The sequence below is a fragment of the Neolamprologus brichardi genome, chromosome 9, assembly GCF_056152115.1.
Source record: "Neolamprologus brichardi isolate AB-2024 chromosome 9, ASM5615211v1, whole genome shotgun sequence".
Taxonomy (NCBI): domain Eukaryota; kingdom Metazoa; phylum Chordata; class Actinopteri; order Cichliformes; family Cichlidae; genus Neolamprologus; species Neolamprologus brichardi.
The window spans coordinates 38708730-38997087 of NC_142112.1; the positions used below are offsets into that span (position 1 = coordinate 38708730).

The 288358-nt window shown below is 42.9% G+C and overlaps 9 protein-coding genes and 1 pseudogene across 16 annotated transcripts in view; 9 read left to right on the top strand and 1 right to left on the bottom strand.

Annotated features, from left to right (window-relative positions):
* LOC148101639 (uncharacterized) overlaps positions 1–1858 on the top strand; it is a 19284-nt gene extending 17426 nt beyond the window's left edge. Inside the window, exon 4 of the mRNA XM_087846610.1 lies at positions 423–1858. Coding sequence (XP_087702736.1) covers positions 423–977 — 555 coding nt within the window. The 3' untranslated portion in view covers positions 978–1858. The remainder of the gene's footprint in view (positions 1–422) is intronic.
* Positions 1859–37558: 35700 nt separating this feature from the next.
* On the top strand, positions 37559–128708 carry LOC148101640 (protein NLRC3-like). 4 transcript variants are annotated; one of them, XM_087846578.1, is made up of 7 exons: positions 37559–37848; positions 42515–44300; positions 44380–44553; positions 59427–59603; positions 63166–63339; positions 65695–65868; positions 66543–66822. In XM_087846578.1, exons 1-7 carry the CDS (start codon positions 37572–37574, stop codon positions 66571–66573), a joined length of 2793 nt encoding a protein of 930 aa, XP_087702704.1. In that variant the 5' UTR covers positions 37559–37571; the 3' UTR covers positions 66574–66822. The 4 variants fall into 4 exon arrangements, with proteins under 4 accessions (XP_087702704.1, XP_087702705.1, XP_087702706.1 ...); XM_087846579.1 differs by lacking the exons at positions 65695–65868; positions 66543–66822 and adding an exon at positions 128444–128708; XM_087846580.1 differs by lacking the exon at positions 59427–59603.
* On the top strand, positions 72492–76248 carry LOC148101641 (dynein axonemal heavy chain 5-like). The gene is made up of 5 exons (XM_087846623.1): positions 72492–72694; positions 72762–72836; positions 72948–73037; positions 75875–75946; positions 76072–76248. The coding sequence occupies exons 1-5, from the start codon at positions 72494–72496 to the stop codon at positions 76246–76248; spliced, it is 615 nt and encodes a 204-aa protein (XP_087702749.1). The 5' UTR covers positions 72492–72493.
* On the top strand, positions 92827–241233 carry LOC148101642 (protein NLRC3-like). Of its 3 annotated transcripts, XM_087846585.1 has the most exons (5): positions 92827–93108; positions 224691–226476; positions 226556–226729; positions 238261–238434; positions 240794–241233. In XM_087846585.1, exons 1-5 carry the CDS (start codon positions 92832–92834, stop codon positions 240807–240809), a joined length of 2427 nt encoding a protein of 808 aa, XP_087702711.1. In that variant the 5' UTR covers positions 92827–92831; the 3' UTR covers positions 240810–241233. The 3 variants fall into 3 exon arrangements, with proteins under 3 accessions (XP_087702711.1, XP_087702712.1, XP_087702713.1); XM_087846586.1 differs by lacking the exons at positions 238261–238434; positions 240794–241233 and having other exon boundaries at positions 226556–226733; XM_087846587.1 differs by lacking the exons at positions 224691–226476; positions 226556–226729; positions 238261–238434; positions 240794–241233 and adding an exon at positions 97661–99486.
* LOC148101643 (ribonuclease inhibitor) lies at positions 129806–214155 on the top strand. Its single transcript, XM_087845720.1, has 6 exons — positions 129806–129831; positions 131382–131558; positions 139447–139623; positions 211511–211684; positions 213821–213905; positions 214006–214155. The coding sequence occupies exons 1-6, from the start codon at positions 129806–129808 to the stop codon at positions 214153–214155; spliced, it is 789 nt and encodes a 262-aa protein (XP_087701846.1).
* LOC148101644 (dynein axonemal heavy chain 5-like) lies at positions 148976–149573 on the top strand. Its single transcript, XM_087846631.1, has 3 exons — positions 148976–149176; positions 149244–149318; positions 149430–149573. Exons 1-3 carry the CDS (start codon positions 148976–148978, stop codon positions 149571–149573), a joined length of 420 nt encoding a protein of 139 aa, XP_087702757.1.
* Positions 161990–209468, top strand: LOC102794321 (NLR family CARD domain-containing protein 3-like). Of its 2 annotated transcripts, XM_087846576.1 has the most exons (7): positions 161990–162102; positions 182776–183011; positions 183116–184949; positions 191559–191732; positions 193479–193652; positions 207378–207569; positions 209276–209468. In XM_087846576.1, exons 1-7 carry the CDS (start codon positions 161990–161992, stop codon positions 209466–209468), a joined length of 2916 nt encoding a protein of 971 aa, XP_087702702.1. The 2 variants fall into 2 exon arrangements, with proteins under 2 accessions (XP_087702702.1, XP_087702703.1); XM_087846577.1 differs by lacking the exons at positions 191559–191732; positions 193479–193652; positions 207378–207569; positions 209276–209468 and adding exons at positions 164614–164711; positions 176355–176366 and having other exon boundaries at positions 161993–162102; positions 182778–182834; positions 182904–183011; positions 183116–184953.
* Positions 217268–218552, top strand: LOC148101645 (dynein axonemal heavy chain 5-like). The gene is made up of 3 exons (XM_087846624.1): positions 217268–217294; positions 217997–218183; positions 218383–218552. Exons 1-3 carry the CDS (start codon positions 217268–217270, stop codon positions 218550–218552), a joined length of 384 nt encoding a protein of 127 aa, XP_087702750.1.
* Positions 241234–255786: 14553 nt separating the features above from the next.
* Positions 255787–273180, top strand: LOC148101646 (protein NLRC3-like). Its single transcript, XM_087845537.1, has 5 exons — positions 255787–255893; positions 258385–258632; positions 258740–260537; positions 271379–271452; positions 272963–273180. The coding sequence occupies exons 1-5, from the start codon at positions 255787–255789 to the stop codon at positions 273178–273180; spliced, it is 2445 nt and encodes an 814-aa protein (XP_087701663.1).
* A 9670-nt stretch (positions 273181–282850) lies between these two features.
* The window catches only part of LOC148101647 (uncharacterized), an 8667-nt pseudogene continuing 3159 nt past the window's right edge, over positions 282851–288358 (bottom strand). The window contains exons 3-4 of the transcript XR_015719672.1: positions 283924–284604; positions 282851–283508 (exon numbers count right to left, since the gene is read on the bottom strand). The product of XR_015719672.1 is annotated as an uncharacterized LOC148101647 (transcript). The remainder of the gene's footprint in view (positions 283509–283923; positions 284605–288358) is intronic.

A 288358-nucleotide genomic window follows, 5' to 3' on the forward strand; every position in this document is an offset into this window, starting at 1 on the left:
ACACCCGTTTTCACACTGTACTCATGATTAGGTAGAAGGTCATCAGGGGGTCCTTTTATCCCTCTTTGGGGGATAAACTATACTGCTACTTTTCTATCACATGTCCTGTTATGTGGATGTCATTTTTCTCAGAAACAAAAGTCAGATAAAAGAAATAATTAGGTAATTCTTTGTTTTTTACATTCTTTAGGTCCCAATCAGCACAAATAGCAAAGAGAAATTGAAAATGTATGCCATGAAAGAGTGTCTTAGGAGGTTAAATAAAAGAGCAAGAGAGAACTTCAAGAGATTGTTATAACCTCTACAGCGACCATCAAATCAATTAAAAAATATTGCCGTGAGCAGCTGGTTTTGCATACAATATGAAACAATAGATGTTTTAATATCATCATAACTTACACTGTCTTTGTGTCTTTGTTTAGAAACAGAGCGACACAGATGGATCCACTTCTCAACCCTGTCGTCGCTGTGGTGGTGGGAAAGCGTTTCATTGTGACCTTTGTGGAAAAACTTTCAATCATCCAGATAGCCTAAAACTACATCAACGTAGACACACTGGAGACAACATGAATTACTGCAAAGAGTGTGGGAAAGGCTTCCCCACAACAAGTGAATTAAAAAAACATTATCTTTATCACAGTGGCGTTAAAAAGCACATGTGTGACCAGTGTGGTTCATCTTTCTTCACTGCAAATCAGCTTAAAGAGCATAAACGAGTCCACACAGGAGAGAAACCATATAAGTGCAGACACTGTGACAAAAGCTTCTCAAGTTCAGGCCATCGTAATTTTCATGAAGGTACACACATTGAAGGGAACTTCAGCTGTGACCAGTGTGACAAGACCTTCAAGAATCTCAGTTCATACTCTGCACACAAACGATCCCACACTGCAAATAAACTGTTTCACTGTTACCAATGTCCAAAAACATTCACTTCATTATCTGCTCTGTGCAAACATCAGCGTGATCATGCATGACTGAAATCAATGGATCACAATGAATCTGAAGAAAAAGAAAGATCCCCTTCAGTTTTCAGGGTCAGACTTAAAAACCTCAAGATCAGGCTCCACAGAGTTCAGCTGGAATCTCCTATAAAAAGTGTGTCAGCTGATGTCACCCTTGGATCTAATGAGGTTGCTCTGATTTGGACCTGCAGTGAATAATCCTGAATCTTAAATTTAGAAGTTGGAATTATGGATATATAGATCAACTTAATTTTTCTTTGATAAATGTTGATGCTCTGTTTTAAAACCCACCTTGTTTTATTGTAATTTTATGTGTTATCTTTTTAAACTTTAATCTTAAATCCCTTTCTCCCACAACCACAAATAATTTCACACTAGTTGCACTTACAGCACCCAATACAAACTAAATTGTCAACAGCTTTGAAACAAAAGCTGCTTTGACTTAATGAAAAAAATCTCAAGCTAAACTGGCAATGGGCTGTACTTCCATGTAGTACCAGTTTGTACCAGAAGATTGAGCAGTGAGTGTAATCTTTATTTAATCAGGCAAAGAACACATTCTTATTCACAGTGGCAGCAAAGAATTGTTAAGGTTAGCTGATGTGCAGCACATATCAGGACCATTGAAACGATCACAAAGACTACTTTTACTTAATTCAAATTCTATCAAACCTCTGCTTTTGGGTCCTCCTTTCACTTTAGTGTATTTACTGTATCCTTTAAATCCACGTGTAGTTTAGTGAATGCATTTTGAGCTGCATGTTTTGCAGCTGTTTTCTTGTTAGGTTTAAGTTTGTATTGTGAAACAGTGATACTGTTAAAGCATTAGTTATATTTGATTAACTCTGTGTAAAGTGTATTTTATAAAACAGTTTGACGTGAAAAATAAAGAAATGGTCTGACAACAAGTAGTTTGGGCCATGATTTCATGTTCATATTAACTGTTGGTACAGGTGGAGGTTTATCAGAGGAGGAGACTTGGGGGTTCCTGCAATTTACTAAAAATTCCAAAATGAGCATCAAGGAAAATAAGGACAAAAGTTTACAGAGGGTGTCTTAACGGTTAACAAAAAAAGTGGCAGCTACAAGCTTTTTCCTTTCTGTGAAAGAGGAACATTAGTTTCTCAGTTTATTTAATAGATGGTCAAGGTGTGGCTTAAAGGAAAGATTGTCATCAATCACAATACATAGGTATTTGTATGAGGCCACAGTTTCTATACAAATACCTTGAGCAGATACAAGAGAAGGAAGCACTGCAGGCACTCTCTTTCTGTTTGAGACGACATAAATAATAATAATGGATTGCATTTATATAGCGCTTTTCAAGACACTCAAAGCGTTTTACAATTCCACTATTCATTCACTCTCACATTCACACACTGGTGGAGGCAGCTACAGTTGTAACCACAGCTGCCCTGGGGCAGACTGACAGAAGCAAGGCTGCCATATCGCGCCATCGGCCCCTCTGGCCATCACCAGTAGGCGTTAGGTGAAGTGTCTTGCCCAAGGACACAACGACAGAGACTGTCCGAGCCGGGGCTTGAACCAGCAACCTTCCGATTAAGACGAACTGCCAACTCTTGAGCCACGATCTACCACATGACGTTTTTCTGCAACCAGTCTGAATTGACCAAGCTGAGACTGAATACTATGAAAAGCTTGCTGTAATTGTTTGAAAAACATGTTGATGGTATGATCACAACAATAAATAATTGTATCATCTGCATACGAATGAACAGATGCATCTACATTTTGTCCCACACGTCCCATTAATAGTAATGTCCCCCAGTCAGGTGACTGTGTTATTATCGTGCTGTTAGATTTAACTGCTGCTTTTGATACAGTGGATCATAATATTTTAATTTCCCGTTTAGAGCAGTTGGTGGGTATTAGGAGTACCGCACTGCAGTGGTTCAGATCCTATTTGGCAGAGCGAACTTTCTCTGTGAAACTCGGGGAGTTTGTATCCTCTGCTGCTTCTCTTCAATGTGGGGTCCCACAGGGTTCAGTTTTAGGCCCGCTTCTTTTCTCTCTATATCTCCTACCCCTTGGGTCTATTTTCAGGAAACATGGGATTTCTTTCCACTGCTATGCCGATGACTCCCAGATTTATTTCCCATTTAAAAAGATAAATGGCTTCTCAGTAGACCCGCTGCTCAGATGCCTTGATGAAATAAGGGCCTGGATGGCTTTGAACTTTTTACATTTTAATGAACAGAAAACAGAAGTGATGGTTTTTGGTGGCGCTTCTGAGGCCACTATTATAGATCTTGGTTCGCTGGCACAGTATGTTAAACCAGTCATCACTAATCTGGGAGTTAAAATAGAGGCAAATCTTAAACTTGAAAGCCAGGTCAGAGCTGTTGTAAGATCTAGCTTTTTTCATTTGAGGGAATTAGCCAAAATAAAGCCTATCTTATCGAAACAGCATTTTGAGACAGTAATCCATGCCTTTGTTACTTCTAGGCTGGATTATTGTAACGCACTTTATTTTGGGGTTAGTGATGCGTCCATTAGGCGCCTGCAGGTTGTGCAAAATGCTGCAGCACGTCTTTTAACTGGAACAAAAAAGTCTGAGCACATTACCCCAATTTTAATTTCACTCCACTGGCTACCTGTACATTTTAGGATTGTTTTTAAAATTCTCTTATTTGCTTTTAAATCTCTTAATGGCCTGGCCCCCCCTTACCTCTCGGAGCTACTACAACCATATACACCTGCCCGTTCCCTTAGGTCCGCCAATCAGCAGCTCCTTAAGGTACCGAAAACTAAGTATAAATTTAAAGGTGATCGTGCTTTTGCTGTAGTTGCTCCAAAGTTGTGGAATGATCTACCCTTGCATGTTAGGCAGGCCTCTTCTCTTTCTGAATTTAAAAGTCTTCTTAAAACATATTTATTCGCTGAAGCCTTTGGCATTGATTAGAGGGGTTGACTCAATTTGTTTTAACATGTTTTAATTTATTTTAGTTTTTTAGTTATTTATTTTATCTTATCTTATCTCATTTTAATTTTCTTTACTTATGCTATTAGCATGTACAGCATTTTGTGAACTCTGGTTTTATGTTAAAGTGCTTTATAAATAAAGGTGGTATGGTATGGTATGGTAATGTCCCCCCCCCCCTTTTGTCAGTGTGGGCACTTCCTCTCCTTGCTCTTTACATGCTTTGCTTCTTTTATTGATTTTTATGCTGATTTTTTCCCTTTTTTCCATATGAGCTTACCTGCGATAGCTTCTGGACACTTATAGATCATTAGGACTAAAGTGTTCTTAACAGAAACAGCAACATTTTTATAGTTACCTTATCTTCAACTTCGTGTTGAACTATCTTCGTGTGTCTGTGGCCTACACACAGCTGAAGCCTAATTTATAGCGTCTTGGCACCAAGCGGCCTCAATAGCCTGGAAAGGTGCTAACCACCAGGCTAACTAGCAACAAGATGCTTTCCCTCTCCACAGATGACTACCACAGCCTCCTGCAGAAGATTGCAGTACTGGAGACAAAAATTCATTGCTTAGAAGTAAACGTGGAGGTAAATGGACTGTGTGGAAATGAAACAACCTTGCCTTTGATTCAAAACAATGGCGATGAGCAAGCTAGTACACAGCCAAGGAGCACAGATAACATGACCAAGAAAGTAGCCTGTGCATTATAATAAATCCTCAAGCGATAATCCCCCCTTGGACTGTCTTGGTGCAAAACCAAGACATAAATCATGTCTCCTGGAAGGGGGAGGACGTATCACAGGCAGGGCACAGCGAGCTGAAATCTCTGAAACCGACTGGCCTTCACTTCCTATGCGACAGAGAAGCTCTTCTACCCCTGTATACGGGAGGAAACAGGACTGGACAACCGTGAATAGGAAGGTTAACAACAAACCTCCAAAACAACTGAATGTGAAACTGCAGAACAGATTTGCTCCACTATCAAAGGACCCTGGATCTCTATCGGAAACCATCGATCTAAAAGTAGCGAAGTAGGGACAGAAAATCTGTTGAAAAGTAAAAGGCCACAGGGAAAGCTAAAGGCTAGGCCTGAAACTCTGATTGTGGGTGACTCTGCCGTAAAGGATGTACAAAGGATGTGCGGTAAGAACACTAAATTCCTCTGCTTTCCTAATGCTGGGCTTACACTGTGCAATTTTTGGCCCATTTGTGAGCTTGTTGAGTTGTTCGATCGTTTTGATGATCGGCCCGATTTTTGCCTTCATCGTGCGTCGCGCATCGTGTAGTATACATGGGGTAACAAGAAGCGATTAACACCTCACGACCAGCTCACGATCATCAATCGCTTGGTCGTGAGGATTTCACCGCAGCCGCTGTGCGACCCTGCATCGGGACTTACGAATTTATAATCCCTGCGAGTCAATCGTGCAGTTTGAGCAGAAGCTGAATAACGCGACTGAAAAAATCGCACAGTTTATGCCCAGCTTAAGGATATGGTCAACAACCTGAAGGAGAGAATTCTTCAAGTTCCAGATGAATATCCAACTGTGACAAACATTGTTCTGCATACAGGGTCAAACAATGTGTCCAAACAACAGTCGGAGGTTCTGAAACAGGACTTTACTGGATTATTATATACTGTAAACTCTCTGAATGCAGCTGTATTCATCAGTGGACCTGTACCGCCGGTCAGAGGAGGAGACGAGAGATTCAGCAGGTTGTTTGCACTGAATAAATGGGTTATATCGCATGTGCTGACCACTTGGTGCATTTTATCAACAATTTTTATATTTTTTGGGAACGCAGGCATCTGTTTAAAGCAAATGGATTTAAGTCAGGGGTGAAACTGTTCCCCTCCAACCTTTTTTATTTCATACGTTATCTATCTGTGCTTGGTGCCAAGGCTGAGAAATACAAGGAGTTAAAGAGGAACAAACAGTACTGGAAGAACAAAGCCCAGCAGAAATCTTGAGGAGGAGCTTCATCTGCCCCCACCCGGTGTTCTGACAAACCATCCTACTTTGGCAAAACGTCCTACCGTAAGTAGTTTATGCACATTTCTACTGTCACAGAGTAATTCCAGCACAAATTTAAGTAGGTATGACGGTTTGCCACTTAACTTTGCCCATCACAGTATGCGTGTAGCTCATATTCATAAAGCCAGGACGGTTTGTCACTTCATTTTACCTGTTAAAGTATGCTTGAAGGTCACATTCACAAAGGTAGGATGGTTTGGCACTTAATTTTACCCATCAGAGTATGTTTCTAGCTCTTATTAACAAAGGTAAGATGATTTGCCACTGAATTCTAGCTGTAAAATTATGCTTCTAGCTCATATTCACAAAGGTAGGATGGTTTGCCATTGAATTTTAGCTGTTATAGTGTGTTTCTAGCTCAGATTAACAAAGGTAGGATGATTTGCCACTTAAATTTAGCTGATAAAGTATGCTTGTAGGTCACATTCACAAAGGTAGGATGGTTTGGCACTTAATTTTGTGTTGTGCGCTTGCGCAGAAACATCGGGTAGGATGGTTTGTCAGGTAGGATGGAATCCCAGAACACCGGGAACAGCTTCAGAAAGGAGAGACATCAGAGGCAAGAAGAGGGGTCCCTATTTGCCTCCAACTCTCTCAACAACACCAACGACCAGAACCAGGGACCACGACCTTCCCCGGTCCCCAAACCCCTGACAGGTCATCACCCTCCTCCCCACACCTGAAATTCACTGAGGAGATGATGGACCGGGTCAATGCTGGGCTCAGATCTACCCCCCGGCCTTTACCTTCATCTTTACAGGTGACACATTATACAGGTGACACATTGTACAGGTGACACACTTTACAGGTGACACACTATACAGGTGACACATTATACAGGTGACACAGCAGCTCACAGGTTTCAGATCTGATGGGTTTGTATTTGCTGTCTGATGCTTCAGCTTCACTCGCCGTCCGACCCCCCGGATCTCTCGGCGGTCCCGCGGGTCTATCATGACTTGCAAGACGTTTTCTGCAAGAATCGGGCGCGGTTCCTTCCCCCACACCGCCCCTATGACTGCGCTATCAATCTCCTTCTGGGAGCTCCGTTGACGTCTAGCCGCCTGTACAGCCTCTCCCAGCCGGAGCGAGACGCTATGGAACGTTACATCTCTGAGTCGCTTGCTGCGGGCTTGATTCGTCCCTCCTCCTCCCCGGTTGCAGCTGGATTCTTCTTCGTGGACAAAAAGGATGGTTCGTTGCACACGTGTATCGATTATCGGGGCCTTAATTTAATCACTGTCAAGAACAAATATCCTTTGCCTCTGCTTTCCTCTGCTTTTGAGCTGATCCAGGGCATGACTGTTTTTACAAAGCTGGACCTGCACAACGCCTACCACCTGGTTCGCGTCAGGGAGGGGGATAAGTGGAAGACAGCTTTCAATACTCACCGGGGGCACTTTGAGTACCTTGTTATGCCTTTCGGCCTCACCAATGCTCCCGCGGTTTTTCAAACCATGGTAAACGAGGTGCTTCGTGACTTTGTTAATCGCTGTGTCTTTGTGTACTTGGATGATATTCTTGTTTTCTCTAAGACACTCGCGGAGCATCAGGTGCATGTGAGACAGATCCTGCAACGCCTCCTGGAGAACCGGCTTTTTGTGAAGGGGGAGAAGTGTGAGTTCCACGCGTCTGCAGTAGCTTTCCTGGGCTATGTCATCGAGAGGGGGAATCTACGAACCGACCCTGGAAAGGTGCGTGCAGTGGTGGAATGGCCAGTCCCCCCCAATCGCCGCCAACTGCAGCGTTTTCTGGGATTCGCCAATTTCTACAGGAGATTCATTCGCGATTTTAGTAAGATCGCTCTCCCTCTCACTAGGCTCACCTCTCCAAAAGGTCCTTTTCAGTGGGATCCTGCCGCTCAGCGAGCCTTCGCCCAGCTCAAGGAGAGGTTTTCCTCTGCACCCATCCTCCGGCAACCGGACCTCACACAGCAGTTCATGGTGGAAGTCGACGCTTCCGACGCCGGGGTGGGGGCGGTTCTCTCGCAACAGGAGGATGGTAGGCTTCACCGTGTGCTTTCTTCTCTCGCCGTCTCTCGCCCGCAGAAAGCAATTACAACGTCGGGGATCGGGAACTCTTGGCCATAAAACTCGCCCTGGAGGAATGGAGACATTGGCTGAAGGGAGCTGCTCACCCGTTCATTGTTTGGACAGATCATAAGAACCTGGAGTACATCCGATCGGCCAGACGTCTCAATTCTCGGCAAGCCAGGTGGGCGTTGTTCTTTTTGTCCCGGCAATTTTCCACCACGGAGGAGGAGTCGGACCCTGAACCCGTTCTGCCGGCGGCCTGTGTTATTGGAGCCGTTTCCTGGGAGATTGAATCCCTCATTCAGGGGGCACAAGAGACTGAACCGGATCCTGGGACCGGTCCGACTGGCAGCCTCTTCGTCCCTTCGGCTGTCCGCTCCCAGGTGCTCCAGTGGGCTCACACTGCCCGTTTCTCATGTCACCCCGGGGTCCTCCGCACCCTTTCTTTCCTTCGACGCTACTTCTGGTGGCCCGCCATGGCAAAGGACGCCAGGGAGTTTGTGTCCACCTGTCCGACCTGCGCCCAGAACAAGCTGTCGAACCAACCTCTGTCGGGCCGCCTTCTACCTCTCCCTACGCCAGGCCGACCATGGTCAAACATCGCTCTGGACTTCGTCACTGGACTGCCTCCCTCGGCAGGTAACACAGCTATACTAACCATCATTGACCGTTTCTCTTCTCTTTATCGCCCTTCCTAAACTCCCCACTGCTCTGGAGACGGCTCGGCTCCTCACCTCACATGTATTCAGGCTCCACGGGATCCCCGAGGACGTCATCTCGGACAGAGGACCACAGTTCACTTCCCGAGTTTGGAAGGAGTTCTGCACCGCACTAGGGGCCAAGGTCAGCCTCTCTTCCGGTTTCCACCCGCAGAGCAATGGACAATCCGAACGGGCTAACCAGGAGTTGGAAGCTGCCCTCCTCTGTGTTGCCTCCCACAATCAATCAACCTGGAGTGAACAGCTACCGTGGATCGAATACGCCCACAACAGCCACACCTCCACCGCCACGGGCAAGTCACCCTTTGAGGCATCCCTGGGCTACCAACCACCTCTTCTCCCAGCTGTCGAAGGTGAGCACTCTGTCCCCTCTGTATAGGCTCACCATGCCTGGCGTGCTATTCGGGCCGCTCTACTCCGCACTAAGGAGCGCAACAAAGCCCTCGCTGACCGTCACCGAACACCGGCCCCTGAATACTCCGTCGGTCAACAGGTATGGCTGTCCACCCGTTTTGTGCCGTTGCGGGCCGAGTCTAAGAAGCTGTCACCTCAGTTCATTGGCCCCTTTCCCATAGGCTCCGTTGTCAACCCTGTGTCCGTTCGCCTCAAACTACCACGCAACATGCGAATTCACAATGTTTTCCATGTGTCCCAGGTCAAGCCGGTGCTCTCCAGCCCGCTGTGCCCTCCCACCAGGGCCCCGCCGTCCCCCCGGCTCGTGGATGGTCAGCTGGTTTACAACATCACCCGCATCATGGACTCCCGGCGCCGGGGCAGGGGTTTTCAGTACCTGGTGGACTGGGAGGGCTACGGGCTAGAGGAACGTTCCTGGGTGCCTTGGGTGGCTATTCTGGATAAGAATATGCATCGGGACTTCCATCGCAGGCATCCAGGTAAGCCTGGTGGGTCGCCGGGAGGCTCCCGTTGAGGGGGGGGGGGGTACTGTCATGGTCCCCGTGCCTGCCCAGCCGGCCTCACAAGGCTACACTTGTGTTTTTGCTTTCTCTCTCTCTCTCCCCTACCTCTCTGCCTGGGCGGAGCTCACTGTTGGCTCCCGCCCTTGGCTCACACACCTGTTGGCGATCAGCTGATTTCCCGACTACTATTAGGCTGGGCCACAGATCTTCTCATCGCTGGATGATTGTGCTACTAACGTTAGTCTCTCTTCCCAGCTCCCGTGGTCTTGTACCTTTACGCCCTACCTTCGTGACTTGTGAGTGATTTTTCCCTTTCTTGTTCCAGTTTACCTTCCCGGACCTGTGACCTCCCAGCTGTACGAACGTGTGTGAGTTGGATGTGAGGACGTGAGCGAGTGTGAGAGAGAGAGCCTTCCCCTAATCCCTTGGAACCCTGGATTTTTCCCCGTCACTGTATATATTATCGCACTGGTGTGTAAATAAACGGTGCTCTGAGACGTCAACCTGTTCTGCGCTTGAGTCCCTGCTTTCAGATTGTGACAGATACTGTGGTTGAAAATTTTGAAGCCATCCTGATAACCTTCTCCCACCAACGATGTGGAGATCCAACCCTTTTAGATCCAATTAAAATCAAGACACTCAAAAAGATGCTCTGGAAAAGAGTAGAATTCTTGGAACAGAGTTTAATACACTGAGTCATATGAACAGCAGGAAAAATACATACAGACATTTAGCAAGAGAATTACATAGCAGAAAGCAAGCAAAGCAAAACCCCGGGGTGTACAGCCTTAAGCACAGACAGCAGAGCAACACAGAGACGGACAGAGAGCAACAACAGAGGGGAAAAAAGTGCTGGGGGTGTCCTCTGGTCCCCTAATATATAGGGACCAGTATCCCCGCCCCCTGGAAAGGTGCGTGGTTAGTTACCGGAGCTGGAGAGTGAGTTATTCAGGCGAACTCTCAGCAGCATTACCTGCCCTGTTACTGTAAAACCTTAATAAACCTCGGTGAAGCAAAATGTCTTGTGCTTAAGACTCTACATTAAAGTTAAAATATATCTGTTCAGTGCACATAGATATATAGTGTATATAGTTACATAGTTATACATATCAAACAAAAATCCACCACATTCCCCCCTGTGGTACCTGGAGGTACCACCTAAAAGACCCCATGACTAAAGAAGAACAAAAATCGTGAAAACTAATGCGTGCGCTGTTTTTTTGCTAACATACTTTAAAGCAAGCTCTACATAGAACATAAGAATTTGTATAAAGATCCCACACAGTTGTTGCTCAAATGAATAAGCCCTTCCTTCCACCAAAAACTTCATAGTTATCAACATAACATTTTCCATTCTCCAATTCTCTTGGTTAACCAATTTAAGACACAGTGATTCCTCTTCATTTGCAAATCACGCTACACAGTATTCTTAACAGAATACTCAAAAAACCAGCCTAATTACAGGAAAATGAAAGTAAGGCATAAAACACATCAGCAGAGTCACATAATACATATGTAAGGCAGTGACTGGAATAAGTCACAAGGTGTCGCTGTTGAGCTGCATATGTATGGTAGATCTAAGCAATTTTGACTATTTGTCCTCTGCAGGACACCGTAGTTCAGATTTCTCGTTCGCGCGGGCGCCATCTTGGTTCAGTGTTTACTGTGATTTGCAAAGGTAAGCACTGTCAGTGGTGTACTACATTGGTTTTTTGTTTAAAAATAAGTGTTCCACTGTGAAAAATAGCGGTTTGTCATTTAAGCCAAGCATATATTTTGTTTATTGAGAGGTTCATGTACTGTCTGATGAGGGTATGAGCAGTTTGTGTGCATGTTCTATTTTGTAATATCTGCCGCAATTTCGGGCTACATTCCCGCTTGTTAGCAGAGCGCTCATTCGGGCAAAGTAATTCAAGTTGAAGCATTAGCTTTTCAGCTACAATTTGCTGGTAGTCCGGCTATGTTAGTTTTGTGTCATACACATTCCTGAGACCGAGGAATTTTTGCTTAATGTGTTTTTTATATATTTGTTTTTGGCTTTCACTATGTGTTGATAATCACGAGTGTTTACTGTGATTTGCGAAGGGCCAGCAGCAGAGTTGGAGTGGTGTTTGCCCCAGCATCTGAATAAACGGCGCGGTCCGAGCCACAAATTGAACGCCTGTGTCCGACTGGTCTCTCTACTGTGCACCCCAATCCAACACAAACTTACACAACGCAGAGTCCGGGGTGTAGGGAGGCCCCTGCACTGGTTGGGTTACAGATACATGGATTACACAACACCATATGTGACATTAAAAATAATACAATTAAAGAATTAATTCCCAATTTTGGATTTCATCCAGGTGCAACTTCTTTTTCTGAACAGACTTCTCAGTGTGGGCTTTGAAATGTCCTTTGATAGCTTCAAGGCTGATATTTTTCTGCAGTCAGCTTCAAACTTTACTCAACTTGTGTCCCTCCTTCAGTCCCATATTTCAACCAATTTATGAGTCTGAGAAAAGTCTCTCTTGGTACTTCTTGACTGCTGGATCTTGCATAGCTCCTAAGAAAACTTGAGACGACTTGGTCCTACTCTTGATTAAAGTCAGGGTCGGCGATGGGTACTAGTAGGTATTAATGGTGTCTGTTTTCTGGTGATCAAGACGTCTAATCACAGCCACAGGACCAGGGAGCTTTAGGGCGACTACTAGCTGGGTTACTGCCTCTTCATACAGTATTGGGGCTCTGTTGGCTTCTCTAAGATCCTCTGTTCTTAAACACTATTGAGCACATGTCACATTTATATGCTGAATTTAGATAAACATTAACTCTGTTACCGGCTGCTTATTCACAATTCATCATTAGTGCTTTTAGCCCTCAACTTAGCGTTGCTGGCTATATGGCTGATCAAACTTCCCACACCTCTATAGCCGCAGAATCGGAATTTTCAAAGCTAAGTTAGACAATGCCACATTGACCACACAGTTCTTCATGTTGGCAGTAGTTAAACCATCACTCACAAATCATCACTTGACCCAGCTGCCCTAGCCCATTATAGGCCAATCTCCAACTTCCTTTTATCTCTAAAATCCCCACAAGAGCAGCTGTAAAATAGCCAAAAAGGAATGCCTTATTTAAAGAGTTTCAGTCAGGTTTCAGAGCACATCACAGTATAGAAACAGCTTCGATGAAAGTTAAAAATGATCTTCTTCACACCAGGATTTGTTTCTGTTTGCATAACACATGCCTCCTTTAGGTAACACCACAAAAGACACAACATACCTCTGCTGTGCTGATGACACCCTCTCTCTCATCCATCCATGAAGCCAGACAACACACACCTGTCAGTCAACCTAAAGCAATGCTCTGAATGGCATTACCTTGGTCTCCATTAACACTGTGAGGTTTCTTGGAGTCATTTTTTTTTATCCCAATATGCTAATATGCAAATATTAAGGACTGCTTTCTTCAATTTCTGCTATATCTCTAAAGTCCTGTCCCAGAGAAATGCTGGAAGACTAGTTCATGCATTTATCACTTCTAGGCTGGCCCACTGTAATTTGTTATTATCAGGTCAGTTGTTTTTATCAGGATGTTGTAGACATTGTAACTCCTTAAAAGCATTCAACTACATCAAAATGTTGCAACATGAGTACTGAAAGGGACTAGAATGACAGAGTATATTTCTCCTATTGACTTCTCTTCATAGGCTCCTTGTTAAATCTGTTTTTTAATTACCATCCTCCTCCTATAGTCCTGTATCTCCCCACTTCACTCTCAAACTTTAAGCTAGAATATTTAAAAGTAGAATGGGAAGCTGGGCCTCCAGTTTTTAGGTCTCTCTTTGGGGTTATTATTAGCTAATATCAATCTCTGGCTCTCCTCCACAGCATATTTTCAGTCCTGTCTCCTTCTCCTCACCCCAGCTGGTCACAGCAGATGACCACTCCCCCCTGTGCCCAGCTCTACTGGGCATTTATTCCTGTTTAAAAACGGAGTTCTCTTCTCCAAATTTCTTGCTAAAAAGGGGTCAGATAAATAATTGTTTTGTAATGTTTTATTTTTGCAGTTTATCCTTAGATAATAAAGTGCCTTTAGATGACTGGCATCGCAATTTCATGCCTGTTCAACCTTGAGTTGAATACTATGCAGCATGACAGCCTTTGTTCTTATAGAAAAGTCGCCAGTGAAAAGCTAAAACAGCTGTATTAGACTATTTATACAAATTTTCATGCTTGGATTGTTTATAGACAGTGATCATAAGAAATTCCCTAATTGGACCTTGTTACACATTTTGGTGGTAGACTCTGAGGCAGACAATTACTTCACACCCCATTTTCCTTAACTTGAGTAATAGTAAATTTTGGACCATAAATAATACATGTAATTGGTATTATGTTTACAATACACCTAGATGGCCATGATGAACATTGTGACCTCCTGAAAAACAAACAGTTCTAATTGCAGGTTAAAAGGTCTACTTCAACAGTTTGTACATTTGTATTGTACTAGGTCAATAGTTGCTCACCTATAGAGGTTTAATCATGCTGACTCAACACTGCCTTACCTTAATCTTCCCAGTTTGCCCCATACCAATGAAATGTTCTTCTCTTTCCTTTTGGTTGCCAAGTGCCGGGTCAGACTGCATGTCCCTCCTCAGTGCTTCAAACTCTACCTCTGCACACTGTAACTAGAATAGAACTATTCTAGACATTTTTATTCATATGCTGCTCATAATAAGTTTCTATTGCATGTCTATTTTTAGCCACAGATGTGGGTGAAACACTCGAGTTCACATGGCGACCTAACCCTAACCCGGGGAAATATGTTCACGTCTTTTAGTTCATGTCAGAGGACGAGCTGCAGCTTTCTGGACCAGCTGCAGTCTTGCCAGGCAGGTCCCACTAACTCCAACATATAAGGAGTTACAATAATCCAGCTGGGATGTCATGAAAACGTGGATCGCCCGTTCAAGGTTTTTAAAAGATATAAATGATCTCACCTTAGATAAAAGCCTCAGTTTGAAGAAAGACCGCTGCACAGCTGAGCTCAGCTGTTTTTCAAAGGTCAAACTCCCGTCAAATATAAGCCCCAAATGTAATAATGTGATTTAATAAAAGAGCTGAACCAGTCTAACAGAGCGCCCTTGATGCCGCCATGCTCCAATGGTGACATCAAGATGCTGTGGTCAGTGTCAAAGGCAGCGGTCAGATCCAAAAGCACATCTGAGTCTCCTGATCAGTGGCTGATAAAAGATCATTAAGAACTTTTCAAAGTGCAGTTTCAGTGCTGTGAAGAGCTTTAAAACCAGACTGAAACCTTTACAACAGATTGCAGGTGAACAAATATAATCTTTTACAAAATCTTCGACAGGAAGGGAAGCTTTGAAATAGGCCTGAAGTTTGAGCGGACAGAGGATCTAGATCAGGTTTTTTAGTACAGGCTGTACAACAGCATGTTTAAAACAGGCTGTACAACACCTGAACTAAGACTGCTGTTAAAAATCACTAAGACGTCGGAACCAACAACCTTTAAAATCTTTTTAAATATGTGTTGGAACAACATCATTTGGACAAGATGATGTCTTTATACCATCACATCGTTCCTCCACCTGATCAAACCACACAGGCTCAAACTGATCAAAAACAGCTGAGCAGGTGAATATTTTAGAAAGGTCATGTGAAGGCGGCCGATCATAGATCTGTTTTATCTTATTGATAAAAACTGCAGGAACCTTTCACAAGTTTCTGAGGAACTATTAATATGAGAAGCTGGAGAAATAATTGAAGAAAGAAGCTGAGGATTGTTGGAGCATTTCTCAATAATATTAGAAACAGCTTTTGACTTCTCTGCGTTGACAGTGTCCTGATACCTGTACAGACGGTCTCTCAGCATCAGAAATACACCTGCATCTGTTTCCCACTTACGTTCAGCCTTCCTGCTCTCTCGTCCGGCTGAACGAGCGGCCTCGTTTATCCACGGGTCCGATTGTGGTTTCATAGTTTTAAAAGGAGCAACCTCATCAAGGACAGTTTGGCATTTATCATAAAAATTAGATGTCATCTGCTCGGTACCATCGCCGAGGGGAGATCTTAAACTTCTTAAAAGCAGTAGAAAATAGTTCTGTTGCAGATGGGTTAAATACACAACAATGGGGTGTTGGAATAAGAGGAGGAAAATGGCAGTGAGATAAAAATATATCAAACACAACAGTGAAAAAACAGCATCACATGTTTCCATGTTTAGGACCGGTAACCCTAAAGACAGCACAAGATCCAGCGTATGAGCCTGTTTCTGGGTGTATATCAGTCTCATGATAAACAGGCTCAAGAACGTCTCTGGGATTACTGCTGTTGTTTTAAAAGGGTTTATGTCATATTTATCTGAGAGATCTTTTACTGTTTGTATGAATCAAATGATGTCCGAATCAACAGTTCAGCCTTGTGGGGTACCTCAGGGATCCGTCTTGGGTCCAATTCTCTTTTTGCTTTATGTATTCCACCTAGGCCAAATTATTAGGCGCTACAATATCTCCTATTATCTCTATGCTGATGACGTTCAGTTATGCTGTTCTTTCAAAGAGTTTTATAAATGTTCTAGTTTAAGTAATTGCCTGACAGAAATCAAACAGAAATCAAGCAATGGTTAAACAGCAACTTCTTCCAGCTAAACTCTGGTAAAACAGAAACTTTAATTATTGCTCCCGACCACATGATCTCAGAAATTAGGCAGCATATCAGCTTCTTTGACCTTTCTGTAAAACCAAGCCTTAGAAACCTCGGACAGCTGGATGTCGCTCGAGCAGCTGGTCCAGAACTGTTTTTATCATCTAAGAAACATTTCAAAACTCAGACTAATGGTGTCAAAGCCTGAACTGGAGATGATTATTCATGCTTTTATTTCCTCCCATTTAGAATACTGTAACAATCTTTTTACTTGTTTTAACAAATCAGCCTTAAATCGTCTTCAGACTGTGCAGAATGCTGCAGCACGACTCTTAACCAAGAGAAGATCTCAGTTTTGGATTCTCTTCACTGGTTTTAGGTTTCATTTAAAAATTTGATTTCTAACCTTTAGGGCCAAGGGTCAAGCTCCCCATTATTTATCTGGCCTACTGAAACCACATTCTTCTTCCCGAGCTCTAAGGTCATCAGGTCAGTGTCTGCTGGTGGCCCCACACACTCGATTTAAAGCTCGTGGTGATTCGGCCTTTCAGGCAGTGCCACCATGGTTGTGGAATTCTCTTCCACTGTTTTTATGCTCAGATTCTTTTAAAAAAACAGCTGAAGACATTTTTCTATAGACAAGTTTTCAAATCATTTGTTTTTTTATGTTGGATTTTATTGTGATATTGTTGTATGTTGTATTCTCATTCTTTGTATTGTGAAGCACTTTGTGATTTTTATTGTCATCTGTGAAAAGCAACATAAATACATTTTACTTATTTCCTTTCCTCTTCACACAGACCTCATGTCCCCAGAAACCTTTAAATGTGGCCCACAGTCAAACTGAAAGTGTTTCTTTAAAAAGAGACGATGCAGTTGAACATAGTTCCAACATGGAGCATGAAACTGATCTGAGCACACAGTTTGTAGCTGCTGCTAATGTTCAACCCTTGTTGGGCTTTTACATTCACAAACAAAATGACAACAGTTACATAAAACATGAAAACTTGTGTTTGCATGAATGGATGAATGAGACATGTAAACAGTGTAATGGTTGATGTTCATGGACACAAACGTTATCTCTGTGAATATTTTAGAAACTGTTCATCTGAATTCAGATAATCAGCTCTGTGTGCAAAATCAACAGTCTCTATTATGTATCCCTCTACTTCTATTATAATCCTAATGGCTGCCTGGGCCATTGTTAAAGCTGGTGTTATTAGGATTAATGCCTGTTTATTTATTCTGTTTATTCATGATTGAATAGAACAAACTGTTTTATTGTCTGTGAAGGTTCTCATTCACCCAGGTCTCTGCAGTCTAAGGAGCTTGGAAAACAAACGTCTGGACTTCTTTGAGTTGCTTGAAGACGTTTCATCTCTCATCCAAGAAGCTTCTTCAACCTTTTTTATTGTGCTGTTATTCTAATGTGTTTCTGTTCAGCAGTGCTTTCAGTTTGGTTGTATGCCTTTGTTTACAATGACGATAATGTTTGCTCTGTAAGAGGCTGATCTTTGTCACAGACACTGAATGTAGTCTTGTTCTTTTTTGTAACCGGAAAGGGGAGGAGCAGGTTTGTACATAAGAGGAAGTGTTTGAGTCAACGTCTCATTTCACAACGAGGACAAAAACGAGGTGAGTGCTGCTCCACGTTCTTGTTTTTCTGCTGTCAGAGTGTGAGCGAGCTGGAAGTGGAAATCAGGAGCTGTTTATTTGGAGCTGAAGGTTTAGCTGTGTGTGTGTGTGTGTGTGTGTGTGTGTGTGTGTGTGTGTGTGTGTGTGTGTAGGTGTGTGTGTGTGTGTGTAAACGACTTCCCTGATCCTGCTGGCCTGGAAGTCCAGCAGTTCATCTAAACAAAAGGCACTTATGCTAAAACAGACATAGATATGTTTATCTAACCATCAAACAATAAAAGAAGGTACGACCTCTTCTCGTGACCCCAGGATGTGGGTGTGAATGCCAGAACACTCTGGAAGGTACACAGAGTCTTTACAGACTGCTAAGGATCAAACCTCTATCAATATGCAATTGATTATAAAACTCTAAGCATATATGAGTAAATATATCTAAGCATAAATGACAATCAACCGTATAAACCTGACAGACGGGTCTCTCGGTCCCTGTTATGTCAGTCCCACTCTGAACACTGATACATGTTTTACAACCTAAAATGTCTTTGCTACCTCCGTCCACCTTGGTAACGTTTGGTTTTCTTAATGTTAGAGTGTCATGGTCTGGAGTCTGTGGACTCTGTGTTTAAGTTTATTATTATTCTGTGGTCTTGTTTATTTTGGGGTCCTTTTTATGATTACCCCCAGTGTTTGGTGTCCATTGTACTCCCCTGTTCCACGTTTCACGTTCCTATGCTCTGTCTCCCCCAGTCTGTGTTAAGTTTGCGTGTGTAGAGTTCAGTCAGTGTGTTTCCTGTTTTATTTTGAAAAAGGTCTTGTGTTCTGTGTTCATGTGCTTAGTTTTACTCTCCCCTGTCCTGTCTTTAGGTTCAGGTATGTCAGCTTTTTCCCTCGTGTGTTTAAGTCCTCTGTTTTCAGTGTGTCATTGTCAGGTCGTCTGTTTTCCTCGCCATAGTCACTGTCATAGTCATGGTTAGTCCACCACACACACCTCTGCACGGTCTGTCTCCACAAACCGTGACATTAGAGGACTTCATAGGAAACTGATTTTATCATCTGAAATCAGCCTGATTTGATGTTTTTAAAATAAGCATCATCGAGGTCTGGAGAGGACCATCTTATTTGTGAATTATACTCATCACATGTGAGTCAGCGCAGAGAAAGTGGACAGGGTGGAGGTTTGGCTGCAGTTTTTCCCAACAGTTTGAAACGATCCACTATTAAGGTGGAAATGTGTGTAGTTTTGATGCGCTGGTGTGAAAGGTCTGAAACGGCTGCTGTCTGTGCAGTTATCTACCTACGAAGACCAATTAAGAATCACTGAGCTGAACTCTCACATTTTAGTAGCGGGTTAAACACGAGCTTGAAAGGTTGTCTTGGTACTGTTATGGATTCAAATATTGAGGATGGATACAGGAGGAAAAACCAAAATAACCACACTGGTCCGGCCGGGTCAAGTCAAACGATGATTTAATGAACACACGCGTGGGAGATGGACACCATACAACAGACAGCATCAGATCTCAAAATGGTGGAGCCTTGATCAAACTCTTATAGCCTCTAGTGGCCCCCACCTAATCATAAAAGCCTAAACATTCACATTCTTTCTCTCACAGCGCCTAAGCTACGACCTTGGCTCCCTGTTTATCTGCTCCTGGTGAGATGGGGCAGTATGCTCTGTTCTCTTCTAATCAGACAAGTAAGGTGATGACTTTCTGCGAACAGTATTTCTTATAACTCAGCAGTATAATGCATCATAAAACAATATCATTCATTCACAATAAATCAGCAGTCTAATGTAATGCAAATCAGTTTAACAAATGTAATAGTTATCACCTTCTTCTAATTCAGGAGCATAATGCAAACTAAAACTACATAATAATTCACAATCTTTAATTAGGGGTCTAACATGGCATGAAGTAATATCATAATCCGACAATTCCCCCTGATGAGCTCTTTAGACTTAAAGAGCTCACTTACACCCTGCAATCTAGTGTTGCCGGGTTCATTTCTCCTTACTCCTCAGGCCCTTTGTCCCCCTGTTGGGTGAACCATATGTGAGATGACCTCTGTGTTTGCGCAGTTCAGATGCAAGAAAAACTTTTATTACAACAACAACAGTAGGTACAGATGATACTCCCATCACTCCCCAGTTCTCCCACAGCTTTATTTCGGTGCTACCTTATACCCTCCAAACGTACTCAGACTAGAACCTCTGTCCGAGGAGCTTTTAACCTTTATTTTATTGCTGTAGGCACCAGTGTCTTCCAGTCGGGTGATCCTCTGCTCTTGTTTCCTTCAACCTCAGGGGTTAGACAACCCTTCAGTCGTTGCACAGATCAGGGGATTATTCTGCCCCGATTTCAAACAATGATCTGTGTATTCTGGGATCACAGCTGTGTTCCCCAGGAAAAGGAACAGAAAGGTGTTCCCCTTATGACCAACAGCCTCTCGAACGTCGTTGGTCTGGTGTTCCTGGATTTCCGCCAACCCCTTCATGGTTATTGCTGTGTTTATGGGATCCATCCTTTTGAGGTGACTAACTGGAGCCCAAAATGCCATGACACTTGAACCCAGTTGATGTTTCCGCAGTCACCGTGTCTGTCTCTGCTGCCAAGGATCCTCGTATATCTGTGACCTCGTCTGGTGTCTGTTCCTTTCTTTGTAAGAGACAGAAAACCAAAACACCTCTCTTCCCAGCTCTAACAATCTAATGTTGCTGTCTACTGATCTTTTGGTGATTCAGAATTTGTTTAGAATATTCAGAATGTCCCAAGGACTTATCCTAATTTAGTGTATGTGTGTGTAAGCGTGTTTGCATTTAGCCCGCTGCACTGGCATTTCCTACACTTTATCAGTCCGGACTATCGCCGAACGAAGCTTATGACCTTCAAAAGACCGAGTGCCAACTCATTATAAGCACATTTGCAAGATATGTATAAAAATGATTAAAACTACTCATTCTAATAAAAGACATAAACAAATTAGCCATTTCTAATTCTAACATGTGTCAATTCAATGAAGCTAGAAAATTAAAAGAAAAGGTTAGTGACCTCATATCTCAAAAAGTATCAGACTTTCTCCTATCCAGTGTCGTTGCTCCAGTCTTGTTATTCTGTGTTAGGGAATGAAATCAATTTAATTGTCATGTTAGATCTGTTCAACACCTGGCTCCGCCCAGAGCCTGCGTCTTCACAATCGTCCACAAACAAAACCTGTATTAATATGAACTTCACTTCAACATGAACTTGTTGACTACTTTTGACACCTGTAGATAGAAGATTAACATGGGGTTATAACAATCACTGTAATACAAATGTTAATATAATGTCAATAGCTTCAATAAATGTTTAATGCAATGCTTATTATATGATTCTGATGTAACAATAATGCTGATGCTAAAATAACAGTAAAACACACCCTTTTTTTCCCTTACTGACCACAGCAGGGGCATCTATGTTTTAATTCAGCCATGAAGCTCACCTGATTCATCACTGAGCCCCACCGGCACTGGCATCTGACAGGGTGGCGCTGCATATTCGTCCTTTAATGTCACTATTTTCAATCTGTTAATTAGAATGCTTAAACATGAAGTAGACTACGTCCACTACAAGTCAATACAACTGTGAATGTGGCCAATTATCAATCTATTACCAATCAATAACAAAAAATAGCTTTTATTTTATGCTTGCTTTTAGTCAACCACTCACCCACAGGATCTCCAATCCCAGAAAATTCCTTCTCCTCATTTAATGAGTCTGTCCTCCTTCCATGCCCTGGTAACTGGTCCATCCAGAGCCATATCATCTTGAAATATACATACAACCAGCCAAACCACACCTTGGTCACACCAACCCTTTTCCGCCCTGAAGATGTCCAACGCCATCTTAGTCTGGACTGTCAAAGGTGACTTTAACGCTGACTGTTCCGACAATCCATTTATAACATTTCCTGGTCAGATTAGCCAATCCCTGCACACTGGAATAAACATAATCAACATGATCAACATTTTTCCTGCGTGTCTTTTCACCATCTTATTAATTCCAATGGTCCATCCTTATGTGATTTGCTACATTATGTTTATCTAGAACTCCACTCTGTCTCTAAATGTTTGAAGAATTCTTCATGTTTGGGGTCAAGTTTTAAGAATTTGACCATACGTGAAATTAATAATGTTATCACCCCCATCGGGGCTTACCTTTCCCACTTCTGATGATATTCCTCCCTATTCTTTGCAAGTACCCAATTTTGGTAGCGAGAAACTGTTGGTGTGGTCAAGTGGGCGCTGTAAAAACAAAAGCTCAGGACAGAACAGTTATCAGTCATGTACTTCATACAAAATTAGCATATATTCAATTTTATATTGATCCTCTGAGTGTAATGGTACATTTTAATTTTAATTTATCAAAGCTAAACACAATAATTTTTCTTTATTTTGTTCTTGTTCTTGTGCAGCACCACATCTCAGCACATGCCCCTGTCGGTTCTATCCTACTTTTCTAAATTATTGACTATTTCAATGGAGAACCTAAATGACGTGGACCAATGTTTGTCATTACATATCTCTATTTTGAATGTGAAAGTCTATCATTCCCCTGTTATTCATAGACTGTCATGGTCCTGGGTCGGTGACCCAGCGCTTTGAGTTTGTTATTAGTATTTTCTAGTTTATTCTGTTTTGTATTGGTGGTTGGGGTTTGGTTGTGTTTATTTTCCCTACCTGCGTCTCCCTCGGTGCTCTGTTCATGTCCCCGTGTTGTTATGTAAAACAGTCTGTGTGTTTCCTGTTTTACTTTGTAGGGTTGTGTCTCGTTATGTCCATTAGTTCCAGCTGTGTCCCCGCCTGTCTGCCATTACCCGATTACCCTGTGTGTGTGTGTATATATAGTGGGTGTCGGTCTGTGTTCGTTGTCGGCTCGTCTGTGTTTCATGGTGTCCTGTTCCTCGTCTGCGTCTCTCTGCCACTCACCTCGTTCGTATGATCTCCGGTTTGTTATTTAGCTCACCCAGTTTAGGTTTATGTTCTGTCCTGCCCTCAGTTGTGTTATTTGTGCACTGTAAATAAACCCTCACTCATATCACCATATCGGCTGTCTGCATTTTGGGTCCTCCTTTTCCTCCACACCACACGGCTCACCCCGCCAGCCGTGACAGTACGAGCCGACCAAACATGGACCCAGCAGCATCCGCACCTTCCCAGGAGTTTGGGGAGGGGGTGATTGACTCCGTTTCAAGGTTAGTTAACCTGTGGCTGGAACATGAGGGGGAGGAATTTCACCGCGCTGTAGAAGCCAGGCTACAGCACTTCATCTTTGCTCACTCCTGGCTACTGGACTCACTTCACCCGCTCGCACAGAATTTCATTCTGAACGAGCTCCGTCTTCACCCCCCGGCTGCTACCACCCACCCTGCAACTCATGCTTCACTTCCGACAGAGGATGTTCTGCCCGGCCCGTCAACCCAGCCTTCAAGGGGGAAACGGCGCTCACGCTGCCGACGCTCCTCGCCACAGTCGGACCTGGGGATTTCTGAGCGGCCGGCTGTGGTGAGTGGACAAGACACTCTTTCTGTTTCACCAGAACTTGTGACGGTTTATACCGGGGCTGTGTTTTTTGAGCCTGCTGCACAGCCGCAAGCTCGTTTAGCTGCACAGCCGCAAGCTCGTTTAGCTGCACAGCAGCATTCAGCTCGGCCCCCGGTATCCCCACTAGCCCAGTCGTCTGCGCCAGCTCCGTCTTCACCGACTCCCTCTGTACGGGAGGCTGCGTCTGTGCCTCCCGTTTTGGACTCTTTTTCTAGTGCGTATTTTTTGCAGAGAGACAAACATGTTAAAAATGCAAACGTTCCTCAAGAGCTGGCCAGTTGTGAGACTGAGATGCACTCCAGGGCCTCCCCAGAGGCTGGGTTTCAGCCCCCAGCAGACTCTGGACCCCTGGAGGTAAAGAAGCCAGCTGAGGACTGCACCCGGCTGTCGCTGCCTGAGCTGAGTCAATGCTCGATGCAGCTGCAGTCAGCTTTGGGTTTGCCAGAGGCCACCGTGCCTGCTGGTTCTGATTTGTTCCTGCCAGAGGCCACCGTGCCTGCTGGTTCTGATTTGTTCCTGCCAGAGGCCCGTGCGCCTGCTGGTTCTGATTTGTTCCTGCCAGAGGCCCGTGCGCCTGCTGGTTCTGATCCATTCCTGCCAGAGGCCCGTGCGCCTGCTGGTTCTGATCTGCACCCGCCAGAGGTCCCCGCGCCTGCTGGTTCTGATCTGCGCCCGCCGGGGGTCTCCGCGCCTGCTGGTTCTGTTCTGCGCCCGCCAGAGGTCTCCGCGCCTGCTGGTTCTGTTCTGCGCCCGCCAGAGGTCTTCGCGCCTGCTGGTTCTGTTCTGCGCCCGCCAGGGGCCCCTGTGCCCACTGGTCCTGAGACTGTTCTCGCTGGAGGGCCCGAGGAGCCCGTCCAGCCACCTGTCTCGTCCGCTGGGGGGCCCGAGGAGCCCGTCCAGCCCCAAGACTCGTCCGCTGGGGGGCCCGAGGAGCCCGTCCAGCCCCAAGACTCGTCCGCTGGAGGGCCCGAGGAGCCCGTCCAGCCCCAAGACTCGTCCGCTGGAGGGCCCGAGGAGCCCGTCCAGCCCCAAGACTCGTCCGCTGGAGGGCCCGAGGAGCCCGTCCCGTCTTCTGCCTCGTCAGCTGGAGGGCCCGAGGAGCCCGTCCCGTCTTCTGCCTCGTCAGCTGGAGGGCCCGAGGAGCCCGTCCCGTCTTCTGCCTCGTCAGCTGGAGGGCCCGAGGAGCCCGTCCAGTCTTCTGCCTCGTCAGCTGGAGGGCCCGAGGAGCCCGTCCGGCCGCCAGCTGCAGCCTCATCATCCTCGCCGGCTGCCGCTTCATCCACACCGCCGGCAGCCGCCGTGTCTTCATCCTCGCCAGCTGCAGCCTCCGTGTCTTCATCCTCGCCAGCTGCAGCCTCCGTGTCTTCATCCTCGCCAGCTGCAGCCTCCGTGTCTTCATCCTCGCCAGCTGCAGCCTCCGTGTCTTCATCCTCGCCAGCTGCAGCCTCCGTGTCTTCATCCTCGCCAGCTGCAGCCTCCGTGTCTTCATCCTCGCCAGCTGCAGCCTCCGTGTCTTCATCCTCGCCAGCTGCAGCCTCAGCTTCACCCACGCCGTCGCCTGGTCCAGCTCCGGCTTCTTCGTCGCCTGGTCCAGCTCCGGCTTCATCGTCGCCTGGTCCAGCTCCGGCTTCATCGTCGCCTGGTCCAGCTCCGGCTTCATCGTCGCCTGGTCCAGCTCCGGCTTCATCGTCGCCTGGTCCAGCCTCTGCATCCGCCTCGCCTGGTCCAGCCTCTGCATCCGCCTCGCCTGGTCCAGCCTCTGCATCCGCCTCGCCTGGTCCAGCCTCTGCATCCGCCTCGCCTGGTCCAGCCTCAGCTTCCGCCTCGCCTGGTCCAGCCTCAGCTTCCGCCTCGCCTGGTCCAGCCTCAGCTTCCGCCTCGCCTGGTCCATCCTCAGCTTCCGCCTCGCCTGGTCCAGCCTCAGCTTCCGCCTCGCCTGGTGCTGCAGAGGCCACGCCACCTTCAGGTCCCAAACTGCCGCCTCGACGTCGGCGGTCATCTGCCAGGCCGCTTGTTGGGCGTCATCGTCGATATGGACGACCTCCCACAGGCCGCCGCTACCTTCCGCGCGGCCGGCCTCCGGACTTGTGTCATCGCCGCCGTTGCCGTCCGCACAGTCGGCCGCCTGACCTGTTTCCCCATCACCGCCGTTGCCGTCCGCACGGTCGGCCGCCTGACCTGTTTCCCCGTCGCCGCCGTTGCTGTCCGCACGGTCGGCCGCCTGACCTGTTTCCCCGTCGCCGCCATTGCTGTCCGCACGGTCGGCCGCCTGAACTGTTTCCCCGTCGTCGCCGCTGCCGTGTGCATGGCCGGCCTCCTGACCTGTTTCCCCGTCGTCGCCGCTGCCGTGTGCATGGCCGGCCTCCTGAACTATGTTTTGGGACCCTGTTTGGGAACTCCCGTCTGTGTTGTGTTTTGGACAATCTGTTTGGCCCACTGGAGCTTGTTTTTTGTTTGGTTGTGGTCCCTCCGTCCTGGACCCCCCGCCGCCCGCCCTGGGTTGGTCGTCTGTTTTTGTTTTGGGCTGTCTGGAGCCAGCCCTTGGAGGGGGGGTACTGTCATGGTCCTGGGTCGGTGACCCAGCGCTTTGAGTTTGTTATTAGTATTTTCTAGTTTATTCTGTTTTGTATTGGTGGTTGGGGTTTGGTTGTGTTTATTTTCCCTACCTGCGTCTCCCTCGGTGCTCTGTTCATGTCCCCGTGTTGTTATGTAAAACAGTCTGTGTGTTTCCTGTTTTACTTTGTAGGGTTGTGTCTCGTTATGTCCATTAGTTCCAGCTGTGTCCCCGCCTGTCTGCCATTACCCGATTACCCTGTGTGTGTGTGTATATATAGTGGGTGTCGGTCTGTGTTCGTTGTCGGCTCGTCTGTGTTTCATGGTGTCCTGTTCCTCGTCTGCGTCTCTCTGCCACTCACCTCGTTCGTATGATCTCCGGTTTGTTATTTAGCTCACCCAGTTTAGGTTTATGTTCTGTCCTGCCCTCAGTTGTGTTATTTGTGCACTGTAAATAAACCCTCACTCATATCACCATATCGGCTGTCTGCATTTTGGGTCCTCCTTTTCCTCCACACCACACGGCTCACCCCGCCAGCCGTGACATAGACATCAATAGAGGTTTTTTTTTTTTGGTTTTTTTCTATCAAAATTAATTGGCTTTTTACAGTGGCCTGCTATGGTTAATAATAACCTGTTCAGTCTTGAGTGAAATCAAAGCTTCTCTTCACTTTAGCATTTAACATTCCCAACAATATAATGTGCTGCATTAATCGAAACACAGCTAATAAAACACAATTTTCTTGATGGAAACATCAGTAGCTCAAAATTAGCAACCAAAGGGTTAAGTCTGCAGTTCACACTCATGTGAAGCTACAGCCTCCCCCTTTAGTCTCTGTCCTCCTTCTACTCCTGCAAAAACAAAACAAAGCAAGACAAAACATCCACCCTTCTTTTACAGGCTGGGTGAATTGTTTGTGGACATTTACTAATCCTAAAGTCGGTACCGTTTTTGTCTCAGTGTCAAGTCAGTTAAAACTTTTAGTCGTCAGTCCATCACAGTCCAGTCACATGCATACATTCACACACATTCATACCAGATATTGCTGATAATGGAGTCTCACACGCAACCTATTCGAGGCTCCATCACCAGCAAGATGACATCATCATTTTAAAGGAAAACAGTTCCTTGTTTTTTGACTGGATTGACTCGCTGCAATCCTTTTAGGCTCAGGACTTCTCATGTGATCAATGTCCCATATAAGTGAATTTCTCCAGAGCCCATTATAATCATGGAGAAAAATACTTTGCAACTGTTTTCAGTAAGAATGTTTTATAGCGCTTTAAGGTTCAATCTCTCAGGCCTGGATTAAAGAGCTGATTTATTAAATCAGGAACTCACAAAATACCAAAATATGGATCACTCCTCTCAGATGTTCTTATTTCAGTGCACTGTAACAAAAGCAAAAACAAACGTAACCAATAAAATACTCATATAATAACAAATACTGGGGCCCGTTGGAAACATGTCCAAACATAAAACCATCTTTCTCTCTCTTAGAGAAAGAAAACAATCCAAACCTCACTGATAAAATCAACCTAGTGTTAAGCAAAACCTAAAATCAACCAAAACTTCACCAGAAAGTTTTTCTCTGTCCAGGGACAATATTGTGTAAGCATACAGGTACCGTAACTTGTTTTTGCACTGACAAAAACGTGTTGGACTTATTTGATGCAATAGTGGACACTAGTTGCACACAAATGTTTTGCTTTGATAGAAACTTAAACAACTGAGTTAAATCAACACAACCTTTTCATTTTCAGTTAACCTGTGCATTTTGAGTTCATATTACACGATTAAGACATGTTCAGATGGAGTAAGTTGAGCTCCTGGAATATTTTAATCCTTCACAATTCTGTCATTTTATCTCAACACTATTCAATAACTTTTATCCAAATTCTACTTGGTCCCTTAAATACTACATGTTGTCTTCATATTGCATACGGTTCAACAAAGTCTAAATTCTGGTTACCATAAAAATTGAATGGGTCTACAACAACTACCATCCTCCTATCTTTATCCTAATTGCACGAGGGCTGGGAAATAACTCTAAAGTGATATGTTACGAGGCAGGGTGCACCCCGAACAGGTCACCAGTCTATCACCTAGAAACAAACAACCATTTACACTTACATTCACGGATAATTTAAAATCATCAATTAACCTAGCTCTAACAGCTGCATGACTTTTCACTGTGGCAGGAAACCAGAATACCCAGAGAGAAACCACTGCAAACTAGCCAGACAGTGGACTTGCACCCAGGACCTTCTTACTGTGGAGCAACAGCACTCACCAGCATGCCAACAATGTAGGAAATACAGGGAAGCTATGATTTCCTGTTGAATTTTGTACAGATCTTTAAAGCCTGAGGCAATTGTGTTAAATACACGTGGGATGCTTACGTAAATCCAAGGGCTGGCCCCTTTTCTTCTTTTTATTTTATATTTTATTATTGTTATTATTTTTATTTTTATTTATTTTTTTTAGTGTGTTCCTCCTTCAATTAAATCTCAATCACAAACATGTGACTCTCCGAAATAAGGCTCACACCGTTAATTCATCATTTTCACTCTGTACCACTGCTCCTTATCAGGCTGTGTGAAGCACAGTAAACAATTCAGTCGAGGCCTTGAGCCATAAACAGACATCACTCACAGACATTGTTTTCATAACCAAACTGCTTTAGACCCTGTCCCCTAAATCTACACAAATGCCCTCTGGGTGACATGAAATGCATTTAACCAATAAACAATCAATGGCTTCTTGTTGTTGTAACAAATTCTGTATTTGGACGTTTGTGTGCAGCATTTTGCGTATCAGCATAGCATTTGTTAGTAAAGCATTCTTCATTGCATCAGCGTGTGTGTATCACTCTTCACTGCACAAACATGTGTATGTGTGTGTGTGTGGATCACTTCTCAGTGAATTGAATCAGCATTTCGATTTGTGTGCGTGTGTGTGTGTGTATCATTTCTCAGTGAATCAACAAGTGCATATGTGTTCATATGTATGTTTCTCTTGATTCTGAGTCAGTGTATGTAGATGTGTGTGTTTGTGTATGTGTGTTTGTGTTCATCACTTTCCTGTTCTGGTGTTCTGGGTAAACCATGGCCTGAAGCGCGCTCTGGGGGCCTGCCCTCCTCCTTTTCAGTCCGTTTGGGTCCATTGGTGCTGCTGCCCAAAGTACTGTCCATACTGGTTCTGGCCCCAATTGAGGCAGTCCTTTTCTCCAGTGTCCTGCATCTTCTCCTTAACTTGACCCTTTTGGTTCTGTAGGTCCTTCAGGGTTTGCTCCTGCTGTTGGAGCTTCTCGTCAGGTTTGGCAACCTCCTGCTCCAGCAAGCTCCGGCCTGATTTAAAGTCCTGTATCTGGACTCTAAGCCTGAGTGAAGGGTTCGATTAGCAGCCAGCTCCTCCTGAGGCATGCTCAGTTTCTGCTCTGATGCCTTGAGCTCTCACTGAGGGCAGAAACCTCAGAGTGTTTTCCGTACATGTCAGATTGAAGTTTATTGATGTTTTCCTTGCTTTGCTTCCACGGCCTTCTGCAGCTCTGCTGTTCGGCTCTTCTCAGAGGTCAGCTCCTGACCGAGCCCCGACACCTGTGCCTTCAGCTTATGTTCTTCTGCTGCTTTTGTCCAATCTGAGGTGCCTCCTGACCTCAGTTACTCCTCCTGTCTCTGGCACGCCCTTTTTGCTGCCCGATCATCCATGTTGGTCCGTCACTATCCTGCACAGGTTTAATGCAGAGTTGTTAAGGTCAGCATTTTTTGCTCGGCCTCACTTTTCATCCGGGCTTAATAGGCATCTCGTCACAGCTCTGTCAGCTGAAGCTGTCTGGAAATCTCCCCGTGTAGTGAAACGGGCCTTGGATTTAACGTTCTCCGTCTCCGCTGCATGAGATCGCTTTCCTGCAGCACTGTTGACATTCTCAGGCTGTTGTTGTGGGTCCAGCTGCTGTAGCATTTGGTCAGGGTCACATCAAAGATGGTAGAGGGGAGAGCAGGAGTCCAGGTCAGCCTCGGCTTTCCGGGCCGACAAAGCAGCCTGTAATTAAGCATAAAGAGAAAAAACAAAAACAAAACAAAAACAGACGAACAGGAAAATGATGTTGTTTTGGCTGTGTTATTCAGAGAGGGGCCAGGCCCTGTGTCAGCCTTCTCCCCCCCTTTTTTTTGTTTTTTCTCACTATATAATCAACTCATGACTCACCAAGTTGACAGGACAACACAGGTACACATTAAAATTCTTAAGATCATGTTTAATAATTCAAAAAGGAATTTTATTTCATTCAGTAATCTCTTGTATTAATCAATCAGAGGAAAACATGTCACAATTTGACTCTTTTAACCACTAAATTTGTTGTTTCATCACTGGTTTGTGATTTACCAGTGTCTGTCTTTTTGAAGTCAAGTTGTTGTCCTGCAACCCAGAGAGTTTAATTGTTAGTAGTGGATAGACTTTATCATTTAACAACAGGTGTATGTTAAGTTTTGCTGCTTTAAACTTGCTGGAAAATCTTCACGTGTTCATGAGTGTAAGCTGTTTCTTCATTGCGTGTATGTGCGTTTGTGGGTGGGTTATTTTAACTTTTTTCTCAAACAAGGCATTTCTCTAATTGTGTGTGTTTTTAATTTTGTTTCCCAAATTTTGATTTCCCACCTTAAATAACAGCATTCCATGTCTCCAGCCAGGAATTAGAGCTTGCTTGTGAGATTCAGGGACACATGGTGCCAAAAACAATTCAGTGAAAAACTTGCCTGAAAATTTCCAGTGATGGTAACCGATAACTGGAGGAGAAGATGTCCTTTAAGCTTCTTTTTCGGGTGGGGACAAAGTGAGAGGTCGAACTGTTAAATTTTGAGCCAGAGCTTGGCCTGTGTGTCGTCCCAATTTTGTTAATCTATCCTTTTGCCCCTGTACTCAGGTCTCCTGGTTGAGAGAAATCCACCTGTATTAAGAGACTAAAACATTCATTTACTATTTTTCTTACAACATCCATTTAATTCATCTACCTAGATTTTACTCTCTCTCTCTCTTGGTGCATAGTTCACACAGTTGGTGCATAGTTCACACAGTTGCCTTTTATGGGCATGCAAGTTTCCGGTCACTTACCCCCAGCAGCTGCAAAGCCGTCTCTCCCATATCAAAACTCAGCCAAACATTAAACATTCATCGTAGTCATTCAAAACTTTATTTGTAATATTATAATCAGCAAAATCAGCGTTTTAATTACAGGCATGTATCATTGTTTGCAAATCATACTTATAAAACTCATTAAAACGTTAAACAGGAAGTCCTCTGTGGGCTTCACAGCAGCCACCTCATTTGCATGTTCACACACTATCTAAAAATAGCTCGCAGCGCTGCAGCGCACTGTCGTCACACACAGCCTCGTTTCACACTCAACTCTCTATCTTATATTACAAAGACGTCTTATATTTACAATCACTCTCAGGCCTGAAAGTTTTAGCGCCTACACAATTTTGACAAATTTAAGTTAACGGGTCCAACCGAAGAAAGTCCAACTTTTTTGTAATCAATTAACCAGTATCAGCCTCTAACTGTATCTGGCCTCATCTCTAAAGTCCCTAACTCAATTTAAAGTGTCCAAAAAAGCGCAGATACCGTTCAACACGGTAAGTGGTGCAACCACTAGTTATTCTGGAGTGCCCCAAGTTCCACAGTGACCAACTGACTGTCCCTCAAAGAGGACAAGGCCTAGGCGTCCCCGGCCTTGGCAAGCGTTACCTCTGAGCACTGCGCCTCTTAGTGGCCTCTAACCACCGTTCTCACAAAATTTATAATACTTTTAAACCGCCGTCAACCCTCTAAAACAAGAGTGTGACTGACGCAGATGCAACGTTATGGACAATGGAGCCTCTAACTCTCAACATGGCCAACACAGATGCAATCCTTTAGACCAATGGAGCCTCTAACTCACAAACTGACCAATTCCCTATCAAACTACCTGAGCCTCTAACTCAGTATTATTTTCCTTTACCTTGAGCCTCTAACTCAGTATTGTAACTTATAAGCTTATTTCGAGTTTCAAAACTCATGAGATTTTTCATCAAAATCAAAACAGGCCTTCACCAGTAATTTCAGTGAGTAGGCTTTTAATTTATACAGTCCAATTTGGCACAGTTTGGATTTACATTCAACAGGTTGTGCCTCACCTTTAGATGTGCCGGCTTGCCCACTCACGTCAGACCACTGGCTCGTGCCTGCCCGTTCAACCACCTCGGACCGTCCAAACCTCCAAAACTTCCATCCCAATACCACAGGACGAGCCCCCAAAACTGTTACGGATTCAAATATTGAGGATGGATACAGGAGGAAAAACCAAAATAACCACACTGGTCCGGCCGGGTTGAGTCAAACGATGATTTAATGAACACACGCGTGGGAGATGGACACCATACAACAGACAGCATCAGATCTCAAAATGGTGGAGCCTTGATCAAACTCTTATAGCCTCTAGTAGCCCCCACCTAATCATAAAAGCCTAAACATTCACATTCTTTCTCACACACAGCGCCTAAGCTACGACCTTGGCTCCCTGTTTATCTGCTCCTGGTGAGATGGGGCAGTATGCTCTGTTCTCTTCTAATCAGACAAGTAAGGTGATGACTTTCTGTGAACAGTATTTCTTATAACTCAGCAGTATAATGCATCATAAAACAATATCATTCATTCACAATAAATCAGCAGTCTAATGTAATGCAAATCAGTTTACCAAATGTAATAGTTATACCTTCTTCTAATTCAGGAGCATAATGCAAACTAAAACTACATAATAATTCACAATCTTTAATTAGGGGTCTAACATGGCATAAAGTAATATCATAATCCGACAGTACCGATCCAGGGTGTACTTGGGCTCTTGCTCCATGACAACTGAAATATACTGCAGCCTCGTAAATTAGACAAGTGGAAGAAAATTGTTGGAGGGTATTTGAAAAATTAGGTAGGGGATCAATAGGGGGTCCACGGCCCTATTGGGGACACTCTCATAGGGCTTAAAATCTGGGACTCTCCATCAGTTCCTCTTAGAACTGAAGAAGCTTCTCAGGTGAAACTTCTTCAAGAAACTCAAAGAAGTCCAGACACTTTTCTTCATCAACTGTCAAACATGGAGGAGGAAGTGGGAGGTCTGGGGCTGTTTGCTGATCCAGGGACAGTGACTTGTGCAGAGTGAGAGGCTCCCTGAACCAAAACAGCTACCACAGCATCCTGCAGCACCATGCAGGACCCTCTGGTCGGTCAGAGGTTCATCCTACAGCAAGATGATGACCCAAAACAGTCCAAGCTGTGCCAGAACTACCTCAGGAACAAAGAACAAGATGGTGAGCTTGGAAACATGAAGTGTCCAGCACAGTCTCCAGACTGAAACCCCATCGAGCTGGTTGAACTGGACAGAAGACTGAAAGCAAAGCAACCTACAAGGTCCATATTTATGGGAACATCTGCTACAGATGTGGGAGAATATTTGATTTCTATAGTAGACAGAAGCCACGGGTGTGTTCAGTCAAACGTTTAGAATAAACTTTGGTCTATAAATGTGTTTCATGATTTATTTTTAACTCCAACTGCTTATTTGTACTATGCTTTCATTTCAGAGTGCAATGAGAAATAAAAAGGATATTTTCAATAAAACTGTCACGATCCTGGGTCTGTGACTCAGTGTTTTCTGTTGTGTATTGTTAATCTTTGATTTCATGATGTATCTTTGTTTATTCTTACGTTTTGGTTCTGTGTTTTATTGTACCTCTAAGTTCAGTCTATGTATTTCCTGCTTTGTTGTGAAGGTCCGTGTCTCATGTCAGTGTGTTTAGTTTGCGTTTCCTCTGTCTCGTCTTGTCAGTCACTCCCAGCTGTGTCCTCCTTCTGTGTCTCATTCCCTCGTTATCCCTCTGTGTATTTAAGCCTTGTGTTTGCCTCTGTTAGTTGCTGGTTCCTCTGCGTATCTGTCAGGGTCCTGGGTCTCCTGCTCTAGTGTTTTCAGTTCTTTGTGATTTTTGTATTATGTCAGTTTTGTTTGTGAGTTATTCTATGCTTCCTAGGTTTTGATTCCCTGCCCCGTTGTTTCTCTGTGCACTCTGTTCTGTGTTTAGTCTTCTCTGTCCATTTGTTCCGCCCTGTGGTGTCGCCCTCTGTGTAACTGTCTATATAGTTGTCAGGGTTCCTGGGTCGGTGACCCAGTGTTTTCAGTTTTCCCACATCAATGTTTCCACTTCCTGTTTGTTCCTGTGTTAGCTCGTCTCGTGCCATTAGCCAGATTATGTTCAGCTGTGTACTCACCGGTCTCTCATTATCATCCTCATCAGTCTGTGTATTTAAGTCTTCTGTTTCTATTCGTTCTTTGTCGTGTCATTGAGGTTATGTTGTTGTTTCCGCCTGTGTTCGGTCAGCCAGTCAGTCAGTCAGTCCGTCCTTCATTCATTCAGTCAGTCGTCCAGCCAGCCAGCCATGTCCTTCCTCTGTTCTGTGTGTTCACTCCATCGACAATAAATCACCCAGCTTCACCTACCTGCGAGTCCTGCGTTTGGGTTCCTTCTTCCTCGCCTCCACTCCGCGACCCCTGACAGAATGACACGACCCGTGCCACGAAGACACGATTGGAACCCAGCGGACTCGGACCTCTACGAGCGGCAGGAGGCAGCGCTTTCCCGTTGGGCAGAGGTGGTCAGGGGAAAACAGCGGCTCTTCTCGGAGAGAGAGCACGTCTTCGAGGGGACTCGCCTGGCTCTGGGCGGGCCTCAGAGACGCCGCGTTCCCCCACCTGCTGCCTCACCTGCCCCGGAGCATTTGCCGCGGAGAGCGGACGTTTCATGCCGCGTTTCGGTCGCTCCCTCTCTCACCGCTCCGCTCCTCGTTCGCACACGCCGCCATAACACGGACTATTTTCAACAACTCCCGGTGGTGAGTTCCGGTAACTGTTTTCCACCCTCCTCATTTGACACTTCACCCAGATTAACTAAGGGACTCATCTCCGATTCATGGGGAGTTTCCCTCCTGGATGATGTAGACTGGGAAGATTTTTTCTGCTGTGCTCCCGCAAAGACTGTAAATCGTGGTGGCAGAAGAAACAGACTAATCCCGGATAAACCTGCCTGTATCACACACCCGGTCACTATTTCCACACCCGTCACTCAGCCATTTCCCACCAGCACGGCAGCCCAGATTCGGCCTTCCTCCTCAGCCATTTCATCACCTCAGATGACTAGGGCCCGGCCTACACCCACACCAGTACCAGCTCCCAGGAGGAGGGCAGCTGCGACGCAGCCTACCTCCACATCCGCTCTTGTTTCCCGGGTGGGGGTGACTGGTGTCCAGCCACCTCCCGTGCCTGTCCCAGCACCCAGGCTGAGGGCAGCCTCAATCCAGCCTGGCCACCCTAGAGGCTTGGAAGAGCTAACTGGTTCACCTACTACTTCACCTCTTCATCCACCTCCTGATCCAGTCTTTCACGCCCTCGCACTGTCCCTGGTTAGGCTAGCTGAGGTGTCCCCTGCTCAAGCACCAGCTTTACTAGCCCAGGCTGTAGCTCTATCTCCTTCGCTAGCTCAGTCTGTAGCTCATCCATTAGCCTCCTCAGTCCAGTCAGTTCCCTCACCTGCTGTTCAGCTCCCAGTCCAGTCAGTTCCCTCACCTGCTGTTCAGCTTCCACTCCAGTCAGTTCACTCGCCTGCTCTCCAGTCTGCTCCTGTTCAGTCCCCTGTAGTCCAGTCTCCTCCTGCCTGCTCCTGTTCAGTCCCCTGTAGTCCAGTCTCCTCCTGCCCCCTGGTCGCCCGTCCTCCAGTCTGTCCAGTCTGTAGTCCAGTCAGTCCAGTCGTCCCCTGTAGCTCAGTGTCCTGTTCCCCAGTTGCCTCCCGTCCAGTCAGTCCAGTCTCTCATCCACCACCCTGTTCAGTTCCCAGACCTGCAGCCACAGCACCCGGAGCCAGCTGTGAGCCCTCCTGCTCTTCAGCCAGGGGCCTTCCGCGCCCGCTGGCCCTGCCTGTCTCCAGCCAGGGCCTTCCGCGCCCGCTGGCCCTGCCTGTCTCCAGCCAGGGCCTTCCGCGCCCGCTGGCCCTGCCTGTCTCCAGCCAGGGCCTTCCGCGCCCGCTGGCCCTGCCTGTCTCCAGCCAGGGGCCTCCGCGCCCGCTGGCCCTGCTGCCGCACCGTCGCCCCAGCCACGTTCTGGACGTCATCGTCGGCACGGCCGCCCACCGGACCAGCTCGGCCGCCGCCGCCATCTTCCTCGCGGCCGCCCGCCTGAACTATCTCGTCTCGGCCGCCGGCGCCATCTTCCTCGCGGCCGCCCGCCTGAACTGTCTCGTCTCGGCCGCCGGCGCCGTCTTCCACGCGGCCGCCCGCCCGAACTGTCTCGTCTCGGCCGCCGGCCACGCGGCCGCCCACCTGAACTGTCTCGCCTCAGCCGCCGGCCACCCGGCCGCCCACCCGGCCGCCCACCGTAACTGTCTCGCCTCAGCCGCCGGCCACGCGGCCGCCCACCTGAACTGTTTCTGTTTTGGACTCCGTCCCTCCGTCCTGGGCCCCCTCCGCCCGCCCTGTTCTGGTCTTTTTCTCTTTTGGCCGTCGGGTGCCGTCCTTTGAAGGGGGGGGTACTGTCAGGGTTCCTGGGTCGGTGACCCAGTGTTTTCAGTTTTCCCACATCAATGTTTCCACTTCCTGTTTGTTCCTGTGTCAGCTCGTCTCGTGCCATTAGCCAGATTATGTTCAGCTGTGTACTCACCGGTCTCTCATTATCATCCTCATCAGTCTGTGTATTTAAGTCTTCTGTTTCTATTCGTTCTTTGTCGTGTCATTGAGGTTATGTTGTTGTTTCCGCCTGTGTTCGGTCAGCCAGTCAGTCAGTCAGTCAGTCAGCCCGTCCTTCATTCATTCAGTCAGTCGTCCTCTGTTCTGTGTGTTCACTCCATCGACAATAAATCACCCAGCTTCACCTACCTGCGAGTCCTGCGTTTGGGTTCCTTCTTCCTCGCCTCCACTCCGCGACCCCTGACAATAGTGATGTGTTGTGGTGCTTTGCTCCCACCTCTCGTGTTCCGTGTTTTTGTCTTCCCTTCGTGTACTTCTTCATATTCGTGTACTGTTAGTTTTCCCAGTTTAGGTTTTTGCTTAGTTTCCATGCTCACCTTCGCCATTTCTGTTTGTATCACCATCTGATGAATAAACTCACTTGCATCTGAGCTGCCAGCATAAAGGGTCCTTTAATAATTTACACACGGCTCACAAACCGTGACAAAAACACTGTAAAAATTGGGCTGTTCTAAAACGTTTGACGGGTAGTGTATATATTTAGTTTATATATTTTCTTTACTTATATAGTTTGTTTTATATTGTAGCAAAGTGTTACTTGGATACTTCTCTATGTGCTTCTTTATGTGCAATTTTGTTGCATTCTGAGCCTTAGAAATTTATTGGTGGTAGTGATGAACTGCTGTTAGAATCATGTTAAATTCTGATAAATCAGACAATTACCTCTCCAGCTGTTGTTACAGTCTTTGTGTTTATCGGATCCTTACAGGGTAAAAGATGACGACACCTAAACAAATCCTTCTGGGGACTTTGGAGGATTTGGGACGTGATAACTTTGAAAAATTCAAGTGGCATCTGAAGAACAATGGGTCTGTAGAAGGTTTACCAGCAATCCCAGAGAGTAAACTGGAGAATGCAGAGAGGACAAAAGTAGTGGATCTGATGTTTGAGACCTACTCTATCAACACTTTTGAAGTCACTAAAATCGTTTTGGGGAGGATAAACAAGAATGATCTGTTGGAGAATTTAAATAAAACCATCCCAGAACCCAAAGGTAAGTCAGGGAATGACTAAACAAAAAATACAAACAATAAAAACATTAGTTAACATTACACAGGTGCCATTACCATCCATATAAATGATAAATCCAAAACACTTGCCAACACTTTCAGGAGTGAGAGACTGCAGAAAGCCAACAGTTTGTGTTTTATGCATCTGCACAAATAACCTCCTGTGTACACATGAATATCTGCACTTTGGGTTGGTTTGATTAAAATGGGACCAGCAGCAGGTCACACCCAGCTCTATCTGTCCATGAAGCCAGATAACACACACCAATGAGTTAAACTGCAGGAATGTCTTAAAGACATAAAGACCTGGATGGCCGCTAACTTTCTGCTTCTTAATTCAGATCAAACTGAGGTTATTGTACTCGGCCCTGAAAATCTTAGAAATATGGTATCTAAGCAGATTCTTACTCTGGATGGCATTACCTTGGCCTCCAGCAACGCTGTGAGGAACCTTGGAGTAATTTTTGACAAGGACATGTCCTTCAACGCACATATTAAACAAATGTCTGTGAAGGTTCTCAGTCATCCAGGTCATTGTAGTCAAAGGAGCTTGCAAAGAAAAGCATCTGGACTTCTTTAAGTTGCTTGAAGACGTTTCACCTCTCATCCGAGAAGCTTCTTCAGTTCTAAGGTCAAATGGTGGAGAGTCCCAGATATAAACCTAGTGGGAGTATCCCCCCACAGAGGGACAAAAGGACCCCCTGATGATCCTCTAATCGCCTGAGCCAAGGTGTGAAACTGGGTGTGGGTCCCAATCAGCCAGAGTTTCGGGTGAGTTCATCGTGAAACCTGGTCCCACCTTATCATGCGAATTCCTGAGGTCAGATGGCCCAGGATGTGAGTGGGCGTTAAGGCGTCTGGAGAGGGAACTCAAAACTGGATTATAGATGGCAGAGAGTTGGTGTCGTAAACCACCGCCTCTGTTCAAAGATGGTCGCTCATAGTGGACATAGATGCTTCTTTCACTCCTCTTTCAAACCATCTGTCCTCTCTGTCCAAAATGTGAACATTGGCATCCTCAAAGAGTGTCCTTTATCCTTAAGATGCAGATGGACAGCTGAGTCTTGTCCTGTGGAGGTGGCTCTTCTGTGTTGCGCTTGTGAAGTGGCTGTTTGGTCTCTCCAATGTAGAGGTCTGGGCATTCCTCGCTGCACTGTACAGCATACACCACATTGTTAAGTTTATGTTTTGGAGTTTTGTCTTTCGGGTGAACCAGTTTTTGTCTGAGTGTGTTGCTGGGTCTGAAGTACACTGGGATGTCATGCTTGGAGAAAACCCTCCTGAGTTTCTCTGATACACCGGCTACATAGGGGATGACAATGTTGTTGCGTCTGTCCTTCTTATCCTCCCTCGCTGGTGTCTGATCTTCATTTCTGTGCCTCTTTGCTGACTTTAAGAACGCCCATTTAGGATAGCCGCATGTTTTGAGTGCTTCCTTTACATGTGTGTGTTCCTTCTTTTTCCCTTCAGGCTTAGAGGGAACATGTTCTGGTGGTGTAGGGTCCTAATTACTCCAAGTTTGTGTTCCAGAGGGTGATGGGAGTCAAACAGGAGGTACTGGTCCGTGTGTGTGGGCTTCCGGTAAACTTCGATGTTGAGGTTGCCATTCTCTTCAATGTGCACAGCACAGTCCAGGAAAGGCAAACAGTCGTCCTTTGTGTCTTCCCTGGTGAACTTGATGTTTTTATCCACAGCGTTGATGTGCGCAGTGAAGGATTCACTTCTTGTGTCTTGATTTTGACCCAGGTGTCGTCTACATATCTGTACCAGTGGCTGGGTACTCTTCCTTTGAAAGAGCCAAGAGCCTTCCTTTCCACTTCCTCCATGTAAAGGTTGGCTACAATAGGTGACACGGGGGGGCCCATGGCACAGCCATGTTTTTGTCTGTAGAAGCCTTCGTTGTATTTGAAATATGTAGTGGTGAGGCAGAGGTCTAACAGTGTGCAAATCTGATCGGTGTGAAGTTGGTCCTGTCTTCCAAGGAGCTGTCTTCTTGTAGTCATTTTCTGACGATCTCCACGGCCTCCGTGGTGGGTATGCAAGTGAAGAGAGAGACTACATCAAAGGACACTATGGTTTCATCTAGATCGAGGGTAAGTTTCTGGACCTTGTCAGTGAAGTCGGTGGAGTTCTTGATGTGGTGTGGGGTGTTCCCCACGAGAGGAGCAAGGATGGTAGCAAGGTGTTTTGCAATGTTGTAAGTGGCTGAGTTTATGCTACTGACTATGGGTCTGAGTGGGACAGCTTCCTTGTGGATTTTAGGAAGTCCGTAAATACAGGGAATGGCATCCCCTGGGTAAAGGCGGTGATATGTAAGGCAGTCAATGATTTTGTCCTTTTCAAAGTCTTGAAGGCAAGCTATAACTTTCTTTTTGTAGCTGCTGGTGGGGTCTCTCTTTAAGGCTTCGTAGGTATTGTTGTCACTGAGGAGAGTAGTGATCTTTGTGTGGTAATCTGTAGTGTTCAGGACCACTGTGCATCTTCCCTTATCAGCTGGTAAAACAGTGATGTTGTGGTCTTTGCTCAGGGAAGCGACAGCCTTCTTTTCTTGTATTGTGAGGTTGGACGGAGGGACTTTGGCACTGGAGAGGGTGGCTGAGACTTTCATCCTGATTTGCTCTGCTTTTTTCTGTGATAATTTATTAATCCGTATGGCCGATTCTGTGGCTGTGATGAGGTCCACTATGGGCAACTGTTGTGGAGAAATGGAAAAATTGAGTCCTTTGGCTAATACTCTCTTTTCAGGTTCAGTGAGATTCCTGTCTGAAAAGTTCTTTACCCATTTCTCCTGATTGTCTTCAGGTCTTCAGGTGATTAAACAAATATGTAAGACTGCTTTCTTCCATTTGTGCAACATCTCTAAAGTTAGAAATATCCTGTCTCAGAGTGACGCTGAAAAACTAGTTCATGCATTTATTACTTCCAGGCTGGACTGTAATTCATTATTATCAGGAAGTCCTAAAAACTCCCTGAAAGCCTTCAGTTAATCCAAAATGCTGCAGCAAGAGTCCTGACAGGGACTAGAAAGAGAGAGCAGATTTCTCCTGTTTTGGCTTCCCTTCATTGGCTTCCTGTTAAATCCAGAATTCAAAATCCTACTCCTCACATACAAGGTCTTAAATAATCAGGCCCCATCTTATCTTAATGACCTTGTAGTACCATATCACCCTATTAGAGCAGCGGTCCGGTAAAGGTCCGTGAGTCGTTTGGTACCGGGCCGCGAGAGTCGAGGCTCAGGTGTGAAATGTATAGTTTTCAGGTTTTTTATCGGTTTTCAGCGTTATTTTTGTTATCGTTTTTATCGTTTACCTGGTTTTCCTGGGTCTTTTCACGTGTGTTATGAATAAATTTTCTTTTTTTTGGAACCGGTACTAGTTTTATTTTGTTGTATTCATCCGCGACACCTTAAAGGCCAGTCCATGAAAATATTGTCGGGCATAAACCGGTCCGTGGCGTAAAAATGGTTGGGGACTGCTGTATTAGAGCACTTCGCTCTCACGCTGCAGGCCTACTTGTTGTTCCTAGAGTATTTAAAAGTAGAATGGGAGGGAGAGCCTTCAGGTTTCAGGACCCAAAAAGATAGTTGGGTTTTGTCTGTTGTGTTATTGTAGGTTCTTTACCTTACAATATAAAGCACATTGGGGTGACTGTTGTTGTTATAATTGAAATTCTTTCATTTATTCTACATATTTATTCATTACTGGCTCCATAGTGTTGTTTATGTAATATGTGAAATGTTGCCAGTATTGATTTGGTGCTGTTTAAATAAACATAATTAAATCGAATGTGTCTCTATAAAACCTGCCCTCAGTTATAACCCAAGTGTCAGGGCTCAATGGCTCATGAAAAGGACTCAAGCGCAGAACCAAAAACCGGAGGCTGAGTGACTTTTAACAGAAATGTATTTTACTAGATTTCTTGACGGAGAAAGCTGAATCACAGCTAAATTCAACAGCAAGCGAGGTATTATGAGAAGTGCAGAGCTGAGGCCAGAACATAAGCTGAGGCAGGTCAAAGGAACAACAGGGGCAGAAACGGGCGGATAGAAACTATCCAGGATCACTGGAACAAAGGAGATAATAATCAGAGTGGGCCACAGTGTAGTGAATGAGTCCAAGATTTAAAAACTAAGAGGTCTTACGTGGCTGCAGGTGGAGATCAGCTGGAGGAGATGAATTAAATCTGGGTACAGAGTGAGATGTGGGTGCACAGGGAGGCAGGCAGGTGAGGAGGGCAGTTTGCAAGAGTGAGTTTTACCAGCAGCGGCAGGCCAGAATCCTGAGGCGTGACTTATGGCGAGAGTTGGAAGATATATCCAGGTGCCGACTAGGGAACAGGAAAAGAGGGTTACATGAAACAAGCTGAGGAGCACAAGACAAAATGTGAGGCAGAGAACTGACTGTGGTAAGCAGACAGTCTGGAGAAGGTTCATTGTGAGTGCTGCTCATAAATACTGCCGGAGTAATTGGCAACAGGTGAGGAGCAGGGAGGAGTGAGGAGGGCTCCACCCAGGGGAGGAGAGCTGATGCTGTGGAAAGTTACTCAGACTCACCCCGATCATGACACCAAGAGTCCAGTAAACTGAACACATAACCACAGTAACCAGAATGCAGTTTTCTCATTTGTGTCATTTGCTGTATCTTCATGCAGAGATTCTCCCTGAGTGTCAGCTCAAACTCAAGTCAAACCTGAAGCAGACGTTACAGTGTGTGCATGAGGGGATTTCTACAACAGGAGACCCGACCCTCCTGAATCAGATCTACACAGAGCTCTACATCACAGAGGGAGGGACTGCAGAGGTCAATGATGAACATGAGGTCAGACAGATTGAAACAGCATCCAGGAAACCAGACAGACCAGAAACAACTATTAGACAAGAAGACATCTTTAAACTCCCACCTGGAAGAAATAAACCAATCAGAACAGTGCTGACAATGGGAGTGGCTGGCATTGGGAAAACAGTCCTAACACAGAAGTTCACTCTGGACTGGGCTGAAGGCAAAGCCAACCAGGACATCCAGTTTATGCTTCCATTCACTTTCAGAGAGCTGAATGTGCTGAAAGAGGAAAAGTTCAGCTTGGTGGGACTTGTTCATCACTTCTTTACTGAAACCGAAGAAGCAGGAATCTACAGCTTTGAAGACTTCCAGGTTGTGTTCATCTTTGATGGTCTGGATGAGTGTCGACCTCCTCTCAACTTCAACAAAACTACAATCCTGACTGACCCTAGAAAGTCCACCTCAGTTGATGTGCTGCTGATAAACCTCATCAGAGGGAAACTGCTTCCCTCTGCTCGCCTCTGGATAACCACACGACCTGCAGCAGCCAATAAAATCCTTCGTGACATTGTTGACATGGTGACAGAGGTCAGAGGGTTCACTGACCCACAGAAGGAGGAGTACTTCAGGAAGAGATTCAGAGATGAGGAGCAGGCCAGCAGCATCATCTCCCACATCAAGACATCACGAAGCCTCCACATCATGTGCCACATCCCAGTCTTCTGCTGCATCACTGCTACAGTTCTGGAGGACGAGCTGAAAACCAGTGACAGTGAAGATCTGCCTAAGACTCTCACAGAGCTCTACCTACGCCTTGTGCTATTTCACCTAAAAACAAAGGACATCAAGTATGATGGAGGAGCTGAGACAGATTCACGCTGGAATCCAGAGAACAAGAAGATGATTGAGTCTCTGGGAAAACTGGCTTTTGATCAGCTGCAGAAAGGAAACCTGATCTTCTATGAATCAGACCTGACAGAGTGTGACATCAATATCAAAGCAGCCTCAGTGTACTCAGGAGTGTTCACACAGATCTTTAAAGCTGATAAGCGTAACATGTTTAACAACGTTGTTTACTGTTTCGCCCATCTGAGCATTCAGGAGTTCTTTGCTGCTCTTCATGTCTATCTGACCTTCATCAACTCTGGAGTCAACCTGCTTAAGAAACAATCTCCTGTCTCTAAAATTTTCCAGAAAACACTTACTGTAAAAGACTTCTACCAGAGTGCTGTGGACAAAGCCTTGAAGAGTCCAAATGGACACCTGGACTTGTTCCTCCGCTTCCTCCTGGGTCTTTCACTGCAGACCAATCAGGATCTCCTATGCATGCTGACACAGACAGGAAGTAGCTCACAGACCAATCAGGAAACAGTCCAGTACATCAAGAAGAAGCTCAGTGGGAAACTATCTGCAGAGAAAAGCATCAATCTGTTCCACTGTCTGAATGAACTGGATGATCGTTCTCTAGTGGAGGAGATCCAACAGTCCCTGAGATTTGGACATCTCTCCACAGATCAACTGTCTCCTGCTCAGTGGTCGGCTCTGGTCTTCATCTTACTGTCATCAGATCTGGATGAGTTCGACCTGGAGAAATACTCCCGTTCAGAGAAGGCATTTTTGAAGCTGCTGCCAGTGGTCAAAGCCTCCAAGAAAGTGCTGTAAGTGAATCTATGAACAAATATGTTTAATAATGCTAGATGAATAAAATAATATGTCTGCATTGTTATTCTTCCTCAGGCTGAGAGGTTGTAAACTCTCAAGAAGAAGCTTTGAAGCTTTGTCTGAAATTCTCAGCTCCCCATCCAATCATCTGAGAGAGCTGGCCCTGAGCTGGAACAAGCGGCAGGATTCAGAATTGGATTTGTTGTGTGTTGGACTAAAGAGTCCTGACTGTAAACTTGAAACTCTCAGGTAAGGATACAGACTTTTTGACACTTTTTGACTCTTAAATCTGTAAGTTTATCTTGATGCGGACGTTCAAAGTCAGCACAGTTTTCCTTTTAAGTTCCTGAGTTTATATTTTTGACTGTCAGGTTGTCTGGACAGATGTTTTTATTTAATTTTTTTTACTTTTCCCTAAAGTCAGAACTAAACCCACATGTTACTGGAGCAGCCTTCCTGAAGACAGCAGTGTGTTTTCATGCTTTTAAAGCCAAACTCACCTTTCTGACCTGGCTTTCATTTATTATCTATTTTTATTTGTTTATTATATATTTATTTCTACTGTTTAACTACTGCTCACATCTTTTATCCTCCTTTTTAATTGTTCATTTCTTTTTACCCAGTGTTTCTATATTGCACTTTGTATTTCTCATCTATATTTATCATGCACTACTTTGCTCATTTATTGTTTGGTTTTAATGTTCTTACCTGGTCTCTGGTTTGTTTGTTTGTTTTGCTCAGTTCTGTCTTTCTGGGTTTTTTAAGTTATTAAATTTGTAACTGTAGTGATTTGTGTGTGTGACAGAGAGGCACTGATAGGGATTTTTGACACAAGTTGTTCTTGTAAAATCAGTCTGAAGGTTCTCAGACATCCAGGTCACCGTAGTCTAAGGAGCTTGGAAAGAAAAGCATCTGAAATGTCAAATCCTTGAAGATTTTTCACCTCTCATCAGAGAAGCTTCTTCAGTTCTAGAGTCAAATGGTGGAGAGTCCCAGATTTTAGCCTTGTGGGAGTGTCCCCCCAAGACATGGACCAGACTTTATAATCCACACTTTCAAATTGGCTCAGATTATTTCCTCCTCTCTTACAGTGAGCTCACCCCAACAGTTAAACACACAAGCATTTATTTTCAAAGCTTTTTATTAGAAACACATTTAAACTTCTACTTTTTAATATCTCAGGAAGCATAAGTAAGCCTGTAGTCTGAGAGCGCAGTGCTGTGTGAGGAGAATAAGGGATTAATAATAAGAATCAGCTCATATTAGATAATAAGGCTTATTCCAGGAAGCCGCTTCCTGTTCCAGATCAGCGGATCAGAGTCAGGTCAATCAGCTCTGAGCATGCTCAGTGTTGCGGCTCCTCCAACCTATGGCCGCGGCAGGCTAAACATGAGGACACAGATGACGCGCAACAATGAACACATAAAATACACTTCTGTACCTTTTGCTCCTTTTATTCCACATGCAACTGTTCCATATACAAATCAGTGCCTGGGATTAACGATTAAACAAATGCACAAACCACAAACAAATAACTGCAACTCATCAACAACTGCACTAACTACTATGCCAAATTACAACTTGGTCCATGGCATCAAATTAGTGCACAAATACAAAACCCATCAAGTTCCAGTTAAAATACATCAAAATAATTCAAGCTGCGCTCAAGCTGCGATCAAGTTGCGGTCAACAGAAAGTTCTGCCTCATGCTCACCCTACCTTTCTGCTCATCAACATCAGGTGCTGTGAACAGGTGAGTGCAACCACATTTATTATCTACCACACCCATGAGACACGCCCCACACCCGTGCACCAATACAGTGAGTCCATTTAAACCAACCCACATAATCAAAAAAGGAACAACTCATATGGCTCCTACATACCGGCCCCTAATTATTTTAGAGCAATAATTACATAATACTCACCATGTAGGAGACATATTGATAAACATGATCTATCCTTTATCAACCCTCAAAGACACAATTGTAATTCAAAATAATGAAATACACATTAATACAAATAAACATTTGAAAAAGTCAATCTTCATGACTCTTCTGCTTCCTGTAGAAGACACTTTAGTGATCAGCCTGTCCAAACAACCAGTCTTTGTTTTAACACGAACCTGACGTACAAGTCCTTTACCGTCAGAAATTGCTTCCACAATCCTTCCAGTCACCCAAGAGTTACGAGGCGTAGAATCATCGACAACGATAACCACATCCCCAGGAATGAAGTTCCGTCCGATTCTCTGCCACTTCTGACGCTCTTGAAGCTGGGGCAGGTACTCCTTAACCCAGCGCTTCCAGAACAAGTCAGACATGTACTGTACTTGCCTCCATCGACGTCGTCCATACACGTCCCCCTTCTGAAACACTCCTGGTGATATCAATGGCTTGGTCTTAAGCAGCAACAGATGGTTAGGAGTCAAGGCCTCCAAATCATTAGGATCAGTAGAGGCTTTGGTTATTGGTCTACTGTTCACAATAGCCTCTGCCTCACAAAGAACTGTACAAAGGCCTTCTTCGTCCAAATTCTGCACCTTCAAAATGGAATTTAACACCTTCCTGACAGACCTTATGAGACGTTCCCAAACACCGCCATGATGGGAACCAGCAGGAGGATTAAAAATCCACTTTATGCCCTTTTGCAGCAGCATCTCATGAATCTGTGCCCAATTCCATCCTTCCACTGCCTCTTTCAACTCACGTTCACCACCCAAAAAGTTCACAGAGCACACTTCTTCCAGTGTAACCTCCTGGTCCAGTATTATGTTATTTCCTCTGGGAATATTCCTGTCCTGTTGCTGTTGGTTGCCACCAAACATGAACCCAAAGTCACCAAAGAAACTGGAGAAGATATCGCTGTGAAAGCTGTGGTGACCCTCTTTGAGCCCGTACTCTCCATACATGTCATACTGTTTCCTTTTCTCCTTATCTGAGAGGACCTCATAGGCTGCCCCCAAGTCTGCAAACTTGTCCAGGGCTTGCGGGTCGTCTTGGTTTCTGTCGGGGTGTAACTGCAAAGCCAGCTTTCTGTAGGCCTTCTTGATGTCCCTGATTGATGCACTCTTGTGTTCATTTGCATCAACAGCATGAACTAAAACGGCCATTTTAATCTCTGGATCATTTAAAGAGATCTTCCCAAAATCAAGGTTCACTGACCAATTAATTTCTGGTTCAACGAGAAACTTTGGCCCTGACAACCAGGAATCATCCTTGACAAACTTCTGTTTAAGGCTCATAGCTCGCTGTTCTACAGCCTTCCTATTATTTGGCATTTTTACCCGATTGCACCTAAAAGGTAAACCAATGGTGTAATGACCATCAACCAACTTAACAGAGTCCATCACTGACTTCATAAACTGCTGATCTTCTCTAGACAAAGCAAACTGCTCATCCTGAATACATTCTGGAAAATCAGCCTTCATTTGACGTTCCCACAGCTCATCCAATCTTGCCACGGAAATCCTATTGACACTCACATCAAAAATGTCAGTCTTACAATCCTCTCTGAGAGGACCATTCACCGTCCAACCCAGCATAGTTTTTACTGCATAGGGACCTCCATCCTGACTTCTAACAACCTCCCATGGCTCTAAAGCCTTGGACACATTGGTCCCGATCAACAGGTCTACCCCGGAATTTATCTCCAGTATCTTAATATGGCGCAAGTGTGGCCATCTATCGAGATCTTCCTGTCGGGGAATATTACATCGAAGAACAGGCATGCTTTTCTGAGTAAATAAGTCAGGCAAGTCACAGTAGTGATCTAAATCCAAACCAGCTACTTCCAAATCTGAAACAACATAACTACTGACCATTTTCTCCTGACCCATTGTCCGCAAAAGAATGCCAGTTTTCCTTCCTGAAAGATTTAGCCTATTCATGAGCCTTTCAGTACAAAATGAAGCTGAGCTCCCAGGATCTAGAAAAGCATAGGTTACCAGTGACTGATTACCTTTCTTGGATTTCACTCTAACTGGCATTATGGACAGAGCACTATTTTGCTCACTGGCCCCAGTAACACCACTGCTTTGCACCGCACATGAAGGACCTTCATCTGGTGGTTCTCCCACTCCTATAGTTTGCACTGAAACACTTTCCCTCTGCTTGGAGTGGATATGTAAGAGTGTGGGGTGTTTCTGTTAACAGACTTTACACAAAAGACGTTTCCTACAGTCCTTGCTTCTGTGCCCAATGCGCAGACAACCAAAACACACACCATTCTCTTTCAAAAAAGATAATCTTTCACAGTGCAACTTTCTTTCAAATGAAGGACACAAATCCAACATATGCCCTGCTCCGCAAAACAAGCAAATCTTGGTCACAATTGAACCACTCTCTTGCCTCAACACTGGCTCAATCTTCCCTTCCACCTTGGCCACTGTAGTAGCAAAACTACTCCGCTTAGCCTTAGGGTAAAACTGAGACTTATCATTCCTCGCCTCTTTTCTGATGGCTGTTGGAGGATCCTGTATATCTCCAAACAATGGGTCACTTGCGATCTTAACTTGCCTCTCGACAAACTCAACAACATCGCAAAAAACCACTTTACGTTGAAACCTCTCCTGCAAATCGCAGACAACATTCCTCCACTTATCCCTGAGCTTATAAGGCAACTTTTTTATAACTGCTTGCATATTAGCAGAGACATCCAACTCATGCAAGGACTCAACGTCTCCCATTGCATTACAACATTGCCTTAATAAAAACCCATATTCCTGCAAAGCCTTCACATCATCAGATTTTATAGGTGGCCATTTAATGACCCTTTCAATGTAGGCAGCAGCAATTCTCAGCGAATTGCCAAAGTTCTCCTGGAGCAAAGATTTAGCTTTAGCATATCCATACTCAGCAGGCATATACTGACAGCTTCTGACCATTTCTCTTGGATGGCCTCTAGTGTATTGCTCAAGAAAATATAAACAATCCTTAGCACTGTGAGCTTGACTCTCCACCATGTGCTCAAAAGCTCTCATAAATGTTTGATATTGCAAAGGATCACCATCAAATAACTGAATGTCACGCCTTGGTAGCAAAAACAGAGACTGCTGCTCAGCCAATAAAGTTGTAATTTCATTTTGTTTCTTCAAAACTGTGACTAGATGATCATGACCCTCACTACCTTGCACTGTATGTGTAAGAGGTTTTGATTGTTCGTGAGACTGCAACATCATCCGAGTAGTTGAAACTGCACCTGAAAATACTTGTGGCTTCGTCTCTGACTGTTCCAACGAAACGACCTTAGGCTGAGAAATATTTTTAACCTTGGGCCTTACATCCAATACCTGCGCTTGATAATCACTTGCATCAACACTCTGATATGGTCGCTCTGGTAACACAGGTTTGAACGTCGGAGCATTAGGATTTAAAACGCCTAAACTCCCCTGCTCTCGATCTAAATACGAATTCATTCCATCAGATTCACCATTAACAGCACTTGAGACTCGGGACATTTCAGAAGCTTTTAAAACATTCACCTTTGCTGCTGAAGCTGCTATTTCAGTTTCTAAGTCAAGCAGCTCCTTTCTTTTCTTAAGCTGTATTTCTTGTTCTTCCAAAGCATGCTTTTCTTTCAACAACCTCTGTCGAACAAGAAGGGCAGCCATGTCAGCCTCTGCCATTATGCGTGCTGACAAGGCAGATGAAACCATTGAGCTACTGAGTGATGATTTGCTTTTCCTACAACTTCTGTTTCCAACATTAGAGATGCTGTCACTTGGATTAACATCATCTATCACAGCACCTTTACCAACATTCCCGGTGTGCCTAGAAGCACCAGAACCCTTTCCAGCAGGTAATACATCAGAATACTCAACAACAGGCGGATTTAAATGTGGCAAATCAAGCTCAGACACCAGATTTTTACTCTGAGGGTTTCCCTTTGCATCATGAAGCCATTTCTTTATCTCTTTCATAAACTCAGTATTATGTGCTCGCACACTTATAAACCAAGCAGTTTGTTTGTCTTGCTCCTCTTGAGGAAGCAAAGGAAGCAAGGTTTCATGCAGATGAGTTGCCTCATTAAGCAACACAGACAAACTCTCCAAGTGAGCCTGAACAGTGGAACCATTATCCTCAGATTGCTTTAATTCTTTAATAACCTTTATGACATTTTTAATTTTATTAATCTTGGTCTGACGTTCTGTTTGCAGCCTTTCAATCTGATTCTCCAAAGCCTTAGCAGTCGGTTTCGGCTGTCTTTTCTTTCCATCCACATCACCACATTGTATTAATTGGTGTGTCTCCATTTTTCTTCAAAACGTTACAAAATCCAAACGCTGAACTGCACCTATGCCACACAGCCTCATTCCAACACATCAACTTGATGACATTCCCTTCAATAAACCTTGGACACACACAATTAACAGGAGCAATATCCCCCACTATCTGCCTATTAAACCTAACTAACTCAACCTAGTCTTCCGTACATACTAGCGGTGGGTATTTATGTACCTCCATACCGTCAGCTGTGAGGAAGACAAACTGTCTTAAACACAAACTGCGGCGGTACTCCCAAGCCAATGGCTTCAGCCGCCTGATGCACAATAACTAGAAAATAAATCAGTACAACGCCTAATGCAGCTGTACTGCTGAAACCTAACAGGGGAACAAGACTCCTGAAAGAAATCTGTTTTGTGTAGCCAAAGGCTTAATCTAAAAGCTGGGTGGACAAAGGCAACAGCAAACTATAAAACTCTCAATAATAAAACTCATCTATATATAAATAATCCAATAAAACCTACAAACTTTTCTGTTGACAAGTTGTTGCGGCTCCTCCAACCTATGGCCGCGGCAGGCTAAGCATGAGGACACAGATGACGCGCAACAACACATAACACATAAAATACACTTCTGTACCTTTTGCTCCTTTTATTCCACATGCAACTGTTCCATATACAAATCAGTGCCTGGGATTAACGATTAAACAAATGCACAAACCACAAACAAATAACTGCAACTCATCAACAACTGCACTAACTACTATGCCAAATTACAACTTGGTCCATGGCATCAAATTAGTGCACAAAAACAAAACCATCAAGTTCCAGTTAAAATACATCAAAATAATTCAAGCTGCACTCAAGCTGCGATCAAGTTGCGGTCAACAGAAAGTTCTGCCTCATGCTCACCCTACCTTTCTGCTCATCAACATCAGGTGCTGTGAACAGGTGAGTGCAACCACATTTATTATCTACCACACCCATGAGACACGCCCCACACCCGTGCACCAATACAGTGAGTCCATTTAAACCAACCCACATAATCAAAAAAGGAACAACTCATATGGCTCCTACACTCAGTGTGAGTTATGATTGTGGGCAAATTCGTGGGAGTGGGGCAGTCAGTGAAAGGGCAATGGTGGTGGCTCAGGGTTTTTATGTTTGGGGGTGTACACATACACGGCAGACCCAGTGGCATTTTGATACTGTTTATTAATACTTAGCCGGTTGCTGTTTACAACGCACACAGAGCTGCAGCTCTCCCGCTGCCCGCTCAACATTACCACAACAATAACGCCAACCACAGGACCCAGTACAATATTTAATTCGGCGGGGCGTGATTGCAGATGCCGTGCAGGTGCGTCCGCCTCCTCTGCACGGCACCGCAGGCCATGCCACGCCACACCCTGCCACCGGGGGCTTCAGAGGGAAAAGATGAATGCAGGTCTGGAGTTGGTGTGTGAGAGCAGGGAGTGAATTCAGCATCCTCAGTCTCCTGGTTCTGGCCCGGCGGCTCTTCAGTCTCCTTCCTGATGGCAGCAGGTCCTGACAAGCATGTTGTCAGGATCTGGGGCTTTGCGTGTGTTGATCTCCACACACTGTCTGGGGATAGTGTCACCACCCGATCGTTTGGGGGGGGTGGAGTCTTCTGTGCTGGGGTGGCGTTCTGTGCCTCAAATCGAGAGAAAATTTCACTTAGCTCTTACGGTAATGTGGTGGACCCGACAGCGGTCTGAGGAGTGGGCTTGTAGTCTGTGATGGTCTGTATCCCTTGCCACAGCCTCTGAGTGTCTCTGCTGTCACTGAAGCTTTGCAAAATCCTCCTGGAGCGCTGCATTTCCACCTCTCTGATGCACGTGACAGGTTTGCCCTTGCTGTTGTTAGGCTCACCTCATCCCCAGCTTTCAAGGCTGCATTTCTCACCCTCAGGAGCCTGTAGACCTCACCTGTGAGCCATGGTTTCTGATTGGCCCGGACAGTGGTCTCTATGACCTCATCGATGCCTTTTGAGATGTAGCCAATGACAGTTTCTGTATATTCCTGCAGGTCTGTTGTGTTGTCATGTGTGGTGGCCTGTTTAAGGATCTCCCAGTCTGTGGTGGAAAAGCAGTATTGCAGGTCCTTCTGGCCACACACGTACCTGCTTACGAACTGGTTTAGTGACTTTGACCAGGGGCCTGTATGCTGGCATTAGCACAACAGTGATGTGATCAGAGGCACCAAAGTGGGTGGGTGGGGGGCTTTGTAATCTCCTCTCTGGGTGGTGAAAACATTTCCAAAATTTTGTTTCCTTGTGTTGGAAATTCAATGTGTCTATGCAGTAGTAAACATAGGGGGTGTCCAAATTCATGGGCTGCATCCTCCTGAGGACGCATTTGTAGACCGATTACGTCACAGCGACGCGCCGAAGGCTGTCCAAATTCGTAGACTCCTCCGAATGCAGCTGACCAATGCGTCCTCATTTTCCCCGAATTTGAAGGATGGGTCGGGTGTGTCCTTCGTGGCCCACCATATCCCAGAATTCATAGCGCAGCCCAGCCAAACTCCAGTTTCCGGCAATGGCGGCCGGTACTAAGTTTTTAATATTACTCTTATTACTCTTTCTGGGTCACAAAATAAACTTTTAACATATTTTAAGGTGAGAAAGTAGCTGTGTAAACTTTAAATATCTGCTCGGTTTATCAAGATATCACATATTTGCAAAAGTGCTTCGACGTTTTCGGAGATGTCTGTTACCCACCAGCTCGATAGCTGGCCGGGAGCTCGAGGGTCACTGAAGCCGCCGAGAACAGCAAACTCCCGGCACATCATGTTCAGATCACCGCGGTCTTTCACTACTCAGGTTAAACGTAATATATAAGTGACTTAGACAACCTAAAAATGTTATTGTTTGGCTTTTTTTCAGTGTTTTATTTGTTCATGAGTAAATCGGTTTGGCTGAGATTAAAGTTATTAGATTAGACAAAATAAACCTTTACAGTGGCTTGCAAAAGTATTCGGCCCCCTTGAACTTTCCCACATTTTGTCACATTACAGCCACAAACATGAATTAATTTTATTGGAATTCCAGGTTAATTTTTACTATAATTATTTTTCTTTTCTTTTTAAAAATGTTATTTTTATTTATCAATTTAATTGTTTAGGAAGTTCAGTTAACTCTGGGAATGTGTTTTGGAGTTTGTACGTGCTTTGTCTCTAGGGGCCACCACATATATTTATATATAAACATATATAAATAAAAACACTTTTTTTTACATTTTGTGCATAATTTTATATTATTGTTTTATATTATACTTGCAAATCTCAAGGCTAGACAGTCCCATTTCATAGCCGTTTATTTCCGGCCTTCCCGACCTTCTGAGGACCCGGCCCACACAGACCACGAAGGCCGGGTCCTCAGGAGGATGCAGCCTATATGAGTTTGGACAAGACCAAAGTAAAAGTTAATGGAGTCTGACCAATGACTGTAGAAAACATGGACGATGCAACAGCTCCCCAAAATGAAGCCAAAACGTCTCTATCGCCCCCTGGTGTCTGGCTGCAGTATAGGTCATAAACCCCGCCTCCTCCATGTTAGCGGATGGGCCTGGGGTCAGAATAAAATAAATTTATTCTCCTCAGATAATTTTTTTCCCAAAGATTCTTTCCTTTGTTATCAATAGTTCTCATCACGCTGATTGATGTTCAAGGGGTCTCCTTTCCCATAAGTTTGATTCTAATTCCGACAGCGGTGATGTTAAATTGGGGTGAAACGTCATCATAGCAGCTTTGACTGGCAGCTGCAGTCACGGAGAAACTTGCGTATCTCTGTTCGCGAATAGCAGAGCGTAGGCTCTGAGAGGAGGGCCAGCGTTTACGCTACGAAAACACGACCGAGTGTTTTAACCTGACAGCCTGAGGTGTTCTTCAGTAAACTGGACTACCCGACAGAAGGACCTGAGGCCCCGCTGCACTTTTTCGGTAAGTTAAACGTGTTTGTAAGCTAATCCGTAACTACCGTCCTTAGCTAGCTCCTGAGACCTAGCTAGCTGAGATGAGCACTCGGCTGTCAGGGTTCATTTAACTGTGCAGGTGAATGAATTTACTAAAGAAATCAAGAGAAACGCTCCGGGCTGCTCAGTCACTAATTACTGTTACTGTACTTTTATTACAAGTATTATACTGTAAAAGCAACAGGCTGCACCCTGCTGCAGCTCCTGTGCAGAGCTGAATATTAAATATCTTATTAAACAGCAGCATGTTTTCAGTCTCCACATGTGTAAAGACAGAAACACCAACTTTAAAAACCTGGCACTTCAGTAACTCCTCATTAATCCGTAAAAACTGATCAAATAGCGAAGATATTTACTGAAACCAACAACTTCCTCTTGGCAGATTAAGTTAAAATGTTTAATTTTTCCACTGATTAATTTTTTAGCACTGACTGTATTTTTTTTTATACTGAGTTTGTTGCAAATATTCAGGTTAAAAAACTGTTTGAAATATTGTTAATGAGGTATGTTCACAAAGACACATGTGCAGAACTCTGTGCAGCTCACATCCTTTAAGACAAATAGTTTGAAGCATTAATATTTCTTGTTCAATACCAGTGCTGATGCCAGTGCTGATACCACCTCAGTATGTTGTGACCACGATGCAGCAGCAGACTGAACCAGGACTGAAACCTGCTCCATCATCTCATCTTTGCAGATGTCCATTTATAAAGCTCCAACAACTCAAAGGTGAACATGATATTGGAACATCTGTTAGTATATAAGGCTTTTTTAAACCAACAGCTCATATGTCAGCTGTCAGAAGAACTGTAGGACTGAAAGAATGTAAGAGAAGAGAAGAACACTCCCGAGTGTGTGAGGACAGAAGGATCAGCTTTATTTCAGAGATAAACTTTATATTTCAGTTTGTGATGATTGTGTTCTCGTTGTGATTACAGGAGCCGTCCTCAGATTCAGACCTCAGCACCACCCAGTGACAGCAGACAGATCATCCTATAGCTTCGCTCTTTGTAGTAACTCCATAATTAACTGATGAAAACAGTCCAAAGGTTAAAGTACCACATGTGCTGTTAGTGAAAGCTGCAGCTGTTTAAAGATAAAGACAAAAGGATGAATCACCCATGTAACTGAGTCACTGTATATCAGCATCAACAGGACCTGAGTTTGGTGTTTCAGAGAGTTGTTGTCTACGTCTGTGTGCTGTCATTGCTCAGTCTGACTGATGGACAGACTCAAGTTTGACTGTGAAACAAACTGTGTTGTTAAACAGTTTCATGGTTCAAAAAACAAAACAATCAAAAACACTGTTTTCATACTTGTGTTAAGTTTTGTATAGAAATGAGACCAAATTGATTGTGAGGTTAAATGTGATAGAAACAGCTCACACTGACATCCATCCTGATCAAACATGAGTGTCATGAAGCCTGTTTGCAGTTATTTGCACTGTTTTCCACTCTGGATGTTGTTTCTGTTCAGCTGTAAGTATAAAAGGCTCCATTCTACAACCTGTTTGTGTTGTTCAATAGAAACATTATTTTGTGCTGATGTTGCACTTCTTTTATTCACAACCAAAGACTTTTTAAAATCTTCATAAAACTGCATTTAAATTACTTTTGAATATTACTTTAAATACTTAGATTTAAAGTTCTGATAAAAGTTCAAATACAAAGATCAGTATTGTCTAATGTTTTGGCTGCAGTGTGTTTTTGCAGACAGGTATAACAGAACAGCTTTAGTGTTTAGATTTTTAAACCTGAGTATGAACTTATACAAAATGCAGCAAGATATTAAAAAAGGTTTGATTATAAAATCAACTATATTGGATTCATATCGATATCGGACATAAAAAGTGGAATCGTTCCATCTCTGCTTTGATTACAGACACAGCTGAGAGTTTGTAATCTGTCATCATTTTAAAAAGTTTCCATGGAACAGCAGAAATGAGGCTTTACTGTCAGAGGCCTTCGATAGGCAGACAGCATTCGATACTGTTGACCATAATATCCTATTAGAGCGATTAGAACATGCTGTAGGTATTACAGGTATTGCACTGCAGTGGTTTGTATCATATCTATCTAATAGACTCCAATTTGTGCATGTAAATGGAGAGTCCTCTTCACACACTGAGGTTAATTATGGAGTTCCACAGGGTTCAGTGCTAGGACCAATTCTGTTTACATTATACATGCTTCCCCTAGGCAGCATCATTAGAAGACATAGCATACATTTTCACTGCTATGCAGATGACACCCAGCTCTATCTGTCCATGAAGCCAGATAACACAGACCAATTAGTTAAACTGCAGGAATGTCTTAAAGACATAAAGACTTGGATGGCCACTAACTTTCTGCTTCTTAACTCAGATAAAACTGAGGTCATTGTACTCGGTGCTGAAAAGCTTAGAAATATGGTATCTAACCAGATTCTTACTCTGGATGGCATTACCTTGGCCTCCAGTAACACTGTGAGGAACCTTGGAGTCATTTTTGACCAGGATATGTCCTTCAACGCACATATTAAACAAATATGTAAGACTGCGTTCTTCCATTTGCGCAACATCTCTAAAATTAGAAATATCCTGTCTCAGAGTGACGCTGAAAAACTAGTTCATGCATTTATTACTTCCAGGCTGGACTACTGCAATTCATTATTATCAGGATGTCCAAAAAACTCACTGAAAAGCCTTCAGTTAATCCAAAATGCTGCAGCAAGAGTACTGACAGGGACTAGAAAGAGAGAGCATATTTCTCCTGTTTTGGCTTCCCTTCATTGGCTTCCTGTTAAATCCAGAATTGAATTCAAAAGCCTGCTCCTCACATACAAGGTCTTAAATAATCAGGCCCCATCTTATCTTAATGACCTTGTAGTACCATATTACCCTATTAGAGCACTTCGCTCTCGCTCTGCAGGCCTACTTGTTGTTCCTAGAGTATTTAAAAGTAGAATGGGAGGGAGAGCCTTCAGTTTTCAGGCCCCTCTTCTGTGGAACCAGCTTCCAGTTTGGATTCGGGAGACAGACACTATCTCTACTTTTAAGATTAGGCTTAAAACTTTCCTTTTTGCTAAAGCATATAGTTAGGGCTGAACCAGGTGACCCTGAATCCTCCCTTAGTTATGCTGCAATAGATGTAGGCTGCCGGGGGATTCCCATGATGCATTGAGTTTTTCCTTTCCAGTCACCTTTCTCACTCACTATGTGTTAATAGACCTCTCTGTATTGAATCATATCTGTTATTAATCTCTGTCTCTCTTCCACAGCATGTCTTTTATCCTGTCTTCCTTCTCTCACCCCAACCGGTCGCAGCAGATGGCCGCCCCTCCCTGAGCCTGGTTCTGCCGGAGGTTTCTTCCTGTTAAAAGGGAGTTTTTCCTTCCCACTGTCGCCAAAGTGCTTGCTCATAGGGGGTCATATGATTGTTGGGCTTTTCTCTGTATCTATGAAGCGCCTTGAGGCGACATTTGTTGTGATTTGGCGCTATATAAATAAAATTGAATTGAATTGAATTGAATTGAAGAGGCCGACAGCACTGAACACAACAGCAGACTGGTGGCTAATAAACAGTGAATGATGCAGAAACAGATGTTTGAAGCTGTTCTTGGAGTACACTGAGAGAGAGAGAGCTGTGCAGGCAGGAACAGCCAAAGTCAGAGAGAATTCATGAGCATATTTATCAAACGTGAAGCAGAGTTTGGATCTTCTTTTGCTGCTGCTTCACTCATTTTTGATTGGAGACAGATGAAACCTGCAGCTTCAGGATCTGTGAGCTGTCCACTTTCAGCCCCGACGGCGTGTCCGTGTACGTGCCGTCGAGTGAACGATCCACGCTCTGTGTTTCCATCTTTGTGTGTTTAGCTGCTCTCATTTACTGTTTTATCTGTTTGGTTGTTGTTGAAATACTTTTGTGAGCTTTAAGCTGAGATTCTGGCAAAATACATTTATATTAAACATCGATTCAGGATTGAATGAATCAACATCGTTTTATTCAAATTAAAACCATTTAAATGGGAACATGAATTTTTTACAGCCGCCTCTAATGCTGGGTAATGTCAGCTGGTCCATGTGCAGCTGGCTGTGAGGCTCAGGGAGCGTGTACAAAGTGCAACACTGAAAGAACATCATCCATAAATATTGAGTAATAACTGGACTCTCATACAGCGAGACTCAAATGCCTTTAAACATCAGCTTATCCTGCTGATCCAAGTCCAACACTGAGTTTGTAAAAACATGTTTGTCAATCATTTTGTTTGGTTTCTGAGGAAAATGATTCAATAACTTGCTGCTAATACACAACATTTCATCATATTTCCTCATAACCCTCTTTTGTCTGACCATTTGATCCCATTTGAATTTGCAATAAAGGATCCACAGAGTTTGGTGACAATAATGACAGTAGATGTTTGTGTGATGGAAGCAAATGAGTGTGTGATGTTCTTTCAGTGTTGCACTTTGTAGACGCTCCCTGAGCACTGGTCTCAAAGCCAGCTGCACATAGAGACCAGTGTTGTTAGTCCAGGTCAGAAGATGACTTGTTGGAATGAAAATGAGCTTGTAGTTTGTCTGCTTTAATAATGTGACTGGAAAAAGGTGTTGGACTTCAAATATGTCCATTTCTTTCACACTTCACCTTTAAAAGTGAAGCCATGTGGTTCCTGGAAGGAAAAACACAACTTTTTCAAGTCTTTGCCCTGTTTTTATGAGAAATGTACGACTTTAATGTGAAACATTCAGAGTTTTTTTCTCTTGTTGTGTTTGTTTGAAGCTGCTTCCTGTTGGCTTCAGCTGTTTGGAGTTTCCATTTTCTAAACTTCTACATTCTGAACCTTCTTCAGCTCTGAACAGATGATGAAACACTGAATGATTTCAAGCACTTTGTCTAATAAACTTACATCTTTCATTCTTTATACAGATTGGAGACCTGTGGTTTGTCAGAGATCAGCTGTGATTATCTGGCAGCAGCACTGAAGTCCAACCCCTCCCATCTGAGACAGCTGAAGCTGGGTAGAAACAACGAGCTGCAGGATGCAGGAGTGAAGCATCTGTGTGGTTTCCTGGAGAGTCCAGGATGTAAACTTGAAACTCTGAGGTCAGTCAGCATGTTTTAGTTGTGCTGAGATGAATATGATGTGAAAGTTGTGCTGACACTAAACTGCAGACATCAGGCTGATATTATACTGATCCACACTGAGGATCTTCATGGTAAAGTCTGTTTTCTTCTTCTCTGGTTTAGTCCATTGACTGCAGCAGAACAATGTTCACATTTCAAACAGTGAGACCCAACGTATGGCCTGCGGCCCACACGCGGCCTGCCCACCTTTCCTGATTCAGAGAGAGGGGACCCTGATTAACTGTGTAGCTTCTTCCTCACAGTTCTAAGGTTCAAAGGTCACGGCACACAGCAATCTGTGAAACAGTTTGGAGCAGGAATTATTGCACATTTACAAACTGACACTGCTGCACGGCATGCTGGGTAATGCCAACTGCTCAGGTAGTCATATGCTTTGATGTGAGCTGGAGGCGGAGACATTCCCTGATGACATCACACTGAGTGTTGGTGAATATGAAGTTTCCTTGTGAATGATTTCCAGCTTTGACTGTAACAGTGTGAAGGCAGTGATCACAGCAAAAACTGCTTGAAGTATTTGGACTGACAGAAACATGTGGACAGCTTTTGTTCTGAGGGTTTAGACAGAGTCTGCCTCTGTGTGTGCTCACTGTGTTTAATCCTTTAAGACTGGTCGGGGCGGGCACGCTCCGTTGTGCATAACTTGTCAGGGTCCTGGGTCTCCTGACCCAGCATGTTTAGTTCTTTGTGCTTTTTGTATTATTGTACTTGTGAGTTATTCTATGGTTTCTAGTTTCGATCCCTTCATGTTTCTCTGTGTCCCCTCTGTTCTGTGTAAGTCTGTCTGCATGTTTGAGTTTCCCTCTGTGTCTTTCGGTTCTGAGAGTCCTCTACCTTATGGTTTGTCTCTGTGTTTCTTAGTTGCTGTCTCCACCGTGTTCGCGTCTCTGTGTGATACTTCCTGTTTTACTTTGAAGGTCCGTGTCTTATGTGAATGCGTCCTGCTTTGCTTGTCTCGTCAGTTCTGATTTCTCCCAGCTGTGCCCTCCTTCTGTGTCTCATTCCCCTCGTTACTTCCCAGTGTATTTAAACCCTGTGTTTCTCTGAGTCAGTGTCGCGTCGTCCCTCAAGCTGTGTGTTTCCTCGTGTGCCTCTCTGCAAAGTGTGAGTTAATATTTTCCCAGTTTAGTTTAGTTTAGTTTTGTATGCTTTCCCCTGTCAGCAAATAAAGCTGAGTTTTTTGAGTTCATCCCTCGAGTCTGAATGCCTGCATCTTGGGTCCAACTCCTGCCTGCCACACAGCGATTCATGACATAACTATTTTTAAATCTCTGTAGAACTGGAACCACATAAGCTAGCGCAATAATTTGTTTTGCATATGGAACCGGAGGAGTTGTACTTACATCTTATGCCATCAGCTTGTCCTCGGTCACGGTTTTCTTCCACTTATAGCTTTGCAAAAACTGCATAAAAAGCACTTGCAGCAACAAAAACATAATATTCCAGAAACACGCTTTGCCGATCCGATCAGCTGTTTGCAACACTTCCTAGGTTGGAATAGACGTCAGCGCGAACTATCACGTGTCCGCCATTACCTGCCCGAAACCAGAAATGATGTCATTTTTGTGGAAAATTTAGGTGTTTTTTTTTTAACCTTCAGGGCCTTATAAACCTACACTGGTGTTTTTAAAAGTCATGTTTAACTTTATGCTTTTCTGAGTCGTTTCTGGGATGCTTAGGACTCATATTGCTGCTGGAAATAGTTTATTTTGATGCACATTCTGTTTGTTTGCAAATTTGCAGTATAATATTTATTTTCCTTTTTCCTGCAGTATATAAAAATTGGTGTATTCCCGTGGGCTGTCAGAACTCTTAATGCAAACTAGTGTGTAAAGACTTCCCCAACACATCCACCCTGACACTGCTGTTGATCATCTATGTGCAATATCTCAGTCTTTCCATGTTCTGTGCAATTATTTTGGTCCCAGTCTGTTTCAATGTTTCCAACTATATACACCATGTATATAGTTCCACTCACATATGTATACATATACACTGTTTTTTTTTTTTTTCTATTTATTTATTTTCCGCCTTCGTTGTATATCGGTTTCTCTTCTTCTTACTTTAGCACCTTTGTGGTTCAGCTACCCAATTTCGCTGTGCAAGAAACTGCACAATGACAATAAAAAGCTCTAAGTCTCAGTGTATCTCAAAAATGAAACTATGAAGACACTCAAAATAAATTTCCTGTGGTGGGAAACTATTTTGTGCAACTTTTTGTATTTACAGTTTTGAGGGATAAGCCTCTTGAATTTCTCCAACTAGAAATATATGTAAAAACACAATGATTATCCGTTTTTTGTAGTTTATTGCACTTTTTTGTAATTCATGTAGTTTCTATGCACTTAATGCAGACATATTATTTAAGTTTGGGCTATAATGGTTGTATTGATGTATAGCAACTTGAAATGCTCCCAAAGTTTGCTCCACAGCATGTGAAAATATAAAGATAAGCTCTGACGGACTAAAAAAAAACATTTTCTGCAAAAAATGTCACTTCCGGTTTCGGGCAGGTAATGGCGGACACGTGATAGTTCGCGCTGACGTCTATTCCAACATAGGAAGTGTTGCAAACAGCTGATCGGATCGGCAAAGCGTGTTTCTGGCATATTATGTTTTTGTTGCTGCAAGTGCTTTTTATTCAGTTTTTGCAAAGCTATAAGTGGAAGAAAACCGTGACCGAGGACAAGCTGATGGCATAAGATGTAAGTACAACTCCTCCGGTTCCATATGCAAAACAAATTATTGCGCTAGCTTATGTGGTTCCAGTTCTACAGAGATTTAAAAATAGTTACGCAAAATGGAGCGTGCCCGCCCCGACTGGTCTTAAAGGGTTAATAAAAATATTAGACTATAAGGTTTATTCCAGGAACTGATCACAGTCAGGTCAATCAGCTCTGAGCATGCTCAGTCTGAGTTATGGATACTACGGTTCAAAATGGCAACGGGTAAATTAAAACCAGAAGCTCCGTGTGAATCCAGAGGAGCAGGAACATGAATAATGACAGTAGATGTTTGTGTGATGGAAGCAAATGAGTGTGTGATGTTCTTTCAGTGTTGCACTTTGTAGACGCTCCCTGAGCACTGGTCTCACAGCCAGCTGGACATAGAGACCAGTGTTGTTAGTCCAGGTCAGAAGATGACTTGTTGGAATGAAAATGAGCTTGTAGTTTGTCTGCTTTAATAATGTGACTGGAAAAAGGTGTTGGACTTCAAATATGTCCATTTCTTTCACACTTCACCTTTAAAAGTGAAGCCATGTGGTTCCTGGAAGGAAAAACACGACTTTTTCAAGTCTTTGTCCTGTTTTTATGGGAAATGTACGACTTTAAGGTGAAACATTCAGAGTTTTTTCTCTTGTTGTGTTTGTTTGAAGCTGCTTCCTGTTGGCTTCAGCTGTTTGGAGTTTCCATTTTCTAAACTTCTACATTCTGAACCTTCTTCAGCTCTGAACAGATGATGAAACACTGAATGATTTCAAGCACTTTGTCTAATAAACTTACATCTTTCATTCTTTGTACAGATTGGAGCACTGTGGTTTGTCAGAGATCAGCTGTGATTATCTGGCAGCAGCACTGAAGTCCAACCCCTCCCATCTGAGACAGCTGAAGCTGAGCTGGAACAAGCTGCAGGATCCAGGAGTGAAGCATCTGTGTGGTTTCCTGGAGAGTCCAGGATGTGGACTTGAAACTCTGAGGTCAGTCAGCATGTTTTAGTTGTGCTGAGATGAATATGATGTGAAAGTTGTGCTGACACTAAACTGCAGACATCAGGCTGATATTATACTGATCCACACTGAGGATCTTCATGGTAAAGTCTGTTTTCTTCTTCTCTGGTTTAGTCCATTGACTGCAGCAGAACAATGTTCACATTTCAAACCTTCAAAGAAGAAGAAAAATCCTCCACTGGATAATTCACTGTGAAACTCTCCAACTCTTCATTCCACCTTAAAGTCTGTGTGACACTGAAATCCAAAGCAAAATGTGCGTTTGCTTTACAGACAGCAGTCCAACACAAACATACACACATCATCCAAAACACAGTCCAACATCCAAATCTCCTCCACTGCCAGCATGAATGATGGGAAAGAGAAGGAGGAACACTCTGACATTCAGGGTTAGAATGAGTTTCATGAAGCAGACTGTGAAGATCAAAGCTGCATTAGAAAGCTTACATGAATGAATGAGTGGACAGAAGTGGACAGAGATCATCTGAAGCACTTCAAAGGCTTTAAATCAGCACATTTCTCTTTATTCTTTATCAACTCTGTTAGTTTCTCTCAGTTTTCTGTGGAATGAAGCTAACAGCAGGCTAATAAGATGCTGACCAATAGGTTTCTATTAAAGGTTGTAATTTGTATATGAAAAAGTGCTTTGGCTCAGCAGGGATCAGCTTACAGGTAGAATACAGCTGCTGGATGGGATTAGCATGTCATAGCTATCTACCAAACTGCTAACTGGAGGATTTCAGACCATCTATGGATCATTTTTGCTAACTGTTTATTCAGCTTAGGCTCACAGGGCTGCAGCCTGTGCCCTAGCTGTCATAGGGCAAGAGGCGTGGTCCACCTGCACAGGTGAGCAGTCCATCACATGGCCAACAGAGAGAGACAGACAAGCACTCTCTCACATCCACACCTACAGCCAATTTAGAAGCACCAATGAACCTAAGCAGCATTTCATTGGACTGTGGGAGAACATCCAACCTCCACAGAAAGGCCAACAAGCTTCAACCTACAACCTTCTTGCTTTAAGGCACTAGTGTGAACCACTTTCCCCATTTCAGCCCAAATCCTGCATCTTCCTCTTTCTGACTCCAGGCCAGCTCCACTAACACTTTCTCATCAGACACTGCCACCTAGTGGAGGAAGTCTTAGTTCCATTTGAAGCTTCAGATTACAGTTAGTTCCTTTACAAAGAGGTGGAGGTGGTGGGGCCACAGCACTGAGTGCCATAGGACACTTAACCTTTGTTTCCATATGCTGGGAACTTCCTGTTGTTCCAAGGAGGACTGGAAAATGTGTGAAAATCTCCCAGTCAGTTCCTCACAGCACACTTCAATCATTTCCCTCCCACAGCATCAGGACCAGGGCTTTTTCTCTCTTTGGTCCCACTAAGAGATTTCCACACAAACACCTCATCAGTGGGACTCTCAGAGCTACCAGCCCTTTGCTACAATCACAAAGCTCTTCATTGAAATCAATGATATCAAAGCTGGAATCAAATGAGTCCAAGTCTTCTGCTGATTCAGCATCACATTCATCTTTGCTCCTTGTTCTGCATCCCCACCATGGACTTCATTCCTTTCCAAGCCAGCCTTGAGTGTCCTTTATTCAGCTCATCCTCTGCTTTACTTTTACACCTGATTTTAGCTGCTTTATCTCTCTTTCAACAAGTTTCTGTGCCTCAATCTTTTTCCTCTCTCCCTCATAACAAGACAGCTTCTTCTGCCTGAGAACATGTTGGAGTGATTTACTAATCCAGGGCTGCTTATTGGGGAAAATACTTCCTGTTTCCAAAGTAATCCCCATTTTTCTAGAAAGAAATGTCAGTAGAAATCGATGATCTAAGTGAGAACATGAGCCTTTAAAAAGTCCCAGTGGGTGCAGTCAAAGCAGTCCCTCAGTCCCAGTATAGAGTCTTTGGTCCAGACTGGAACAACTGTGTGCCCAGTTTGAGCTCTCTTCAGTGCTGTGACCTGACAGACCCAGAGGGGCCATCACATCACATTTAGAAGCTCCCCTAATGGAGCCACAACACATGTCCAATACTTAGTCTGTCTTGTTGGACCAACTGGAAGAAATGATTCAAGGACTTAGTCACAGAACAGAGATTCAAATCTCCAAAATCCAACTGGCTACATCAGGACATATAGTCTGAAACTCTGCACAGTTTCCTGTTTGAAGCTGCTTCCTGTTGGCTTCAGCTGTTTGGAGTTTCCATTTTCTAAACTTCTACATTCTGAACCTTCTTCAGCTCTGAACAGATGATGAAACACTGAATGATTTCAAGCACTTTGTCTGATAAACTTACATCTTTCATTCTTTATACAGATTGGAGCGCTGTGGTTTGTCAAAGATCAGCTGTGATTATCTGGCAGCAGCACTGAAGTCCAACCCCTCCCATCTGAGACAGCTGGACCTGACCTACAACCACCTGTATGATCCAGATGTGAAGCAGCTGTCTGATCTTCAGCAGAGTCCAGACTACAGACTGGAGACTCTGGAGTAAGTAGAGTGATGGAGTGAGTGGGTGGTGCTGTCAGCAGTATTGTACTAAACACAGTCAGTATGAAACAAAGATCCAGTGTTTCCTGTAAAGCTGCAGCTTCTCAGTGAAGCTGTGAGAGGAGAACGGTGACAGGCTTAAGGATTGGACACAAACACTTCCTGTTTCTCACCTTTATGGTCACCATAGTAACGGCTGACACACTCTGATCAAACACTGTCAACAGCCAATCAGCTCTCTGAACAAAGCAGCACGCAGACCAATGACTGCATTCATTTCCAAGTTTAAAGCAGTGAAGAACACAGTCTGTAGGTGAGGAAGAATTTAGTGAGAGCAGATGTTTGGATGGAATTCCTCCAGTTAACAGCTGGAACGTCCATCTGGATTGTTGGGCTTGTTGTTGGGGTTCCTACAGAGCTCAGAGTGGACACACCAAGGTTCTTCTAATGAATGAAAGTCCAAACTCAAACTAGGAGGGAAAAACATTTTCAGCAACTTCAATAAAAATCCAAAGATTAGAGAAAGTGAAGCAACAATGAGTCCTAGTACAGTCTCAGCACTGAAGTCCCTGCTGCTCTTTATACTGGATGTGCTGCATCACTGACTGACAGCTGATGAAGAGTCTCTGGAAACACTCGTTTATCTCCTCTGCTCTTCCTCCTTCTCTCTGCAGGTGGTCAGGACTGCCACGACTCTTCCTCTGAGAACAGCTCCACTGTCAGACACAATGTAGAGTCCAGCATCACCCCTGTGTGTCCCTCTGGATCTGACAGAGGATCATCAGTGTATCTGGACTGCTCTGCTGCTGCTCTGTCCTTCTACAGTCTCTGCACAGTCTCTGTCTCACTCTGGAAAGATTTTACAACTTGTGTAATTACAGAACATTAATATTATATTCAAACATGTGATCTTCTCTTTATTTCTGAATCTTTACCAAATAAAGAAAAACCAAACTAACAAAGAGAACCTGTCGTGTCCTTTTTCACCACATCTGTGAATCTTTTCTGTGTTTTTCCTCTTTTCCTCCTTCCTGCAGCTCCATCTTCATCATTCTGTGTCCAGTATATGTGAACATGTCCAAAGCATCTGAGCCTCATGTTACCCGTTTGTGTGAGTTACGCCTGTCGTTGTGTTGTGGTGTATAAATCAGGGGCAGGAGACAGCGCTGGATCTCTGAGTTCTTTACTGTCAATTTCTGCAACATCTGCAATATCTAGAAATGCAAACCTGTGAGCTGTGTGTGTTGTGCGTCTGCTCGGCCACCTCTCCTCCGGCCATGCTGGAAGCAGCTGTGCGTTTGACAGTTTTATCGACTCTACAATAATCGAACAAATTAAATGTTCAAAAATATCAACTTAAGCACTTCAAAGTCAACAAAAAGCTTAAAACAATTAAATAATATTTCAGTGAAAAAACAACAGCTCATGAGAACGATACACAAAATAATACAGAAACAAACAAACACAACTTATTAACCAGGATCCATGTTTTTGTCACAAACACTGAATCAGCTGATTCACTCTTTATGTTTCTGAGTTTTGTGATTATAGTTCTGGTTTCTGTTTCTGTGTCTTCACTGTGTCCCACGTCTCCTTACTTTGGACTCTGTATTTCCTGTTTTACTTTGACAGTCCTGTGTTAGTGTTTCCTGTCTCGTGTGTGTAATTGGTCCCAGCTGTGTTTCCTTCCTGTCTCCCGTTCCCTGATTACTAAACTGCGTCCACGCCGCCGGCGCTCCTCTCCACAGCTGGATTCCAGGATTTCAGAGCATCCAGCTGTGGTGAGTGATGGAGACACTTTCTCTGCTCCCTCAGTAATCAGGACAGTTGATTGAACATCAGAGAACATAAAGGACTGTTTTTCACCTGCCCGTTCTGAACCTGGACATTAAAGACTGCTGGCTTCAAGGACATTAATCCCAGTGTCAGCCAGCCAATAACAGCCTGTGTTTTTCAGCTCTTTAGGAGTCAGAAATGAGAAAGACACAGACTGCTAACCTCTCCCTGCAGGAAATAAGCTCCGCCTCTTCCTTTCCTGTATATGAGTGATTTGATTCTGACATGAGACACAATGAGTTTTCTGTTTATTGTGACTTAAAGCGAGCAGCAAAGACACTAAACTGTGTGTTTCCAGCTGAAGCTGCTTTTTGTGTTGCTCCCACAATACTGTCTAAAACAGTCAGTGAGGAAAACTCAGTTTCTGCTTCCAAGCTCATTGTGAGAGGGCACATTGTGTTCCTGCAAGTGCTGATTTTGTCTGCGTCCCTGAGTTTAGTGAGCTGCCTCCAAGGACGTGTGAAACCCAGTGTGTTAAGGCTGCATCTCCCAGATGTTTCCACCTTTCCAGCACAGATGATAAATGTTCCCACAAAGGCTCAGCAAAAGACTGTTTTACTTTCTGAGTGTTGGCCTCAAGAGATTGCTCACTGAGCACCTGAGTGTTTCTGGGACATCGGACACTAACTGGAACTTCAAGTCTGGTTCTGAAGCTGCACATGCAAAGACTGTTTCTGGTTGTAGAGATCTGGCTGTTCCAGGGATTGTAACCTCCCCAGGGCCTCCCCAGAGGCTGAGCTGCTGACCTCAGCTGACTCTGGAGCCTTGAAGGTAACTAAGTTTGCACCGCTCGGGTGAGTCAGCTGCAACAGCCTCCACAGAGAGCTCACGCAAGCTTACCCAGCCTGCTGAGGAGTTTATGCTGCTGCAGCCCAAAAGGCATCCTGAGCTGGCTGACAGCCACCCACAGCTTCAGCTGCCTCAGCCAGGGGTCTCCACACCTGCTGGCCCTGCATCTGCTCCGACTGGGGGCTCCGGGGAGCCGCGCCAGCCATCCATCTCTGCTGGGGCTCCTGTTTGAGAATGTAGGAGTGTAAACTTCAAATATCTGCTCGGTTTGTCAAGATATCACATATTTGCAAAAGTGCTCCGACGTTTTTGGAGACGTCTGTTACCCACCAGCTCGATAGCTGACCGGGGCGAGAACAGCGAACTCCCAGCACATCGTTTTCAAACCCCCGCAGTCTTTGGCTACTATTAAATATCAACACTTCACCAGGTTCTTTTGATTCCTCAGAGGCATCCGATGGAAGACAAAACACTGCTCAATAGATCATTCAACACTTAATTTTCTTACACAATTAGAGTCCTGCATAAACTGTTGCTGCGGAGCTCCAAATGGTGGTGCGCCCCTGACAGTTTTATTACAGAAGCTCTGTCATTCTAGTCTAAACAACAGTGTCTCAGTAACTTTCCACTAGAAGATGCTCGCCTGGTATCTACATTTTCTCAGGTCTATAGCCGTCTACCCCCCAAGGACACATGGTCTAATGCCTTTATTTTCAGGGCTGTGTCCACTTAATACTACACTATTAAGTTTAATTAAGTTTAATAAGTTCAATACTACACTGTATTACTATATGCAGTGTTGTGTAAAGCAGTTTCACCCCGGTTCTTTTTTCTTCCTCAGGCCATCAGAGACGACACCAGACTCAGTACTCGTTTCACAAAACCTCATCTTCAGTTACGCATGAACCTTCTAGAAGGGGAGATGCAAGGCCGGTGTCCCTCTGCAAATCTCAGCTCCTTTGTCTATTGCACACAGTTTTATAGAAGTGACCCCCATTCTAAGCCCTCTACGATGTGCCATAAAACTAAAGCACTGTGTTTGTGTGTGTGTGAGCACGGGAGTGCCTGCATGTGCGTATGTGCATATATGTGTATGTGTCTCTGCGTACGTCACTTCCTGTCGGTCAAAGTCCATCTCCCTTCCTGACCAAAGTTATCCCGTTACAAACACTGAGACCCCACCCAGGTATCCTCTGGGGAATTTCCACTCAGCTTTAGCTTCTCTTTGTCTTATTTTCACAGCTCAAGGTGGGGGAGGGTCTCCTACAAGTCTACTCCTAAGTTTATGACACATTCAGGCCTTTTTTACATCCAGGGCAGTGAGTGTCAGTGTCTCTACACTATGTCCTCAAAATCCCACTCTAGCGGACAGCTAGAGTGGGATTTTCACGGCACATTCTGCACCACATCTCTGTCCGTTCATCATTTGTTTGAAGCCAGCTCACCTCCTGCAACCACTTTTCCGAGGATACACACTTCTTTTGCAGTTCGGACTCCTTCTGACATTTCTTTGGAGGTGGAGGAAGTAATTGCTTAAAGCAGCTTCTTCGACATCTTTAAGAGTTCTAAACAAATGTCTGTCCTCCTCCAGAAAATCTTATTTATTTATTTTGTTTTATTTATTTCGACGCACCTGCGGACCACTCATGTGCACCCCTGGTTATTTGGCATTTTAGTTAATATAAAGCATAGAATTGAAGCACTTCAAATAATTCCATCCCATCACTGCTCAGGTTAAACATGATATATAAGTCACTCAGACAACTTAAAAATGTTGTTGTTTGACTTTTTTCAGTGTTTTATTTGTTCCTGAGTAAATCGGTTTGGCTGAGATTAGAGTTATAATTTTCACACAGCTGAATAAACATCAAACTGATTAAACAGAAGTGTGAGACGGTCGAGAGTTTACTCCAGTGTCCTGTTATATTTTAGACAGCAAGGAGCAGACAGCTGAGTTTATTAAACTCCACCGAGACAGCGGTGACACAAATCTGAAGGCCAGACCATCACAGCCGCTCACTTCCCGCCTACCCGACCTTTGGAGGACCCGGCCCACGTAGACCTTGAAGGCCGGGTCCTCAGGAGGATGCAGCCTGTGAATTTGGACACGCCATGACACATGATGTTCTACACCTGATGTGTTTAAATGAGCTCTACAGGTGAACAGACGTATTAACGTTAGCAGCATAATAAACTGTCCTGTCACTGAAGGCCCAACAAGGACGTGGTGCTGAATGCATCCAGACCCCTGCTGACTGTCTTTGCAGCTTCGGTCAAAGGTACAGTGTCCACTGTGACCCTGAGAGCAGGATACAGCCAGAGGTGAGTCAGCAGTTACAAACTAAATGCTGCTGACATGAATCAAACTGCTGGATAACCCACTGGTCATGAAAACAGCACCTTTCTGTTGGTTTTTAGCAAACACAATTTCACTTAAAGTTTGGCCCAAATTACCATCCAACATTTCAAGTTTTCCTGACTACAAATCCAGAGATTGTGACTCTGATGGTCAAAGACCAAGAGGGGACAGAAACCTGGAAATCATCTGTTTACCTGCAGGTAAGGTTGCTGCCAGAAGCCAGAGCAGAAATGACCCTGCAAACATCTGGTTCTTTCATAAAAGTTCAACTGAAATCATACTTAAGTCTCTTTTCACCTGCAGGTCAGCGTCCTGTTACATGTCTGTTATCTATCTTTGTTCCTTCAGCACCAAGAACAGAAACCTTAATGAGGAGTGTCCCAGCTGAGGCCCGAGTCCCAGCAGCTGAGAGGCTGCTCACAGTTCGCTCACAGTTTATTGAAAGAGTGTCTGAAACTGTTTTAGAGTGAAAGTTGGACTGACAATGTTGTGACTGTTTCATGAGAAAGAGCAGGAAAACAACCATCACACACCCAGACACAGTGCTGGGATTAGAATTAGACTTTAGAGCAAATGTAGGACAAAAGCTTTAATATGAAAGAGGAAAACCCAACAACAGCCAGAGCATGAAGCTCAAAACTGTACCAACCACCAAGAAAGCTGACAGGCCTGTGACACGTCAGAGACGCCGTTCAAATCATAAAGAAGTTGGTTTATTGACAACATGTAAAAAACCAAAAGAATCAACCTTCAGTTTAGAGCGAGTCGACCAATCAGGCACAGCAGCAGCTCTAGAATAAGCAACAGTTTTATGTATTACAAACAACCTTTCATATACACACATACATATGGCTCATATGCTGTTTAAAAAGGGCTCAAAGACCCAACAGATTACACAAAGTACAAAAATACTTTCATTCAGACAACAGTCAGCTGTGCACGAGACAGAGACTACAGTTAGTAACATGGACTCACTTTGTTTCAGACACGACACAAAGTAACACAAAGCCACAAAGAGCAGAAACATCAAAAAGGAGGCAGAGCAGCAGCAACTCTCCATGAGCTGTGAGGCTAACAGCCACCCACACTTCCTGTGATGCACAATGAAAACAACATTAAGCTGAAGGATGATAACAACAGAAAGAAGTCTAAGCTAACGTTACACAGCGCTCACACAGCGCTGACTGTACAGGCCTCACACAGCTACGACCTGCATCCACAACACCTGATTCTACTGAACACAAACAAGTTAATGATATCTGAGCAATCCAGGGAAGGCTTCCAGGAACGTGAGGATCCACAGACAGCTCTACAACAGCATCAGTCAGCAACAATGTTACTGATCACTGACTCTTTCATCCTTTTATACTCAATCAAAAAGTGCTGTGTTCACATTTGTTTCTGCTGAAATCCAGAGACTGAAAAAGTTTGAATAAACTGACTGAACTTCTCACGAGTCCAACCGTGAGGAACACTTCCCCCCATGACACATCACAGGAGAACGTCTCAGTGGAGGGGGGGCAGTAGCTCAGTTTAGGCAGTCGCACTCAGAATCGATGCCTCCAGTCAGGGTCAAACGTGGTCCTCAGAAACCTGCAGATGTTTGGCTCTCGCTGGTCTCTGCGTCTGTAGACTGAGCTGATGTTTCTCCAGGTGTCTGGTAAAAGGACGACGCTGCTGTCCAATGAGGCGAGGAGAGAAGTAGCCAAACAGGCGAGAGCCGTGAAGGAGGAACGGCGGGCAGCTCTGGATGCCCGACATAAATACCTGATGAGCAGGCTGGCAGACGCCGGCAGCCTGGAGGAGGCGGCGGTGGAAGACGCCATCGTCTCTGATGACAGAGTAAGTTCAGAGACGTGATCCTTCCTCAGAGTTGAACCTTTGAGTCATTAATGTCTGATTCTTCCAGTTCAGTCTGATCCATGAATTCTTTGCTGCAAACGGATCCAAGAAGCTGATTTTCTTCTATCAGGATGTCAAACAGGTAACTTTGATCACATTTCAATGACGGACACATGAAGGTCTAACCGCTCTTCATAATCTGCTGTTTGTTGCACTTTGTATTCATATCTTTTAATATCTGCCTTTCTCCCAGAGTCTGTCCTCCTGTCAGTCTTCCTTTGTGGACGCATCAAACTCAGCTGTGGCTCAGAGGAAACTCTTCCTCACTACGGGGAACTCTGAGGTTGGCTTCAGCTTTTTATGCTTAGTTCATGTGAGAATCACAGAAAAATGCTGATATGAGTGGAAGGTTCTGCTGGGAAATTGGCAAAGAGCAGATTATTGAACAGCGAGGCAGACAGTTCTTTCAGTGATGCCAGTTTATTAGAAACGAGGACTGTGGGGCTGCTGGAAGTCAGGACGCCCGTTCTCTGGATAAACCTGACAGCTGAGGTGGAGAGCAGGATTTATCCACAGACGGCTTCTTCCAAGCAAATGTCCTGAACACACCTGAGCTGAGTGTTACACAGAAACGTGTCTTAAAGCACGAGCCTGGATCAGACTCGAGGACTCAGAGCTGTGTGACGTCACATTGATCCACCTCTCGGGGTTTTTGTGTTCTGATGTATCTGATTTCTCTTTAAGCTCCAAACAATCCCGAGCCTACGATTCATCATTGTCCTGTTCAGAGACGATGAGCCTGAGCGTGTTTGTGTTTCCATGGATCAAACTGTGCTGCTTTGTTTGGTTAACGAGGTGATTAAAGTCTTTGAGCAAACACTGGATGACTGACAGCTGCAGGCTGAACATCAGGAGGTCGAGAGGCCGAAGTCTGAGGAGCTCAAAGCTCCACAAACACTTATTCACAGAAAAAAAGGACTACAAACATGGAGGAGCAGCAACGTGAGCTAAAGGCTACATGCTAATAACATTTCCCCTGGATGTGGTTTGAACAGGATCATGAATGATGAAGTATTTAAAGTCAGTTCCAGCCTGAGTCGGTGCCGTGTTGGCAGCTCTGATATGCAGAAACGTTCAAACATGGGACAGGAATAAAAACACTCCTGTGACGTCAGAGTTTATGAATGATGACAAACTGTTGCTTGTTTTTAGAAACTTTGTTGATGCTTAAAATGATCAGGAAATAAAAGCTGAATAGATCCACTTCAAACAGGAGAAGCTTTCCAGTTTGCATCAGCTGGGAAACTCGCTCATATCCAGTGTTGGGCAAGTTACTTTCAAACAGTCATTAAACTTTCATTAAGTCATTAATTATAGTTACTAATTACTTATTCAAAAAAGTAACTTAGTAACTGAGGGACAAGGTTGTAGATGTAATTAATTACTTGAAAAGTAACTATTGTGTTACTTTAAAAGTACCCTCTGGGCTCCAGGGTATAATCGGCCATTGTGAACTCCTTTTGTCAGGGTCCTGGGTCGCAGCGTTTTGTGTTTCCTTTTGGTTTCATCTTGTGTTTGGTGTTTATTCTGAGTTTGTATTCGTTCTTAGGGTTTGGTTCTTATGTTTAGTGCTTCCGTGTTTTCTCAGCCCTGCCTGTGTCTGTCCTCTGTTCCTGTCCTTGTGTTGTAAAACAGTCTGTGTGTTTCCTGTTTTACTTTGAAGGTTTGTGTCTCGTCTTGTGGTCCAGCTGTGCTCCCCTCCTGTGTGTCGTCCCCTCATTACCTGGTGTGTATTTATAGTGTGTGTCTGCCTGTGTTGGCGTCGTCTGCATGACTCTGTGTGTCTCCGTGTCCATCGGTGTGTCTCCACGTCTCTCTGCCTTCTTCGTGTCATCTCTGTGTTTCCCTGCTGCCCTCATGTTTTCTGCTTTGTCTGTTAGTTTGTCCCAGTTTAGCATGATGTTCGCTTCTTCCCTCACCTTTGTTATTGTCATTGTAAATAAATCTCCACTTGCATCTCCACCGCCGTCTGCATCTCGGGTCCTCATTCATTCCACCGCACGACTGCTGCCCCAGCCGTGACAACTGTTGATGTTTCCTCCACATTTACCTTTAAAAACTATTTACTTTGCCTTGTTTGGTCTCATTGTTTTCAGCACAACCTCACGTGTCTGAATCTACACGTATGTTTTCATTTTGACAAACTGTATTAACACAACTGATCTAAAATCAGACAGAAAACATAAAAAGTTATATTTACTGTAACAACCACGAACATGTTTAACGAATCATTTTCATAACTTTAAATATAAATTTGAAAATTATACACAAGCTTTACAAACAACAAAGTTATTTGCAGCCATTTACCTTTTACCATTTTTTTAATAACCATTAAACTGTTTCCAGAACAATCAGCTGTTCTTCAATAAGATGCCACAAATTATTTGTGCGACTCCAAAATAATAATTAGTGTCCAGTATAAAGGTGAAGATCACAGCCTGATACCTGCAGGTCTGACAGCAGCTCATAAGCAGAGAGGTCTCGCTGCTGTCCTCAGACAGTCAACATGAAACTATTGAGGAACAAACACGCGTTTATATTGTTCATCATGACTGGTTTTACTGGCCTATCAACACAGTTTATAAACTGGTAAATGTCACCTTGTTGCTTTGTCTGTAAGTGGTCATGTGATTGACCACGACTCCTTTATTCTTCCTCAGTCAAACAGCAGCACTCATGCGATTGTTTTGCCCCCTGAGCTCCAGCTGTTGTGCCAAAAAGTGATGGTCTGTCTGCGGGAGCACAGCTGCTTAAAGCTGCAGCGCCCAGATTACTTACAGCTACTTCCTGCAGCTGATATAAGCTGCTGGAAGCTGAACACAGCTTCAACCGTCTGTTTGTTGAAACATAGTAACGCACCGCCCCACATTTTCTTGTTAGTAACTGTAACGGCGTTGTAACGATAGGAATAGTAATTAGATTACTCGTTACTGAAAAAAGTAGCGCCGTTACTCCCATCACTGGTAACGAGCAGCCTGCAGAGCTCTCCAACCACCCCGTCTTTAAAGCCCATGAAAGGTTTTCCTTTGCATGGTGAACTTTGGTGACAGAGTGCAGAGGAAGTGCTCTGTCTGCGTCACGTTAAAGGAACCTGAACTCCATCACGTTCTGTATTTCCAGCCTTTACTGGGGAAATGTCTGTTCTTCCTGAGAACCACTGAGAAGGCCATAACCACCGCTAACGTGCAGCAGGTCAGTAACTGGTCTGGGTCACCTCCTCACCTGCAACTTTAACAAACTGCACAGACCTCATTGGTTGACCGTGACATGGATGCAGCCAATCATTCTGATCTTCTGGTGCAACCTGATGTTTCCAGGAAGTGAACTTTGGCGTGTTGGACTGCAGCGGCGGCGGCGGCAGCGGCGGCGGCGGCGTCCTGAACAGTCTGGAAACTCTGCTGACTCACATCATGTTACCTGCTCTCAGGTCGCAGCAGGTAAAACACCTCCATCCATTCAGGCTTTCACTGAGCACAAGAAGGGAGATGTTTTAAGCTTCCAGTGATCACATGACGCCATATATGAAGACTTTGTTGATGGTGGGAAGGAAGAACTCTCTTTAAACAGGAAGAGACTGACAGCAAAGAAAGGGGCAGGGAGGGGCAGCCATGAGGGGTCAATCCTGTGAAGAGAAGCCAGTGTAGGAGAAATCTGCTGTTTCTAGTCCCTGTCAGGACTCTTGCTGCAGCATTTTGGATCAACTGAAGGCTTTTCAGGGAGTTTTTAGGACTTCCTGATAATAATGAATTACAGTCGTCCAGCCTGGAAGTAATAAATGCAGGAACTAGTTTTTCAGCGTCACTCTGAGACAGGATATTTCTAACTGTAGCCCTCATTTACTCAATACCATTAAATAAATGGGCTTTGGGTTCTTTTTCTAGTGTACTCTCGTACGATATTTTTTAAATTAACTTCTCTTTTGTTTCTGGGATCAATGAAGCTTATTCCTTAACAGTAGCACTACACACAAAAATGAACACTAGTGTCTATAGTGCAGTAAATCATGTCATACACCATGTAAAGTAGAGCATTGCAACCCTCCTTTAATTTACCAAACAATGAAAACAAAATAATAAAATGGCAGATTTCAGTATTCAGGCAAACCAAAAAACGCACACAGCAATTTACCCACTGTACACAGAATCTCCACATATACAGTGTAAACCACCAGTGATAAAACAATTACAGTCCCAAACTAAACCTAAAGCCGGCAGAGATAAACCCTACGTTGCAGGCCTGTATTGCTCCAGTATAAATCCAAAAGATCTCCCAACCGGAAGTTCTTCACTCAACCAGCAAAACATAAATAAATAAACTCAGTACCTTGTGAAACGTGCAATTCCCACCAGATTAATCCAGGCAACAGGTTGTCTTCAGCTCCTTCAGAAACACTCCGCTCTGAATGCAGTAGCACAAAGATGAGGAAGGTCCGTGATCTCCACGTGCTCCACAAGCTTCCTGTTTTAGCTTCCCACGTTGCCAGAGGTAGTCTGAGTGAGCGGGCACTCAGATGCTGTGTCCCAATTCGGGGTATGCACGCTTGAAGTACGCACACTACGCGTACTACGGACGGTGCGTACTATAAATACGAGAAGTGCGGAAGTGAGAGGCTTGTGAAATGGGACGGTATATGCTTCGTCGCGCTGTAAAGGTTGCCTAGCAACCATGATACTAACCGCGAGACACGTTACATACAGCTTTGTTTGACAGAAATGAAGGAGAAAAATGTTTTGTTGGTCATTCATTTTTGTCATGACATCACTTTGATTAGTTGAGTATCTGAGGCTGAGACCACAGGACTGTAAAACATGATTCAAGGGCTTCATTTCTGTACTGAACAGTCATTTAAGATTAGCTAGTAAATAATAATTAGTTAATGTTGTTCATGAGACTAAAGTCATCTTACTGTGGTAATGTAAATTTAATATGGCCATTATTATAGTATTGTATATATATATATATATATATATATATATATATATATCACTGACTTTCAGCTTGTTGTGTTTGTGGATATATGACTGACTTTAATTAACCATAAAATCATCAGATGCTCTGTAAGATTAAGGTCGACTATATGTATATTTAGAAGTAGAGGCTTAAAAACCAAGTTAATGCTGAAAGTACAAACATCACTAGTGTCACATAACTTTGCCGACATGTGGCCAACAGCAATGTTTTATTGTTCTTCATTATTAAACATTCGCACATGAATAAGTGACGTCATGTTCAGTACTTACTTTTGACAGTTCACTCTTGGCCGCTCCCTTCCGCCGTATTTTGCGGCAAAATTATCCACACCCACCGCCGCGCTATGACTTGTGGGATATATGGGACCACGAAGCGTGCACCGGACCACGCTTGATATTTGGGGAAATCGACGGCGCATTTGGAGTATGCATTTCAAGTACACTTCGAATTGGGACAGCCGTCGTCGCGTGGCGGTGACGTAACCGCACTTAAAATGCGTACTTCAAGCGTGCATACTCCGAATTGGGACACGGCAAGAGTGACTATCCGGGGTGTGTCCGTCGTTATCCATTTCGGTAACGATCCTCTGCAGCTTGTTACGTTCCACAACTTTAGCGAAACGGCAGCCACAGTAGTCCTTATTAGCGAACGGCTGGGTTAGCCTCACTTTAACTCAATGCCTGCACGGCCGCAAGAAACAAAGCACACAGTCCAGCAGCTTCACGCTGAAACTTTACGTGTTATGTCACTAACTTACCGACACTGTGACTTATTTTTCTGAAAAGTCAAAACACACTTACTACTAGTAGATAAAAACAAGCTAACTTCTCCGGATGCTCCGTGTAACTCATGCACCACCGCCCTCTCTCCTCGCGCTCTCTTTTTCCTTCTCCACCCTGTGTTACCTTCACAGACCATATCCCCGTAGGAGATTACAGTTCTGACAAGCAAGTCACAATAAAACAAAGATAACTTATTTTAAACAATGCAAACATGTTTTTTAATCAGTTGACATGAACTTTGATCTTTTTAATAAACAAGAAAATTCAAATAAATGAACTTTACTCTTTGATATTTATATTCTTAGACTTTACTTATCTTTTACTATTGATGCATCTTTTTAACCCGGGTTACACCCTCCCCCCATTAAATGTCTGGTGTCCTCAACAGACTACCAAGGAACTACAAGAACTTCTTGGGAATTAGGATGACCCTTTTTACATACTATGGCTCTTAGTCTTTGCCTATAGTGATGACAACCCCTCTATGTATAATAGTGATAGGCTGATCTTTAGCTTTTCCTGGCTCATCATAGGTTAAACGAACTACTGGTTTAATCTGTCTCTTAGGCCTTAGTTTAGGAGTGTCACCCAGAAGATTACGGTGTGTATTTGGTTTCTGAGTTTTGGCAGACCGGGCTGTTCTGGGATCCAGATCAGGTTCTGGGGCAGAATCTTGATCATCTTCTTCATTTTGGTCAGACTCCTCCTGAATATCCACCATTTGGTCGGGCTCAGTCTCACTGTCCCGATTAACGTCTTCATCCTCCAGTGGCAGTTCCTCCTTCGCTGATCAGAATCAGTTTCATCACTGACGTCATCCTGGCACAATCCTCTTGTGGCACTGCTTGAGATCTAAGAGCCTGTCTTAATGCTTCTCTCACTCTTCTTGAGTGTAGTAGTATCTCTGAGGCTCATAGTATTCACTCTCTGAGGACAAATCAGAATCCTGTGACAGCTGAGGGTCAGACGCAACTGCGGCCTGCTTTGGTTTCTTGCCCTTTGGTTTTTGTCCGTCACAACAGTTATTGCCTTCTTCAGGCATTGGCAATTTCACATGTTGGCCAATAGGAAGGAGGTGATCCCTGTGGATTGTTTTTAGACGACCACTTCTCCTTCTTCAATTAGTAGACAGGAAGGTTGGGCATTTTTCCAACAACTTGGTAAGGTATTGGACTCCATCTTGTTTGCAACTTGTGCTTCCCTTTGAGACCCCAGTTCTTCAGTAGGACTCTGTCTCCTATTTCTAGAGACTGGAAACAAACTCTCTTGTCATAGCCCTTTTTGTTCTTCTGATGGACTTTGTCTACCGTCTCAGATGCTAGCTTGTAGGCTTGACGGAGATCTTCTTTAAGCTTTGACACATAGCGTGAGTGACTTTCCTCAGCTTTGTCAATTGTGGTCCCAAAGCACAAGTCCACTGGCAGTCTGGCTTCACGGCCAAACATTAGGAAGTATGGTGAAAAACCAGTTGCATCACATTTTGTACTGTTATAAGCATGGACCAAATAAGGGACATGCTGGCTCCACTGACGTTTCTTTTCTGTGCTTAGAGTACCCAACATTGAAAGCAGCGTCCGATTGAACCGCTCTGGCTGAGGGTCTCCTTGCGGATGATACAGAGTAGTGCGCGACTTCCGTATCCCCATGTTCTTCAACAAGTCTTTGATCAGACGACTCTCAAAGTCTCGCCCCTGGTTTGAATGGATACGAGCCGGAAGACCATAGTGGTCAAGAACTAAGTAATATTTTTAAGAATCGGCTCCAAAGGGACCCCGGATATTTTCTTCTCGGCCTACCCTCAAAAGAATTAACATTAAATTACTCGCAGCACAAACTATGTGATAAACTATTGCTGTTAGCTAGGAAAGGTATTCCCATTAACTGGGTGAAGAATAAATGTCCCTCTGTGACTTTGTGGCACAGGGAATTATTCAAAGTTATGCTGCTGTTTTAGGAGGAAATGAGGATCTGTTTCTAAATGTTTGGTCCGCTTTGCTTTTTTTATTTGCCAAATGATCTGTCCCAACTGTTGGGGGGGGGGGAGGTGCTTCTAAGATGTCCTCAGGTAAATATGGAGTGAGTGTAAAGGACAACAGTTCACTCTTTTAGACTTGTAGTTTATCTTCTTTTCTGAATCTGTGAGTAAATATTTATTATCCTCTTTTTTTGTTTCTTTGTTTGTTTCTATCTTCTTTCAGTTTAAACCCCGCCCCTACGCAGGGGCGTGTCCACAGTGGGGGCACCGACCCCATTGGGCGACAGCGTGGATAGGACCGGTGCTGGAATGTAACAGAGTACATTTACTCGAGTACTTTACTGATTGAAGTATTCCTATCAGGATGTGTCAGACGTGATTGGAGCTGTGAGGATTCAGGTGTGAACACGTTTGAACACAGCCACAGGTAAAACACTGCCCAGGTAATCACCAGCAGGACCTTTAAACCTTGCTGGGTGGATCTCTGGAGCTCCAAGAAAGTCCACAGCTGAGGGGAACTTGTTTTTTGGGGCCTGGGTCACAGCGAGGACGTCAGTGGAGTCCATGTTTAAGCCTCTTTGGGGAGAACGGGGAAGCTGAGCTGTTACTGTCTGAAATAAATAGCATGAATATGATTATTGTACAGAGCACAAAGCAGAAGGCCACGTTGCTTCAGTTCACGTCTTATTTGGTGTGTTTTCACTGAGGGTTGGGTGGCAGACACGTCTGAGCTCAGTCTGCTGTCAGAAACACTGCAGCACTCCAGGAATTCACTCTCACTCTTTCAGAAAGTCCCACAGGAGCCAAACAGCAGCCATAAAGGCGCTTCCTGCTGGGACGCTCGGCCTCACACCACAAGCAACATTTTCACAAAAACACTGAGCACAGCTTTTATTGTGAAATATTAGGAGGAAGCTGAGTAAAATTCTCGTTGAGGTGGAGGTCACTGAGATTCACAGCCGTTAAAGATTGACAGCCAAAAAAAAAGAAGCAAAACTTATATGAAGAGCTTACAGAGCGCCGTCAGCCTCGGGATGGTGGGGACAGAGAGGCTGTAACTACATCTGCTGGTGTCACTGTGACCTCACAGCAGTTTACATGAAACATGAAATGAATTACAACCTTTGTGATATTAATCCCTTTGACCAGCTCATGATGCAGAGTGTAGACTGTATCTGTGATAATGAAAACGATTTAAGGGCTCGTATATGACACGTCTATAAAAAATATAAAGTCTGTACAAATGTGAAACTACAAAGTTAAAAGCAGCTGGAACGACAGCTGTTCAAAGCTGAACACTTACATCAGCCAGAAGACAGAGTGAGTCCTCCATCTCTCTGAAGGAGGCCATCGTGGTGAGCACAGATGCAGCACCAGTGTGGATGTGCCCACTCTCACAGTGTCTCTCTTTCAAGTTTGTCCTCACATTCTCAAAAGAAGAACATGTCTATGCAGATGCCCAGAGCCTAACAACACACCCGCTATAAAAACGTTTGTACCACCAGATTTTCATATACTTACATTTGAAAGTGTTCGTCTCCTGCATTAACTCCCGCTTCGATCACTATCATTATCAGAAAAATATCTCCTGTATGGCCCGCAATGAATCCTGGGATATGTTGGGCCACAAAGGACACACCTGACCCATCCTTCAAATTCAGGGAAATGAAGGACGCATTTGGAAGACTTCAAATTTGAACAGCCTTCATCGCGTCCATGTGATATAATTTCCTACAAATGTGGCATTCGAAGCATCCTCTCCCTGAATTTGGAAACACCCAATGTGATGCTAGAGAGCTGGAAGAACCAGTCTCAACAAGAGACACACACCTGATTTCCTGTAACTGCAGAGGGGAGGAGCCACCCGAGCAGGTGAGAACAGGAAGAGAAACAGCTGAGCCTCCTTCAGAGCAGCAGGAGGACGGTGGAGCTGAGGCAGGTGAGTGTTAACACCACATTGTTGTAGTTTTGCTGTCAGAGTCTCTGAGTGTGTTTGTGTGACTGTAGAGCAGGGGTGTCAAACTCAAGTACACAGTGGGCCAAAATTCAAAACTGAACAAAGTCGCGGGCTAACGTTAATATTTATTGAAATATTTTTATTCCTCCAGATTTAAGAATGAATCTTTTCTTATGGACTCAAACACGTTTTGCTGAAAAACTGAATATGGAACAAGCAAAGCTTAATACTAAACAATATATATATTAGCTGTATAATACCAGTAGGCCAGCTCTAATAATCTGGTATGGCTTCAGAGTTTGACACCTATGCTGTAGAGGGAAGAAGAAGAGTCACAGTGAGCTCTGTAGCTGTGATTGGCTCAATAATCACCTTCAATGGACTGAACGCAGAGAACGAGCCGAGGAACCTGACAAACCTGTTTGTGTGTCTGTGTGTGTGTATGTGTCATAAAGAGACTCGAGTTCACAGTCACACACTTTCTATCTCAGGGGCTGTATCCCAATTGTACGGAGCCCCTCTGATGACATGGTCCAAAAAATAAATCAATTGTGGCCACGAAATACTATTTCGTTATTTTTGACAATAAAATCTATCCCAGCGTCCAGGTCCTACTTACGTCTGTAAAGCGACTGGGCTCTCAGTGTCCTGTTTAAATGTAAAAATGGTTCCTTGCATTGCAGGCTTTTCAAAATGCATTTGTAGCTCATTCCCAGCCTAAAATCAAACTCAATCATACCGTCTCTGTCCACGGTGTACAGGTTTAGCCTACTTATGCTTATGTCTCTTTGCAGCTGTCCAGGAATTGTATCAATATAATGTGCGCACGTTATCTATTTCGTTGCCACAAATGTGTAATTCGTTGCCACGTTAGACCCAATTCGTGCCCACAAATTAGCATTTCATGCCCTCGAAATACTATTTGACAGACTTTAAATATCCATAAAATCATCACATTCTCTGTGAAATTAAGGTCGACTATTGAACGGCGTATATGTTAAAGTAAAGGCTTTAAAACCAAGTTAGTACAAATGTCACTAATGTCACATAACTTTGCTGACATGTGGCCAACAGTCATGTTTTAATGTTCTTCATAATTAAACATTCGCACATAAATAAGTGACACAATATTCAGTACTTACTTGTAAAAGTTTGCTCTTCAGCCGCTCCGCTTCAGGCATCCGCCATTTTTTTCCGAACAAAATATCCACACCCACCACCGCGCTATGAATTGTGGGACATGTGGGACCATGAAGTCTACACTGGACCACACTTCTAATTTGGGGAAATGAACTGCACATTTGTCGACCGCATGTGGGACACCCTTTGTCGCGTCGCTGTGACGTAATTGTTCTCCAATTGAACACTACAAAGTGTCGCTGGATTGGGACACAGCTAAGGAAACTCACCTGTGGCCATACTTGCCAACCTTCAGACCTCAGAATTAGGGAGACATTCAAAAGGGCTGTTGGGGGGGCCTGGGGGAGTGGTATACATATATATATATATACAGAAAAATAGAATTTTGCAGTGTTTATTTATTGGATAGAACAAGTTAAATGTCACCGCTATTGTTGTCCGGCCGGAAACAGGGGGGTGTCCACATTCAGAGGCTGCATCCACCTGAGGACCCGGCCTTTGTGGTCTATAAGTGGGTCGGGTCCTCTGAAGGCTGGGTAAGCTGGAAGTGAGCGCCTGTGAAACTGGTCGGTCTAGCCTTCAGAATTACGTCATGAGCTCTCTCGGTGGAGTGAAACTCTGCCATCGGCTCCTTGCTATCTGAAATATAACCAGACGCTGGCGTAAACTCTCGACCATCTCACACTTCTGTTTAATCGCTTTTCTTGTTGATTTTATTCAGGTGTGTGAAAACCACGAGGAACCCTCCTGGGGGATTAATAAAGTTTTATTTAATCTAATCTAATTTTATTTAATCTAATCTGGAAAATCTGGAGATTTTTGGGAGGGGCACTGAAATTCGGGGTTCTCCTGCAAAAATCAGGAGGGTTGGCATGTATGCCGGTGGCTGGGTGTGTCTCTCTCTTCTTTGCTTGGAATTGTTTGGCACATGTGTAGAGCTCCTCTGGTGCATTTCTTTTGTTTGAAGGTTGTGGTGGGAGTAAAGAGGGTCAGTCTGGGGACCTCATATACTTACTCACGTAGAATCTTTGATAACTATTAATATGAGAAGCTGGAGAAATAATTGAAGAAAGAAGCTGAGGATTGTTGGAGCATTTCTCAATAATATTAGAAACAGCTTTTGACTTCTCTGTGTTGACAGTGTCCTGATACCTGTACAGACGGTCTCTCAGCATCAGAAACACACCTGCATCTGTTTCCACTTACGTTCAGCCTTCCTGCTCTCTCGTCCGGCTGAACGAGCGGCCTCGTTTATCCACGGGTCCGATTGTGGTTTCAGAGTTTTAAAAGGAGCAACCTCATCAAGGACAGTTTGACATTTATCATAAAGATTAGATGTCATCTGCTCGGTACCATCGCCGAGGGGAGATCTTAAACTCCTTAAAAGCAATAGAAAATAGTTCTGTTGCAGATGGGTTAAATACACAACAATGGGGTGTTGGAATAAGAGGAGGAAAATGGCAGTGAGATAAAAATATATCAAACACAACAGTGAAAAAACAGCATCACATGTTTCCATGTTTAGGACCGGTAACCCTAAAGACAGCACAAGATCCAGCGTATGAGCCTGTTTCTGGGTGTAGATCAGTCTCATGATAAACAGGCTCAAGAACGTCTCTGGGATTACTGCTGTTGTTTTAAAAGGGTTTATGTCATATTTATGACAATGACGATAAAGCTCATCTTTGCTCTGTAAGTGTCCTGGTCCTGAGTCTGACCACTCAGTGTTTTGTGTTTCTTTATAATATTCTGTGTTCTTGTTTATTCTGTGATGTCTTCAGGTTCGGTTTGCCATCCGTTAGGGTTTTGTTCTGTGCCTGCCTGCTCCCACTTCTCTGTGTTGCCTCTGTCTGTCTATGGTGTCACTGTGTCTGCTTGTGAGTCTGTTCAGTTCAGTGTGTTGTCTGGTTCTCTGTGTCTGTGAGTTTCCTGTTTTATTCTGAAGGTCCTTGTCTTATGTGAGTGTGTTCAGTTTACGTTTCCCCTGCCTCGTCTGTTGTGATTTCTCCCAGGTGTGTTCCCCTCCTGTCTCCCATCCCCTGATTACTGCTGTGTGCATTTAAGCCCTGTGTGTTCTCCTGCCTGTTGCTGGTTCATCTGCGTTATTTGGTGTGTTATGGTCTGCGTATCGCCCTCCGTTGTCTCTCTGTGTCTCCCTACTTCTCTGGGTTTGGTTTTAGGTTTGTTTTTCTTAGTTGTTTAAGTTTATTCTCGCCTCGCAGTTTCTGTTTTTCATCCTCCTCACTAAATAAAGTTCACTCTCGTCACTCGTGACAGTAAGAGGCTGATCTTTGTCACAGACACTTCTTGGAATGTGGTTTTGTGAGTTTTTGGAACGAAACAGGAGGAGCATGTCTGTAGATGAGAGGAAGAAAGAACGAGGAAAAAAACGTGTGTGTGTTGTTCAGCTGGTCTGGGTGTGGTTCTTGATCAGACTGGTGTTCAGAGCTTAGATAAAGGTGCACAGGGATAAGAGAGGGGCTGCTGATGATCATGTCGATATTTCAGGGTCTGCATGCAGCTCTGCAGGTACCCACAGACTCTGCTGTACTTCATGTTTCTGTATCTCAGGATCAACTTTGAATTGTTTTCTGCTCCTGAAGCAACTGAAGTGACTCTAAAGAATTTTAGCTCCTCCTCTTTGTGGTTAGGCCAGACATCCTGGTTTTCACACTACTGTGACAAATAATTAAAATATATAATCATATCATTTTATGTAGCACTGTTTAGAACTATAGTGCTCTGACAAACCATTAAAAACAGATCTGTAAACTGAGAAGCAGAAAACCAACGAGCTTCACTTTAGTTTCATCTTGTCACCACCTGGCTCAAAAGCCACAACAGAAATAAGGAGACGAAAACCAGAATTTCAGTGAGAAGAGGTTTTATCTTAAATACATAGCAAGTTGGCTAAAGTAGCTGTTACTACCAAGGCGAGGGCTACTGAGCCTCCTCCTGAAAGCCTGCCTCAGGTATGCTTTTACCCAAAGCTGACTCGGTGTGGCCCATTGGCACCAGCTGAACTCACTGAGGAGATTAGGGGCTGCAGAGGGGCCTAAGAATCTTTAGAGAGGAGAAAACACAAAGACAAGGATTTCAGTCTGTAGATGTGCAAAGCTGGTAGAGACAGACCCTAAAAGACTGGCAGCTGTAACTGCAGCAAAAGCTGGTTCTACAAAGCATTGACTCAGGGGCTGAATAATTACACACACCCCACGTTACAGTTATTTATTTGTAAAAATGTTTGGAATCATGTATGATTTTGCTTCCACTTCTCACGTGTTCACCACTTTGTGTTGGTCTTTCACCTGGAATTCCAATAACATTGATTCATGTTTGTGGCTGTAATGTGACAAAATGTGGAAAAGTTCAAGGGGGCCGAATACTTTTGCAAGCCACTGTAAACACAGTGAGTGCAGAGCAGAGGTGGCAAAAGTACAGTCAGGGGTTCATCCTACAGCACGATAATGACCCCAAACATCAGTCCAAGCTGTGCCAGAACTGCCTCAGGAAGAAAGAACAAGATGGTGAGCTTGAAAACATGGAGTGTCCAGCACAGTCTCCAGACTGAAACCCCATCGAGCTGGTTTGAACTGGACAGAAGACTGAAAGCAAAGCAACCTACATGGTCCTTACCATCGGTGACCCCGGCTGTTTGGGATTTTATTTTGGCCTCAAACAGCGCTGCCTTCTTCCTGTTTACCCGACGTCATCGGAGCACGCTCACCCGAAGCTGCTTTATTGGTCACCATGCCGATGGGATACGAGGGGAGGTGGAGCAAATATGAACCTACAAATACTGCCTGCTACCACGGATGGACAGACAGTTAAATTAGCTCTCTTAAACACAAGATCTGTATCAAATAAAACTCATGTTCTTCGGGACTTCTTTGGTACTCATAAGCTGGATGTCATGCTCCTAACTGAGACATGGCTGCGCGCTGGTGAAGTGGCTCCTTACTGGAACTTTGCCCCTTCGATGCCAGCTTCTTCAGCTCCCCCAGGTTAGGAGGGGGGCGGGGTAGCCTCTATCATCAAAGACTGTTTTAAATGCAAACAGATACAAAGTCCTGGTGTTTTTTCCTCATTTGAGTCCCAACTCCTGACTTTAGGCTGTCCTGTGGTTCTAATTATAGTCATCTATCGTCCACCTAAATATAATGACTTGTTTATTTCGGAATTTTCAGACTTCTTGACATGTTTTATTGCTCACTATGAAAGGATTCTTATAGTGGCGGACTTTAATATTCATCTGTGTTGTGAGGATAAACCCCTGGTCAAAGATTTCTTGAATGTAATTGATTCCTTAAACTTCACACAATTTGTGTCTGGGCCAACACGTAAGGGCCACACCCTAGACCTTGTCTTGGGCTACGGACTGAATGTATCAATGACTGAAAATTGTGTTTTACCTATTCTAGACCACTCAGCAATATTATTTGATATTTCAATCCCTAAATCTCCAGCTTCTGAGAGGGGAAACTTGCCCCCTCAGATCATCTCATTATATTAGCCCCGAAGCATTGCTTGGAGTTAAATTACATCTACCTGATGTGTTGGACCCTATTTTTACCCAGGAGTTACGTGTGGACACCTTGACTGCGAATCTTAATAATACACTTGTTGAACTACTGGACTCTGTTGCTCCTGTAAAGAAGTTGAAATGTCAAAAAAGGAACCCTATGCCCTGGTTAAATGAGGAGCTCCTGAACTTGAGAAGAAATTGTAGAAAAGCCGAGCGTCACTGGAGATCTTCCAGACTAGAAGTATTTCTCCAGGCTTGGAAGGACTCATTGTCTTCTCTTCAATCAGCGATGTCGGCAGTGAAAGCAAATTATTTCTCAAATCTCATCATGAGCCATAAACATAACTCAAAAGTCTTATTCAACACAGTGGCGCAACTTACAGAGAGTAAGTCAACTCTCTGCTGTTCTAATCTGATGGCTCATAACTTTCTTACATTTTTCAGAGACAGAGCTGCAACACTTAGGAATCAGATTACTCCCTCCTCAAGCTGTTCATTAGACTACTCGGCTGCTTTGACTGTTGGTGCTGATAAACTGTTCTCTGACTTCAAGGTTATTTCCCTGTAGAGATGGCACGATACCACTTTTTTATGTCCGATACCGATATCATAAATTTGGATATCTGCCGATACCAATATGAATCCAATATAGTGTATTTTTTAATCAATAAAACTGTTTTTTAAATATCTTGCTTTTTTTATCAATCTAATAAACTTAAACCTACTCCATCCTCCCTATTCTGGTATTTTAAAGAGTAAGCAACCTAACTAATAGGGCTCTAAAACTCCCAGCAAAAAAATAAATAAATAAAAAATAGGGAACCACCCTCCACCTCATGATGCTTAATCGACGTAATCAACTTTAATTTGATGCAGTGTGAAAAAAATGCACAGAAATAAATTATTTTTCTACAATAATTAAATAGATTCAACATCTTTCTTCAACAGAACTGCAGACTGCACAGATGGTATCTTCCCAAAGGAAAAAGTCCTATAGCTTACTAGGGTATATTAGACTTAACAGTTACTATATACAGTAATGGACTTCTATACATTTTACATCAGATTAAAACTTTGGGTGTAAGATTCAGATAATTATTTATTAAAAGCTCGACATTTTAAATGAGAATAAGAAAGAAAAGTATGTCTTTGTGCCCCCTTTTCCCTGTTCATGCCCTAGCGGCCCCCCTGGCTAAACTTTGCTAGATCCGCCCCTGCACAGTTACCAGCTGTCGGCTAGAAAAAGATCCTGGTGTAGAAAGTAATATTAAATAAATTCTAACAACAGCTTATCAAGCTTAAAAGTGCTGCTGTTGTTCAGCCGCTGGTTTCCTCTTTCTGGTGCAAAGTGGGCGAAAAACAAACAAGAGAGACGGACTCGCGACAGAAAAGCCGATCAGCTGATCATTGATCAGTTTCATGATTGAAGCAGCAGCAGGAGAGAGAGAGGCAGTCGCTCCATATATCTGTTGTTAAGCTTAACGAGGGAATGCTTTACAAACATTCAGAGATGAACTTACACATTTGCTTTACTTCTCTCTGGGATCACTTTCTTGGAGATGAAATGCCGGGTTGGTAGCGAGGCTACAAATACACACAGCCGCTCTATCACGTGACACATACTGCTGTGACGTGCTACGGTTACGAGCCGAGTTACGCCGTGTCGCAAGTTTTGATATTTAATGGATCAGATTACATTTTTTATTTCTCTCCAATATCCGATCCAGTAATTTACGTCAGTATTGGAACGATACCAATACGTAATATTGGTCCATCTCTATTTCCCTGTCTGGATTAACTAAGGTTGTAAAAGCAGCTCGATGTACAACCTGTTCTTTGGATCCTCTACCAGCCTGGGCTATAAAGGAACTGTGGTCAGCATTAGGACCCTACATTCTGTTTCTTTTAAATACTTCACTGACGACCGGAGTCTTTCCTGAATGTTTTAAATCAGCTGTGGTAGTGCCGATCTTGAAAAAGCCCAGACTGGATGTTGACATGGTCGCAAACTATAGACCCATCTCACATCTGTCTTTTTTATCTAAAGTCTTTGAAAAAGTGGTTTTTAAGCAGCTCACTGAGCATCTGTCAACAAACAATCTGTTTGAAGCATTTCAGTCTGCTTTTAGACCAAATCACTCCACAGAAACAGCTTTAGTCAAAGTGGTAAATGATCTGCTGGTAAATGCAGACAACGATTGCACTTCAGTTTTATTACTGCTGGATCTAAGTGCTGCGTTTGACACTGTGGATCACTGCATTTTAATGAATAGGCTTGAACATTTTATTGGAGTTACAGGAAATGTTTTATCATGGCTGAGATCTTACCTGCTTGCGAGGTCTCAGACTGTTAGTTTTAAAAATGATCTCTCCGAGACCTGTGCAGTGAGGCATGGGGTCCCTCAGGGCTCCGTACTTGGACCACTGCTGTTTTCTATGTACCTGCTGCCTCTTGGTGTTCTTTTACATTCTTTTAATGTAACCTTTCATTGTTACGCTGATGACCTGCAGCTTTATGTTCCTCTAACCATTGAAAATTGTGCTGAAGTCTCTAAACTAGAATCTTGTCTATCTGCAATTAAGGGCTGGTTATCAGATAATTTCTTGCTCCTAAATACTGATAAGACAGAGTTGATGGTCATTGGGCCACACAAATTTCAGCACTTGTCCCAAAATTTCATCTTGAAAATTGATGACAGTGTCATAAATTGCAGGAACAAGGTAAAAAACTTGGGCGTGTAGTTTGACATGGTGCTCTCCTTTGAATCTCATGTAAAAGAGATAACAAAGACCATCCCTTATCATTAGAGGAACATCGCCAAAATCAGACAGGTTTTGTCAAGCACCACTGCAGAGGTTCTTGTCCATGCATTTGTGTCTTCACATATTGATTATTGTAATGCTCTTCTTTCTGGGCTACCAAAGAAAAGTTTTAGAGGTCTACAGATGGTGCAAAATGCAGCTGCTCCCATTTGAACAAGAACTGGGAAATTTAAGCACATTAGCCTTGCTCTGAGATCTCTTCACTGGCTACCTTGTCAGGTTCGAGCAGAGTTTAAGGTCCTGCTGCTCACCTACAAGGCTTTAAACGGACTGGCACCTTCATACCTCTCTGACCTTTTACACCTTTATGTTCCATCTCGTGCTCTCCGATCTCAGGACTCTGGTCTTCTAAAAGTTCCTAGAGCCAGAACAAAGACAATTGGAGAGCTTTTTCTTTTCGTGCCCCGTTTCTGTGGAACAACCTCCCTCAAGATATTCGGCAGGCTGCTCTGTGGAGGTTTTTAAAACCAAGTTGAAGACACATTTGTTCACCCGATCCTACATGTCTTAATTCTGTGGCTTTTAGTTTTTACATTTTTATTGTTTTTAACTTGTATTGTGTCTTTTACCTGTATTGCTCTTATTTTATTTGTCTCTTTAGTTGTACAGTACTTTGTTTGAAAGTGCTTTATAAAGTTATTATTATTATTATTATTACAAGGTCCACATTTATGGGAACATCTGCTACAGATGTGGGAGAATATTTGATTTCTATAGTAGACAGAAGCCACGGGTGTGTTCAGTCAAACGTTTAGAATAAACTTTGGTCTATAAATGTGTTTCAGGATTTATTTTTAACTCCAACTGCTTATTTGTACTACGCTTTCATTTCAGAGTGCAATGAGAAATAAAAAGGATATTTTCAATAAAACTGTCACGATCCTGGGTCTGTGACTCAGTGTTTTCTGTTTTGTATTGTTAATCTTTGATTTCATGATGTATCTTTGTTTATTCTTAGGTTTTGGTTCTGTGTTTTATTGTACCTCTAAGTTCAGTCTATGTATTTCCTGCTTTGTTGTGAAGGTCCGTGTCTCATGTCAGTGTGTTTAGTTTGCGTTTCCTCTGTCTCGTCTTGTCAGTCACTCCCAGCTGTGTCCTCCTTCTGTGTCTCATTCCCTCGTTATCCCTCTGTGTATTTAAGCCTTGTGTTTGCCTCTGTTAGTTGCTGGTTCGTCTGCGTATCTGTCAGGGTCCTGGGTCTCCTGCTCTAGTGTTTTCAGTTCTTTGTGATTTTTGTATTATGTCCGTTTTGTTTGTGAGTTATTCTATGCTTCCTAGGTTTTGATTCCCTGCCCCCCTTGTTTCTCTGTGCACTCTGTTCTGTGTTTAGTCTTCTCTGTCCATTTGTTCCGCCCTGTGTTGTTGCCTTCTGTGTAACTGTCTATATAGTGATGTGTTGTGGTGCTTTGCTCCCACCCCTTGTGTTCTGTGTTTTCGTCTTCCCTTCGTGTACTTCTTCATATTCGTGTACTGTTAGTTTTCCCAGTTTAGGTTTTTGCTTAGTTTCCATGCTCACCTTCGCCATTTCTGTTTGTATCACCATGTGATGAATAAACTCACTTGCATCTGAGCTGCCAGCATAAAGGGTCCTTTAATAATTTACACACGGCTCGCAAACCGTGACAAAAACACTGGAAAAATTGGGCTGTTCTAAAACGTTTGACGGGTTTAGTTTATATATTTTCTTTATTTATATAGTTTGTTTTATATTGTAGCAAAGTGTTACTTGGATACTTCTCTATGTGCTTCTTTATGTGCAATTTTGTTGCATTCTGAGCCTTAGAAATTTATTGGTGGTAGTGATGAACTGCTGTTAGAATCATGTTAAATTGTTAAAATCAGACTATTACCTCTCCAGCTGTTGTTACAGTCTTTGTGTTTATCGGATCCTTACAGGGTAAAAGATGACGACACCTAAAGAAATCCTTCTGGGGACTTTGGACGATTTGGAACGTGAAGACTTTAAAAAATTCAAGTGGCATCTGAAGAACAAGGGGTCTTTAGAAGGTTTACCAGCAATCCCAGCGAGTAAACTGGAGAATGCAGAGAGCACGGACATAGTGGATCTGATGTTTGAGACCTACTCTATCAACACTTTTGAAGTCGCTAAAATCGTTTTGGGGAGGATAAACAAGAATGATCTGTTGGAGAATTTAAATAAAACCATCCCAGATCCCAAAGGTAAGTCAGGGAATGACAAAACAAAAAACACACAAACAATAAAAACATTAGTTAACATTACACAGGTGCCATTACCATCCATATAAATAATAAATCCAAAACACTTGCCAACACTTTCAGGAGTGAGAGACTGCAGAAAGCCAACAGTTTGTGTTTTATGCATCTGCACAAATAACCTCCTGTGTACACATGAATATCTGCTCTTTGGGTTGGTTTGATTAAAATGGGACCAGCAGCAGGTTTTCTGCCCATTTTACAGATTTATATTGTCCGATTGGTTTTAGAGCTGTTTTATCAACATAAATGAGGCGACAACAACAGTTTGGGACATGTCACAAATATGATCAAAGTGCTTTTTCTTAAATCTATTTACCAGTTGAAGGTAAAGTTAAAAAAAAATGGCTGCCATTTCTTTCTGCTGTTTGGAGACCCAAACAGAAAAATGCCCAGACAGTAAATGCTTTTTATTATGGTTGATAAACGGGACACTAAGGTGATTGGTCAAAAGTTAGAGGAAAGCCACAGTTCTCCATATGACTGAAATCTCAGATCACGTTTTTTCTTCTGCAGCTTTCTGGGAGATTCCACTTCAGCCTTCTGCTGGCAACGCTCCCGTTACCATGCTTCCCTTAGGCAGCATCATTAGAAGACATGGCATACATTTACACTGCTATGCAGGTGACACCCAGCTCTATCTGTCCATGAAGCCAGATAACACACACCAATGAGTTAAACTGCAGGAATGTCTTAAAGATATAAAGACTTGGATGGCCGCTAACTTTCTGCTTCTTAATTCAGATCAAACTGAGGTTATTGTACTCGGCGCTGAAAAGCTTAGAAATATGGTATCTAACCAGATTCTTACTCTGGATGGCATTACCTTGGCCTCCAGTAACACTGTGAGGAACCTTGGAGTCATTTTTGACCAGGACATGTCCTTCAATGTACATATTAAACAAATATGTAAGATTGTGTCGTGGAAAATTTAACAATAACCTGCAACACACCCAGTGAGCTTGATTTGAAGTGGGTTTAATTAACACATTGCAATGTGGAGAGAGCATCCCAGTGAAACACCAGGACCATCTCTGAATTGTGGCACCGCCCTTACATCTTATATACAGACACACAGACAAAGAACATTCCACAAACTCTTACATGTTGGCCCCTCTCACGGCGGGCTATACCTTCTCCCTCACAGAGAGAATTATAACCTTGTTTTCTGCTTGGCCGTCACCTAAAGATTTACATCCCTGATAAGCAGAAGGAGTCCCACTATCTGTTTAACGTCTCCCATTACAATGGCCTCACTGTGTTAACTTTCCACATGCATGTAAACTAGTGACAGGAGAGCTCTTACTATAGTAAAGTGAGAAAGTGATATTACTATAACTAATGTGATACGATTAAATATGTGATTAATATATGAGAAAAGAAATCTGCCACCACATTCCACCCTTTGTGATACCACAATTAAGATTTAAGAATTATTAATTAAGAATCACATAAAAACACATGAGATTTCTTTTCTAACTACTGAACATAGGCACCATTTGTACTCAAAGAATTCACAATGTGCATCTTCCCTATAGTCAGAAGGAAACAAGAAAGTTACATTTTATGGTCATCTTTTCTCCATCTGAGTCTCCACCCTTTGTTCAAAGGATGGCAGTTATATCATAAAAGAAAACACTATATGAGATCATATACAGAAATGAAATGAATCATTTTTCATCTGCAAAGAAAACTTCAACTTTAGTTACATCAAGCTACTCTCTCATAAGAACCCATTGTTAAGATAAGGAAGTTTTTAGGTGTGTGATATATTTTCCCACTCTATCATTAAATCTCCCAATTTATTAACTGTTTCTGTAAAAGACCCTCTTCCCCAGTGTTATTAGGGATTGAGGCACACATGCCTCACCAAACATCACACACTCCTTTGTGCCATTTGCTTTGCCCTGTCCAGATGTTTGCCATCAAGGACAGTGAATATGTCTGAACCTGTAGGTAAATGAATACCACAAACATATACTAACACTGAGTCATTTTTGACCAGGACATGTCCTTCAACGCACATATTAAACAAATATGTAAGACTGCTTTCTTCCATTTGTGCAACATCTCTAAAGTTAGAAATATCCTGTCTCAGAGTGATGCTGAAAAACTAGTTCCTGCATTTATTATTTCCAGGCTGGACGACTGTGATTCATTATTATCAGGAAGTCCTAAAAACTCCCTGAAAAGCCTTCAGTTAATCCAAAATGCTGCAGCAAGAGTCCTGACAGGGACTAGAAAGAGAGAGCAGATTTCTCCTGTTTTGGCTTCCTGTTAAATCCAGAATTCAAAATCCTGCTCCTCACATACAAGGTCTTAAATAATCAGGCCCCATCTTATCTTAATGACCTTGTAGTACCATATCACCCTATTAGAGCACTTCGCTCTCGCTCTGCAGGCCTACTTGTTGTTCCTAGAGTATTTAAAAGTAGAATGGGAGGCAGAGCCTTCAGTTTTCAGGACCCAAAAAGATAGTTGGGTTTTGTCTGTTGTGTTATTGTAGGTTCTTTACCTTACAATATAAAGCACAATGGGGTGACTGTTGTTGTTATAATTGAAATTCTTTTATATATTCTACATATTTATTCATTACTGGCTCCATAGTGTTGTTCATGTAATATGTGAAGTGTTGCTAGTATTGATTTGGTGCTGTATAAATAAACATTAAATCGAATACGTCTCTATAAAACCTGCCCTCAGTTATAACCCAAGTGTCAGGGCTCAATGGCTCATGAAAAGGACTCAAGCGCAGAACCAAAAACCGGAGGCTGAGTGACTTTTAACAGAAATGTATTTTACTAGATTTCTTGACGGAGAAAGCTGAATCACAGCTAAATTCAACAGCAAGCGAGGTATTATGAGAAGTGCAGAGCTGAGGCCAGAACATAAGCTGAGGCAGGTCAAAGGAACAACAGGGGCAGAAACGGGCGGATAGAAACTATCCAGGATCACTGGAACAAAGGAGATAATAATCAGAGTGGGCCACAGTGTAGTGAATGAGTCCAAGATTTAAAAACTAAGAGGTCTTACGTGGCTGCAGGTGGAGATCAGCTGGAGGAGATGAATTAAATCTGGGTACAGAGTGAGATGTGGGTGCACAGGGAGGCAGGCAGGTGAGGAGGGCAGTTTGCAAGAGTGAGTTTTACCAGCAGCGGCAGGCCAGAATCCTGAGGCGTGACTTATGGCGAGAGTTGGAAGATATATCCAGGTGCCGACTAGGGAACAGGAAAAGAGGGTTACACGAAACAAGCTGAGGAGCACAAGACAAAATGTGAGGCAGAGAACTGACTGTGGTAAGCAGACAGTCTGGAGAAGGTTCATTGTGAGCGCTGCACATAAATACTGCTGGAGTAATTGGCAACAGGTGAGGAGCTGGGAGGAGTGAGGAGGGCTCCACCCAGGGGAGGAGAGCTGATGCTGTGGAAAGTTAGTCAGACTCACCTGGATCATGACACCAAGGCTGTGTCCCATTTCAGGGTCTGCACGCTTGAAGTACCCGCACTACGCGTACTACGGACGGTGCGTACTATAAGTACGAGAAGTGCGGAAGTGAGAGGCTTGTGAAATGGGACGGTATATGCTTCGTCGCGCTGTTCAGGTTGCCTAGCAACCATGATACTAACCGCGAGACACGTTACATACAGCTTTGTTTGACATAAATGAAGCAGAAAAATGTTTTGTTGGTCAATCATTTTTGTCATGACATCACTTTGATTAGTTGAGTATCTGAGGCTGAGACCACAGGACTGTAAAACATGATTGTGTATATATATATATATATATATATATGTGTATATATATGTATATATATGTATATATGTATATGTATATATATATGTATATATGTATATATGTGTATGTATATGTATAGATATATAGATATCTCAATCACTGACTTTCAGCTTGTTGTGTTTGTGGATATATGACTGACTTTAATTATCCATAAAATCATCAGATTCTCTGTAAGATTAAGGTCGACTATATGTATATTTAGAAGTAGAGGCTTTAAAACCAAGTTAACGCTGAAAGTACAAACATCACTAATGTCACACAACTTTGCCGACATGTGGCCAACAGCAATGTTTTAATGTTCTTCACTATTAAACATTCGCACATGAATAAGTGACGTCATATTCAGTGCTTACTTTTGACAGTTCACACTTGGCCGCTCCCTTCTGCCGTATTTTGCGGCAAAATTATCCACACCCACCGCCGCGCTATGAATTGTGGGATATATGGGACCACGAAGCGTGCACCGGACCACGCTTGATATTTGGGGAAATCGACGGCGCATGTGGAGTATGCATTTGAAGTACACTTCGAATTGGGACAGCCGTCGTCGCGTGGCGGTGACGTAATCACACTTAAAATGCGTACTTCAAGCGTGCAGACCCTGAAATGGGACACAGCGCAAGAGTCCAGTAAACTGAACACAGAACCACAGTAACCAGAATGCAGTTTTCTCATTTGTATCATTTGCTGTATCTTCATGCAGAGATTCTCCCTGAGTGTCAGCTCAAACTCAAGTCAAACCTGAAGAAGAAGTTCCAGTGTGTGCGTGAGGGGATTTCTACAACAGGAAACCAGACCCTCCTGAATCAGATCTACACAGAGCTCTACATCACAGAGGGAGGGACTGCAGAGGTCAATGATGAACATGAGGTCAGACAGATTGAAACAGCAGCAACGAAACCAGACAGACCAGAAACAATCATCAGACAAGAAGACATCTTTAAACTCCCACCTGGAAGAGATGAACCAATCAGAACAGTGCTGACAATGGGAGTGGCTGGCATTGGGAAAACAGTCTTAACACAAAAATACACCCTGGACTGGGCTGAAGACAAAGCCAACCAGGACTTCCAGTTCATGTTTCCATTCACTTTCAGAGAGCTGAATCTGCTGAAAGAGGAAAAGTTCAGCTTGGTGGGACTTGTTCATCACTTCTTTACTGAAACCGAAGAAGCAGGAATCTACAGATTTGAAGACTTCCAGGTTGTGTTTATCTTAGATGGTCTGGATGAGTGTCGACCCCCTCTGGACTTCCACAAAACTACAATCCTAACTGATGTTACAAAGTCCACCTCAGTGGATGTGCTGCTGATAAACCTCATCAGGGGGAAACTGCTTCCCTCTGCTCGCCTCTGGATAACCACACGACCTGCAGCAGCCAATAAGAACCTTCTTGACTGTGTTGGCGTGGTGACAGAGGTCAGAGGGTTCACTGACCCACAGAAGGAGGAGTACTTCAGGAAGAGATTCAGAGATGAGGAGCAGGCCAGCAGCATCATCTCCCACATCAAGACATCACGAAGCCTCCACATCATGTGCCACATCCCAGTCTTCTGCTGGATCACTGCTACAGTTCTGGAGTTTGTCATGAAGAACAAAGAGAGTGAAGATCTGCCTAAGAGCCTCACAGAGCTGTACCTACGCCTTGTGCTATTTCACCTAGAAACAAAGGACATCAAGTATGATGGAGGAGCTGAGACAGATTCATGGAGGAAGATGAATGAGTCTCTGGGAAAACTGGCTTTTGATCAGCTGCAGAAAGGAAACCTGATCTTCTATAAATCAGACCTGACAGAGTGTGGCATCGATATCAAAGCAGCCTCAGTGTACTCAGGAGTGTTCACACAGATCTTTAAAGCTGAGGAGTGCGACATGTTCACTGATGTCGTTTACTGTTTCGTCCATCTGAGCATTCAGGAGTTCTTTGCTGCGCTTCATGTCTATCTGACCTTCATCAACTCTGGAGTCAACCTGCTTAAGAAACAATCTCCTGTCTCTAAAATTTTCCAGAAAACACTTACTGTAAAAGACTTCTACCAGAGTGCTGTGGACGAAGCCTTAGAGAGTCCAAATGGACACCTGGACTTGTTCCTCCGCTTCCTCCTGGGTCTTTCACTGCAGACCAATCAGAATCTCCTACGCATGCTGACACAGACAGGAAGTAGCTCACAGACCAATCAGGAAACAGTCCAGTACATCAAGAAGAAGCTCAGTGGGAAACTGTCTGCAGAGAAAAGCATCAATCTGTTCCACTGTCTGAATGAACTGGATGATCGTTCTCTAGTGGAGGAGATCCAACAGTCCCTGAGATCAGGAAGTCTCTACACATATGAACTGTCTCCTGCTCAGTGGTCGGCTCTGGTCTTCATCTTACTGTCATCAGATCTGGATGAGTTCGACCTGAGGAAATACTCTGCTTCAGAGAAGGCATTTTTGAAGCTGCTGCCAGTGGTCAAAGCCTCCAAGAAAGTGCTGTAAGTGAATCTATGAACAAATATGTTTAATAATGCTAGATGAAGAAAATAATATGTCTCCATTGTTATTCTTCCTCAGGCTGAGAGGTTGTAAACTCTCAAGAAGAAGCTTTGAAGCTTTTTATTTGTTTATTATATATTTATTTCTACTGATTAATTCATTTCTTTTTACCCAGTGTTTCTATATTGCACTTTGTATTTGTCTTCTATATTTATCATGCACTACTTTGCTCATTTATTGTTTGGTTTTAATGTTCTTACCTGTTCTCTGGTTTGTTTGTTTGTTTTGCTCAGTTCTGTTTTTCTGAGGTTTTTTAAGTTATTAAATTTGTAACTGTAGTGATTTGTGTGTGTGACAGAGAGGCACTGCTAGGGATTTTTGACACAAGTTGTTCTTGTAAAATCAGTCTGTGAAGGTTCTCAGACATCCAGGTCACCGTAGTCTAAGGAGCTTGGAAAGAAAAGCGTCTGGACTTCTTTAAGTTTCCTTGAAGATGTTTCACCTCTTATGAGAGAAGCGTCTTCAGATCTAAGATCAAATGGTGGAGTGGGGCAGTCAGTGAAAGGGCAATGGTGGTGGCTCAGGGTTTGTATGTTTGGGGGGTTCAGAGGGAAAAGATGAATGCAGGTCTGGAGTTGGTGTGTGAGAGCAGGGAGTGAATTCAGCATCCTGACAGCCTGGATGAAGCTGTCTCTCAGGCTATGTCCACACGTACCCAGGTATTTTTGAAAACGCAGATTTTTCTATGCGTTTGCATCTTTCGTCCACACGTAAACGGCGTTTTTGGTCACTGAAAACAGAGATTTCTAAAAGCGCCTGCCAGGGTGGATATTTTTGAAAACTCAGTTTTTGCATTTACGTGTAGACGAGAAAAACGGAGAAAACGCAGCGTCAAAGGTGTGCGCCTTTTTTGACGTCACACTGTGCGCCACGTTATTGTTTTGGTGAATTGAATTTCTACAATACTGTTACTGTTAATTGTTCTCTCTGCAGTGTTTAAATGCTTACATATACACACACAGTTACTGTCCCTCCACACATACGACTCGGTTCTGCTTCTATGCTCCAGCTTTGTTTACTTTTTCCCACCGAGGCTTCTAGACTTCTGATTGGCCAACATTTCTACACGGTTAGGAATATATCGCCACCTGTTGCTTTGGCATGTTCCTAGCAGCGTTTTCCTTCATTTCTGCCTTTACGTGTGGACGGGATTATTTTTTAAAACGAAAACGGAAAATCTCCGTTTTCAAAACTACCCGTGTACGTGTGGACGTAGCCTCAGTCTCCTGGTTCTGGCCCGGAGGCTCTTCAGTCTCCTTCCTGATTGCAGCAGGTCCTGACAAGCATGTTGTCAGGACCTGCTGCAATCAGGAAGGAGCTGGGACTTTGCGTGTGTTGATCCTGGCAAGGGATCTCCACACACTGTCTGGGGATAGTGTCACCACCCAATCGTTGGCGGGGTGAAGTCTTCTGTGCTGGGGTGGCGTTCTGTGCCTCAAAGCAAGAGAAATTTCACTTAGCTCTTACGGTAATGTGGTGGACCCGACAGCAGTCTGAGGAGTGGGCTTGTAGTCTGTGATGGTCTGTATCCCTTGCCACAGCCTCTGAGTGTCTCTGCTGTCACTGAAGCTTTGCAAAATCCTCCTGGAGCGCTGCATTTCCACCTCTCTGATGCACATGACAGGTTTGCCCTTGCTGTTGTTAGGCTCACCTCATCCCCAGTTTTCAAGGCTGCATTTCTCACCCTCAGGAGCCTGTAGACCTCACCTGTGAGCCATGGTTTCTGATTGGCCCGGACAGTGGTCTCTATGACCTCATCGATGCCTTTTGAGATGTAGCCAATGACAGTTTCTGTATATTCCTGCAGGTCTGTGGTGTTGTCATGTGTGGTGGCCTGATTAAGGATCTCCCAGTCTGTGGTGGAAAAGCAGTATTGCAGGTCCTTCTGGCCACACACGTACCTGCTTACGAACTGGTTTAGTGACTTTGACCAGGGGCCTGTATGCAGGCATTAGCACAACAGTGATGTGATCAGAGGCACCAAAGTGGGTGGGTGGGGGGCTTTGTAATCTCCTCTCTGGGTGGTGAAAACATTTCCAAAATGTCGTTTCCTTGTGTTGGAAATTCAATGTGTCTATGCAGTAGCAAACATAGGGGGTGTCCAAATTCATGGGCTGCATCCTCCTGAGGACGCATTTGTAGACCGATTACGTCACAGCAACACGATGAAGGCTGTCCAAATTCGTAGACTCCTCCGAATGCAGCTGACCAATGCATCATTTTCCCCAAATTTGAAGGATGGGTCGGGTGTGTCCTTCGTGGCCCACCATATCCCAGAATTCATAGCGCGGCCCAGCCAAACTGCAGTTTCCAGCAATGGCGGCCGCTACTAAGTTTTTACTATTACTCTTATTACTCTTTCTGGGTCACAAAATAAACTTTTAACATATTTTCAGGCGAGAAAGTAGCTGTGTAAACTTTAAATATCTGCTCGGTTTATTAAGATATCGCATATTTGCAAAAGTACTCCGACGTTTTCTGAGACGTCTGTTACCCACCAGCTCGATAGCTCGCCGGGAGCTCGAGGGTCACTGAAGCCGCCGAGAACAGCACAACTCCCGGCACATCATGTTCAGATCACGGCGGTCTTTCGCTACTCAGGTTAAACGTAATATATAAGTGACTTAGACAACCTAAAAATGTTATTGTTTGGCTTTTTTCAGTGTTTTATTTGTTCCTGAGTAAATCGGTTTGGCTGAGATTAAAGTTATTAGATTAGACAAAATAAACCTTTACAGTAGCTTGCAAAAGTATTCGGCCCCCTTGAACTATTCCACATTTTGTCACATTACAGCCACAAACATGAATCAATTTTATTGGAATTCCACGTGAAAGACCAACACAAAGTGGTGAACACGTGAAAAGTGGAACGAAAATCAGACATGATTCCAAACATTTATAACTAACAATAACTGCAAAGTGGGGTGTGTGTAATTATTCAGCCCCTTTGGTCTGAGTGCAGTCAGTTGCACATAGACATTGCCTGATGAGTGCTAATGACTAAATAGAGTGCACCTGTGTGTAATCTAATGTCAGTACAAACACAGCTGCTCTGTGACGGCCTCAGAGGTTGTCTAAGAGAATACTGGGAACAACAACATGAAGTCCAAAGAACACACCAGACAGGTCAGGGATAAAGTTATTAAGAAATTTAAAGCAGGCTTAGGCTACAAAAAGTTTTCCCAAGCCTTGAACATCCCACGGAGCACTCTTCAAGTCATCATTCAGAAATGGAAGGAGTATGGCACAACTGTAAACCTACCAAGACAAGGCCGTCCACCTAAACTCACAGGCCGAACAAGGAGAGCGCTGATCAGAAATGCAGCCAAAAGGCCCATGGTGACTCTGGACGAGCTGCAGAGATCTACAGCTCAGGTGGGGGAATCTGTCCATAGGACAACTATTAGTCGTGCACTGCACAAAGTCCCGTTTGCAGTTTGCCACAAGCCAGATAGCAAGGAAACATTGAAACAATGTTTAGTCAATATCAGGGGATGTCACTGAATCAACGTTGAGGTGTGACGTTGACCTAACGTCACTCTTGCACCCTTTATTGTTATTGAAACAACGTCAGGTTTTGATATTGAATCAATGTTGAAAGCTGACATTGATTCGACGCTATATTTTCTAATACTGTTGACATTGAAACAATGTCAGATTCTGATGTTGAAACACTGTTGAACTATGATGTTGATTTTCCACCTCTTTCGCACAGTTGCTTTTTATTGAAACAACGGTTAAATCATGACTGGAAATCTACCGTTCTTTATAATCAGTGTTGGGAAGGTTACTTTTAAAATGTATTCCACTACAGATTACAGGATACATGCCCCGAAATGTATTTTGTAACATATTCCGTTACGTTACTCAATGAGAGTAATGTATTCTGAATACTTTGGATTACTTAATATATTATTATGCTTTTTACAAGTACATGAATGTGATTTATTACTATTACTGAAGGTCCGCGGCTCCGAACCGTAGTAAAGGGACCTCTGACTAATACGTCGGGCTCGTAGCCGAGAAATAGCTTTACTTTGTTGTCTGGGTCAAGTTTGAGACAGAGAGAGGCGTTGAAAGGCAGCTCCAACAGAACTTATTGTTTCAGAGGAAAACACGAACACGGTGTACAGTCGAGTCTTAATAGCTTACTTACAGCTGGGCTTGTCAGGCACTCTGTTTGGCTGCGGTGGTTATTATTATATTTACATGCTTCCAGCTCCCGTTTCTGCTCGATGACAGCTCGTACTTTTCCTTTTTCTCCCTCCTCGCTCACAGACACATAACGGGTATGGCAGTCCATTCTCCCTGCAGCACGGACTACACTGCCCATGAGGTTACATTCTTTAGAGCCTGTAGCATTCTGCCTATTAGCTTAGCACAACAACAACAACAAAAAGGCCTCTCTCACCCAGGAAACACACAGTCGCAGAGAGAGCGCGTCGCCCTGTAACCATGGCAACCGTAACGCTGCCGCCTGGAACAACAGAACAAACAAAACCCAAACAGTCCTGACCCGCCACAATATGAAACAGGAAAATACCGCTGTGTAATCCATTCATTTCAACAAAGTAACTGTATTCTAAATACCACCTTTTTAAACGGTAACTGTAGCGGAATACAGTTACTCATATTTTGTATTTTAAATACGTAACGGCGGTACATGTATTCCGTTACTCCCCAACACTGTTTATAGGTATTTTAAGCAACACTAAACTACTACATGTTTCCATCATACTTAAACCACCTAAACACATAATTGTACTTATTCCTCAAATTGGACACCCTTTATATGTTAAATGTCTCACAATGTATCATGTCAATAGTAACATTCTAAAAACAGAAAGCATCACACATCATGTAACAGAGAAAAAAAACTAAACAAAAAAAGGTCAATAGACGTGTATCGTTTACAAAATATTTTATTAAAAGACAAAGTTTCCTATTAAAATTTCTATGTTTCACGTCACTTTTTAATTTTTACTCCGGGATGGGGATGGATGATGTCAGTCCTGCGCCACCAATATGATCCGGAGCGTATCGGAGCCATTTCTGGACTGGTTAAGCAAAGACCAACTCAGACAGAGTTCGCCCCTACCTGCTGCGTCAAGCCATCTAGGACAAAAATAGACACACACACAAAAGTGAATTACAGCACATGAATAAGCTCTTGTTAATTGTCTCCAGCAGGGAGAAAGTATATAAACTCCTAGGCTGATTAACTTCCAGGTGGAAATCAGCAAACTGAGCTGAAAATGTGACATAGGAAATGTGAAACACACCCAGCACATCAATTGATCCCTTTATTGTTCACTTTAGGCTCATAAACTACAATAAACAGTAAAACTTACCAAATATGCATCTGCACAGCGCTGTCTCTTTAAATTCCCATTTTTGCTTTGTCTGGTCCTTGTTTGGTCCCTGCCCAGTTGAGAACCAAGGCCAGCTCGTCTGGCGGCGCGGCGGACTCACACCTCCAGTGTGGTCCCTCCAATCAAGACAAAGCGTCTCACCTATAGACACATTTTAAGAGATGGAATTAGCGTGTCTCATATCTTAAATGTGTTCGCAAGTGCTAGTGTGTTTAATCAACAGGCCGTTGTTATGTATTTTGATCAAATCTGACAGCTATTACACTTTATAGTTACAAAGTGTACATAACCTTTATATACTTACTATTGCCTTATTTGCCTCCAGTGATTGAAGAGCTGCCCCTGCATTGTTTAGCTCCTCCATATTGTGCAAGGGCAAATACAGAGGCAGTACCCCAGCATCTACAGATTCATTGCAGCAGGGATGGCGGTTGGCTCTGACCTCCTCACGGAGTTTGTTAACTGCTCTGGTCTGACAGCATCGTTAACATCTTTTGTGAGGTTGCATCTGTTTCAAAGAACAATTCTGGAAAGATTAATGGCTTAAGCAGTGAGAGGAGAAAAACTAATATATCCATAAGTGATGGTGTAACATTCTGCATTCAAGTATAAGTTGTTCTAACTGCTAAAAGTGTTTGCTAGTTTTTGCCTGTCACATATATTTGATATTTGTATATGTAGCTTGCCATCACCAGTGTGTGATTGGGTGGATGACTGAATGTGTAAAGCGCTTTGGGGTCCTTAGAGACTAGTAAAAGCACTGTACAAATATAGGCCATTTACCATTTATACCATGTAAACTGTGAAATTCCAAGATTTTCAAACTTGCCTTGTAATAGTGGCCCCACAGAGTCTCTGGAATCTACTAGTGATGGTAAATTTGATTCTTTTTACTGAATCGAGTTTTAATGAGTCACTCACCAAAGTGAATCGGGTTTTTTTTGAGTCATTTGATTCACTGAGTCAGTTGACCAGAGAGTCCAAAAAATGTACATTTTCACTCAAACTTAATTTGTTTCTCTTTTCATGTAAATCCTACTGCTAAGATGAGTGATTCTAAAAAAAACAACTATTTTATAGAGCCAAAAAGAGCAAAAACATTTCTAAAAATTAAGCAATTTCCTATCAAAATTGCTTAATAAACATTTATTGTTTATTTTTATTTTATTAGTATTTTCCTTAAATGTGTCAAATATATATTTTCTCATCTAAATATCCACTAATGCGCCTTAACATTGGTTGCCAACCAAGAAGAAGAAAAAGAAGCTGTGAACCAAGAGAGAGGGGGTGAGTGAGTGAGTGAGTGATTCGTTCGCTCTATGATTCAGCACAGGAGGGAGGGGGTTAGTAGCTCAAATGTGCTGTTAGCATGTTAGCAGAGTGATGCTACTGTGAACCGAGGAGCTATTTTCTTGATGTGAGCTTCTACTCAGGGTTTTTTCTTCCAGTTCAGAGCAGAATTTTTTTTTGTTAAGATACTGGATGTTGTGTTTTTCTCCACAATTTTAATTATAAGCTAGATATATTGCTGCTAACAGCAACAGGGATGAGTCAGTGAGTCAGTTGGGCTTGTGAATCATGATTCATGAGTCAGTAAAGTGATTCTCGAGTATTGAACGATTCGTTCGCGCATCACTAGAATTTACAGAAAAAAAAATCACAACAAGATGACATTCAGGAGTATAAATTGGTGTTTTGAAGATAAGAGTACAATAACATTGTGATGCAGCTTTAAAACTATTTTAAAAACATACCATCTATAGGGAAGACATCGACATCAGACTCTGCATGCTGGGGAGATCGCAAAGCTGTGTCGGTTTGTGTGTTGTGCCGGAGTGGCGAAAGGTGCCGGAAGCTGGGTGGGACATTATGATGGATGCTATCAGTGGGCTGGGGGGCAGACTGCGGAGTGGTGAGGGATGTTTAGAAAAAGATATTTAAGTATTTAAGAATACAGACAACTTGTCAAAAAAGTTTCCTTGTGTCAGACACAGATATGTACAGAGACACTGGACAGTATTTTATTACCTGGTATTTTCACTCGAGGGGCCTGGGGAAACCGTTTTTTTGAAGGCTGCTCATCCTCTGAGTCAGTATATGTGTACAGGGGATTTGGTCTAAAGGAAAGAAATTGTTGGGTCTAAACTCAGACCCCGCTGTATCCAGGACTTATTCCCGTGAAAGAAAAACAAGGCAACAGCGATCAATCGTTTCACTTGCAAGGGAGGCCTCGTTGATGTCTACCACAAAATGACCCCAAATCTGGCCTCCTCCCACTGCCTTTTATTGAGAGACGGTTCACACAAAACACATCACAGCAAAGCAACGCCCACATGGTTCTAAGACAAGGGTGTGTGTGTGTGTGTGTGTGCGCGTGTGTGTGTGCGCGTGTGTGTGTGTGTGCGCGTGTGTGTGTGTGTGCGTGTGTGCGTGCGCGTGTGCGCGTGCTGACCAAAGGGTCATAAAAGCAGGAGCAACATCACAAGAAACAGATCTTCCAGATAGGATGTATCTGCAGTAAAACACTACGGCCCCCCACCCAGAACCTCGAGAATCTGGGGGGAAGGACAGTGGAATTCCTTTCATCAGAGTTGGCAAGCATAAAAATGACAACATTTAACAATTCACTCTAACAGAAATTAAAAACGGTCAAAAATAATTACAAGTGTGCTTTTGGCATATTTTTTTCCTGAAGTTAGTTTGATTTCTAACAACACACACAGGAAACAGAGACGTGCAAGAAGGTACAGTATACAAGCAATTTTTGAAGTGCACAAGTGTACACGGCTTTGCATTTTTAAAAAGTTTACAAACTTCCACTTTTTGGACTGTGCAAGCACCACAGATATGTATAAAAGACAAGATCATAAATTCTTAACAATCAAAGATATGTTTGTGAATAAAAAAGTTTTACTTGTGCTTTCTTCACACAGCCAGTGTGTGAATGTGTGCGTGAATGGGTGGATGACTGGATGTGTAAAGTGCTTTGGGGTTCTTAGGGACTAGTAAAGCGCTTTACAAATACAGGCCATTTACCATTTCTTTTAAGACTGGTCTGGGTTTCTTCTTCGGACTGAAGGTCAGATGTATCACAGTGTTCACGTAGAGATCTCTGAAGACTGCGTTCTGCTTTGTGAAATTGCCTGGAAATACAAACACAATGTACGGCCAGACATACATTACACGTGGACAAAAGGTGCAAACGCATAGAAAAATCAGCGTTTTAAAAAATACGCTGGTACGTGTGGATGTAGCCTTATTCATTATTCAAGGCACAAATGGAAAGTAATGTACGCATGCAACGTACAGTCACGTGGGCATGCCGCGTGAGCATTCAAACTGAGTCTAAAGTTTTTGTGTGCGAATTGAAGCAGGTGCTCTCCAATCACCAAAACTAACAAAGTCATTGAACACGTTTATACAGTTAACTTCACGTTTACCAATCATATATCACAGGTTTACAATTTTTTGTAGTACTATGCTAAAAAGCAACTACAGAGCGAAAGTCTGGGTCAATGGTCGCCGATGGCAAGGCTAACAAAGGAACCCTCGAAGCGTTAGACTTGCTTTGTAAGTGAATATAACTGAAAAGTATGAAACGAAATTGTTTTCTTTGTTGAAAGACTTTGTTCGCAGTGCAATTTATTTGTTGCCAGATTGTAAGATGAAAGCAGACACAATTTCGGGCTTCCACATTTTGCTCCAGGATGCTAGGGGGCAGTGTTGAGCTTTTGTTACCTAGTGGCAACACAAGTCAGCAAGTACCAACGACTGGATTTGGTGTGTGGTAGTAACAGGTAAATGAACTTTTTTTTTTTTTTTTTTAAATTATTTGAATATATATGAGTGCTTGTGTATAAATACACAAACAATACACACATGCTTTCAATTGTGTAATTTAAGTGATCTAGTAGCTCTGTTTTGGAAGTTCAGTTAACGCTAGAAATGTGTTTTGGAGTTTGTACGTGCTTTGTCTCTAGGGACCACCACATATATTTATATATAAACATGTATAAATAAAACCACTTTTTTTTTTTTTTTTTTTAACATTAGTAATTTCTTTTGTGCATAATTTTATATTATTGTTAATAATAAATTAATTAAAGCCACAAAACAACCTGAAGAGCCGGTTCGGAGCCGAAAGAGCCGGCTCTTTTTAGTGAGCTGAGCCGAAAGAGCCGGTTCTCTAAAAAGAGATGGAAATCCCATCACTACCGAATACTTTTGCAAGCCACTGTATTAATCCCCTGGGTGGTTTTCACACAGCTGAATAAACGTCAAACAGAAAACTGATTAAGCAGAAGAGTGAGATGGCCAAGAGTTTACGCCAGTGTCCTGTTATATTTTAGATAGCAACAAGCAGACAGCTGAGTTTATTAAACTCCACCAAGACAGCGGTGACACAAATCTCAAGGCTAGACAGTCCCATTTCATAGCAGTTTATTTCTCGCCTACCCGACCACCTGAGGACTCGGCCCACATAGACCACGAAGGCCGGGTCCTCAGGAGGATGCAGCCTATATGAGTTTGGACATGACCATAGTAAAAGTTATTAGAGTCTGACCAATGACTGTAGAAAACATGGACGACGCGACAGCTCCCCAAAATGAAGCCAGAACGTCTCTATCGCCCCCTGGTGTCTGGCTGCAGTATAGGTCATAAACCCCGCCTCCTCCATGTTAGCGGATGGGACTGGGTCAGACAAATAAATTAATTCTCCTCAGATATTTTTCCAAAGATTCTTTCCTTTGTTGTGGGGATGTCCAAGGGGTCTCCTCTTCCATAAGTTTGATTCTAATTCCTACCGCGGTGATGTTAAATTGGGGTGAAACGTCATCATAGCAGCTTTGACTGGCAGCTGCAGTCACGGAGAAACTTGCGTATCTCTGTTCGCGAATAGCAGGTAGAGCTTAGGCTCTGAGAGGAGGGCCAGCGTTTGCGCTCCAAAAACACGACCGAGTGTTTTAACCTGACAGCCTGAGGTGTTCTGCAGTAAACTGGACTACCCGACAGAAGGACCCGAGGCCCCGCTGCACTTTTTCGGTAAGTTAAACGTGTTTGTAAGCTACTCCATAACTACCGTCCTTAGCTCGGTCCTGAGACCTAGCTAGCTAAGATGAGCACTCGGCTGTCAGGGTTCGTTTAGCTGTGCAGGTGAATTAATTTACTAAAAAAATCAAGAGAAACGCCCCGGGCTGCTCAGTCACTAATTACTGTTACTGTACTTCTATTACAAGTATTATACTGTAAAAGCAACAGGCTGCACTGTGCTGCAGCTCCTGTGCAGAGCTGAATATTAAATATCTTATTAAACAGCAGCATGTTTTCAGTCTCTTACCACATGTAACACCAACTTTAAAAACCTGGCACTTCAGTAACTCCTCATTAATCCGTAAAAACTGATCAAATAGCGAAGATATTTACTGAAACCAATGACTACCTCATGTTTAGCTGTTTTTTTTGTAAAAAGATAGCAATGTTAGCCTTTTCTGCGGCTATAGGGGATTTATGGTATCATTCTTGGCTGGAAGCAGTGCTTAATCAATGGGGAAAAACACCAACTTTGTCCAAAAACCTCTCATGGTTTTTTTTTTTCTTTTTTTTTTTTTGACAACTTTATTTAGAATTTTCCAATATGACAAAAGTACAGAAAAATATAACTCGAATTGCGATTACAAACACTGCCATTGTGAAACTGGTTACGCCACGCAGTGGCAAACAGAACAAAATGCAGCAAGATATTAAAAAAACGTTTGATTATAAAATCGACTACATTGGATTCATATCGATATCGGACATATAAAGTGGAATCGTTCCATCTCTGCTTTGATTACAGACACAGCTCTGTGTTTTCCAATTTGTCATCATTTTAAAAAGTTTCCATGGAACAGCAGAAATGAGGCTTTACTGTCAGAGGCCGACAGCACTGAACACAACAGCAGACTGGTGGCTAATAAACAGTGAATGATGCAGAAACAGATGTTTGAAGCTGTTCTTGGAGTACACTGAGAGAGAGAGAGCTGTGCAGGCAGGAACAGCCAAAGTCAGAGAGAATTCATGAGCATATTTATCAAACGTGAAGCAGAGTTTGGATCTTCTTTTGCTGCTGCTTCACTCAGTTTTGGTTGGAGACAGATGAAACCTGCAGCTTCAGGATCTGTGAGCTGTCCACTTTCAGCCCCGACGGCGTGTCCGTGTACGTGCCGTCGAGTGAACGATCCACGCTCTGTGTTTCCATCTTTGTGTGTTTAGCTGCTCTCATTTACTGTTTTAGCTGTTTGCTGCTTGTTATGGCTTTTGGTTAAAAGTCAGTAGTTAGTGCATAGTCTAATTAAGTTACATAAGCAAAGTGATAAATAAGTTCAAAGTTAAGAAATATTATAAGTAATTCATGCTAAAAACAGCTACAATGTCTGGGTTCGAATTTTGCTCAGAGTGAGACCTGGTTACCACAAGCGATCTTTGTATTGTATGTGCGGAAATGGGAGCGAGGGAGCGCTCTGATCATTCGCATATCTTTGACGTATTTTCTCCGTTAATGATGTGAAAAGTGCTTCGGAAGTATTAAAAGAGTGAACGAGTTCATGTACACGCTAAGAGTGCCCTACACGCTTGTACCTTGGGAAACGTTCGTCTTTGTGAGTATTAATGTGTTCAGAAACAACTTTTATATGTGTTTACCTGGAGTGAACTGCGATGCTAATGTAACGCACGTGTTAAGCTAGGCTAATCATTAAGTTTGTCATTAAGATGTGTAGTAGCTAGCAATTTATTTTCACTTTCTGTATATTTCAGTTACAAATAAGAAATAGCAAGGAGAAGCCTTGAGAGAGGAAAGGCTTAAAAGGATCTTCATTAAAATCAAGAAAAGCAAGCCTTGTGTGGAGATCTCGTCTATTTTGTTCGCTGGGTGTCGAGCTTCACATGGTCACGTGTCGTGAGGGCAGCACAGTGCTTGTTGAAATAGTTTGTGAGCTTTAAGCTGAGATTCTGGCAAAATTCATTTATATTAAACATCGATTCAGGATTGAATGAATCAACATCGTTTTATTCAAATTAAAACCATTTAAATGGGAACATGAATTTTTTACAGCCGCCTCTAATGCTGGGTAATGTCAGCTGGTTCATGTGCAGCTGGCTGTGAGGCTCAGGGAGCGTCTACAAAGTGCAACACTGAAAAAACATCATCCATAAATATTGAGTAATAACTGGACTCTCATACAGCGAGACTCAAATGCCTTTAAACATCAGCTTATCCTGCTGATCCAAATCCAACACTGAGTTTGTAAAAACATGTTTGTCAATCATTTTGTTTGGTTTCTGAGGAAAATGATTCAATAACTTGCTGCTAATACACAACATTTCATCATATTTCCTCATAACCCTCTTTTGTCTGACCATTTGATCCCATTTGAATTTGCAATAAAGGATCCACAGAGTTTGGTGACAATAATGAAAATAGATGTTTGTGTGATGGAAGCAAATGAGTGTGTGATGTTCTTTCAGTATTGCACTTTGTAGACGCTCCCTGAGCACTGGTCTCACAGCCAGCTGCACATAAGATAAGTCAAGATAACTCTTTATTGTCATTGCACAGTCATACATAGTACAATAGTACAATGAAATTGGAAAACTGTCCTACGTCGGCACTACATATAACACAACACGACACGATATGACACATCACAACGCAACACAAACAACACAACACAGTACAATAACTTAGTAATAAAAAAGAAGTGTATTTTTATTGCACACTGTTATTATTGCACATTAATTATTATTGCACCTTGTTATAAATATAAATATTATTATTGTTATTGTTGTTTTAAACATTGTCACCTCCCCCCTAAAAAAGTCCAGGGAGGTAGCCAATCAGGTCAGCTGTTAGCATTGATCAGGGCTATTGCCCTGGTGTAAAAGCTGTCCTTGAGTCTATTTGTCCGGGACCTCAGCAGACTGAACCTCCTGCCGGACGACAGCAGCTTAAACACCCGGTGTCCTGGGTCTGTACCGTCCCGTAGGATGCTGCGGGCCCTCTTGAGACAGCGAGTGCTGTACAGGTCCTTCAGGGAGGGAAGAGGATGTCCAATGATTTTTTGGGCCATATTGATGACCCTCTGGAGTGCCTTTCTGTGTGCTGTGGTGCAGCTGGAGAACCACACACCGATGCAATACGTCAGCACACTTTCAATGGAGCAGCGGTAGAAGACGGTCAGCAGCTCCTTCTTCAGGTCCATTTTTCTGAGGATCCTCAGAAAGTGGAGACGCTGTTGGGCCTTCTTTAAGACCGCAGAGGTGTTAGAGCTCCATTGGAGGTCTGTGTCTATGTGCACTCCCCGAAACTTGAAACTGGAGACCCTTTCCACGCACTCCCCGTTGATGCTGATAGGCTGCAGCTCGGACTTCCTCCTTCTGAAGTCAACTACCAGTTCTTTTGTCTTGGTGGTATTAAGGTCCAGGTTGTTATCTACACACCAATCTGACAGCCTCTGAACTTCAGCTCTGTACGCCGTCTCATCTCCCCCTGAGATGAGCCCCACCACAGTGGTACCATCTGCAAACTTGATGACTGTGTTGTCTGGGTGGGAACTAACACAGTCATGTGTGTACAGAGTGTACAGTAGGGGACTCAGTACACAGCCTTGTGGAGAGCCGGTGTTGAGACTGAGGGCTGAGGAAAGATGAGAACCCACTCGAACTCTCTGTACACGGTCTGAGAGGAAGTCTCTGATCCAGCGGCAGGTGGTAGAAGGAAGTCCGATTTCCAGCAGTTTAACTATTAGTTTGTCCGGGAGTATCGTGTTGAAAGCAGAGCTAAAGTCAACAAAGAGCAGCCTGGCGTAACGGCCCTGCACTTCCAGGTGAGAGATGGTGGTGTGGAGCGTTGTAGCAATGGCATCTTCAGTTGATCTGTTAGCTCTGTATGCAAACTGGAGCGGGTCGAGTGTGGGTGGCAGCCAGGACATGATGTGACGTCGGACCAGTTTCTCAAAGCACTTCATTATAACAGGTGTTAGAGCAACTGGTCGGTAGTCGTTGAGGCTGCTAATGTTAGTACGCTTTGGCAGTGGGACAATTGTGGCTGACTTTAGGCACGGCGGGATGCAGGACTGGGACAGTGAAGAGTTGAAGATCTTAGTGAAGACCCCGGCCAGCTGGTCTGCACACTCTTTTAGGACCCTTGCGGTTACCCCATCTGGTCCGGCGGCCTTCCTGGGGTTCACTGCCCTCAGTGTGCGCCTCACCTCATATTCCTGCACTATGAGGCTTGGGCTGCTGCTGCTGTCCGATGTTTTTGCTGCTGCTGCCTCTGGTCCCTTCACCTCAAAGCGTGCGAAGAAGTGGTTCAGCTCCTCCGCAAGCTCCGCGTTACCCTCAGCCAACGTGGTATTGCAAGGTTTGTAGTTGGTTAAGTGCTGAACTCCCTGCCATACCTGTCGTGAGTTGTTGGTGCTGAAGTGGTCTTCGATCCTTCTCTTGTACGCTGCCTTGGCCTCTCTGATGCCTCTTTGCAACTCAGATCTGGCTGCACTGTACTGCATACCATCACCGGATCTAAAAGCGGCGTCACGCTGCTTCAGCAGGACCTGGACCTCTTTAGTCATCCAGGGTTTCTGGTTGGAGACGTTTGTCCACAGTGACACTGTTGACACAGAAATTAATATATGAGAGCACTGATGTTGTGTGCTCTTCAAGGTCCTGATGTTCGAACACGCTCCAGTCCGTGTTTTCAAAACAGTCCTGCAGCTGATGTGATGCACCTTCTGGCCAGGTTTTCACAGTTTTTGAGACTGGGGGGGCTCTTCTCCTAATGGGAGTGTATGCAGGGATCAGCAGCATGGACATGTGGTCTGACAAACCTAGATGTGGTAGAGGGGTTGCTCTGTAGCCTTTTTGGATGTTGCTGTAGCCTTTATCCAGTGTGTTTTCCCCCTCGTTGCACATGTAATATGCTGTTCAAATCTGGGGAATACTGACCTTAAATCAGCATGGTTGAAGTCCCCAGCTATAATGTGCACTGCGTTTGGATGGGAGTTCAGCTGGTTGCTTATTGTCTTGTGCAGCTCCTCCATGGCCGAGTTAGCATTAGCATCGGGTGGTACATACACGGCCGTTACCATGAAAACAGTAAACTCGCGAGGTATGTAGACGGGTCTGCACTTCAGTCAAATATTCCAAATCCGGGGAACAATGGCTGTCTACAGTTTTTGTATTTTTGCACCAGCTGTCATTGGTGTAGATGCATAAACCCCCTCCTTTGATCTTACCGGAGTGGCCGTTCCTGTCGTGACGGTGGACCGTGCGGCCTGCTAGCTCAATAGCCGAGTCCGGAATTGATGGCTGCAGCCAAGTCTCTGTGAGTAATATTATGCTGCTGTCCCGTACACACTTGTTGACTGCAATCTGTAATCTCAGTTCGTCGATTTTGTTGGTTATAGACCTGACGTTGGAGAGGAAAATACTCGGAAGCGGTGGCTTAAATGGCTGTTTCTTTAGCCGAGCTAGTGGGCCCGCCCTGCAGCCACGCTTTTGCCTCATAGAGACCGGTGTTGTTAGTCCAGGTCAGAAGATGACTTGTTGGAATGAAAATGAGCTTGTAGTTTGTCTGCTTTAATAATGTGACTGGAAAAAGGTGTTGGACTTCAAATATGTCCATTTCTTTCACACTTCACCTTTAAAAGTGAAGCCTTGTGGTTCCTGGAAGGAAAAACACGACTTTTTCAAGTCTTTGTCCTGTTTTTATGAGAAATGTACGACTTTAATGTGAAACATTCAGAGTTTTTTCTCTTGTTGTGTTTGTTTGAAGCTGCTTCCTGTTGGCTTCAGCTGTTTGAAGTTTCCATTTTCTAAACTTCTACATTCTGAACCTTCTTCAGCTCTGAACAGATGATGAAACACTGAATGATTTCAAGCACTTTGTCTAATAAACTTACATCTTTCATTCTTTATACAGATTGGTGGACTGTGATTTGTCAGAGATCGGCTGTGATTATCTGGCAGCAGCACTGAAGTCCAACCCCTCCCATCTGAGAGAGCTGGAGCTGAGCAAGAACTACAACCTGCAGGATCCAGGAGTGAAGCATCTGTGTGGTTTCCTGGAGAGTCCAGGATGTAAACTTGAAACTCTGAGGTCAGTCAGCATGTTTTAGTTGTGCTGAGATGAATATGATGTGAAGGGTTGCTGACACTAAACTGCAGACATCAGGCTGATATTATACTGATCCACACTGAGGATCTTCATGGTAAAGTCTGTTTTCTTCTTCTCTGGTTTAGTCCATTGACTGCAGCAGAACAATGTTCACATTTCAAACAGTGAGACTCAACGTATGGCCCGCGGCCCACACGCGGCCTGCCCACCTTTCCTGATTCAGAGAGAGGGGACCCTGATTAACTGTGTAGCTTCTTCCTCACAGTTCTAAGTATCAGACACAACAATGAATAATCCAAAGCTGACTGTCTTTAGCAGGTCAAAGGTCACAGCAGACAGTCAGAAATATTCTAACTCTGATCATTTATCAGTTGTGACACTGTGAGACTTGATCAGAGGTGTGATCATCACAGCAGAGGCCTTTGTGTCAAAGTCACTGAGGATCAAACAGAAACACATGAAGCAGATTTTCCTCTTCTGGCTTTTTATAGCAGATAACCTTCAAAATCTTCTGCAGTCCATCAAAAACTGAAGCAAACCATGAATCAACATGTGAACATGAGCTGATGCTGCTGAAGTGAAGCAAAGTTACAGAGGTTTGATTACAGACACAGCTGAGAGTTTGTAATCTGTCATCATTTTAAAAAGTTTCCATGGAACAGCAGAAATGAGGCTTTACTGTCAGAGGCCGACAGCACTGAACACAACAGCAGACTGGTGGCTAATAAACAGTGAATGATGCAGAAACAGATGTTTGAAGCTGTTCTTGGAGTACACTGAGAGAGAGAGAGCTGTGCAGGCAGGAACAGCCAAAGTCAGAGAGAATTCATGAGCATATTTATCAAACGTGAAGCAGAGTTTGGATCTTCTTTTGCTGCTGCTTCACTCAGTTTTGGTTGGAGACAGATGAAACCTGCAGCTTCAGGATCTGTGAGCTGTCCACTTTCAGCCCCGACGGCGTGTCCGTGTACGTGCCGTCGAGTGAACGATCCACGCTCTGTGTTTCCATCTTTGTGTGTTTAGCTGCTCTCATTTACTGTTTTAGCTGTTTGCTGCTTGTTATGGCTTTTGGTCAAAAGTCAGTAGTTAGTGCATAGTCTGATTAAGTTACATCAGCAAAGTGATAAATAAGTTCAAAGTTAAGAAACATAAGTAATTCATGCTAAAAACAGCTACAATGTCTGGGTTCAAATTTTGCTCAGAGTGAGACCTGGTTACCACAAGCGATCTTTGTATTGTATGTGCGGAAATGGGAGCGAGGGAGCACTCTGATCATTCGCATATCTTTGACGTATTTTCTCCGTTAATGCTGTGAAAAGTGCTTCGGAAGTATTAAAAGAGTGAACGAGTTCATGTACACGCTAAGAGTGCCCTACACGCTTGTACCTTGGGAAACGTTCGTCTTTGTGAGTATTAATGTGTTCAGAAACAACTTTTATATGTGTTTACCTGGAGTGAACTGCGATGCTAATGTAACGCACGTGTTAAGCTAGGCTAATCATTAAGTTTGTCATTAAGATGTGTAGTAGCTAGCAATTTATTTTCACTTTCTGTATATTTCAGTTACAAATAAGAAATAGCAAGGAGAAGCCTTGAGAGAGGAAAGGCTTAATAGGATCTTTATTAAAATCAAGAAAAGCAAGCCTTGTGTGGAGATCTCGTCTATTTTGTTCGCTGGGTGTCGAGCTTCACATGGTCACGTGTCGTGAGGGCAGCACAGTGCTTGTTGAAATAGTTTGTGAGCTTTAAGCTGAGATTCTGGCAAAATACATTTATATTAAACATCGATTCAGGATTGAATGAATCAACATCGTTTTATTCAAATTAAAACATTTAAATGGGAACATGAATTTTTTACAGCCGCCTCTAATGCTGGGTAATGTCAGCTGGTCCATGTGCAGCTGGCTGTGAGGCTCAGGGAGCGTCTACAAAGTGCAACACTGAAAGAACATCATCCATAAATATTGAGTAATAACTGGACTCTCATACAGCGAGACTCAAATGCCTTTAAACATCAGCTTATCCTGCTGATCCAAGTCCAACACTGAGTTTGTAAAAACATGTTTGTCAATCATTTTGTTTGGTTTCTGAGGAAAATGATTCAATAACTTGCTGCTAATACACAACATTTCATCATATTTCCTCATAACCCTCTTTTGTCTGACCATTTGATCCCATTTGAATTTGCAATAAAGGATCCACAGAGTTTGGTGACAATAATGACAGTAAATGTTTGTGTGATGGAAGCAAATGAGTGTGTGATGTTCTTTCAGTGTTGCACTTTGTAGACGCTCCCTGAGCACTGGTCTCAAAGCCAGCTGCACATAGAGACCAGTGTTGTTAGTCCAGGTCAGAAGATGACTTGTTGGAATGAAAATGAGCTTGTAGTTTGTCTGCTTTAATAATATGACTGGAAAAAGGTGTTGGACTTCAAAAATGTCCATTTCTTTCACACTTCACCTTTAAAAGTGAAGCCATGTGGTTCCTGGAAGGAAAAACACGACTTTTTCAAGTCTTTGTCCTGTTTTTATGAGAAATGTACGACTTTAATGTGAAACATTCAGAGTTTTTTCTCTTGTTGTGTTTGTTTGAAGCTGCTTCCTGTTGGCTTCAGCTGTTTGGAGTTTCCATTTTCTAAACTTCTACATTCTGAACCTTCTTCAGCTCTGAACAGATGATGAAACACTGAATGATTTCAAGCACTTTGTCTAATAAACTTACATCTTTCATTCTTTATACAGATTGGAGCTCTGTGATTTGTCAGAGATCAGCTGTGATTATCTGGCAGCAGCACTGAAGTCCAACCCCTCCCATCTGAGACAGCTGGAGCTGAGCTGGAACAACCTGCAGGATCCAGGAGTGAAGCATCTGTGTGGTTTCCTGGAGAGTCCAGGATGTAAACTTGAAACTCTGAGGTCAGTCAGCATGTTTTAGTTGTGCTGAGATGAATATGATGTGAAAGTTGTGCTGACACTAAACTGCAGACATCAGGCTGATATTATACTGATCCACACTGAGGATCTTCATGGTAAAGTCTGTTTTCTTCTTCTCTGGTTTAGTCCATTGACTGCAGCAGAACAATGTTCACATTTCAAACAGTGAGACTCAACGTATGGCCCGCGGCCCACACGCGGCCTGCCCACCTTTCCTGATTCAGAGAGAGGGGACCCTGATTAACTGTGTAGCTTCTTCCTCACAGTTCTAAGTATCAGACACAACAATGAATAATCCACAGCTGACGGTCTTTAGCAGGTCAAAGGTCACGGCACACAGCAGACAGTCAGAAATATTCTAACTCTGATCATTTATCAGTTGTGACACTGTGAGACTTGATCAGAGGTGTGATCATCACAGCAGAGGCCTTTGTGTCAAAGTCACTGAGGATCAAACAGAAACACATGAAGCAGATTTTCCTCTTCTGGCTTTTTATAGCAGATAACCTTCAAAATCTTCTGCAGTCCATCAAAAACTGAAGCAAACCATGAATCAACATGTGAACATGAGCTGATGCTGCTGAAGTGAAGCAAAGTTACAGAGGTTTGATTACAGACACAGCTGAGACTTTTTAATTTGTCATCATTTTAAAAAGTTTCCATGGAACAGCAGAAATGAGGCTTTACTGTCAGAGGCCGACAGCACTGAACACAACAGCAGACTGGTGGCTAATAAACAGTGAATGATGCAGAAACAGATGTTTGAAGCTGTTCTTGGAGTACACTGAGAGAGAGAGAGAGCTGTGCAGGCAGGAACAGCCAAAGTCAGAGAGAATTCATGAGCATATTTATCAAACGTGAAGCAGAGTTTGGATCTTCTTTTACTGCTGCTTCACTCAGTTTTGGTTGGAGACAGATGAAACCTGCAGCTTCAGGATCTGTGAGCTGTCCACTTTCAGCCCCGACGGCGTGTTCGTGTACGTGCCGTCGAGTGAACGATCCACGCTCTGTGTTTCCATCTTTGTGTGTTTAGCTGCTCTCATTTACTGTTTTAGCTGTTTGCTGCTTGTTGAAATAGTTTGTGAGCTTTAAGCTGAGATTCTGGCAAAATTCATTTATATTAAACATCGATTCAGGATTGAATGAATCAACATCGTTTTATTCAAATTAAAACCATTTAAATGGGAACATGAATTTTTTTACAGCCGCCTCTAATGCTGGGTAATGTCAGCTGGTCCATGTGCAGCTGGCTGTGAGGCTCAGGGAGCGTCTACAAAGTGCAACACTGAAAGAACATCATCCATAAATATTGAGTAATAACTGGACTCTCATACAGCGAGACTCAAATGCCTTTAAACATCAGCTTATCCTGCTGATCCAAGTCCAACACTGAGTTTGTAAAAACATGTTTTTCAATCATTTTGTTTGGTTTCTGAGGATAAAGATTCAATAACTTGCTGCTAATACACAACATTTCATCATATTTCCTCATAACCCTCTTTTGTCTGACCATTTGATCCCATTTGAATTTGCAATAAAGGATCCACAGAGTTTGGTGACAATAATGACAGTAGATGTTTGTGTGATGGAAGCAAATGAGTGTGTGATGTTCTTTCAGTGCTGCACTTTGTAGACGCTCCCTGAGCACTGGTCTCACAGCCAGCTGCACATAGAGACCAGTGTTGTTAGTCCAGGTCAGAAGATGACTTGTTGGAATGAAAATGAGCTTGTAGTTTGTCTGCTTTAATCATGTGACTGGAAAAAGGTGTTGGACTTCAAATATGTCCATTTCTTTCTCACTTCACCTTTAAAAGTGAAGCCATGTGGTTCCTGGAAGGAAAAACACGACTTTTTCAAGTCTTTGTCCTGTTTTTATGAGAAATGTACGACTTTAATGTGAAACATTCAGAGTTTTTTCTCTTGTTGTGTTTGTTTGAAGCTGCTTCCTGTTGGCTTCAGCTGTTTGGAGTTTCCATTTTCTAAACTTCTACATTCTGAACCTTCTTCAGCTCTGAACAGATGATGAAACACTGAATGATTTCAAGCACTTTGTCTAATAAACTTACATCTTTCATTCTTTATACAGATTGGACAACTGTGGTTTGTCAGAGATCAGCTGTGATTATCTGGCAGCAGCACTGAAGTCCAACCCCTCCCATCTGAGAGAGCTGGACCTGGGCTGGAACAACCTGCAGGATCCAGGAGTGAAGCATCTGTGTGGTTTCCTGGAGAGTCCAGGATGTAAACTTGAAACTCTGGGGTCAGTCAGCATGTTTTAGTTGTGCTGAGATGAATATGATGTGAAAGTTGTGCTGACACTAACCTGCAGGCATCAGGCTGATATTATACTGATCCACACTGAGGATCTTCATGGTAAAGTCTGTTTTCTTCTTCTCTGGTTTAGTCCATTGACTGCAGCAGAACAATGTTCACATTTCAAACCTTCAAAGAAGAAGAAAAATCCTCCACTGGATAATTCACTGTGAAACTCTTCAACTCTTCATTCCACCTTAAAGTCTGTCTGATACTGAAATCCAAAGCAAAATGTGTGTTTGCTTTACAGACAGCAGTCCAACACAAACATACACACATCATCCAAAACACAGTCCAACATCCAAATCTCCTCCACTGCCAGCATGAATGATGGGAAAGAGAAGGAGGAACACTCTGACATTCAGGGTTAGAATGAGTTTCATAAAGCAGACTGTGAAGATCAAAGCTGCATTAGAAAGCTTACATGAATGAATGAGTGGACAGAAGTGGACAGAGATCATCTGAAGCACTTCAAAGGCTTTAAATCAGCACATTTCTCTTTATTCTTTATCAACTCTGTTAGTTTCTCTCAGTTTTCTGTGGAATGAAGCTAACAGCAGGCTAATAAGATGCTGACCAATAGGTTTCTATTAAAGGTTGTAATTTGTATATGAAAAAGTGCTTTGGCTCAGCAGGGATCAGCTTACAGGTAGAATACAGCTGCTGGATGGGATTAGCATGTCATAGCTATCTACCAAACTGCTAACTGGGGAGTTTCAGGCCATCTATGGATCATTTTTGCTAACTGTTTATTCAGCTTAGGCTCACAGGGCTGCAGCCTGTGTCCTAGCTGTCATAGGGCAAGAGGCGTGGTCCACCTGCACAGGTGAGCAGTCCATCACAGTGCCAACAGAGAGAGACAGAGAAGCACTCTCTCACATCCACACCTACAGCCAATTTAGAAGCACCAATGAACCTAAGCAGCATTTCATTGGACTGTGGGAGAACATCCAACCTCCACAGAAAGGCCAACAAGCTTCAACCTACAACCTTCTTGCTTTAAGGCACTAGTGCGAACCACTTTCTCCATTTCAGCCCAAATCTTGCATCTTCCTGTTTCTGACTCCAGGCCAGCTCCACTAACACTTTCTCATCAGACACTGCCACCTAGTGGAGGAAGTCTTAGTTCCATTTGAAGCTTCAGATTACAGTTAGTTCCTTTACAAAGAGGTGGAGGTGGTGGGGCCACAGCACCATCATCACTGAGGGCCATAGGACACTTAACCTTTGTTTCCATATGCTGGGAACTTCCTGTTGTTCCAAGGAGGACTGGAAAATGTTTAAAAATCTCCCAGTCAGTTCCTCACAGCACACTTCAATCATTTCCCTCCCACAGCATCAGGACCAGGGCTTTTTCTCTCTTTGGTCCCACTAAGAGATTTCCACACAAACACCTCATCAGTGGGACTCTCAGAGCTACCAGCCCTTTGCTACAATCACAAAGCTCTTCATTGAAATCAATGATATCAAAGCTGGAATCAAATGAGTCCAAGTCTTCTGCTGATTCAGCATCACATTCATCTTTGCTCCTTGTTCTGCATCCCCACCATGGACTTCATTCCTTTCCAAGCCAGCCTTGAGTGTCCTTTATTCAGCTCATCCTCTGCTTTACTTTTACACCTGATTTTAGCTGCTTTATCTCTCTTTCAACAAGTTTCTGTGCCTCAATCTTTTTCTTCTCTCCCTCATAACAAGACAGCTTCTTCTGCCTGAGAACATGTTGGAGTGATTTACTAATCCAGGGCTGCTTATTGGGGAAAATACTTCCTGTTTCCAAAGTAATCCCCATTTTTCCCAGAAAGAAATGTCAGTAGAAATCAATGATCTAAATGAGAACATGAGCCTTTAAAAAGTCCCAGTGGGTGCAGTCAAAGCAGTCCCTCAGTCTCAGTATAGAGTCTTTGGTCCAGACTGGAACAACTGTGTGCCCAGTTTGAGCTCTCTTCAGTGCTGTGACCTGACAGACCCAGAGGGGCCATCACATCACATTTAGAAGCTCCCCTAATGGAGCCACAACACATGTCCAATACTTAGTCTGTCTTGTTGGACCAACTGGAAGAAATGATTCAAGGACTTAGTCACAGAACAGAGATTCAAATCTCCAAAATCCAACTGGCTGCATCAGGACATATAGTCTGAAACTCTGCACAGTTTCCTGTTTGAAGCTGCTTCCTGTTGGCTTCAGCTGTTTGGAGTTTCCATTTTCTAAACTTCTACATTCTGAACCTTCTTCAGCTCTGAACAGATGATGAAACACTGAATGATTTCAAGCACTTTGTCTAATAAACTTACATCTTTCATTCTTTATACAGATTGGAGAACTGTGGTTTGTCAGATATCAGCTGTGATTATCTGGCAGCAGCACTGAAGTCCAACCCCTCCCATCTGAGACATCTGGACCTACAACTTAACAAGCTGAAGGATCCAGGAGTGAAGCATCTGTGTGGTTTCCTGGAGAGTCCAGGATGTAAACTTGAAACTCTGGGGTCAGTCAGCATGTTTTAGTTGTGCTGAGATGAATATGATGTGAAAGTTGTGCTGACACTAAACTGCAGACATCAGGCTGATATTATACTGATCCACACTGAGGATCTTCATGGTAAAATCTGTTTTCTTCTTCTCTGGTTTAGTCCATTGACTGCAGCAGAACAATGATCACATTTCAAACAGTGATACTCAACGTATGGCCTGCGGCCCACACGCGGCCTGCCCACCTTTCCTGATTCAGAGAGAGGGGACCCTGATTGACCCTGTGCACGAGAAAATGCTAACTTCCTGGTTTGAGACCGGATGTGGGGTTGTACATTTCCGGTAGCTTTACTTTGCGGTCAATCGCTACTGCAAAGATATCCTCCAAAATCATGTCCAAAACTCGAAAACGGAAAGATCGCGTTAAGTTACAAAGAGCAGAAGGTGGGAACACTCACCACTGTTGTGTCATAAAAAATCTAATGATCAACTTTGACGTTTAAAGAGTTTAGATCGATCAGTTGTTTACATCACTCAACACAAGCAGAACTGCAGCAGAAGACACATCGTCCACATTCAGAAGCACATCTCTGTATAGTGACTGGTCTCATGATTTAAGCAGGCAAATGTTCAGCATTCAAACTACAGGTGAAGAATAGTCAAACCAGATGTTTCCCCCATTATGTCAATATCAGCTAGTCAAGTACACACCTACACAGCATGTTAACAAACCATGAAAAAAGCCACACAAAAAATGAATGATTGCTGGTAACGGTTTCTATACATTAGTATTTACGAAGGGTATGTTGTGACTTACTTTCAAAATTACAGCGGTCCCTCACTATAACACGGTTCACCTTTCACCTAGCTGTTTCGCAGATTTTTTTAGTGCAAGTTTGCATGCTTTTTTTTACGTCACATTGTGTCCTGATCGCTGCAGACGATCTCCTCCGTGACGTCTCTCCTGTACAGTACAGAATTGCTGCATCGATGCTAGCAGTGTGACTCTGAAGTGCAGTACTGTATGTCCACGATGTCCACGAAACGTTTTGCACCGTCAAAAAATAAAATTGGCTACTTGATTTCACCTATCGCTGGTTATTTTTAGAACATAACACAGGCGATAAACGAGGGACAGCTGAGAAATATAGCATTTGAATCCCTTTTCTCTTTTGCTCTGAGGCACGGGGAAAAAATATCGACAAGTCGATGAACATCATTTACAGATATATTGGGTAAATGCCCGAGACATCTATAGAAATGTAAATCGCTGCTTGATTCATTCATTTGCTTAACTTGTTTTGGACCCTAAATAGGGCGCGAATAGGACACCGGAAACAAAGCTCCCCACAGGAGTTTCCGCACCGGAAGTAGCATATGCTAACGTGCACATAGTCAATTAACTGTGTAGCTTCTTCCTCACAGTTCTAAGGTTCAAAGGTCACGGCACACAGCAATCTGTGAAACAGTTTGGAGCAGGAATTATTGCACATTTACAAACTGACACTGCTGCACGGCATGCTGGGTAATGCCAACTGCTCAGGTAGTCATATGCTTTGATGTGAGCTGGAGGCGGAGACATTCCCTGATGACATCACACTGAGTTTTGGTGAATATGAAGTTTCCTTGTGAATGATTTCCAGCTTTGACTGTAACAGTGTGAAGGCAGTGATCACAGCAAAAACTGCTTGAAGTATTTGGACTGACAGAAACATGTGGACAGCTTTTGTTCTGAGGGTTTAGACAGAGTCTGCCTCTGTGTGTGCTCACTGTGTTTAATCCTTTAAGACCGGTCGGGGCGGGCACGCTCCGTTGTGCATAACTTGTCAGGGTCCTGGGTCTCCTGACCCAGCATGTTTAGTTCTTTGTGCTTTTTGTATTATTGTACTTGTGAGTTATTCTATGGTTTCTAGTTTCGATCCCTTCATGTTTCTCTGTGTCCCTTCTGTTCGGTGTAAGTCTGTCTGCATGTTTGAGTTTCCCTCTGTGTCTTTCGGTTCTGAGAGTCCTCTACCTTATGGTTTGTCTCTGTGTTTCTTAGTTGCTGTCTCCACCGTGTTCGCGTCTCTGTGTGATACTTCCTGTTTTACTTTGAAGGTCCGTGTCTTATGTGAATGCGTCCTGCTTTGCTTGTCTCGTCAGTCCTGATTTCTCCCAGCTGTGCGCTCCTTCTGTGTCTCATTCCCCTCGTTACTTCCCAGTGTATTTAAACCCTGTGTTTCTCTGAGTCAGTGTCGCGTCGTCCCTCAAGCTGTGTGTTTCCTCGTGTGCTTCTCTGCAAAGTGTGAGTTCATATTTTCCCAGTTTAGTTTAGTTTTGTGTGCTTTCCCCTGTCAGCAAATAAAGCTGAGTTTTTTGAGTTCATCCCTCGAGTCTGAGTGCCTGCATCTTGGGTCCAACTCCTGCCTGCCACACAGCGATTCATGACATAACTATTTTTAAATCTCTGTAGAACTGGAACCACATAAGCTAGCGCAATAATTTGTTTTGCATATGGAACCGGAGGAGTTGTACTTACATCTTATGCCATCAGCGTGTCCTCGGTCACAGTTTCCTTCCACTTATAGCTTTGCAAATATTGCATAAAAAGCAGTTGCAGCAACAAAAGCATAATATGCCAGAAACACGCTTTGCCGATCCGATCAGCAGTTTGCAACACTTCCTAGGTTGGAATAGACGTCAGCGCGAACTATCACGTGTCCGCCATGACCTGCCCGAAACCAAAAGTGATGTCATTTTTGTGGAAAATTTAGGTGGGTTTTTTTTTTTTTAACCTTCAGGGCCTTATAAACCTACACTGGTGTTTTTAAAAGTCATGTTTGACTTTATGCTTTTCTGAGTCGTTTCTGGGATGCTTAGGACTCATATTGCTGCTGGAAATAGTTTATTTTGATGCACCTTCTGTTTGTTTGCAAATTTGCAGTATAATGTTTATTTTCCTTTTTCCTGCAGCATATAAAAATTGGTGTATTCCCGTGGGCTGTCAGAACTCTTAATGCAAACTAGTGTGTAAAGACTTCCCCAACACATCCACCCTGACGCTGCTGTTGATCATCTATGTGCAATATCTCAGTCTTTCCATGTTCTGTGCAATTATTTTGGTCCCAGTCTGTTTCAATGTTTCCTACATTACACCATGTATATAGTTCCACTCACATATGTATACATATACACTGTTTTTTATTTTATTCTATTTATTTAATTATTTATTTATTTTCCGCCTTCGTTGTATATCGGTTTCTCTTCTTCTTACTTTAGCACCTTTGTGGTTCAGCTACCCAATTTCGCTGTGCAAGAAACTGCACAATGACAATAAAAAGCTCTAAGTCTCAGTGTATCTCAAAAATGAAACTATGAAGACACTCAAAATAAATTTCCTGTGGTTTGAAACTATTTTGTGAAACTTTTTGTATTTACAGTTTTCAGGGATAAACCTCTTGAATTTCTCCAACTAGAAATATATGTAAAAACACAAAAATGATTATCCGTTTTTTGTAGTTTATTGCACTTTTTTGTAATTCATGTAGTTTCTATGGACTTAATGCAGACATATTATTAAAATTTGGGCTATAATGGTTGTATTGATGTATAGCAACTTGAAATGCTCCCAAAGTTTGCTCCACAGCATGTGAAAATATAAAGATAAGCTCTGACGGACTAAAAAACGACATTTTCTGCAAAAATGTCACTTCTGGTTTCGGGCAGGTCAGGGCGGACACGTGATAGTTCGCGCTGACGTCTATTCCAACATAGGAAGTGTTGCAAACAGCTGATCGGATCGGCAAAGCGTGTTTCTGGCATATTATGCTTTTGTTGCTGCAAGTGCTTTTTATGCAGTTTTTGCAAAGCTATATGTGGAAGAAAACCGTGACCGAGGACAAGCTGATGGCATAAGATGTAAGTACAACTCCTCCGGTTCCATATGCAAAAAAATTATTGCGCTAGCTTATGTGGTTCCAGTTCTACAGAGATTTAAAAATAGTTACGCAAAATGGAGCATGCCCGCCCCGACCGGTCTTAAAGGGTTAATAAAAATATTAGACTATAAGGTTTATTCCAGGAACTGATCAGTCAGGTCAATCAGCTCTGAGCATGCTCAGTCTGAGTTATGGATACTACGGTTCAAAATGGCAGCGGGTAAATGAAAACCAGTAGCTCCGTGTGAATCCAGAGGAGCAGGAACATGAATAATGACAGTAGATGTTTGTGTGATGGAAGCAAATGAGTGTGTGATGTTCTTTCAGTGTTGCACTTTGTAGACGCTCCCTGAGCACTGGTCTCACAGCCAGCTGCACATAGAGACCAGTGTTGTTAGTCCAGGTCAGAAGATGACTTGTTGGAATGAAAATGAGCTTGTAGTTTGTCTGCTTTAATAATGTGACTGGAAAAAGGTGTTGGACTTCAAATATGTCCATTTCTTTCACACTTCACCTTTAAAAGTGAAGCCATGTGGTTCCTGGAAGGAAAAACACGACTTTTTCAAGTCTTTGTCCTGTTTTTATGAGAAATGTACGACTTTAATGTGAAACATTCAGAGTTTTTTCTCTTGTTGTGTTTGTTTGAAGCTGCTTCCTGTTGGCTTCAGCTGTTTGGAGTTTCCATTTTCTAAACTTCTACATTCTGAACCTTCTTCAGCTCTGAACAGATGATGAAACACTGAATGATGTCAAGCACTTTGTCTAATAAACTTACATCTTTCATTCTTTATACAGATTGGAGCTCTGTGGTTTGTCAGAGATCAGCTGTGATTATCTGGCAGCAGCACTGAAGTCCAACCCCTCCCATCTGAGAGAGCTGGAGCTGAGCAAGAACTACAACCTGCAGGATCCAGGAGTGAAGCATCTGTGTGGTTTCCTGGAGAGTCCAGGATGTAAACTTGAAACTCTGAGGTCAGTCAGCATGTTTTAGTTGTGCTGAGATGAATATGATGTGAAAGTTGTGCTGACACTAAACTGCAGACATCAGGCTGATATTATACTGATCCTCACTGAGGATCTTCATGGTAAAGTCTGTTTTCTTCTTCTCTGGTTTAGTCCATTGACTGCAGCAGAACAATGTTCACATTTCAAACAGTGAGACTCAACGTATGGCCCGCGGCCCGCCCACCTTTCCTGATTCAGAGAGAGGGGACCCTGATTAACTGTGTAGCTTCTTCCTCACAGTTCTAAGTATCAGACACAACAATGAATAATCCACAGCTGACTGTCTTTAGCAGGTCAAAGGTCACGGCAGACAGTCAGAAATATTCTAACTCTGATCATTGATCAGTTGTGACACTGTGAGACATGATCAGAGGTGTGATCATCACAGCAGAGGCCTTTGTGTCAAAGTCACTGAGGATCAAACAGAAACACATGAAGCAGATTTTCCTCTTCTGGCTTTTTATAGCAGATAACCTTCAAAATCTTCTGCAGTCCATCAAAAACTGAAGCAAACCATGAATCAACATGTGAACATGAGCTGATGCTGCTGAAGTGAAGCAAAGTTACAGAGGTTTGATTACAGACACAGCTGAGAGTTTGTAATCTGTCATGATTTTAAAAAGTTTCCATGGAACAGCAGAAATGAGGCTTTACTGTCAGAGGCCGACAGCACTGAACACAACAGCAGACTGGTGGCTAATAAACAGTGAATGATGCAGAAACAGATGTTTGAAGCTGTTCTTGGAGTACACTGAGAGAGAGAGAGCTGTGCAGGCAGGAACAGCCAAAGTCAGAGAGAATTCATGAGCATATTTATCAAACATGAAGCAGAGTTTGGATCTTCTTTTGCTGCTGCTTCACTCAGTTTTGGTTGGAGACAGATGAAACCTGCAGCTTCAGGATCTGTGAGCTGTCCACTTCCAGCCCCGACGGCGTGTACGTGTACGTGTCGTCGAGTGAACGATCCACGCTCTGTGTTTCCATCTTTGTGTGTTTAGCTGCTCTCATTTACTGTTTTAGCTGTTTGCTGCTTGTTATGGCTTTTGGTTAAAAGTCAGTAGTTAGTGCATAGTCTGATTAAGTTACATAAGCAAAGTGATAAATAAGTTCAAAGTTAAGAAACATAAGTAATTCATGCTAAAAACAGCTACAATGTCTGGTTTCGAATTTTGCTCAGAGTGAGACCTGGTTACCACAAGCGATCTTTGTATTGTATGTGCGGAAATGGGAGCGAGGGAGCGCTCTGATCATTCGCATATCTTTGACGTATTTTCTCCGTTAATGATGTGAAAAGTGCTTCGGAAGTATTAAAAGAGTGAACGAGTTCATGTACACGCTAAGAGTGCCCTACACGCTTGTACCTTGGGAAACGTTCGTCTTTGTGAGTATTAATGTGTTCAGAAACAACTTTTATATGTGTTTACCTGGAGTGAACTGCGATGCTAATGTAACGCACGTGTTAAGCTAGGCTAATCATTAAGTTTGTCATTAAGATGTGTAGTAGCTAGCAATTTATTTTCACTTTCTGTATATTTCAGTTACAAATAAGAAATAGCAAGGAGAAGCCTTGAGAGAGGAAAGGCTTAAAAGGATCTTCATTAAAATCAAGAAAAGCAAGCCTTGTGTGGAGATCTCGTCTATTTTGTTCGCTGGGTGTCGAGCTTCACATGGTCACGTGTCGTGAGGGCAGCACAGTGCTTGTTGAAATAGTTTGTGAGCTTTAAGCTGAGATTCTGGCAAAATACATTTATATTAAACATCGATTCAGGATTGAATGAATCAACATCGTTTTATTCAAATTAAAACCATTTAAATGGGAACATGAATTTTTTTACAGCCGCCTCTAATGCTGGGTAATGTCAGCTGGTCCATGTGCAGCTGGCTGTGAGGCTCAGGGAGCGTCTACAAAGTGCAACACTGAAAGAACATCATCCATAAATATTGAGTAATAACTGGACTCTCATACAGCGAGACTCAAATGCCTTTAAACATCAGCTTATCCTGCTGATCCAAGTCCAACACTGAGTTTGTAAAAACATGTTTGTCAATCATTTTGTTTGGTTTCTGAGGAAAATGATTCAATAACTTGCTGCTAATACACAACATTTCATCATATTTCCTCATAACCCTCTTTTGTCTGACCATTTGATCCCATTTGAATTTGCAATAAAGGATCCACAGAGTTTGGTGACAATAATGACAGTAGATGTTTGTGTGATGGAAGCAAATGAGTGTGTGATGTTCTTTCAGTGTTGCACTTTGTAGACGCTCCCTGAGCACTGGTCTCACAGCCAGCTGCACATAGAGACCAGTGTTGTTAGTCCAGGTCAGAAGATGACTTGTTGGAATGAAAATGAGCTTGTAGTTTGTCTGCTTTAATAATGTGACTGGAAAAAGGTGTTGGACTTCAAATATGTCCATTTCTTTCACACTTCACCTTTAAAAGTGAAGCCATGTGGTTCCTGGAAGGAAAAACACGACTTTTTCAAGTCTTTGTCCTGTTTTTATGAGAAATGTACGACTTTAATGTGAAACATTCAGAGTTTTTTCTCTTGTTGTGTTTGTTTAGCTGCAAACAGCTAAGCTTCCTGTTGGCTTCAGCTGTTTGGAGTTTCCATTTTCTAAACTTCTACATTCTGAACCTTCTTCAGCTCTGAACAGATGATGAAACACTGAATGATTTCAAGCACTTTGTCTAATAAACTTACATCTTTCATTCTTTATACAGATTGGACAACTGTGGTTTGTCAGAGATCAGCTGTGATTATCTGGCAGCAGCACTGAAGTCCAACCCCTCCCATCTGAGAGAGCTGGACCTGAGCATCAAGAAGAACCTGCAGGATCCAGGAGTGAAGCATCTGTGTGGTTTCCTGGAGAGTCCAGGATGTAAACTTGAAACTCTGAGGTCAGTCAGCATGTTTTAGTTGTGCTGAGATGAATATGATGTGAAAGTTGTGCTGACACTAAACTGCAGACATCAGGCTGATATTATACTGATCCACACTGAGGATCTTCATGGTAAAGTCTGTTTTCTTCTTCTCTGGTTTAGTCCATTGACTGCAGCAGAACAATGTTCACATTTCAAACAGTGAGACTCAACGTATGGCCCGCGGCCCACACGCGGCCTGCCCACCTTTCCTGATTCAGAGAGAGGGGACCCTGATTAACTGTGTAGCTTCTTCCTCACAGTTCTAAGGTTCAAAGGTCACGGCACATAGCAATCTGTGAAACAGTTTGGAGCAGGAATTATTGCACATTTACAAACTGACACTGCTGCACGGCATGCTGGGTAATATTAGCTGCTCAGGTAGTCATATGCTTTGATGTGAGCTGGAGGCGGAGACATTCCCTGATGACATCACACTGAGTTTTGGTGAATATGAAGTTTCCTTGTGAATGATTTCCAGCTTTGACTGTAACAGTGTGAAGGCAGTGATCACAGCAAAAACTGCTTGAAGTATTTGGACTGACAGAAACATGTGGACAGCTTTTGTTCTGAGGGTTTAGACAGAGTCGGCCTCTGTGTGTGCTCACTGTGTTTAATCCTTTAAGACCGGTCGGGGCGGGCACGCTCCGTTGTGCATAACTTGTCAGGGTCCTGGGTCTCCTGACCCAGCATGTTTAGTTCTTTGTGCTTTTTGTATTATTGTACTTGTGAGTTATTCTATGGTTTCTAGTTTCAATCCCTTCATGTTTCTCTGTGTCCCCTCTGTTCTGTGTAAGTCTGTCTGCATATTTGAGTTTCCCTCTGTGTCTTTCGGTTCTGAGAGTCCTCTACCTTATGGTTTGTCTCTGTGTTTCTTAGTTGCTGTCTCCACCGTGTTCGCGTCTCTGTGTGATACTTCCTGTTTTACTTTGAAGGTCCGTGTCTTATGTGAATGCGTCCTGCTTTGCTTGTCTCGTCAGTCCTGATTTCTCCCAGCTGTGCCCTCCTTCTGTGTCTCATTCCCCTCGTTACTTCCCAGTGTATTTAAACCCTGTTTCTCTGAGTCAGTGTCGCGTCGTCCCTCAAGCTGTGTGTTTCCTCGTGTGCTTCTCTGCAAAGTGTGAGTTCATATTTTCCCAGTTTAGTTTAGTTTTGTGTGCTTTCCCCTGTCAGCAAATAAAGCTGAGTTTTTTGAGTTCATCCCTCGAGTCTGAATGCCTGCATCTTGGGTCCAACTCCTGCCTGCCACACAGCGATTCATGACATAACTATTTTTAAATCTCTGTAGAACTGGAACCACATAAGCTAGCGCAATAATTTGTTTTGCATATGGAACCGGAGGAGTTGTACTTACATCTTATGCCATCAGCTTGTCCTCGGTCACGGTTTTCTTCCACTTATAGCTTTGCAAATATTGCATAAAATGCACTTGCAGCAACAAAAGCATAATATGCCAGAAACACGCTTTGCCGATCCAATCAGCTGTTTGCAACACTTCCTAGGTTGGAATAGACGTCAGCGCGAACTATCACGTGTCCGCCATTACCTGCCCAAAACCAGAAGTGATGTCATTTTTGTGGAAAATTTAGGTGTTTTTTTTTTTTTAACATTCAGGGCCTTATAAACCTACACTGGTGTTTTTAAAAGACATGTTTGACTTTATGCTTTTCTGAGTCGTTTCTGGGATGCTTAGAAGTCAAATTGCTGCTGGAAATAGTTTATTTTGATGCACCTTCTGTTTGTTTGCAAATTTGCAGTATAATGTTTATTTTCCTTTTTCCTGCAGCATATAAAAATTGGTGTATTCCCGTGGGCTGTCAGAACTCTTAATGCAAACTAGTGTGTAAAGACTTCCCCAACACATCCACCCTGACGCTGCTGTTGATCATCTATGTGCAATATCTCAGTCTTTCCATGTTCTGTGCAATTATTTTGGTCCCAGTCTGTTTCAATGTTTCCTACACATACACCATGTATATAGTTCCACTCACATATGTATACATATACACTGTTTTTTATTTTTTTCTATTTATTTAATTATTTATTTATTTTCCGCCTTCGTTGTATATCGGTTTCTCTTCTTCTTACTTTAGCACCTTTGTGGTTCAGCTACCCAATTTCGCTGTGCAAGAAACTGCACAGTGACAATAAAAAGCTCTAAGTCTCAGTGTATCTCAAAAATGAAACTATGAAGACACTCAAAATAAATTTCCTGTGGTGGGAAACTATTTTGTGCAACTTTTTGTATTTACAGTTTTGAGGGATAAACCTCTTAAATTTCTCCAACTAGAAATATATGTAAAAACACAAAAACTATTTAAAATTTTTTGTAGTTTATTGCACTTTTTTGTAATTCATGTAGTTTCTATGAACTTAATGCAGACATATTATTACAATTTGGGCTATAATGGTTGTATTGATGTATAGGAACTTGAAATGCTCCCAAAGTTTGCTCCACAGCATGTGAAAATATAAATATAAGCTCTGGCGGATTAAAAAACGACATTTTCTGCAAAAATGTCACTTCCGGTTTCGAGCAGGTAATAGCAGACACGTGATAGTTCGCGCTGACGTCTATTCCAACATAGGAAGTGTTGCAAATTCAATTCAATTCAATTTTATTTATATAGCGCCAAATCACAACAAATGTCGCCTCAAGGCGCTTCATAGATACAGAGAAAAGCCCAACAATCATATGACCCCCTATGAGCAAGCACTTTGGCGACAGTGGGAAGGAAAAACTCCCTTTTAACAGGAAGAAACCTCCGGCAGAACCAGGCTCAGGGAGGGGCGGGGCCATCTGCTGCGACCGGTTGGGGTGAGAGAAGGAAGACAGGATAAAAGACATGCTGTGGAAGAGAGACAGAGATTAATAACAGATATGATTCAATGCAGAGAGGTCTATTAACACATAGTGAGTGAGAAAGGTGACTGGAAAGGAAAAACTCAATGCATCATGGGAATCCCCCGGCAGCCTACATCTATTGCAGCATAACTAAGGGAGGATTCAGGGTCACCTGGTCCAGCCCTAACTATATGCTTTAGCAAAAAGGAAAGTTTGAAGCCTAATCTTAAAAGTAGAGATAGTGTCTGTCTCCTGAATCCAAACTGGAAGCTGGTTCCACAGAAGAGGGGCCTGAAAACTGAAGGCTCTGCCTCCCATTCTACTTTTAAATACTCTAGGAACAACAAGTAGGCCTGCAGAGCGGGAGCGAAGTGCTCTAATAGGGTAATATGGTACTACAAGGTCATTAAGATAAGATGGGGCCTGATTATTTAAGACCTTGTAAGTGAGGAGCAGGATTTTGAATTCAATTCTGGATTTAACAGGAAGCCAATGAAGGGAAGCCAAAACAGGAGAAATATGCTCTCTTTCTAGTCCCTGTCAGGACTCTTGCTGCAGCATTTTGGATTAGCTGAAGGCTTTTCAGTGAGTTTTTTGGACATCCTGATAATAATGAATTGCAGTAGTCCAGCCTGGAAGTAATAAATGCAAATGTTTTTCAGCGTCACTCTGAGACAGGATATTTCTAATTTTAGAGATGTTGCGCAAATGGAAGAACGCAGTCTTACATATTTGTTTAATATGTGCGTTGAAGGACATATCCTGGTCAAAAATGACTCCAAGGTTCCTCACAGTGTTACTGGAGGCCACGGTAATGCCATCCAGAGTAAGAATCTGGTTAGATACCATATTTCTAAGCTTTTCAGCGCCGAGTACAATGACCTCAGTTTTATCTGAGTTAAGAAGCAGTAGAGCTGGGCGATATATCGAGTTTTTAAAAAATATCGATATATTTTTATACGAGATATAAGATGTGGCAATATCCTTTATATCGATATAGTCTATGTTACTTGTGGAGCCGCAAGTTTGCCTCTCTTTCGTCCACTTGTCTTTACGCAACGTTACTCGGCCTCGCCCCTCCTTCACTGAACACAACTCCCCCTCCTCCCCCATCGCTTCACCTGCAGGAAGCGACAAGATGGACACGGCAAATCTCCGTTAACGAGTTACTGCGCATCGCCCCGTGCGTGGGGCTGGACGCCGTCAACGTGTTAGCTAGCTAACCACGCTAACGAGCTAACCACGCTAACGAGCTAACCACGCTAACGAGCTAACCACGCTAACGCCATGCAGCCCAGAGGCGCTGCACGGCCTAAAATCCTTTCATTTTCTCAAAAGTTGACAGCGCGCCTAATGTATGAATTCTGGTTGTGCTTGATGGCCGCGAACCGATTTTATGTGGAACACAGCGCTCAGCAATCTGTCAAAAATGTTTTAGTACGACTTTGGTAAGCTACGGTGCTGCATCGGTTGATGGATTGTCAGAGCATTACGGCTACCGAGGAACCTCGCGGAGTGATACGTACTGTGCTTCAACGTAATATTACCCTACTGTGTATAAGGACCATAAATGGCACCTGTTAAGAGACATGGTTACGAAGAGGATTTCAAACTCAATGCTGTCAGTCACACAGTAGAAGTTGGGAACAAAGCAGCTGTGAAATCTGTCTTTGTTATTATGCTCAGCGACTTTTAGTTTACATTTTGACTGCACAATTGTGAGCTTTTTGTTATGCACAAAAACAACATAGTTTTCTTTTATTTATGGAGCGTGATTATTTAATAAATGCTCATAATTTGAGTAAATTTTATGTACATCTATGCTCCATGTTAATAAAAGTGCCTGTGTGACATCTGGGACACAGCTTTGACTAAGAACTCTCTTTTTGTTCTCATTTTATGGCTTAAAAAAAAAAAATCGAGATATATATCTTATATCGCCGTCCAGGTAAAAAATATCGAGATATGAATTTTGGGTCATATCGCCCAGCTCTAAGAAGCAGAAAGTTAGTGGCCATCCAAGTCTTTATGTCTTTAAGACATTCCTGCAGTTTAACTAATTGGTGTGTGTTATCTGGCTTTATGGACAGATAGAGCTGGGTGTCATCTGCATAGCAGTGAAAATGTATGCTATGTCTTCTAATGATGCTGCCTAGGGGAAGCATGTATAATGTAAACAGAATTGGTCCTAGCACTGAACCCTGTGGAACTCCATAATTAACCTCAGTGTGTGAAGAGGACTCTCCATTTACATGCACAAATTGGAGTCTATTAGATAGATATGATACAAACCACTGCAGTGCAATACCTGTAATACCTACAGCATGTTCTAATCGCTCTAACAGGATATTATGGTCAACAGTATCAAATGCTGCACTAAGGTCAAGAAGGACAAGCACAGAGATGAGTCCACTGTCAGAGGCCATAAGAAGATCATTTGTAACCTTCACTAAAGCTGTTTCTGTGCTGTGATGAACTCTGAAACCTGACTGAAACTCTTCAAATAAACCATTCCTCTGCAGATGATCTGTTAGCTGTTTGACAACTACTCTTTCAAGGATTTTTGATATGAAAGGAAGGTTGGAGATTGGCCTATAATTAGCTAAGACTGCTGGGTCTAGAGATGGCTTTTTGAGTAAAGGTTTAACTGCAGCCACCTTGAAGGCCTGTGGTACATAGCCGATTATTAGAGATAGGTTGATCATATATAAGATCGAAGAATTAATCAATGGCAGGACTTCTTTGAGCAGTTTTGTAGGAATGGGGTCTAAAAGACACGTTGATGGTTTGGAGGAAGTAATTATTGAAGTTAACTCAGAAAGATCGATTGGAGAAAAAGAGTCTAACTTAACATCAATGGAACTAAGAGTAGCTGTAGATAATATTACATCTGTGGGATGATTATTGGTAATTTTTTCTCTAATGATAAAAATTTTATTTGTGAAGAAGTTCATGAAGTCATCACTAGTTAACGTTAAAGGGATGGTTGGCTCAAAAGAGCTCTGACTTTTTGTCAGCCTGGCTACAGTGCTGAAGAGAAACCTGGGGTTGTTCTTATTTTCTTCAATCAGTGATGAGTAGTAAGCTGTTCTGGCTTTGCGGAGGGCTTTCTTATAAAGCAACAAACTATTTCTCCAGGCTAAATGATGATCCTCTAAATTTGTGACACGCCATTTCCTCTCCAGATTACGAGTCATCTGCTTTAGGGTACGTGTTTGAGAATTATACCACGGGGTCAGGTACTTCTGATTAGAGACCTTAGTTTTCACTGGAGCTACAGTATCCAGAGTCGTACGTAGTGAGGAGGTGAAATTATTAACAAGATAATCGACCTCTGTTGGGGTAGCGTTCAGATAGCTGCTCTGCTCTGTGTTGGTACAGGGCATTGACGATGATAACAGTGGCTGGATTATATTCTTAAACTTAGTTACAGCGCTTTCAGAAAGACATCTACTTTGATAAAGTCCACTCTCCACTGCTGCGTAATCAATTATTGTAAATGTAAATGTTATCAAGAAATGATCAGACAGGAGAGGGTTTTCAGGAAACACTGTTAAATGTTCAGTTTCTATGCCATATGTTAAAACAAGATCTAGAGTGTGATTAAAGTGGTGGGTGGGTTCTTTTACATTTTGAGAGAAACCAATTGAGTCTAACAACAGATTAAATGCCATGTTGAGGCTGTCATTTTTAGCATCTACATGGATGTTAAAATCACCCACAATAATTATTTTATCTGAGCTCAGAACTAAATTAGATATAAAGTCTGAGAAATCAGACAGAAACTCTGTGTAAGGCCCAGGTGGACGATAGATGATAACAAGTAAGACTGGTTTCTGAGTTTCACAGCTGGGGTGGACAATGCTAAGCATCAGGCTTTCAAATGAATTAAAAGTCTGTCTTGGTCTTTCATTAATTAATAGACTGGTGTGAAAAATTGCTGCCACACCGCCCCCTCGACCTGTGCTTCGAGATTTCTGGTAGTTAGAATGACTCGGGGGTGTTGATTCATTTAAACTAACATAATCATCCTGCTGCAACCAGGTTTCTGTAAGGCAGAGTAAATCAATTTGTTGATCAATTATTAAGTCATGTACTAACAGACTTGGAGGAGAGAGACCTAATATTTAATAATCCACATTTCACTGTTTTACTCTTTGGTTCAGATGTGGATACTGTATTGTTCTTTCTTTGTAAATGTTTAAGTTGTTTGCAGCAAACAGCTGATCGGATCAGCAAAGCGTGTTTCTGGCATATTATGCTTTTGTTGCTGCAAGTGCTTTTTATGCAGTTTTTGCAAAGCTATATGTGGAAGAAAACCGTGACCGAGGACAAGCTGATGGCATAAGATGTAAGTACAACTCCTCCGGTTCCATATGCAAAACAAATTATTGCGCTAGCTTATGTGGTTCCAGTTCTACAGAGATTTAAAAATAGTTACGCAAAATGGAGCGTGCCCGCCCCGACCGGTCTTAAAGGGTTAATAAAAATATTAGACAATAAGGTTTATTCCAGGAACTGATCACAGTCAGGTCAATCAGCTCTGAGCATGCTCAGTCTGAGTTATGGATACTACGGTTCAAAATGGCAACGGGTAAATTAAAACCAGAAGCTCCGTGTGAATCCAGAGGAGCAGGAACATGAATAATGACAGTAGATGTTTGTGTGATGGAAGCAAATGAGTGTGTGATGTTCTTTCAGTGTTGCACTTTGTAGACGCTCCCTGAGCACTGGTCTCACAGCCAGCTGCACATAGAGACCAGTGTTGTTAGTCCAGGTCAGAAGATGACTTGTTGGAATGAAAATGAGCTTGTAGTTTGTCTGCTTTAATAATGAAAGATTCAGAGTTTTTTCTCTTGTTGTGTTTGTTTGAAGCTGCTTCCTGTTGGCTTCAGCTGTTTGGAGTTTCCATTTTCTAAACTTCTACATTCTGAACCTTCTTCAGCTCTGAACAGATGATGAAACACTGAATGATTTCAAGCACTTTGTCTAATAAACTTACATCTTTCATTCTTTATACAGATTGGAGGACTGTGGTTTGTCAGAGATCAGCTGTGATTATCTGGCAGCAGCACTGAAGTCCAACCCCTCCCATCTGAGAGAGCTGGACCTGAGCATCAACAAGAACCTGCAGGATCCAGGAGTGAAGCATCTGTGTGGTTTCCTGGAGAGTCCAGGATGTAAACTTGAAACTCTGGGGTCAGTCAGCATGTTTTAGTTGTGCTGAGATGAATATGATGTGAAAGTTGTGCTGACACTAAACTGCAGACATCAGGCTGATATTATACTGATCCACAGTGAGGATCTTCATGGTAAAGTCTGTTTTCTTCTTCTCTGGTTTAGTCCATTGACTGCAGCAGAACAATATTCACATTTCAAACCTTCAAAGAAGAAGAAAAATCCTCCACTGGATGATTCACTGTGAAACTCTCCAACTCTTCATTCCACCTTAAAGTCTGTGTGACACTGAAATCCAAAGCAAAATGTGCGTTTGCTTTACAGACAGCAGTCCAACACAAACATACACACATCATCCAAAACACAGTCCAACATCCAAATCTCCTCCACTGCCAGCATGAATGATGGGAAAGAGAAGGAGGAACACTCTGACATTCAGGGTTAGAATGAGTTTCATGAAGCAGACTGTGAAGATCAAAGCTGCATTAGAAAGCTTACATGAATGAATGAGTGGACAGAAGTGGACAGAGATCATCTGAAGCACTTCAAAGGCTTTAAATCAGCACATTTCTCTTTATTCTTTATCAACTCTGTTAGTTTCTCTCAGTTTTCTGTGGAATGAAGCTAACAGCAGGCTAATAAGATGCTGACCAATAGGTTTCTATTAAAGGTTGTAATTTGTATATGAAAAAGTGCTTTGGCTCAGCAGGGATCAGCTTACAGGTAGAATACAGCTGCTGGATGGGATTAGCATGTCATAGCTATCTACCAAACTGCTAACTGGGGACTTTCAGGCCATCTATGGATCATTTTTGCTAACTGTTTATTCAGCTTAGGCTCACAGGGCTGCAGCCTGTGCCCTAGCTGTCATAGGGCAAGAGGCGTGGTCCACCTGCACAGGTGAGCAGTCCATCACAGGGCCAACAGAGAGAGACAGAGAAGCACTCTCTCACATCCACACCTACAGCCAATTTAGAAGCACCAATGAACCTAAGCAGCATTTCATTGGACTGTGGGAGAACATCCAACCTCCACAGAAAGGCCAACAAGCTTCAACCTACAACCTTCTTGCTTTAAGGCACTAGTGCGAACCACTTTTCCCCATTTCAGCCCAAATCCTGCATCTTCCTGTTTCTGACTCCAGGCCAGCTCCACTAACACTTTCTCATCAGACACTGCCACCTAGTGGAGGAAGTCTTAGCTCCATTTGAAGCTTCAGATTACAGTTAGTTCCTTTACAAAGAGGTGGAGGTGGTGGGGCCACAGCACCATCATCACTGAGGGCCATAGGACACTTAACCTTTGTTTCCATATGCTGGGAACTTCCTGTTGTTCCAAGGAGGACTGGAAAATGTGTGAAAATCTCCCAGTCAGTTCCTCACAGCACACTTCAATCATTTCCCTCCCACAGCATCAGGACCAGGGCTTTTTCTCTCTTTGGTCCCACTAAGAGATTTCCACACAAACACCTCATCAGTGGGACTCTCAGAGCTACCAGCCCTTTGCTACAATCACAAAGCTCTTCATTGAAATCAATGATATCAAAGCTGGAATCAAATGAGTCCAAGTCTTCTGCTGATTCAGCATCACATTCATCTTTGCTCCTTGTTCTGCATCCCCACCATGGACTTCATTCCTTTCCAAGCCAGCCTTGAGTGTCCTTTATTCAGCTCATCCTCTGCTTTACTTTTACACCTGATTTTAGCTGCTTTATCTCTCTTTCAACAAGTTTCTGTGCCTCAATCTTTTTCTTCTCTCCCTCATAACAAGACAGCTTCTTCTGCCTGAGAACATGTTGGAGTGATTTACTAATCCAGGGCTGCTTATTGGGGAAAATACTTCCTGTTTCCAAAGTAATCCCCATTTTTCCCAGAAAGAAATGTCAGTAGAAATCGATGATCTAAGTGAGAACATGAGCCTTTAAAAAGTCCCAGTGGGTGCAGTCAAAGCAGTCCCTCAGTCCCAGTATAGAGTCTTTGGTCCAGACTGGAACAACTGTGTGCCCAGTTTGAGCTCTCTTCAGTGCTGTGACCTGACAGACCCAGAGGGGCCATCACATCACATTTAGAAGCTCCCCTAATGGAGCCACAACACATGTCCAATACTAGTCTGTCTTGTTGGACCAACTGGAAGAAACGATTCAAGGACTTAGTCACAGAACAGAGATTCAAATCTCCAAAATCCAACTGGCTGCATCAGGACATATAGTCTGAAACTCTGCACAGTTTCCTGTTTGAAGCTGCTTCCTGTTGGCTTCAGCTGTTTGGAGTTTCCATTTTCTAAACTTCTACATTCTGAACCTTCTTCAGCTCTGAACAGATGATGAAACACTGAATGATTTCAAGCACTTTGTCTAATAAACTTACATCTTTCATTCTTTATACAGATTGATGAGCTGTGGTTTGTCAAAGATCAGCTGTGATTATCTGGCAGCAGCACTGAAGTCCAACCCCTCCCATCTGAGACAGCTGGAGCTGAGAGGAAACAACCTGAAGGATCCAGATGTGAAGCAGCTGTCTGATCTTCAGCAGAGTCCAGACTACAGACTGGAGACTCTGAGGTCAGTAGAGTGATGGAGTGAGTGGGTGGTGCTGTCAGCAGTATTGTACTAAACACAGTCAGTATGAAACAAAGATCCAGTGTTTCCTGTAAAGCTGCAGCTTCTCAGTGAAGCTGTGAGAGGAGAACGGTGACAGGCTTCAGGATTGGACACAAACACTTCCTGTTTCTCACCTTTATGGTCACCATAGTAACGGCTGACACACTCTGATCAAACACTGTCAACAGCCAATCAGCTCTTTGAACAAAGCAGCACGCAGACCAATGACTGCATTCATTTCCAAGTTTAAAGCAGTGAAGAACACAGTCTGTAGGTGAGGAAGAATTTAGTGAGAGCAGATGTTTGGATGGAATTCCTCCAGTTAACAGCTGGAACGTCCATCTGGATTGTTGGGCTTGTTGTTGGGGTTCCTACAGAGCTCAGAGTGGACACACCAAGGTTCTTCTAATGAATGAAAGTCCAAACTCAAACTAGGAGGGAAAAACATTTCCATCAACTTCAATAAAACTCCAAAGATTAGAGAAAGTGAAGCAACAATGAGTCCTAGTACAGTCCCAGCACTGAAGTCCCTGCTGCTCTTTATACTGGATGTGCTGCATCACTGACTGACAGCTGATGAAGAGTCTCTGGAAACACTTGTTTATCTCCTCTGCTCTTCCTCCTTCTCTCTGCAGTTGGTGGTCGAGGCAATAAAAAGGACAGTGTGTGTGCTGAGAGAGGAGCAGCTGTGTCCTGATGATCCAGAGAGGTTGAAGCAGCAGCAGCTTGTGTGTAGAGACGCTCTGACTGGGCCATGTTACTGGGAGGTGGAGAGGAGAGCTTCATCCAGCAGTGACTGACAGAGGAATGAAGTGCAGATGACTGTCAGTGCTGCAGAGTGAACTGCTCTGAGAACAGCTCCACTGTCAGACACAATGTAGAGTCCAGCATCACCCCTGTGTGTCCCTCTGGATCTGACAGAGGATCATCAGTGTATCTGGACTGCTCTGCTGCTGCTCTGTCCTTCTACAGTCTCTGCACAGTCTCTGTCTCACTCTGGAAAGATTTTACAACTTGTGTAATTACAGAACATTAATATTATATTCAAACATGTGATCTTCTCTTTATTTCTGAATCTTTACCAAATAAAGAAAAACCAAACTAACAAACAGAACCTGTCGTGTCCTTTTTCACCACATCTGTGAATCTTTTCTGTGTTTTTCCTCTTTTCCTCCTTCCTGCAGCTCCATCTTCATCATTCTGTGTCCAGTATATGTGAACATGTCCAAAGCATCTGAGCCTCATGTTACCCGTTTGTGTGAGTTACGCCTGTCGTTGTGTTGTGGTGTATAAATCAGGGGCAGGAGACAGCGCTGGATCTCTGAGTTCTTTACTGTCAATTTCTGCAACATCTGCAATATCTAGAAATGCAAACCTGTGAGCTGTGTGTGTTGTGCGTCTGCTCGGCCACCTCTCCTCCGGCCATGCTGGAAGCAGCTGTGTTTGACAGTTTTATCCACTCTACAATAATCGAACAAATTAAATGTTCAAAAATATCAACTTAAGCACTTCAAAGTCAACAAAAAGCTTAAAACAATTAAATAATATTTCAGTGAAAAAACAACAGCTCATGAGAACGATACACAAAATAATACAGAAACAAACAAACACAACTTATTAACCAGGATCCATGTTTTTGTCACAAACACTGAATCAGCTGATTCACTCTTTATGTTTCTGAGTTTGTTTTGTGATTATAGTTCTGGTTTCTGTTTCTGTGTCTTCACTGTGTCCCACGTCTCCTTACTTTGGACTCTGTATTTCCTGTTTTACTTTGACAGTCCTGTGTTACTGTTTCCTGTCTCCTGTGTGTAATTGGTCCCAGCTGTGTTTGCCTCCTGTCTCCCGTTCCCTGATTACTAAACTGCGTCCACGCCGCCGGCGCTCCTCTCCACAGCTGGATTCCAGGATTTCAGAGCATCCAGCTGTGGTGAGTGATGGAGACACTTTCTCTGCTCCCTCAGTAATCAGGACAGTTGATTGAACATCAGAGAACATAAAGGATTGTTTTTCACCTGCCCGTTCTGAACCTGGACATTAAAGACTGCTGGCTTCAAGGACATTAATCCCAGTGTCAGCCAGCCAATAACAGCCTGTGTTTTTCAGCTCTTTAGGAGTCAGAAATGAGAAAGACACAGACTGCTAACCTCTCCCTGCAGGAAATAAGCTCCGCCTCTTCCTTTCCTGTATATGAGTGATTTGATTCTGACATGAGACACAATGAGTTTTCTGTTTATTGTGACTTAAAGCGAGCAGCAAAGACACTAAACTGTGTGTTTCCAGCTGAAGCTGCTTTTTGTGTTGCTCCCACAATACTGTCTAAAACAGTCAGTGAGGAAAACTCAGTTTCTGCTTCCAAGCTCATTGTGAGAGGGCACATTGTGTTCCTGCAAGTGCTGATTTTGTCTGCATCCCTGAGTTTAGTGAGCTGCCTCCAAGGACGTGTGAAACCCAGTGTGTTAAGGCTGCATCTCCCAGATGTTTCCACCTTTCCAGCACAGACGATAAATGTTCCCACAAAGGCTCAGAGACTGTTTTACTTTCTGAGTGTTGGCCTCAAGAGATTGCTCAGTGAGCACCTGAGTGTTTCTGGGACATCAGACACTAACTGGAACTTCAAGTCTGGTTCTGAAGCTGCACATGCAAAGACTGTTTCTGGTTGTAGAGACCTGGCTGTTCCAGGGATTGTAACCTCCCCAGGGCCTCCCCAGAGGCTGAGCTGCTGACCTCAGCTGACTCTGGAGCCTTGAAGGTAACTAAGTTTGCACCGCTCGGGTGAGTCAGCTGCAACAGCCTCCACAGAGAGCTCACGCAAGCTTACCCAGCCTGCTGAGGAGTTTATGCTGCTGCAGCCCAAAAGGCATCCTGAGCTGGCTGACAGCCACCCACAGCTGCCTCAGCCAGGAGGCTCCACACCTGCTGGCCCTGCATCTGCTCCGACTGGGGGCTCCGGGGAGCCGCGCCAGCCATCCATCTCTGCTGGGGCTCCTGTTTGAGAATGTAGGAGTGTAAACTTCAAATATCTGCTCGGTTTGTCAAGATATCACATATTTGCAAAAGTGCTCCGACGTTTTTGGAGACGTCTGTTACCCACCAGCTCGATAGCTGACCGGGGCGAGAACAGCGAACTCCCAGCACATCGTTTTCAAACCCCCGCAGTCTTTGGCTACTATTAAATATCAACACTTCACCAGGTTCTTTTGATTCCTCAGAGGCATCCGATGGAAGACAAAACACTGCTCAATAGATCATTCAACACTTCATTTTCTTACACAATTAGAGTCCTGCATAAACTGTTGCTGCGGAGCTCCAAATGGTGGTGCGCCCCTAACAGTTTTATTACAGAAGCTCTGTCATTCTAGTCTAAACAACAGTGTCTCAGTAACTTTCCACTAGAAGATGCTCGCCTGGTATCTACATTTTCTCAGGCAAGCTTGTGCGAGTGTCTACAGCCGTCTACCCCCCAAGGACACATGGTCTAATGCCTTTATTTTCAGGGCTGTGTCCACTTAATACTACACTATTAAGTTTAATTAAGTTTAATACTACACTGTATTACTATATGCAGTGTTGTGTAAAGCAGTTTCACCCCGGTTCTTTTTTCTTCCTCAGGCCATCAGAGACGACACCAGACTCAGTACTCGTTTCACAAAACCTCATCTTCAGTTACGCATGAACCTTCTAGAAGGGGAGATGCAAGGCCGGTGTCCCTCTGCAAATCTCAGCTCCTTTGTCTATTGCACACAGTTTTATAGAAGTGACCCCCATTCTAAGCCCTCTACGATGTGCCATAAAACTAAAGCACTGTGTTTGTGTGTGTGTGAGCACGGGAGTGCCTGCATGTGCGTATGTGCATATATGTGTATGTGTCTCTGCGTACGTCACTTCCTGTCGGTCAAAGTCCATCTCCCTTCCTGACCAAAGTTATCCATATTAAAAAAACCGAGACCCCACCCAGGTATCCTCTGGGGAATTTCCACTCAGCTTTAGCTTCTCTTTGTCTTATTTTCACAGCTCAAGGGGGGGGAGGGTCTCCTACAAGTCTACTCCTAAGTTTATGACACATTCAGGCCTTTATTACATCCAGGGCAGTGAGTGTCAGTGTCTCTACACCATGTCCTCTAAATCCCACTCTGGTGGACAGCTAGAGTGGGATTTTCACGGCACATTCTGCACCACATCTCTGTCCGTTCATCATTTGTTTGAAGCCAGCTCACCTCCTGCAACCACTTTTCCGAGGATACACACTTCTTTTGCAGTTCGGACTCCTTCTGACATTTCTTTGGAGGTGGAGGAAGTAATTGCTTAAAGCAGCTTCTTCGACATCTTTAAGAGTTCTAAACAAATGTCTGTCCTCCTCCAGAAAATCTTATTTATTTATTTTATTTCATTTATTTCGACGCACCTGCGGACCACTCATGTGCACCCCTGGTTATTTAGCATTTTAGTTAATATAAAGCATAGAATTGAAGCACTTCAAATAATTCCATCCCATCACTGCTCAGGTTAAACATGATATATAAGTCACTCAGACAACTTAAAAATGTTGTTGTTTGACTTTTTTCAGTGTTTTATTTGTTCCTGAGTAAATCGGTTTGGCTGAGTTTATAATTTTCACACAGCTGAATAAACATCAAACTGATTAAACAGAAGTGTGAGACGGTCGAGAGTTTACTCCAGTGTCCTGTTGTATTTTAGACAGCAAGGAGCAGACGGCTGAGTTTATTAAACTCCACCGAGACAGCGGTGACACAAATCTGAAGGCTAGACCATCACAGCCGCTCACTTCCCGCCTACCCGACCTTTGGAGGACCCGACCCACGTAGACCTTGAAGGCCGGGTCCTCAGGAGGATGCAGCCTGTGAATTTGGACACGCCATGACACATGATGTTCTACACCTGATGTGTTTAAATGAGCTCTACAGGTGAACAGACGTATTAACGTTAGCAGCATAATAAACTGTCCTGTCACTGAAGGCCCAACAAGGACGTGGTGCTGAATGCATCCAGACCCCTGCTGACTGTCTTTGCAGCTTCGGTCAAAGGTACAGTGTCCACTGTGACCCTGAGAGCAGGATACAGCCAGAGGTGAGTCAGCAGTTACAAACTAAATGCTGCTGACATGAATCAAACTGCTGGATAACCCACTGGTCATGAAAACGGCACCTTTCTGTTGGTTTTTAGCAAACACAATTTCACTTAAAGTTTGGCCCAAATTACCATCCAACATTTCAAGTTTTCCTGACTACAAATCCAGAGATTGTGACTCTGATGGTCAAAGACCAAGAGGGGACAGAAACCTGGAAATCATCTGTTTACCTGCAGATAAGGTTGCTGCCAGAAGCCAGAGCAGAAATGACCCTGCAAACATCTGGTTCTTTCATAAAAGTTCAACTGAAATCATACTTAAGTCTCTTTTCACCTGCAGGTCAGCGTCCTGTTACATGTCTGTTATCTATCTTTGTTCCTTCAGCACCAAGAACAGAAACCTTAATGAGGAGTGTCCCAGCTGAGGCCCGAGTCCCAGCAGCTGAGAGGCTGCTCACAGTTCGCTCACAGTTTATTGAAAGAGTGTCTGAACCTGTTTTAGAGTGAAAGTTGGACTGAGAATGTTGTGACTGTTTCATGAGAAAGAGCAGGAAAACAACCATCACACACCCAGACACAGTGCTGGGATTAGAATTAGACTTTAGAGCAAATGTAGGACAAAAGCTTTAATATGAAAGAGGAAAACCCAACAACAGCCAGAGCATGAAGCTCAAAACTGTACCAACCACCAAGAAAGCTGACAGGCCTGTGACACGTCAGAGACGCCGTTCAAATCATAAAGAAGTTGGTTTATTGACAACATGTAAAAAACCAAAAGAATCAACCTTCAGTTTAGAGCGAGTCGACCAATCAGGCACAGCAGCAGCTCTAGAATAAGCAACAGTTTTATGTATTACAAACAACCTTTCATATACACATATACATATGGCTCATATGCTGTTTAAAAAGGGCTCAAAGACCCAACAGATTACACAAAGTACAAAAATCCTTTCGTTCAGACAACAGTCAGCTGTGCACGAGACAGAGACTACAGTTAGTAACATGGACTCACTTTGTTTCAGACACGACACAAAGTAACACAAAGCCACAAAGAGCAGAAACATCAAAAAGGAGGCAGAGCAGCAGCAACTCTCCATGAGCTGTGAGGCTAACAGCCACCCACACTTCCTGTGATGCACAATGAAAACAACATTAACCTGAAGGATGATAACAACAGAAAGAAGTCTAAGCTAACGTTACACAGCGCTCACACAGCGCTGACTGTACAGGCCTCACACAGCTACGACCTGCATCCACAACACCTGATTCTACTGAACACAAACAAGTTAATGATATCTGAGCAATCCAGGGAAGGCTTCCAGGAACGTGAGGATCCACAGACAGCTCTACAACAGCATCAGGCAGCAACAATGTTACTGATCACTGACTCTTTCATCCTTTTATACTCAATCAAAAAGTGCTGTGTTCACATTTGTTTCTGCTGAAATCCAGAGACTGAAAATGTTTTAAAGTTTGAATAAACTGACTGAACTTCTCCCGAGTCCAACCGTGAGGAACACTTCCCCCCATGACACATCACAGGAGAACGTCTCAGTGGAGGGGGGGCAGTAGCTCAGTTTATGCAGTCGCACTCAGAATCGATGCCTCCAGTCAGGGTCAAACGTGGTCCTCAGAAACCTGCAGATGTTTGGCTCTCGCTGGTCTCTGCGTCTGTAGACTGAGCTGATGTTTCTCCAGGTGTCTGTTAAAAGGACGACGCTGCTGTCCAATGAGGCGAGGAGAGAAGTAGCCAAACAGGCGAGAGCCGTGAAGGAGGAACGGCGGGCAGCTCTGGATGCCCGACATAAATACCTGATGAGCAGGCTGGCAGACGCCGGCAGCCTGGAGGAGGCGGCGGTGGAAGACGCCATCGTCTCTGATGACAGAGTAAGTTCAGAGACGTGATCCTTCCTCAGAGTTGAACCTTTGAGTCATTAATGTCTGATTCTTCCAGTTCAGTCTGATCCATGAATTCTTTGCTGCAAACGGATCCAAGAAGCTGATTTTCTTCTATCAGGATGTCAAACAGGTAACTTTGATCACATTTCAATGACGGACACATGAAGGTCTAACCGCTCTTCATAATCTGCTGTTTGTTGCACTTTGTATTCATATCTTTTAATATCTGCCTTTCTCCCAGAGTCTGTCCTCCCGTCAGTCTTCCTTTGTGGACGCATCAAACTCAGCTGTGGCTCAGAGGAAACTCTTCCTCACTACGGGGAACTCTGAGGTTGGCTTCAGCTTTTTATGCTTAGTTCATGTGAGAATCACAGAAAAATGCTGATATGAGTGGAAGGTTCTGCTGGGAAATTGGCAAAGAGCAGATTATTGAACAGCGAGGCAGACAGTTCATTTCAGTGATGCCAGTTTATTAGAAACGAGGACTGTGGGGCTGCTGGAAGTCAGGACGGCCGTTCTCTGGATAAACCTGACAGCTGAGGTGGAGAGCAGGATTTATCCACAGACGGCTTCTTCCAAGCAAATGTCCTGAACACACCTGAGCTGAGTGTTACACAGAAACGTGTCTTAAAGCACGAGCCTGGATCAGACTCGAGGACTCAGAGCTGTGTGACGTCACATTGATCCACCTCTCGGGGTTTTTGTGTTCTGATGTATCTGATTTCTCTTTAAGCTCCAAACAATCCCGAGCCTACGATTCATCATTGTCCTGTTCAGAGACGATGAGCCTGAGCGTGTTTGTGTTTCCATGGATCAAACTGTGCTGCTTTGTTTGGTTAACGAGGTGATTAAACTCTTTGAGCAAACACTGGATGACTGACAGCTGCAGGCTGAACATCAGGAGGTCGAGAGGCCGAAGTCTGAGGAGCTCAAAGCTCCACAAACACTTATTCACAGAAAAAAGGACTACAAACATGGAGGAGCAGCAACGTGAGCTAAAGGCTACATGCTAATAACATTTCCCCAGGATGTGGTTTGAACAGGATCATGAATGATGAAGTATTTAAAGTCAGTTCCAGCCTGAGTCGGTGCCGTGTTGGCAGCTCTGATATGCAGAAACGTTCAAACATGGGACAGGAATAAAAACACTCCTGTGACGTCAGAGTTTATGAATGATGACAAACTGTTGCTTGTTTTTAGAAACTTTGTTGATGCTTAAAATGATCAGGAAATAAAAGCTGAATAGATCCACTTCAAACAGGAGAAGCTTTCCAGTTTGCATCAGCTGGGAAACTCGCTCATATCCAGTGTTGGGCAAGTTACTTTCAAACAGTCATTAAACATTCATTAAGTCATTAATTACAGTTACTAATTACTTCTTCAAAAAAGTAACTTAGTAACTGAGGGACAAGGTTGTAGATGTAATTAATTACTTGAAAAGTAACTATTGTGTTACTTTAAAAGTACCCTCTGGGCTCCAGGGTATAATCGGCCATTGTGAACTCCTTTTGTCAGGGTCCTGGGTCGCAGCGTTTTGTGTTTCCTTTTGGTTTCATCTTGTGTTTGGTGTTTATTCTGAGTTTGTATTCGTTCTTAGGGTTTGGTTCTTATGTTTCGTGCTTCCGTGTTTTCTCAGCCCTGCCTGTGTCTGTCCTCTGTGCTCTGTTCGTGTCCTTGTGTTGTAAAACAGTCTGTGTGTTTCCTGTTTTACTTTGAAGGTTTGTGTCTCGTCTTGTGGTTCAGCTGTGCTCCCCTCCTGTGTGTCATCCCCTCATTACCTGGTGTGTATTTATAGTGTGTGTCTGCCTGTGTTGGCGTCGTCTGCATGACTCTGTGTGTCTCCGTGTCCATCGGTGTGTCTCCACGTCTCTCTGCCTTCTTCGTGTCATCTCTGTGTTTCCCTGCTGCCCTCATGTTTTCTGCTTTGTCTGTTAGTTTGTCCCAGTTTAGCTTGATGTTCGCTTCTTCCCTCACCTTTGTTATTGTCACTGTAGATAAATCTCCACTCGCATCTCCACCGCCGTCTGCATCTCGGGTCCTCATTCATTCCACCGCACGACTGCTGCCCCAGCCGTGACAACTGTTGATGTTTCCTCCACATTTACCTTTAAAAACTATTTACTTTGCCTTGTTTGGTCTCATTGTTTTCAGCACAACCTCACGTGTCTGAATCTACACGTATGTTTTCATTTTGACAAACTGTATTAACACAACTGATCTAAAATCAGACTGAAAAAATAAAAAGTTAAATTTTTATTGTAACAACCACGAACATGTTTAACGAATCATTTTCATAACTTTAAATATAAATTTGAAAATTATACACAAGTTTTACAAACAACAAAGTTATTTGCAGCCATTTACCTTTTACCCTTTTTTTAATAACCATTAAACTGTTTCCAGAACAATCAGCTGTTCTTCAATAAGACGCCACAAATTATTTGTGCGACCCCAAAATAATCATTTGTGTCCAGTATAAAGGAGAAGATCACAGCCTGATACCTGCAGGTCTGACAGCAGCTCATAAGCAGAGAGGTCTCGCTGCTGTCCTTAGACAGTCAACATGAAACTATTGAGAAACAAACACGCGTTTATATTGTTCATCATGACTCTGGTTTTACTGGCCGATCAACACAGTTTATAAACTGGTATATGTCACCTTGTTGCTTTGTCTGTAAGTGGTCATGTGATTGACCACGACTCCTTTATTCTTCCTCAGTCAAACAGCAGCACTCATGCGATTGTTTTGCCCCCTGAGTTCCAGCTGTTGTCCCAAAAAGTGATGGTCTGTCTGCGGGAGCACAGCTGCTTAAAGCTGCAGCGCCCAGATTACTTACAGCTACTTCCTGCAGCTGATATAAGCTGCTGGAAGCTGAACACAGCTTCATCCGTCTGTTTGTTGAAACATAGTAACGCCCCACATTTTCTTGTTAGTAACTGTAACGGCGTTGTAACGATAGGAGTAGTAATTAGATTACTCGTTACTGAAAAAAGTAGTGCCGTTACTCCCATCACTGGTAATGAGCAGCCTGCAGAGCTCTCCAACCACCCCGTCTTTAAAGCCCATGAAAGGTTTTCCTTTGTATGGTGAACTTTGGTGACAGAGTGCAGAGGAAGTGCTCTGTCTGCGTCACGTTAAAGGAACCTGAACTCCTGAAATCTGTTGGGAAACTCTTCTGATCATTTCATCTGAGCACACATCTGAGTGAAGTTTCACTTTAGACAACACAGATGTCAAAGTGAGGTCTGAACAAGACGTCACTCTTCAGTGTCGGGGACCCACAGATGCAGATATCACAGCATTAGAGTGGAGCAGACCCGAGCTCCAGTCAGACGGCTTTGTGTTCTTCCAAAGCCATCACTCAGATGAGAACTATCAGCACGAGTCCTTCAAATGGCGAGTGGAGCTGAGACGCTCATCCATGAAGGAGCGAGACGTTTCTGTGATTGTGAGGAACATCAGCATCAGCGATACAGGAAGATATGAATGTAAGATTACAACCAACCACAGCATCTGTGGTGAGAGAGTCATCGAGGAGTTCAGGCACTCCATCAAGCTCACAGTCACAGACTCAGGTGAGATTATAGAGGTGCAGGGCTTCCTCCAGAGAAGCTGTTAGAAACACAGCTGCATCTTCTTTCTCTCACACACAGAAAAGAGTGAGACAGAGTGAGGCATCAGGGACTTTAATTACCAGCTTTAAGACAAATGAATGAGAGTGCTGAATGATAGCACTCATGAGTGGTGCAGCATGCTTTAATTACTACCCACTAGTGAATGTGTCAGCAGCTGAAACTGTATTAATGGTGATTTAAAGAAATGTGTTACAAGTGAAGCAGGCGAGCTGCTTCACTTGTAACACACTGGCAGAAACCCCAAGTCAGTTAGGATGACTACCTGAACATTTGAATGTTTCCACTGGTCACTGAGGTGGTACGTTACAGGGATCCAGTCTGTTCATTTACAGGACTCTACTAGAGCTGCTTTGCATGACTCACAGTTGAAATAATCCTTCTTTGTCTGATGCAGGGCCTTGGTTCACCCCGTCAGTCGTGCAGGGGGTCGTCTGCTCTGCAAAAGTGCACTTTAATGTAAACTGTGCAGCAGTGCTGCAAACTAACCCAGACGAAATAAAAGCACAAAGCACAACAATTAATTTTCTCATCTGCCAAAAAACTGAAAGGTACCAATCTTTGCATCAACGAGGATTTTCAGAGTCCATCAGGAAGAAGAGGAAAGAACTGTTACCACAGCTGAGAGCGGCCAGAGACAGAGGTGATATTGCCGTCCTGTAATATGACAAATTAATTGTTAAACCGAGGTCACAGAATGGCGGAATTAATATTTAGACTTCAGCAATGTTGTCACCTGTAGCTGTTGAGATTCATCGGTCTGCTAACGTCTGACCCAATACTTATTCCCGGATTCTCCGGTAAAGATTTTTCAGTAGCTCATGTCAATATTTGTAGCCTTAAATATAAGATTCGGGAAATTCAGTCACTGTTGTCAACAAATACGATAAGTGTGCTGGCTATTTCCGAGACACATTTAGACACTGCCTTTGAGAATAATGAATTTGAAATAAACGGTTATAAGTTGTATAGGAAAGACAGAAACAGGCCTATACATTAATGATAGCAAAGCAAACTACGTATGGACTTAATGTTTGACGATCTGGAAATTGTGTGGGCTCAGCTACACCCGCTCTATGGCAGGCCTGTATTAGCAGGTTGCTGCTACAGACCCCCAAGTAGTAATATGTTGTATGTAGAACGAATCTGTGAAATGCTGGAAAGAGTAACTGAGGAAAACAAAGACATGTTCTTATTAGGAGACTTTAATATCAATTGGTCAGCTCCTTCTTGTCCTTTAAGGAAAAAGATAAGTTCATCAGCGTCGGCTTGTTGCCTGTCTCAGATCGTCAACATTCTCACCCGGGTCACGGTCAACGCAGGAGGTCATAGGTCATCATCATGTATTGATCACATATATACAAATGTTCCTGAGCATTGCTCAAATATTGTTTCTGTTCCAGTTGGTTATAGTGACCATAATCTTGTAGGTTTGACCAAGAAAATGAAACCACTGAAAACTGCACAAAAGATTATTTTTCACAGATCATGGAAAAATTTCAGTGCAGACAACGTAAAGGAAATTCACTGGACTGACATCTGCCTCGAGCGTCACCCTGATTATCTATGTTTATTGAAAACTTTTGCTACCTGGCTGACAAACATGCCCCCTTAAGGAGATGTACTGTTAAAAAGAACTTGGCTAGATAATGAACTTAAGGCTGCAATGTCAGAAAGAGATATAGCAAAAGTAAAAGCGCACAAGTCTGTCAGTCCACAAGAGTGGGCAAGATATTGCGAGTTAAGAAATCAAGTAACTAAATTGAATAGGCGCAAGAAGAGAGAATATTATCAACTTAAGCTCAAGGAGGCCAATAAGGACGGCAAGAAGGTGTGGAAAGTTTTAAAGAATATAATGGGTAGAGATCTTGCTCTGGTGGTGTCTCACATCTACACAGGTGGAATGTTTATAAGTAAAGCTAAGGCCAATTATTTTGTGAATTACTACAGCAATAAAATAACAAATTTAAAATCTAATATGAGCAGAGGCGATCCCACCTTATCACTTATACAGGATCTTATCATGAATAATGAGCAATGCCAATTTAAGTTTGAGGCAGTGAATGTGGAGATGGTAGAGCGCTTATTGATATCACTTCCTGTTGATACATCCTCCGGCTCTGATAACACAGACAGCAAACTGCTCAAAGTTGCAGCCAAGTTTGTGTCCCTTCCTATATGTCACATATCTAATAGATCTTTGGCATGCAGCTCATTTCCATTGCAGTGGAAAGAATCGAAAATAATTCCCATTCCTAAAAACAAGAATGACGTTTTTAATGGTGTCAATAGCAGACCGATTAGTCTGCTCCCCGTTCTAAGTAAAATTATGGAGAGGATCGTCTATGAACAAATCCAACATTACCTAACAGAAAATCAGTTACTCACTCAGTTTCAACATGCTTACAAACCTGCTTATTCCACCAGCTTAGCTCTCAGTCACGTGACAGATAACTGGTATAAATATCTAGATGATGGGAATTTGGCCGGGGTGGTATTTTTGGATTTTAGTGCTGCATTTGATTTTATAAATCATGATCTTTTGATAGATAAACTAAAATGTTATGGATTTTCACCAGCTGCTTTGTGCTGGATGGAAAGTTATTTGTCTGGAAGAAGGCAAAAGGTTTATTATAATGGTTATTTCTCAGAGGGCTGTGAAATGAACTGTGCTCTACCCCAAAGCAGCTGCCTCGCTCCACTTCACTATTCAGTCTTCACCAATGATTTGCCGTACGTCCTGGATAAATCTCATCTTGTAATGTATGCTGATGATTCCACCATGTTTTCAGCCAGCAGCTACTCTGAATTGACAAGCGTGTTACAACTAGATTTGCTGAACGTGTTTGACTGAATAAGTAAAAACAACATGATTTTAAACGTGTCTAAATCCAAATCCATGTTAATAGGAAGTAGAGGACGCTTAGTCAACAGCCCACAGCTAAACCTTTCCATAGCTGGGTCAGTATTAGAACAGGTCACCCAGATTAAATTACTTGGTGTGACCATAAACCACCACCTTTCATGGTCTCAGCACATCAACTCTGTTATTAAGAAAATGGGACAGGGCATAGCTATAGCTAGGAAATGCTCCTTTTATATTACTTCTTCAATTATGAAAGATGTCATTAATGCACTAGTATTATCTCATCTAGAGTACTGCTCAATCATTTGGTCAGCAGCTAATAAAACAGATCTGAACTTCAGTTAGTCCAGAACAAGGCGGCCGGATTAGTGTTAAGGTGTTCATATCATACAGATATCAATAAATTACATGATAAACTTTCTTGGCTTTCTGTACAAGCTAAATTATACTATGGCTTACTTGTATTTTTAAAGAAAGCAATACTGGTAAACACACCACACTTTTTTATGCTCAGTTGCAGCATCCAGATGAAATACATAATCATGCTACACGATTCTCAACTAACCACAATTTAGTAACTCCTCGAGTTAAAAGTAACTTTTTGAAAAACTCTGTTATATTTAGAGCATCTTCTCAGTGGAATAAGCTGCCTTATGCAATTAGAGAATTGGCTTCTATTCATAATTTTAAAAAGCCTAATTCTAAAAACCTATTTAGGCAGTTTTTAATTTATTTGTAAATGTTGTAAGAGGGTAACGTCACTTGTAATGGAAATTGTGTATTTTGTTTGAGTGTTTTTTATAATTTTTAATATTTACATGCTTATATTTTCAGAATTGTAAAACCTTATTGTGGATGTAAGAGCCACATTATGTGGATATTTTGCATCCAACTCATTGTGTAACATTTTATTCCGTGGTATTTGATGGTTTGGGCCCCAGGAAGACTAGCAACCACTGTTGTGGAAGCTAATGGGGTTCCTTATAAATAAACAAATAAACAAACAATGTCAGGAGCTCCCGCAGTTCAGCGTCAAACACAGGCCAAATCAATCATTAATATGATTTTCATGATCATCTTGTTTGTCTCAATGTTTTTATGATTCAAAGAAACATCCAGCAGCTGTGAGATCGGCTGTATTGATTGAAAATGAAGTGTTTACAGCCCCAAAGCCTCTGAATGAGCTGCAGATGTGTTTCAAACTCCTGTAACAAAAGAAATACCGGCTAACTTTGTCCACACACTGTTTCTGCTCTGCAGGTTTCACAGATGAAGATGAAAATAGTGGAGGAGACGAGGGTGGAGGAGATTGGGTTGGACTTTCATTAATAGTTTGTCTGTTAGTTTGGGCTGTTTGTTGTTCCTGCTGCTTCTGCTGTCGTCATAATTACCTGCAAGGAACTAAAGCCATTATAGCAGCATCCTCCTGAAAACAACATCTGCTCTGCTTTTCCACAAGAATGAAGATGCAGAGGGCTGGACTTAGGCTTTAGGATCTGAGCTCAGATAACATCAGGAGTTTAAAGCATCATTTGAATCTTCTTCTGCACAAAATGGCTCAGTCGAGTGCTGCCAACTCCAAGAGGTTTTAAGAGGATCGGGTGATGGAGATCTATAAAGTAGGAGTAACATTATATAGCTGATATGTCAAAATTCTATAGTATGGTATACGATATGGTACAGCCCTGCTGTGAAGATCAAATGTGTGACAGGTGCTGCAAAGAAGTCGGGAGAGAAATGCTGCAGAAAAGTCTCTTTAGTTTTTGAGCAAATATAAAGCCCATCCATTTCACCTTTAAGGCAGGTAGTATGTTGGTTTTTCTAATGTTGATAAACTGACCCTCCATCCATCCACTTTTGCTGATCCTTTTCAGGCTTGCGGGGGCGCTGGAGCCTAACCCAGCTGTCTTAGAGCGAGACAGACTGGGACCTGTCCAGTACGCTGTCCCCACTAAGTGCATGTCCTTGAAACAGTGGAATAAAAACTAAAGCAATGAAAAATAAAGATCCTCATCATCAACATTACTACTGAAATGTGAACTAGCAGGTACAGCCGAGCTCATAGAAACAACATCTTTGTCATCTGTAACAGTTTTGGATTTTTGGACATGTTAAACAACTTTTAAAGGTTTTTCACAAGGATGCTGAACATTAAATGCAGGATGCCACAGACATCCATTTTAGCCAACAATCTGCCATCTTCACCTCCAGTTTTCAAATAAAATGGAGAAGTTGTGACATCAGCAGGAAACAGAGATCAGCTAGAAACATGCAGACAGTTCAAGCAGGCTGCTGTTCAAGTGGAGGCTGCTATGAATCCTGCTTCTGTTTATATTTCCTGTTGAACAGAAACTTGACCAGAAACTGACAGACCGACTTTCAGACTAGCAGATCCATCCTCCTTCCCTCCATCCTCTGTGTGTCCTCCTGTCTGACCTGCAGGTGAGAAACAGGTGTGAGGTGTCAGCTGTCAGGTAGGTGATGAGTGAAGAACAGAATCCATTTCCTCTTCAAACTGCTGTCAGACATGAGCTGTGTCCCAATTCGTTGGCCCACGTAGACCGAGAAGGCCAGAAGTGCAAGGCTGTGAAATGGGACGGTCTAGCCTTCAGATTTGCGTCGCCGCTGTCTCGGTGCAGTTGAATAAACTTGGCCGTCTGCTCCTTGCTATCTAAAATATAACAGGACACTGGAGTAAACTCTCGACCGTCTCACACTTCTGTTTAATCAGTTTTCTGTTTAACGTTTATTCAGCTGTGTGAAAATCCCGGAGGAACCCACCCGATGGATTAATAAAGTTTTATTTAATCTAATAATCGAATAACTTTGATCTCAGCCAAACCGATTTACTCCGGAACAAATAAAACACCGAAAAAAGGCAAACAATTACATTTTTAAGTTATCCGAGTGACTTATCATGTTTGACCTGAGTAGTGAAAGAGTGGGGGTCTGAAAGCGATGAAGCCGGCAATGTCTATATGGGCAACTGACTGCACTCAGACCAAAGGGGGCTGAATAATTACGCACAGCCCGCTTTGCAGTTACTTATTTGTACAAAATGTTTGGAATTATGTATGATTTTGGTTCCACTTCTCACGTGTACACCACTTTGTGTTGGTCTTTCATGTTTGTGGCTGTAATGTGACAAAATGTGGAAACTTCAAGGGGGCCGAATACTTTTGCAAGCCACTGTATTTCCCCTTCTGTAATGTCAAAAAGAAACTGGCCCTTTGTTTCATTACTTTTAGGAATGCAAACTAATCAAAAGATTTTGGAGCCCCATGTCTCAAGAACTAAGTAATATTTTTAAGAATCGGGTCCAAAGGGACCCCGGATATTTTCTTCTCGGCCTCATGTTGGGCTCCTTTACTGGGAGACGGGGGCAGCAAAGATCCTGATATTTTTAGAGCAGCTGAAACAATCAAAGTTCTCCAAACTAAGATCAGAGTTCCTGCTTCCTGTTTGAGTCACATCAACAGTGACTGTTTACCTGAACATGAATCACCTGGGCTCATTCCTCATGTTTAATAAGCAACATTAGTTACTGCGTTACACTCTTTATACAAACTCATCATTTCCTGTGTCTGTTTCACATTAAAAGACCTCTGTCTGATGCTTTTATTGTGAAATATTTGCAAGAAGCCTTCATGTTATGATTCATTGTCACAGCCATAAACGTCATACATGGTTATAATAACCTTGTTATATTCACTGACACACAGATGAGTTACCTTTCACACCAGCATCACAGAGCACAGTGTTACCTCTACGGTTGTTTCTCGCACCACCGCTTACTGAGACATAACTGTCCCATAATGCAGTGCGTGTCCTGGATGGATTAAAGAAGACCACACAGAAGGTTAAAAAACTACAAATCACAAGCTAAAAACTACAAGTCCCAGCATCCTGTGTGTTTGGGAGGAGCAGTGAAAGTAAAAGTGATGAGTGTTAGCTGAGCTTGTCTTCAGAGCAGGAGGAGGACGGTGGAGCTGAGGCAGGGTGAGTGTTAACACCACATTGTTGTAGTTTCGCTGTCAGAGTCTCTGAGTGTGTTTGTTTGTGTGGACTGTAGACGGAAGAAGAAGAGTCACAGTGAGCTCTGTAGCTGTGATTGGCTCAATAATCACCTTTAATGAACTGAACACAGAGAGAGAGCTGAAAGAGAGCCCACAGAGTGCTGACGTGCACTGTTCAGTTTTACTTCTGTTTTTTTGGTCATGTGAGTCTTGAGCTGCTGCTTTTTGTCCTTTGCTGTAGAAACTGCGCTTTTATATTTGGATTAATATTTGAATATGAATGTGTATAAGAAAATATTTTTAAATAAGGATTATGAGTTTGAAGTTGACTATAATTCAGTTTGCATCATTTGTGTCTGGCGCTATGTTGAAGCCTTTAGGATGATTTGACTTCAGTCACAGAAAGTCTGAATAAAGGAGAAGTCACTGTGGATCGTCAAAGTAAGAACTCATATGGTGAAGTACGAGATAATACTTTTGTAGTCCACCTTGAAAATGTTGTTTGCTGTTACACTACAGCAGACCCCCACCTTTACTTTATAAACAACCACACATGTGAAAAATTAAATATTTTAAACTGCTTTTGTTTGGGTCTTTTGACCCAGCATTTTCAGTTTCATGCCTTTTTGTATTATTATGTTCTAGTTTGTATAGTTTAAGCTTCAGTTTGTTCTGTTTGAGTTCTCTGTTTCCCTATTTAGTTCTTGTCCATTTAGGCTCCTCCCATGTCGGTGTCATCCCCACTATGTTGGTTAGTTTTATGTCTTCAGTGTGCAAGTCTGTCATGTCCTCTGTGGTTAAGTAAAAAACGATGTGGGCTTCATAGATAATTGGCAAACCTTCTGGAGGAAACCTGGTCTTGTTAGGAGAGACGGCATCCATCCCACTTTTGGATGGAGCAGCTCTTATTTCTAGAAATATGGACAAATTTATTAAATCCCCCAAAATATGACTATACAGAGCTGGGACCAGGAAGCAGAGTTGCAGTCTTACACGCCTCTCTGCAGCTTCTCTCCTCCTGCTACCTCCCCAAAAACCCATCTCCACAGAGACTGTGTCAGCTTCCAAAAAGACAAAAAACAAACTAAAAACCAGCAACAAACAACTTAAACATAAACAATTACAAAGAAAGAACAATACAGTATCCACATCTGAACCAAAGAGTAAAACAGTGAAATGTGGATTATTAAATATTAGGTCTCTCTCCTCCAAGTCTGTTAGTACATGACTTAATAATTGATCAACAAATTGATTTACTCTGCCTTACAGAAACCTGGTTGCAGCAGGATGATTATGTTAGTTTAAATGAATCAACACCCCCGAGTCATTCTAACTACGAGAAACCTCGAAGCACAGGCCGAGGGGGAGGTGTGGCAGCAATCTTTCACACCAGCCTATTAATCAACCAAAGACCCAGACAGGCTTTTAATTCATTTGAAAGCCTGATGCTTAGCCTCGTCCACCCCAGCTGTGAAACTCAGAAACCAGTCTTACTTGTTATCATCTATCGTCCACCTGGGCCTTACACAGAGTTTCTGTCTGATTTCTCAGACTTTTTATCTAATTTAGTTCTGAGCTCAGATAAAATAATTATTGTGGGTGATTTTAACATCCATGTAGATGCTAAAGATGACAGCCTCAACATAGCATTTAATCTGTTATTAGACTCAATTGGCTTTTTAACTCAATGATCAGACAGGAGAGGGTTTTCAGGAAACACTGTTAAATGTTCAGTTTCTATGCCATATGTTAAAACAAGATCTAGAGTGTGATTAAAGTGGTGGGTGGGTTCTTTTAGATTTTGAGAGAAACCAATTGAGTTGTGTCCACAGTGTGAAACTAATATGTCCTGGTTGAATTCCTGTTGGATTTACATCAGAGATTAAACATGAACACAAGTGTTAGATCATGTGAGGTCGGTTGTCCTCGTCCATCTGTGTGATAAGAAACATCCTCATAGTTTGAAGCACTGAGACCTCAGAAGGGTCTGTAGGATCAGATTAATCTGCTAAACAGGAAGACTCTAGGTCAGAGGTCAAAGGGCAGTAGTTTTGTCAAAGGAACGTGATAGATGTTATTCTTACATTTAATCAGGATAGAAAAGTGTTCAGAGTCAGTAGGGGAAGTCAGGTTTCTCTAATCCCTGATAGGGATCATGTGACCTGGTTTCTAGTTTCCATGACAGTTCAGAAATCAGCCGAGTGAAGAAAGCAAGTGTAACTCAGTTACTTCTGTTAATGTGAACTCACTGAGTGTTTGCGCTTTACCTCTCAGACTGACTGAAGGATGATGATGGAGGAAGAGGAGGACAGAGCAGAGTCTGCTGGATCCAGCTGTTTGTCTGTGAAGAGTGACCAGTCCAAAGGTCAACCTCCAGGCTCCAGGAGTGGATCAACAAAGTAAGAGACTGAACTTGTTCATTTGAAATGAACAATCCTTAATTCTTCTGTGAAAGTAGAATCAGTTATTGCTGGTTTAGGTCCCGCAAGCCTTGGGCGAAAATAAATAAATAAATAAAAGCCAACAAAGTTTTAAATGTTATAGGCATAACCTTCCCTTTAAGAAGGTACCTTGATGGTTAATGGTTTGAAAAGAGAGAGAGAGAAAAAAGAACGTTTGGACACTGCTAGTGTAATGCACAAGTTTTTGGCACACTTCCACACAAACGCAAAGCAGGAGATGAAGCATCGCCAAATATGTTTCCAAACCACCTTCCTTCCAATCCAAAGCATATCTTCCCTTTGGCTTCACCTGCACAAGTACCAAGGTAGGTCTCTGCGACAGAACTTGTTTGCTGCGTCGGGAGCAGTGCTGGGCTCTCCAAATCACGGATAAACAGGATCCCACATTCTTGATTTTCAGTTCACAAACACTTGTTGTAATGACTAACTACTCCTGACATGTTGGAGATGTTAGCTCTTTATACAGTAAAGTTACAGCGGGATACAAATAACATCAGGCTGATCCTGCCACGATTTGTTCCCCCAGTTAAAATCACAGACAAACAGGATCCCACAGCTGTTTATGTTTTTAAACCCATTTTGCACAGAGAGGCACTTTTTGAAAAATGTATTGATAGCAATGTTGAATATTATTACACAGGAAAAAAACAACTACATGTAAAATAATCACACCGTGACGCCTCTGCCTTTGTAAATGGAGGGACAGTAACTGCGTGTAAAACCTGCAGATAGTCAGATTAACAGTAACAGTATTTTTCTCTATTTGCAATTCATCTCATGTAAACAATAACGTGGCGCACAGCATGATGTGAAAAAAGCACATACTTTTGATGTTGCGTGACGAACTCTGTATTCCTCGTCCACACGTAAACGCGAAAAAGGAGTTTTTCAAAAATCTCCGTTTTCGGTGATTCAAAACTACGTTTAGGTGGACGAAACAGCTGCGTTTTCAAAAATACCCGTGTAGGTGTGGATGTAGCGTAAAAGAGTTAGTAGTTTATTTTATTACTACCTGTAATTTATTGAAGATTACTTGTATTTGCTTAATTGTTTACTAAATGTTTGAGGTGTGAAATAAACCGCAATGGAGCAAAATTTGGGTGTGTGTGGTTGGATGTCTTTGTGCGTGGGGGGGGGGGGGGGGGGGGGGACATTTTTCTTGTAAAACAAAGGGGGGCCTAGCAAAAAAAAAGCTTGGGAACCACTGAACTACAAGTTCACTGAACCAAACACGCTCTCTCCTGACTGATGACACTCTGCAGTCCTGCATGAATATTAAAGTGACTTAGAGCACTGATATAGAAAAGCTCTGCAGTGATGTTCAGAAACACAAATCGCACTAAAAAGTGAGATTTAATGAATATCTGTATATTTGTGATCCTGAGATGATGTAGTGTTATTTCATGCTCCGGGCTGGATGGCTGATTGCTGCCTGCTGCTTGATGAAAAAACAGAAGATGAAAGCACAATGAAATGACTGAAGTCATAATTACAGACAAATAATTTTCATGATTATGCCAAGGGTTGTGTGAAGCAGGCAGGGTTAGAGGACCTAAAATGCAGACACATAGGCAAAATAAGCTAGTCAATACAATGAGACAGAAAGCCAAACTAAACACACTGAACACAGGATGCAACACTGTCAAAATAAAACAGGAAGTATGCAAAACACACACAAACGCTAACTGCCTAAGTACAGGTAACAGCGGGAGTGACAGAGACACCACTGGGGAACAAGGGAATGAACATAGAGACAAGACTATCCATGGGACATGGAACACCGGGGAGGCAAGAAAACAGAAATCTAAAGACAAGATAAGAAAACTAAGACGACCCAAGAACATCAACAGAGGGACGAGAATGAAAGAAAAAAGAGGGGCAAGAGAGCAACACACAGAGACATGACTGGGGGAACAGACAGAAAAACATGAAGACAAGAAGACAAGACTGACCTAATAGGGGAGGACACGCAAAGGCGAGACCAGGCATGAACGGGACCAGAGACCAGACAACCTAAACCAGAAATAAACCTAACAGGAGCAAGTTACAAGGAAAGCAATGAATAAACAACACTCAAAAAACCATAAACACAAAACACTGAGTTAATGACGCAGGTATCCTAACACTTTATTATTTTTATTTAAAAATTATTGGGCCACTGCTACATTTAATTCTTTGAAAGTTGCTATGTTTTATTTATTTCACACCACAAGGTGTAAATTCAAATAGACAAAATGATGTGTCATTTAAATGTAGGCCTGCACATGCCAGCATTGTTTTCCTCTTCTTCGGAGGGGAGCTCTTTTGATTTTGATGGTTACCTCAGGAGAATTTATGCTAGCTGAGTGCTCTTTTATAAATACATCTATTTATTTATTTTAGAGCTGCATGAACAGCTTCCATCAGATAACTCATCAGAAACTCATGTGATCTGAATTGTGTTTCCAGAGGTCAGAGGTCACAGTCTTCAGTATCTAGCTGTGTGTCTATGAGGAGTGACTGGTCCAAACATTCGTCTCCAAACTTCAGTAATGAACCTGGACCAACACTGAACTTCAATCATGGACCTGAGATGACAGTGTAAGAGATCTGCAGATGACTCATTTACTGTGTGTTTGAACATTTGTAAACTCTTTGAGACGTTCTGATCATCCAGGTAAGAAATCCCAGAAAGCTCATTCAAGACGTTTCCCAGCTTTCTGTAGAATTTTCTGTGTTCCTGGGTAAATGTGACCTAAAACAAAGTTAGTCAAACCCAAACAAGTAAATAAACATAATCAAACTGGAAAATGGTCTACACATCACATAAGTGAGGGTAAATGTGTGTTATGTGTGTTTATCCTTTTTTTCCATGGTATTTTTGAGCTCATTTCCAGCTTTCAATCATCCACTCAGTTTTTGTAGGTGCTTTTAAGTCTTAACTATATCTTAAAATTTAAGATATAGTTAATAAATAAAGTGTTAAAAGTACTGGTCATGCGTACCTCAGTGACTTTATCACAACGAGTTGGAAATGACTTCAAATTCTCTGAAGTGGCTTTTTGGTGGTGTTGGGTTTTTTATGATAGAGAAGGTAAATATGCTCAAATTATAAATTTTTTCAATTCATTATCAAATGGTTAGAATTTCAAATAGTTTTATATGGCACCGTGGACCTCCGTCTCTCTGGCTCAGAGACAAAGGCTACTACACTAAGGCAGCAAACAGTTTTATTGCATGTGGTAAAAACAGAATGTTAACACGATTGGGCAGACGTTAAAAGGTAATTGTGTAATATGAAATGTGGGTATATGAGCCTTAAGGGTAAAATATAAATACTAACAATTCACTCCTTTTACACCTTTTCAAGATGTAAACCCACAATCCAGCTGAAAGCCTCATGTCTGTCCTTTGTATCTTTCACAGGTGTGATACTCAATCACAATGGACTTTTTCTTTTAAACCTTTTTCAGTGGTCCCAAGAAAGTGTCACTCTTTAAATAATAGATACTGGTACTTACAGGTCATCAGCCTAGCTCATCAAAACAGTGCGGCAGCCAAAGTAACCGGAAATGTCTGATGACACAACTGTTACATAGTGAAAGTCAACAAAAAACCTTTAATCCCCGGAAATCTCAGATATCTGTGTCCTCCTTCCTTTTCTTTGATCTCATCCTCACTTTCCAGGTCCTCCAACATACTCCAACAATGGACATCTGAGGCTGTGTATTTAAGAATGAAAGTACAACACACAATACCAAACACTGTACACACACCTCCCGTCTCCACCAGCAGCATGTCTAAAACCACCCTCAGTGACATAAACAGTCAAAAAATTATTCAAACAGACTTGCAATGGTATTTTCAGATTAAGATAACTGATTTGATACTATAGTGGATGATGTGGTCCACATTTAGGGGTTATCCAAGAGGATGAATTTAGACCCACTTACAATTTAATTAGGTAACACATATTCATTAGACAAATGTTGTAGAACTTCAGTAACACCAGTTTGTATCAAAATCTTTATTAAATCAAGATCAAAATTCAGAAATCATCTTAACCGAGCTATTACCCGAGATATGCTTAATCAGTGTTCTATTACTGTCCCTGGAAGCATTAATCTTACCATCAAACAGGTTCCTCACCCCATCTGATGCAGGCAATCCAAAAGTCTTTTCCTCCACAGAACCACAATAGGTTAACAGTGAAAGGACTATCTGAGAGGCATTAAACCAATTCATAGTGTTTATTATGTTATTACCATGCAGACAGCAACAGTTTGGCCGAATCTATGACACAGTCATTTTACTATAATGTGCAAACCCCAAGATATGAATGATTAAGGTAAAAAGAAATATGACAATATCAGACCGAATAAATAGGCTTATTAAGCTGATTAAATTACTTTCATTCACTGTACCACATCAAAATACACAAAATCAGGTCATTTATTATTCAGGAATTGCAATTTACTTCTTTTAAAATAAAATCACAGATCTTTGGTTTCAAAAACAAAAAACAAATGAAACAAAACAAACAAATGAAAATAGGATTTCGGCATTTCCTGCAGACCAGTTTTAAGTATAATTAATGTTCAGTGAGAGGGATATTGCTTGAATCACTGTTCTAGAATTTTACTTTCACACATTTGCAAGCTGATAAATTGCAAATGAAGCAAAACAGCAGGAGCATGTTCTTTGAAGGTTCTTCCAGCTGCCATGATGATCCTTTTTTGTTTTATAATTGATGTGTGGCTGCATCAAAATGTTGGAGTCTTAGTTTTTTCTTGAAAATGCCTGTTTTTTGTGTTGTCCAGTCTTCCTTCTCATTCGGCTCTTGATGGAGACGGTCGCATCTTTCCCCCTCTACTTCCCTTCCCTTTCCTGCTTAGCTTCTCATGTCTTGTGTCTAGTCTCATCTAACTCTACCCCTCAGAGAGTCTTTCAGTCTTGTTCTCTAAAACCTAAAGAATTATGGATTAGATCAACTGGTCCCTTAATGAAATTGACACCCTCCTCTTGACGAAAAGCTTGATTCGGAAGAGCCCGACTGTCCTTCGGAGTTGTTTGTTGCCAGATACTCGATGGTCAGTTGCGTCATGCAACACTCTCGACAGAGGTCAGTGAATAACATCTACCAATTGGGAACCACGATAACAGAGTTCTGGCTGATCGGAGCTGGCTTGGACTTGGCTTATCGAAGAACAAGAAATGGCTACAGCTGTTCAAAACGATGGGCAGGGCTGTGAGTACTCAGACTGTGTTTATTGAACACAATAGATGATAAGATCTTTGAGAAGCTCATGGCTCTGCAACAGGAATTGAGAGATCTGGTGACCAGTGACGGACATTTTAGACCAACTGTAAAAATTGGACGCAGTTGTTTGCACTAAACCCAAACAGCCACCATCTTCACTCATGTGGCTTTCCCACTGTTGTCATTTGGAGGCCTGCCAAGGTCGAAGCTGACCGGAATAACAAAATTCTTCCCTGATAACAGGAGTGTTGTTGGAACTCTCTGTCCCTCCTTCAAGACCACCTGTCTCCACTGGAGTCTGTTGACCTTTGCTTAACCAGGCGTGTTGACATTTTCTCTCAGCTGAGCATGGGATACACATGCACACATATGCGCTCTTTGAGCGCAAGATTGATAACATCATGGAGAAGCTCACGGCTCTCCAACAGGAGATTGAGAGACCAGTGTCGGACTGCTAGAACAGCTTTGAAATTCAGATGAGTTGTTTGCACTAAAGTAAAAACCACCATCACTTCATGCGGCTACCACTTCGGCGCCAGCTGCGGTCTCAAGGCTGGAGCTGAACAAAAACACCCTGATAACGACTGTGTTTAGACTGTTCTTCCCATTCCATGCAAGGCCACCTGGGTTGGCTGGAAGACTGTTTACTTAGTCTGGCAGGGCGAAGGACACTGTCTCAGCTGAACTCTGGACACACACACACACATACACACACACACACACACACACATATACACATGCAGATATACACTCACCCCCTCTCCCCTTCCAAATGCCTTCGACGCTTATTCCCTCCCGATGCAAACGGTGGATCAAAGGGGACCAGCGCATAGGCTGCAGGCCCGGATGCACTGTCTACACTGGCTGTCTCTCACCTTTTACTCATCCCTGTTGCTTGTCATGTGTTTCTATGGTGTATTAAGAGTTTTTCATGTGACCAACCTTTGACTTTCAAAGTAAAGGAACTGATGTCTGTAATCACTTTGATTTCAGTGGGAAGTGTCTCCCACAGAAGGCAAGCCTTATGGAAAATACTGACTGTCCAAATTTAGATCTACGATATTATATCTTGCAGTTGCCTTTCACCATGCTCCTAGTAATACGATTACTATCTTGCCTGTGGATGTATCTATTAAGACACTCTGGGGCCAGCCTATTTATTTGAAAAGTAATTTAAGAAAACACAAATGATTAAAACTCTTAAAAACTAAGTAAATAACATATATATATATATATATATATATATATACACAGTGGGGCAAAAAAGTATTTAGTCAGCCACCGACTGTGCAAGTTCCCCCACTTAAAATGATGACAGAGGTCAGTAATTTGCACCAGAGGTACACTTCAACTGTGAGAGACAGAATGTGAAAAAAAAATCCATGAATTCACATGGTAGGATTTGTAAAGAATTTATTTGTAAATCAGGATGGAAAATAAGTATTTGGTCAATAACAAAAATACAACTCAATACTTTGTAACATAACCTTTGTTGGCAATAACAGAGGTCAAACGTTTACTATAGGTCTTTACCAGGTTTGCACACACAGTAGCTGGTATTTTGGCCCATTCCTCCATGCAGATCTTCTCAAGAGCAGTGATGTTTTGGGGCTGTCGCCGAGCAACACGGACTTTCAACTCCCGCCACAGATTTTCTATGGGGTTGAGGTCTGGAGACTGGCTAGGCCACTCCAGGACTTTCAAATGCTTCTTACGGAGCCACTCCTTTGTTGCCCGGGCGGTGTGTTTTGGATCATTGTCATGTTGGAAGACCCAGCCTCGTTTCATCTTCAAAGTTCTCACTGATGGAAGGAGGTTTTGGCTCAAAATCTCACGATACTTGGCCCCATTCATTCTGTCCTTAACACGGATCAGTCGTCCTGTCCCCTTGGCAGAAAAACAGCCCCATAGCATGATGTTTCCACCCCCATGCTTCACAGTAGGTATGGTGTTCTTGGGATGCAACTCAGTATTCTTCTTCCTCCAAACACGACGAGTTGAGTTTATACCAAAAAGTTCTACTTTGGTTTCATCTGACCACATGACATTCTCCCAATCCTCTGCTGTATCATCCATGTCCTCTCTGGCAAACTTCAGATGGGCCTGGACATGCACTGGCTTCAGCAGCGGAACACGTCTGGCACTGGGATTTGATTCCCTGCCGTTGTAGTGTGTTACTGATGGTGACCTTTGTTACTTTGGTCCCAGCTCTCTGCAGGTCATTCACCAGGTCCCCCCGTGTGGTTCTGGGATCTTTGCTCACCGTTCTCATGATCATTTTGACCCCACGGGATGAGATCTTGCGTGGAGCCCCAGATCGAGGGAGATTATCAGTGGTCTTGTATGTCTTCCATTTTCTGATGATTGCTCCCACAGTTGATTTTTTCACACCAAGCTGCTTGCCTATTGTAGATTCACTCTTCCCAGTCTGGTGCAGGTCTACAATTCTTTTCTTGGTGTCCTTCGAAAGCTCTTTGGTCTTGGCCATGGCGGAGTTTGGAGTCTGACTGGTTGAGGCTGTGGACAGGTGTCTTTTATACAGATGATGAGGTCAAACAGGTGCCATTCATACAGGTAACGAGTGGGGGACAGAAAAGCTTCTTACAGAAGACGTTACAGGTCTGTGAGAGCCAGGGATTTTCCTTGCTTGAGGTGACCAAATACTTATTTTCCACCCTAAATTTACAAATAAATTCTTTACAAATCCTATCATGTGAATTCATGGATTTTTTTTTCACATTCTGTCTCTCACAGTTGAAGTGTACCTCTGGTGCAAATTACTGACCTCTGTCATCATTTTAAGTGGGGGAACTTGCACGATCGGTGGCTGACTAAATACTTTTTTGCCCCACTGTATATATGTATAAAAAAGAATAATAAAAAAAATACACATGACATATAAATAAGCTTATGCTTCTTCCTGCTCCTTTTTGAACATGAAAGTTATTTGTAGTTGTGGTTGCTCGTTTTCCTTTTGTTTTGCTTTGTTTATTTTTCTCTTTTAATTCTATGTTGTTGTACTTTTTTAACATGTTCAAAATAAAGATTCAATCAAATCAAAATTATACAGGGTGGGCCATTTATATGGATACACCGTAATAACATGGGAATGGTTGGTGATATTAAAGTCCTGTTTGTGGCACATTGGTATATGTGAGGGGGCAAAGTCTTCAAGATGGGTGGCGACCATTTAGAAGTCAGCCATCTTGGATACAACTTTTGTCTTTTCAATAGGAAGAGGGCCACGTGACACATCAAAATTATTGGTAATGTCACAAGAAAAACAATGGTGTGCTTGGTTTCAACGTAACTTTATTCTTTCATGAGTTATTTACAAGTTTCTGACCACTTATAAAATGTGTTCAATGTGCTGCCCATTGTTTTGGATTGTCAATGCAACCCTCTTCTCCCACTCTTCACACACTGATAGCAACACCGCAGGAGAAACGCCAGCACAGGCATCCAGTATCTGTAGTTTCAGGTGCTGCACATCTCACACCATAGACAATTGCCTTCAGTGTCAATATAGTCTAAATATGAAGTCCACTCTTTTTTAAAATATTTAATAAACTCTTCATCTTTAAGCAGTGATGTATTAAATCTCCAGTTTTTACTTTGCGTAATGTTCTTCTTGTGCATTAGTGTTAAAGATACAGGAGCATGATTGCTGACAGCTATAGGGTGAATCTCAGTGTCTGAAATGTCGCTCAGCAGTGAGCTGCTGACCAAAAAATAATCCAGACGAGAGTAGGAGTGATGAACATGTGAGGAAAAAGTATATTCCTTACTGGTGGGGTGAAGGGAGCGCCATGCATCGCAAAGGCCAAAGTCGCTTATATACTGTTTGATTATATTTGCGGACTGTGTTGAGCCTATCCATTTCTTCATTTAGTCCAAGGTTGAGGTCGCCTCCAAGAACAAGTGTGCCATCTAAGTGTTCAGAGAGTGCACTTAAAAAAATGTGAAAGAATGAGGGATCATCAACATTTGGACCGTATATACTTACAATACATAGCTTTTTATCAAGTATAGATTGTTTAATAATTAGGAATCTACCCTCTGGATCTATAACTGTGTCTAGTACTGTACAATTTACATTTTCATGTATTAAAATTGCTACCTCCCTCTATCTAGAATTATAACAGGCTGCAAACATATTAGGAAACTCAGGTGTTTTAAGTTCTTTTAAAACTGTTACGAGCCTGTGAGTCTCTTGTAATAAAGCAACATCTGCCTGTAGTTTTCTAAGCTAATAGAACATTTTGGTCTAAAACCAAACTGCAATGGATGGAGTTAATAAAGGCTGAAAATAAAGGCTTTCATTCATTCATGCATTGATTCATTCATAAGTTTATTTCATCAGTACTTGTTCTCCTCCATCCTCCCTCCATTATATTTGCTGTTGATGCTGTTTTGCTATTTGCTGTTTAATTTCATCTGAAATATCTGGCCTCCTTGCAGTGTTTGCCTCCCATAGCTTAGTTGCCCTCTTTAGAATAGAATAGAATAGAATAGAATAGAATAGAAAACCTTTATTATCCCACGGATGAGAAATTTTGTTGCTCTTACAGCAAGGGAAAATAAAATATAAAAAGCAGACAAAGGGTGGTCCTATAAACATACGCAACTGAAGTTCATATATACAGGTATATACAGGTAACAATGTACAGAATATGTATAGAAAAAATTGAAAAAAATGTATGGAGATATTTATAAAATATACAGTAATCAAACAAGCTAGTGAGTAAGATGACCAAAGGAATGTTAAGCTGCATCATAGAGTCTGACAGCTGCTGGTAAGAATGACCTGCGGTAGTGCTCCTCAGTGGGTGTAAAATTATACTGCTGAATGAGCTACTCAGTGCTCATACAGTCTCTTGCAGGTGTTGGGAGGTGTTGTCCATGATGGATGTTAGCTTAGACAGACAACATCCTCTTCTCCCCAACCTGCTCAATGGACTTCAGCAGACACTCCAGGACAGAGCTGGCCCTCCTGACCAGTTTGTTGAGTTTCCCCATGTCCCTCTCTGTCATTCCATCACTCCAGCAGACCCCAGCATAGCAAATAGCAGACGCCACCACAGTGTCGTAAAATGTCCTTAGGAGTGTCCTGTTCACCCTGAAGTATCTCAGCAGCCGTAGCAGGTGGAGACGACTTAGACCCTTTTTGTAAAGTGCATTTGTGTTTGTGGACCAGTCCAGTTTGTTATTGAGGTGAACACCCAGGTATTTGTACTCCTCCACCGTTTCAATGGTCAAACCCTGGATGATCACTGGTGTAATGGGGGGTGGCATCTTGCTGAAGTCAATCACCAGCTCCTTCGTCTTGCTGGCATTGATGCAAAGATGGTTCTGTTCACACCAGCTGACGAAGTCATTGATGACCCCCCTGTATTCCAGTTCATTTCCCTCCAACACCAGGGCAATGGCGGTGTCGTCTGAGACCTTCTGGAGATGGCAAGTGTCCGTGTTATAACTGAAGTCCGTCATGTACAGGGTGAAGAGGAAAGGGGCGAGTACTGTTCCTTGTGGGGCCCCCATGCTACAGACTACCACCTCAGACACACAGTCCCGCAGCCTCACATACTGGGGTCTCCTGGTGAGGTAGTCAATAATCCATAAGGACAGCTGATGGTCCATTCCTGCTCCCTGCATCTTCCCCCTTAGCACTGAGGGTTTGATTGCATTGAAGACACTGGAGAAATAATAAAACATGACTCTCACAGTGCACCTGGCGCTCTCCAGATGAGAGAAGGCCCGATGCAGCAGGTAGGCAAACTGCAGCGGGTCTAGATCTCTCCCGACTAATGGGTGAAGGTGGTGTAGTATGATCCACTCCATGGTCTTCATCAGCTGTGAAGTCAGGGCAACAGGTCTGAAGTGGTTTGGCTCCTTGGGGTGCGTTGTCTTTGGGACTGGCACCAAGCAGGAGGTCTTCCACAGAATGGGGGCCCTCTCCAGGCTGAGACTGAGGTTAAAGATGTATGTGATAACCTGACAGGGTTGATCTGCACAGTCACTCAAAAGTCTGGAGCTGATTCCATCGGGACCCGTGGCCGTCCTGGTTTTCATCTTCCTCAGCTGACTTTGCACCTGGTCAGTTGTGATGGAGAGGCTGCAGTGTAGGGTGTGGGTGGGTGGCTCCTGATGACTGGTGTAGGGGGAGGAGGCAGTAGAGTTGTAGAAGGAAAAGGAAAAGGGGGGCAGGTGAGGTGCATTTGATATCCCCGGGGCTATGGGGAGTTGCAGAGAGGTGTGAAGGAGGTTTGAAGAGCTCTGGTGGATCGGGGAGGGAAGGGCTACTGAATCAAACCTGTTAAAAACTGATTCAATCTGTTAGCCCAAACCTGGTCTCCAGACTCTGGACCCCCTTCGGTCACAGTGCTCCGTCCAGTGATGGTGTTCAGTCCTCTCCACTAGTGATGGGATTTCTGGCTCTTTTTAGAGAACCAGCTCTTTTGGCTCGGCTCACTAAAAAGAACCGGCTCTTGAGGTTGTTTTGTTGCTTTAATTAATTTATTATTAACAACAATATAAAATTATACACAAAAGGAATTACTAATGTAAAAAAAAACTGTGGTTTTATTTATATATAAATATATACATAAATAAATAAATAAATATATACGGTGGCCCCTTGAGACAAAGCATGTACAAACTCCAGAACACATTTCTAGCATTAACTGAACCTCCAAAACAGAGCTACCTAGATCACTTAAATTACAGAATTTAAAGCATATGTGTGTTGTTTGTGTATTTATACACAAGCACTCATATATATTCAAATAATTAAAAAAAATGTTCATTTACCTGTTACTACCACACACCAAATCCAGTCGTTGGTACTAGGTAACAAAAGCTCAACACTGCGCCCAGCATCCTGGAGCACTTCTGTTGTGTTTTTACGTGCTTCGGGGTTTGTACGTGCTTTGTCTCTAGGGGCCACTGTAAATATACTTTTATTTATTCACTTCACATAAAATGTAATAAATAAATCATATAATACAAAAAACAACTATTCACATGTCAACTTTTAACTATTTAAATTTTCAGCTTTTTCCTTTAAAAATTTTAAAGTGAAACAACACAAAACACTGCAAACCACAACACAATCAAATATAAATTAAAATATGAAAACAAAAAGAAGATGCACATTCTCTGTCATATGGGCCTGCATGAATAAACTTTCTGAATCCTTTATCATCTACAATTGAAAATAGTTGTGGATGATTACTATACCTTTCTAATGTGACGTTGTTGTCCCTGGCTCTCATTCTCTCTCTCCCTCCTGCTCTGTTCCTGTGCTACTGAGTGTAACTACCGCCCCTCCCCCCTCTGCCCAGCACACGACCGACACAACACTACTACTTAGTAATTGACTTGGTTAGTTGAAGCTTTAGCCCTCTTAATGCTCTTAAATCTTTAATTCCTGGATAGGTGGCTAAGGTGCTGCAAAAGTCTATTTCTAATTGACTGAAGTGGTCGCTGTCCCGCACTCTGGGTCCAATGCCTCCATCCAACCCGTGGTCACATCAGCTCCAATGCACGACAGCAGTGCACAAATGTCTCCAACAGGAGTGTTTCTCCAGTTGTGTTGTGTTCCAGAGCTGAAATCCAAGCTGAAGCTCCTCCTGTCAGAGGTGGGAGTTAGGTGACTAGGCCTTTCATGTCAAGATGGCCAAATGGCATGTACACAGATGATGCAAGTCATAGTGGCATCTGGATTAATAATGTTTTTCTGATTCTGATACTCTGGGAGGAAATGTATCTGAGCTTGTTCCATCTGTGTCTGAGATCTTGTAAAATATTCTTGTGGTAGAGTAACTCCGTTATCTTTTAAAACTCCACTCCTCACATCCATGGGTGGGGCTCATGGTGCTCAAGAGTTGTGCCTTCATTTTGGAAGTGAACCTGCTGACAAAGAAGGATATAAAAGTGGAGCCATATGTTTGGTATCTGCTGATCCAGCCTCAGTTGCCTTGAGACTCTGGCTTTGTGTTGGATGATTCTCTTGCCTTTAACCACTGTTTGACACATTGTTGTTATTGTCACCAGAACATCTCTCTTTTTATTCATGTCAGATTTCCTTGAACACCAAGCCTTTCTTCCTCCTTCTTCCCATGCAGCACGTCGCTTATTGTATCCTTCATTTGCTTTTTGATGTAGAGTTATTATTGCATCATTTGTTTGGAGTGGTGCCTCTGGATCCTCCCTTCATATTAAAAGAGAGGAAAACCAAAGCCCACATGCAAGTGAAGGAGACTGTAAAGTGGAGAGCATTATGTGGCCTGTTGTGGAAAATCTGGATGTCGGACTATTCAATTCAATTCAATTCAATTCAATTCAATTCAATTCAATTCAATTCAATTCAATTCAATTTTATTTATGTAGCGCCAAATCACAACAAAAGTTGCTTCAAGGCGCTTCATAGATACAGAGAAAAACCCAACAATCATATGACTATGAGAAAGCACTTTGGCGACAATGGGAAGGAAAAACTCCCTTTTAACAGGAAGAAACCTCCAGCAGAACCAGGCTCAGGGAGGGGTGGGGCCATCTGCTGTGATTGGTTGGGGTGAGAGAAGGAAGACAGGATAAAGACATGCTGTGGAAGAGAGACAGAGGTTAATAACAGATATGATTCAATGCAGAGAGGTCATAGTGATTTAGAAAGATGACCGGAAAGGAAAAACTCAATGCATCGTGGGAATCCCTGGCAGCCTATGTCTATTGCAGCATAACTAAGGGAGGATTCAGGATCACCTGGTCCAGCCCTAACTATATGCTTTAGCAAAAAGGAAAGTTTGAAGCCTAATCTTGAAAGTAGAGATAGTGTCTGTCTCCTGAATCCAAACTGGAAGCTGGTTCCACAGAAGAGGGGCCTGAAAACTGAAGGCTCTGCCTCCCATTCTACTTTTAAATACTCTAGAAACAACAAGTAAGCCTGATGTGCGAGAGCGAAGTGCTCTAATAGGGTGATATGGTACTACAAGGTCATTAAGATAAGATGGGGCCTGATTATTTAAGACCTTGTATGTGAGGTGCAGGATTTTGAATCCTGGATTTAACAGGAAGCCAATGAAGGGAAGCCAAAACAGGAGAAATATGGTCTCTCTTTCTAGTCCCTGTCAGGACTCTTGCTGCAGCATTTTGGATTAGCTGAAGGCTTTTCAGGGAGTTTTTAGGACTTCCTGATAATAATGAATTACAGTCGTCCAGCCTGGAAGTAATAAATGCATAAACTAGTTTTTCAGCGTCACTCTGAGACAGGATATTTCTAATTTTAGAGATGTTGCACAAATGGAAGAAAGCAGTCTTACATATTTGTTTAATATGTGCGTTGAAGGACATGTCCTGGTCAGTAGCCAACTACTGATCCTTGGTCTGGTGACTCAAACAGGCTGATAAGGAGACTGACAGAGAAAGTAGACGGTATATCCTCAGTTTAAAATAAACTCATTGTTACAGCACGAAAGATCCCTTTAACCTGATTTTTAGTTTTAATGTGCTTATTTTCCTCTGGGTTATTGATTCTTTCTCTAGTCAGCTAATATAAACCCGTGTAAGTCTATTAGCCACAACCAACCAACCACATGATGCCACATTCTGTACTGACAGAAGATGGCACTAAACATGTTTTAAAAACTTTAACTTTAAGGACTTTTTTCTCAAATCCATCTTCACAGACAGAGTTATATCTCTGTCAGTTTTTGAGAGCACAGCTCAGTGGTATATATGAGCCTTTATGTCTATTGCATTTCATGTCCCCTTTAATGATTTTTATCTTATTCTATTGATTTTAAAAAGTGCCTAAAAGTAATTAGTGGTCATTTTCGGCCTCTGACTTTTTATTAGCACTGTTCATGTGTGGCATGTCTTTCATCTCAGTCTTTAAAACGAAATGTAAAAATGTAGCTATCCTCTATGGGCTCACGGTTTGCCAGATACCAAAACTTTATAAAATAATCATTTTGAGGCTAACTTTGATCTTTAAGTGGGTACATGTAGCTTAGTATCAGTTGTTGTTGTATCAGTTTTGTAGTGAGTTATCAGAATCAAGGCAGCAGCAGACTGATGACTAACCTTGTGTTGTGGATGGATCATCTCAGGTGTTCTCCTGACTGAAGTTTAGTCTGTTTCCTGCCATGACTGCATTTGTCTCTGCCCATCAGAAACTCTCGCATTAAGTTTTATTGAAGGGAAAAAAGCGTTCATCTGCCATCTGCACTCTGCGCTCTGCTAATGTGTTTATATAATTCTAGCAATAGCTCTGTAGCTAACCGTTAGGTAGCACAGCATTCACGCAATGGTCATGAAGTGATTGCAGAACCGTAAGTTTTAGTTTATCAGAAATCCCTCAGTCAGAACATTTTATATCATCTTTAGATGGAAACTAGTGAGATAACTTCCTGCTAACTTCTCATTACTGTCATGGGCTGTGTGCAGCATGCAGGAATGGACAACCCAAAATAAAAACTCAAAGGCAGAACTAAACTCAAAAAACAGCTTTATTGTTGGACAAATAAATACTGGAACTAAACTGCGTGGGGCTAGAAACTAATGTACAGGCAGAACACACAGCAAAGAAAGAGGCAGAACAGAAAAAGGATAGAGGGAGATGCAGACATAAATACACTCGTGGGCAAACGAGGGAACAAACCACAGAAGGGAACACAGCTGAACATGATCTAACTGACAAGGGAAAGCAAAACTAAACACACCGAACATGGAACACAAGACTGTCACAGTAAAACAGTAACGGTGAAACACTGACTGACACAAGCTTGACCATAAGACATGGAACACACAGACATGAACATAACAGAATGAGGAGACAAGATGGAACACAAGGAGAGAAACACAGAAACAGGTAGGGGAGACAAAGAGGGTGAGAAAACACAAGAGAGCGGGAGCGACATGAAGGGCTGGGGAAATATGGATAAACATGAGAGACAGGGGAGGCATGGAATGAACACAAGGAGGGGAACATGGGCACATAAAAGGGGAACAAGACACAAAAACACACACATAAACACCGAACATACAGAGAGGGACACAGAGGACGAAGACACAGGGGGAACCTAATAGACAAGAACTAAACAGGCACACCTAGAAAATTCAAAATATAGAGTAAACTCACGACAAACTAAATAAACTTTAAACATAAACCACACTGTTAAAAAAAACATCTTAAAAAAACGGTAATATTCGGGACTCTGGGGCGCCAAAATACTACCGTAAAATAACAGAAAATAACTTCCTCATGAAAATACGGTTATTTTCAGTAATGAAAATAGAGTTTGTTGCGCTAATTTTACATGGGATTCTGCCTTTTCCAAGTGCTTTTAGACATTAAATTAGGAACATTTTAACGTGATCAAACAATGACATTACCTATAAACAAGGCCAATGTGGCAATATGAATCATAATACGTAAATGTAGAGAAATATACAGTTAAATTAAATAATAATGGATTGCATGCCCTGGGACAGACTGACAGAGGCGAGGCCACCATATCGCACCATCGGCCCCTCTGGCAATCACCAGTAGGCGGTAGGTGAAGAGTCTTGACCACAGACACAACGACCGAGAGTGTCCGAGCCGGGGCTCGAACCGGCAACCTTCTGATCACAAGGCGAACTGCCAACTTTTGAGCCACGATCGCCCTAAATAGCAATGATAATAATACTTATGTGATGTAACACAAACCTATAGGAATCATGTTATATACTTTTCCATAGCATTACATTTGAATTCAACAGTTTGATCTTTCAAATAACGGACAGATATTTGTGAAATCATGATACATTTCTGAATGTATTTTAACAATCTAAATATGCATAAGTACAGACAGATACATTTAATAACCATGAAAATTATGTTTTATTACATTACAGTGATTTAACGTTAATTTACATTTGAAATGTGAAATCACAGTCTATTTACGTAACTTTAATGATAGAAGAACAGAACAAAACTGTAAAATGCAGTAAAATACTTTTATATTAGGATTTTTTCCTACAGTGCAGCCATACCCGCGACCTTGTGGTTGTTAGTTCACATTCATTGGCCGATGCATCATGTTATTATGTGTCCCAACATCCAATGGCATGTCACATTGTTTTCATGGCCACACCCTCACCCCAGGTGCAGAGGCCTATTTCTGTTCAGGAATGTTGTGAATACTTTGAGATTCATATTAATTGCAATTCCATCCATCCATCCATCCATCCATTCGCTTCCGCTTATCCTTTTCAGGGTCGCGGGGGGCGCTGGAGCCTATCCCAGCTGTCATAGGGCGAGAGGCGGGGTACACCCTGGACAGGTCGCCAGTCTGTCGCAGGGCCAACACACAGGGACAGACAACCATTCACGCTCACATTCACTCGCACATTCACACCTAGTGGCAATTTGGATTTTCCAATTAACCTATCCCCACAAGCTGCATGTCTTTGGACGGTGGGAGGAAGCCGGAGTACCCGGAGAGAACCCACGCAAACATGGGGAGAACATGCAAACTCCACACAGAAAGACCCCGGCCTGATGTTGGAATTGAACTCAGGACCTTCTTGCTGTGCGGCAACAGTGCTAACCACCGTGCCACCGTGCTGCCTAATTGCAATTCCTACCTCTATATTTATTTTTTTAAATATATAATTAGCACAGCGTGATGTTTTATATGGGTTTTTTTTATTCATATTAATTATATTTTCACTTGTTACCTCTGAATTATTGAATCAGACCTAGATGACATGAAATTTTCAGCAAAATGAAAATTCAAATATTCCTTTAATTATTGATTATTCTTATTAATTTTTGATTATTTTATATATTTTCCATAGTATTACATTTGAATTTAACAGATCATTCTCTCACATAACAGACAAATATTTGTGAAATGATGATACATTTTTGGATGTATTTTTACAATCTAAATATGCATATGTACAAAAAAATATATTTAGAAAACAAGTAAATTGTGTTTTACTATATTTACAGTGATGTTATGTTATTTTACCTTTGACATGTAAAATCACAGTCTACCTATGTAAATTTAATGATATTCTAGAAAGACAGTACAAAACTGTAAAATATACAGTAAGATACATTAATATTACTATTTTTTGGAACAGTGCATAATACAAAAATGACACCAATGCTGGGTCAAATTCAGTTCAATTCAATTTTATTTATATAGAGCCAAATCACAACAACAGTCGCCTCAAGGCACTTTATATTGTACAGTAGATTGTACAATAATAGATACAGAGAAAAACCCAACAATCATATGACCCAGGATTATGACACACTCCGTTTAACTTCATAAATAATGTTTTTCATGCATATTGTAACACCAGTGAAAGCAGCAGCACGAAACATTTAATTGAAGATTTAAGAATTTGGGTCCTTTTTACCTCTCAGTGATGTTATAGTACTGGTTTGAGTTTGGAACAGAAGAAAAGTTTGGACCCATCATTGGCTAATGATGTCAGACTTAAGAGGTGGATGGCTGTAGATACAGATCTGAGTGAGATGCTGGCTTCATTCTCTCTGATCAATGACTTTACTTTTAAAAGGCTCTGAATTCTCAGCAGTCTTTGGTTTTAACACGTCAGACAACATCACAGTGACAGAAATCTGAATTTCAGAGCAGTTGCCAATCGAATTAGCAGTATTAGCGGTGTTTCCCTGTAATTTGGGCCACATTACAATCAGTATTAGTTTTTCTGTTGTCTGACAACAAGAACAAAAAAATATGTCCATGAGATTTAGTTTGAATTCAGCTGTATTGAAATGCAGTATAAGTGAATGTAGGAGATAATGAAACAGATGCAAACAGCTAACAAAGATAGCTGAGTTTAGTTAAGTTTAGTTTAACTGAAGCACATTAACCTCCTAAGACCCGAACTCTTCCATGGCATGCATTTTAATTTCTCTTTGATATTTAGGCATATTGGGGCCCGATGAATGTAAAAACAAAGAATTACCAGTATGTCTGTGAAGGTTCTCAGTCACCCACGTCACCGTAGTCTAAGGAGCTTGGAAAAAAAAGTGTCTTGACTTCTTTGGTCAAATGGGGGAGAGTCCCAGATTTAAACAGATTTAAACAGAGTGGGAGTGTCCCCCCAAAGAGGGACAAAAGGACCCCTTGATGATCCTCTACCTAATCACATGAGCCAAGGTGTGAAAACATGTGTGGGTCACAATCAGCCAAGGTTTCGGGTGAGCTCATTGGGAAACCTAGCTCCACCCTATCATGTGATTTCCTGAGGCAGACAGTTGGTGCCAGCTGTAATCCAGTTTTTGATCCAAAATCAAGACAGAATGGTAAAAAAAAATATTGCAGGCAACAATAACTGCCAGTATAAAACTATACCAGCGAGCTGTACAACTTTAAAGAAAACAAACACTAAGGTGCTCCTAGGTTTTATTTACTGTATTTGTGCCAGAATGTCAGATCAATTGTAGATGCAGTCTTGTCCAGTAGAACCCACACAAGTACTGCAGTACAGAGCCAAGGCCAAGCAAGCCAGGAGAGCTCTACAACTTTCTGAAAAAAAATATCAGGATATTTCAGTCATAAGAAAAAGTAGCCCATGCAACAATGACCCTCAGCACAAAAAACAATGAAAGAAGAAGAAATATAATGTTTTAGAGGTCGACCAAACACTTAGGAGTTGTTGGGTTTTCCTGAAGTGAGAAAACCCAACAACATCTCACAGCTCAAGCAGTGAGCTCAGATTCCTCCGAGCTGATCTGTTGGGCTAATAAACCGTTAACCATGGCGGTCATGGGGGTAATACTTAATGCAAAACTCAACATTTAGTCTGATTTGTTCAATTTTCTTCTTTTATGTCATTCCTATAATTCCTGTATTGTAATCATGTCTGCCATTGTCACAATGTCAAGTGGAATCAGCTGACTTTTATTGTTGTGTGTATCTGTTAGCTTATCCTGTTCATTCATGTCAGCCACTCTCAGTTTGATACTAGAAGAGAAACCTGCTCATCTTCATTATGTTTGTTTAACTAGAGGAAATCAGAAGTCTCTGTTTGTGAGACCGAGGCTCTACACAGCACTTCTAAGCTGCTTCAAATTGAACTAACCCAAGATAAGCAGCACACAGTGGCTTTAAAACAGTGAAGGACATAATGTCTCTCTCTCTGATGGTAAGCTTTTATTGTGAAGTTTATGCAGGAAGTGTTGAGTTTGTAGTCATCACTCAGAGTTTAATGAGACAGGCAGACAGGAAAAGCAGTTAATTAGTGTTGATGAAATTAAAGGAACTCTGTTGAACTGCAGCTTGGTCAAATATGGATGTTTTTCACTGACAGTCAATGATTTTAGTGATAAAGAAATGTGTTCACAGAGAGAGGAAGGGGAGTGGTGTTTGTGAGGAGGAGCAGCTGTCCTGCTGTGCTTTGTGTCAGGACATCCTGAAGGATCCAGTCTCTACCAGCTGTGGACACTGGTCCTGCAGACAGTGCATCTCCTCATACTGGGACCAGTCTGCTTCATCAGGAGACTCGTCCTGTCCCAAGTGTGGAGAAAGATCCAGAATCAGAGCTGGACTGCAGACAGCCAGTCAGAGCAGCTGTGTACAAAGTAAGACTGAACATCTGTCTGCTGATGGACTCATTTCTGAAAACTGGACTTCTTGTTGTTGTTCAGACATTGAAGAGTTTTCTTTCTGTTTTTCTTTCTTTCAGCAGATGTTGGTCTGCAGGAGGTTTTAGATGAACATAAGATCAGTCTGAGGAGGAGATGTGAACGTGTGACTGAAGGAAGTGATGAAACAGGAAGTAGAACCCTCCTCAACAGGATCTACACTGAGCTCTACATCACAGAGGGACAGAGTGAAGAGGTTCATACCCAACATGAGGCGAGGCAGCTGGAGACAGCTTCCAAGATGGACGCCCTCCATGACACTCCAATCAGGTGCCAGGACATCTTTAAAGCCTTACCTGACCAACAGAGACCCATCAGAGTGGTTCTGACCAACGGCGTGGCTGGCGTTGGAAAAACCTTCTCAGTGCAGAAGTTCACTCTGGACTGGGCAGAGGGCTTGGAGAACCAACATGTCAGTGTGGTGGTTCTGCTTTCATTCAGGGAGCTGAACCTGATCAGAGATGAGCAGTACAGTCTTCTGGAGCTGCTCCATGTTTTCCATCCAACATTACAGAAGGTCACAGTAGAGAAGCTGGCTGTCTCTCAGCTTTTGTTCATCTTTGACGGCCTGGATGAAAGCAGACTTTCGTTGGATTTCACCCACAGGAAGCTGCTGTCTGATGTCACACAGAAGTCATCAGTCAGCCAGCTGCTGACAAACCTCATCCAGGGGAATCTGCTTCCCTCGGCTCTCGTCTGGATAACTTCCCGACCTGCAGCAGCCAATCAGATCCCTCCTACATGTGTTGACAGGCTAACAGAAGTACGAGGCTTCACTGACGCCCAGAAGGAGGAGTACTTCAGGAGGAGATTCAGTGATGAAGAGCTGTCCAGCAGAATCATCTCCCACATGAAGACATCCAGGAGCCTCCACATCATGTGTAGTATCCCAGTCTTCTGCTGGATCACTGCTACAGTTCTGGAGCACATGTTGACTACAGAGCAGAGAGGAGAGCTGCCCAAGACCCTGACTGACATGTACTCACACTTCCTGCTGGTTCAGACAAAGAGGAAGAAGAACAAGTACCATGAGGGACATGAGACGAGTCCACAGGAGCTGAGAAAGGCTGACAGAAAACTTCTTTTGAAGTTGGGGAGGCTGGCGTTTGAACATCTGGAGAAAGGAAACATCATGTTCTACCAAGAAGACCTGGAGCAGTGTGGTCTGGATGTCACGGAGGCCTCGGTGTACTCAGGAGTTTGTACAGAGATCTTCAAAAGAGAGTGTGTGATCTTCCAGAAACCAGTCTACTGCTTTGTTCATCTGAGCATTCAGGAGTTTCTGGCTGCTGTCTACATGTTCCACTGTTTCACCAGCAGGAAGACACAGGTGCTGAAGGACTTCTTGGGAGAAAACAGGCACTCAAACACATCTTTTTTAAAGAACACATTCAGGTCATATACCTTCCCATCACTGGATGTCTTTTTGACTAAAGTCATGGAGAAATCCCTCCAAAGTGAAAATGGCCACCTGGACCTGTTTGTTCGCTTCCTTCATGGCCTCTGTCTGGAGTCCAACCAGAGACTCTTAGGAGGTCTGCTGGGTCAGACAAACAACAGTCCAAAAATCATCCAGAGAATTACCGACAACCTGAAGAAGATGAACAGTGATAAAATCTCTCCTGACAGAAGCATCAACATCTTCCACTGTCTGATGGAGATGAACGACCTCTCAGTACATCAGGAGATCCAAGAGTTCCTGAAGTCAGAGAACAGATCAGAGAAGAAACTCTCTGAGATCCACTGCTCAGCTCTGGCCTTCATGCTGCAGATGTCAGGGGCGGTTCTGGATGAGTTGGACCTGAACAACTACAACACATCAGAGTATGGACGACAGAGACTGATTCCAGCTGTGAGGAACTGCAGAAAGGCTCGGTGAGTCCAGATGTGATCATTAACATCATTAATTAGTGTGGATTAGTAGTTTAGTTCTTTAGATATACACAGTACTAAATGATTCTCATCAGTTTGAGTTTCTCAAATAAAATCATTTTTTCTGTTGATCAGGAAATGTGTGTGCACTTAGCATGATCCTGCATTGGTCGTCGTACGCTGTGTGTTGTAGACTCACATCTACATGTAGTACCTGTGATGTGTCATTATGGGGCAGTATTTTAAATCTGCTGCTGTTGTTGTTGGTCATTCAGACACTCCTGTTAGAAAGAAAACAAAAATAAGAATCTATGAAGAACTTCTTTGTAGTGAAGTGAAGTCTAATGTTAAAAACAGTCACCATTTGAGCTTCTTCTCTGTGCTCAGTTTCTGTTTCTTCTTTAGACAACTTATCAGCTAGTGAACTATTCAAATCAATTTTACTCATACAGCACCAAATCACGACAAGTCGCCTTCATATTGCAAGGTAGACCCTATAATTTACAAACAGAGAAAAACCCAACAATCGTATGACCCCCTATGAACAAGCACTTTAGCGACAGTGGGAAGGAAAAGTTCTAAACAAAATGTTCACAGAAGGCACAGGAGCACAAAGAACAGTCCAAAACAGAACCAGTCTCATGCTTCCAAAAACATAGATCCGGCGGCTGACCTGGAGGCTGACTGTCACGATCCTGGGTCATTTGACTCAGCGTTTTGAGTTTTAGTATATTTTGGTGTTTATGGTCTATATTTAATTTCATTATGTTATCTAAGTTCATTTTTATATATGCCTAGGTTGCTGTTATAGTTCATTGTTTGTTAGATTCACCTTGTGTTCACCCATCCGTTTAAGTCTCACTTACCCTTCATGTGGTTCATGTCTGCGAGTCTTATGTTGTCAAGTTTATGTTGTCTTGTCTGTGTCTCATTATGTTTTCTGTTTTATTTTGAAGAGGTCTTGTGTTTCTATGTTCAGTGTGTTTAGTTTTACTCTTCCCCTGTGATGTCATTATGTTCATTCCATTCAACTGTTTCCCCATGTGTGTCCACTTCACCTGATCACTTTCTGTGTGCTTTTAGTCTGCGTGTTTCCATTCATTCCTTGTCCAGTCATCTGTTATGTTCACGCCATGTTTCCAGGTATTCACGTACTCTTGTCAGGTTTCCATGTTTAGGGTTTTTTTCATGTTACGTTCTAGTTTACTCCCAGTTTAGGTTATTGTTTAGCGTTGTCATTGATTTTGCCTTTTGTTTTGTAGTTATTCATCAACCACAATACATATCTCACTTTCTGCATTTGGGTCCTCTTCCTCATTCTATACAGTCTGCCTAAGGCAGACTGTGACACTGACAGCATAGAAGTCCATACAGTTCAGGTGGCCGACCCGGAGGTTGAGAGCACAGGAGCCTGATAAAGTTGAGGGGTTTGGCCACACAGAAGATGGCGGCAAGTCAACAGTTCAGGGGGCTGACCCAGAGGCCTGCGACGGCAATAAAACAGGTCCGGAGGCCGACCACCGCGAGGTAGCGGCAGTGAGGGAGCAGTTCAGGAGGTCGGCCATGTGAAAGACGGCGGTGATAGAGCAGGTCCGAAGGCTGTCTGTGCTGGCGAAGAAGTCCAGTCAGTGGCCTGGAAGGTGGCCGCCGACACCGAACCAGACAAGGACAAGGTTGAGTAGGCTGAGCTGAACGTGGATGAGGTGGCAGCATCAAGGACCAGACGACAACTTGGCAGCCGCAGGCGACAGAGCTGGTGGTGGTACTGCAGGCAACAGTGCGGAAACCGCAGGTATTGGTGCTGCAGGCGATGGTGTGGAAACAGCAGGTGTTGGTGAGCCAGCAGGCTTCAGCTGGCTGAATGAGCTCACCGGAGCTTTCAGCAGAGGATGGAGGTGACTGGGTAAACTCACCCAAGTTCTCAGCGGAGACTGATTGCTGACACAGAGCTCACAGGCGAAAGAGTTGAAAGAGGCTGAGAGTGTTCAGCTGAGAGCGTTCAGCTGAGCTCTCAGTCGATGATTGTGGTGGCTGAACAAACTGTAACGACTCCATAGCCTCCAGGGGTCCAGAGTCAGCTGAGGTCAGAAACTCAGCCTCTGGGGAAGCCCTGGAGAGAGGGACAGTCTCAAAAAAGGCCAGCTTTGAGAAGCAGCTAAAGTCTCGATAGGAATAGCTCCCTGCTTAGAATGGATGAGCAAAAACAGTCCTTTATATTCACATGGTGAAAAGGAGTAGTCCCTGAGTTGCTTGCTGTCGAGACGGCTGTGCTAATACATTCAGAAATGGGGTTTACGGGTTGTACCGACATAGGCCTAAGCACAGCAGGAGCCGGTGAAGGTGATGGCTGAATTGGCGGTTTAGTGAATGACTAAACTGACAGTTGAACTAAGAGCTGTGCTGCAGGCTGCGCTTTGTCCATTTTTTCAGCCCTGTAAGTGCAAGCATATCTGCCCCCCACATTAATATCCTGAGTAGTACAAAATAAATCACCCTGTAAGAATGAATTAGCTGAGGTACACAAACCACAGCTGTAGGACACTGGGAAACACAATTTGGCTTCATTGGAGGACCACTTAATGTTACAAACTAAAAACCTAGAGCCCTTATGTTTTGCTTCAATGTTTGATAAAGAGAGAGGAAAACAGTCCTTGTAGAAATAATATCAGGCTCAGAAAGAGCAAAACAAACAGAGTGTTTTAAATCCTCTGAGTTAGAACACACCCACTCAGAGGGAACAGTCTTAGCATTCCCTAGCCTAGAAAAAGTTTGAATTGAACAGTCTTTTGCATTCCTCTCACACCAAATGGCCCCAGGATAAACAGAGCTGACCTCAGAAGGAACAGAAAGAGTGTCTTTGTCAATCACCCCAGTTGGCTACTCAGAAATCCTGGATTCTGGCTGAGTAGAGGGGCACTGGCGATGTGAACATTGTTTTCTCCCAGATGAGGGAACGGAGGTGAAGGAGGAAACTGGTGATGGCGGAGAGATGAAAGCCTGCTTCTCATCCTCTGAAAAAATCGCTGCCAGAAAGGAGGCAGGCCAACAGGGTACTGACCGGCATGTGGAGGGGAAGGAATTCCACGGCTTAATTCCAACTGACATTATTTTTGTGTCCGAGGTGTGGGGAAACTCGCCCCCACAGACTTAGGATGTGGGTTAAATTGCTGTGTTCAGGCAGCAGAAAGGACCCAAATGCAGGACTCGATGTGGCAAAAAGTGAACTGAAAAACAGCTTTATTGCTGTATGCTGACTGAACTAAACTAAGGATACAAACTAAGTATACAAACAGGCAGATAGACTGGCTTCATGGACAGATAGAGCTGGATGTCATCTGCATAGCAGTGAAAATGTATGCTATGTCTTCTAATGATGCTGCCTAAGGGAAGCATGTATAATGTAAACAGAATTGGTCCTAGCACCGAACCCTGTGGAACTCCATAATTAACCTCAGTGTGTGAAGAGGACTCTCCATTTACATGAACAAATTGAAGTCTATTAGATAGATATGATACAAACCACTGCAGCACAGTACCTGTAATACCTAAAGCATGTTCTAATCGCTCTAATAGGATATTATGGTCGACAGTATCGAACGCTGCACTGAGGTCTAGCACAGGGGTCGGCAACCTGCAACTCTAGAGCCGCATGTGGCTCTTTTGTCCTTATACTGCGGCTCCGGGTGGTTTGGGAAAATAAATTAGAAGTATTTAGCTGAAGTGTATTTAATTTGTGTTTAGTTCTTTTTTTAACTTGTAGTTCTAAATTGGAAGATTATTGTGATTTTGAAATATAAAAATAAAATTATATCTTATTATTTTTTTATCGTTCAAAATAAGCGTCACACTCGCGGAAGCCGGTGTACCCGCCGAAACGCCGTGCATTTATCAAGACTTTCGACCTGGTAGGGCCAGTTATGGATCTTTGGATCCACATTATGTCAGCAGCTATTCTCCACCGTGAACTATGTTAAAAACAAACACCGCTCACGCCTCACAGATGACAGCTTACAGTCCTGTGTAAAGATGAAAGTGACTTCGTACAGCCCCGATCTGCAGACGCTGCGCGCAGAGGTTCAGGAGCAAAAGTCCCATTGTAAACATATCACGGCAGACCCGACGATGTTTCCTTGAACACGCTTTTCAGCATCTCTTTATTGACCACTTTTCACACACGGTTGCTGTACACATACAGCCGGCTGTAGCTTTTCAACAGCAGAGAGAGCACAGACTTTAAGGCAGCGAGGCGTGATTGCAGGTGCCGCTCAGGTGTGTCCGCCTCCCCTGCAGCAGCGCTGCAGACCACGCCCCGCCACCCACATTAACCAGGTAAAATACATATTTAGGCAGAATTTTGCAAATATCTATTTTTTTTAGCAGCATAGTGCTTTTTTCCAATTACTTTTTAAAAGTCAGTTCAAGGCTCCAAAAGCCCAAAGGCGATATGAGGGTCGCGGCTCACAACATATTTTTTTGCTGCATGGATCATTTTAGTTCATCTGGGTGTCTTTCCTTTTGTTATATTTCTTTAAGAGTTCAAAATGTGTTAATTACATAAACAAAATGTAATTTTATTTACCCCCACCGGGGTAGAGCAAGCCCTCAGGTGATAGTTGCATTGCTGGCACGTTGCACCAATAACACTATCTTGTGGTCGTTAGTGACCTTTTCCATTTTGATGTTTTAGGCTTTTTTTTTGCAAACCCTTTGTGTTCTTTTAAAATAATAAATTTTAACATATCTGACTGATATTGACCCTCTTGTCCCGTTTATTCTGGACTCGTTCCCAGAGATGAGTCCACTGTCAGAGGCCATAAGAAGATCATTTGTAACCTTCACTAAAGCTGTTTCTGTGCTGTGATGAGCTCTGAAACCTGACTGAAACCCTTCAAATAAGCCATTCAGATGACAGACTGCAGATGATCTGTTAGCTGTTTGACAACTACTCTTTCAAGGGTGTTTGATATGAAAGGAAGGTTGGAGATTGGCCTATAATTAGCTAAGACTGCTGGGTCTAGAGATGCTTTTTGAGTAAAGGTTTAACTACAGCGAGCTTGAAGGCCTGTGGTACATAGCTGATTATTAGAGATGGGTTGATCATATTTAAGATCGAAGATTTAATTAATGGCAGGACTTCTTTGAGCAGTTTTGTAGGAATGGGGTCTAAAAGACACGTTGATGGTTTGGAGGATGTAATTATTGAAGTTAACTCAGAAAGATCAATTGGAGAAAAAGAGTCTAAATTAATATTGTCATGGCTGTGTGCAGGCAAGGAGCGGACCCAAAGTGCAGGACTCACAAATGCAGGAACAAAAGGGTGAACTTTAAGCAGCTTTATTGTTGTGCAAAAAGTGAACTGAACTGGAAATATAAAACTAAACGAGCAAGCAGGCAGATAGGCAAACTGAACGCAAAGGGGAGGTATGAGGGTACGACACTGACACAAAGATACACTGGGCTTAAATACACTGAGAAAGTCATCAAGGAATCAGAACACAGGGGAACACAGCTGGGAGGAATGAGACCTAATGAAACAGGGGAGCAAAGCTAGAAATACTGACATCAGACATGAACATGAACCTTCAAAGTAAAACAGGAAACAAGACACACTTAACTAAGACATGGACTAGACAGAGTGAGACAGACTAGACACTGAACTAAACCTGCAATAATAACACAATACAGGTGAACATTAACCATAATACAGAAATATACCAGAATAACTGAAACATAGATTTATCATAATAATCAACAAAGCACCAGAGAAAAAGAAAACAATCCATCACTCAAAAATAATCCAAAACATAAGAAACTCAAAATGCTGGGTCAAAAATGACCCAGAACCGTGACAAATATCAATGGTACTAAAAGTACCTGTAGATAATATTACATCTGTGAGATGATTATTGGTAATGTTTTCTCAAATGATAAAAATTTTCTTTGTGAAGAAGTTCATGAAGTCATTACTAGTTAATGTTAAAGGAATGGTTGGCTCAATAGAGCTCTGACTGTTTATGGATTCACTCTTATTCCTGCTCCTGCTCCTAATGAAGAATGTCTGACTTCATTTCCTCATGAATCACAGAACTGATTGTTTGATATTTAGTTTTTACGCTGTAACCACAAAGTGTTTGTGTCCATATGCTGCAACCTTCCACACCTTTCCTTTATTGTACCGACTCAGCACAGAGCAGCTCTATGGATCCCAAATTCAAGACTGGAGAACAGATTTGAATTGTTACATCCATGTAGTCACACCTGTTTCCACCATGTTTACACTGATATTAATCCTATTCAGTGACACATTTCATATCAGTGAATATGTTCTTTAGAACATCCACTGAAATGTCCGGCTGGAAATCACTCAAATCATCCATTATTCCTCCTTTATCTGCAGATTAAAGCCAAACAAAGATTCTCATTAAAAGTCTGCAGGTCTGAGAGAGACTGAATCATTGTATCATGTCAAACACAGTAAGAGGAGCTGAAGAATAGATGTGAAGAGCAGATTATGATGTCACTCTGTTTTGTCTTCATATACTTTCAGTCTGTGTTATTAATGCAGATGTTCTGCCTTTATAATAATACATTTTATGTTCTCTATAATCACAGACTGGCTAAGTGTGGACTCTCAGAGACTCACTGTGAAGTTGTGGCCTCAGCTCTGAAGTCCAACCCCTCCCATCTGACAGAGGTTGATATAAGTGAAAACAAGCTGCAGGATTCAGCAGTGAAGCTTCTGTGTGCTGGACTGGAGAGTCCAAACTGCCGACTGGAGACTCTGAGGTGAGTTCACTGACGGTAACTGTTGTTTTTTTTCTATATTTCAGATCTTTGATTGATGTTTGAAACTTTCTTTAGTTCCTAAATGTTCAGGATGTGTCTGAAGACAAATGTGAAGAAGTTTGAGTGCTTTCAGAAATGTCGTCTTTCCAAACGACTGAACAACAGTTTTTCCTTTTGGCTCCAAATAGAAGTGACAGACTTGAGCAGGGTTCATTTAAAGGCTGACAGAAGTGGAGTGGTGGCGGGGAGATGTTTGACAGGACAGTTTTTCAGCCTCCACATGTTCATGTTGTGCTCCATCAGTCAGTGAAGATGAAGTCAGTACTGATGAGGCTGTAGAGTGTGTGAGGGATGTGAATGAGGCTGTTGGAGATCTGATGATAGCAGATAAAAACAGGCTGCAGAGACTTTGAGCTTGTGTGGAAACAGAGAGAGAAAAGAAATACATGAATGTCAAAGCTAATAAAGGTGAAGTTAGGAGCTGTGATGATGTTCATTTACAGTTCTAATGTACAGAAGTGAACGGGAAAATGGATCCATAGTTTCAAATGTAGAAATAGTTCTCAGTTCATTTACAGAGTTTAATCCAGTTCATGAGGAAATGAGAAATGTTCAAAACAGCAGCTGAGAAGAAATCTGCTTCACAAAGTTGGATCCAATTCCAATAGTTTGTGATGCACTTGAACGCAGCCTGAGCAGTTCACTGCCTAACCCCACAGAGACTGTCAGTCTGGACTTTTCTTTATTTCTATTGACTGTCAGTGAGATTTCAGAGCAATCAGAGACTGTGGGTCTGTGTATAAAGTATAATTCATGTGCATTTGTTGAAGTTGTAGAATGAGAAATGGCAGTTTTGGGGCATTACCTGCTATCATTGTCCTGGTTGTGCTGATGTTAATGTTTATTGTCTTGTTTATTCATTCCATTTCTTTGGACCAACAACACTGGTCTCTATGTGGAGCTGGCTGTGAGATGAGCGCTCAGGAACCATCTACAGTCTATGTCACCCATATCTGGATGACATAGGTCTCATGCCAGAAGTCAGCCAGCAGTGCCGGCTTGATACCAGATCCGGGCCAGATCTGCTTGCTATGTGGGGAAAATGATTCAATAACTTCCTGCTAATACATAACATTTCATTACATTTCCTCATAACCCTCATTTGTCTGACCATTTGAATCCTATTTGAATTTCCAATAAAGGATCCACAGAGTTTGGTGAAAATAATGATAGTAGATGTTTGTGTGAAAGTGCTGGAAGCAAATTTGTGTGTGATGTTCTTTCAGTGTTGCACTTTGTAGACAGCCCCTGAGCACTGATCTCACAACCAGCTGCACATAGAGACCAGTGTTGTCAGTTCAGGTCAGAAGATGACTTGTTGGAATGAAAATGAACTTGTAATTTGTCTGCTTTAATGATGTGACCGGAAAAAGGTGTTGGACTTCAAATATGTCCATTTCTTTCACACTTCACCTTTAAAAGTGAAGCCTTGTGGTTTCTGGAATGAAAAAAACATGACTTTTTCAACTCTTTTTCATGTTTTTAAGAGGAATGTATGACTTTAATGTGAAAATTCAGAATTTTTTCTCTTGTTGTGTTTGTTTGGAGGTGCTTCCTGTTGGCTTCAGCTGTTTGGAGTTTCCATTTTCTAAACTTGAACCTTCTTCAGCTGTGAACAGATGATGAAACACTGAATGATTTCAAGCACTTTGTCTAATAAACTTACATCTTTCGTTCTTTATACAGATTGAGGTGGTGTGGTTTGTCAGAGATCAGCTGTGATTATCTGGCGGCAGCACTGAGGTCCAACCCCTCCCATCTGAGTGAGCTGGACCTGAGTCAGAACAAGCTGCAAGATTCAGGAGTGAAGCAGCTGTGTGGTTTTCTGGAGAGTCCAGTATGTGGACTTGAAACTCTGAGGTAATTCAACATCTTGTATAATGTACAATGTGTACTTAATCCTGTTCTGCATTTAATCACTCAGTGAAGCAGCGCCCACGGAGCAGTGTGCAGTGTGTACATGGTTCAGGGGTACCTAAGGTTAGCCGTTCATTCAATTTGAACCCCAGACCTTCTGATCATGGGGCAAACGCTCTATGTACAGAGCTATCTCTGTATGTTTTAGTTGTGTTGAGATGAATATAATGTGAAAGTTGTGCCACTAGTTGTGACACTAAACTGCAGACATAAGGCTGATATTATGCTGATCTTAAACAGCAGTGTCACTCTAAACCAGGGGTCGGCAACCCTGGCCACGCGTGCCACAGCTGGCATGCGAAGGATTAACTGATGGCACGACTATAACTGGACTGGCCATCGGGCATTTGTATGATTTTTCGTTTTTATGGGTCGATGGGTTTTGTTTGTTTGTTGTTTTGTTTTTTTGTAACGGTATAAACAATGAAAGGTAGTGGATTGGCCAGATGCTGGCCGATGTGTAAAATGTAAAAATAACTCAGTTGTTTGGTGGTGTCTATGGCGGAGCTTCCACGCCAGCAGGTGGATGAAGGAAAGGGGAGGCAGGAGGAGGAGAGACCCGAGGGGGCCAAGGAAAAAATAACACTTAAAGAATTATTGCAGTCGTCGAATATTTCAGACAGTATGCTACTGAGGGGAGCTAACATAAGAGTTATGAGTTATAAGATATAATCTAAGTCGTAACATTGCTGTATGGAGCTGCAGATTTGGTTGCAGGTTAACATAGCTGGACTGGCCATCGGGCATACCGGGCATATGCCCGGTGACTTTTTTTTTTTTTGTAACGGCATGAACAATGAGAGGTGGTGGATTGGATTATTTTATTCATAAGGTTAGTTAGTAGAGTTGCCAACCATCCTGTAAAAAATGGAATCGTCCCGAAAATATTACGCGTTTCGTATTGTGCCGAAAAGGAACACAGTTTGTCCCGGACTTTAGCTGGAGTTATTCTGTCGTTACGCTGTCAGTTTCCTCTTCTTCTCTCATTCTCTCCCCCTCCCTCTCCTGTTGCTACTTCAATCATGAAACTGATCAATGATCAGCTGATCTGCTTTTCTGACGCAAGTCCCGTCTCTCTTGTTTGTTTATCACCGACTTTGCACCAGAAAGAGGAAATCAAAGGATGTCACGCTAAACAACAGCAGCACGTTTAAGCTTGATCAGCTGTTGTTAGAATTTATTTAATATTAATTCCTAGTATCAGTTGAAGTTTGCTGGAGCCACAGCTGTAAAAGCTGATAGTCATGACGTCGGTTTGGATATCTAGTGAGAGGGAAACATGAAGATGAAACCAGGAGATGTCCTTACTGAATCATCAGAGCTGAACAAATGATGGAGAAACAGGTTTACCTTTTAGGTGACATGAATGAGTTGAAGGGAAGTTATGAACTGTTTCTGAGAGACAAATAACACCAGGATCCTTTTCTAAGTATGTGACAGCTGGTAACTGTGCAGGGGCGGGTCTAGCAAAGTTTTGCCATGGGCCAGGTAGGGCATTAACAGGGAAAGGGGGGCACAAAGAAATAGTTTTCTTCCTTATTCTCATTTAAAATGTCTAGTTTTTTAATAAATAATTATCTGAATCTTACTACCAAAGTTTTCATCTGATGTAAAATGTATAGAAATCACACATATACCAACAAGAGGGTGTACATCACTGTCACAACAGCATTTGTTTTCATTGTTCTGAGGAGACCATAAATAGCATTTGCATTTTCTGATGTACAGATCATTTGCTAATATGGATAAAAAGTGTTTTTTTTGGTTTCAAAATAGCTGATAACTATTCGCTGACAGCCGTCAACATCTGCGAACAAATATAATTCTTTAAAGTTGTTTTATATAGTGTGTAACTGTTCATGTAGAGCGTTATTAAATTTATTGCTAATGCAATCATATGGCACATTGACTTCTGAGGAAATTTTAGATGGCACTCATCATCAAAAAGGTTTCCAATCCCTGCTCTAAACTGACACTGCTGGACGGCATGCTAGGTAATGCTAGCTGGTCAGGTATGGGTTTGTTAACGGCTGTGAGGCTCCGTGGCTGCAGAACACTGAAGAAGAGAAAAGAGAGATGGAGGATGAAGAAAAGAGGCAGAGCTGTCTGCTGTTTCGATGCTTCTGTGTTGCCGGGACTCAGGCAGCTCTGCCCACACAGTGACAGTGAAGCAGGCAAAGAGTAATAAATAAAGTCTTTAACAGTACACAGGATTTTATAAGCTTATGTACAAACATGTAGAATGATGGTGGCAGGTACAGAAACTGGTCCATAAAGACTGAAAGGTGTCTCCATTCCTTTTCATATTCCATATTTTATACTGAGAGTTTCCAGAAGAGCAAACATAAAACATGCCTCCAAACATCTGATGAGTCATATTGACATCATTTCTACAGAGAACAGTGTGAGCTCTTAGCAGGTCACTTCAATAAGAAGGACAAACAGTGCAGTAGAAATGACTAAACCCACTAACAGTCTTATATCCCCGTATTCCTGTTGTTCTACTGCATCATCATTAATACTGCTCCACCACCATCACTGAAGCTGACCAATCAGCTTCTGTGACGTCATGTGACACTCTGTGACTCAGACTGGAGAAATGCTAAATGGCTAACCTGAAGTTAACCTGAGAAGCAGTCAAAGTACTGATGATTCCTACAAAGTGTGTGTGTTCAGTATGAGATGAGTGTGAATGAAACCATGGAGGAGCGGGCCGTGGCTGCTCTCACACACATTTACCTGCAGGTTGAATAATAAGGGTGAGAGCAGCATCCCTCTGGGGAGGAATTAAGAAACCAGCCTGATGTTTTCATCAGAGGGCTTTTAGAACACTTGAACCTGAGTGACAGTTTTGTGGGCCAGGTTCTTGAGAATTATTTTTTTTCTGTGGTTATATAACTCGGAGTAAACTGCCAGAAAGATTAGGTCCATGACACTTGTTTCCTCTCATAGAGAAGAAGGCCTTTTCCACATCCCTATGCTCAGTGTTAAAGTGCTGATCATGTTCAAGATGAGGCAGCAGGAGGGATTTCTAAGCATCCTTTACTGGTCCAAAGCAAAGGTCCAGAGTTTGAAACATACTGATAAGAGTTTCAAAGTGTCTTTGTAAGCAGACATGATTGAAACAAGCCAGTCTAAGTTTGGCTTCTGTAGTTTGTGCATCATAAAAAGAGCTGAAGCGGAGGCAGCGTGTGCCTGCAGGTGAATGTATACTGTTGTTATACAAGCTGTAGAAACTCAGGTAAAAAGGACGTAATCATGCTGTTGAAAATTCCGGGACAGTCACAGAGTTACAGCATCATTTGTGAAAAATAAAGACAGAAAAGTCATCCAAATTTCTGGATTAAAAGTCTGTGTCCTGGCCATGTCCAGCAAAACTCGTCTCTGTGAAAGCTTCAATCCAACAGGCTCAAATTCTTCTGCTCATTTCCTTGCTGGGTTCCTGATGCTCTTGATGTCTCTCTGTCATCCTCCTTGCTCCATCTTTGCACTCACTGCATTTTGTGCATCATTAACACTCATGCGTGGAAGATGATCATCAGTAACACTGTCTTTGAAATACACTTTTTTTTTCTTTTTTTTTTCGTCTCTATTGGTGTTTCTTTGAAGCTGCTTCCTGTTGGTTTCAGCTGTTTGGAGTTTCCATTTTCTAAACTTCTACATTCTGAACCTTCTTCAGCTCTGAACAGATGATGAAACACTGAATGATTTCAAGCACACACTTTGTCTAATAAACTTACATCTTTCATTCTTTATACAGATTGGAGAGCTGTGATTTGTCAGAGATCAGCTGTGATTATCTGGAAGCAGTGCTGAAGTCCAACCCCTCCCATCTGATAGTGCTGGACATGAGTAACAACAACCTGCAGGATTCAGGTGTGAAGCAGCTGTGTGTTCTTCTGGAGAATCCACAATGTCGATTTGAAACTCTGAGGTCAGTCAGTATGTTTTCGTTGTACTGAGATGAATATGATGTGAAAGTTGTGGTGACACTAAATAGCAGACATAAGGCTGATGTTATACTGATCCATTATTGTGTAAAATATCCAAATATGCTTGACTTTAAACATCAGGGTTATCCTGCTGGTCAAAGTTCAACCTTGAGTTTGCAAAACCATGTTTGTGAGTCATTTTGTTTGGTTTATGAGGAAAATTATTCCAAAACTTCCTACTATTACAAAATATTTCATCATATTTCCTCATAATCCTCTTTTGTCTTACCAAGATTCAAGACACAAGCTTCAAGATTCTTTGTTTGTCACATGCATGGTTATACAAGTACAAAACGCAGTGAAATGTGTCCCACACACTCCCGTGTGTCAATTCACCTGGAGCTAGAAATCAAAAGAAAAGGTTAGTGACATCATATCTCAGAAAGTATCAGAAATTCTCCTCTCGAGTATCGTTGCCCCAGTCTTGTCATCCTGTGTTAGGGAATGAAATCAGTTTAGTTATTATGTTAAATCTGCTAAACTCCTGGCTCCACCCAGAGCCTGCGTCCGCAGAACTGCCTAGAAACAAAATCCGTATTAATATGAACTTCACATTTGAAACGCCGTTTTTTCTTCTTTTTTTTTTCACTGTTTTTCCCTCACTGACCACAGCAGGGGAATCTGTCTTGATTCAGCCATGAATCCAGCTCACCTGATTTATCACTGAGCCCAACCGTCACTGGCATCTGATAGTGTGGTGCTGCATATTCTTCCCTTGATGTCACTATTTTCAATCTGTTAATTAGAGTGCTTAAACATGAAGTAGACTGCGTCCACAACAAGTCAATACAGCTGTGAATGTGGCCTATTATCAATCTATTACCAATCAATAACAAAATGATTATTTTATGCATGCTTTAGCCAACCACTTACCCAGAGGATCATCAATCCCAGAAAATTCCTTCTCCTATTTAATAAAGTCATCCTTCCATGGGCTGGTAACTGGTCCCTCCAGAGCTGTATCATTTTGAAATATACATACAACAAGCCAAACCACACCTTGGTCACACCAACCCTTTTCCACCCTGAGGATGTCCAATGCCATCCCAGTCTGGACTGTCAAAGGTGACTTTTGACGCCGATTGTTCCGACAATTCTGTTTATTACATTTCCTGGTCAGAATAGCCGATCTCTGCACACTGGAATAAACATAATCAACATGGTCAGCTTTTTACTGAGTGTAGGTTCCCCATATTATAGATTCCAACACTTCATCCTCATGTGGCTTGCTACATTATGTCTATCTAGAGCTCCACCCTGTCTCTAAATTTTGGAGAATTTTTAGGCTTGGTGTCAAATTTTAAGAATTTGACCATAGGTGACATTTATGGTGTTATCACCCCCATCGGGGCTTACCTTTCCCACTTTGGTGATATTCCTCCCTTGAATATTTGCAATTACCCCTTTGGTGGCGAAAAACTGTTGGTGTGGTCAAGTGGGTGCTGTAAAAACAAAAGCTCAGGACAGAACAGTTATCAGTCATGTGCCTCATACAGAATTTGCATATATTTTGATTTCATATTGATCCTGAGTGTAATGGTACATTTTAATTTTAATTTATCAAAACTAAACACAATAGGTTTTCTTTCTTTAATTTGCTCTTGTTCTCTTGCAGTACCACATCCTATCACATGCCCCTGTTGGTTATATTCTACTTTTCTAAATTATTGACTATTTCAATGGAGAACCTAAATGACACGGACCAGTGTTTGTTATTACATATCTCTATTTTGAATGTAACAAGTCTATCATTCCCCTGTTATTCAAAGGTATTGTTAAAGTTTTGGCTTTTTTCTCTATAAAAGTTAATTGACTTTTTACAGTGGCCTGCTATGGTTAATAGTAACATATTTTCTCCACTGTAGCCTTTGATATTTCCAACAATATAATGTGATACCTTAATTAAAACACAGCTAATAAAACACAATTTTCTTAATGCAAACATCAGTAACTCAAAATTAGCAACCAAAGGGTTAAGTCTGCAGTTCCACACTCTCATGTGCAGCTACAGTCTCCCCCTCTAGTCTCTGTCATCCTTCTGCTCCTGCAAAAACAAAACAAAGCAAGACAAAACATCCACCCTTCTTTTAGAGGCTGGATGAATTGTTTGTGGACATTCACTAATCCTAAAGTCGGTACCGTTTTTGTCTCAGTATCAAGTCAGTTAAAACTTTTAGTCGTCAGTCCATCACAGTCCAGTTACATGCATACCTCCACACACATTCATACCAGATATTGCTGATAATGGAGTCTCACGCGTAATCTATTCGAGCATCCATCACCAGCAAGATAAGATAAGATAGAGATAAGATAAGTCTTTATTGTCATTGCACAGTCATACATAGTACAATAGTACAATGAAATTGGAAAACTGTCCTACGTCGGCACTACATATAACACAACACGACACGATATGACACATCACAACGCAACACAAACAACACAACACAATATAATAACTTAGTAATAAAAAAGAAGAATAAGTGTATTTTTATTGCACACTGTTTTTATTGCACAGATGACGTCATCATTTTAAAAAGAAAACAATTCCTTGTTTTTTTTTTTTGGACTGGATTGACTCGCTGCAATCCTTTTAGACTCAGGACTATCTCATGTGATCTGTGTCTCATAAGTGAATTTCTCCAGAGCCCATTATAATCATGGAGAAGCACACTTTGCAACTGTTTTCAGTAAAAACATTTCATTTTAAATTTCAATCTCTCAGGCCTGGTTTAAAGAGCTGATTTGTTAAATCAGGCCCTCACAAAATACCAAAATATCACCACCGGTGGATCACACCTCTCAGATTTTCTTATCTCAGTGCACTGTAACAAAAGCAAAAAAAACGTAACCACTAAAATACTAATAAAATACCAAATAGTAGGGCCCGTTGACATGTCCAAACATAAAACCATCTCTCTCTCTCTCTCTCTCTCTCTCTCAGAGAAAGAAAACAACTCAAACCTCACTAATAAAATCAACCTAGTACTAAGCAAAAACCAAAAATCAACCAGAAATTCACAGGAAAGTTTTGCTTCCTGCCGGGACAATATTGTGTGGGAATGAGAACCTCAGGTACCGTAGCAACTTTTGTTCCTCCTTGAATTAAATCTCAATCACAGAAAATGTGGCGCTCCGAAAATAAAACTCACACCATTAATTCATCATTTTCACTCTGTACCACTGCTCCTCATCAGGCTGTGTGAAGCACAGTAAACAATTCAGTCGAGGCCTTGAGCAGCCATACACAGACATCACGCGCAGACATTGTTTTTCATAACCAGACAATTTTAGACCTTGTCCCTTAAAGCTACATAAATGCCCTCCGGGTGACATAAAACACATTTACCCAATAATAAAACACTTTCTTAGTAATCAATGACTTCTTGTAACCAATTCTATATTTGGATGTTTGTGTGCAGCATTTTGAATATCAGCATAAGCATTTGTTAGCAAAGCATTCTTCATTGCATCAGCGTGTGTGTGTGTGTGTGTGTGTGCATCACTCTTCATTGCACAAGCGTGTGCATGTGTATTTGTATGTGGATCATTTCTCAATGAATTGAATCAGCGTTTCGATTTAGATGTGTGTCATTTCTCACTCAATCAACGAGTGCACATGTGTTCATGAGTGTGTTTCTCTTCATTCTAAGTCAGTGTATTTAGATGTGTGTTTGTGTGTGTTTGTGTTCATCACTTTCCTGTTCTGGTGTTTTGGGTAAAACACGGCCTGAAGCGTGCCCTGGGGTCCTGCCCTCCTCCTTTTCAGTCTGTTTGCCACCATTGCTGCTGTTCAAAGTTCAGTCCATCCTGGCTCTGGCCACAAATGAGGCAGTCCTTTTCTCCAGTGTCCATGCTCACCGCAGGTGAAACCTGCATCTTCTTCTGTGTTTTTTGTCCATTCTGAGGTGCCTTCTGACCTCAGTTGCTCCTCCTGTCTCTGGCACGCCTTTTTCTGCTGCCGTGTTGGCATCACTGTCCTGCACAGTGTTAAGGCAGAGTTGTCAAGCACAGTATTCTGTTGCTCAGCCCCACTTTTCATTCGGGCTTAATGGTCGTCCCGTCACAGCTCTGTCAGCTGAAGCTGTCTGGAAATCTCCCCCATGTAGTGAAACGAGCTTTGGGTTTAACGCTCTCCGTCTCCTCTGCATGAGATTGCTTTCCTGCAGTACTGTTGACATTCTCAGGTTGTTGTTGTGGGTCCAGCTGCTGCAACGTTTGGTCAGGGTCACATCGAAGATGGTAGAGGGGAGAGCAGGAGTCCAGGTCAGCCTCGGCTTTCAGGGCCAGCAAAGCAGCCTGTAATTAAACATAAAGAGAAAAAACAAAAACAAAACAACAACAGGCGGACAGGAAAATTATGTTGTGTTATTCAAAGAGGGGAGAAACACCGGGCCAGGCCCTGTGTCAGCCTTCTCTCCCCCTTTTTTTTTTTTTTTTTTTTTTTTTCTCAAACAAGGCATTTCCTTAACAGGTGCCTTCCTCTCACATTTCTCTGGTTGTGTGTGTGATTTTTATAAGTTTCTTTTGCAGTGTTTCAGACTCCTTTGCAATTCTCCAACATAAGCAGTCAGTATTTTTCCCAAGATTGCTAACCCAAATTTTGATTTCCCACCTTAAATAACAGCATTCCTTGTCTTCAGCCAGGAGTTAGAGCTTGCTTGTGAGATTGAGGGGCACATGGTGCTATCAACAATTCAGCCAGAAAGTTGCCTGAACATTTCCAGTGATGGTAACCTATAACTTTCTTCCGACTGCTGCATGTGGAAAATTGGTCCAGGTCTGCTTGCACCTACAGATACCAAAACTGAGACATTTTCATTACTATCATCAGTGCCCAACCGACCAGTTTCTCTCTCTCTCTGGTCAGAAATCCCAATTTATGCCATGTATATAAGTGTAAGCGTGTCTTCATTGCATATGTATTTTTATAATCAGGTTTAATTCATGCATCTTTGCACTGAGCTGTGGATTCAAGCTGTCTCACTTCTGATTCTTTCCAACAATAGTTTCACATGTAACAACTTGTATATGTGTTTTTTCTATTTATTAATGTAATTGTTAGTTAGTTGCTCTCTTTATTTTTACCTCTTTGTTGTGACGTGGTGGACATCTATAAACCATCATAAGTTCAGCCTTCAATTTCTATCCAATTATATCCTGTACGTTTGCACTCGAACTCATCCGGGCTTGACCTCTGACTGGTCCCCATCCCTCTCTTCTCACAGTGTCCTGTGTGGCCTTGAAATCTCCAGCAAATACAGTCCAAACTCAGCTGTCTCTGTTTCTTCTCCGTTGATCTTTTCGGTCTTTGCTTGTAGGTCAACTCCCAGGATGGCTGGTTTCCAGCTTGTGATTCAAAGCTCATGTTCCATCAGTGGTGTTCATACATGCTGCTGCTTGACCCTTCAGTGTTATAGGTCAGTTGCATTGTTTTTTGCCTGCTGTTAACTCTTCAAGTCCACGGTGTTCTGTCGGTCTTCCTCAGGAGATTCATTGTCCTTTAAGCTTCTTCTCAGGGTGGGGACAAAGTGAGAGGTCAAGCTGTAAAATTTTAAGCCAAAGCCTGGCCTGTTTGTCGTCCCAATTCTGTTAATCTATCCTTTTGCCGCTGTACTCGAGTTTCCAGGTTGAGAGAAATCCACCTGTATTAACCCTTTAAAACCGGTCAGAGCGGGCACGCTCCGTTTTGTGTAACCATTTTTAAATCCTGGTACCACTGCAACCACGTGAGCTAGCGCAATAAATTTTTTTGCATATGAAACCGGAGGAGTTGTCCTAGGTCACATTTTCCTTCCACATATAGCTTTGCAAAAACTGCATAAAAAGCACTTGCAGCAACAAAAACATAATATTCCAGAAACACGCTTTGCCGATCCGATCAGCTGTTCGTAACACTTCCTACGTCCATCAGCACGAACTATCGCATGTCCGCCATGACCTGCCCGAAACCGGAAGTGACGTAATTTTCGCGGAAATGTAGTTTTTTACCATCAAGGCCTCATGAGCTTATACTGGTGTTTTTAAAAGTTATGTTTGACTTTATGACTTTGTGTCGTTTCTGGGATGCTTAGGACTAATATTGCACTGCTGGAAATAGTTTATTTTGATGCATATGCTGTTTTTTTGCAAATTTGCATTATATTTATTTTCGTTTTTCCTGCAGTGTATAGAAATTGGTGTATTTCAAAAATAAAACTATGAAGACACTCAAAATAAATTTCCTGTGGTGGGAAACTATTTTGCAACTTTTTTGTATTTACAGTTTTGAGGGATAAGCCTCTTAAATTTCTCTAACTAGAAATATATGTTAAAAAAGCAAAAACGATTTTCAATTTGTTTTGTAGTTTATTGCACTTTTTTGCAATTTATGTAATTACTATGCACTTAATGCATGCATATTATTAACATTTAGGCTGTAATGGTTGTATTGATGTATAGCAACTTGAAATGCTCCCAAAAATGGCACTACAACATGTAAAAATATAATATAAGCTCTCGCGGACTTGGTTCTATGGTAGGTCTTAAAGGGTTAACACACTAAAACATTCAATTAGTATTTTTCTTAAAACATCCATTCGCTTCATCTGCCTAGATTTTACTCTCGCTCTCCTTGGGTGCATACTTCACACAGTCAGGCAGTTGCCTTTTTATGGGCATGCAGAGTTCCTGTCACACACACACACACACACACAGCTACTCACACCCAGCAGCTGCAAAGCCGTTTTCACGTTATCTATCCACACACTCAGCCACAATCATCCGCTCCTCAATATGAATGTATAAAACCAGTAGCAATTATCCATAAAAACACACACAAACACCCTTAGGAAATTCACTGTATTTACATTTTCACACACACACACGCAGTCTAAAAATAGCCTCAGCACTGGATCACAGACATCTTTCACACACAGATCTCTTATTTTATATTACAAAGACGTCTTATATTTACAAGCACTCTCAGGCCTGACAGCTTAACACGTACACAATTTCGACAAATTTAAAGTAACGGTCCAACCGATAAACTCCCTGAGTTTTTTGCGATCAATTTAACCAGTATCCATCCCGGACGGGGGCTCGATTTCTAGTGCCCTAACTGAATTTAAAAGCGTCAACCAACCCAAACTTTGCCTGAAGCTCTATTTTTGGCATTTCACAGTCAAGGCTTTCCCTGAAGTTTTAAGGTAATGTTTCATGCCCGAAATCCGACTTCTGCTGGCCAAAAAAGCGCAACCTACTGTCCTGAACAGTAGAAAGTGACCTGGTCACTAGCCTTTCTGGAGTGCCCCAAGCTCCACAGTGGCGAACTGACTATCCCTCATACAGGACAATGCCTACGCGTCCGTGGCATTGGAAAGCGTTACCTCTGAGCAATGCACTTCTTAGAACTCCCGTAGTCCCGTTCTAAAAAATTTAATTTTAATTCACCAATTACCTATTATACTAAATTCACTAAACTAACTAAATTCAGCAACCCAACTGCTTTAAATTCTCAGTACGGTCACTTTCAAACTTCATGAAGCTTCCACCAAAATCAACACAGACCTTTACCAGTGATTTAGTGAGTATACTTTAATTTTCAATGTCCAATTTGGCACACTTTGGAAATAATTAAACAGGTATGTGCCTCACCTTTTAAATAGGCCGGCCTTTGTCCACTCAGTTCGATCACCGGATCGTGTCTGCGCGTCTGACCGCCCTCTGGACCCCGGATTTCTCCATCCAAACCTCCAAACTCACTCCCTCCGCAATTCACCGGACGAGCCTCCAAAATGTTACGGGTTCAGATATTGAGGGTGAGCATAAAAACAATAATGGTCCAGAAGAGCTTCGGTCAAACAATGATTTTAATGAACACACACGTGGGGAGATGAACACTGCCCACCGACAGCATCGATACAATTCATGCATAAGTTTCAAAAACAACAAATGTTCTGTTGACGACTTTTGACACATTCAAAAGGACATCTTCTCCGTCTCGAGGCCAGGTGCTTCCTATTAATCTTCTAACTCTCGCTTATCTCCTGGAACAAACTGTCCCTTAGGCAGACACAATTTTGCAGTCACAAGCTTTTGCAAACTGTTATTTGAACTCTTACCTAAATATGAGTCTAACTACTGTTTGTGCATGTATGTCTCGACCTCCAACGCACTCAGCCTCACCCCACCCGTCGATGCTTCTAACCTTTTACCAGACAGAAGCTCTCTGTGATAGGTGTAATAGACTTAACTAAGAACATGTGTAATCTATTGAATAACTGCTTTAATGAAATGATAATTAATGTAATGGTAATGATGATGGTTATGAATAGTAGCAGTAAAATATTTCCCTGATCTCCACACTTCTGATTGGGCAGACCAGCATTTCACCTCCCTCATGGTTGCTTCATCCCTCTGTGTTTTGATTATACTGAGGAATGAGGAAGATGGCATTGTGGTCAGACTTCCCAAAAGCCAGGTGTGAAACAGCTTTGTAGCTGTCACGGTCCTGGATCGGTGACCCAGTATTTTCTGTCTTGTGTTATTAATCTTTGATTTCTTGATGTGTTTGTTAGTTCTTAGATTTTGGTTGAGTGTCCCAATTGTTCTGTGTCAGTGTCTGAGTTCTGTCAGTGTATGTTTCCTATTTCAATTTGAAGGTCTTGTCTCATGTTAGTGTATTCTGTTTTACTTCCTTGTCTTGTCTTGCCTAATTAGTTCCAGCTGTGTCTACCTGTTCCTTTAACATCGGTTCACCATCATGCTGTGTGTTTCCTCGTGAGTTTATATTCTTAGGTTTTCCCAGTTTAGTTTGATATTATTTCGTATTACTTCCAAGCCTGCAATAAAGCAGTGTTTTTGTGTTCACATTTTACCTCAATGAGTCCTGTGTTTGGGTCATCTTCTCCTGCCTGCAGACAGCCGTACCATGACAACAGCTATGCTTGTATGCAATGGTCAGAGGTTCTATCCCCCCTCGTCAGACACATGACCTGTTAGTAAATGATCGGCATGACTTATCCGAGGTTTGCTTTGTTAAAGTCTCCTGCTACTATGAGCGTTGCGCCCGGGTCCTTGACCCTTTTGAATCACATTTGAATTTCCAGTAAAGGACTCCAAAGAGTTTGGTGAAAATAATGATAGTAGATGTTTGTGTGAAAGTGCTGGAAGCAAATTTGTGTGTGATGTTCTTTCAGTGTTGCACTTTCTCGACGGTCCCTGACCACTGGTGTCACAGCCAGCTGCACAAAGAGACCAGTGTTGTCAGTCCAGGTCAGAAGATGACTTGTTGGAATGAAAATAAATTGCAATTTGTCGTCTTTAATGATGTGACTGGAAAAAGGTGTTGTTGGACTTCAAATATGTCCATTTCTTTCACACATGACCTATAAAAGTGAAGCCATGTGTTTCGTGGAATGAAAAACACGACTTTTTCCAACTCTTTTTCATGTTTTCAAGAGAAATGTACGACTTTAATGTGAAAAACAGATTGATTTCTCTTGTTGTGTGGTTTTTTTTTTGTTTTTTGTTTTTTTTTTGAAGTTGCTTCCTGTTGGTTTCAGTTGTTTGGAGTTTTCATTTTTCAAACTTCTACATTCTGAACCTTCTTCAGCTGTGAACAGATTATGAAACACTGAATGATAACAAGCACACACTTTGTCTAATGAACATACATCTTTAATTCTTTATACAGATTGAAGGATTGTAGTTTATCAAAGATCAGCTGTGATTATCTGGCAGCAGCCCTGAAGTCAAACCCCTCCAAGCTGAGAGAGCTGGACATGAGTAATGAGTGGTCCTGGACTAAGAACAACCTGCAGGATTCAGGAGTGAAGCAGCTGTGTGGTTTCCTGGAGAGTCCAGGATGTGGACTTGAAACTCTGAGGTCAGTCAGCATGTTTTAGTTGTGCTGAGATGAATATGATGTGAAAGTTGTGCTGACACTAAATTGCAGACATCAGGCTGATATTATACTGATCCACACTGAGGATCTTCATGGTAAAGTCTGTTTTCTTCTTCCCTGGTTTAGTCCATTGACTGCAGCAGAACAATGTTCACATTTCAAACCTTCAAAGAGGAAAAATCCTCCACTGGATAATTCACTGTGAAACTCTGAAATTCTTCATTCCACCTTAAAGTTTGTCTGACACTGAAATCCAAACCAAAATGGTGTTTGCTTTACAGACAGCAGTCCAACACAAAACATACAACATTATCTAGTCCAACATCCAAATCTCCTCCACTGCCAGCATGAATGTTGGGAAAGAGAAGGAGGAACACTCTGACAGTCAGGGTTAGAATTAGTTTTATAAAGCAGACTCTGAAGATCAAAGCTGCATTAGATAGCTTACATGAATGAATGAGTGGACAGAAGTGGACAGAGATCATCTGAAGCACTTCAAAGCCTTTAAAGCTTCACATTTCTCTTTATTCTTTATGAATCTTCTGTTCATTTCTATCACTTTTCTTTGTAATGAAGCTAATAGCAGACTAATAAGTTGCTGACCAATGGGTTTCTATTAAAGGTTGTAATTTGTATATGAAAAAGTGCCGGTGCTTTGGCTAAGCAGGGATCAGTTTACAGTTAGAATACAGCTGCCGGATGGGATTAGCATGTCATAGCTATCTACCAAACTGCTAACTGGGGGATTTCAGGCCATCTATGGATCATTTTTGTTAACTGTTTATTCAGCTTAGGCTCACAGGGCTGCAGCCTTTGCCCTAGCTGTCATAGGGCAAGAGGTGTGGTCTACCTGCACAGGAGAGCAGTCCATCACAGAGCCAACAGAGAGAGGCAGAGAAGCACTCTCTCACATCCAAACATACAGCCAATTTAGAAGCACCAATGAACCTAAACAGCATTTCATTGGACTGTGGGAGAACATCCAACCTCCACAGAAAGGCCCAGCTGACCAACAAGCTTCAACCTACAACCTTCTTGCTTTAAGGCACTAGTGCTAACCATTTTTCCCCATTTCAGCCCAAATCCTGCATCTTCCTGTTTCTGACTCCAGGCCAGCTCCACTAACACTTTCTCATCAGACACTGCCACCTAGTGGAGAAAGTCTTAGTTCCATTTGAAGCTTCAGATTACAGTTAGTTCCTTTAAAACGAGGTGGAGGTGGTGGGGCCACAGGACCATCATCACTGAATGCCATAGGACACTTAACCTTTGTTTCTATATGCTGTAAACTTTCTGTTGTTCCAAGTTGGACTGGAAAATGTATGAAAATCTCCCAGTCAGTTCCTCACAGTACGCTTCCATCATTTCCCTTCCAAAGCATCAGGACCAGGGCTTTTTCTCTCTTTGATACCATTTACACGAAAAAACCTCATCAGTGTGACTCTCAGAGCTACCATACCTTTCCCAAAATCACAAAATCAAACTGGCTGCATCGGAGCATATAGTCTTAAACCTCTGCACAGTTTCCTGTTTGAAGCTGCTTTCTGTTGATTTCAGCTGTTTGGAGTTTCCATTTTCTAAACTTCTACATTCTGAACCTTCTTCGGCTCTGAACAGATTATGAAACACTGAATGATTTCAAGCTCACAATTTGTCTAATAAACTTACATCTTTCATTCTTTATACAGATTGAAGCGCTGTGATTTGTCAGAGTTCAGCTGTGATTATTTAGCAGCAGCACTGAAGTCCAACCCCTACCATCTGAGAGAGCTGGACCTGAGTGGGAACAACCTGCAGGATTCAGGAGTGCTGCATCTGTGTGGTCTTCTGGAGAGTCCAGGATGTGGACTTGAAACTCTGAGGTCAGTCAGCATGTTTTAGTTGTGCTGAGATGGATATGATGAAAATTTTGTCCTGACACTAAACTCCACACATAAGGCTGATATTATACTGATCCACATTGAGGATCTTCATGGTAAAGTCTGAGTCTTCCTCTCTGGTTTAGTCTATTGACTGCAGCAGAACAAAGTTCAACATTTCAGTCCTTCAAAGAAGAAGAAAAGCTATCCATTAGATTTACATCGATTGGACTTTGGGCCCGGCCAAACAAAAACTGGAGCACCAAGTCCGAAAACAAAGGCACAAGAGTGCAAAACATAGTTCAGGCTGTCAACCTGGAAGTCAATTGCACAGAAGTCCACTGTTCCAAATTCAAGGGACCGACCATGCTCAAACCTGCAGTGCTGACACCATTTAGGATGCCGGCTTCTGGTCCAACGGCAGTGACCGAGCAGATCAGGAGACTTGGCCGATGATGTGGGTGTGTATGGAGGTGCTCAGGTGGCTGTTCTGGCAGTCAACGGTGGTGTGGGCGTTTGCAAAGGCCCTCGGGCGGCTTTGCAGGTGCCGGACATGGACATGGCTTGGCAGTCGAGACAAGACCAGGCATGGACGTGGCTAGTTGGTCAAGACCGGGCGTGGCGTTGACCTCTGGCTGAGTCCAGACAAGACTGGGCGTGGCGTCAACCTCTGGCTTGGTCGTGGCAGAACTAGGCGATGCACTCTCCTGTAGCTGAGGCATGGAGGGACCAGGGGAGGTGTTGTCCTCTGGCTGAGATGGGGACCAGCAGATGAGATTCAGAGCTGGCAGGTGCAGGTAGCAAAGCTGAACAGAGCATACCAGATACAGGTGGCAGTTGAGCCTCTGGCAATGTGGGAGGATGCTTGACAGGCTCTCCTGAATTGCAGTCAGAAACAGGTGCAAGACCAGCAGGTACGGAGACCTCTGGCAGAGGTGAAGCTGGTGGCAGCGTAGTAACCACAGACAGCTGGGCAAGCTCTCCAGAGGACTCAGCGGAGGCTGATGGCGGAGTGGAAGCCGATTAGTGCTGGAGTGGTTCTCCTGAGTCTTCAATGGAAACGTGAGGAGGCTGGATGATTTCAGCTGATTTTCCAGAAGTTGCTGACTGGATTCACCGGAACTCCTGGCTGACACTGAAAGAGGTACAAACTGCCCAGTGACCCTCATGGAAACTGCAACAGGCTCTTTAGGGGGGTCCAAAAAAAACTGATTCCTCCAACTAAGCCTCGGGATAAAACCTGGCCTGGTTCTCAGTCCCACAGGGGCTCAGCTGAGCCTCACGGCAAGGATCTCCAGTGCAAACAGTCTTTAGAGCCCTAAAAGTGGGTGACAGAGGTGCCAGTTCAGCCACATGAAAAACACTGGTGACATCATTGTCCATTGAAATGTCATGATCATACCTTATGATACCAGAATCTGTCAGAGCATAAGTGTTCACAAAATCCTTCTCAATGACAGCCTTTATTTTTGTGAGTGGAATGGCCAGACTATTCTCCATGCTGGACATTTCAAAAACATGAGAAGTCTTTTCATAACCGGTATCAAAACCGGGACATCAGTATTTATCTCAGTCTTAGAAGGATCATAAGGTGCCAAAACACAGTGACTCACCTATGTTACAGAAGGGACTTGAGACGAAATAAGATTTTCACCAACCTCCAGCTACCAATCGTTGCCACGCCGACGTGGATGTTGCTTGTTCTTGGAAGGTGACACTGAGACTGAAGGGTTGTTTGCTGGGGGAGTGACAGGCTGTTCTGGCAGGTCTGGGTGCCCCCGAGAGCCAGAAGTGTTCCCCAAAACACCTGGTCATAGTGGGGGATCAGCCATGACTTCCATCGGAGCTTGTCCTCAAACTCTGCGAGAACCGCATGCTCCCGCTCAAAAAGGTCCAAGTCATTGTCCTTGGAGCTGCTTCTGGTTGGCTTCAGCTTTTTGGAGTTTCCATTTTCTAAACTTCTACATTTGGAACCTTCTTCAGCTCTGAACAGATTATGAAATGCTGAATGATTTCAAGCACACACTTTATCTAATAAACTTCCATCTTTCATTCTTTATACAGATTGTGGAACTGTGATTTGTCAAAGATCATCTGTGATTATCTGGAAGCAGTGCTGAAGTCCAACCCCTCCAACCTGACAGTGCTGGACCTGAAGTACAACAACCTGCAGGATTCGGATGTAAAGCAGCTGTCTGATCTGATCTGCAGTCCAGACTGCAGACTTGAGACTCTGAGGTCAGTAGAGTGTAGGAGTGAGTGGGTGGTGCTGTCAGCATGATTGTACTAAACACAGTCAGTATGAAACAAAGATCCAGTGTTTCCTGTAAAGCTGCAGCTTCTCAGTGAATATGTGAAAGGAGAATGGTGAAAGGCTTCAGGATTGGACACAAACACTTCCTGTTTCTGCCTTTTTGTCACCTTTATGGTCACCATAGTAACGGCTGACACGCTCTGATCAAACACTGTCAACAGCCAATCAGCTCTCTTAACAAAGCAGCACGCAGACCAATGACTGCATTCATTTCCAAGTTTAAAGCAATGAAGAACACAGTCTGTAGGTGAGGAAGAATTTAGTGAGAGCAGATGTTTGGATGGAATTCCTCCAGTTAACAGCTGGAAACATTCCATCTGGATTGTTGGGGTGGTTGTTGGGGTTCCTAAAAAGCTCAGAGTGGACACACCAAGGTTATTCTAATGAATGAAAGTCCAAACTCAAACTAAGAGGGAAAAACATTTTCATCAACTTCAATAAAAATCCAAAGATTAGAAAAAGTGAAGCAACAATGAGTCCTAGTACAGTCCCAGCACTGAAGTGCCTGCTGCTCTTTATACTGGATGTGCTGCATCACTGACTGACAGCTGATGAAGAGTCTCTGGAAACACTCGTTTATCTCCTCTGCTCTTCCTTCTTCTCTCTGCAGGTGGTGATGATGGTAAACAGGACGGTGTGTGTGCTGAGAGAGGAGCAGCTGTGTCCTGACGATCAAGAGAAGTTGAAGCAGCAGCTTGTGTGTAGAGACGCTCTGACTGGGCCATGTTACTGGGAAGTGGAGTGGAGAGGAGAGCTTCATTCAGCAGTGACTGAAAGAGGAATGAGAAGAAGTGCAGTTACTGTCAGTGCTGCAGAGTGAACTGCTCTGAGAACAGCTCCACTGTCAGAAACAATGTAGAGTCCAGCATTATCAATGTGTGTCCCTCTGGATCATAGGATCATCAGTGTATCTGGACTGCTGTGCTGCTGCTCTGTCCTTCTACAGTCTCTGCACAGTCTCTGTCTCACTCTGGAAATATTTTACAACTTTTTGTAATTACAGAACATTGATATTATATTCAAACATAACAACACATGTGATCTTATCTTTATTTCTAAATCTTTACCAAATAAAGAAAAAACAAACTAACAAACAGAACTTGTCGTGTCCTTTTTCACTACATCTGTGAATCTTTTCTGTGGTTTTCCTCTTTTCCTCCTTCCTGCAGCTCCATCTTCATCATTCTGTGTCCAGTATATATGAACATGTCCAAAGCATCTGAGCCTCATGTTACCCGTTTGTGTGAGTTATGCCTGTCGTTGTGTTGTGGTGTATAAATCAGGGGCAGGAGACAGCGCTGGGTCTGTGAGTTCTTTACTGTCAATTTCTGCAACATCTGCAATATCTAGAAATGCAAACCTGTGAGCTGTGTGTGTTGTGCATCTGCTCGGCCACCTCTCCTCTGGCCATGCTGGAAGCAGCTGTGCCTTTGACAGTTTTATCCACTCTACAATAATCGAACAAATTAAATGTTCAAAAATATCAACTTAAGCACTTCAAAGTCAACAAAAAGCTTAAAACAATTAAATAATATTTCACTGAAAAAACAACAGCTCATAAGAACGATACACAAAATAATACAGAAACAAACAAATACAACTTATTAACCAGGATCCAATGTTTTTGTCACAAACACTGAATCAGCTGATTCACTCTTTATGTTTCTGAGTTTTGTGATTATAGTTCTGGTTTCTGTTTCTGTGTCTTCACTGTGTCCCACATCTCCTTACTTTGGACTCTGTATTTCCTGTTTTACTTTGACAGTCCTGTGTTACTGTTTCCTGTCTCGTGTGTGTAATTGGTCCCAGCCGTGTTTCCCTCCTGTCTCCCGTTCCCTGATTACTAAACTGCGTCCACGCCGCCGGCGCTCCTCTCCACAGCTGGATTCCAGGATTTCAGAGCATCCAGCTGTGGTGAGTGATGGAGACACTTGCTCTGCTCCCTCAGTAATCAGAACAGTTTATTGAACATCAGAGAACATAAAGGACAAGAGATTGCTCAGTGAGCACTTCAAGTCTGGTTCTGAAGCTGCACATGCAAAGACTGTTTCTGGTTGTAGAGACCTGGCTGTTCCAGGGATTGTAACCTCCCCAGGGCCTCCCCAGAGTAAGCTGCTGACCTCAGCTGACTCTGGAGCCTTGAAGGTAACTAAGTTTGCACCGCTCTGGTGAGTCAGTTGCAACAGCCTCCACAGAGAGCTCACGCAAGCTTACCCAGCCTGCTGAGGAGTTTATGCTGCTGCAGCCCAAAAGGCATCCTGAGCTGGCTGACAGCCACCCACAGCTTCAGCTTCCTCAGCCAGGGGTCTCCACACCTGCTGGCCCTGCATCTGCTCCGACTGGGGGCTTCGGAGAGCCGCGCCAGCCATCCATGTCTGCTGGGGCTCCTGTTTGAGAATGTAGGAGTGTAAACTTCAAATATCTGCTCGGTTTGTCAAGATATCACATATTTGCAAAAGTGCTCCAACGTTTTTGGAGACGGCTGACGGGGAGGTTGACGTTCATTCATATATATATGTATATGTGTGTATATGTATATGTATATATATACTGTGTATGTTTATGTCTTTTTGAATCTTCGACATCATTGGAAATGATTTCAGTGGCTGAAATAAATGAATTAACAGCCACAGAGGAGGCAGCTTTGTAGTGTGTTTGGTTACAGAGTCGCTAAGAAACACACACAATCCCCCGGCCTGGGTTACCATGGAGACAGTCAAACTTTCATTCACTTCCTGTTTCCACTGTTAGTCTGACTTCACTGGTTGGTCCCAGAGTATCAGAGACTCGTCCTCAGACAGACGCACACAGGTGAGTCAGCACAGGTATTATAACCCTGCTGGTTTCTGATCTGATGAAACATCGTCTCATTATTATCACTGAGTCTTGTTTTTATTTGGGAGCTTTATTAACACCACATTTATCTGCATTTTATCTGTGGTCTTATGATAGATGATGGCAGCACAGTTTCACAGAAAGATCATACCATCAGTCAAATGTAATTATTGAAATGTTTATATTAAACATTAAAAAATAGAAAAAGCTTTGTGTAAAATTTCTTCTTATTTAAAAACTAGCAGCTTTCATTGGTAGCAGGTGAGAAACACGTGGCTGTGTGAACAAAGGAGTTCAGCACATGTGCATCAGAGCACACAGCAGGGGTAACCTGGACATCTGTGAAGGTTATTAATGCACAACTATAGCTGCAGGTTTAAGAGCAGCGCATGCTGCAGTCAGAACTGTTACCCAATGAAAAGATCTGCAGCTTCATGAAGCAGCTGGAAGATCAAACAGTCCAACATTTACAAAGTGCTGTTAGAGGTCCAGCTGAAGCAGTACAGATGTGCTCCTGTCCCACATTCACTCCAAATGAATGAGCTTTAAAAATGAGATTACTGAGAATATTTGAATTGTGACTCAGATGGCAGATCCAGGCTCTCAGCCTCCAGCTGAAACTTCCAGTCCTCCCCCAGCCAGAAGCTCTGATGCTGGGCTGAGAGACTTTGATCCTTCCCTGGATCCAGAAGTCCAGGAGGGAGAAGGAGAACAGGACCTCCTTCCTGATCTGGAGAGGCCTGAGGGAAAGAAAGATGGAGCAGACAGAGCTTTGAACAAATCCAAACCTCCTGAGCTTCACCTCCACAAAGGTGCAGACACTGATGCACAGATTCACATGTGACACCTGCAGCGTCCAGCTTGTGCCGCTGACATTATCTCCACTGTGATACAAGCCTCATTCACTCGCTCACACACATTCATACAATCACCTTTTCCTCACAGTCGCACATATGAATGTAATGAGGGGAACTCGGGTTCACTGTCATTCCTCAAGATCCTTTGATATGCAGACTGGAGGCTCTGTGGATGAAACACCGACTGTCTGAAGCACTCTGAAGTGTTCATGATGGACTTCATCCTGATTAACACTACAATACTTGTTACAGGCCTTTTATATGGAATAATATTCTTTTCCATTAAAGCTCTGAACATTCTCACTCTTTCTGGACCAGGTGTGACAGGTGAAGGACACCGGCCAATAGGAGGACAGAACCTGAGAGCCATTAGTCACATGACTTCAGCTGCTGCTGCCTCACCAACCACTGGCCCCTCGGTGAGTCTAGAGTTCCAGCAGTGACCACAGGAAGTGCACACGTGTGATCTAAAGCTACATGTGGGCCTGTGACGATCAGTCACTGTGATAGACGGGTTTGTGAGTCCCTGTGATGCTGGGAGTGTCCAGGACAGTCGCTCCTGATCGGGTCTCTTATGGAAAGCTGGTCCCAGGAATTCCTGGAAAATTCCTCCACAAAAGAGAACTGGGAACATAAGTGCAGAGTGACAGAGGTGCTCAGCAACCCTGCTGTTATATGGGAATATAACCAGAATAGTCGGCAACCACTTGAGTTAAGTTAGCCAAAGAGATGCGACTCAGACTGACTTCATCGTGTTGGCAACGTGTCTGCATTGATAAATTCCAGTTATTCACAAATCAGAGAATAATTCCAGTCATTCAGAGACAGATTGGGATTGTTTGGAGGATGTAATCGTTTCCTTCAGGGAGCGTGTTGGACGCTCAGTGTCCGGGTGATTAGCTGGCTGATGCAACTACTTAGAATCAGTTTGTGAATATGAAGAAAATCAGTGCAGTCACTGGACAAACTCTGATTCTTCCTAGTTTCACTCTTGTTTCAGTCCAGTGTGACTGAGGTGGTAAAAAATGATCTGACTTTTAGCCACACAGCTGTCTGCTAGAGAAAAAGCCTTTGTGCACAACTTTGTTAAAGGCAAATGGCACCATGTTCACTGCAGCTGCAGCAAACGCAGCAAAGAGTGAAAGTTGGACTGAGAATGTTGTGACTGTTTCATGAGAAAGAGCAGGAAAACAACCATCACACACCCAGACACAGTGCTGGGATTAGAATTAGACTTTAGAGCAAATGTAGGACAAAAGCTTTGATATGAAAGAGGAAAACCCAACAACAGCCAGAGCATGAAGCTCAAAACTGTACCAACCACCAAGAAAGCTGACAGGCCTGTGACACGTCAGAGACGCCGTTCAAATCATAAAGAAGTTGGTTTATTGACAACATGTAAAAAACCAAAAGAATCAAGTCAACCTTCAGTTTAGAGCGAGTAGACCAATCAGGCACAGCAGCAGCTCTAGAATAAGCAACAGTTTTATGTATTACAAACAACCTTTCATATACACACATACATATGGCTCATATGCTGTTTAAAAATGGCTCAAAGACCCAACAGATTACACAAAGTACAAAAATACTTTCATTCAGACAACAGTCAGCTGTGCACGAGACAGAGACTACAGTTAGTAACATGGACTCACTTTGTTTCAGACACGACACAAAGTAACACAAAGCCACAAAGAGCAGAAACATCAAAAAGGAGGCAGAGCAGCAGCAACTCTCCATGAGCTGTGAGGCTAACAGCCACCCACACTTCCTGTGATGCACAATGAAAACAGTCTGGAAACTCTGCTGACTCACATCATGTTACCTGCTCTCAGGTCGCAGCAGGTAAAACACCTCCATCCATTCAGGCTTTCACTGAGCACAAGAAGGGAGATGTTTTAAGCTTCCAGTGATCACATGACGCCATATATGAAGACTTTGTTGATGGTGGGAAGGAAGAACTCTCTTTAAACAGGAAGAGACTGAAAGCAAGAAAGGGGCAGGGAGGGGCAGCCATGAGGGGTCAATCCTGTGAAGAGAAGCCAGTGTAGGAGAAATCTGCTGTTTCTAGTCCCTGTCAGGACTCCTGCTGCAGCATTTTGGATTAGCTGAAGGCTTTTCAGGGAGTTTTTAGGACTTTCTGATAATAATGAATTACAGTCGTCCAGCCTGGAAGTAATAAATGCATGAACTAGTTTTTCAGCGTCACTCTGAGACAGGATATTTCTAACTTTAGAGATGTTGCACAAATGGAAGAAAGCAGTCTTACATATTTGTTTAATATGTGCGTTGAAGGACATGTCCTGGTCAAACATGACTCCAAGGTTCCTCACAGTGTTACTGGAGGCCACACCTTGGGCTTATCTGTACATGCTGGTTTCTCTTTGTGGGGTTTGACTGTAGAGCAGCTGTTACATAAAGATCCATGAAAAGTCTGATTTGTGTGCAGTGCTCCTCCTGATGCTTTTGGCTGTGAATAAGGTAAAAGGTGAAACAGGAAACACATTAACCTTTGCTGTTATTGCTGACCTTTGACCCTGTGCCCAGTCATGGGGCTCTGTGCAGGACGACGCCTCATGTCCACACGTCCGGTCCTTCCTGTCCTCGGTGGATCAGTTCGTCAGTAATCTGAGCTCAGCCCGACTGAACATGGAGAGAAAGTTCCAGCTGCAGCACGTGGAGCTTCCTGACGCCATCAGCCAGCTGAGCAGCCCTGCAGACTACAGAGCAGCAGGTATGAAGCTCAAGCTGTTCACATCTCACACAAACAATAAGACTGTTGGAAATACAGGAAACATCGTTTAAAGCTTTAAAAATCAAACCAGTTTATCTGTGGAAGCTGAAGGAAGCATCTGACCTGAGACGATGGCTTCTTTGAAATAATGAGTCCGTGTTTACGTGTGTTTAGAGGAACTCATGTGTTTCGCTCTCAGCCAATAACAGTGAGCTGGTGGAGCGTCTGGAGGAGGTGTTGACCCTGTGGACCAATCAAATCAAGCAGGTGCTGACGGAGAGCGAGCAGATGAGGAAAGAGGCCGACGATGTCGGGCCGTCGGCTGAGCTGGAGCACTGGAAGAGCCGCACGGTGACCTTCAACAGGTAGACGCGTCCTCTCAGCTGGATCTCCTGTAGCGTCAGCATTTATAGGTTTCACTTTAAACTCAGTTTATCAAACATGATCTGACGTCTGTGGACAGAAGCTCCTCAGACCTGGAAAAGTTTAGTCTCCACTCAATTCAATTCAATTCAATTCAATTTTATTTATATAGCGCCAAATCACAACAAATGTCGCCTCAAGGCACTTCATAGATACAGAGAAAAGCCCAACAATCATATGACCCCCTATGAGCAAGCACTTTGGCGACAGTGGGAAGGAAAAACTCCCTTTTAACAGGAAGAAACCTCCGGCAGAACCAGGCTCAGGGAGGGGCGGCCATCTGCTGCGACCGGTTGGGGTGAGAGAAGGAAGACAGGATAAAAGACATGCTGTGGAAGAGAGACAGAGATTAATAACAGATATGATTCAATACAGAGAGGTCTATTAACACATAGTGAGTGTGAAAGGTGACTGCAAAGGAAAAACTCAATGCATCATGGGAATCCCCCGGCAGCCTACATCTATTGCAGCATAACTAAGGGAGGATTCAGGGTCACCTGGTCCAGCCCTAACTATATGCTTTAGCAAAAAGGAAAGTTTTAAGCCTAATCTTAAAAGTAGAGATAGTGTCTGTCTCCCGAATCCAAACTGGAAGCTGGTTCCACAGAAGAGGGGCCTGAAAACTGAAGGCTCTCCCTCCCATTCTACTTTTAAATACTCTAGGAACAACAAGTAGGCCTGCAGAGCGGGAGCGAAGTGCTCTAATAGGGTAATATGGTACTACAAGGTCATTAAGATAAGATGGGGCCTGATTATTTAAGACCTTGTATGTGAGGAGCAGGATTTTGAATTCAATTCTGGATTTAACAGGAAGCCAATGAAGGGAAGCCAAAACAGGAGAAATATGCTCTCTCTTTCTAGTCCCTGTCAGTACTCTTGCTGCAGCATTTTGGATTAACTGAAGGCTTTTCAGTGAGTTTTTTGGACATCCTGATAATAATGAATTGCAGTAGTCCAGCCTGGAAGTAATAAATGCATGAACTAGTTTTTCAGCATCACTCTGAGACAGGATATTTCTAATTTTAGAGATGTTGCGCAAATGGAAGAACGCAGTCTTACATATTTGTTTAATATGTGCGTTGAAGGACATATCCTGGTCAAAAATGACTCCAAGGTTCCTCACAGTGTTACTGGAGGCCAAGGTAATGCCATCCAGAGTAAGAATCTGGTTAGATACCATATTTCTAAGCTTTTCAGCGCCGAGTACAATGACCTCAGTTTTATCTGAGTTAAGAAGCAGAAAGTTAGTGGCCATCCAAGTCTTTATGTCTTTAAGACATTCCTGCAGTTTAACTAATTGGTGTGTGTTATCTGGCTTTATGGACAGATAGAGCTGGGTGTCATCTGCATAGCAGTGAAAATGTATGCTATGTCTTCTAATGATGCTGCCTAGGGGAAGCATGTATAATGTAAACAGAATTGGTCCTAGCACTGAACCCTGTGGAACTCCATAATTAACCTCAGTGTGTGAAGAGGACTCTCCATTTACATGCACAAATTGGAGTCTATTAGATAGATATGATACAAACCACTGCAGTGCAATACCTGTAATACCTACAGCATGTTCTAATCGCTCTAACAGGATATTATGGTCAACAGTATTGAATGCTGCACTAAGGTCAAGAAGGACAAGCACAGAGATGAGTCCACTGTCAGAGGCCATAAGAAGATCATTTGTAACCTTCACTAAAGCTGTTTCTGTGCTGTGATGAACTCTGAAACCTGACTGAAACTCTTCAAATAAACCATTCCTCTGCAGATGATCTGTTAGCTGTTTGACAACTACTCTTTCAAGGAGTTTTGATATGAAAGGAAGGTTGGAGATTGGCCTATAATTAGCTAAGACTGCTGGGTCTAGAGATGGCTTTTTGAGTAAAGGTTTAACTGCAGCCACCTTGAAGGCCTGTGGTACATAGCCGATTATTAGAGATAGGTTGATCATATATAAGATCGAAGAATTAATCAATGGCAGGACTTCTTTGAGCAGTTTTGTAGGAATGGGGTCTAAAAGACACGTTGATGGTTTGGAGGAAGTAATTATTGAAGTTAACTCAGAAAGATCGATTGGAGAAAAAGAGTCTAACTTAACATCAATGGAACTAAGAGTAGCTGTAGATAATATTACATCTGTGGGATGATTATTGGTAATTTTTTCTCTAATGATAAAAATTTTATTTGTGAAGAAGTTCATGAAGTCATCACTAGTTAACGTTAAAGGGATGGTTGGCTCAAAAGAGCTCTGACTTTTTGTCAGCCTGGCTACAGTGCTGAAGAGAAACCTGGGGTTGTTCTTATTTTCTTCAATCAGTGATGAGTAGTAAGCTGTTCTGGCTTTGCGGAGGGCTTTCTTATAAAGCAACAAACTATTTCTCCAGGCTAAATGATGATCCTCTAAATTTGTGACACGCCATTTCCTCTCCAGATTACGAGTCATCTGCTTTAGGGTACGTGTTTGAGAATTATACCACGGGGTCAGGTACTTCTGATTAGAGACCTTAGTTTTCACTGGAGCTACAGTATCCAGAGTCGTACGTAGTGAGGAGGTGAAATTATTAACAAGATAATCGACCTCTGTTGGGGTAGCGTTCAGATAGCTGCTCTGCTCTGTGTTGGTACAGGGCATTGACGATGATAACAGTGGCTGGATTATATTCTTAAACTTAGTTACAGCGCTTTCAGAAAGACATCTACTCTGATAAAGTCCACTCTCCACTGCTGCGTAATCAATTATTGTAAATGTAAATGTTATCAAGAAATGATCAGACAGGAGAGGGTTTTCAGGAAACACTGTTAAATGTTCAGTTTCTATGCCATATGTTAAAACAAGATCTAGAGTGTGATTAAAGTGGTGGGTGGGTTCTTTTACATTTTGAGAGAAACCAATTGAGTCTAACAACAGATTAAATGCCATGTTGAGGCTGTCATTTTTAGCATCAACATGGATGTTAAAATCACCCACAATAATTATTTTATCTGAGCTCAGAACTAAATTAGATATAAAGTCTGAGAAATCAGACAGAAACTCTGTGTAAGGCCCAGGTGGACGATAGATGATAACAAGTAAGACTGGTTTCTGAGTTTCACAGCTGGGGTGGACAATGTTAAGCATCAGGCTTTCAAATGAATTAAAAGTCTGTCTTGGTCTTTCATTAATTAATAGACTGGTGTGAAAAATTGCTGCCAAACCGCCCCCTCGACCTGTGCTTCGAGATTTCTGGTAGTTAGAATGACTCGGGGGTGTTGATTCATTTAAACTAACATAATCATCCTGCTGCAACCAGGTTTCTGTAAGGCAGAGTAAATCAATTTGTTGATCAATTATTAAGTCATGTACTAACAGAGACTTGGAGGAGAGAGACCTAATATTTAATAATCCACATTTCACTGTTTTACTCTTTGGTTCAGATGTGGATACTGTATTGTTCTTTCTTTGTAAATGTTTAAGTTGTTTGTTGCTGGTTTTTAGTTTGTTTTTTGTCTTTTTGGAAGCAGACACAGTCTCTATGGAGATGGGTTTTTGGGGGGGTAGCAGGAGGAGGGAAGCTGCAGAGAGGCGTGTAAGACTGCAACTCTGCTTCCTGGTCCCAACTCTGGATAGTCATATTTTGAGGGGTTTAATAAATTTGTCGATATTTCTAGAAATGAGAGCTGCTCCATCCAAAGTGGGATGGATGCCATCTCTCCTAACAAGACCAGGTTTCCTCCAGAAGGTTTGCCAATTATCTATGAAGCCCACATCGTTTCTGGGACACCACTCAGACAGCCAGCAATTTAAGGAGAACATGCGGCTAAACATGTCACTCCTGGTCTGATTGGGGAGGGGACCAGAGAAAACTACAGAGTCCGACATTGTTTTGGCAAAGTTGCACACCGATTCAATATTGATTTTAGTGACCTCTGATTGGCGTAACCGGGTGTCATTACTGCCGACGTGAATTATGATTTTATTGAATTTACGTTTACCCTTAGCCAGCAGTTTTAAATTTCCTTCAATGTCGCCTGCTCTGGCCCCTGGAAGACAATTGACTATGGTTGCCGGTGTCTCTAGCTTCACATGTCTGAGAACAGAATCACCAATTACCAGAGTTTGACCACCAGCGGGTGTGTCACCGAGTGGGGAAAAACGGTTAGACACATGAACGGGTTGGTGGTGTACCTGGGGCTTATATGCTACATTTGTTACAGATATCATTACTGCTAAAGGAGGCCGAGGAGTAACTAAACATCTGACACAATGAGCAAGAAAGTGAAGAAGGGACAGGTGAAGTAGCCATGGTGCTAACGGGTTGGCTACGAGCTAAGCTTGCGAAACAGTACAGAGACAGTGAGTGAATACTTTGGCTATAAATTAGGTAGTGAGTACACAGAAAGTGTGCTTCGGATGAAGCACGTGAAGATTATACTGTGAAAAAAGAATGTATTTAAAAGTTGTTAATTAAACTGCTAAGCAAATAAGCTACTCAGAAACACCACTGTGTTTGAGCAGGAACAGGAAGCGATACTATACCACAGAGCGAGCGAACACCAAGTGACAGCGCCACCGACAGGCGTCTCTAGCTTCACATGGTACTACAAGGTCTTAATGACCTTGTAGTACCATATCACCCTATTAGAGCAGCAGTCCCAAACCCCCGGGCCTCGGACCAGTACCGGTCCGTGAGTCGTTTGGTACCGGGCCGCGAGAGTTGAGGCTCAGGTGTGAAATGTATAGTTTTCAGGTTTTTTATCGGTTTTCAGCGTTATTTTGTTATCGTTTTTATCGTTAACTCTGTTTTCCTGGGTCTTTTCACGTGTGTTATGAATAAATTTTCTTTTTTTTGGAACCGGTACTACTTTTATTTTGTTGTATTTATCCGCAACACCTTAAAGGCCGGTCCATGAAAATATTGTCGGGCGTAAAAATGGTTGGGGACCGCTGTATTAGAGCACTTCGCTCTCACGCTGCAGGCCTACTTGTTGTTCCTAGAGTATTTAAAAGTAGAATGGGAGGCAGAGCCTTCAGGTTTCAGGACCCAAAAAGATAGTTGGGTTTTGTCTGTTGTGTTATTGTAGGTTCTTTACCTTACAATATAAAGCACATTGGGGTGACTGTTGTTGTTATAATTGAAATTCTTTCATTTATTCTACATATTTATTCATTACTGGCTCCATAGTGTTGTTTATGTAATATGTGAAGTGTTGCTAGTATTGATTTGGTGCTGTATAAATAAACATAATTAAATCGAATGTGTCTCTATAAAACCTGCCCTCAGTTATAACCCAAGTGTCAGGGCTCAATGGCTCATGAAAAGGACTCAAGCGCAGAACCAAAAACCAGAGGCTGAGTGACTTTTAACAGAAATGTATTTTACTAGATTTCTTGACGGAGAAAGCTGAATCACAGCTAAATTCAACAGCAAGCGAGGTATTATGAGAAGTGCAGAGCTGAGGCCAGAACATAAGCTGAGGCAGGTCAAAGGAACAACAGGGGCAGAAACGGGCGGATAGAAACTATCCAGGATCACTGGAACAAAGGAGATAATAATCAGAGTGGGCCACAGTGTAGTGAATGAGTCCAAGATTTAAAAACTAAGAGGTCTTACGTGGCTGCAGGTGGAGATCAGCTGGAGGAGATGAATTAAATCTGGGTACAGAGTGAGATGTGGGTGCACAGGGAGGCAGGCAGGTGAGGAGGGCAGTTTGCAAGAGTGAGTTTTACCAGCAGCGGCAGGCCAGAATCCTGAGGCGTGACTTATGGCGAGAGTTGGAAGATATATCCAGGTGCCGACTAGGGAACAGGAAAAGAGGGTTACACGAAACAAGCTGAGGAGCACAAGACAAAATGTGAGGCAGAGAACTGACTGTGGTAAGCAGACAGTCTGGAGAAGGTTCATTGTGAGTGCTGCTCATAAATACTGCCGGAGTAATTGGCAACAGGTGAGGAGGAGTGAGGAGGGCTCCACCCAGGGGAGGAGAGCTGATGCTGTGGAAAGTTAGTCAGACTCACCCGGATCATGACACCAAGAGTCCAGTGAACTGAACACAGAACCACAGTAACAAGAATGCAGTTTTCTCATTTGTGTCATTTGCTGTATCTTCATGCAGAAATTGTCCCTGAGTGTCAGCTCAAACTCAAGTCAAACCTGAAGCAGACGTTCCAGTGTGTGCATGAGGGGATTTCTACAACAGGAGACCAGACCCTCCTGAATCAGATCTACACAGAGCTCTACATCACAGAGGGAGGGACTGCAGAGGTCAATGATGAACATGAGGTCAGACAGATTGAAACAGCAGCAACGAAACCAGACAGACCAGAAACAATCATCAGACAAGAAGACATCTTTAAACTCCCACCTGGAAGAGATAAACCAATCAGAACAGTGCTGACAATGGGAGTGGCTGGCATTGGGAAAACTGTCCTAACACAGAAGTTCACTCTGGACTGGGCTGAAGACAAAGCCAACCAGGACTTCCAGTTCATGTTTCCATTCACTTTCAGAAAGCTGAATCTGCTGAAAGAGGAAAAGTTCAGCTTGGTGGGACTTGTTCATCGCTTCTTTACTGAAACCGAAGAAGCAGGAATCTACAGATTTGAAGACTTCCAGGTTGTGTTTATCTTAGATGGTCTGGATGAGTGTCGACCCCCTCTCAACTTCAACAAAACTCCAATCCTGACTGACCCTAGAAAGTCCACCTCAGTGGATGTGCTGCTGATAAACCTCATCAGGGGGAAACTGCTTCCCTCTGCTCGCCTCTGGATAACCACACGACCTGCAGCAGCCAATCAGATCCCTCTTGACTGTGTTGGCATGGTGACAGAGGTCAGAGGGTTCACTGACCCACAGAAGGAGGAGTACTTCAGGAAGAGATTCAGAGATGAGGAGCAAGCCAGCAGCATCATCTCCCACATCAAGACATCACGAAGCCTCCACATCATGTGCCACATCACAGTCTTCTGCTGGATCACTGCTACAGTTCTGGAGTTTGTCATGAAGTACAAAGAGAGCGAAGATCTGCCTAAGACTCTCACAGAGCTCTACCTACGCCTTATGCTATTTCACCTAAAAACAAAGAACATCAAGTATGATGGAGGAGCTAAGAAAGATTCACGCTGGAATCCCGAGAACAAGAAGATGATTGATTCTCTGGGAAAACTGGCTTTTGATCAGCTGCAGAAAGGAAACCTGATCTTCTATGAATCAGACCTGACAGAGTGTGGCATCGATATCAGAGCATCCTCAGTGTACTCAGGAGTGTTCACACAGATCTTTAAAGCTGAGGAGTGCGACATGTTCACTGATGTCGTTTACTGTTTCGTCCATCTGAGCATTCAGGAGTTCTTTGCTGCTCTTCATGTCTATCTGACCTTCATCAACTCTGGAGTCAACCTGCTTAAGAAACAATCTCCTGTCTCTAAAATTTTCCAGAAAACACTTACTGTAAAAGACTTCTACCAGAGTGCTGTGGACAAAGCCTTGAAGAGTCCAAATGGACACCTGGACTTGTTCCTCCGCTTCCTCCTGGGTCTTTCACTGCAGACCAATCAGGATCTCCTATGCATGCTGACACAGAGAGGAAGTAGCTCACAGACCAATCAGGAAACAGTTCAGTACATCAAGAAGAAGCTCAGTGGGAAACTGTCTGCAGAGAAAAGCATCAACCTGCTCCACTGTCTGAATGAACTGGATGATCGTTCTCTAGTGGAGGAGATCCAACAGTCCCTGAGATCAGGACGTCTCTCCACAGATAAACTGTCTCCTGCTCAGTGGTCGGCTCTGGTCTTCATCTTACTGTCATCAGATCTGGATGAGTTTGACCTGTGGAAATACTCTGGTTCAGAGAAGGCATTTTTGAAGCTGCTGCCAGTGGTCAAAGCCTCCAAGAAAGTGCTGTAAGTGAATCTATGAACAAATATGTTTAATAATGCTAGATGAATAAAATAATATGTCTCCATTGTTATTCTTCCTCAGGCTGACAGATTGTAAACTCTCAAAAAGAAGCTTTGAAGCTTTGTCTGAAATTCTCAGCTCCCCATCCAATCATCTGAGAGAGCTGGACCTGAGCTCGAACAAGCTGCAGGATTCAGAATTGGATTTGCTGTGTGTTGGACTAAAGACTCCTGACTGTAAACTTGAAACTCTCAGGTAAGGATACAGACTTTTTGACACTTTTTGACTCTTAAATCTGTAAATTTATCTTGATGCGGACGTTCAAAGTCAGCACAGTTTTCCTTTTAAGTTCCTGAGTTTATATTTTTGACTGTCAGGTTGTCTGGACAGATGTTTTTATTTCATTTTTTTTTTACTTGTCCCTAAAGTCAGAACTAAACCCACATGTTACTGGAGCAGCCTTCCAGAAGACAGCAGTGTGTTTTCATGCTTTTAAAGCCAAACTCACCTTTCTGACCCGACTTTCATTTATTATCTATTTTTATTTGTTTATTATGTATTTATTTCTACTGATTAACTACTGCTCACATATTTTATCCTCCTTTTTAATTGATCATTTCTTTTTACCCAGTGTTTCTATATTGCACTGTGTATTTGTCATCTTTATTTATCATGCACTACTTTGCTCATTTATTGTTTGGTTTTAATGTTCTTACCTGTTCTCTGGTTTGTTTGTTTGTTTGTTTGTTTTGCTCAGTTCTGTTTTTCTGAGGTTTTTTAAGTTATTAAATTTGTAACTAGTGATTTGTGTGTGTGACAGAGAGGCACTGCTAGGGATTTTTGACACAAGTTGTTCTTTTAAAATCAGTCTGTGAAGGCTCTCAGACATCCAGGTCACCGTAGTCTAAGGAGCTTGGAAAGAAAAGCGTCTGGACTTCTTTAGGTTTCCTTGAAGATGTTTCACCTCTTATGAGAGAAGCGTCTTCAGTTCTAAGGGTCAAATGGTGGAGTGGGGCAGTCAGTGAAAGGGCAATGGTGGTGGCTCAGGGTTTGTATGTTTGGGGGGTTCAGAGGGAAAAGATGAATGCAGGTCTGGAGTTGGTGTGTGAGAGCAGGGAGTAAATTCAGCATCCTGACAGCCTGGATGAAGCTGTCTCTCAGGCTATGTCCACACGTACGCGGGTATTTTTGAAAACGCAGATTTTTCTATGCGTTTGCATCTTTCGTCCACACGTAAACAGCGTTTTTGGTCACTGAAAACAGAGATTTCTAAAAACGCCTGCCAGGGTGGATATTTTTGAAAACTCAGTTTTTGCATTTACGTGTAGACGAGAGAAACGGAGAAAACGCAGCATAAAAGGTGTGCGCCTTTTTTGACATCACACTGTGCGCCACGTTATTGTTTCGGTGAATTGAATTTCTACAATACTGTTACTGTTAATTGTTCTCTCTGCAGTGTTTAAATGCTTACATATACACACACAGTTACTGTCCCTCCACACATACGACTCGGTTCTGCTTCTATGACCCAGCTTTGTTTACTTTTTCCCACCGAGGCTTCTAGACTTCTGACTGGCCAACATTTCTACACGGTTAGGAATATATATCACCACCTGTTGCTTTGGCATGTTCCTAGCAGCGTTTTCCTTCATTTCTGCCTTTACGTGTGGACGGGATTATTTTTTAAAACGAAATCGGAAAATCTCCGTTTTCAAAAATACCCGTGTACATGTGGACGTAGCCTCAGTCTCCTGGTTCTGGCCCGGAGGCTCTTCAGTCTCCTTCCTGATTGCAGCAGGTCCTGACAAGCATGTTGTCAGGACCTGGGGCTTTGCGTGTGTTGATCCTGGCAAGGGATCTCCACACACTGTCTGGGGATAGTTTCACCACCCGATCGTTGGGGGGGTGGAGTCTTCTGTGCTGGGGTGGCGTTCTGTGCCTCAAAGCGAGAGAAAAATTCACTTAGCTCTTACGGTAATGTGGTGGACCCGACAGCGGTGTGAGGAGTGGGCTTGTAGTCTGTGATGGTCTGTATCCCTTGCCACAGCCTCTGAGTGTCTCTGCTGTCACTGAAGCTTTGCAAAATCCTCCTGGAGCGCTGCATTTCCACCTCTCTGATGCACGTGACAGGTTTGCCCTTGCTGTTGTTAGGCTCACCTCATCCCCAGTTTTCAAGGCTGCATTTCTCACCCTCAGGAGCCTGTAGACCTCACCTGTGAGCCATGGTTTCTGATTGGCCCGTACAGTGACCTCATCGATGCCTTTTGAGATGTAGCCAATGACAGTTTCTGTATATTCCTGCAGGTCTGTGGTGTTGTCATGTGTGGTGGCCTGTTTAAGGATCTCCCAGTCTGTGGTGGAAAAGCAGTATTGCAGGTCCTTCTGGCCACACACGTACCTGCTTACGAACTGGTTTAGTGACTTTGACCAGGGGCCTGTATGCAGGCATTAGCACAACAGTGATGTGATCAGAGGCACCAAAGTGGGTGGGTGGGGGGCTTTGTAATCTCCTCTCTGGGTGGTGAAAACATTGTCCAAAATGTCATTTCCTTGTGTTGGAAATTCAATGTGTCTATGCAGTAGTAAACATAGGGGGTGTCCAAATTCATGGGCTGCATCCTCCTGAGGACGCATTTGTAGACCGATTACGTCACAGCGACACGATGAAGGCTGTCCAAATTTGTAGACTCCTCTGAATGCAGCCGACAAATGCATCCTCATTTTCCCCAAATTTGAAGGATGGGTCGGGTGTGTCCTTCGTGGCCCACCATATTCCAGAATTCATAGCGCGGCCCAGCCAAACTCCAGTTTCCGGCAATGGCGGCCGCTACTAAGTTTTAATATTACGTCTGTTACCCACCAGTTCGATAGCTAGCCGGGAGCTCGAGGGTCACTGAAGCCGCCGAGAACAGCAAACTCCCGGCACATCATGTTCAGATCACCGCGGTCTTTCGCTACTCAGGTTAAACGTAATATATAAGTCACTTAGACAACCTAAAAATGTTATTGTTTGGCTTTTTTTCAGTGTTTTATTCGTTCCTGAGTAAATCGGTTTAGATGAGATTAAAGTTATTAGATTAGACAAAATAAACCTTTACAGTGGTTTGCAAAAGTATTCGGCCTCCTTGAACTTTTCCACATTTTGTCACATTACAGCCACAAACATGAATCAATTTTATTGGAATTCCAGGTTAATTTTTACTATCATTATTTTTATTTTCTTTTTTAAAATGTTATTTTTATATATCAATTTAATTGTTTAGGAAGTTAAGTTAACTCTGGGAATGTGTTTTGGAGTTTGTACGTGCTTTGTCTCTAGGGGCCACCACATATATTTATATATAAACATATATAAATAAAAACACTTTTTTTTTTTACATTAGTAATTCCTTTTGTGCATAATTTTATATTATTGTTAATAATAAATTAATTAAAGCAACAAAACAATGTGAAGAGCCGGTTCTCTAAAAAGAGCCGGAAATCCCATGACTACCGAATACTTTTGCAAGCCACTGTATTAATCCCCTGGGTGGTTTTCACACAGCTGAATAAACGTCAAACAGAAAACTGATTAAGCAGAAGTGTGAGATGACCAAGAGTTTATGCCAGTGTCCTGTTATATTTTAGATAGCAAGGAGCAGACAGTTGAGTTTATTAAACTCCACCAAGACAGCGGTGATGCAAATCTCAAGGCTAGACCGTTCCATTTCATAGCCGTTTATTTCCGGCCTACCCGACCTTCTGAGGACCGGGCCCACATAGACCACGAAGGCCGGGTCCTCAGGAGGATGCAGCCTATATGAGTTTGGACATGACCAAAGTAAAAGTTATTGGAGTCTGACCAATGACTGTAGAAAACATGGACGACGCAACAGCTCCCCAAAATGAAGCCAAAACGTCTCTATCGCACCCTGGTGTCTGGCCAGTATAGGTCATAAACCCCACCTCCTCCATGTTAGCGGATGGGACTGGGTCAGACAAATAATCATTCTGATCATTCGCATATCTTTGACGTATTTTCTCCGTTAATGCTGTGAAAAGTGCTTCGGAAGTATTAAAAGAGTGAACGAGTTCATGTACACGCTAAGAGTGCCCTAAACGCTTGTACCTTGGGAAACGTTCGTCTTTGTGAGTATTAATGTGTTCAGAAACAACTTTTATGTGTGTTTACCTGGAGTGAACTGCGATGCTAATGTAACGCACGTGTTAAGCTAGGCTAATCATTAAGTTTGTCATTAAGATGTGTAGTAGCTAGCAATTTATTTTCACTTTCTGTATATTTCAGTTACAAATAAGAAATAGCAAGGAGAAGCCTTGAGAGAGGAAAGGCTTAAAAAGATCTTCATTAAAATCAAGAAAAGCAAGCCTTGTGTGGAGATCTCGTCTGTTTTGTTCGCTGGGTGTCGAGCTTCACATGGTCACGTGTTGTGAGGGCAGCACACTGCTTGTTGAAATAGTTTGTGAGCTTTAAGCTGAGATTCTGGCAAAATACATTTATATTAAACATCGATTCAGGACTGAATGAATCAACATCGTTTTATTCAAATTAAAACCATTTAAATGGGAACATGAATTTTTTACAGCCGCCTCTAATGCTGGGTAATGTCAGCTGGTCCATGTGCAGCTGGCTGTGAGGCTCAGGGAGCGTCTACAAAGTGCAACACTGAAAGAACATCATCCATAAATATTGAGTAATAACTGGACTCTCATACAGCGAGACTCAAATGCCTTTAAACATCAGCTTATCCTGCTGATCCAAGTCAAACACTGAGTTTGTAAAAACATGTTTGTCAATCATTTTGTTTGGTTTCTGAGGAAAATGATTCAATAACTTGCTGCTAATACACAACATTTCATCATATTTCCTCATAACCCTCTTTTGTCTGACCATTTGATCCCATTTGAATTTGCAATAAAGGATCCACAGAGTTTGGTGACAATAATGACAGTAGATGTTTGTGAGATGGAAGCTAATGAGTGTGTGATGTTCTTTCAGTGTTGCACTTTGTAGACGCTCCCTGAGCACTGGTCTCACAGCCAGCTGCACATAGAGACCAGTGTTGTTAGTCCAGGTCAGAAGATGACTTGTTGGAATGAAAATGAGCTTGTAGTTTGTCTGCTTTAATAATGTGACTGGAAAAAGGTGTTGGACTTCAAATATGTCCATTTCTTTCACACTTCACCTTTAAAAGTGAAGCCATGTGGTTCCTGGAAGGAAAAACACGACTTTTTCAAGTCTCTGTCCTGTTTTTATGAGAAATGTACGACTTTAATGTGAAACATTCAGAGTTTTTTCTCTTGTTGTGTTTGTTTGAAGCTGTTTCCTGTTGGCTTCAGCTGTTTGGAGTTTCCATTTTCTAAACTTCTACATTCTGAACCTTCTTCAGCTCTGAACAGATGATGAAACACTGAATGATTTCAAGCACTTTGTCTAATAAACTTACATCTTTCATTCTTTATACAGATTGGAGAGCTGTGATTTGTCAGAGATCAGCTGTGATTATCTGGCAGCAGCACTGAAGTCCAACCCCTCCCATCTGAGACAGCTGGAGCTGAGCTCCAACAACAACCTGCAGGATTCAGGAGTGAAGCATCTGTGTGGTTTCCTGGAGAGTCCAGGATGTAAACTTGAAACTCTGAGGTCAGTCAGCATGTTTTAGTTGTGCTGAGATGAATATGATGTGAAAGTTGTGCTGACACTAAACTGCAGACATCAGGCTGATATTATACTGATCCACACTGAGGATCTTCATGGTAAAGTCTGTTTTCTTCTTCTCTGGTTTAGTCCATTGACTGCAGCAGAACAATGTTCACATTTCAAACAGTGAGACTCAACGTATGGCCCGTGGCCCACACGCGGCCTGCCCACCTTTCCTGATTCAGAGAGAGGGGACCCTGATTAACTGTGTAGCTTCTTCCTCACAGTTCTAAGGTTCAAAGGTCACGGCACACAGCAATCTGTGAAACAGTTTGGAGCAGGAATTATTGCACATTTACAAACTGACACTGCTGCACGGCATGCTGGGTAATGCTAGCTGCTCAGGTAGTCATATGCTTTGATGTGAGCTGGAGGCGGAGACATTCCCTGATGACATCACACTGAGTGTTGGTGAATATGAAGTTTCCTTGTGAATGATTTCCAGCTTTGACTGTAACAGTGTGAAGGCAGTGATCACAGCAAAAACTGCATGAAGTATTTGGACTGACAGAAACATGTGGACAGCTTTTGTTCTGAGGGTTTAGACAGAGTCGGCCTCTGTGTGTGCTCACTGTGTTTAATCCTTTAAGACCGGTTGGGGCGGGCACGCTCCGTTGTGCATAACATGTCAGGGTCCTGGGTCTCCTGACCCAGCATGTTTAGTTCTTTGTGCTTTTTGTATTATTGTACTTGTGAGTTATTCTGTGCTTTCTAGTTTTGATCCCTTCATGTTTCTCTGTGTCCCCTCTGTTCTGTGTAAGTCTGTCTGCATGTTTGAGTTTCCCTCTGTGTCTTTCGGTTCTGAGAGTCCTCTACCTTATGGTTTGTCTCTGTGTTTCTTAGTTGCTGTCTCCACCGTGTTCGCGTCTCTGTGTGATACTTCCTGTTTTACTTTGAAGGTCCGTGTCTTATGTGAATGCGTCCTGCTTTGCTTGTCTCGTCAGTTCTGATTTCTCCCAGCTGTGCCCTCCTTCTGTGTCTCATTCCCCTCATTACTTCCCCGTGTATTTACACCCTGTGTTTCTCTGAGTCAGTGTTGCGTCGTCCCTCAAGCTGTGTTTCCTCGTGTGCCTCTCTGCAAAGTGTGAGTTCATATTTTCCCAGTTTAGTTTAGTTTTGTATACTTTCCCCTGTCAGCAAATAAAGCTGAGTTTTTTGAGTTCATCCCTTGAGTCTGAATGCCTGCATCTTGTGTCCAACTCCTGCCTGCCACACAGCGATTCATGACATAACTATTTTTAAATCTCTGTAGAACTGGAACCACATAAGCTAGCGCAATAATTTGTTTTGCATATGGAACCGGAGGAGTTGTACTTACATCTTATGCCATCAGCTTGTCCTCGGTCACGGTTTCCTTCCACTTATAGCTTTGCAAATATTGCATAAAAAGCACTTGCAGCAACAAAAACATAATATGCCAGAAACACACTTTGCCGATCCGATCAGCTGTTCGCAACACTTCCTAGGTTGGAATGGACGTCAGCGCGAACTATCACGTGTCCGCCATGACCTGCCCGAAAGCAGAAGTGATGTCATTTTTGTGGAAAATTTAGGTGTTTTTTTTTTAACCTTCAGGGCCTTATAAACCTACACTGGTGTTTTTAAAAGACATGTTTGACTTTAAGCTTTTCTGAGTCGTTTCTGGGATGCTTAGAAGCCAAATTGCTGCTGGAAATAGTTTATTTTGATGCACCTTCTGTTTGTTTGCAAATTTGCAATATAATATTTATTTTCCTTTTTCCTGCAGTGTATAAAAATTGGTGTATTCCCGTGGGCTGTCAGAACTCTTAATGCAAACTAGTGTGTAAAGACTTCCCCAACACATCCACCCTGACACTGCTGTTGATCATCTATGTGCAATATCTCAGTCTTTCCATGTTCTGTGCAATTATTTTGGTCCCAGTCTGTTTCAATGTTTCCTACACATACACCATGTATATAGTTCCACTCACATATGTATACATATACACTGTTTTTTATTTTTTTCTATTTAATTATTTATTTATTTTCCGCCTTCGTTGTATATCGGTTTCTCTTCTTCTTACTTTAGCACCTTTGTGGTTCAGCTACCCAATTTCGCTGTGCAAGAAACTGCACAATGACAATAAAAAGCTCTAAGTCTCAGTGTATCTCAAAAATGAAACTATAAAGACACTCAAAATAAATTTCCTGTGGTGGGAAACTATTTTGTGAAACTTTTTTGCATTTACAGTTTTGAGGGATAAACCTCTTGAATTTCTCCAACTAGAAATATATGTAAAAACACAAAAATGATTATCCCTTTTTTTTAGTTTATTGCACTTTTTTGTAATTCATGTAGTTTCTATGCACTTAATCCAGACATATTATTACAATTTGGGCTATAATGGTTGTATTGATGTATAGCAACTTGAAATGCTCCCAAAGTTTGCTCCACAGCATGTGAAAATATAAAGATAAGCTCTGGCGGACTAAAAAACGACATTTTCTGCAAAAATGTCACTTCTGGTTTGGGGCAGGTAATGGCGGACACGTGATAGTTCGCGCTGACGTCTATTCCAACATAGGAAGTGTTGCAAACAGCTGATCGGATCGGCAAAGCGTGTTTCTGGCATATTATGTTTTTGTTGCTGCAAGTGCTTTTTATGCAATATTTGCAAAGCTATAAGTGGAAGAAAACCGTGACCGAGGACAAGCTGATGGCATAAGATGTAAGTACAACTCCTCCGGTTCCATATGCAAAAAAATTATTGCGCTAGCTTATGTGGTTCCAGTTCTACAGAGATTTAAAAATAGTTACGCAAAATGGAGCGTGCCCGCCCCGACCGGTCTTAAAGGGTTAATAAAAATATTAGACAATAAGGTTTATTCCAGGAACTGATCACAGTCAGGTCAATCAGCTCTGAGCATGCTCAGTCTGAGTTATGGATACTACGGTTCAAAATGGCAACGGGTAAATGAAAACCAGAAGCTCCGTGTGAATCCAGAGGAGCAGGAACATGAATAATGACAGATGTTTGTGTGATTGAAGCAAATGAGTGTGTGACGTTCTTTCAGTGTTGCACTTTGTAGACGCTCCCTGAGCACTGGTCTCACAGCCAGCTGCACATAGAGACCAGTGTTGTTAGTCCAGGTCAGAAGATGACTTGTTGGAATGAAAATGAGCTTGTAGTTTGTCTGCTTTAATCATGTGACTGGAAAAGGGTGTTGGACTTCAAATATGTCCATTTCTTTCACACTTCACCTTTAAAAGTGAAGCCATGTGGTTCCTGGAAGGAAAAACACGACTTTTTCAAGTCTTTGTCCTGTTTTTATGAGAAATGTACGACTTTAATGTGAAACATTCAGAGTTTTTTCTCGTTGTGTTTGTTTGAAGCTGTTTCCTGTTGGCTTCAGCTGTTTGGAGTTTCCATTTTCTAAACTTCTACATTCTGAACCTTCTTCAGCTCTGAACAGATGATGAAACACTGAATGATTTCAAGCTCTTTGTCTAATAAACTTACATCTTTCATTCTTTATACAGATTGGAGCGCTGTGGTTTGTCAGAGATCAGCTGTGATTATCTGGCAGCAGCACTGAAGTCCAACCCCTCCCATCTGAGACAGCTGGACCTGAGCTCCAACGACAACCTGCAGGATCCAGGAGTGAAGCATCTGTGTGGTTTCCTGGAGAGTCCAGGATGTAAACTTGAAACTCTGAGGTCAGTCAGCATGTTTTAGTTGTGCTGAGATGAATATGATGTGAGAGTTGTGCTGACACTAAACTGCAGACATCAGGCTGATATTATACTGATCCACACTGAGGATCTTCATGGTAAAGTCTGTTTTCTTCTTCTCTGGTTTAGTCCATTGACTGCAGCAGAACAATGTTCACATTTCAAACCTTCAAAGAAGGTTCTCTGGTTTAGTCCATTGACTGCAGCAGAACAATGTTCACATTTCAAACCTTCAAAGAAGAAGAAAAATCCTCCACTGGATGATTCACTGTGAAACTCTCCAACTCTTCATTCCACCTTAAAGTCTGTGTGACACTGAAATCCAAAGCAAAATGTGCGTTTGCTTTACAGACAGCAGTCCAACACAAACATACACACATCATCCAAAACACAGTCCAACATCCAAATCTCCTCCACTGCCAGCATGAATGATGGGAAAGAGAAGGAGGAACACTCTGACATTCAGGGTTAGAATGAGTTTCATAAAGCAGACTGTGAAGATCAAAGCTGCATTAGAAAGCTTACATGAATGAATGAGTGGACAGAAGTGGACAGAGATCATCTGAAGCACTTCAAAGGCTTTAAATCAGCACATTTCTCTTTATTCTTTATCAACTCTGTTAGTTTCTCTCAATTTTCTGTGGAATGAAGCTAACAGCAGGCTAATAAGATGCTGACCAATAGGTTTCTATTAAAGGTTGTAATTTGTATATGAAAAAGTGCTTTGGCTCAGCAGGGATCAGCTTACAGGTAGAATACAGCTGCTGGATGGGATTAGCATGTCATAGCTATCTACCAAACTGCTAACTGGGGGATTTCAGGCCATCTATGGATCATTTTTGCTAACTGTTTATTCAGCTTAGGCTCACAGGGCTGCAGCCTGTGCCCTAGCTGTCATAGGGCAAGAGGCGTGGTCCACCTGCACAGGTGAGCAGTCCATCACAGGGCCAACAGAGAGAGACAGAGAAGCACTCTCTCACATCCACACCTACAGCCAATTTAGAAGCACCAATGAACCTAAGCAGCATTTCATTGGACTGTGGGAGAACATCCAACCTCCACAGAAAGGCCAACAAGCTTCAACCTACAACCTTCTTGCTTTAAGGCACTAGTGCAAACCACTTTTCCCCATTTCAGCCCAAATCCTGCATCTTCCTGTTTCTGACTCCAGGCCAGCTCCACTAACACTTTCTCATCAGACACTGCCACCTAGTGGAGGAAGTCTTAGTTCCATTTGAAGCTTCAGATTCCAGTTAGTTCCTTTACAAAGAGGTGGAGGTGGTGGGGCCACAGCACCATCATCACTGAGGGCCATAGGACACTTAACCTTTGTTTCCATATGCTGGGAACTTCCTGTTGTTCCAAGGAGGACTGGAAAATGTGTGAAAATCTCCCAGTCAGTTCCTCACAGCACACTTCAATCATTTCCCTCCCACAGCATCAGGACCAGGGCTTTTTCTCTCTTTGGTCCCACTAAGAGATTTCCACACAAACACCTCATCAGTGGGACTCTCAGAGCTACTAGCCCTTTGCTACAATCACAAAGCTCTTCATTGAAATCAATGATATCAAAGCTGGAATCAAATGAGTCCAAGTCTTCTGCTGATTCAGCATCACATTCATCTTTGCTCCTTGTTCTGCATCCCCACCATGGACTTCATTCCTTCCTTTATTCAGCTCATCCTCTGCTTTACTTTTACACCTGATTTTAGCTGCTTTATCTCTCTTTCAACAAGTTTCTGTGCCTCAATCTTTTTCTTCTCTCCCTCATAACAAGACAGCTTCTTCTGCCTGAGAACACGTTGGAGTGATTTACTAATCCAGGGCTGCTTATTGGGGAAAATACTTCCTGTTTCCAAAGTAATCCCCATTTTTCCCAGAAAGAAATGTCAGTAGAAATCGATGATCTAAGTGAGAACATGAGCCTTTAAAAAGTCCCAGTGGGTGCAGTCAAAGCAGTCCCTCAGTCCCAGTACAGAGTCTTTGGTCCAGACTGGAACAACTGTGTGCCCAGTTTGAGCTCTCTTAAGTGCTGTGACCTGACAGACCCAGAGGGGCCATCACATCACATTTAGAAGCTCCCCTAATGGAGCCACAACACATGTCCAATACTTAGTCTGTCTTGCTAGACCAACTGGAAGAAATGATTCAAGGACTTAGTCACAGAACAGAGATTCAAATCTCCAAAGTCCAACTGGCTGCATCAGGACATATAGTCTGAAACTCTGCACAGTTTCCTGTTTGAAGCTGCTTCCTGTTGGCTTCAGCTGTTTGGAGTTTCCATTTTCTAAACTTCTACATTCTGAACCTTCTTCAGCTCTGAACAGATGATGAAACACTGAATGATTTCAAGCACTTTGTCTAATAAACTTACATCTTTCATTCTTTATACAGATTGGAGCTCTGTGGTTTGTCAGAGATCAGTTGTGATTATCTGGCAGCAGCACTGAAGTCCAACCCCTCCCATCTGAGAGAGCTGGACCTGAGCTGGAACAAGATGAAGGATCCAGATGTGAAGCAGCTGTCTGATCTTCAGCAGAGTCCAGACTACAGACTGAAGACTCTGGAGTAAGTAGAGTGATGGAGTGAGTGGGTGGTGCTGTCAGCAGTATTGTACTAAACACAGTCAGTATGAAACAAAGATCCAGTGTTTCCTGTAAAGCTGCAGCTTCTCAGTGAAGCTGTGAGAGGAGAACAGTGACAGGCTTCAGGATTGGACACAAACACTTCCTGTTTCTCACCTTTATGGTCACCATAGTAACGGCTGACATGCTCTGATCAAATGCTGTCAACAGCCAATCAGCTCTCTGAACAAAGCAGCACGCAGACCAATGACTGCATTGATTTCCAAGTTTAAAGCAGTGAAGAACACAGTCTGTAGGTGAGGAAGAATTTAGTGAGAGCAGATGTTTGGATGGAATTCCTCCAGTTAACAGCTGGAACGTCCATCTGGATTGTTGGGCTTGTTGTTCAAATCAAATTTTATTTGTCACATACACAGTCATACACAGTACGATATGCAGTGAAATGCTTGGACAACTGCTCGTGACCTTAAAAAAAAAAAAAAGGCTATGAATAAGATAGGAAATAAATAAATAAATATGAAAATAAAAAAGGGGTAAATTTAACCAGGAAGGAATAAAATAAAATAAAATATAAAAAATTAAGTTAAGAATGAGATAACTGTACAACACAAATTAGAATGAAGGGTAATTTAACTGGGAAAGAATAAGATAAAATATATAAATTAAAGTTGAAAATAAGATAACTGTACAACAAAATACACAGTATAGACATATATAAACATATATAAGAATGTATGAGAAATATAAATATATATACACACAATAACAGCAGCTGTACAAATATTAACTGGAAATGAGGAATATAATGTCCAGTGTTGTGCAAATATGCTTAAAGTGATGAAGTGAAAACAATGTCCAGAGTGTCCAGTGTGTGTAAGAACTATATGTGTGGGTCAGTCCTGTGTGGTGGTGTGATTGAGAGACCGTATCGCCTGCGGGAAGAAGCTCCTCCTCAGTCTCTCTGTGTTGGTCTTCAGGGAGCAGAATCGCTTTCCTGACCTCAACAGAGAGAACAGTCTGTTGTTGGGATGGCTGAGGTCCTTCACGATCTTCCTGGCCTTGGTCCAGCACCGTCTGCTGTAGATTGAGTGCAGGTCAGGGAGCTCTGAGCGGATGGTGCGCTCAGCTGAACGCACAACCCTCTGTAGAGCTCGTCTGTCCTGCATGGTGCTGTTCCCGAACCAGGTTAAGATGTTTCCCGTCAGGATGCTCTCTATGGTGCAGGAGTAAAAGTTCCTGAGCACCTTGGGGGGCAGTCGGAAGTCTCTCAAGCGTCTGAGGTGGTAGAGACGCTGACAGGCCTTTTTCACCACGGTGTTGATGTGACAGGACCATGACAGGTCCTGCGTGATGTGAACTCCGAGGTATTTGAAGCTGTCCACTCTCTCCACTGGGCACTCGTTGATGACGGGGGTCTGGTAGTTCCTCTCCTGCTTAGTGCTGAAGTCCACTATCAACTCCTTTGTCTTACTGACGTTTAGAAGGAGGTTGTTCCTCTGGCACCAGTTCTCCAGATTCCTAATCTCCTTCAGGTAGGGCGTCTCGTTGTTGTCAGAGATCAGGCCCACCACGACGGTGTCGTCAGCAAACTTGATGATGGTGGTGGAGCTGGTAGTGGCCACACAGTCATATGTGTACAGGGAGTACAGCAGGGGGCTCAGAACACACCCCTGGGGGGCTCCAGTGCTGAGAGTGGTGGAGGCTGAGACATGTCCGCCCATCCTTACTGCCTGTGGTCTGCCAGTTAGGAAGTTGGAGATCCACTGACACATAGATGAGCTGAGTCCCAGATGCTCCAGCTTGGTGGTGAGTGTGGAGGGAATTATGGTATTAAATGCAGAGCTGTAGTCTATGAAGAGCATTTTAACATAGTTCCCCCTTCTAGTGTCCAAGTGAGTAAGTGATGTGTGGAGGAGATGAGAGATGGCATCGTCTGTGGAACGATTTGGACGGTAAGCGAACTGTAGTGGGTCCAGTGTGTCTGGTAGTGAAGAAATGATGAAGTCTCTGACCAGGCGTTCAAAGCACTTCATCACTACTGAGGTGAGGGCTACAGGGCGATAGTCATGTTGGGGTTCCTACAGAGCTCAGAGTGGACACACCAAGGTTCTTCTAATGAATGAAAGTCCAAACTCAAACTAGGAGGGAAAAACATTTTCAGCAACTTCAATAAAAATCCAAAGATTAGAGAAAGTGAAGCAACAATGAGTCCTAGTACAGTCCCAGCACTGAAGTCCCTGCTGCTCTTTATACTGGATGTGCTGCATCACTGACTGACAGCTGATGAAGAGTCTCTGGAAACACTCGTTTATCTCCTCTGCTCTTCCTCCTTCTCTCTGCAGGTGGAAGGACTTATGATGGTAAACAGGACGGTGTGTGTGCTGAGAGAGGAGCAGCTGTGTCCTGATGATCCAGAGAGGTTGAAGCAGCAGCAGCTTGTGTGTAGAGACGCTCTGACTGGGCCATGTTACTGGGAGGTGGAGAGGAGAGCTTCATCCAGCAGTGACTGACAGAGGAATGAAGTGCAGATGACTGTCAGTGCTGCAGAGTGAACTGCTCTGAGAACAGCTCCACTGTCAGACACAATGTAGAGTCCAGCATCACCCCTGTGTGTCCCTCTGGATCTGACAGAGGATCATCAGTGTATCTGGACTGCTCTGCTGCTGCTCTGTCCTTCTACAGTCTCTGCACAGTCTCTGTCTCACTCTGGAAAGATTTTACAACTTGTGTAATTACAGAACATTAATATAATATTGAAACATGTGATCTTCTCTTTATTTCTGAATCTTTACCAAATAAAGAAAAACCAAACTAACAAACAGAACCTGTCGTGTCCTTTTTCTCCACATCTGTGAATCTTTTCTGTGTTTTCCTCTTTTCCTCCTTCCTGCAGCTCCATCTTCATCATTCTGTGTCCAGTATATGTGAACATGTCCAAAGCATCTGAGCCTCATGTTACCCGTTTGTGTGAGTTACGCCTGTCGTTGTGTTGTGGTGTATAAATCAGGGGCAGGAGACAGCGCTGGATCTCTGAGTTCTTTACTGTCAATTTCTGCAACATCTGCAATATCTAGAAATGCAAACCTGTGAGCTGTGTGTGTTGTGCGTCTGCTCGGCCACTTCTCCTCCGGCCATGCTGGAAGCAGCTGCGTTTGACAGTTTTATCCACTCTACAATAATCGAACAAATTAAATGTTCAAAAATATCAACTTAAGCACTTCAAAGTCAACAAAAAGCTTAAAACAATTAAATAATATTTCAGTGAAAAAACAACAGCTCATAAGAACGATACACAAAATAATACAGAAACAAACAAACACAACTTATTAACCAGGATCCATGTTTTTGTCACAAACACTGAATCAGCTGATTCACTCTTTATGTTTCTGAGTTTTGTGACTATAGTTCTGGTTTCTGTTTGTGTGTCTTCACTGTGTCCCACGTCTCCTTACTTTGGACTCTGTATTTCCTGTTTTACTTTGACAGTCCTGTGTTAGTGTTTCCTGTCTCGTGTGTGTAATTGGTCCCAGCTGTGTTTGCCTCCTGTCTCCCGTTCCCTGATTACTAAACTGCGTCCACGCCGCCGGCGCTCCTCTCCACAGCTGGATTCCAGGATTTCAGAGCATCCAGCTGTGGTGAGTGATGGAGACACTTTCTCTGCTCCCTCAGTAATCAGGACAGTTGATTGAACATCAGAGAACATTTTTTTTTTTTTTTTTTTTTTCTTAACCTGTCCCGTTTGGCTCTTTTGCCATCAGAATTATTGTCTAAAGGCGAAGAAAGATGCCCAACGGATTTTCTTTCCCAAATTGACCATCCCAGCTTTGCCTTAATGGTCCATTTGATTCACCTTTTATTCTTTATTTTATTTTCACTTGCTGAATACGGGACAGACTTGACTGGGGGAAAGAAAAGGGAGAAAGAAAGAGGGAAAGAAAAACAGTTGAGAAGAGGGACGGGGGAGAAGGGCATAAAACAAAAACCAACAGAATAAGCAGAAAAAAAATAAAAAATAAAAAAATACATATACGATCACCTGGATCACCTGTTGAGAAAGAAAAAAGAAAACAAGCAGAAGAAAACGAGAGTAATAGAATAAACAACATCACAACAATATATGGGAATATGACAGTAAATACTAAATATTAAACATTATTGTGCAGCACGTAAGATCGACAGCACAGTGTGCTTTGAGGTAGGAGCCAAAAAGGGTGTAGTTTGTGTGTGTGATCACCCGTGTGTACACCTGTGAGCATGGACGCGCTTGTTTTCTTAAAAGGTTCCTTCATGTAATGATCTGCTAGAGGGTGTGGGGGGCCACAGCCCCGTCCTCCAGGGCATGAAGCAGGTATGGAGGAAATCAAAACACCAGACATCCAGAGGCCCCCAGAACACAAGAGACCAAGGAAGACCAACAGAGGGGCAGCTGAGCCACTGTCCCAGAAAGAGCTGAGGAGAGTCCCAGATGAGGGGTCACCCAGCAGAGAACATAAAGGACTGTTTTTCACCTGCCCGTTCTGAACCTGGACATTAAAGACTGCTGGCTTCAAGGACATTAATCCCAGTGTCAGCCAGCCAATAACAGCCTGTGTTTTTCAGCTCTTTAGGAGTCAGAAATGAGAAAGACACAGACTGCTAACCTCTCCCTGCAGGAAATAAGCTCCGCCTCTTCCTTTCCTGTATATGAGTGATTTGATTGTGACACGAGACACAATGAGTTTCCTGTTTATTGTGACTTAAAGCGAGCAGCAAAGACACTAAACTGTGTGTTTCCAGCTGAAGCTGCTTTTTGTGTTGCTCCCACAATACTGTCTAAAACAGTCAGTGAGGAAAACTCAGTCTGGTTCTGAAGCTGCACATGCAAAGACTGTTTCTGGTTGTAGAGACCTGGCTGTTCCAGGGATTGTAACCTCCCCAGGGCCTCCCCAGAGGCTGAGCTGCGGACCTCAGCTGACTCTGGAGCCTTGAAGGTAACTAAGTTTGCACCGTTCGGGTGACTCAGCTGCAACAGCCCCCACAGAGAAAGCTTACCCAGGCTGCTGAGGATTTTATGCTGCTGCAGCCCAAAAGGCATCCTTAGCTGGCTGACAGCCACCCACAGCTTCAGCTGCCTCAGCCGGGGGTCTCCACACCTGCTGGCCCTGCATCTGCACATATATATATATATATATATATATATATATATATTGCAGTCAGCCGAGACTGCAAGACCAGACTAACCAACCTGTGCACTGCCTGGATTGATTACAAGAAGGCCTATGACTCAATGCCCCACAGCTGGATACTAGAATGCCTAGAATTGTACAAGATCAATGGGACCCTAAGAGCCTTCATCAGGAACTCAATGGGGATGTGGCGTACAACACTAGAGGCCAACTCCAAGCCCATAGCACAAGTCACCATCAAGTGCGGGATCTATCAAGGAGATGCTCTGCTGTTCTGCATAGGCCTGAACCCCCTCAGTGAGATCATTAACAAGACTGGCTACGAATACCGACTACAGAACGGAGCAGTTGTCAGCCACCTCCTGTACGTGGATGACATCAAGCTGTATGCCAAGAGTGAACGAGACATCGATTCACTGATCCACACTACCAGGATATACAGCAATGACATTGGAATGTCGTTCAGACTGGAGAAGTGTAGTCGGATGGTAACAAAGAGAGGGAAGGTAGTCAGAACTGAGGGGATTGAACTACCAGAAGGCAACATTGCAGACATAGAGGACAGTTACAAGTACCTGGGGATCCCGCAGGCGAATGGGAACCATGAAGAGGCCGCTAGGAAAGCTGCAACCACCAAGTACCTGCAGAGGGTCAGGCAAGTCCTGAGGAGTCAGTTGAACGGTAAGAACAAGATCCGGGCCATCAACACGTACGCCCTGCCCGTGATCAGGTACCCTGCTGGGGTAATAGGCTGGCCAAAGGAGGAGATAGAAGCCACTGACATAAAGACAAGAAAGCTCCTTACCATGCATGGAGGGTTTCACCCCAAGTCCAGCACCCTGAGGCTGTACACTAAGTGGAGGGAAGGGGGCCGGGGACTGGTGAGTGTCAGCACCACAGTCCAGGATGAGACAACAAACATCCAAGAATACATCACGAAGATGGCCCCAACTGACAGCGTGCTCAGTGAATACCTCAGGCAGCAGAAACCCAAGAAAGAGGAGGGAGACGAGGAACCATCATGGAAGGACAGGCCCCTGCACGGTATGTACCACCGGCAGATAGAGGAGGTGGCTGATATCCAGAAATCCTACCAGTGGCTGGACAAAGCTGGACTGAAAGATAGCACAGAGGCACTAATCATGGCAGCACAAGAACAAGCTCTGAGTACAAGATCCATAGAGGCTGGGGTCTATCACACCAGGCAAGACCCCAGGTGCAGGCTGTGTAAAGATGCCCCAGAGACAATCCAGCACATAACAGCAGGGTGCAAGATGCTAGCAGGCAGGGAATACATGGAACGCCATAACCAATTGGCCGGCATAGTGTACAGGAACATCTGTGCCGAGTATAACCTGGAAGTCCCGAGGTCAAAATGGGAAATGCCCCCAAGGGTGGTGGAGAATGACCGAGCTAAGATCCTGTGGGACTTCCAGATACAGACGGACAAAATGGTGGTGGCTAACCAACCGGACATAGTGGTAGTAGACCAACAGAAGAAGACGGCCGTAGTGATCGATGTAGCGGTTCCGAATGACAGCAATATCAGGAAGAAGGAACATGAGAAGCTGGAGAAATACCAAGGGCTCAGAGAAGAGCTCGAGAGGATGTGGAGGGTGAAGGTATCGGTGGTCCCCGTGGTAAGGACCACCGATACCTTCGAGGACCCGAGCTTGAAGGATAAACCGCCCGCAGGGGCGTGCTGGGTGTTTTGTTTTTTTTTATATATACATATACATATATGTGTATATATATATGTGTATATATACGTATATATATATATGTGTATATATATATATACGTATATATATATATACACATATATATATATGTGTATATATATATATATATATGTGTATATGTATGTATATGTATATATATATATATATATATATATATATATATATATATATGTGTGTGTATATGTATGTATATATATATATGTATATATATATGTGTGTATATGTATGTATATGTATATATATATATGTATATGTATATATATATATATATATGTGTGTGTATATATATATATGTGTGTGTGTGTGTGTATGTATATGTATATGTGTGTATATACATATATATACTTCTTTGCCTCTCGGAGGAGGCGGACGCACTTTTCTCCTCTCCCTTATCTTCCCTGCTTATGTCCTTGTCTAGTCTCGTGGGGTTTTTTTGTATTTTCCCTGGAACACTCTCTCACAGTCTGTTCTCTAAAACCTAAAAGAGGAATTATGGATTGGATCAACTGGTCCCTAAATGCAATTGACACCCCTTTCTCAACGAGAAGTTTGGGCTTGGGTGAGCCTGAGTGCTGAAGATATCTACCTATTTGGAACCATGGTAACAGGGTTCTGGCGGATCGGAGCTGGCTTGGCCCTGACTTATCGAAGAATTAAGAAAGCGGAACCGGCTGTTCAAACCACCACAAGGCTGCCCGCTGGGATTGGAACGATGGGAGAGGCGTGAGTTTCTCAAAATGGGCTCATTGAGTCACCACGGATAAGATCTTGGAGAGGCTACGGCTGCTGTGAATACTCAGAATAAGATCTCTGACTGCAGACTGGATACATCTCGGAAGGGCTAGCCCGGAATAACATCTCTGGGCGCAAAATTGGATGACATCTCGGGGAGGCACACTGCCGTGAGTTCTCAGAAATCGGCTCCTTGAGCACAACATCATCAAATGACAACATCACAGAAAGCAAGTATGGCGAAGCTCGCGGCTCTCCAATGGGACCAGTGTTGGACTGTAGAACTGCTTTGAAATTCATATGAGCTGTTTGCACTAAAGTAAAAAATTAACATCACTTCATCCGGATACCCTCTCGGCGCCAGCTACAAGGCCGGAGCTGAACAAAACACCCTGATAAGGACTGTGTTTAGTCTGTTCCTTCCCATTCCATGCAAGGCCACCTGGGTTGGCTGGAAGACTGTTTACTTAGCCTGGCAGGGCGAAGGACACTGTCTCAGCTGAACTATCGACACGCACACACATACATGTACTGATACTGATAAGCACTCACTGACGCATCACCCTCCCTACCCCGGATCCAACGCCACCTCCAACGCTTACCTCCCCTCTGATGTGGACATCGGGTCAGTTGGAGGCGCAGTCGAAAGATTGCAGCGGTCCCAGATCAGATGTACACACTGGAACTCTTTCCCATGTTGCTTGTCTGTGTTTATTGTGCTATGGTGTGTTGATATCTGTGCATTCCTGTATTATCCTTTTGTGTTACACATTTCGATGTTTTTTTCCTCGCTACCTAGCCTGACCTGTCTCCCCAATGTGATGTTTGTGTATTGTATGTACGGTCGGCAAGGTCTGTCATCTCGGTTGTGGGCAAAAGACCTGCAACTGACAAATAAAGGCTATCTCATCTCATCTCATCTCATCTCATCTATATATCTATATATATATCTATATATATATATCTATATATATATATCTATATATATATATGTATATATGTATATATATGTATATATTAGGGGTGAAACGATACTCGTATCGATATTGAACCGTTCGATACAGTGCTTTCGGTTCGGTACGCATATGTATCGAACAATACAAAATTTTTAATTTATTTTATCAACTTTCCTTCTGACGGTGCTGTCTGTGTTGAGCGCTTAGTGGATCTGCGCTCGACAGTGCAGCCTAGGCGGAGTAGTCGAACGCAGATTCACTGAGCACAGCGCAAGCTAGCAGACAGAAGTTAAGCTCTCCTTGCAACATGGCAAATTGAACCTCCCCCACCCTCATTCAGATCTGGCGTTTGGAACTATTTTGGTTTTCATGTGACGTATGACCCTGAAGGTAAGCGTGTCATGGACTGAAGTAAAACAGTATGTTGGATGTGCCAGCAATGCTCAATTACATGGGTGGGAACTAGTGTGTTAGCGCAGTTAGCTCGTTAACGTGTTGGCCGTCCAGCCCCATGTACTGGGCGATCCGCGGTAGCTCGTTAACGGAGATTTGCCGTGTTGTGGCGATAACGTCAATTCAATGAGATTTACGCTGACAGCACTAGTGGGAACACAACGAATATGACTGCACATTTATGCTGACATCATCCTAGTGCAAAGACAAGTGGAAGCAGACAAAGACAACAAGCACGCATGCTACAAACTTTACCTGAGTCATTTAGACAGCCGTTAGCACACGATTCTCCTTATGGGGACCTGATATGTTTAATATGCTGCTGAGAATATAGCCCAGAAGAAGCGTATAGTATAGCTTTTATTTTGGAAAGAGACATTTCTCTGTAATAAACTGTCTTTTCCAAAGATGAGTGATTCCTCAATCAGATACAGGGCTCGCTAAATCGCTAGTGATTTTTCCAGTCGGGCTACCAAAATCTCTCTGCCCTGCCCGTCGGCCTATCGTAGGAAGGAAAAATCTATGTCAATGCTTTTGCATTCTTTCAGAAATGTAGCTGGGTAATTATGTCATTGGCATCGGTGAGCCACTGTCAATATGTGACATATTGAAATCGCGTTTGAATTTGCGCTTGTTTTTTGCTTTCACTTTGCAATCGCGTGAACTGTGTATAGAGAGCGACAGTACTGATTGGTGAGTGATGATAATTTGTGCACCAATTCCTCTGACATCGTCTTATCAATCATTAGCTTACTATGCAAACATGACAAGTGAAATCTCCCGCAGCAAGCTTAAACGTGAGAGGTTGATCGCGCAGAGAATCGCTGAGCATTAAGTGAGTGCGTTTGTCAAAGCAGCAGGATATATATTTTAGTTCTGCTGAGCCAAATAAGACAGGTCAGGGTGAAGAAGTGACAGCCAAAGAAAAGCTTACCACAAAACGGAAAAGTTATGACAAATCAGACTATAAGGCAAAAAGAAAGTGCAGCTTTATGGTTTCATGGACAAAAGAATTTCTGTGGCTGCAATATGACGAGCTAAATAACCAGGGCTGCACATAAGTGGTCCGCATGTGCGCATTCGCTGTCAAAATAAAAAACGTGCACAAGATAAGAAGTTGCAACGCCTGTTTGCGTACATAAGATTTTCTGGAGGAGGACAGACATTTGTTTACAACTCTAATCTCAGCCAAACCGATTTACTCAGGAACAAATAAAACACTGAAAAAAGTCAAACAACAACATTTTTAAGTTGTCTGAGTGACTTATATATCATGTTTAACCTGAGCAGTGATGGGATGGAATTATTTGAAGTGCTTCAATTCTATGCTTTATATTAACTAAAATGCCAAATAACCAGGGGTGCACATGAGTGGTCCGCAGGTGCGTCAAAATAAATAAAATAAAATAAATAAATAAGATTTCTGGAGGAGGACAGACATTTGTTTAGAACTCTTAAAGATGTCGAAGAAGCTCCTTTAAGCAATTACTGTGATGTACCTCCGCCTCCAAAGAAATGTCAGAAGGAGTCCGAACCACAAAAGAAGCGCATATTCTCGGAAAAGTGGTTGCAGGAGGTGAGCTGGCTTCAAACAAATGATGAACGCACAGAGATATGGTGCAGAATGTGCCGTGAAAATTTAATAAATGACAAATTAAAAAGGCATGAACATTTTCTTTTGTATCGAAAAAATATCGAACCGTGACACCAAAGTATCGAACTGAACCGAACCGTGAATTTTGTGTATCGTTGCACCCCTAGTATATATGTATGTATGTATATATGTATGTATGTATATATGTGTATATATGTATATATATATATATATGTATGTGTATATATATGTATGTATATATATGTATATATATATATATATATATATATATATATATATATATATATGGGGCTTCAGCAGATCGGACAAATATACAGGTGCCAGACCATTTAAGGATTTAAAAACCAGTGAAACGGTTTTAAAATATATTCTGAGTTCAGTTGGAAGCCAGTGTAAGGAGGCCAGAACTGGAGTAATGTGCTCAAATTCTTTTTTTACCAGTTAAAAACGGTGCCGCAGCATTTTGCTCCAGTTGCAGGCGTGACAGAGCGGCCAGGACCTATTAAAAGGGAGTTGCAGTAATCCAAGTGTGAGGTTATAAAACCATGGATGACAGTTTCCAAGTCACGCCTGGAAAGGAAAGGCTTGACCTTCGACAGATGTCTGAGGTGATAGAATGAAGATTTCACCACCCCACTCACGTGGCTATCAAAACTAAGTGCAGAGTCAATTTTTACCTCAAGATTAGTAACCAAGCTCTTCAGGTGAGGAGTCAGAGCAGCAAGGTCAACATCTGGGGTACCAGAGGAACAATTGGGACGGAATAAAATTGCTTCCATTTTGCGTTCATTAAAATTAAAAAAAATTAGAGCCATCCATGACTTAACATCACCAAGACAGGCAAGCAGGAGTCCAATCGAGGAGCTATCAGAGTGACTGAAAGGGAGATAAAGCTGACAGTCGTCAGCATATAGATGAAATGAAATTTTGTGTTTTCTGAAGATCACACCCAGTGGCAGGAGATACAATGAAAACAGTAGTGGCCCAATAATGGATCCCTGTGGTACCCCATGGCAGAGGGGCCACAGAGGATGAAGCCGAACCCAACTTAACACAAAAGCTCCTGTTAGAGAGATATGATTTTGTCCAAGAAAGTGCCAAGCTGGAAATTCCCACACAATGCTGTAGTCGAGAGATCAGCAGGTCATGATCCACTGTGTCAAATGCAGCAGTCCTATCCAACAAAACAAGCAATACATGTTTACCACAGTCTGATGCTAACAAAATGTCATTCATAACCTTTATGAGAGCTGTCTCTGTGCTGTGAAACGGCTTAAAGCCAGACTGAAGAGCTTCTGGCATTTGAAAATCATTTAGATTGTTCAAACCCAGCTGATGGGCTATCTTTTCCAGGCTCTTGCTCAGAAAAGGAAGCTGAGAGGTGGGTCTGAAGTTTGTCGTAATTGAAATGTCTGAGCCTGGTTTCTTAAGTAAAGGATGGATAACTGCATGCTTAAACTCACTCGGTACTTGACCTGACAGAGGCTGGTATTGATTAAGTTCAGAATATGTGGTCCAACTGTAGGAAACACTTCTTTAAGAAAAGGACTGACATCGTTTGGAGAACCACACGGTTTAGTGTTTGACACAAGCTTTTCTAGTTCAGGGAGAGCAATTGGTTGGAAAGAAATGAGCAATCTTGAACAAGGAACATGCAGGTGGATCAACAGAAGATAATGTAGAAGGTCTCGAACTGGCAACCTTATCCACAAAGAAGGTAAGAAACTTGTTACACATAGCCTCAGAAGACTGCAAGGGATCATCTGCATTTAACACAGAATTTATGGTGTTGTACAAAACACGAGAGTTATGTGTTAGTGCTGTGATACTGTCACACACCCACACACACACACTCTGACTGTAAGTGGTGTGTAAACAGTGGAGGACAAAGTGTTGCTCTGACCTTTTCTGTTCACACAGTCGTATCAGCCTTTTTGAGCTCTTGATGTGAGACAGGATGACATCACAGACTGTGAGGCTGTGGGTCACATGATCACCACAGTCAGCACTTTAACACATTGTTAAAGCTCTACATGAACATTGTTGTGTTTCATTGTACTCCAGAGGAGGCACCTGAAGTCCTCCAAACTGAAAAGAACCCCTCCCACTAAAAATATCTCCCATGTTAACATGACCGACTTTACAGTGGAAATAAACATGTTTACAGCGTCCTCCTTCATGTTTCATTTGGTTTGTGGTGATGAAGAGAAGACACATCGTTCTTGTTTCTCTCTGACTCTCCACATTCAGATTTCAGTGATCATCACAGATTTGTGTGTGACTTGAATGTGATATTGCATGGTGTGCGGCTCATATGTGTGTGAAACTAATGTGTTATGGTTCCCTGAGATCTCACCTCCAGACTGGAGATCAATAAGTATGACATCACCGCCTACTGACCAGTCAAGTGTCAGCATTTGTGGAAGATCCCTCTGTGTGGACAGAGGAGGTCTATTACTAGTACTCTGTTCAACTCGCCACAGTTTTCAGGGTTTAAAGCTCCTTGAAGCCTGATGGTTCTGAAAAACATTCTTTTGTCAAGGCTTCATGTGCACACAACCCCGCCTGCTGGTGAAAGACTGACAATACACACAGATTATAGGTGATTTTATTCATTTGAATAGAATAGAATAGACTAGAATAGAATAGAATAGAAAGCCTTTAATTGTGACTATACACATGTACAATGAGCTTCAGAGTAACTCCTTCCCAGTGCAGACATGTAGAAAAAAGGGGGGTGGGGTGCACAGTTCTGCAGCACTATATACATACGAACAGTTCAAATATCAGAAAAATAAACAGTGTTTTAGGTTTACAGTGTGGGTTATTGCACGTAGATTAAATATTGTACAGTGGTGGTGGTAGTTTTTGTAGTCTGTGTATAGAAGTCCTTGGATTGGGGGTGAAACTGTGTCGTCAGTGCATGTGTGAGTTCAGGGTACAGGATGACAGGACACAGTCCTGGGGGATCAGAGATCACGATGAAGACCAGATCCAGAGAAACCTGCAGGAAATCCTGTTCCTGTCAGTCTGTCAAAGGAAATTTTATTTGCACACAGATTTATTTACAGCATTTAAACAGAAAGATGAAGTGTCGACACGACGACCACAAAACCATTTAAATTCATCCAGTTGAAGCAAAGAGAAATACTCATAAACAGCTCATGTTCAAAGCTGACCTTTGAGCAGCACCTGCCCACACTGAGATAAACTCACCTGGTTTCCTGCTGAGAGGAGGAGCAGTAAAAGTGTGGAGTCGTTAGCTGAGCCTCGTTTAGAGCAGGAGGAGGAAAGCGGAGCTGAGGCAGGTAAGTGTTAACACCACATTGTTGTACTTTTGCTGTCTCTGAGTGTGTTTGTCTCTGTGGACTGTAGAGGGAAGAAGAAGAGTCACAGCTCAGCACTTTGATGTTTCTGGGATACAGAGGATACACCTGAGCAGACTGGTCATAGTAATGCTGTGGTTTTAAACTGGGATGAGAATTTCCAGAGATCCCAGTAGGATAAATTCCAGATTAGTGTGAGGTGTATTAATATGCTGTTTCTGATCACTTCTCCCTGTCTGCTGTGTCTCATTAAATTAGCCCTACATTAAGTTCTCTGCAGCTTTTCTCTTCTTCTACAAGGACTTTGACTCTTCATCAACAGGTGTGGCTCACAATGATTCACCTGCTAGTGAGCAGAGTCCACAGGTTTTATGATTGTTGTGCTGGAAGCAAATTAGAATCAGAATCAGAAATCAGAATCAGAAAGGGTTTTATTGCCAAATGTTGAGCAGGTTTACAACATTAGGAAATTGCTGCGGTACTTAGTGCAAACATACTGTCATATAACGCTTATATAGACATAAAAATAAGAATTAAAAGTGCTAAGTAGATAGATATATACATGAGTGCAGGTGGTGATCAGTGCAAACATGGAATGATGCCGTGAACACAGTGTAGGGTCATGTGTTAGTCGTGGGAACAGTCATACGGTTATTGTTCATGAGTCCAACAGCAGAGGGGAAGAAACTGCTGGTGCGACTGGACCGGAGTCTCCTGCATGAGCAGGTCAAACAGACTGTGTCCAGGGTGAGAAGGGTCAGCCTAGATCCGAGCTGCACGCCCCAGTGTCCTGGAGGTGTACAGGTCCTGCAGAGATGGGAGTCTGCAGCCAATCACCTTCTCAGCAGAGCGCACAACACGCTGCAGTCTCTGTTTGTCCCTGATGGTGGCTCCAGCGTACCACACGGTGATGGAGGAGGTGAGGATGGACTCGATGATTGCAGTGTAGAATTGCATCATCGTCCGTGTTGGCAGGTTGAATTTCTTCAGCTGCCTCAGGAAGTACATCCTCTGCTGGGCTTTCTTAATGACGGAGGTGATGGTGGGCTCCCACTTCAGGTCCTGGGTGATGGTGGTACCCAGGAAGCGGAATGAGTCCACAGAGGTGATGAGGGTGTCAGTCAGGATGATGGGGGGGCGTGGGGCTGTGTGCTTCCTGAAGTCCACAATAATCTCCACTGTCTTCTGGGCATTCAGCACCAGGTTGTTGTGGCTGCACCAGGACACCAGACGTTCAACCTCCCTCCTGTAGGCAGACTCATCCCCGTCCGAGATGAGTCCAATAACGGTGGTGTCATCTGCAAACTTGATTAGCTTGACAGACTGGTGGGTGGAGGTGCAGCAGTTGGTGTACAGGGAGAAGAGCAGAGGAGAAAGAACACAGCCCTGAGGGGAACCGGTGCTGATGGTCCGGGAGTCCGAGACGTTCTTTCCCAGCCTCACATGCTGCTTCCTGTCCGTCAGGAAGTCAGTGATCCACCGGCAGATGGGATCAGACACATTCATCTGGGAAAGCTTGCCTTGGAGATGGTCTGGAAGGATGGTGTTGAAGGCAGAGCTGAAGTCCACAAACAGGATCCTGGCGTAGGTTCCTGGGGAGTCCAGATGCTGCAGGATGAAGTGTAGAGCCATGTTGATAGCGTTGTCTGCAGACCTGTTGACTCTGTATGCAAACTGCAGGGGGTCCAGGAGGGGGGCCGTGAGGGTCTTGAGGTAGGAGAGAACCAGGCGCTCAAATGACTTCATGACCACAGATGTCAGAGCCACAGGTCTGTAGTCATTTAGTCCAGTGATCCTAGGTTTCTTGGGGACAAGGATTATGGTAGAGGACTTGAAGCAGGCAGGCACATGACATGCCTGCAGCGAGGAGTTGAAAATGCCAGAAAACACTGGGGCTCGTTTGCACAGTGTCTGAGGGTGGCAGGAGACACACCGTCTGGGCCAGGAGCTTTTCGAGCATTCAGACTGAACTTAAACTGCTTCCTTACATCCACTTCATGAATATGAAGAGTTGTGGTAGGAGGAGGTGGTGTGAAATCCCCCTTGGTGTGGGGTTTGGAGGGAGGGGTTGTAGGTGAAGTGTTTGATGGTGGTGATGGCTCTATGGAGGGGGGAGAGGTGGGGGAATGAGTGTCCAAAGTGTCTCTATTGTTGGGCAGGTTGGAAGTGTGAAGGCTGCTTGATGGCTCGTCAAAACGACAGTAAAAGTCGTTAAGGGTGTTGGCCAAGAGCAAGTCATCAGTGGAGGGGGCGGTTTTAGGCTTGTAGTGATATTCCTAAAACTTTTCCACACAGAGGCCGAGTAATCCTCTGAGATCTGCTGCTGCATCTTCTCAGAGTGCTGATGTTTAGCAATGTCCACTTCTTTAGTGAACCTGTACTTGGCCTCTCTGTAGCAGTCCCTGTCTCCGCTTCTGAACGCCTTTCTCTTTTCCAGCCACAGCTTTTTGAGTTTAGGAGTAAACCAGAGTTTGTCATTGTTATAACTCACCCTGGTGCATGATGGCACAATGCTGACCTCACAGAAGTGGATATAGGAGGTGACAGTGTCCGTAAACTCGTCCAAACTGTTAGAAGCAGCCTTCATTGTTCAATGAAGATTCTGTTGAAGAAAGAGTAATGACTTAGTGAGCTGTGCCAGGCTTAAAGTCAGAGTGTGCTGTGTCACCAAAGTGTCTCTGTCTTTACCTGGTAAGCTGGTAGCTGATGCTGAACACACCACCTGCTCGGGTATGTTCAGAGTCTCAGTGCCATGTTGTCACTCATTGGTTCATTTACAGCATGTTTTCAGTGCATTTCTGCTGGGGAAATACTTTTTTATGTGAGCTTGTTGAGCCACACCTGTCATGGTCCTGGACTCAGTGCTTTATAAGATAAGATAATTGTTAAGATGATTGTGTTGTTTCTTATAAAGGCTTGTGTGTGTGTGCCTTCCTGTGTGTGTCCTTGTGTCAGTGGAGCTGAATCAGTGTGTTAGAGAAAGTGCTCCTCTGCTGTGCCGTCATCGTGTGGATGCTTCTTTTAAAGTTGGAACTCGTGTTTTTATGATCTGCTTCATTTCACTGAACCTTTATTTCTAACCATGAAGTCCCTTTGAGGTTAAAGTCTGCTGGTTAGGTTTAGGCTGTTATTGTGCTTCAGGCTGAAATATGAGGAGTGGGGCTGGTTACCCCTCATAACCCTCACCATAACACATACGTCACAGGACACAATGTTTACCACAAAAACTAAAATGAAATGATAAATAAGAACATTAGAAACCCGTCAGTGTGATGCTTCCAGTACAACAGCACCTCTGAGTGTGTGTGTTTACCTCTCAGACTAACTCCACCCTGACATCAACAAGATGGAGGAGCAGAGAGCAGGATCTGCAGCATCCAGCTGTGTGTCTGTGAGGAGTGACGAGTCCAAAGACAGACCTCCACACTTCAGTCATGAACCTGCAGCAACAATGTAAGGAAACTATTATTCTGACTGTGTTTAGATCCTGTAATCCGGGAGAATCGAGTCTGCTGGCTTCATGATCCTGTCAGCATGTGTGGCAGAGAAGGACCCAAATTCAAGGCTCAGGCAACACGATGAAAAACTCAAACACATACTGAAATCAAGAAAATTAATTAAACATGAGCCAGACTAAAAGTATCGTGAGGAGGAACACAACAAAGAACCGAGGAAGACTCATTAACACACACAGGATGATGAGGGAACAGGTGGGAACAGAGCTGAAACTAATGAGACAGGGTCTCTTGTCTGTGAGGAGTGACTGGTCCAAAGAAAGACCTCCAGGCTTCAGTAATGAACCTGCACCAACAATGTTCCTCAATTATGGAGCTCAGCTGACCATGTAAGAGAGCTGCCGACTGTAATTCTACCAGTGACATCATAGTTTATTCCTAACAGTGGTCTGTGTACGATAACAAATTTCCCACACGTGGGACTAACAAAGGTTATCTTATCTTATAATGCTAGTTTTTAATAAATTGTGTGTTTGAACAGGTGACATTTGTCAAACACTCGGTGAAGACTCAAACACAGACTCGCAGGCAAAAAGCAAATCTTAATTTATGCCTGTTTCACAATCTAGAGTTTAAAAGAAGATGATAAAGAAACCAAAATCTACAGACTTCATAGACACACAGGAAGGAAAACACACTGAGACAAGAGGCCAATCCAGCAAGCAGGTTTAGCTCCAGTGTTAAATGCATGATTAGAAAAAGAGAGCCATCATCAATGGAGCTCCAACACCCAGACTCACTATGGCATTGGGTTAATAAAGAGCAGAGGCTCCATTTTAATATCAAGGAGCAGAGATTAAAATCATCATTTACCATAGTGACGTTACACTGTGTGTAACGTGGTGATATTACACTGTGTGTAACGTGGTGATATTACACTGTGTGTAACGTGGTGATATTACACTGTGTGTAACGTGGTGATATTACACTGTGTGTAACGTGGTGTTTTATGCTGTTTGGGATTGTTTTGGTGTATTTGTGTCAGAACATCAGATAAATGATTTCATCACATTTTAAAAGAAAGTATCAGGATAATAATCTGAACTTAGTCATCAGAAACAGAACGATAGTCTCAACAGGCCACTGAGCTGATCTCCGAAGAAAGAAGAAGATTGAAGAGTCTGAGGCTGTTTATTTGTCACAGGCATCGTCAAACACGTCCAACACAGTGAAATGTGCTGAGCTGCTCCTGTGACTGGACAAAACATTAGAAACAATCATTAAATGAAATAATGAAACATTGTGCAGATGTAATGTTAAAGTGCTTTGTGCCACATTAGCACAGCATGTACTGACAGAGCAGTGCAAGCAGAACAAAGCAAATGAGCACAGTGATGGAAACAGAGTAACTGAACAGCAGAGTAATATCAGCAGTAATGAAGCAGCAGGATCAGTGTAGCAGCGTGTGACGTCATAATGAATCAGATATGATGTGAAATATGACAGTGAGACAAGAACAGGATGTAAGGTCCTGTTTAAACCCTGATGGTGATGCTATGAGGGGAGCACGTTCTGATTTAGGACTTGGATGGTCTGAGGATAGAAGCTCCTCTCTGTTTGTGTCCTGATGCTGCAGAAGCTTCTGCCTGATTGTAGAAGGAGCTGAAGCCAGCATCATCCCAGAGGTGAAGCTCCTCTGTGTGCAGACCTGAGGTCAGATTCCTCCAGGCTGATGTTCAGGATCTACAGAAACGTGTGGTTGTAGTTATTGCTGCACTGTGTGCTGACAGCAGATACTCAGAACAAAGCGCTGCACACGTGTTCTTTACAAACATCTGTACATATCAAATATGGATTATGGCAGTGAATGAACACGTTTCTGTCATTTGTTTCATTGGCTTCTTTTTTCTGCCTGTGTTCATGTGATTCATGTCTAACACACAAACAGGTTTGTAATCAAACATCACATCATCAGGAGGCATCAAGAAACAAAGTTACTGCTGGAGGCTGAACTCTATTTGGTGGCAATGTTCAAAAATATCACTCAGATCATTTCAAAGCTTTTACTTCTTCTTCTTCACTTCTGTAAAATAAGATAAAGAAAGTCAGAACCCAGAAGTTCACTTCCTGCTTACTGAACTCTTTCAAAATAAAGCTGAAAGCTCTGGATGTGACACCGCTGCTCCACCACAGTTTTTAGAGGAGGTCAAAGGTCAGTTCAAAGTGATGGATCCCAAACTTCCAGTACATCCAGTGAAGGACATAATCAGCTCTGTGATGAAGGCTTTTACTGTGGAGTTTGTAGGCTGATCACTCTGTGTTTAATAAGACAGACAGGAACAGCAAAGGAAACTTGAACTGAACTCAAACACAAGTTTCTCCACTTTGACTTTTCTCTGTGACCACCAGAGCTTCTGCACAGTGTCATCAAATCTGGATGTTTGTCACTGACAGTCAATGATTTTAGTGATAAAGAAATGTGTTCACAGAGGGAGGAGGAGGAAGAGGAAGAGGAGTGGTGTCTGTGAGGAGGAGCAGCTGTCCTGCTGTGCTTTGTGTCAGGACATCCTGAAGGATCCAGTCTCTACCAGCTGTGGACACTGGTTCTGCAGACAGTGCATCTCGTCATACTGGGACCAGTCTGCTTCATCAGGGGACTCGTCCTGTCCCCAGTGTGGAGAAAGATCCAGAAGCAGAGCTGGACTGCAGACAGCCAGTCAGAGCAGCTGTGTACAAAGTAAGACTGAACATCTGTCTGCTGATGTACTCATTTCTGAAAACTGGACTTCTTGTTGTTGTTCAGACATTGAAGAGTTTTCTTTCTGTTTTTCTTTCTTTCAGCAGATGTTGGTCTGCAGGAGGTTTTAGATGAACATAAGATCAGTCTGAGGAGGAGATGTGAATGTGTGACTGAAGGAAGTGATGAAACAGGAAGTGATGAAAAAGGAAGTAGAACCCTTCTCAACACCATCTACACTGAGCTCTACATCACAGAGGGACAGAGTGAAGAGGTTCATACCCAACATGAGGTGAGGCAGCTGGAGACAGCTTCCAAGATGGACGCCCTCCATGACGCTCCAATCAGGTGCCAGGACATCTTTAAAACCTTACCTGACCAACAGAGATCCATCAGAGTGGTTCTGACCAACGGCGTGGCTGGTGTTGGAAAAACCTTCTCAGTGCAGAAGTTCACTCTGGACTGGGCAGAGGGCTTGGAGAACCAACATGTCAGTGTGGTGGTTCTGCTTTCATTCAGGGAGCTGAACCTGATCAGAGATGAGCAGTACAGTCTTCTGGAGCTGCTCCATGTTTTCCATCCAACATTACAGAAGGTCACAGCAGAGAAGCTGGCTGTCTCTCAGCTTCTGCTCATCTTTGACGGCCTGGATGAAAGCAGACTTTCATTGGATTTCACCAACAGGAAGCTGCTGTCTGATGTCACACAGAAGTCATCAGTCAGCCAGCTGCTGACAAATCTCATCCAGGGGAATCTGCTTCCCTCGGCTCTCGTCTGGATAACTTCCCGACCTGCAGCAGCCAATCAGATCCCTCCTACATGTGTTGACAGGCTAACAGAAGTACGAGGCTTCACTGACTTCCAGAAGGAAGAGTATTTCAGGAGGAAATTCAGTGATGAAGAGCTGTCCAGCAGAATCATCTCCCACATGAAGACATCCAGGAGCCTCCACATCATGTGTAGTATCCCAGTCTTCTGCTGGATCACTGCTACAGTTCTGGAGCACATGTTGACTACAGAGCAGAGAGGAGAGCTGCCCAAGACCCTGACTGACATGTACTCACACTTCCTGCTGGTTCAGACAAAGAGGAAGAAGAACAAGTACCACGAGGGACATGAGATGAGTCCACAGGAGCTGACGGAGGCTGACAGGGAAGTTCTTCTGAAGCTGGGGAGGCTGGCGTTTGAACATCTGGAGAAAGGAAACATCATGTTCTACCAAGAAGACCTGGAGCAGTGTGGTCTGGATGTGACAGAGGCCTCGGTGTACTCAGGAGTTTGTACAGAGATCTTCAAAAGAGAGTGTGTGATCTTCCAGAAACCAGTCTACTGCTTTGTTCATCTGAGCATTCAGGAGTTTCTGGCTGCAGTCTACATGTTCCACTGTTTCACCAACAGGAAGTCAGAGGTGCTGAAGAACTTCCTGGGAAAAAAATACAAAGAGTCATCTCTGGACAATTTTTTGATGGAAACACTAATAAAATCCTTCAGGAGTAAAAATGGTCGTCTGGACCTGTTTGTTCGCTTCCTTCATGGCCTCTGTCTGGAGTCCAACCAGAGACTCTTAGGAGGTCTGCTGGGTCAGACAGAGAACAGTCCAGAAACCATCCAGAGAGTCATCAAGAATCTAAAAGAAAGGAAGACAAAATCCTCTCCTGACAGAAGCATCAACATCTTTCACTGTCTGGTGGAGATGAACGACATCTTATTATCTCAGGAGATCCAAGAGTTCCTGAAGTCAGAGAACAAATCAAAGGAACTCTCTGAGATCCACTGCTCAGCTCTGGCCTTCATGCTGCAGATGTTAGACAAGGTTATGGATGAGTTGGACCTGAAGAAGTACAACACATCAGAGGACGGACGACTGAGACTGATTCCAGCTGTGAGGAACTGCAGAAAGGCTCGGTGAGTACAGATATGATCATTAATATTATTAGTTATAGCTAAGTGATAGCTTAGTTACTCACTCATAAACTGCAATAATTTCTTATTTGAGGTCACACTAGGGCTGCCACAAACGATTATGTTGATAGTCGACTTAACAGATCCTGCATCCATTGGACGTAAAACATACACCAGCATGCATCTGCTGTTATATAACTATCATTAGCTTACAAGTATGTGCTAACTAAAAATAAAGACCAGATGATAGTTTATTAAACTTTTAATGAAATTTGCAGAATGTAGCAACAAACAGAAAGGCCCCCAAAATGTGTGCAGAGGTGTGGATGTTGTTGGCTTGGTAACAAAAGTCAAGCATTGAAGACAAACATATTTTTTTAGCAGTACTGTAATGTAGCATTTACAGCTATGAGTAAGTAGCTCGCTGTTTACGCTAATGTTAGCAGCTAACTAGGTAATTAGCTTACCAGACTGTAGCACTTCGTTGTCTGAAGCCACGGCGTGCTTCCTTTTCAGATTCTCGTGCATCACCATCGTACCGCCGTGGAAGGAAAGTTCATTTTGCAGATTTAACATTGACATTTTTCTCTTTTATTTTCTCAAAATGCTCCCAGACTAACAGCAGCTGGTATCCTTGTACATGCAGTGCTGCCATCTTCTGTTTCAGTCTGTTATTACACTCTTAAATCCTGCTTATTCCTGCATCTTTCAGGATCTTACAAAGCTTCAAACGACACGTCGACTAAAATTAATTGTCGAACATTTTGATAGTCGATGTAATCGTGACCAGTCAACTAATCATTGCTGCCTAGTTCACAGTGAAGAGAACACTAGGGGTGCAACAATACATATATTGGTGTTGAACCGTTCGATACAGTGCTTTCGGTTCAGTACGCATATGTATCGAACAATACAAAATCGATTACTCCGCCTAGGCTGCACTGTCGAGCGCAGATCCACTGAGCATAGCGCAAGCTAGCAAGACAGAAGCTAAGCTCGTTGCAACATGGCAACTGCCTCGACACTGCCCGAAATTGAACCTCCCCCACCCTCATTCAGATCTGGCATTTTGGAACTATCTTGGTTTTCATATGAGGCATGACCCTGATGGTAAGTGCATCATGGACAAAAGTAAAACAGTATGTCGGATGTGCCAGGCAATGCTCAATTGGTGAGAACTAGTGCGTTAGTGCAGTTGGCTTGTTAACGTGTTGACGCCGTCCAGCCCCACGCACGGGGCGATCCGCGGGATCTCGTTAATGGAGATTTTCCGCGTTATGGCGTTAATGTCATTTTAACAAGATTAACGGTGACAGCACTAGTGGGAACACAACGAATATGACTGCACATTTACGCCAACATCATCCTAGTGCAAAGACAAGTGGAATAAGACAAATCAACAAGCATGCATGCTACAAACTTTACCTGAGTCATTTAGACAGCCGTTAGCACATGATTCAGCTGACAGAGTTGAGATGGACAGCAGTGTGCCAGCATACATCCAAAATTAGAGTCAAAGGTCACTGCAGGTCATTCTTTTTAAACCGTCACCTCTCGTGACTCCGCCCCTTTAAAACAAAAGTCCCACAAACAGCGTGTGAGGTCACGAACACACCACAGTATCACCAACTCATAAAGACGAAGGCTCTGACAGGGACAACTCATAGCAGGAAGAACAGGTGAACAGGTTTACCGTGGAGCACAAGAAATCCGACCTTATTGCTCCGATGGAAATGGAGTAAGGCCGAGTTTTAGGACCACAGTAAGAAAAATATTCCCGATCATTTTAAGATAAAGTCGAGGTTAAAGTCAAAATTGTATTTGGAGAAAAAAGTTGAAATGTGGAGATTTGTTGTTTCAAGACAAACTGCCAGGTTTTCCGTCCCCTCTACAAAACGCTTTGTTTAGATGAGTTAGTGAAACAAAGTGATCCACCGTGTTATGATAATGATAATAACTTTATTTATAAAGCGCTTTCAAACAAAGTGCTGAACCAATATTTCATCATCCAGTTTTGCAGCATCCATCCTCTTTATTGTACGAAGGTGGAACCATCAATAACCTCGCATCCGTCCATTACAAGACATTTGATTTTGTACAAATCTTCCAGGTTTGTGTTTTTCAGCTTTCTGCACCATCCTTTCAGCATCTTTATACTTTTCACCACACTGTGTTTATATAACACATGGATGTGTAACAGCAATAATTTCCCTTCTTTAGCTAACACCACTGCTGAAGTTTCACTGACTCGTGAAGTAGTGAAGCCCAGTGTGAGGGTCTCTGTCTTTAAAATAATGAGAGCTGGCGATAAAGTGGTGGTGAGGGAATCACCACTGAGGTTGAACTTCGATCCGCCTCCCTGCATCCTTTTTACTTACCAAGAGAGTTTCCACAGATCCTTGTTACTGATGTGCACGTACAACTGAGGGCGAATGTGGAAGTCGCCACTCAGACCACAGTAACGTCACACCAGACGCTCCCAGTTTATTTTGTCATTTTAATCAATGTACAGTTGGGAGGTCGCTTGCTGACATTTGTTATGGCTCCATCAAGGAACCTAATAAATCTTTCTGTAGAGCTCTTGGTGGCATGTTTGACTAAAATGTGTTTTATTTGGTTCCCATCATGAAATCTGTCTTAAAGAGAACTAAACCTCAGTTCTGGTTCTGGTGTGGTCAGCGAGTCCATCCAGACCCTTCAAGACTGTTTTTCTTGGACTGATTAGGACTTATTTCAAAATGCTTGCTGTGACTTGGATACATTTACAGACTGTGACAGCAAATATTCATTTTTGTGAGGACCTCATAATTCCAAGGAGGGTAATTTGTGTATGTCCAAATGATAAGCTTTAAAAAATATTATTGATTATTAATGCCTGAGCTTCAGAGTTCCTCAGATTTGGGAGGAATCTATTATTGTGTCTAAATCTATAAATAATTTTGGCCTATTGCTTGTTTTGTAATCAAAACCTGAGAAACTTTTGTGTGCCAAAAACAGGACGTCCTCCTATTGGCTTATATAACATGTAGGGGTGTGTGCACTGTGCTCCACATAGTTATGAAGATCTTGATTAACCACATTAGCTTCACATTAGTAACTTTGTCCTTAACAGCTCGGCCATCTTCAGAACCTGCCCAGGAATTGAACTGCACATGTGCACTGGCTCCAGACATGGGGTTGTCCTGCATAGTCAGTGGTGTCAGTAGATCATTAAGTAAAATAATATGTAACTAGATTCCTTTGAAAGAGCAACCATGGACGACAAAGCTGGGCAGAGTCTGCTCTAAGACACCAAATGAGCAAATGTTTGCTGACCTGTGTCAGTGATCACCTTTTTGTTGGCCTGGTCCCCCAGTCCTCCCACTCCCCCCGGTCCTCGGTGGATGCTGTCACTTCCTCTGACACTGGCTCACCATTTATGTTGTGTGAAAAATCAAACGTGAAGATCTAATTTACTCTAAACCCTCTGACTATTACTAATATAGTCATAAAATATGCAACAACCACTGGAGATGGAGATGAAGCTTCAACTTGCAATAGTTTATTAAAATCAGTTTGAATAAACCCAAGGCTCAGAGCAAAACAGACAAAAGCGCCCCCAAGTGGTCAGACTGTTGACGAACAGAATAAACCCTATCAAAGACAAACACGCTGGAAGCATCTTCTCTAACACTCCAGTATTTATTAGCATTTATTATAAATTTATTGTGACTTTGAAGACGTTCAGTGTTTCCTTTGGTATAACAGAGGTCTGACTACAGTCCAGTAAACACACTGATTAGGATTATAGATTAAACTGCAGTAGTACTTTTACAGTGTGCAGTGATGCACAGGTCCGAGTGGTTTTACACTGAAATTCTCAACAACAGGAAACTATAAGAATTTGTTACTCTAATAATAAATATAGAAGAAGAAAAACATTTTTCATTTGGAGTTGATGAATATAAATGAATTTCAACTTTACAAACCAATCAAAGACAAACTGATCCATGTCAGTTTATTACAATACTCAAAGGCTGCTGCTGGAAACAGACAGGTAACATCATTTTGACTTGCTGTCACCTGGATCTGGAGTCATAAACACTGAAGCGCTAAACATTAATACAAATCTGTTTCTGCCAACTAGTGATAAACCTGCAGAATAATGGCTCAGAAAGCTAAAACGATGCAATAATTTCTGTGTTTAGTTCCCCTGAAATCAGATCTGATATCAGCAGCTCTGAGTTCATTCATCATTATTGTCCAGTGATGAGATTTCTGCTCCATTTGGTGACAGTCAGCAGGTTTTTCCTGCATGTGGACGTGAACAGTTGTACCTGACAGCAGCAGGTAGCAAACAGAGATAATCTTTCCAGCTGGAACTCTTCACTGAGCTGAACTCATTCAAAATGTTCTGGAGTCAGATTCAAGACAGGAAACAGTCCAAATGTGTGTCTTCACTCTGACTCTGGATCAGATCTCACTGACAGACTGTGGACATTATGGAAGCCTAAATGTGACACCATCTTCCTCCTTCATCTGCAGATTAAAGCCAAACAAAGATTCTCATTAAAAGTCTGCAAGTCTGAGAGAGACTGAATCCTTGTGTCATGTCAAACACAGTAAGAGGAACTGAAGCACAGATGTGAAGAGCAGATTCATCAGATTATGACCTCACTCTGTTTTTGTCTTCATGTACATTCAGTCTGTGTTGATAATGCAGACTTTCCGCTTTTATAATAACACATTTTATATTTTGTGTAATCACAGACTGACTGACTGTGGACTCTCGGGGACTCACTGTGAAGTTGTGGCCTCAGCTCTGAAGTCCAACCCCTCCCATCTGACAGAGCTGGACATGAGTAACAACAAGCTGCATGATTCAGCAGTGAAGCTTCTGTGTGCTGGACTGGAGAGTCCAAACTGTCGACTGGAGACTCTGAGGTGAGTTCGCTGACTGAAGCTGTTGTTGTTTTTCTATGTTTCAGATCTTTGATATTTGAAACTTTCTTTAGTTCCTAAATGTTCAGGATGTGCCTGAAGACAAATGTGAAGAAGTTAGAGTGCTTTCAGAAATGTTGTCTTTCCAAATGACTGAACAAAAGCTTTTCCTTTTGGCTGCAAATAGAAGAGACAGACTTGAGAAGGGTTCATTTAAAGGCTGACAGAAGTGGAGTGGTGACGGGGAGATGTTTGACAGGACAGTTTTTCAGCCTGCACAGGTTCATGTTGTGCTCCATCAGCCAGTGAAGATGAAGTCAGTGCTGATGAGGCTGTAGAGTGTGTGAGGGATGTCAATGAGGCTGTTGAAGATCTGATGATAGCAGATAAAAACATGCTGCAGAGACTTTGAGCTTGTGTAGAAACAGAGAGAAAAGAAAGACATGAATGTCAAAGCTAATAAAGGTGAAGTTAGGAGCTGTGACGATGTTCATGTATCAGAAGCTGATATGTATGGGCTCAAATTGTGGTCATTAATATTTTGTACTTGTAAATCAGTTTTGTACTTGTAAATCTGGATTTGTATGTGTCATGGTCGGACGGTCCTTCCCGGGGCGACCTGCCTGTGTGTGTATGTGTGTGTTTCTCTCTCTCTCTCCTCCTCCTCCACCCAGCGGCTGACAGACCTGCACCTAATTTGCCACCCAGGGGTGGATTTGTGTGTGGACTTAGCCAAAAAATATGTGTGAAACTCTGCAAGTTACAAGTACAAATTTTGACCCTACTTTTCTTCCTTTCTTCCTGACCAACAACCTGCAGGATCCTTTCTTTTCTTCCACAACTTTATCCTTTCAACAGCTAGTGAAAGTTAGGGGACCTAGCTGCTATTGGATATTTATATAGAGATCCTGCAGCTTCAAACTGTATTACCCTTCAAGCACCTGCAGTTCAAAAAAGCGCCCCTCCGACAGCCAAACCCTTCTGTTCTCTGATTGGATAGTTAAATGGGTGATTGACATGACATTGACAAATCAGATGAAAGGAAGAAAAATTGGGTCAAAATTCGTACTTGTAATTTGCAGTAACTTGTAACTTGCTCCAGAGAGGAGCTGTGTCTGTGTGGGCGGGGCTCAGGCAGCTCCGCCCACACAGTGACAGTGAAGCAGACTGTCTGCTGTCTTTATTAGTAATCAATAAAGACAGCAGACAAGATTTAATAAGCTGATGTACAAACATGTAGAATAACTAAGTCCACATACAAATCTTTTTTATGCACACACAAATTCTTTTTACATATACAAATCCGGATTTACAAGTACAAAATATTTATGACCACAATTTGAGCCCATAATATGGCTGCTACAGAGACGACCCACACAGCTGCTGTGGTGAGGTGTGTGTTAAAGCAGAGGAACACAGAGCAGCCAAACACAGGCCCAAACATGACAACAAAGCAGGATTCAGGCTCTGTGAGAGGATTTCAAAAAGAAGCTGGAGAAGAGAAAGGACTCTGTTGGAACGACTGCAGCAAGAAGGCAGCTGAGACCAGTCCAAGTGTTTCCATGGAGCCCAGTCTAACATTCATTTATGCACTAACGTACAGAAGTGAATGGGAAAATGAATCCATAGTTTCAAATGTAGAAATAGTTCTCAGTTCATTTACAGAGTTTAATACAGTTCATGAGAAAATGTTCAAAACAGCAGCTGAGAAGAAATCTGCTTCACAAAGTTGGATCCAATTCCAATAGTTTGTGATGCACTTGAACACAGCGTGAGCAGTTCACTGCCTAACCCCACAGAGACTGTTAGTCTGGACTTTTCTTTATTTCTATTGGCTGTCAGTGAGATTTCAGAGCAATCAGAGACTGTGGGTCTGTGTATGAAGTATAATTCATGTGCAGTTGTTGAAGTTGTAGAATGAGAAATGGCAGTTTGGGGTATTTCCTGCTTTCATTGTCCTGCTTGTGCTGATGAAAATGTTTACTGATGCGTGAATTCATTCTTCAACGTTCGATTCTGCCTGAACAACGTGAAACCTTTGCTTATTTTTGTGTAACACAATTCAACGCACTGAAACATTGACTTGTTCCATTATCAACAATAAAAACAGGAAAAAGAGACAGCTGGCCTTCAAATTAAAAGCTGCTCCTTTTGAAACATGTTGGTGGTAAAATGTAAGAAGAGCTGAAGCACATAAATGATCTACGTGCCAAAATATTAAACACCGTTGATATATTTATGTGAGTGTTGAGATTCAGGTGTAGATGTAATAATGTACATATAGCAGAGTTTCCTGTTCCAGATCACTTGATCAGAGTCAGGTCAATCAGCTCTGAGCATGCTCAGTCTGAGTTGTGGAGCCGCATACTACGAATAACCATGGCAATGAGTAATTATAGAGCAGAGGCTCTGTGTGAATCCAGAGGAGCAGGAATGTGAATAATGACAGTAGATGTTTGTGTGAAAGTGCAGGAAGAAAATGAGTGTGTGATGTTCTTTCAGTGTTGCACTTTGTAGATGCTCCCTGAGCACTGGTCTCACAGCCAGCTGCACATAGAGACCAGTGTTGTTAGTCCAGGTCAGAAGATGACTTGTTGGAATGAAAATGAGCTTGTAGTTTGTCTGCTTTAATAATGTGACTGGAAAAAGGTTTTGGACTTCAAATATGTCCATTTCTTTCACACTTCACCTTTAAAAGTGAAGCCATGTGGTTCCTGGAAGGTAAAACACGACTTTTTCAAGTCTTTGTCCTGTTTTTATGAGAAATGTACGACTTTAATGTGAAACATTCAGAGTTTTTTCTCTTGTTGTGTTTGTTTGAAGCTGCTTCCTGTTGGCTTCAGCTGTTTGGAGTTTCCATTTTCTAAACTTCTACATTCTGAACCTTCTTCAGCTCTGAACAGATGATGAAACACTGAATGATTTCAAGCACTTTGTCTAATAAACTTACATCTTTCATTCTTTATACAGATTGGAGCGCTGTGGTTTGTCAGAGATCAGCTGTGATTATCTGGCAGCAGCACTGAAGTCCAACCCCTCCCATCTGAGAGAGCTGGACCTGACCTACAACTACAACCTGCAGGATCCAGGAGTGAAGCATCTGTGTGGTTTCCTGGAGAGTCCAGGATGTAAACTTGAAACTCTGAGGTCAGTCAGCATGTTTTAGTTGTGCTGAGATGAATATGATATGAAAGTTGTGCTGACACTAAACTGCAGACATCAGGCTGATATTATACTGATCCACACTGAGGATCTTCATGGTAAAGTCTGTTTTCTTCTTCTCTGGTTTAGTCCATTGACTGCAGCAGAACAATGTTCACATTTCAAACCTTCAAAGAAGAAGAAAAATCCTCCACTAGATAATTTTCTGTGAAACGCTCAAACTCTTCATTCCACCTTAAAGTCTGTGTGACACTGAAATCCAAAGCAAAATGTGTGTTTGCTTTACAGACAGCAGTCCAACACAAACATACACACATCATCCAAAACACAGTCCAACATCCAAATCTCCTCCACTGCCAGCATGAGTGATGGGAAAGAGAAGGAGGAACACTCTGAGATTCAGGGTTAGAATGAGTTTCATAAAGCAGACTGTGAAGATCAAAGCTGCATTAGAAAGCTTACATGAATGAATGAGTGGACAGAAGTGGACAGAGATCATCTGAAGCACTTCAAAGGCTTTAAATCAGCACATTTCTCTTTATTCTTTATCAACTCTGTTAGTTTCTCTCAGTTTTCTGTAGAATGAAGCTAACAGCAGGCTAATAAGATGCTGACCAATAGGTTTCTATTAAAGGTTGTAATTTGTATATGAAAAAGTGCTTTGGCTCAGCAGGGATCAGCTTGCAGGTAGAATACAGCTGCTGGATGGGATTAGCATGCAGTGTTGGGGAGTAACTGAATACATGTACCGCCGTTACGTATTTAAAATACAAAATATGAGTAACTGTATTCCGTTACTGTTACCGTTTAAAGAGGTGGTATTAGAATACAGTTACTTTGTTGAAATAAATGGATTACACGCGGTACTTCCCTGTTTCATATTGTGGCGGGTCAGGACTGTTTGGGTTTTGTTTGACAGCTACGTTCTGTTGTTCCAGGCGGCAGCGTTACGGTTGTCATGGTTACAGGGTGACGCTCTCTCTCTGCGTGTTTCCTGGGTGAGAGAGGCCTTTTTGTTGTTGTTGTGCTAAGCTAACAGGCAGAATGCTACAGGTATAGCTCTAAAGAATGTAGCATCATGGGCAGTGTAGTCCGTGCTGCAGGGAGAATGGACTGTCATACACGTTATGTGTCTGTGAGCGAGGGAGGGAGAAAAAGGAAAAGTACGAGCTGTCATCAAGCAGAAACGGGAGCTGGAAGCATGTAAATATAATAATAACCACTGCAGCCAAGAAGAGTGCCTGACGAGCCCAGTTGTAAGTAAGCTATTAAGACTCGACTGTACACCGTGTTCGTGTTTTCCTCTGAAACAATAAGTTCTGTTGAAGCAGCCTTTCAACGCCTCTCTCTGTTTCTGGCAAGTAAACTTGACCCAGACAACAAAGTAAAGCTATTTTTCGGCTACGAGCCCGACACGAACCCACCGTATTAGCCAGAGGTCCCTTTACTACGGTTCGGAGCTGCGGACCTTCAGTAACAGTAATAAATCACAGCAATAGTACATTCATGTAGATGTAAACAGCATGATAATATATTATCTCTGAACAGATGATGAAACACTGAATGATTTCAAGCACTTTGTCTAATAAACTTACATCTTTCATTCTTTATACAGATTGAGTGTCTGTGGTTTGTCAAAGATCAGCTGTGATTATCTGGCAGCAGCACTGAAGTCCAACCCCTCCCATCTGAGAGAGCTGGACCTGTTAGGAAACAACCTAAAGGATCCAGATGTGAAGCAGCTGTCTGATCTTCAGCAGAGTCCAGACTACAGACTGGAGACTCTGAGGTCAGTAGAGTGATGGAGTGAGTGGGTGGTGCTGTCAGCAGTATTGTACCAAACACAGTCAGTATGAAACAAAGATCCAGTGTTTCCTGTAAAGCTGCAGCTTCTCAGTGAAGCTGTGAGAGGAGAACGGTGACAGGCTTCAGGACTTGACAGAGAAATTGATAACAGCCAATCAGAAGCTGACATGTTTAGTGTCCTCCGTATTTATTAGTCGAAAATAGATGTTCTTTAACAACTCTGTGGTTTAGTGAAACAGCATGAAATCGTTCAGGTTCAGGTCTCTCCGCAGTTTATTTCTACTGTGAGCTGGATTGAAATCAAAGACAGAATTAATGATAAAAGACTGCAGGTGTGTGAGCTTCATGAGAGCTTTCAGTCTCTGGAAACACTTGTTTATCTCCTCTGCTCTTCCTTCTCTCTGCAGGTGGAGGTGGTGATGGTAAATAGGACGGTGTGTGTGCTGAGAGAGGAGCAGCTGTGTCCTGATGATCCAGAGAGGTTGAAGCAGCAGCAGCTTGTGTGTAGAGACGCTCTGACTGGGCCATGTTACTGGGAGGTGGAGAGGAGAGCTTCATCCAGCAGTGACTGACAGAGGAATGAAGTGCAGATGACTGTCAGTGCTGCAGAGTGAACTGCTCTGAGAACAGCTCCACTGTCAGACACAATGTAGAGTCCAGCATCACCCCTGTGTGTCCCTCTGGATCTGACAGAGGATCATCAGTGTATCTGGACTGCTCTGCTGCTGCTCTGTCCTTCTACAGTCTCTGCACAGTCTCTGTCTCACTCTGGAAAGATTTTACAACTTGTTGTAATTACAGAACATTAATATAATATTCAAACATGTGATCTTCTCTTTATTTCTGAATCTTTACCAAATAAAGAAAAACCAAACTAACAAACAGAACCTGTCGTGTCCTTTTTCACCACATCTGTGAATCTTTTCTGTGTTTTCCTCTTTTCCTCCTTCCTGCAGCTCCATCTTCATCATTCTGTGTCCAGTATATGTGAACATGTCCAAAGCATCTGAGCCTCATGTTACCCGTTTGTGTGAGTTACGCCTGTCGTTGTGTTGTGGTGTATAAATCAGGGGCAGGAGACAGCGCTGGATCTCTGAGTTCTTTACTGTCAATTTCTGCAATATCTAGAAATGCAAACCTGTGAGCTGTGTGTGTTGTGCATCTGCTCGGCCACCTCTCCTCCGGCCATGCTGGAAGCAGCTGTGTTTGACAGTTTTATCGACTCAACAATAATCGAACAAATTAAATGTTCAAAGATATCAACTTAAGCACTTCAAAGTCAACAAAAAGCTTAAAACAATTAAATAATATTTCAGTGAAAAAACAGCTCATGAGAACGATACACAAAATAATACAGAAACAAACAAACACAACTTATTAACCAGGATCCATGTTTTTGTCACAAACACTGAATCAGCTGATTCACTCTTTATGTTTCTGAGTTTTGTGATTATAGTTCTGGTTTCTGTTTCTGTGTCTTCACTGTGTCCCACGTCTCCTTACTTTGGACTCTGTATTTCCTGTTTTACTTTGACAGTCCTGTGTTACTGTTTCCTGTCTCGTGTGTGTAATTGGTCCCAGCTGTGTTTGCCTCCTGTCTCCCGTTCCCTGATTACTAAACTGCGTCCACGCCGCCGGCGCTCCTCTCCACAGCTGGATTCCAGGATTTCAGAGCATCCAGCTGTGGTGAGTGATGGAGACACTTTCGCTGCTCCCTCAGTAATCAGGACAGTTGATTGAACATCAGAGAACATAAAGGACTGTTTTTCACCTGCCCGTTCTGAAGCTGGACATTAAAGACTGCTGGCTTCAAGGACATTAATCCCAGTGTCAGCCAGCCAATAACAGCCTGTGTTTTTCAGCTCTTTAGGAGTCAGAAATGAGAAAGACACAGACTGCTAACCTCTCCCTGCAGGAAATAAGCTCCGCCTCTTCCTTTCCTGTATATGAGTGATTTGATTCTGACATGAGACACAATGAGTTTTCTGTTTATTGTGACTTAAAGCGAGCAGCAAAGACACTAAACTGTGTGTTTCCAGCTGAAGCTGCTTTTTGTGTTGCTCCCACAATACTGTCTAAAACAGTCAGTGAGGAAAACTCAGTTTCTGCTTCCAAGCTCATTGTGAGAGGACACATTGTGTTCCTGCAAGTGCTGATTTTGTCTGCATCCCTAAGTTTAGTGAGCTGCCTCCAAGGACGTGTGAAACCCAGTGTGTTAAGGCTGCATCTCCCAGATGTTTCCACCTTTCCAGCACAGACTATAAATGTTCCCACAAAGGCTCAGAGACTGTTTTACTTTCTGAGTGTTGGCCTCAAGAGATTGCTCAGTGAGCACCTGAGTGTTTCTGGGACATCGGACACTAACTGGAACTTCAAGTCTGGTTCTGAAGCTGCACATGCAAAGACTGTTTCTGGTTGTAGAGACCTGGCTGTTCCAGGGATTGTAACCTCCCCAGGGCCTCCCCAGAGGCTGAGCTGCTGACCTCAGCTGACTCTGGAGCCTTGAAGGTAACTAAGTTTGCACCGCTCGGGTGAGTCAGCTGCAACAGCCTCCACAGAGAGCTCACGCAAGCTTACCCAGCCTGCTGAGGAGTTTATGCTGCTGCAGCCCAAAAGGCATCCTGAGCTGGCTGACAGCCACCCACAGCTTCAGCTGCCTCAGCCAGGAGGCTCCACACCTGCTGGCCCTGCATCTGCTCCGACTGGGGGCTCCGGGGAGCCGCGCCAGCCATCCATCTCTGCTGGGGCTCCTGTTTGAGAATGTAGGAGTGTAAACTTCAAATATCTGCTCGGTTTGTCAAGATATCACATATTTGCAAAAGTGCTCCAACGTTTTTGGAGACGTCTGTTACCCACCAGCTCGATAGCTGACCGGGGCGAGAACAGCGAACTCCCAGCACATCGTTTTCAAACCCCCGCAGTCTTTGGCTACTATTAAATATCAACACTTCACCAGGTTCTTTTGATTCCTCAGAGGCATCCGATGGAAGACAAAACACTGCTCAATAGATCATTCAACACTTAATTTTCTTACACAATTAGAGTCCTGCATAAACTGTTGCTGCGGAGCTCCAAATGGTGGTGCGCCCCTGACAGTTTTATTACAGAAGCTCTGTCATTCTAGTCTAAACAACAGTGTCTCAGTAACTTTCCACTAGAAGATGCTCGCCTGGTATCTACATTTTCTCAGGCAAGCTTGTGCGAGTGTCTACAGCCGTCTACCCCCCAAGGACACATGGTCTAATGCCTTTATTTTCAGGGCTGTGTCCACTTAATACTGCACTATTAAGTTTAATTAAGTTTAATAAGTTTAATACTACACTGTATTACTATATGCAGTGTTGTGTAAAGCAGTTTCACCCCGGTTCTTTTTTCTTCCTCAGGCCATCAGAGACGACACCAGACTCAGTACTCGTTTCACAAAACCTCATCTTCAGTTACGCATGAACCTTCTAGAAGGGGAGATGCAAGGCCGGTGTCCCTCTGCAAATCTCAGCTCCTTTGTCTATTGCACACAGTTTTATAGAAGTGACCCCCATTCTAAGCCCTCTACGATGTGCCGTAAAACTAAAGCACTGTGTGTGTGTGTGAGCACGGGAGTGCCTGCATGTGCGTATGTGCATATATGTGTATGTGTCTCTGCGTACGTCACTTCCTGTCGGTCATAAAAGTCCATCTCCCTTCCTGACCAAAGTTATCCCGTTACAAACACTGAGACCCCACCCACGTATCCTCTGGGGAATTTCCACTCAGCTTTAGCTTCTCTTTGTCTTATCTTCACAGCTCAAGGTGGGGGAGGGTCTCCTACAAGTTTACTCTTAAGTTTATGACACATTCAGAGGATAGACTTTAAAGTTCTGATGCTGGCCTATAAAGCTCTGAATGGCTTAGGACCAAAGTACATCAGTGACCTCCTGACCCAATATGAACCTTCCAGATCCTTCGGGTCATCTGGATCCGTTTTTTTATCAGTTGCCAGAGTCAGAACCAGACACGGAGAAGCTGCATTCAGCTTTTATGCTCCATATATCTGGAAAAAACTCCCAGAAAGCCTCAGATCAGCTGAAACACTCAGTTTATTTAAATCCAGGTTGAATGGTAAATGGCCTGTATTTGTATAGCGCTTTAACTAGTCCCTAAGGACCCCAAAGCGCTTTACACATTCAGTCATCCACCCATTCACACACACATTCACACACTGGTGATGGCAAGCTACATATACAAATATCAAATATATGTGACAGGCAGAAACTAGCAAACACTTTTAGCAGTTAGAACAACTTATACTTGTATGCAGAATGTTACACCATCACTTATGGATATATTAGTTTTTCTCCTCTCACTGCTGAAGCCATTAATCTTTCCAGAATTGTTCCTTGAAACAGATTCGACCTCACAAAAGATGTTAACGATGCTGTCAGACCTGACCAGAGCAGTTAACAAACTCCGTGAGGAGGTCAGAGCCAACCGCCATCCCTGCTGCAATGAATCGGTAGATGCTGGGGTACTGCCTCTGGATTTGCCCTTGCACAACATTGAGGAGCTAAACAATGCAGGGGCAGCTCTTCAATTACAAGAGGCAAATAAGGCTATCCAGTCGTTAAGTGATGACGTGATGAATCCTACTTGCGGGCCTAAAGTAGTCTGCGTTTAATATGGCTTTTGTGTTGTTAACATGTTTAATGTTTTGTATTTTCTTCTATTTAATCTCAAAAAGCTCCTAAAACAGTCAGTGATCACTGTTGACCTCCCTCGGCTTTTATTACCGCTAATCATTTATTTAAGCTCAGTTTTTAAAACCTTAGGATGTAACTACAGCCCAGCCCATGCAGCAGTATATGAATGAATCTTCAGGAACTCTCTCTGCAGGAGTGGGAGATACAGGAGAGGTGGAGGAAGATCTCAGCCTGGGCGTCTATTGTCTTGTGTAGTCTGGAAGATGAGTGGATGATGGGGTGGGTGCAGTTTTCTCTGTGGTGGGGTCGGGTGGACTCTCCCTGGCTCTGTGGGGCCGGGCGGCGCTGCTGCACTGGGCCCCGGTCCGGATTTGCCTGGGCCCCCTTTCCCTGGTGGGTCGCGGAGTATGGGGGTGCCTACTGGGGTCAGGGGGGAGCTGGCCCCAGGGAGGGGTCACTTGCCCCTCCCTTCCTTCCCTCCCCATCTCCAGCTGCCTCCCTCTTCCCGCTCCACCACAACCACCCACACATGCAGGGCCTTGGAGTAGGGGTGTGTCACCAGGGTGCAGAGGAGGTAACCCCCCCCTCTGTCCCCTTCTGGCTGCCTCTGCCTCAATTTTATCCCACAACTTAGACATTCACATTACTCACACTCTCATTACACATACATATAGGATCTTGGGGGTGGGCACGCTACACGGAATCCAAATTACCATCAGGGTGTACACCTCACCCCTGGCGTCATTACCTCTCAATTTTAAATACACGTAGACAATGAGGGCTATCAGGAGGGGCTATGCACTTACCTGCTGCTCTCTGGCAGGTAGCTCCATGCCCTCCTGGGTTTTAAAGGCACCTTAGAACACACATACATCAACACTACATATGAGCGGGTGGAGGGAGGTTAGGAGTCTTCTCTCACCCCCGTTCTCTGCGGCCTGCTGGAGCGGGGGTGCTAGGAGGAGGAGTTGGCCGTCCAACTGGGGTCTGGAATGTGGGGCCTCCCTGCTGCTGCGGAGTCGGGGCGGTCTGCTTCTCCCCACAGTAGGGAAAAGGGTAACACCACCTGGGTCTGGGTGCAGTTCCCCCCTCCAGGGGCAAGGGTACCTAGACCCGGTTCATAGAGTACGCTTGGGGAGTGTGATTGTGTGTACAGCGTCTCTTTATGTCTGTCTCCACGTTGGTTGAGTGTGGAGTAATTGCATATGAGAGCATGAGGGTGGGAATGGATGTTTGTATCTGTGTGTGCCTGTATGTCTGTGTATATATGTCAGGTTGGGTATCAGACGCCACCTCTCTGGGGACATCTCAGGCCCTCCAAGGTTTGGAGGCCTATCTCCCACCACCACTTCCCCTGCCGGTGGCAGACGCCCTCAGACATCGGTGTGTTGGTGGTTCTTTGTGTCCGGGGATGGGCGTCCAGGTACACACCGGCTCACTCCTTGGCGGCTGCTTATCGGGGCCTGGATCCTGGGGCTCGCTCGGGCCACTTCGGAGGTGGGGTGCCCCCGGCCTCTCGGCCAGGGGCTCGGTCACTCAGGCACAGCTGGCTGCCAGCGGAGCTCACGGGCACGTCACTGCAACCCCCCCTGGCTTCTGCTCCGCGGCTGCTGAGTGACCCCTCATCTGGGACTCTCCTCAGCTCTTTCTGGGACAGTGGCTCAGCTGCCCCTCTGTTGGTCTTCCTTGGTCTGTTGTGTTCTGGGGGCCTCTGGATGTCTGGAGTCTTGATCTCCTCCATACCTGCTTCATGCCCTGGAGGACGGGGCTGTGGCCCCCCCACACCCTCTAGCAGATCATTACATGAAGGAACCTTTTAAAAACGAGCGCGTCCATGCTCACAGGTGTACACACGGGTGCTCACACACACAAACTACACCCTTTTTGGCTCCTACCTCAAAGCACACTGTGCCCTGTCGATCTTACGTGCTGCACAATAATGTTTAATATTTAGTATTTACTGTCATATTCCCATATATCATTGTGATGTTGTTTATTGTATTACTCTCGTTTTCTTCTGCTTGTTTTCTTTTTTCTTTCTCAACAGGTGATCCAGGTGATGGACCCTGTGCACGAGAAAATGCTAACTTCCTGGTTTGAGACCGGATGTGGGGTTGTACATTTCCGGTAGCTTTACTTTGCGGTCAATCGCTACTGCGAAGATATCCTCCAAAATTGATGTCCAAAACTCGAAAACGGAAAGATCGCGTTAAGTTACAAAGAGCAGAAGGTGGGAACACTCACCACTGCTGTGTCATAAAAATCTAATGATCAATTTTGACGTTTAAAGAGTTTAGATCGAGCAGTTGTTTACATCACTAAACACAAGCAGAACTGCATCACTGCAGCAGAAGACACATCGTCCACATTCAGAAGCACATCTCTGTGTAGTGACTGGTCTTATGATTTAAACAGGCAAATGTTCAGCATTCAAACTACAGGTGAAGAATAGTCAAACCAGGTGTTTTCCCGTTATGTCAATATCAGCTAGTCAAGTACACACCTACACAGCATGTTAACAAACCGTGAAAAAAAGCCATACAAAAAATTAATGATTGCTGGTAACGGTTTCTATACATTAGTATTTACGAAGGGTATGTTGTGACTTACCTTCAAAATTACAGTGGTCCCTCTCTATAACGCACCTCGCTGTTTCGCAGAATTTTAGTGCAAGTTTGCATGCTTTTTTACGTCCTGCGTCCTGATCGCTGCAGACGATCTCCTCCGTCTCTCCTGTACAGTACAGAATCGCTGCATCTATCGCTAGCAGTGTGACTCTGAAGTGCAGTGCTGTATGTCCACGATGTACACGAAACGTTTTGCACCGTCAAAAAATAAAATTGGCTACTTGATTTCACCTATCACTGGTTATTTTTAGAACATAACACCCGCGATAAACGAGGGACAGCTGAGAAATATAACATTTGAATCCATTTTCTCTTTTGCCCTGAGGCGTGGGGGGAAAATATCGACAAGTCGATGAACATCATTTACAGATATATTGGGTAAATGCCCGAGACATCTATAGAAATGTAAATCGCCGCTTTATTTATTTATTTGCTTAACTTGTTTTGGACCGTAAACAGGGCGCGAATAGGACACCGGAAACAAAGCTCCCCACAGGAGTTTCCGCACCGGAAGTAGCATATGCTAACGTGCACATAGTCCATTGATAGATGTATTTTTTTTTGTCTGCTTATTCTGTTTTTGTTTTTTTTTGCCCTTCTCCCCGTCCCTCTTCTCAGCTGTTTTTCTTTCCCTCTTTCTTTCTCCCCTTTCTTTCTCCCAGTCACGTCTGTCCCGTATTCAGCAAGTGAAAATAAAATAAAGAATAAAAGGTGAATCAAATGGACCATTACGGCAAGGCTGGGATGGTCAATTTGGTAAAGTAAATCCGTTGGGCATCTTTATTCGCCTTTAGACAATAATTCTGATGGCAAAAGAACCAAACGGGACAGGCAAAGAAAAAAAAAAAAAAAAGCAGTATATGAATGACTAACCTCGTATTGTAGATGGATTATCTCAGTTGTTCTCCTGGCTGAAGTTTGGTCCTTTTACAGCATCCTGTCATGCGATTACATTTGTTCCTGACCACCAAGAACACTCACGTTAACTTTTATTGAGTGGAAAAAAAATTAGCTTGTTTATAGTATGCTAACATAGCTGTGTCGCTAGCAGTCACGTAGCACATCATTAGCTACAGCTTGCCAAACTTCAGTAACCCTACAAACGTCACTGCTGTTTAGTTTTCTGTCTTCATTTATGTTGGAAGTGATAACAGAGCTGTACGTTTTAATTTGTTTCCAAAACCCCGCAGTCAGGACATGCAATATTGTATTTAGATGGAAGCTAGCGAGCTAACTTCCTGCTAACCTCCAACTCCGTTAAATATCATAAATTCCGTTTTCATGGATGCCTGGATGTTAAACTCAATTGTTACACCTGGTAGTGCAGAACACTGATAATTTTATTAAAGATGAAAGACTTTAGACAGTTTTTCAACTCTCAGTAATGCCATAGTGATCGTTTGATATATGGACCTGCAGCGGAGTTTAGGCCCAGACACAGCTAGTGACGTCAGACTTAACAACCGGATGGTAAGTATATAAAGGTTATGTACACTTTGTAACTATAAAGTGTAATAGCTGTCAGATGTGATTTAAATACATAACGACGGCATGTTGATTATACACACAAGCACTTGCATACACATTTAAGACATGAGACACGCTAATTCCATCTCTTAAAATGTGTCTATAGGTGAGACGCTTTGCCTTGATTGGAGGAACCACACTGCAGGTGCAAGTCCGCCGTGTAATGGCTTATGCCATTACAAACGAGCTGGCCTCTGTACTCAACTGGGCAGGGAAAAAAAACAAGGACCAGACAAAGCAAAAAAGGGCATTTAAAGATACAGCGCTGTGCAGATGCATGTTTGGTAAGTTTTACCTTTTGTTGTAGTTTTATGAGCCTAAAGTGAACAATAAAGAGATCAATTGATCTGCTGGGTGTGTTTCACACTTCCTATGTCCGGTTTTGCTATATTACTTTGTTTTTCTTAATAACAAGACTTTCATGTCTGGTTAATCTGGAGATGGAGTCTTTGGTCTTGTTTAGTCCTCGGATTGTACAGTTTGTACAGCCCGAGGACCCCATGTTTATTTTGTTTTCAAATGCAGCAGTTTGCAGATTTACGCCTGGTAACTTTCATGTTTATCAGCCTAAGAGTTTACATACTTTCTCCCCGCTGAAGACAGTTAACAAGAGCTTATTCATGTGCTCTAATTCACTTTTTTTTTGTGTGTGTGTGTTTATTTTTGTCCTAGATGGCCTGACGCAGGAGTTAGGGGCGAACTCTATGTCCGAGTTTGTCTTTGCACAAGCAGAAATGGCTCCGATACGCCCCAGATTGTATGGGTGGCGCAGGACGCACATCATCCATCCCCATCCCAGAGTAAAAATTACAAACTTATGTGAAACATAGAAATGTAAATAGGAAACTGTTTTTTAATAAAGTATTTAGCAAACGAAACCTGTCTATTGACCTTTTTTTGTTTAGTTTTTTTTCTCTGTTACATCACATGCAATGCTTTCTTATTTTAGGATATTAATATTTCCATGATACATTGTGAGAAAGTGGAAAATCAACACCATAGCTCAACAGTGTTTTAATATCAGAATCTGACAGTGTTTCAATGTCAACAGTATTAGAAAATATAACGTCGAATCAATGTCAGGTTTCAACATTGATTCAATATCAAAACCTGACGTTGTTTCAATATTAAAAAAGGGTGCAAGAGTGATGTTAGCTCAACGTCACACCTCAACGTTGATTCAATGACATATCGCCTGATATTGACAAAACATTGTTTCAATGTTTCCTTGCTATCTGGGCCAGCTGATCAAATCCATAATTCTTTAGGTTTTAGAAAACAAGACTGAGAAACATCTCTGCGGGTTAGAGGTAGAATAGACAAAAACATGAGAAGCCAGGCAGGGAAAGATGAGGGAAAGGACTGCCTCCGTCAAAAGTGCCTTCAAGTGTGACAACTCGAATCTTAAAATCAATATGACACTTTACAGGGAGCCAGTGTAAGTTTGCTAAAACTGGAGTTATGTGTTCATATATTCTAAGACCTGTTAAAAGACGTGCAGCAGCATAACTGCAAGCGATGGAGAGAGGAGTGTTGGAGACCCAAATAGAGGGAACTGCACCTATTAACGTTCGTTTGAAATGGTTATCAACCTTAACAGACTGAGCTAGACTTAATAACAGCAGTGCATATAATTTTAGTAAATTATTCTGGTGAGTATCAGCTGCACTGGGTATGTAAATCGGGCCATCCAGCTGCGGTGCTGATCGTACGCCGTACGGTGTGTACTCTGTTTTAACAAGAAAAATGCACATAAGAAAGTGGTGCTCAAAAGCAGGGTAGTGACAGAATTTATGAACATTATTGATATTTGAAGCATGTGTACCTGCACATGCATACTTATTAACACACGGGTACTGTGGAATATATTTTTTACTCACCTAAAGTGCTCGTGGTTTTGTCCACTCCCCGCAAAAAAATTAGCGGCTGTGCGGTGTCTGTGGCATCGGTGCTCTCATAGCTTGCGATGGAGTAAAAATCAAAAGCACAGCTTTATCAGACAGTTGCAGTTTAATGTTGGCTGACGAGTCTTCAATGCGTCGCACAACTGGATTTCTGGACATGCTTTTTCTGCACTTTTTCAGGGCACATTATTTTGGTGACTTTAACAGGGCAGTGTTTTATGAGGTCTCCATCTGAAAAAAGCTTGCCATGTCTTGCCCAATATTGACTTGGTTGACCTCATAGCTGGCTATTGGAGCCTTTTCCTGGACAATTCGAGCACGAAAAAAAAAAGTACTGTTGCTGACCCTGCTGGATAGCTACCATTTGCTTTAATTTCTGCTCTCACTCAGCACCAGTGTAGGATGCATAGGCCTGATGTTTGGTTTCATAATGACGTAGTACATTATACTCTTTCGTAACTGCCACAGTTTCAGTGCAGATCAAACAGACACACGTCCCCTTGAATTCTTTGAAGAAATATTCACTCTCCCACCGTGTCTGTAATTTTCTGCACTCACTTTCTACCTTTCGCTTCTTTGGTTCTGCCATGTTTAGTAATTTGGGGTAAATTTCTTCTGTGATTGTCCTTTTTGATGGAGCAACTGCCTTGATCAACAGCAGCCGCCCCCTGGTGTTAAAACTAAGAAGTGCAATACACTCAAGCAAAAGTTGAAGTGCGGCCATATTCTATTCTATTTATAAAATTACTTGTGGTGGGCCGGAGTTTGGACACCACTGACTTACAGGAAACTCCACTGGCTGCATGATTATTAGCATTATATAATGTGTGAAATTCATTATTAAAAAAAAAAAAGTAACAAGTCGAATATTTCCAAATGTAGCGGAGTAAAAGTACTGTTTCTTCTTCACAAATGTACTCACGTACAAGTAAAAAGTATGGCGCTTTAAAGGTATTTAAAAAGCACTTTGTTTTTTCTAAAACTTTCTCAAGTAAATGTAACAGAGTAAATGTAACTCGTTACTACCCACCTTTGTCGGTATCACCAGACAAAATATCACACTATTTCAATGTGTCTATATATTCTAACATCCCTGGTTATCCCTAGAATTTTTCTGCTACTTGTTAAATCTGTGCCATTAAGACTTCAGATGGTTCAGACAATGGCAATTTTATTTATATCACACATTTCATTAAATCTAAACTAGATATGCTAAACACAGAAGATGATGACATAAAACCTGTTGAAGTTTACAACACTTTAGGGCAGTGAAAACAGCAAAAAGAACTAAACAAAACCTAACAACACCACCAATGAAAAAACATTTTCATTGGTGGTGTTGTATACATTTTTTAAATGCATACAAAGATGTAACTGATCTCAAGTCAGCAGGGTGAGAGCAAAGTGCTCTAATGGGGTGATATGGTACTATTAAGATAAGACGGGGCCTGATTATTCAAGACCTTGTATGTTAGGAGCAGGAATTTAGATTCGATATTGGATTTAACAGGGAGCCAATGAAAGGAAGCCAATGTTTTTAAGCTGAGCTTAAAAGCTTATTAACTATTTACAGCTTGAAAGCCTGTGATACATAACCAATTAATAGATAAGTCAGACATTTCTTTAATTATACTACTTCTACTACTATTATTAGAAAAACTGGGCGAAACCTGATGTATAACAGATGAGGGATTCCAGCAGAAATTCCAGCAGCTTTCACGTCAAACTTCTCAAACGCAACAGAACTGTCTGGTTCTTCAGATTCATTATGATCCAATGATAGGAACGATTTCAGCCATTGTCATGATCACGCTGATGTTTGCACAGAGCAGATAATGAAGTGAATGTTTTTGCACATTGGTAACAGTGAAACAGTTTATTTACAGCGTGGGATCGTTTGTGTGCGGAGTATGAACTGAGATTCCTGAAGCTCTTGTCACACTGGTCACAGCTGAAGTTCCCTTCAATGTGTGTACGTTCATGTTTGTTACGATTACCTGACAATGAGAAACATTTGTCACAGTGTCTGCACTTGTATGGTTTCTCTCCTGTGTGCACTACCTTATGCTTTTTAAGGTCACCTGCAGTGGTGAAAGATGACCCACACTGGTCACAGACGTGCTTTTTAACCCCACTGTGGAAGAGCTCATGATTTTTTAATTCACTTGATGTTGGAAAGCCTTTCCCACATTCTTTGCAGTAGTTCATTTTGTCTCCAGTGTGTCTGCGTTGATGTACTTTTAGGTTCTCTTGATGCTTGAAAGTTTTTCCACAAAGGTCACAGTGAAACTCTTTCCCACCACCACAGTGACGACAGGGTTGAGAACTGCATCCATCTGTGTCGCTCTGCTTCTAAACAAATACACAAAGACAGTGTAAGTCAGGGAATTCCTTCAACATTTTGATCCTGAACGTCGCCTGAAATAAAGAAAAGCTCTGCCAACGTCCACATTTTACTGTTTACACTATAACACTCATCTTACTGGGCGAAAACGACTCCTCATTTGTAGGTAATCTACTTAATGGGAAGATTGGTGGTTAAACCCCTGGATGCTCTACTCTGCATGCCAAAAGATGCTAACCCCAAGCTGCTGTCCGATGCATCCATTGGAGTGTGAATGGAATGGCTGGAAATGGAAAACTTTTTTCCAACATCAGGAAAGTTTGATGAGATCTGTAGCAGATTTGACCCAATATTCCGCATGAAGTTTTCATGTCTCACATAAAACTTCAAAATAACTGAAAGTGTAAACATATAAATACATACCTCACAGTAACTGCACTTGTAGAGTCTCTTTCTGCTGTGGATCTGTTGGTGTGCTCTCAAGGAACGTGGATCTTTAAAAGCCTTCTCACACAGGTCACATTTGCAAGGTCTCTCCTCAGTGTGGGTAAACATGTGCCGCTGTAAGTCTTTGTATGTCACAAAACGTTTGTCACACTGATCACAGAGCCAAACATCATTGCCAGTGTGAATGCGTTGGTGGATATTTCTGCTGACTAGCCAGCGGAAAGTTTTCCCACAAATGTCGCAGCTGTACGCCTTAGTTTCAGAGTGGGTAACTTGATGATGCCGTAAGTTGCCTCTGACAGCAAAAGCTTTACCACACTGATCACAGCTGTATGCTTTAACTCCACTGTGGGTGAGTTGGTGTGTTTTTAAGTTTGCAGGCTGGGTAAAAGACTTTTCACACAACTCACAGCTGTAAGGTTTAATTCCACTGTGGATGAGTTGGTGTATTTTTAAGTTTCCAGGATCGTTAAAAGACTGTCCACATTCATCACAGCTGTACGCTTTAAGTCCAGAGTGAGTAACTTGATGACGTCGTAAGTTGCTACTGTGAGTAAAATTCTTCCCACACTCCTCACAGCTGTATGTTTTCTCTCCCGTTCTTCTGTGAGGTTTGTCGGCCTCCTGAGAGCGCTGACTTCTCACTCCATGTTGGTCCTGCAGTGACAGAGATACAAACAGAGGCAGTGAGTGAAATACAGTCGTGGACTAAACTGAACCTGCCTCCATTAGTGGGATCAAAGAGTCAACAAACATGTTGTAGGTGTGTTACCACCAGTGATGGGAATAACGGCATTACAAGTAACGGCGTTACTTTTTTCAGTAACGAGTAATCTAATTACTATTCCTATCGTTACAACGCCGTTACCGTTACTAACAAGAAAATGCGGTCCGTTACTATTTTTCAACAAACAGACGGTTGAAGCTGTGTTCAGCTTACAGCAGCTTATATCAGCTGCAGGAAGTAGCTGTAAGTAATCTGGACGCTACAGCTTTAAGCAGCTGTGCTCCCGCAGACGGTAATCACGATCACTTTTTGGCACAACACCTGGAGCTCAGGGGGCAAAACAATCGCATGACTTCTGCTGTTTGACTGAGGAAGAGTAAAGGAGTCGTGGTCAATCACATGACCACTTACAGACAAAGCAACAAGGTGACATATACCAGTTTATAAACTGTGTTGATAGGCCAGTAAAACCAGAGTCATGATAAACAAGATATACGCATGTTTGTTCCTCAATAGTTTCACGTTTACTGTCTAAGGACAGCAGCGAGACCTCTCTGCTTATGAGCAACAAACAAAACAGGGGAAGTTTTAGGAGAGAGAGAGAGAGCAGAAAAAGAGAGAGCGCGAGTTTTGAGATGTGAGAGATTTGTGACGTTTAGCATGTTTGGAGTGTGTAGTTAATGTGTTGTCTTGTGTAGTTAGTGTGTAGTGTTGTGGACAGTTTTGTGTTGTGTGTCAGAACAACGAGGCGACTGCTGTCTCCAGGTAGAAACAGGAGTGATACACCTGCTGCTGTCAGACCTGCAGGTATCAGGCTGTGATGTTTCCTTTATAGTGGACAGAAATATTTGGAGTGGCACAAATAATTTGTGGCATCTTATTGAAGAACAGCTGATTGTTCTGTAAACAGTTTGAAATGGTTATTTTAAAAAAGGGTAAAAGGTAAATGGCTGCAAATAACTTTGTTGTTTGCAAAACTTGTGCACAGAATTTTAAAATTGACAATTTATATTTGCATTTAAAGTTATGAAATATGATCATTAAACATGTTTGTGGTTGTTACAGTAAAAATAACTTTTTCTACTCTGATTTTATGTTTTTTGTCTGATTTTAGATCAATTGTGTTAATATAGTATGTCAAAATGAAAACATGACTGTAAATTCAGACACATGAGGTTGTGCTGAAAAGGATGATACCAAACAAAGCAAAGTAAATCGTTTTTAAAGGTGAAATGTGGAGGGAAAATCAAACGTAAATAAAAATGGCCAATTATACCCTGGAGCCCAGAGGGTTAAGCATTGTTTTTTAAGTAATGCAATTGTTTTTTAATTAACTAATTACTTTTAGAATCTTGTAACTCAGTTACTAAGTCAGTTACTTTTTTGAAGAAGTAAATAGTAACTATAATTAATTACTTTTTCAAAGTAATTTGCCCATCACTGGTTACCACCACCTTCTGGTGATAGTTTCACATTACAATGATGTGCTACAATGAGAATTGCAATGAAAACTAGAAAAATTTGCATTTCCTGCGAAAATGCTGTGTGGATGCTTTAAAGCTGAAGCTGTCTGCTAAAACTAGCTGAAAAAGCTGAAAAGTTGCAGAAATTGTAAAAACTTTGCAGAAGCAAAGGAACTTTGCTAAAATGTAATAACTTAGCAGAACTGCAATATCTTAGAGGAAACATAATACTTGGCAGAAATACAATAGCATAGCATCACTTAGCAGAAATATTGTAACTTAACAGAAACATGATAACTTCTCAAAATTACAAGAATTTAGGAGAAATAGTATAAGATAACAGAAAGAATATATTTAGCCAAAAATACTCAAACATTACGGAAAAACTATGATTTAGAAAAATAGTACAACATAGCAGTTTTTTGGAGTTACAAAATGTAGTGTAACTCAAAAACTAGGTGGACTAGAAACATAGTTCTTATACTGGGTGAATCAGTGGACTTTGGTGTACTTTCACTGCGATTTTCATTGCTCTTTGTACATCCGTCGCTGAGATATGACGAGAGAAGAAACGGCAGACCTCAGATATGATTGGCTGGCTGGGTAGCCGTGCAGGACCTAATATGTAAATTTGAATGTCTCAGTCCTCACAGAGGATTGGCTGCCTGGGGACCTGGCAGAAATATATAGAAATACTATGATTAAGCATAAATGCTACATTTAGCAGAAATACTATATTAAGCACAAATCCTATAAAAAGCAGAAATACTATATTAAGCAATATAAATATCCTATAAAAATCCTATAAAAAGCAAAAATACTGTACTATGATTTGGTAGAAAAACTATAATTAATCAGAAATACTATATTTGGCAGAAATACTATATTTAGCACAAATCTTATAAAATAGCAGAAATAGTATGATTTAGCACAATAGTAATAACTTATACAGAAAAATTGGCAAAGCAAAATGGACAGCTGAAAAAATGCTGAACATGCTAAGGGTCCCTCAAATATACTTGTTAAATGAAAAAAAATCGGCAAAAAAAAAAAAATAACAGCCACACAATCACAATATGGACACATGGAAACACACATGCACAGAGACACACACACACAAGATCCATTTCAGTCAACCAGTCTAAATATATTGAATTTGAATCTTACAATGAGATCATCCCATAAAAAGGCTTTCTCTCTCTCCCTCTCTCTCTGTCACACACACACACACACACACACACACACAGACAGAGGGAGAGAGAAGCAACTTTCTAGGTCAGTCAAGCAGCCTGGGAGCTGCTGAATTTGAATCCACCAATCAGTGAGGCTGTGTACTTTTTCCCGCCAAAACAGGTGCAGCCGTTTTTACACACATGCAGCTGAAAGACAGGATTTTTGTAGTCTATTTCTCATAGTGAGGACTCCCCTCAAACAAATGACCATAATTTCCTAACCATAGGGGCTAGAACGGTCATTCTTACACAGTTTTGTTCAGAAGAGATGGGGGAATCTTAAAGTGTTGACAATTTATCAATAAAATATCAATTAATAAAGATATTTGACTTCTAATGCACCATAACTGAGTAGAGGCGAAGCAAAACCTGTCTTGACTTGCCCTCAAACAACGCTTTCTAACTCTAAATCTATTTGGAGTATCGATATCATTCTTTCCCCGTAAGAGACAGCAGGCTTTGGTGAACAGTCATGGAAATTTTCAGGTCTCTGTGGAAATCCATCAAAAAGATATGACGAGAGAAAAAAGTGGTTCATTTCCAGAGTTTGAAATCCGAAGAAATCTGAGCGAAGGACGAAATTCCTACCCTCAAACAAGTGTAAGTCATCTCAGAACGGTAATAGGTGAGAAAGAAATTCTTGAATTGTGAGTGTCAGGAGTGTCTGAAGATATATTGGCACAAGCCTCATGTCTTAACTTCGCTTCATTAAGAAGATATGATGATTCGAATATGCCTCTCATTACAGAAATCAAGCGGTGATTTTGAAAAAACTCTCCATTGACTTTCTATGGAGAGTTTTCAGACTTTGTGTTGGTCTGAGGAGATTTGCCAAAATTCTATAAATCCCACAACAATGATAGTGACATTTTCTGAAAGCCAGAAAAAATACCTACGTTTTGATGTATAATTTGTGGAAGTTGAGTGAAAATTGAGCAAGTAGCAAGACGTTGTTCGGACATGAAGAGAAGACTGCGAAACTTACAGTG

What these genes read in the sequence shown, in the direction of transcription:
- LOC148101640 (XM_087846578.1), top strand. Translation starts at nt 37,572, where the DNA reads ATGACGACACCTAAACAAATCCTTCTGGGGACTTTGGAGGATTTGGGA. An exon ending in TGTAAACTTGAAACTCTGAG is followed by an intron (nt 59,604 to 63,165) that starts GTCAGTCAGCAT and finishes TTCTTTGTACAG; the next exon opens with ATTGGAGCACTGTGGTTTGT. An exon ending in TACAGACTGGAGACTCTGGA is followed by an intron (nt 65,869 to 66,542) that starts GTAAGTAGAGTG and finishes TTCTCTCTGCAG; the next exon opens with GTGGTCAGGACTGCCACGAC.
- LOC148101641 (XM_087846623.1), top strand. Translation starts at nt 72,494, where the DNA reads ATGTTTCTCCAGGTGTCTGGTAAAAGGACGACGCTGCTGTCCAATGAG. An exon ending in CCATCGTCTCTGATGACAGA is followed by an intron (nt 72,695 to 72,761) that starts GTAAGTTCAGAG and finishes TGATTCTTCCAG; the next exon opens with TTCAGTCTGATCCATGAATT. An exon ending in TCACTACGGGGAACTCTGAG is followed by an intron (nt 73,038 to 75,874) that starts GTTGGCTTCAGC and finishes CTGTATTTCCAG; the next exon opens with CCTTTACTGGGGAAATGTCT.
- LOC148101642 (XM_087846585.1), top strand. Translation starts at nt 92,832, where the DNA reads ATGACGACACCTAAAGAAATCCTTCTGGGGACTTTGGACGATTTGGAA. An exon ending in AAAGCCTCCAAGAAAGTGCT is followed by an intron (nt 226,477 to 226,555) that starts GTAAGTGAATCT and finishes ATTCTTCCTCAG; the next exon opens with GCTGACAGATTGTAAACTCT. An exon ending in TGTAAACTTGAAACTCTCAG is followed by an intron (nt 226,730 to 238,260) that starts GTAAGGATACAG and finishes TTCTTTATACAG; the next exon opens with ATTGGAGCTCTGTGGTTTGT.
- LOC148101643 (XM_087845720.1), top strand. Translation starts at nt 129,806, where the DNA reads ATGTCTGGTTTCGAATTTTGCTCAGA. An exon ending in TGTAAACTTGAAACTCTGAG is followed by an intron (nt 131,559 to 139,446) that starts GTCAGTCAGCAT and finishes TTCTTTATACAG; the next exon opens with ATTGGAGGACTGTGGTTTGT. An exon ending in CTGACTCTGGAGCCTTGAAG is followed by an intron (nt 213,906 to 214,005) that starts GTAACTAAGTTT and finishes ATGCTGCTGCAG; the next exon opens with CCCAAAAGGCATCCTGAGCT.
- LOC148101644 (XM_087846631.1), top strand. Translation starts at nt 148,976, where the DNA reads ATGTTTCTCCAGGTGTCTGTTAAAAGGACGACGCTGCTGTCCAATGAG. An exon ending in CCATCGTCTCTGATGACAGA is followed by an intron (nt 149,177 to 149,243) that starts GTAAGTTCAGAG and finishes TGATTCTTCCAG; the next exon opens with TTCAGTCTGATCCATGAATT. An exon ending in TCTATCAGGATGTCAAACAG is followed by an intron (nt 149,319 to 149,429) that starts GTAACTTTGATC and finishes CCTTTCTCCCAG; the next exon opens with AGTCTGTCCTCCCGTCAGTC.
- LOC102794321 (XM_087846576.1), top strand. Translation starts at nt 161,990, where the DNA reads ATGATGATGGAGGAAGAGGAGGACAGAGCAGAGTCTGCTGGATCCAGC. An exon ending in AGGAACTGCAGAAAGGCTCG is followed by an intron (nt 184,950 to 191,558) that starts GTGAGTCCAGAT and finishes CTATAATCACAG; the next exon opens with ACTGGCTAAGTGTGGACTCT. An exon ending in TGTGGACTTGAAACTCTGAG is followed by an intron (nt 207,570 to 209,275) that starts GTCAGTCAGCAT and finishes TTCTTTATACAG; the next exon opens with ATTGAAGCGCTGTGATTTGT.
- LOC148101645 (XM_087846624.1), top strand. Translation starts at nt 217,268, where the DNA reads ATGTTACCTGCTCTCAGGTCGCAGCAG. An exon ending in CTGCTCTCAGGTCGCAGCAG is followed by an intron (nt 217,295 to 217,996) that starts GTAAAACACCTC and finishes CCCTGTGCCCAG; the next exon opens with TCATGGGGCTCTGTGCAGGA. An exon ending in TGCAGACTACAGAGCAGCAG is followed by an intron (nt 218,184 to 218,382) that starts GTATGAAGCTCA and finishes TTTCGCTCTCAG; the next exon opens with CCAATAACAGTGAGCTGGTG.
- LOC148101646 (XM_087845537.1), top strand. Translation starts at nt 255,787, where the DNA reads ATGGAGGAGCAGAGAGCAGGATCTGCAGCATCCAGCTGTGTGTCTGTG. An exon ending in CATGAACCTGCAGCAACAAT is followed by an intron (nt 255,894 to 258,384) that starts GTAAGGAAACTA and finishes ATGTGTTCACAG; the next exon opens with AGGGAGGAGGAGGAAGAGGA. An exon ending in AGGAACTGCAGAAAGGCTCG is followed by an intron (nt 260,538 to 271,378) that starts GTGAGTACAGAT and finishes TCCTTCCTGCAG; the next exon opens with CTCCATCTTCATCATTCTGT.